This window comes from Natator depressus, chromosome 5, assembly GCF_965152275.1.
Source record: "Natator depressus isolate rNatDep1 chromosome 5, rNatDep2.hap1, whole genome shotgun sequence".
Taxonomy (NCBI): domain Eukaryota; kingdom Metazoa; phylum Chordata; order Testudines; family Cheloniidae; genus Natator; species Natator depressus.
In genome coordinates this window covers 128,311,977-128,557,663 of record NC_134238.1, presented here as the reverse complement: position 1 = coordinate 128,557,663, position 245,687 = coordinate 128,311,977, and the positions used below count along the sequence as shown (strand labels likewise).

General features: G+C 42.9%; 4 protein-coding genes across 12 annotated transcripts in view; 2 read left to right on the top strand and 2 right to left on the bottom strand.

The window, feature by feature from the left end:
- Positions 1–9,344: 9,344 nt before the first annotated feature.
- On the bottom strand, positions 9,345–142,767 carry HOOK3 (hook microtubule tethering protein 3). 6 transcript variants are annotated; one of them, XM_074953627.1, is made up of 23 exons: positions 142,630–142,767; positions 115,302–115,387; positions 106,466–106,538; positions 96,935–96,985; positions 93,195–93,327; positions 91,599–91,666; positions 85,008–85,070; positions 83,197–83,280; positions 82,174–82,337; positions 78,552–78,692; positions 76,856–77,057; positions 67,515–67,625; positions 65,121–65,208; positions 64,076–64,145; positions 53,843–53,983; positions 48,689–48,776; positions 42,888–42,922; positions 35,412–35,494; positions 32,636–32,736; positions 29,750–29,854; positions 29,398–29,469; positions 25,223–25,359; positions 9,345–12,478 (listed from the first exon to the last, which is right to left on the bottom strand). In XM_074953627.1, the coding sequence occupies exons 1-23, from the start codon at positions 142,684–142,686 to the stop codon at positions 12,463–12,465; spliced, it is 2,169 nt and encodes a 722-aa protein (XP_074809728.1). In that variant the 5' UTR covers positions 142,687–142,767; the 3' UTR covers positions 9,345–12,462. The 6 variants fall into 6 exon arrangements, with proteins under 6 accessions (XP_074809728.1, XP_074809731.1, XP_074809730.1 ...); XM_074953630.1 differs by lacking the exon at positions 142,630–142,767 and adding an exon at positions 111,593–111,781 and having other exon boundaries at positions 115,302–115,366; XM_074953629.1 differs by lacking the exon at positions 85,008–85,070.
- An 81-nt stretch (positions 142,768–142,848) lies between these two features.
- RNF170 (ring finger protein 170) lies at positions 142,849–192,900 on the top strand. Of its 3 annotated transcripts, XR_012639624.1 has the most exons (9): positions 142,849–142,924; positions 145,784–145,841; positions 157,765–157,908; positions 167,230–167,305; positions 168,488–168,596; positions 176,027–176,102; positions 178,028–178,101; positions 180,710–180,814; positions 185,615–185,753. XR_012639624.1 is itself a non-coding variant. In XM_074953625.1 (8 exons), the coding sequence occupies exons 3-8, from the start codon at positions 157,772–157,774 to the stop codon at positions 185,882–185,884; spliced, it is 771 nt and encodes a 256-aa protein (XP_074809726.1). In that variant the 5' UTR covers positions 142,849–142,924; positions 145,784–145,841; positions 157,765–157,771; the 3' UTR covers positions 185,885–192,900. The 3 variants fall into 3 exon arrangements, 2 of the variants coding, with proteins under 2 accessions (XP_074809726.1, XP_074809727.1); XM_074953625.1 differs by lacking the exon at positions 176,027–176,102 and having other exon boundaries at positions 185,615–192,900; XM_074953626.1 differs by lacking the exon at positions 185,615–185,753 and having other exon boundaries at positions 180,673–180,809.
- Positions 192,901–230,111: 37,211 nt separating this feature from the next.
- LOC141987835 (transcription factor Jun-like) lies at positions 230,112–239,882 on the bottom strand. The gene has a single exon (XM_074953624.1). The coding sequence runs from the start codon at positions 239,880–239,882 to the stop codon at positions 238,719–238,721; it is 1,164 nt and encodes a 387-aa protein (XP_074809725.1). The 3' UTR covers positions 230,112–238,718.
- A 3,753-nt stretch (positions 239,883–243,635) lies between these two features.
- Positions 243,636–245,687, top strand: part of THAP1 (THAP domain containing 1) — a 15,055-nt gene continuing 13,003 nt past the window's right edge. For both annotated transcript variants that reach the window (XM_074952151.1, XM_074952150.1), the window contains exons 1-2: positions 243,636–243,883; positions 245,522–245,687. The exon at positions 245,522–245,687 is cut by the window's right edge. In XM_074952151.1, the coding sequence (XP_074808252.1) occupies positions 243,813–243,883; positions 245,522–245,687 (237 nt within the window). In that variant the 5' untranslated portion in view covers positions 243,636–243,812. The remainder of the gene's footprint in view (positions 243,884–245,521) is intronic.

Genomic DNA, 245,687 nt, shown 5'->3' with positions numbered 1-245,687 from the left:
AAGCTGGAAAAAGCTATAGTTAACATTTCAGCTGCCTTGAAATTAATGGCAAATGCTACTGCAGATGCTCTATCTGCCCTTCAAATTGAAGTCACTCAGCTATCCCAAACTACATTGCAAAACCGCCTAGCCCTGGATTATCTCCTTGCAAATCAAGGCGGGGTTTGTGCTCTGGTCAACTCAAGCTGTTGTGTTTTTGTAAATCAGCACCATAAGGTAAAAACTGACATCCACATCCTCAAGCAACAGGCAGCCCTATTCCACCACATCAGCCTCGACACTACCAGCGCCGGATTCCAGGAGGTCTGGGACTGGCTCACCTCATGGCTACCGGATGTGGGGACTTGGGGACGGCGTATTTTGTATTTATTTTTTTTTACTGTTATTGTTTTTGCGTTATTTTTTGTATGCCTACAATGCTGCAGTATGTGCTGTCAGCAGTTGCTAACCCTGCAGCGCGGTTACTCAGCCCCGATATAGCTTACTGACGTACAAAAAGAAAGGGAGGACTGTTAAGGAAAAGTTAGCACATGTGACTCCATTTTGGTTTGGGACCCACCATTGTTTAAATGCCAGCATATCATACACCAGGAGGAGTAATCCTTAGATACTGAATCCATGTGAAAATCCTCCTCCTTGTCTCCAGCCTGCCTTGATTTGCAGTATCTGGTTTTTGTCAGTCTCTAACTCCCTGTCTCTTGGCCTTGATGTGAGGCCTCCCATCCTAATAATAAAAGTTACTGATGCATGGCTTTAGGACCATGCTGTGTAATTAACATACTGGTATAGCACAAGGAATGCACCAAGCAGGGATAGGTGGTAAATAAGACAAGGGTTTGTTTATTGGCTAAGGTTTCCGATGCACGAGGGCAACATGCTTTGCTAAAAAGTATATAACCTTTGTATAATTTGCAGTCAGGGTCCCCTCCTGGCTAGCAGGGGGGCACCACGCTCGAGCGTAATAAACTTAGTGTCTTTTGGGAACTCTGCAGTTGTGGACTTTATTTCTGTGCCTCAGCCTAGATTCGAACTGTGCGTGACCTATCAGATGTAATTCGCAGCATTGGTGTGCGTGTCCTATCAGCTGTAATTTGTAGCACTTGTGTGCGTGTCCTACCAGGTGTAATTCGTAACATAGTCTCCCCTTTAACCAATTCCTTATCCACCTTTCAATTTTCATATTGATCCCCATCTTATCCAATTTAACTAATAATTCCCCATGTGGCACGGTATCAAACGCCTTACTGAAATCTAGGTAAATTAGATCCACTGCGTTTCCTTTGTCTAAAAAATCTGTTACTTTCTCAAAGAAGGAGATCAGGTTGGTTTGGCACGATCTACCTTTTGTAAAACCATGTTGTATTTTGTCCCATTTACCATTGACTTCAATGTCCTTAACCACCTTCTCCTTCAAAATTTTTTCCAAGACCTTACATACTACAGATGTCAAACTAACAGGCCTATAGTTACCCGGATCACTTTTTTTCCCTTTCTTAAAAATAGGAACTATGTTAAGCAATTCTCCAATCATACGGTACAACCCCTGAGTTTACAGATTCATTAAAAATTCTTGCTAATGGGCTTGCAATTTCATGTGCCAATTCCTTTAATATTTTTGGATGAAGATTATCTGGGCCCCCCCAGTTTAGTCCTATTAAGCTGTTTGAGTTTCGCTTCTACCTCAGATATGGTAATATCTACCTCCATATCCTCATTCCCATTTGTCATGTTACCATTATCCCTAAGATCCTCTTTAGTCTTATTAAAGACTGAGGCAAAGTATTTGTTTAGATATTGGGCCATGCCTAGATTATCCTTGACCTCCACTCCATCCTCAGTGTTTAGCAGTCCCACTTCTTCTTTCTTTGTTTTCTTCTTATTTATATGGCTATAGAACCTTTTACTATTGTTTTTAATTCCCTTTGCAAGGTCCAACTCTACTTGACTTTTAGCATGTCTCACTTTATCTCTACATGTTCTGACCTCAATAAGGTAGCTTTCCTTGCTGATCCCTCCCTTCTTCCACTCCCTATATGCTTTCTGCTTTTTCTTAATCACCTCTCCGAGATGCTTGCTCATACAGCTTGGTCTATAACTCCTGCCTATGAATTTTTTCCCCTTTCTTGGGATGCAGGCTTCCGATAGCTTCTGCAGCTTTGATTTAAAATAATCCCAGGTCTCTTCTACCTTTAGATCCATAAATTCTTCAGTCCAATCCACTTCCCTAACTAATTTCCTTAATTTTTGAAAGTCAGCCCTTTTGAAATCAAAAACCCTAGTTGCAGATTTTTTTTGTTAATCCTTCCGTTCAGTTTGAATTGAATTAGCTCATGATCACTTGAACCAAGATTGTCCCCTACAACCATTTCTTCTATGAGGTCCTCACTACTCACCAAAATCAAATCTAAAATGGCATCCCCTCTAGTCAGTTCAGCAACTACTTGATGAAGGAATCCATCAGCTATCGCATCTAGGAAAATCTGAGCCCTATTATTATTACTAGCACTCGCCCTCCAGTCTATATCTGGGAAGTTAAAGTCTCCCATGATCACACAGTAGTTCGTTAAGTTAGCCACCAATAAATATTTCATCTTTATTTTTCTTGTAACCATTTCTGACTTTTATGCCTCATTACTTGCACTCAGTCTATCGCTTTGTAGTTAGCAAACTTGCTGTATTGTTTTATCTAATCCAGTGTGTTCAAGTTGAAGTCTCTGGGTAGCTCCATTTAGGTAACAAGTTGTGTGTATAGTATTCCCTTAAAGGAATAAGGGACTCGATATATCTGTACTGTCCAGGAGAGGGCTGAGCAATACAGGACATACATTTCTGGGGGAAGATCCAGGACTGGAGGAATGTTGGGGTCACCCTGCATCATAACCAAGGCTGGTAAGAGCCACGGTATGGCTGGCTGGCTGCCGCATGTACACCGATGTAGCTGGGAGTAACTTACATGCTGGAGGCTGCAGCAGCAAAGCATTGTAAAGGGCACCCCAGGTTACAGGGCAGGGGTGACACAACCACTCAATAGCCTGGACTATGCCCTGGTTGTAGTAAGAGGAGGCCCTGAAACATAAATTCTTGCATCAGAGGCCCAGTCTGAGGCCTGAACCAAAGTACTTCCAGGCAGTGATAAGCAAAGCTGGGCTGTGAGCCAGACGCAGGTCCCACTCACAGAAGTTGGCAAGAAAAGGTTGTTAGAGGCACATGCACACACACACACAAAAGTGCTAATGAGAGGAACTTGTGCCAAGACGGCAGCAAGACACAACAAAGAACAGGCAGGTGCATCTTAAAGACAGGGTCAAAAGGACAACATGATGGATAGATTCGTTTGAACTATGATGAATAATCGGTCCTGCAATGGTATAAAAGTAGGTCCTGGAGCACACAACTTTGTCCAGCCTAGGGGACAGTGGAGTGTCCCGCCACTGACTGAGATATGTCCGTTGCCAGGGAGAACAAATTCATAGTATGCCCTGTAGAGTCTACAGGGAACTATTACTGTGCTTCGTTTGACACTAACCCTGGCTTGGGTTCCTTCATACCTTACTAGAGTCTGTGGGTTTTGGGGGTTCTCTCGGGGTCTGCTGTGTTAGCTATCTGCGCAGAGCTGGGGCAGCACACAGAGGGAACATGCACGCAGCCGACTGTTATCATCATCGAACAAGACTGGAGCATCACACTGGTAGCTACCGACAACACTGGTATGTCTCAATTCTGCATACTAAACAAAGAAGTTGAATCCCAGCCTCGGTATAGAGCTGCCGCTGTGCCAGTACAGTAAGTCATGGTACGTGTTTGTGAAATGCTGGGAGATCCTGGCATAGAAGGGCCTATAACTGTGATCTCCCCAGACCTGTGTAGGTAGGTATTGGACAGCCCATTTCCCGAGCTATAAAGTGAGTTTACTGAGAGGGTAAGGACTCTCACAACTGTGCCAGATCTGGGAATAAAACTCAGGAGGTCTGGCTCCCACTCTTGTACTCAACAACTAGACCACTCTGCTTCCTATAGCATCTGAGCACCTCCCAGTCTCCGATGGGGTTTATCCTCGCAACAACTTGGGACTATCCCCATGGTACAGGCAGGGAATTTCAGTACTGAGTAGATTAAGCAACTTGCCCGAAGTCACACAGGGTGTCTTTGGCTGAACTAGGAATTGTTACCAAGTCTCTTGAGTCTCAGTCCTGTGCCCTACCATCTTTCCTCTTCTTAATGAAAAGGACCTGGGGATTACAGTGGACGAGAAGCTGGATATGAGTCAGCAGTGTGCCCCTGTTGCCAAGAAGGCTAATGGCATATTGGGCTGTATTCATAGGAGCATTGCCAGCAGATCGAGGGAGGTGATTATTCCCCTCTATTCAGCACTAGTGAGGCCACACCTGGAGTATTGCGTCCAGTTTTGGGCCCCCCACTACAGTAAGGATGTGGACAAATTGGAGGGCAACGAAATGATTAGGGGCCGGGGGCACATGAGTTATGAGGAGAGGCTGAGGGAACTGGGATTGTTTAATCTGCAGAAGACAAGAGTGAGGGGGGATTTGATAACAGCCATCAACTACCTGAAAGGAGGTTCCAAAGAGGATGGAGCTCGGCTGTTCTCAGTGGTGGCAGATGACGGAACGAGGAGTAATGGTCTCAATTTGCAGTGGGGGAGTTTTAGGTTGGATGTTAGGAAAAACTTTTTCACTAGGAGGGTGGTGAAGCACTGGAATGCGTTACCTAGGGAGGTGGTGGAATCTCCTTCCTTTGAGGTTTTTAAGGTCAGGCTTGACAAAGCCCTGGCTGGGGTGATTTATTTGGGGATTGGTCCTGCTTTGAGCAGGGGCTTGGACTAGATGACCTCCTGAGGTCCCTTCCAACCCTGATATTCTATGATTCTATGAATTCAGAGGACTTTAATTGCTTAACTGGGCAGCTACCTAAAGCATTTGCACTGATTTCAACTGCCTGCTTGCTGAAGTAGTTAAAAAAGATGTGGCCGCCCCTTTATACTGGAAGCTGAACAGGAGGGTGAAAGTCCACCAGGTTGTGCATACTTGTTAGAATATAAATATTCAGGCCTGCCTGTAAAGGCCTATACTTTAAGAACTTGGGTGTATTTTTATCACTTAGCTAGTTACAGGAGTATTAAAACAAAGAATCCAAATCACAGTCTGCCTGTATATGGGCCTTCTCTCACCAAGATAATGGGAGGCCTTGTTGTTAGGCTAAGGCCTTTGGCTAAGCAGCAGGGGCAGCCATAAGTTGGGAGGCATATGGTCCCATCCTCACATTCCAAACCAGTCACACTGAAATAAGGTACTACTGGGCGGTTAGGAAGATGATCCTGTCCGGATAATGCCCATCACCACCAGATAAAGAAACAGATCTTAAGATGGTTGAAGAAAACTTAGTTTGATAGCATCCTGTCTGGCAAGAAATCACTTATCAGTGGTTGTGAAACCCTCATTTCTGTATGTTTTAATCTTTATGGCCTCTTCTGCAGTTTCCACAGTATGCATCCGATGAAGTGAGCTGTCGCTCACGAAAGCCCATGCTCTAATAAATTGGTTAGTCTCTAAGGTGCCACAAGTACTCCTTTTCTTTTCACTTTTCTATTGTTAATCTGTCTGGTTCTCTAATTGTTTGTCTGCTGTATAATTAATTTTGCTAGGTGTAAGTTAATTAGGGTAATGGGATATAATTGGTTAGAGAATTATGTTACAATATGCTAGGATTGGTTAGTTGAATTTAAGTAAAATGATTGGTTAAGGTATAGCTGAGACTATTACTATATAATCTGGGGTCAAACAGGAAGTGGGGGGAAGGGAAACTGGAATCATGCTTGCTAAGGGGGGCGGAACGGGAATAGGGAACGGGGAACAGGGACTCAGGCAAGGCTCTGCGGCATCAGAGCCGGGAAGGGGGACGCAGGGTAAACGCTCTGCGGCGTCAGAACTGGGAAGGGAACACTGGGGAACAGACTCTATTGGAGTATAGAGATAAGCCCAACTGGTGTAAATATGCTTGCTTGGAAACTAACCCCAATTAACATTGCATTGTCTGTGCTTCGGACTTCTGGTCTTTTACTGCTTGCTGTCTGCATGACAAGAAGCAGGGAAGCGGGAGGGTTGAGGGAAAGCCCTCTAACATCTTGGTGGCCTGACTCGGATGCATCACGCTGGACAGGTAAGTAGCAGCCAGGTAGGGTGACCGGACAGCAAGTGTGAAAAATCAGGATGGGGTGGGGGGGTAATAGGAGCCTATATAAGAAAAAAACCCAAAAATCAGGACTGTCCCTATAAAATCAGAACATCTGGTTACCCTACAGCCAGGTAAGTCCCTCTCCCCAACTGTCCACGCAGATGCTTGGAGGGGTATGGCAGGCTCTCAAAATGGTAGCTGTGGGTCCTTGCAAGCTGGGGTAATGGTCTTTTTGGATAAGTGGATATGGAAGAATCAGGGCCCATTCCAGGTGCGGGGGGTCAACCTGGGATGAGATTAAGGAGGAAATGGGAGCAGTGTTAGGGGATCCAGAGGGATGGGGACTGGCTGAGGAGCCCACCCTCCTTGGTAAATGGGTAGCGGAAGGAGGTCCATGCCCATGGGGACAGGATGCCTTCCAGGGCAGGAGGCACTTAAGTCCGCTGGTAGGAGGTTTGAAGTAAAGGCAGCATTATGGGAAGCTGCCAGTAATCTTTCAAGTTGGTGCTACTCCAGCGAAGGCTACTGGAGAATTGTAAATTAGAGTTAGGGGTGGTTAAAGATGATTTGGCACAACAGAGTTTGGAGTCAGAAGCAGAGTTAACAGACCACCTTAAGAGACATGAGCTGGGACTTGGTCCTAAGGGAGCAGAGAAAAAAAAGTTTCAAAGTGAAAAACAGCAGGGATTGCAGGAGTGAGTAACAACCCCCACTCTTCTCCCAGAGCCAGGATAAAAACCTGGGGGTAAGGGTTCCCAACTGTTTAAACTTAGGGAGCCCCACCCTGTGCTCAGAGCTAACTCTATCCTTCTCTTCTTCTTCTCTTCCTCCTCCTAACAGACTATCCCTCTGAAATGGGTCACTTTAGGGGATTTTTCAATGTACATTTGGGGATTGTTTTTGAATTTTTTTAACTTTACTGGGACATTCCCCCCAATGTTATGGTTCTCATATTTTTCCAAGTGACCTTCATCCTTTTGTTGGTGACACTATCAAAAATAGAGGCTAATCAGTGATAGTGTTAATGTTTTAATAGAAGGGATGTGGTTGAAAGGTTGAAGTGACGGACTTGGTGGTCTTTTGGTAGTTTGCATTTACAAATTAAGCTTCTGTAATTTAGATCGGTGTGTGACATCACACTGGACAATGGAGGTGCATGCTAAGAGAACATACCGTAGAGTGTTGCGGGCCCTGAGTCTCCAGGAACACGCTGCTTGCTTAAGGGCTGATTTATTAAGATGTTTGTGCTGTAATTATTAATAGGAGACAAGAAACAGAAGCCTTGCATTTCCACTTGTCTTGGTTTGATTGTTGTCAACTGAACTCAGAGGCGAATTGTTGCATCTTCATGCAAACCGGTATGATGAACTTTCTAGGCTAGTTTGGTGCTGGTGCTGGAATATTTTTCACCTTTAAGGAACATTTCTAGTTTTCTTTTTAATTAAAAAAAAAAAAAAAAAAAGAAATGTTGGACCACTGTAGACCTTTCTCAATCTTGGGAACTTTCTAAGATAATACAAGGGGGATGGTCACTTTTCAGATATATTTTGGACATTTCTGGTAGTATTTTATGACCGTTTCTAGATAACTGAATATTTCTGGAGGTGCTTCAGGGTACATTTTTTAGTTCTTTCTAAAATGCTTTGAAAAGGAGCCCAAAAACAATCACCAAAGAAATGGCCAGAGAAGGTTCCAGTCCTGCTGGAACATTTCAGAACGTTTTTCCATTTTGCAGGAGCAATTTCAGGCATAAAACTGGAAATACACAAGACCCACACCAGGACACGCTTATGCACCTGAGTAACAAGCCGTTCAATTGAATTCAATGATAAAGTTACCGCAAGCGTTTGGAGGAGGGGAGCCTTAAGATTTTTGGGACAAGGACCAGGTCTTCTTACATTCTTTGGGAAGGGCTTAGCACACTTTCAGGTAATAATATTCAGATCTTTTCAAACACTTTGGTTGGGGGCATGTCAAGACTTTTTCTGGACACTCCTGGGACTTCTCTCAGGGTTTGTTTGAGGCCAACATCCAGACCTTTTGGAACAACTCTGAGCTAGGGTTTCGTCTTGTCTCAGAGGCCATTTCTAACGTAAGTTTGGATATTTGGATGTTTGTGGTTTTTGAGGACCTTTTTGGCCTTGTCTTGAGCACACAGGGAACATTCAGACATTTTTCATATAACGCTGGCACAAATTTGGAACCATTTCCTGGCTTTTCTAGGATATCTTAACAGCCAAATTGACTTTTCTGGAGTACACTAAGGACATTTTTAGAACTATATTTTATGGGCCTTTGCTTGGAAATTTGTCTCTTTGGAACTTTTTGTGTCTTCCCTGGAAACACTGACTATTAGCCAATCTTTTTTGATTCTTCAGAGATATCAAAACACACCATTTCTTCCATTATATTGTTGCCCAGAATTTGTTTGTTACTCCAATCCCTGTTGCAGTCTAAATTTTGGTAATTTCTTCACTACCTCAACTTTCTCTTCTGGCCTCTTCCTCGACCATCCCAACCCCTGCTGTCACAATCATCTCCCTTTCTTGAGCATCTGCACTGACATCTACTTTCCACGTTACGTTCAAGCTTGTGTTCACTTTCAATTAATTCCATGATTCTGTCCATGCTTACAGTTTTGACTTCATCTCCGGCCTCTCCCTCCCTCCTTTAGTTCATGCCTGACTTTGTGCTTTCCATAAGCCCCATATGGTTAAGTCTTTCTTTTCCTCCTGGCCAATATTTCTGAAAATCTACCTGTTGAGTGAAGCATTCCAGCTATGACTAATGACCGCTTACCTCACTGTTCTGTAATTTTACTGTGCAGTCTTTAGGGGATGGACTTGTTACCCAAAGTTCACCTTTTGTACAGAACTCAGACACACTGTACAAATATGATATGTGCTTCTGGAGGGTGGCGAGAAAGGTCCCTGTGTGGTGGGATGTAGGGCCAGCTCTGAGACCCTGTAATGAGTAGGCCTTAAAGTTTTAATTGAATTGTATTTAATCTCAGTCAATCAAAAAATATATGGCACTACTAGCTTCTTATTACAAAGGACAGCTTCAGATTTAACAAACCCACAATTTTAACAGAAACCTCACTTTGTGCACTTTCTCTAATACAGTAACAGACCAGAAAAACAAGATATTCCATTTTATATAAGCCTTTATTTACAACTTGTTTAACAACTGTACACTTTTTTGTAGCCTTGGAAGCATTATTGTATTTGACTGGGAAAAACATTATTAAAATGTTTGCATTCTTCTGACCATTATCTTGTATTTTTTCTTTTTACAGATATGTATATTAATGCCACTACCATGACAATCTGGTAGTTACAGGATAAGAATCCATAGGTGAACTGAAAAGGGAAACTAATGCGTTGACACTCTAGAAATCCATTCTCTGACAGAAAATATATTATTGACAATTTCACAAACAGTTATTTTGATAACTGGTCAACACAAATTAGGACAGTCAAACAAGCTGCCACTGAGAAAATAAAACAGTCTCTTACGCACACATCCGGTTAGTACATTAGAAACATGCTTGGGATCACCCTCTGGGGGAGAGATGCTAGGAAAACTTAATTAAAAGAAAGACAGCACATTTACTTGAGGTTACTAGCTCAACTGACATTTCTCTACTGCACTGAGTAGACTCAAACAGTTATGTCAAGCTAAAAACTTTTCAGGAAGATACAAATGCCTTGGCTTCAGAACAGCTTGAATAGTAAACTACTAATCTACACAGCCAGGCTGGTGGCGGGGAGAACAGCTCCAACACACCCAGAGCCACTACTCCAGAAGTCTCTGTCTAACCCCTCAACAGTCAAATGGCATTGCCAGCCCAAAACTACCAACTCTGGAGACATCGATATCCAGCAGCGGTTGGGGAAGACATCACCAGCTGCACTATAGAGTTGGAAAACGCAGCTCAAAGCCACTCATCCAGTTCCCAACAAGGAGAGAAGGCATGTTTATACAGTACCTCCTAGCAAGGGATCTACGGTTATTAATGCTGAAATGTCACATACCAGGCCCAGGGGGCTCTTTGCTGTGCATTGTTCAAGTATTGCCTGGCCCACCCCGATCAGATCCTAAAGCCTCTGTGTGGGACAGATTAGTGACACTTCTGATGCCACCTACATCCTGAACTCCCCAGGTGGTGATATCTGTAACTGCATTGCCCCAGCAGGCTGGGAGGTTGTAGAGATGAGCCCCCAGCTCCCCTGGCAGTGATGAGAGCCCTTCCTGGCAGAGTACTTGGATCCCATAAGACTGAAGAACCTCCTGCATGGCCCTCAAGAGAGGGAATGTGGAGGGATGAGTCATCCTGCTCTGCCCTCTAGCAGAGAGAATAAGGAACACAGTTCCATCCCAGTCCTTATTTTCTCCCCTACCTCCTGCAGAGACCCCAGTCCTAATCTCCCTTTGGCCCCCACAGAAGAGTCAGTGATTGCTGTAGGGCAGAGAGAAGGACAGTGAGCTACATGTTCCCCTGCATCACTCCTCACATCACCGCCTCCAGATCTGGTGCAGTTTCCCTCTAGGCTGATCAAACCCGGGGTGTATCTGACCGGGAGGGCTGCCTGGGACTTACACATGACAATTAGGGGCAAGGTGAGAGCCCAGGCCCTAGCTAGTTGGACCTGGTGCTGAACAGAATGCTCCTTACAGGTTCTGAAGAGGCTGCGGAGACTAGGGGGGCCCAATACTCCTCCAGCCCTGCCCCACCTATCCCTGTGTATTGATGTGAAAGGAGGGTGCACAGAGCAGGCCTCTGTACGAAGCAAGGGATGTGCTGCCCCTACCCAGCCTCCCAAGTGCTTTGCAGGCACAAAGACAGGGTCAATTTGCCCCTAAGGCTCTGATGCTTAAATTTGCTCATGAGTAAAGTTAAGGACATGTCTCAGTTTCTGCAGGGTTGAGATCTAGGTAGGAAGCGTGGGGTTGCTCAAGAACTGGACTTCTAATCAAACGGAACAATGTACAGTACTAATGATTCCAGATTCTCTTGAGGCTTTTTAGCGAATACTATGGCTTACAAGGTCTCACCTTTGCCCCAGATGTTAAAACGACAGTATCTACACAATAAACACATGAACTTAGAATACTACAAAACAGCATTTCCTCATGTCTTGTATCTTGCCAGTGCTGTCTGTCCAAGTACAAAATGAAAATACAGTAATACAAACGTGTGGATATTTAAGAATTTAAAATTTTAAATAAGCAGCTTTTAAAATTAGTCAATATAGGCAGAACAAAGCATTTTGAGTTATACTGTCTACATACTGCAAATCTTATAGCAATACTTCATAATACAAAAAAACAGGCATGCTAGTGCAAATGGAAATGAAATAACTGAAACGGGGATAAGAAAAAGACAACTCAAATAGAACAAGTAAAATATAAACAACCCAAATAAGCTGGCAAGGATATTTTGCATAATACTGTAAGTCAGCAAGTGTAGACTGATTTTATACTAGTTATCTCCATTCATGTTCCTTTCTAGAATTGTTTAACTTTTGTACACAGATAGAGAAAAATGTTACTGAAAGAAACTGATGACACAGCTAAATGGACAGAGAAAAATGTAACAGTCACAAACTACTGTGTATATACATATTAAGAAAGTATGCAATGTTTGTAAATAAAATATTGCATGATAGTTTGTCCAGGCTTGGAGCTTAGCAGATATACCTTGCTTATTTTTTAAGGAACATGGGAGGGTCAAACAACAATTCGTAATAGTTTTTTCCTGCAAGAAAACTTTCTTGGCTTTACTTTAAATATTAAAAACCTGATTAAAGCAGAGCCTTCAAATGTGCAAGAGCTTTAACAGATGAATGATCAGAAAGATACATTTATGACCTCATTAAGACTAGCTGTTGTCTAGCTTAGCAAATAGAAATGGAGCAGAAGGTTGTGTGTTAATAATCAGAATGAAGTAGTCAAAGTGGATAGACAGAAAAAACAGAGTGCTGAAAGGGAACTGTGTCAATTTACCAAATACCCTCTCAAGAATTCTGAATATTGGCTTTTCCCTGGCCCCAGTCTCCTGGGGAGACTTTATTCTGGAGGGGAGGTGGAAGAGGGAGATGGTAAAGCCACTCCCCAAGATGGCAAGCTTCTTTGCAAGTGGATCTCTCTCTTTGAAATCAGATGCCATGAGTCTTAAGTGGTAGAACTGGTTAAGTTTTGGGTTATGCAGTCTGGACAGAAAGCAAGTCATGCACTGAACAGTCCCTGTTTGATAAATAATGCTGCAGGTCATGCAACCACATCACTGCAAACAAAAAAATAAAGAAGAAAGTTAAAAAGCAGCCAACATTTCATTACTGTTAAAAATGAAAACAAAACATATGTTTTCTAAGCAGTTTAGTAAAGCTGTGTCAAGTTATAGCTCAGCTAGGTCAAGGGGGCTTCAACTGCTACTGTATTAAGGTGACTAAAAGCATTCACAATATGATTAATGTGCTAACAGCTGAATGGAGGAACAAAAGCTAGTCTTGGTTTAGATCAGCGCTGCCACCTGGGGTGTGGGGGGGGACTGGGAGGAGGATCATTTGTCCCCAACCTCCCTCAAGCTTTTTGCATTTGGTCAAAGCCCCACAAGGCCATGGAGCTGGGGATGGCTGTGGCCTGGCCACTTTTAAGCAGCGGTCCTACACTAGAACAGTACGGCTGCTGCCGGAGTGGTCCAGAGCATTGCTCCAGCTGCATGGTGACAACGGCGCTGAAATTTGACCAGGCTGCCACTCCACACAGATAGGCGACTGGGCCAAATGGTGCTGTGCCTTGGCACATGGGGTGGGAGTTCCTTTGCGGCGGAGCTCAGGGGAGTCTGTTGAGAAAGCGAGTCCTGGCAGCACAGGCTCATGCACAGTGTGGGTAAGAGAGAGGGGATACTCTGGAGCCGAGGAAGACCTTGGGTGGGGTGGGGTGGGGTGAAGAAACTAGGAGTGACAGGAACGGGGTTTCTGCTGGAGGAGGGGGGTGGGGGAAACTGGAATTGCACCCTTGCCCCCCTCCAAAAATACCTGAAATTGGCACCACTGGTTTAGACATCCTAAAAGGGAGTCTTGTACAACTCCTAGTAACAGACCAAGGCCCAGATCCTCAAAGGTATTTAGGCACCTAATTCAAATCAATAGAAGTGAGCACCTAAATACCTTTGGGGATCTGCACCCAAGTGGCCATACCCAACACCTTAGTGCAGAATGCCTTGTCAGACACATACGAAGCTCAAGGAATAGTTATGAAATTGGCCTCCACAAGTTTCACTCATTTTTGCTGCCTGTGCGCACAATCAGTAAAAAAAAAAAAAAAAAAACCCACATTTCCAGATGTAAAAAGGTGTCTCTCTCACATCATGAGTTTTAACCATTGAAAAAGGCAATGGAGTTATAGTTTCCATTCTCGTCTGAGAGAAATTCCACATAGTGTTACAAGATAAAAGCATTCTGATTAAGCATTAGTATTGATTAGCTGCACCAAAGCAAGCCTTTGTTTGATGCACATCCCGTGTCACATTCTTACATTAACAAGCTTTAGTCATTTGATGTAAAATAAGTTTTTGATCAAAAGCAAATTTTAGATATTACTGCAGAAATATACAGAATAGGAGAGAGACTTGTTTCTAGTGTCCGCTCATTCTGATTTTCAATAATTCCAGCACAATGTAAACAGCAAATGCTGTCCTCTGATAGAAGACAGGCTCTGTGAATTTGGTTTTTTCCTCTAAGAATTTCCCTGATCAGTACCTGATTCTAATAATGCTTCTTGTGGCACGAAAATCTGGATTGAATTTATTAGAGAAAGTATTTTTATGACTAAAAGTTAAGACATTTCTTTCAAAAGTTATAACTCCAGCACAAGTCCTGTAGCTGATGATTTAATTCTACGGAAGCCAAAAGAATACAGTAACTCAAGTTTGCTGCACATAATACAAGTATACAGGCGAGTCTCATCTTACACTGGGGTTACGTTCCGTAGTCAGCACGTAAAGCGAAAATCGCGTATAGTCAAAATTACATTTAGTGTAATCGCAGGCGGAATCGCCCGCACTACAGGTACAGTATTGAAATTGTTATTTTTCTCTTTTTTCTTTTGTTTTTGCCGACCGTGCAAAGCTGAATTCGCACATGTTAAATGCGCGTAAGATGAGACTTGCCTGTACTCTTTCAAATTTCTGTAACAACAAAATGACCTTCCTGTGCGCCTCCCTTCTCACCTGTTTCCTCCTAACCAGAATACTTTTTATTTAGGAAAGTCGGAAAGTGCACACAACAGAGAGAACAGACTGTAACAAATTAAGTGAAAGAAAATCAGGAATGCATTAAAGAATGCATTCAAAGCAGAATATTGATAAAGTGTGTTTTGAATAACACATCCCTTAGATGAGGTGCATTGTTATCCACTCAAGCACTGCTAAATGAGCCTGCACACTGGGGTGTGGATGATTGGAAATAATAAAATGAACAATTAATTTTAGTAATGCCATAAAAAGTTAAAATGTTAAAGCTATCTGAGATCAGAGTTTACTTCTTTAAATGGAAAATCCTGTTTTTTTACTCTCATCAGAATGTGAGATAATGCAAATCTACTTGTACAACAAGACTAAGTGAAATATAAAGGTACACAGCTAATGCACATTAACAGAATGGAGAGAACAATGTACTCTTCAAGGTGTTAGTGGGAGTCCTTTGAAAAAACGGGTAAAGTCTGGCCAAGGACGTTACAGAATACTCTATGGTCCTAGAGAGGGAGAGATGCTATTACCCTTCCAGTTGAATAGTGCACGTTTTATTACTAGAAAAGAATCTGCTAACAACTTCTTCTAGGAAAGATTTAAACAGCAGGAAATTTTTCTACCATTTTAACAGCAGCTTGTTTTTGCAGCACCGTTTTATAAGACCGGAGAAATCCAAGATATAGGGGCAGATCCTCAGCTGCTGGAATGTGTCATTGTTTCGGCTAGGAAGGAGCTATGATGATTTCCAGCAGCTGAGGACGAGGAGGTTACATACCTGTAACTGGAGGTTCTTCGAGATGTGTGGTCCCTCTATGTATTCCACTGTGGGTTACACAGGTGCACCACACGTCTGGAGTCGGAGATTTTGAAAGCCGTGTCAGTTGGTCTGCACACACACCCTGGCTCGCCTCGTGTTTCTGACCAAGGTGATGAAAGGCAGGGTGAACCAACCACCTCTTCAGTTCCTTTGCCACCGCCGAATCAGGATCTGAAGCAGAGGGGAAGAAGGGCGGGTAGTGGAATACATATTGACTTACATATCTTGAAGAACTTCTAGTTACAGGTAAGTAACTCTTCTTTTTCTTCAAGTGATAGTCCCTATTGTATTCGACTGTGGGTGACTGACCAGCAGTACGAAGCAGGTGGAGGGTGAGGATGGTAGGGTCGAGTGGAGAATCGCCGTCCACAATGAGGCATTAGCAGCCGAGTCTTGTACCAGATTGTAATGTCTTGCACTGTGTGTACAGAGCTCCACAAGGGTGCTTTACAGATGTCTGGGAGGAGTACATCGTGAAGAGATGTTACAGTAGTGGTCTGGGCTCTTGTGTAGTGTGCTCATAGCCTCATTGGGAGAGGGGAAGTTTGAGAGCTGATAGGGAAGAATGCAATCAGATATCCATTTGGAAATTCCCTGGGTGGAGATGGCATGTCCTCTGATTCTCTCCTCTATAGCAACAAACAACCTTGCGGACTTTCTAAATGGTTTTGTTCTCTGTAGGCAAAAGGCCAAGGTTTGCTGACCATCTAGGGAGTGGAGCCTATGCTCTTCTGCAGAAGCAGGTGGTTTCAGGAAGAAATCACTTATGTGAATGGATTGGTGAAGGTGAAATTTCAAAACCACTTTAAATTTGGTGTGTAGGTGTAAAGAAACTTTATCTTTGGGAAATATAAGGTGTGGAGGATCTGTCATCACTGCACCAAGTTCACCGACCATCCTAGATGATGTGATGGCTATGAGAAAGGCAGCTTTCATGGAGAGAATGGACATGGAGCAAGTCACTAAGGGCTCAAAGGAGGGCCGTGTTAGAACCGAAAGGACATGATTCAAGTCCAATGGGGGTGTCATCTTTTGAGGAGGTGGGAAAGTCCTTATCAGGCCTTTCCAGAATCAACTGGTTAGCGAGTGTGCAAAAATAGAGTTGCCCTCCATAGGGGGATGTAACGCACTAACAGCCACCAAGTGGACTTGCATGGAACTGAGGGACAGGCCTGATGTCTTCAAAGATAGGATATAGTCTAGGATGAGTGGAATACCCATAATCTTTGGTAGAATGCTGTGTCCAGGATGAGAAGTGTTTCTAGTAGATTGGTAACATTTCCTAGTCGAGTTCTTTCTGCTATAAGAGAGAATGTCTTACACAGCCGAGGAGCACACCCGTTCTAGGGCTGATGACCATCCAAATACCATGCCCTGAGGAGAACTGTTAGTGGATTAGAGTGTCTGATCCTGACATTGCACTGGCTCAGGAGCTCAGGGAATATTGGGAGAGTAATGGGAAAGGAGACGACAGGCGCAGGAAGTTGGGGAACCAAACTGTCTGGGTCAGAAAGGGGCGATCAGGTAACTGTTACCCTGTCCTGTCGGTTCCTGAGTAACACTCGTTGCAGCAATGGTAGCAGGAGGAAGGCATAATTGAACTGGTATGACCAGGAAAGGAAAGCAAAGCGTCACTGTAGGAGTGGTAACTGAGGGTTCCTCTGGAACAAAATGTGGCACATTTGTTTTTGGCCTGGGAAGCGAACAGATTCCTGATTGGGGTCCCCCATTGTATGAAAATGTTGTGGAGCACAGTGTCATGAAGTTCCCACTCATGGTCGATTGTAAAGTGTCTGCTGAGGGAGTCTGTGAGCACATTCTGCATCCCCGAAAGGTAGGCTGCAGATAGGGTGATTGATTCTTGATGCACCAGTTCCAGAGATTGACTGCTTCTGTAGACAGGGAGGCAGATCTCACTCCCCCTTGTTTGCTGACGTAGAAGACCATTGTAGTTTTGTCTGACATTATGAGGACATGATGAAAGCAGATGAAAGGAAAAAAGGACTTGCACACCTTCCGTGCCACCTGTAGTTCCAGGACATTGATGTGCATTCTGGACTCTCGAGATGTCCACATTCCCTGTGCCGTGTGGTTGCCCATATGTAGAGACGCATCCGTAATGATCGCCTTGTCAGGTGGTGAGGGGAGAAAGGGGACCCCCTACACGTATGTGATGAAGATTTGTCCATCACAGGAGGGAAGATAGTACCTTGGCGGGAACTGTCAGTGTGAAGTTCATGGAATGGTGACTTGAGGAGCAAACCGACTGTAGGCAATGAAGGCGGAATCTTGCAAATGGAGTGACATAGGTGTACGAGGCCTCGTGGCCAAGGAGGGACTGACATGTTTTGACCTTTACCCTAGGATTGCTCGTGATGTGAACTATGATATCATTCATGGTCTGGAACCTATTTGTGGGCAACTACACCTTTGCAGTGAGAATTCAAGGTTGCCCTGATGAAATTCAAAGATTGCGTAGGGGTAAGAACAGATTATTCGATATTCACGCTGACCCACAGTGAGAAAAGGAGACGGAGCATCACAGAGATTGACATAAAGGCTTCATGGCAGGATTTGACAGCGAGGCATCAGTCACTGCTGTAAGGGAAGACGAGGAGGCCATGACATCTGATGTGAGCTACTACCATAGACAAAACCTTGGTAAAGACTCTGGGGGCTGTGGCTATTCTGAAGGGTAGAACTCTGTATTGGAAATGGTCAGAGCCCACCGAAAATCTGAGAAATTGTCTGTAGGCGGGATGAACTATTTACGGCTAAAATAAGGTTATTTTTCAGAATGATGTAAGAGCTGAGGACACTAAAGTTTGCGTTGTCAACTGGGAAGAATTGATGGCTCACTCTCCCTTTTAGCTTCTGTGTCACATTGCAATTTGTCATCTATCACCCCTACACTATGCCGTTCCCAAGTATTTGCATCCAGTGAGTATGTGCTTTGGATATATTTTCTCCAGATTTATTATCTTGCATGTTTCCATGTTGAATCTCATTTCATTATCTTCCTCATTCCTACTTCTAATGATTTTTCCTTCCTCACTGGTGTTTCCAACACTTCCCCATTTGGCTCTCTACAAATGTATTAATAATACTGATTATTAATAATAGCTCTTCAATGTAAGGATCTTGAGAAACTTGATCACTTTATAAATATTCTGCCTCACCATGTTCTTCACTTCTCATCCCAGATTCTCACTAAAGTTGATAAATGAAAGCAGGCATAACCCCAATCCCAATAAAACTCCACTGGACAGCCCCCACTGTGTTCTCTTAAAATGTATGCCATTAGGGGCATTCAAGTTACACTTGCAGGATAGCAATTGTAAGGCAAGTGCTTGCTTTCTTTTGTAAGATGAGTGCCACATTTAGTTTACTCATCTTTTCTATTACTATTTCCCTGTGTAATTGTTTCTGTCACAGCAATTCAGATCTTTGGCATTTTTGTTACCATGCCATGTTATAACAGTGACAGTGTAGGACAGGTTTTTAATAATGCTGATAAATTAGCAAGACATGGAAGCATAATGGCTGAATAATAAGCAGTTTCTGAACTGTGGGCAGCACAGATTCCTCCAGGAAGAGACCACCTGAATGCTGTTAAGTTTTGAAGTAGCTGCAATCTTTCAGTGCATTTTCAATGGTGGCCCTAAAACTGGCACCACAAAAGCAAAGATCATTGTCCTGAGGATCCACAGCTGGAAGTAAAGGCTGAAAAGTCCACTTTTTTGAAGATGAAAATAGCCATTTCTCCCTAACTGTAACCTTTAGCATCTGTTCAAAAATTGTTCCCATGCCTAATTGCAAAACACTCCAGCACCTAGCAGTAAATAAGGCTGCCACCAAATACAAATGATTTCCCGGTTGTCCCATCTCTTCCCCTATAAGTAACACTTTCATTTTGTCTGGACAGTGCTTCAACCAGCTGTCTCAAACCCGCTTTGAAATCTGAGGCAACAGAACAGCACTGAGAGAGAATTCCTGTGATCCCATGAGATGGGGGTTTACTTTAAATTGTGGTATCAACATATAGTATGTCAGGCTATGTCAGTTCTCCAAGTGGCTTCACGTACACAATGAACAGCAGCAGAGAAAATCTCCAGTTCTCCATTAGCACCAACCAATGTGCAGAACCACTTTACAGAAACCCCATTATCTCAGCAAGTCTCTTCAAATGTGGAGTGAAAACCTGGCCCCACTGAGATCAGTGGCAAAATGCCCATACATGTCAAAAGGATCAGCCTTTCACCTAGACTGTAGAGCATTCGTCATGAACAGTTTCTGTTTTTGATATCAAACAATTAGATTGTCTTGAATCCTTGTTAGGTGTTAATTTGATGTCCTGTAGGATAGTGCAGTTTGGGAAACAATGCATGTTGCTTTTAGAAGAGTCTTCTAGGGCTTTCTAGTCTACTTTTATTTGTTAAATGTCACCATCTGTCCAATTCAATGAGTGGATAATTTTAAAAATGACGGTCATGTCTCAATCTCCAATGAAAACATTAAAGTCAAGAAAGGAAGAACAAGAGAAGCATTCAAATTCTCCAGGTATGGTGCTGGTTGCAGTGAATCTCCAGAGATCTATTGTGCCAAATGGGAAAAATTTGAGGTTGGCATGGCTGAAAAAGACAACCTTATTCTGATGGGAAACAAGCACCTTTCTGGAGTTTCTTGTTTAGTCAGCCGTAACTCAAAAACTAACTTAAATCAGTTCCAGGAGCCCAGGTGTTCAGTATTCTGCTTCACACGGTGCACAAATAGCAGCAAAAATCTTACAAAGAAAAACACACTGCTCCTTGGAGTTTTATACCTTGGAAAAAATCTTCCTCCCTTTTTTCAGCTGAGGAAAAAAAATCCTCTTGTTTTCACCTAGATTTGGCTGCAGAGTCACTAACAAGCTTCAATTGCCTTCCTGAGTTCCAGACAGGGAAGAAATGTCAACTGCTCATGCTTGAGGAGTTCCACTGCCGAGGACCCACAAGACCCAGCTAGGATCTGAAATAAAATTGCTGAGAAGCCTTCCAATTCCCTGAAAGTGTCAGCCAGTGGCGTACATATAGCAACACTTTTTGCTTGTTTTAGGGGCTTAGTGTCTTCAGCAAACATGAGGTCGGGGTGCTTCTGACTCAGTCAGGATTTTCCCCTGGAAATATGATGGGGTCACATGTCCAGGCACACCAGATCGTGCCAAATTGTATCTATTTTTAACGAGAAAAGACAGGTAGGCAGGAGAAGTGATTTTATTCCCAAAAGTGAAGTGTGCTGGGAGAACTGTGCAGGGAAGTGGGCAAGGCTGAGCTAGGATTGACTTGGCTCAAACCATTATTAATCTAATTCTTCAATTTCGTGATCATTAGATTCACCTTTTCAGTTTAAAGGGGAAAATCCCATGCAAGCTTCAGGCAACGCAGTAATTTTAAGGCAGGGTGGTTGAAAGTCATTTTGCTGTCCAGTGCAAGGGAACTCATTTTAGGTCTTGTTGAGAAGAGGCTTCACCAAGAGTAATCCAGGTCTCTGAGACACTGTAGACCAGGGCTCTCAACCTTCTTTTCCCTGAGGCCCCCCTAACATGCTATGAAAACTCCACGGCCCACCTGTGTCACAGCCACTGGTTTTCTGCCTATAAAAGCCAGGGCCGGCGTTAGGGGGTAGCGAGCAGGGCAATGGCATGGGACCCCATGCCACAGAGTCCCCACAAAACTACATTGCTCAGGCTTCAGCCCCGGGTGGCAGGGCCCAGGGCTTAGATGAGCAGGGCTTTCTACCCTGAACCCCAGTGAGTCTAATGCTGGCCCTGCTTGGTGGCCCAAGGGGCCCCGGACCCCTGGTTGAGAACCACTGCTGTAGATGACACCATAAGTATGTGACTGCCTAAGTCCTATATAGAATCATTTTGGGGAGATCTAATTATTTTAATGACAGACATTGTAAAACAAAGGGCCAAATTCAATTCAATTTACACCCATGCAAACCTACTTGAAGTCAGATTTAAGTATTTGGCCCTAGGAGTGCAAAAAGATTTTCCTCCCAATCCTCTCCAAGAGTAAAAGTAAAGAGAAAAATTCTCAATCTAAGGCATCAGATCCAGGTGTTGTTTTAAGTATGTTTCATAGAAAATGAAAAATTGGAAAGATACATTCATGGTATTTTTCCTCAGAGTCACTGTCTAAAGGGAGTGGTGAGATAAAGTATAATCTAACTACTACATCTATGCCAAAGAATCAAAGCAAATAAAAAAAAAACTATTACAAATCAACCGGGAAGCTGCCAAGTAGACAATGTGATGTAGAGGAATATTGAAACAATGCAGAAATCATTTGAATGCATCTTAGCAACTTGCACATACCACTCAATGTTAAGAATGCTAGAATAACTCAATGCTAGAAAGTGGCAGGTAGAGTAGTTCTAAACAGGATTTTAAAAATTCACCCTTTCATACACTAATGAACATAAAGTTCCTAATGCAATCCATTGGAATAGAAAACTGCTAGCAATTTTTGTTAAAGTGAATGTAGAAATTACTGAAGTCACCTGCTGGTGACACTAGAATTGCAAAGGATTCTTATTTGCTTAATATCAAGAAGGATACAGTGAAAAAATAATTGGCAATTTCCTATTTGTATTATTTTCATTTTAAAACGTTTATAAATGTGTATTTCTATATTAGACTTTTTTGTGCTACACTTTGGCTAAAATTTAACTTTAAAATCAGTTTGTTATTATTTATACAGCACTCTGAAAAATGTAAAACATTACACAAGTGCTAAGTATTCTTAGGGAAAAAATGGACTGTTAATATTCTTCTTTATTATGTATCTAGTATCACATGCTTGGCACTTTACAAGCTTGAATCCACACGTCCTTGAATATAAAAGAAGTTAAGTTCCAACTGCTTGACAGCACTGTAAAGTAGTGGTCTCAGTCTGGAATCTTGTGGACTTGCTTACGCATTAGACTGTTTGCTTTTATTTTAGTTAATACAAAGCTTACAGAAAGAAGATGCCTGCCTGACATTGCCACAGTTGTTAGGAACCCCAGAAAGGGCTCGTATGGACTGCTCAGCTCTTCTGTCATTATCAGCTAAAAGTGTTGCTGCCCAAAAGGGGTGTTTACCTCTTGCAGGAATGCAAATTAGTTCTCCCATCAGGGAAGTAACATTTTTAGGTGAGCAGGGCAGTACTGTACGTGTACTTTATTTAGTACTAATTTATGGTATTAGAAATAGTGACGGCAGTTTTCATATAAACTTGTAATTATCCAAAACAGCAGCAAAATATAGACTCAGTGTTAGTCTCTGCTGTTCCTATCTACACAGTGTCCTCTGTAAAAGCAGCATAAAACTCAACAGGATAGTGCAGATTTCACTCAGATGCTCAGAAAGAACTATGGGAAGCACCTCAGATAGTATCTGATCTTGTGGGGAAAGGAAGAGGAAGGCCAAAATAAAAAGAGAGTGGGCTCCAAAAAAAAAAGTAGACCTCGAGGGACCAGTGGCAACAAAGAGGGGGAGAAGGAGCCAGAAAAGAGAGAGAAAAAACTAAAAAAACAAAAGCAAGTTGTTTAATTTTAGGATGGAAATTGTATCGGAGTTTCTTTCGGATACACATCTAATTAACAGTAATCTTAAATGGACTTAGTAGACAAACTTGGAGATATAGCCTCCCCATTACAATTTTGGAACCCCCTTCATTCACAAGTAGATTTTGGCAGATGGTGGTGCAAAGGAAGAGCCTGACAGACAAAAACAAAAATAAAGCCTTAAATATTCTTGGGTTCCTTCCTAGGGGCTGAAAAATGCTGTACATACTTATTCAGGGACATTGACTACCTCTTGCTCCCTTACACACACTACGCACAGGACAGGTTCCTAAAGTGACCAGTCTGAACTCCACAAAAGACGTGTGTCTGAATAATCATATTGCTAGATGGCACTTACGAAACTTGTCCGTTTAGCATTTTGTTTCTCAACAAAATACAGGAAGGCAAATATCAGTTTATGCCTGAACTGCCTTTACATTGTTAGCTTTACACATACTACAGGAGATATCTTACCTAACCTAATTTTAGGCACAGTACAGAGGGCAGACAACAGCTATAAAGTCTTTTTGATCACTACTCTACATATAACACTACTAAACAATTATTTCTATCTCTTTGGAATAAAAGACAAACACATTTTGCTCATGGACGTCAGAAGATGTTCTTTGTATTGCTGGGAAAATCAGAATCAAGATAAATGCTTTCAACATATATTTAATGGCCATTTTTAAATGGTTTAGGTATGAACAGTTGGATGTGCTCTGGAATAAAACAGCACTTACAGATGTCACTGTCTTTGAATCCATGTGTACTGGTCCTTCAGGGTCCTTTGACCATTTTAAACCAAAAGGTTAGATTAAAATATCCCTTGGAATGCTTAAAGAAGCCAAGGTGAGCTACTTTTGAAGGGATTTATAGGAAGGAAAGTTTTGCATTGGGCAAGAGATTAAAATAATTTTACAAAATTTAAACTTAGAAACTAGATTGTATGCACACCATATCAGGAGCAAGATTTATGTTGAAGGTGATGTCACAAAACACACACATACGAAGCTCCCCTACTAGTAAATCCATAAAGGCTGATCCTAAGAGGTGCTAGGTGTTGAGCATCTTCAACTCTTCAAGAAGTTATTGGGAATTTAGGGCATTCAGAACACTCAGAAATACTCAGCACTTTGTAGGAGTATCTGTCCTAAATTAATATCAGCAGTGAGAACCACTCACTTGTCTTACCCATCAAAGTGAAGATGCTGCGAAGATGCTACATATAAATGGACAGGTATGTGTTAAAAGAATTAGACTACAAACGGAGTTTTCAATAGAGTAAGCAACAAACTTGCCTAAAGGCACAGCTACCATTAGTAAGGCAATTGATATAGTCATCCTCCTAATTAACATATTAAAAATAAATCTTTCAGTGGTGGATGACAATTTGAATACATTAACCTCAACAATATTCAGCTGGGCCTTGATCCCTGATGTATGGTTAGTCCACCATTACAAAGCTTTAAAATAAATGCCTTCTTTTAAATCAATGATGCTGTAGCACATTAAAGCATTACAAATATTTCTTGATCTTTCTTTTTGGATATACTCAACCAACCAGAGTGGGGAGAACAATCTGAAACATTTCACCTGTGGCAGCAAACAACAGACAATACCAGTGGAGAAATAAAAGCAGATCTGAAGCCTTTTAAGAGAAAAAGAATGAAAGAATGGTCTCCAAATCATCCTACTTCCCTATTAAATGCCAAGTGCCAAGAACAGGAGCAACCTCTTCACATGAAAGGAGAAACTCATTTTTGTTCTGTAAACATTCCACATCAGGTGTCACAGGATGTAGCTAAGTTGGCACCTGTGCTAATGTCTAGGGTGGCAGGGTCCCCTCCCCCAGGGAAACATGTTTTATAACAATTTTATGCAGCAATTTTGCATTTCTTATAAAGGATTTTCAGCTATTTTAAACAGATTACTACACAGTAAAAAGGAGACTAATTCCCTTTCCACGAAGAGAGTCTTATAAACGATAGTAACACACGTAGGTACACGTATACCATTGTGACAGAAAATGTATGTTTGCTACATAGCCTATGTCAGACATTAGGCAAGAGATGACAACTTCATACAAATTTAAAAAACTCCATTATAATACAGCACTCCTCTGGATGTTTTCAAAATTTTGGCACATTTAAAGAGAGAGAAAGAAGACGACTCCAAAAAAATAAGAATGAAGGGCATTAAAACAATGAGAAATCATAATAAATCCCCTTCCTGAAATGAGAAACAACAGTGGTAACAAGGAATAAAGATAGAGAAAGGATGCTAGTTGCATTTCCTGAAACGTCACGTGGAACAAAGTACGCCTGGATCACAGGGTTGATTCCTTTCTAAAGGCCAGGCTTCTCTACCTTGCTGTAGCTGGTTGGACATGACCAGGGTAAGATCTCCTTGTGCTGGTGGCTTGCCTTTGTCTAGCCAGGAAGGACTGTCCAGAGCCTGTACTAGCCAGTCTATCTTCTGCTGCTTTTTTATGTAGAGTCATTCCCTGTGAATAAAGACAAACTCATTAGTGAACATTAGTGCATGCTACTCAACATGTTGTCCATTTACCACTTGTCTTTCCTTTGAGTTATCAGCACCATCTAACCTATTTGGGACTTTGACATTTTGCCAGAGAATTGTGTGAAAAATGTGTATTTTTGCAAGCGTAAAAAGGCTGCTTTACTTTCAAAGTTTGTAGTAATCAAGCAAAAAGGTTTCAAGGATAGTAAGTTATGCCCTCCCATACTTGAGCATGATTTTCTGCATACATTGTAACCATACATTGCCCGGGCACTCTTTTTTTTTTAAGTTATTTTCAAATAAAAATAAGGTGCAACTCTCAACTTTTAGCAATGCATTTCTCACATGGAAATATCAGCATATTATAAATGGCAGGAATTTGTTCTGAGAGAAAACACAAATATGTTTGTTGTTGATCATTGCAGCAGGAGCTAATTGGCCATGCTGGCTCCTGACTGCTGATTGACTGGGAGAGATTAAAAATTAAAATTCCTGACAGCACGCGCTCAGACAGTTCTAATTGAGAGAATCAGGAGAGAGAGACTGGTCTGGGCAGTGGAGAAGAACAGAGGCCTAACCTGGAAGGAAGAAGCAGCTGAAGCTATAGCCACCCATCTGGACCTGCAGAACAGCCAGCCAGCTGAACTAGCAGCATTCCCACTTGGGCCTTGTCTGTACCAGCAAACCATCCCAGGGCAGACTCAGCTTATACTAGCAGAAGAGTTCTTTTGCAGGTATACTTTATACCAGTCCCTAAACAAAATAAACTATATCAGCAAAAGCACTTTTTTGCTGGTCTAACTGCATCTCCACTAGGTCTTCTGCTAGCATAGTTATGCTTGTTAGGAATCTGACTTTTTCACCCTCCCAACAGGCATAGCTATGCTGGCAAAACTTTAAAGTGTAGACAAGGCCTGAAAACAAGGGGCCTTAAAGGGACCTGGTCATTTCAGAGAAAAAAAGAGCAACAGAAACTTGTGAGTGGACCAGGAAAAAGACCATTGTTATTTCCATGCTGTTGTGACTATATACAGCACTTCATAAATTCATGCCAAACAAAATCTCTGCCACATGGAATTTACAAACCAACATATATGACATATCTGTAACAGGCAACACTTTGAACACAAATGGGTGCTGCTATTCAGGGGAGGGGAGGTTTAGCTGTTTAAGTACAGGATTTGGAATCAGGGATTCCTGGGTTCTACATCCAGCTGTCACTCACTTGTGGCAAGTCAATACCTTTCTGTCTCCGACTCTAAAATGAGAATGGTAATTCTCTCCCTCAGAGGGGTTTTGTGAGGACTAACGGGATGATGTTTGTAAGAACATGAGAACGGCCATACTGGGTCAGACCAAAGGTCCATCTAGCCCAGTATCCTGTCTTCTGACAGTGGCCAGTGCCAGGTGCCCCAGAGGGAATGAACAGAACAGGGAATCATCAAGTGATCCATTCCCTGTCGCCCATTCCCAGCTTCTGGCAAACAGAGGCTAGGGACACCATCCCTGCCCATCCTGGCTAATAGCCATTGATGAACCTATCTTCCATGAATTTATCTACCGTATATACTTGTTCATAAGCCGAATTTTTTAGTAAAAAAGGGAAGCATCAGAGAAGGGGGTCAGCTTATGAATGGGTAGAGAGAGGGACACAGCCCCTCCCCCCAACAGAGGGGGCAAGCAGAGGCAGCACAGACAGCAGAGCCAGAAGGGAAGAGGCGGGGCCAGAGTCTCTCCGCTTCTGGCCACGCTGCTCTCCCCCCAGCCTCCGAAGCAGCTGCAGCTCCAGGGCTGACAGGCTGCAGCCACACTGCTTGGCCCCGCCCGCCGGAGCAGGCTGCAGCCACGCCACTCGGCCTGCCAGAGCATCTCCGGCCAGGCCAGAGACATCCTCCCCTGGCCCGCCCCAGCTAAGGTGGGAAGGGATGGGATGGGGAGATTGTGGGGGTCCCAGGCTAGGGTCATGTGGGGGGTGGTCACAGGGGTTACTCCCCTGACCCCCAGCTTCTCTCCCTCCCTCCCCCCAAATTTCCCCACCAGTTGCTGTCCCGGCCCGTCAGGGTAAGCAGTTGGTGCACCTGGACAGTTTGTTTACTTAGGTTTACTCCGTGCCTGCGGACGCTTGAGGTAAACAAACTGTCTCTGCCCGCCAGCGGCTTATCCTGATGGCCCGGGAGCCAAAGTTTGCCGACCTCTGAATTATAAAAATTCCATTTTTACTTATCCATCCTGGGGGGAGGGCGCGGGGGGTCGGCTTATAAATGAACCGGCTTACGATTGAATATATATGGTAGTTCTTTTTTGAACCCTGTTATAGTCTTGGTCTTCACAAACTGTAAATTGCTTTGACTGTGTGAACTGCTATTCAAGTGTCATGTGATGAGAACTCATTTGTTTATCCTTACCCATAGCTGCTGTATCTAAACTATTAACATGATATATATATAGGTAATTGTGAATGCTTGTATGACAGAAAGTTTTCAGGCTCATGTCACACAGAGGAGAAAATTCCTGTCACAACAACAGATTGAGTCTTCCCCTTCTAGTTTATTGACTTTGATAATCTGAGGGCATTTGATGTACAAACCCTTTCACTGGTTTGCTGGTCAGCTGCACTGCTCTGGGGGGAGTTCACATGCACATTCTTCCCCAGGCCTGCAAATAGGGTATTGACGAGTCAGGGAACAAGGGAAGAGGCAGCAGGCAAGCACGTGCACAGAAAAGATGGGAAAGTGAGTGGGCTCGAGGATGTTTGGTGCTGTAATTCTCTATAAGAGCCTTTTGAATACTGCAGGGGAGCAGAAAAATCCTTAGAACTATAAAGGAGTTTTTACAAAACTATTTCAGACCACACTATTTAAAAGGTGATCTGTCGGGGACTGGAAAAATATAAAATGATGTAATTTAAAAAAAAATTAAAGTGGTCATTGTCCCTTTAAATGTTAATGGGATGTTTTATCTCCAAGTAAGCAAGCATAACATTAGGAAATTGTGCAAAGTCATCTGAAATTGCTTTCCCACACCAAAGGTTCAAATAATCAAGATAGGATGTGGTGGAGCATTGTTTCCTCTTTCCAATTAATGAACATGAGAGGGAGCATATTGGCTGCCAGGCATCTTAAGGGAAGGGACCTGGGAGGGATTCAAGCTCCCTTCTGGGACATCAACATACCACAAGGATCAGAAATTCCATCTATCAGGAGGGTGGTTCTGAAGGGGCCATGCCCTCTGTCATGGGTAACTCTGGTTCACTCAGGGTGAAATATACCCCCTGTCCAAAGGGCTAGGCAAAGCACGTGGCCCTAGTTTATGCTGTATTTTGAGGACGTAAGTAGTGCATCAGCCTTGCGCTAGCTCTGTGCATGTTCCCCCTGATATTCCTTTTATATGCTTCAGGGGAGAGCTTCATGTATTGGAAGGAGGGAGTGTTGTTTTTACCTATATAGCCACCATTACTGTACTCTGGTTAAATTCCCCTTTGGTTTTCTCAAATATGGTTCTCTCTGCTATGTGTGGAGAAACTGTCTGTACCATTTCTGATTAACAAAACCAAATATGCATAACTTGGCTAACTGCCATGGTAGGGGACCATAACAGTCAATAAGCAGTGCCTAGAGCCTCTTTCAGAGACATTTTAATGAAGTATAAATAAATACACTGAAGGCTGTGAGCAATCACGGAAGGAAAACCAGCTTGACTTTTATATTGTGAACTCATGTTTAACCTGATGTCTGTTATCAACATGATCTCTTTCAGCATTTTGTGTGTCCACTTTAAGTTATGGCAAGCATAGCTACAAGATACAGGTACATGCTTTAATTATTTATATTTTTTAGTGTTGTCTTGTTTATAGATTACTGAGTCAAATTCACTCATCTGTCTGTGTGCACGCAGGACAGTTTTTTTTTCTGTTCAAACAACTATATTGTACTTAAATGAAAAGGGCTCAAGATAAATGCCACACAAACACCACCAACAAAGTCTGACAATTGTAATCCTAATACAGTTTGGAGCATCTTACCATATTGTACCAGGCACTCACAATAAATTTCTCCTCCATCTCTCTTTGAGTCTTTGTTTTCTCATATTCTTTCTAGGGGAGAAAAAAGAAAAGAAAAGAAAACAAAAAGACCATACATTTAAAGCTGTATGACAAGAATGGATAATATGTATTAGACAGACACTGCCTGAACCCAAAACACCTGGATTCATAGATTCGAAGGCCAAAAGGGACCATTGTGATAATCTAGTCTGACCTCCTGTGTAACACAGGCCCGAGCACTTCCCCAAAACAATTCCTAGAGCATATCTAGCAAACATGGAAAAAATCTGGAAAACCTAGAACAGCCAAGAGAAAACATACAGATCGTTACCTCTAATGAATGAAACATTCGGTCCCGTTCCTGCAGTTGATTTTTCAGAGCCTGAATCTCAGGAGCTGTGCCCTGGTTTTGTTTAGGGTCTAAAGTACGGATAACCTGCAAGATGCAAACACAACAGTTCATTTAAGTAAATACCACAAAGTGATCTCACTAAATACATCTAGATAACATAAAAGGCACCAAGCGCCAAAGGATTATAACCATCCAAGACAGGTCTTAAGAAACATTAAAGTCTTTTAAAGTAGGTACTTGTAACTATGTGGGATGGTTTTAAGAAACTTAACACAACACAATGTGAGAAGAACACACTATTCTAAGATGCTGTATCCTTTCATCCAATCACATCCACCCTGCTAGGTCAGTCAGTGGTGGTGAACATCCTGCCACTGCCTGACTTCACCATGTAGGGTGGTGTAAATTGAATCCTATTTAAGAGATGCCATAGCATCTGCTCTCTACTGTCTCTTAAAGGACTCCATCAAAACAAAAAGCTCAAAGGCTTGATGTCTTGGACTCAAGAATATAGAGTCAGAGAACTAGTTCTTCTCCAGCTTCCAGTGTCACAGAGTGAGGGTGAAGGGTATCCGTCCCTGAAGCCATTCTCCTCAGTGCTAAGGGATACATGCAAGAAATATTTCCCTCAACTTTCCACCCTGCACTCAAAGACTCCCTCTCGCTGGAAAGAAATGGTGGAAGGTGACCGTGACTCAGGGACTTGGAGCACCACTGTCAGTTTCTCCTGGTAGCTCTGCTGCAGCCATTAGCAGGAATCCAAGGGAAGTGCCAGGGAGATGAAGAATCCCCATTAAGTTTGATGGGTCGATATCTCCCTAGGCTCATATGTGGCACCTTCCACAGTAGCATTTGAACAGCTATAAAAATTGAACTAATGCAAGAGAGAGAGTCCAACAAGTGGCCTAGATTTCGAATTCCATCCAAGAAAGTTGCTGGAAACTTTTTAACAGTAAACATGTGTGTGTGTGCTAGCATGTACACAGCCACTTCACTTCCTCCTCCTATCTTCTACCTACTTCAGAACTTTGCATAGGTAATGAGGATGAAGTGATGTCAGACACTGAAATGTCAAATAGAATATGCTGGAACAAAATCATCATTTAAGTTTTAATAAACCTCCTTTAATAGATGATATTCATGCAAGAGTCCTGAAGGAAATTAACAATGAAGTGGCTGAGCTACTAAGATACTGTGTACTCAGTCATTAAATCTAGCCACTACACTGGGTATAATCACTGTATCCATTTTTAAAAAAGGCACTAGGGAAGGATCATGGAAATATCAGTAAGTCACAAAAAGCATAAATTAGTTGAAAAATAATTAAAGCTAGTGTTATATAAAACTCTTAGATCAACATGCTATGAACAGGACAAATCAGCACAGCTTATGAAAGCGAAAATCTTGCCTCTCTAACTTGTTAGAATGCTTTGAGAGAGTCAGTAACACAATGGATAAAGAAGCGAAAAATATAATTTATTTGGACTTTCAAAAAGCCTTTGAGATCCTTCACAAGAGGCTATTAAGTCACAAAAGAGGAGAGGTAAACTTCTGTCATGGACTAGAAACTCACGGATGGGTTCTAAATTAATTCTTCTCACTTAGGAAAAAGACCTAGGCACCATCACGAACAGCTCAGTGAAAACATCTGTCAGTGGATGCAAAAAAACTAACAAGATGTTAGGGTGTATTCAGAATAGGAAAGAAAATAATAGTGAAAATACCATACTGCCATTATAAAACTGCTGGCATACCCACACCTTAACAAGGGGTGATGGCCGAGAGATTAAAGTCCTCAGTTACAAACCGAAAGGTTGTGGGTTTGAGTTTCGCTTGATCTCACACTGAAGGGCCGCCTCCAATTCACCCAGCTGCAAAATGGGTACTTGATCTATAGGATTAGGAAAGTAAAAGGCCACAGCAGTCCCTTGTGTACTGTTGGCTATGGAAACTGACATGTCTATAAAACTGTATCAGCCTGATGAGCCATCTGTGGCTTGAGGAAGACTGATTTTTTTACATCCGTTTTGGGCACCCCACCTTGAAAAGGATATAGCAAAATAGAAAAGGGGCAAAAAAGGGAAAAAGTGATTAGAAGCATGGAACAGCTTGCATATGTGGCTGTACTAAAAATCCTTCATTTGGAGAAGAAATAAATAAAAGGTGACACAATAAAGGGGCATATAAAAGAATAAATGGCATAGAGAATGGCAGTTGGGTGCTCCTATTTACCCTCTCAAATCAAGAAGAAGGGGAGACCAAAGAAATTAAAACTGACAAATTATTTTTTGACACCGTGCATACATAATTAACCCATAGAACTCACTGAGGCAAAGAGCTTAATAGGATAAGCTATTTCTATGAATATCTCAGTTATAGCTGTCATAATAAACATTAAAAAGGGAAATTAACCCTTATGCTTCAGACGTAAACCAACCCACTAACTGACTAGAGTTGGAAAGAACTTTCCCCATGAGGCAGGTTATCACAAAATTGTTACCTTACTAGGTGCCACCTGGTGCTGGTCACTGTCAAGGACAGAATACTGGTCTGGGTGAACTACTGGTGTAAATGAATATGGTGCTTCCAATGGGGGGATTGGTGTTTGTATAAAAGACAGATAGGTGAACTGGGGCAGTGGGAAGTTGGTTTTCACAACCATGAATTTGAGGTAGAGGCTTCTGCAGGAAGAGAAACTTAATACTATGTAGCATATTGGTATCAAACTGAAAACTACAACAAAACCCATTAATTAGCTTCTTTTTCCTGTGGTGATTAACATTGTTAGATCTGTTTTATTTATTTTCATTACCACAGAGAGGGGGTGAGCAACATAAACCTCAGCTCAGAGCACCATGCACTTACACTCTTGGCCTTTTCCAAGTACTTTTTGTATCGTTCCTCCATTTGCTTCATTTCTTCCTCTTTTTTTCGTAAAGCTTCTTGTAATTCTTCAATTTTGAGTGCTTCATGTAGGGAGAAACGCATTTAAAAAAGTCATATTAAAAATAAACACATTTTAATATTGTATGTTTAAATATAAATTAAACCCACAGCTAGCACTTATTTTTTCAGTAAAGGAGAGCACAAGTCAGGATAGCAAAATGTTCTACTAATTCAGCAGACAAATTGGTTAAGTATTCAACAACTCAGAAACACGTGTAGGGAGAAACAGTGTGTTCTACTCCACTGTATGCACCAGTTAAATAATTAACCTGTAGACAACGTTACTATCTGAGCATATGGAAAATTAAAGGGATAACTAGTGCCCTTCATTAATGCCACTATTGGCCAACTCATTGTTAATTCATAAAAGTGAGGGTTAGCAATGCAGTGCATGTTCCAAAACATTGTGGAAGTATAATTCACCTAAGGCAAATATATGTTAAAGAAATCTACATGAGAAAAAAACCCTGTACATATTCCCCCAAAGGTAACACTGAAGAATTTCACCAAAAATGTGACATAAAAGTAACAAATAATTATTTTTAACATTTTATAAATAAGTTTTATGGACCAGCAGGACAGTTTCATTGTACAGATACTTGAATGGGTTGATTTATGAGGATATCTAGCCAACAGCATCCGTATAGATTATCGTTCGTCCAAGGACTTGTCTGAAGAGACTGATTTTGTCATCCCTGATCAAATGGTGCATGACAAAAGTGTTTGGTTCTTGGAGAATCTCAGATCAGGCATAACTCCTGATCATCTGTTCTGCAATAGCACTTTGTCGTGGCACTCACTCCCATTTATCTTACTTGCAACATCCTCTCCTGGCCTGACACTGAGAATGTGACCGGGAAAAGTAAGATCTACTTTACTGATCATTACTAGAGTCAGAAAGGGATAGTCAGAAAGGTTATATTATCTATTTTAAAAATTCTGCTTCTTACTCTACCCAACAATCCTAGATATTTTCAGTTGTTTCCACTCATGACTGTTAAAAGAACCCAAAAAATTTAACTACAGACACAGTTTTTACTGTGACGCTTCAGAGTAGGATAACTCTTGAAGTACAAAAACTTTAGAAGGTTCCATAAATGGCATTTAGGCCTATCCAAATAAAAGCTTAGGCCAAGATTTTCAAAAGCTGCTAGTGCTTTTGGGTGTTCAACTTGAGACACCTTTATGAAAAAAATTCCAAGTACCTGCCCTCTAAAAATCAGGCCCCTTTAAGGTGTCAGATACTTTAATATTGAGGTTCAGCGAGTGGGGAAGTTGCTGAATCCCCATATTCTTTATTTCCAGACATTTTATCATTTTTTAAGGTGTGGAATTTTTGTAAAATGTAATATTATTTGGTGCGGTTATTGGACTCCACTGAAAAACATTTTCAACTTTAACTCTTTTTGAGCTAAGTTTTTCTCTTGTATGAATATACCAAGTTTGTAATATTGAACAGCTCCCAGATTGGCTTTTACTCTAGAAAAATCAGAGAAAACTGTTGCTGAAATGGCCGCTTGGCTTTTCTCGGTGAGTTTTCTAATGGAGGAAAACTCACAACTGTTGTTATATCTTGGTTCCAAATCTTCAATAATGTGCATGATGGAGAGGGAGGGAAGGGGCAGCCATTTAAAAATGTAACTTCCTCCTTCAACCCTTTACTGTCATCTGCCACTCACTCCCACTGCCTATTTTCCCTCCCATCCCCACAGATGCATAAGTGTGCCCATCCCCTATCAATGTGCCCTCCCTCAGACACAGTGGGCATAAGGATTATGTGGGCTGACATCTTACAAAGGCCTGACTAGTCAATACCACATCTTTGAATTATCAGAGTCCCCCAGCCATATGGCTTATATTATAGAAGATAAAAAACTAAGGAACGTGTCCCAGTCAAACTAATGCAGAACAAAATAGTATGTAGATCTTACAGGATCCTTTCATGAATAAAGCCTGTCTGGCACCTTCAGATAGATGCTGGCATTGTTGTTTGAAAGATGTTGGGGCACTTATTTTTTTCCAACCTACTCAATGTACTGGCGGCACACATTTGCCTTTTTTTTTTTTTTAAAAAAGCAATACACCATTTAGAGTCCTTTACAATTGGGCCTTGGTGTATGGCTGTGAAATCCCAAACTGGCCTACTTGTCCAAAGCCACATTCTCATTGACCAACTAGTGTCCAAAGATTTACTCTAATGATTTTTCTGAACCTCCAACTCTGTCAGCACCATTCCAGTCTACTATCTGAACACATGTTGACGCAACACGTAGTATGTATCAGCATATTGTGGGAGAGCTAATAAGCATGGAGGGATTTTTAACGTAACAGATACCAGGGATATGAGCCTCTCTCAGATAACAGCAATTTTGGATAATTGAGGTTAAGATGACCAATAAAGAACTGTATTAACTTGACATTCCTCTGGGCATCAAGATTTTAGTAAAGTGACCTCTGCTTCCTCTCTATAAACATTAGCAGTATCTTTTGGGTCAGTAAATCTTGATATTCTCCTCTGCAAGAATTAATATCTGCTTACCATTGTCAGACTTCCCTATAATTCTGTATCAATAAAACACTTAAAAATTTACAATCCATTTTTTTACAACGTTTTACAGTTCCCTGTTAATTAAAGACCCTCCGTACATACAAGCTTTTTAACATAAAGACTGTGTTCTAATGGAGGAAAACTCACAACTGTTGTTATATCTTGGTTCCAAATCTTCAATAATAGCTCGTTTCCTCTGTATTTCATTGTTAGCCTCATGCAGCTTCTCCCTGTTACAAATTGTGAAAAGATACATTATTGTTCCAACACTCTTCTCCATCTCAAATGAAAATTAAGCAATAAAAAAAATTCCAGGTTCTACAATTCTAGGAAATTATAACAAAGCTGACTTTTGGCTGCGAGGCACTAGGGCATGGTGAGTGATATCAATGAACAAAGAATGGAACTGTTTAAAAAACAGAAGAAAAAACATTACTGTATATGCACAGTTGTAACATCAGAAAGCTCCATTCTGAGTCCAAAATTCTACAATTACTTTATAATTTACAATAACCTGTACAAAGCCTGCTTGAAATACATGATTTTGACAGCTATGATATTATTAAAGACTGGCTAACCCCCCACAATGCTCCAAATAGAGACTATACACTTCTTGTAAGCCAGTAGGTCATTAAGTGAGGAGGTTACTTACCTGTAACTGGAGGTTCTTCAGATGTGGGGTCCCTATTTGTATTCCATAAGTGGGTGGCATGCGCACCATTCACCGGAGTCCAGATGTATTTCTAGCAGTATCCATTGATCCACATGTGTTTGCAGCCAAAGGTATAAGAGACGCAGATCACACATCCCCTTTCCAGCACCCCCTCTTACGGCTGTGCAGTCCAGTCCGCAGCAGAGGGAACGGAGGGCAGGGATTGGAATACAGATAGGGACCACACATCTTGAAAAACCTCCAGGTACAGGTAAGTAACCTCCTCCTCCTCTTCTTCTTCGAGCAATGGTCCCTACACTTATTCCATATGTGGGTGAGTAGCAAGCAGCAATCAGTGTGGAGGTGGGTGAGAGGATGCAATGGGAAGCGCAGTCTGCAGTACGGCTTGGCCCATAGCAGTGTCCGTAGCCGCTGCTTGCGCGATGGCGTAGTACGACGTGAACGAGTGGACAGAGCACCAGGTTGCTGCACGACAGATGTCTTGCCACAAGACGTTCACACGGCAGACCAATGTGGCTGCTTGTGCTCATGTACAGTGGCTGTGACTCCATCAGATGGTGGTATGTTGGATCATACTTAGGATTCGTGGATGCACCCAGAGACCCATTTGATTCATTGGGAGGAGAGGGCTTGGCCCTTGGATCAGTCGGCAACGTCCACAAATAGTTTTGGCAATGAGCGAAAGGAGTGAGTCCTGTGGAGATAGAATGCCACTTACACGGCAGATGTCGAGGGAATGCAGGACCCTGTCCGCGTGGGAGGCATGTGGTTTGGGGCAGAAAACAGGTAGGTGGATGCACTGATTTAGTGGCGTATGCTCTGTCTATCCTTGAGCCCTATCCAAAAATCAAATTGGGGTGAGGCAAACTGGGGTGCCAGCACTGATCCTGTATGAGGAGATCCCAGAGTGTTTGGAGGCAGAGTGGTGTGTGGATGGAGAGTCTGAGGAGATCCGTGAACCAAAACTGATGGGGCCAGAATACGGTGATGAGTATTACGGTAGTTCGGTTCCAGTGGATCTTGCGTAACACTTGTGGGAGGAGGGGAATGGGGGAAAGGCATAGCGGAGGTTGCCTGTCCAGGGGAGGAGAAGAGCGTCGCCCTGCGAGTCCTCTCCCATGGCCCCCCTGGAACAATAAAGGGGCAGCTTTAAGTTCTCACAAGTGGAAAAGAGGTCCCACCACGGGGTACCCCATTTGTGGAAGTAGTATCTGAGTGTGGCATTATGTAACTCCCACTTGTGGGTTGAAAGAGAGAGAGTCCTGTGTGAAGGAACAGGGGTTGTGACTCGGGCCACACAGTGGTAAGAAGGAACTGAAGAGACATTGGCCCGCACACCCTATTATATCCTTGGCTGAGAACACAAGGGGATGCCCTACGCATGTGCGTGTCAACAGATACTGCTAGAAACATTTCTGGATTCAGGCACATGGTGTGCATGTGCATATACGTATGGAATACATGTAGGGACCACCACTCGAAGAACTTTAGGTAACAACTGCAGTTCAGAAAAGTGTAAAATTAAGACAAGTGTGTAAATGGTAAAACAAAATGATCAAATTTTTAAGATATTATCTTTTATTCTGTTTGTCATGTTGTAACCCTGTTGGTTCCAGGATATGGGAGAGACAAGGTAGGTGAGGGTAATATCTTTTATTGGACCAACTTGTGCTTGTGGAAGGTACAAGTTTTTGAGCTACACAGAGCTCTTCTTCTGCTCTGGGGAAGGAAGCAGAGTATCTGAGCTAAATAGAAGTTGAGACAGATTGTTAAAGCAGAAGGGGTAATGCACTTTGGAGGTAGTCACTTGAAATGAAGTAGGCAACTGGGAGTTAGATCGGTTATGCATGAAGGGTAGCAGGCAGTGTGGTGTGTTACAGATTGTTGTAATGACCCATAAAATCACTGTCCCTGTTAAATTCATGGTTTTTGGTGTTCAGCTGAGTTATGATTTTAAGTTCCCAGGCTCAACTTTTGGAGGTGCTGTGCAGGTTTCCTTTGAGGACAAGTACTGAAAGATCAGATATGGAGTGATCACTTCGTGAAAAGTGTACACCCACAGGTATTAGGGTGTTTTTGTTTATCGTTTTTCCTGCGTGAGTCCACTGAAGAGTGTAGTCAACATCTGGTTTCACCCACATACTTACTGAGTATTTGATGCACTGGATGAGGTACACCATCTGTTCTGATAAGAACGTGTAGGATCCATGAATCTTGAAAGCTATGTTATGGGGGGTATGATATCTCCCTTGCTGCGTGTCTGCAAGTTTTGCATCTGTTTTTCTGGCAGGGTCTGGTGCCACTGTTAGTTGGTGTGTCCTGGTCTGTGGGTAGCTGCTTCTGATGATGAGTTTGGCAAGGCTGGGGGTTGTTTGAAGGCCAGAAGAGGGGGTTCAGGAAAGCTTTCTTTCAAGATGTGGTCCCTATCAAATATGGGTTGTAAGTGTTTGATGATATCCCGTATGGGTTCCAGTGTGGCGTGGTAGGTGACAATTAGGAATGTGCAGTCAATGTGTTTTTTTGCTGTACTAAAACAGGTTCTCTTGGGGTATTTGGGTGGCCCATTCTATTATGTGATCTACTTCTCTGGTGGAGTGTATTTGTTTAGTGAAAGCAGTTTATAGTGTATTTAGGTGTGTAGCTCAGACTCTCTCTTCAAAGTCTGTGGTATATGAATGCCTGGCTGCAGAGAACAGATTTTTTGGTATGTCTGGGTGGTTGCTGGATATGTGGAGGTAAGCATGGTGATCAGTGAATTTCTTGTATATAGTCATTTGTAGGGTTCCACTGTTTAAACTAATTGTGGTGTCCAGAAAGTCAAGGGAGTGTTCTAGAGATAGTTTGATGGTTGGGTGGCGGGTGTTGAAGTTGTGGTGGAAATCTATGAGGGAGTTTAGGACTTCTGTCCAGATAATGGAAATATCATAGAATCATAGAATATCAGGGTTGGAAGGGACCCCAGAAGGTCATCTAGTCCAACCCCCTGCTCGAAGCAGGACCAATTCCCAGTTAAATCATCCCAGCCAGGGCTTTGTCAAGCCTGACCTTAAAAACCTCTAAGGAAGGAGATTCTACCACCTCCCTAGGTAACGCATTCCAGTGTTTCACCACCCTCTTAGTGAAAAAGTTTTTCCTAATATCCAATCTAAACCTCCCCCATTGCAACTTGAGACCATTACTCCTCGTTCCGTCATCTGCTACCATTGAGAACAGTCTAGAGCCATCCTCTTTGGAACCCCCTTTCAGGTAGTTGAAAGCAGCTATCAAATCCCCCCTCATTCTTCTCTTCTGCAGACTAAACAATCCCAGCTCCCTCAGCCTCTCCTCATAAGTCATGTGCTCTAGACCCCTAATCATTTTTGTTGCCCTTCGCTGGACTCTCTCCAATTTATCCACATCCTTCTTGTAGTGTGGGGCCCAAAACTGGACACAGTACTCCAGATGAGGCCTCACCAGTGTCGAATAGAGGGGAACGATCACGTCCCTCGATCTGCTCGCTATGCCCCTACTTATACATCCCAAAATGCCATTGGCCTTCTTGGCAACAAGGGCACACTGCTGACTCATATCCAGCTTCTCGTCCACTGTCACCCCTAGGTCTTTTTCCGCAGAACTGCTGCCTAGCCATTCGGTCCCTAGTCTGTAGCGGTGCATTGGATTCTTCTGTCCTAAGTGTAGGACCCTGCACTTATCCTTATTGAACCTCATCAGATTTCTTTTGGCCCAATCCTCCAATCTTCCGTTTGCCCCTTTATTATCTTCACTAATGATCTGGAGGATGGTGTGGATTGCACTCTCAGCAAGTTTGCAGATGACACTAAACTGGGAGGAGAGGTAGATACGCTGGAGGGTAGGGATAGGATTCAGAGGGACCTAGACAAATTGGAGGATTGGGCCAAAAGAAATCTGATGAGGTTCAACAAGGACAATTGCAGAGTCCTGCACTTAGGACGGAAGAATCCAATGCACCGCTACAGACTAGGGACCAAATGGCTAGGCAGCAGTTCTGCAGAAAAGGACCTAGGGGTTACAGTGGACGAGAAGCTGGATATGAGTCAACAGTGTGCCCTTGTTGCCAAGAAGGCCAATGGCATTTTGGGATGTATAAGTAGGGGCATTGCCAGCAGATCGAGGGATGTGATCGTTCCCCTCTATTCGACACTGGTGAGGCCTCATCTGGAGTACTGTGTCCAGTTCTGGGCCCCACACTACAAGAAGGATGTGAAGAAATTGGAGAGAGTCCAGCGAAGGGCAACAAAAATGATTAGGGGACTGGAACACATGAGTTATGAGGAGAGGCTGAGGGAACTGGAGATGTTTAGTCTACGGAAGAGAAGAACGAGGGGTGATTTGACAGCTGCTTTCAACTACCTGAAAGGGGGTTCCAAAGAGGATGGCTCTAGACTGTTCTCAGTGGTAGCAGATGACAGAACAAAGAGTAATGGTCTCAAGTTGCAGTGGGGGAGATTTAGGTTGGATATTAGGAAAAACTTTTTCACTAGGAGGGTGGTGAAACACTGGAATGCGTTACCTAGGGAGATGGTGGAATCTCCTTCCTTAGAAGTTTTTAAGGTCAGGCTTGACAAAGCCCTGGCTGGGATGATTTAACTGGGAATTGGTCCTGCTTTGAGCAGGGGGTTGGACTAGATGCCCTCCTGAGGTCCCTTCCAACCCTGATATTCTATGATAGGTTGTGTCAGAGAGTTGTCTGTGTTGATGCCATCACTACAATTAAGAACTACGACAGCACCTGCTTTGTTTGAAGGTTTGATCTGGTGGCTGGATTTCAGGGACTGTATAACTATCCTCTTGGCGGTAGAGACTGTGGTGGTTATAATGCTTGTTGAGGATTTCAGAGTCTATTTTTTTCCTGAAGGAATCAATGTAATGATCCAGTGTGTGGTTTCATCCATGGGGCAGGGGGAGAGTGTTCAGTCAGATTATTCTTTTTTCTTATGACTGTTAGTGGGGCTGTGGGCGATGTCCTTGTTGTGAAAGAATTCCTTGAGGTGGAGTCAGTGGAAGAATTCTTCTAGTTCTCCACATGTTAGTAGAGTATCAGGTTCTGTGGTGGGGCAGAAGGTCAGTAGCTTGCAGAGTACAGATACTTCAGTTCTGTTTAGGGGTAGTCTTGATAGGTTGATGATGTTGGGGTGTCATGTGGTGTCCCCATACAATAGAATCATAGGACTGGAAGGGACCATGGGACGGGGGAGGGATAGCTCAGTGGTTTGAGCATTGGCCTGCTAAACCCAGGGTTGTGAGTTCAATCCTTGAGGGGGCCATTTAGGGATCTGGGGAAAAAATTGGGGATTGGTCCTGCTTTGAGCAGGGGGTTGGACTAGATGACCTCCTGAGGTCCCTTCCAACCCTGATATTCTATGATTCTATGACCTCAAGAGGTCCAGTTCCCTACACTCATGGCAGGACTAAGTATTATCTAGACCACTCCTCACAGGTATTTGTCTAACCTGCTCTTTAAAATCTCCAGTGATGGAGATTTGTCCTCCCTAGGCAATTTATTCCAGTGCTTAACCACCCTGACAGTTAGGAAGTTTTTCCTAACATCCAACCTAAACCTCCCTTCCTGCAATTTAAGCCCATTGCTTCTTGTCCTATGATGGGTAATAGTGTCTTGGTTTCTCCGAGAGGTGGTGTTCTGTTGGTCATGGAGCTGACGTAGTTGGTTCCACTTTCTGTTTTTGTGTTGGATGTCTGTCATCAGGTTTTTTGATAGTTATTTTGGGTTTCCTGCATGATCTCTAGATAGATCCTCAAAGGCAACCAGCACACCACCTTCAAAAGGCGAGCCTGGAAATTAAAATTTATAATTCTGCTAGACACCAAAAACCATGAACTTACACGAACATTGGATTTATGACTCATTACAGCAATTTATAACACGGCACTCTGCCTGTTACCCTTAATTGCCCACTTCAAACCCTTTATGAATAACAATCTGACCCCCAGCTGCCTACTTCATTTCAAGTGACCACTTCCAAATGCATTACCCCTTCTGCTTAATCTGTCCCAGCCTGTATTTAGCCCGGACACTCTTCTTCTTTCCCCAGACATAAAGAAGAGAACTGTGCTCGAAAGCTCGTACCTTCCACTACACAAGTTGGTCCAATAAAAGCTATTACCTCACCTACCTTATCTTTTATTATCTTTTATAATGCAGTGGCTCTGAACCTTTCCAGACTACCGTACCCCTTTCAGGAGTCTGATTTGTCTTGTGTACCCCTAAGTTTCACCTCACTTAGAAACTACTTGCTTACAAAATCAGACATAAAAATACAAAAGTGTCACAGAACACTATCACTGTAAAATAGCTGACTTTCTCATTTTTAGCATATAATTATAAAATAAATCAATTGGAATATATATATTGTACTTACATTTCAGTGTATAGTACATAGAGCAGTATAAACAAGTCATTGTCTATATGAAATCTTAGTTTGTACTGACTTCGCTAGTGCTTTTTATGTTGTCTGTTGTAAAACTAGGCAAATAACTAGATGAGTTGATGAACCCCTTGGAAGACCTCTGCGCACCCATGGTTGAGAATCACTGCTATAACGTATACTTAAAAATGGACAAGTAAATACTGTTTATATTAAAGTGCTTTCTTCAGGACACCATGAACTATTCCTCTTGATTTAAGCTTTACAAAATTTTTAATCAAATTTTCTACCACCATAAAATGATTATTCTTCCTTAATTATTTTTCTTTGGCAAAGTCTTTCTCTACAAGATGTAAATAATACTTGAATAATGGCTTCCTTAGGTATATTTGACTGTCTACACTTCTGTTGCTTATATATCTTCCAAATGATTAATGAGTGGCTACCTTCCCGCTATTGCTACTGGCTAAGCATTCTCCAATGTACAGAAAGTCAGTATTTTTATTTCATATTACAAAAACAATACAGGAAAGTTTTATTACTTACAGATGTTCTTCGAGCTTCTTTTTCAGAAGAATTGACTAAAATAGAAAGTTACGTGTGTTAATTATTTAAAAAATTGTGGAAATTTAGATTATATCAGTTATGGTGAAATACATAATTTTATATTTATACCAAAGCTGCCATATTTTCATTTCATTCTGTTTATACCAAACATTTACAGCAGTTCTCTATGGTACTGTAGTAATTATCCTTCCCTTGACAGTTATATGATCACACGGAAGTTAGGATGCTTTACAACCATTTCTCTGAAATTGGAGCAATACTGAATAGATCAATTTATTAGAAAAAAAATTCTATTTCATTTGTTTTCTTTTCTCCATGCTCTGGTATGTTTGCAGGGTAATCCAAACTTCTTTATCTGAAACTAAAAGACGGCGCAGCAAGCTTTCCTGAAGAGTTGCACTACTAAAGCATTAAAGAAACATCACTTTTAAAATAAATCGGTCTAAAACCCTGGTCCCACCAAAATCAATGGAAGTTTCACCACTGACTTCAGTAGGGACAGGAGTTCAGCCTCAACTTTTTTCTTTACATTTTTTTCCCCTGTTCTTTGTTCTCATGTCTTTACTGTTTGACTACAGATGCACAAATACCTTACACCTGTGGTGTCCTAAGCTGTACCTTGTGGTTAAGTCACAGCTGGATAAACATTTTTTTTTAAAAAAAAAGCTTCAAAATAATTTTTCATTTGTGACAAAATGTAACTTTACATATTTAAGCATCTCATTTTTTATCAAAACCATAAATGCCTAAAAACATAATAGTGTTAATGAAACAGAAAGCCATACTCACAATAGCCTTGAGCAGAAACCCATGCCAAGAGACAGAGAGAACATATTAGTATGAAGCAAAAACAGCAGCCAAGAGAAGAAACTATTTAGTAACTCATGATCAGAAAAAGTTAAAACTATTTATGGGTGGGGGAAATATATGCACATTTTCCCTTCCTCTCTGTACTTAATCATTTCATTATCCTGTCTCATTTTCTGGGGACTTTTAGAAAGCTAGCACAAATTATCTATACTGCGTTCAAGCGTGTGGGTATGTCTACACTGCAGTTAGACACCCGGGGCTATCCCATCCCAGCTGCAACTGTGCCTGGAAGTCTACACTGCAGTGAAACAGCCCCATAATCCGGGCGCTGCGAGCCTGAGTTAGCTGTCACAGGCCCGCTGTGGGTTTTTATTTGTAGGCCAGACGTACCCGATGAATGCTTTTCCGCCTCCACACTAAAAACAAACAATATAAAAGTAGTAAAGAAGCAAATATGTGAACCAGCATACTCAAACTAGAATTTCATAGGAGAGTAGTTACTGTTTTTAAGAGTCATTTTGAAGGCGTGCCCATGTTAGTGACAAAACAGTCAAACAATATGTAGTCTGTTGAACGGACCTGTGGGCCATGATGTAGAAAAATATTTATTTTGGGGAGAGTGACTTCGAGCAGAACATCTCACGTCACATTAATCTGCATTACTATTTTCAATTCACACTGATCATCATTATATACAAGCCAAACAACGTAAGCTCTTTGGGGAAGAGTCCACCTTTTTGTTCTGCTTGTACAGTGCCTGGTATAATGGGGTCCTGGGCCTTGACCGGGGCTACTAGGCACTACTGGAATTCAAATAATAATAACCAGCAAAGGTACAATGATGAAGTCACTGCTCTACCTCCAAATTCCCCTCAACAGGGGATTAACTACACAGCCAAGTATGGACCACTTAAGTGCAGTCCAAGAAAAACTCTCAGCTGGTCTAAGCATTTTAAAACACTGTTTTTACACTCACTCTCCTCCCTGTTTCTGAGGATAGGCTCTGATTATTTCCGAGTGGGACTTCCTTGATATACTTCCTATTCTGGCAAAAGGTTATGGACCAGACGCTCAAGTGGTACAAACTGGTGAAAATCCAACTTCAATGGCATTACAGCAATTTACACCAACTAAGAATCCAACCCTGTGTGGTTTTTGGTCCCTTCATCCTTGGAATTTTTCCTTTTACTTTCGCTGTCTCTGTACCAAGTGTAATGGAAGACAGGCATATGGCTCCTTTAAACAACTGTTACAAACTGTTGTATATATCACCTGGGAAAGGAGATGTGGTATAGTCACAAGGTATTTTATCCCTGGACACTTAGGACTCAATTATTCCCATTGACTTCAAAGAGGAAGGATCAAGCCATTAGTAGTGCCCAGTCTCCTTCAGGTCTTGGGAGTACAAGACTAAACCAAGATTCAAATCTGGGTGGCCCACTTAGTGCTCTGATCAGTTATGTAGAGACCACAAGTGGCCGTTTGACGGAGTTGATTTTGCCTACATGCATTTGCTTTTATTTTTATTACTTGTGCAACGCCAAAGATGTGAATTGTGCATTAGAAACACAATTGAGATAGGTTCCTACTCTAAAGGACATGTAATCTCACTGGGATGGATACAATATAAACACTAAAAAGAAGAGGTGCAAAGGTGAGAACTGAGTTATAATTTATCAGTGATGGCAGATTAGGCAAAAGGATGCATTATGCACCCTATGCATGAGTTCTGTATTGCACTGTAGTCAAACTGATATTTATATGGCACATTTTACCCATTCGAGATTGCTGCACATACCTACAGCACTATATAAAGATTTTCAGGGACAGTAACAAATATATTTGAGTTAAATAACTAAGTAAAGAAGTGATGTGCTACAAAAATGTATAGCAAACCCTTTTAAAGGCCATTGCCAAGTTGAAAAACACATTTCTGTCTCAAAATGTTGTACCTATTGTTGTTACAAGTAATCCTTACGACTACAGTCTTGGGATGCATCAGGAGAGGTATTTCCAGTAGGGATAAGGAGGTTTTAGTACCGTTACACAAGGCACTGGTGAGACCTCAGCTGGAATACTGTGTGCAGTTCTGGTCTCCCATGTTTAAGAAGGATGAATTCAAACTGAAACAGGTACAGAGAAGGGCTACTAGGATGATCCCAGGAATGGAAAACTTGTCTTATGAAAGGAGACTCAGGGAGCTTGGCTTGTTTAGCCTAACTAAAAGAAGGTTGAGGGGAGATATGATTGCTCTCTATAACTATATCAGAGGGATAAATACCGGAGAGGGAGAGGAATTATTTAAGCTCAGTACCAATGTGGACACAAGAACAAATGGATATAAACTGGTTATTGGGAAGTTTAGACTAGAAATTAGACGAAGGTTTCTAACCATCAGAGGAGTGAAGTTTTGGAATAGCCTTCCAAGGGAAGCAGTGGGGGCAAAAGATCTATCTGGCTTTAAGACTAAACTCGATAAGTTTATGGAGGAGATGGTATGATGGGATAACATGGTTTTGGTAATTAATTGATCTTTAAATACTCATGGTAAATAGGCCTCATGGCCTGTGATGGGATGTTAGATGGGGTGGGATCTGGGTTACCCAGGAAAGAATTTTCTGTAGTGTCTGGTTGGTGAATCTTGCCCATATACTCAGGATTTAGCTGATCGCCGTATTTGGGGTTGGGAAGGAATTTTCCTCCAGGGCAGATTGGAAGAGGCCCTGGAGGTTTTTCGCCTTCCTCTGTAGCATGGGGCACGGGTCACTTACTGGAGGATTCTCTGCTCCTTGAAGTCTTTAAACCATGATTTGAGGACTTCAATAGCTCAGAGATAGGTGAGGTTTTTCACAGGAGTGGGTGGGTGAGATTCTGTGGCCTGTGTTGTGCAGAAGGTTAGACTAGATGATCATAATGGTCCCTTCAGACCTTAGTATCTATGAATCTACTATACTGGATAGGAGGAAAAAATTATTTTTCTCCATTTAAAAATAATTGACATCATCTTAATTTTCTCAGAGTTTCACAATTGTTTGCCATTGGCCCTGCTCAAAACCTTCATTCACAATAGGAGAAATTTCCCTACAGCAGCCAGCAAACTCCCACCAGCTGTTTTGCCTTTTTCTCCCATGTGGGAAACAGTTTATTCGTTTATGATAAATACTCAAAGACAATTAGAAGTCAGCTTTATCCTACTGTCATTACACAAAAAGCATTTGTAGTTTTAAACACCTGCACACAATTATCATAAAAGAAACTCTGGCAAAAATATTCAGGAGGTGGATTTTAAAATAACAACAACATTTAATAACTAATTTATCTCTACCTCAAAAGAAATTAGGAAAAGAAAACTGCTTTGCCAGTGATTTCTTACCTGTATAAAGAAACAAAGGAAAAAAATTCCCAGATAATTCTGTCTTTGCCCTGCACCCTCAAAATGAACTATTTCTGTCTCCATGCAGATCACATTAGGAACGCATGTACTTGGGTTTGCAGAAGTGCCTGACTTCAGAAATAAACAATATTTTTACTACTGCTTTATGGGACAGGAAATGGAACTACTTAAACTTTCAACAACAACTAAAAAACATCCCACGTTTCCAGATGGATTACAATACTGATCTTCCAATTTTCCAGGCCCACCAAGAAAAATTGTGGCTTTGATCCATGTAACCGAGGGCACAGAGTAGGTCTTCGAACAATAGAATGGCATAGATCTACCTTCAAAATAAATTATCTACACTACTTATTTTTTAAAAAAATATTGTATATATAAAACCTATAACTAATTATAGGTAAGTATGGTTTATTTTGGTGTAGTTTACACTGGTAAACACTAGATTAAACTAAATTAAAATAAGAAATTCAAAACAAAATAAGCAGCTACATACAAAGGGCTTATCTCCATTTACCGTGGATCGACGCTGTTGCGATCGATCCACAGTAGGGTCGATATAGCGGGTCTAGTGAAGACCCACTAAATCAACTGCCAATTGTTCTCCCGTCGACTCCGGTACGCCAGTGTAGACGCCGTAGTAAGTCGACCTAAGGTACGTAGCTGGAGTTGCATAACTTAGGTCGACTTAGCCCCGTGGTGTAGACCTGCCCTAAGTCTGCTTTAAAACAGTAACAGCGAAGAAGAAAGCAACAGCTTGAAGACTTGCGCTTATGGGTTAGAAAGTAATATACATTTGGATATGCAAGAGAGCATACACACAACCCCAAAGGTTTCTGCTTTCTTGAGAGCTCTGGAGCTTGTGGCTTTTAAAACATGTGCTCTCAAAAGCAGGGATCTGCACGAACAATTCTCAATGGAGAATTTTAAGCTATGCCTCCACAGCAACTGTACCTCTGCCCCACACTGCATTAAAAAGGCAGTCAGGTTTATCAAGGCATGCATGAAGGGACAATACTGTATTCGTAAGAGGGCTGATGGTTTGAATTTCTTGGCTCTGGCACGTGTAAAATCTCAACCTTAATTTGCACTATGCAGGTACATTTATAACAGCAATTCCTGGGTTTTCTTTGGTAAGGAAGGACTTTGCTTCAGGAAAATAACACAAACAAAAACCACAGTATATTTTACTAAATGGTACTGAGAGTGGTGAATTTACATAGTGTGGCCTTGATTTTCTAAATCTCACTAATCTACAGAGTACAAACAGAATTGTAATTAATGTTGAATTTACCAAAGGAACAGGGACACTGAAGATGACAAGACAGGGAATGCACTTCACTTCTTTTCTACACATGGTAATCTGTTTTAGACAAGAGTCTCATCTTACAAGAAGTAGACATAGTTTAATTTTAGGCCATGTTGCTGAAATCTAAACTTGGGAACATGAAAAGCTGCCAGAAATCTGCATCTGGACTATTTCTTCATAATATAATATGTAGCTGGTATCACATAAGGGGCAAGTTAGGATAACTGTGGGTACTTGAATATAGGTATGATGTGCACTTCTACTTACATCTTCAGCTTTTGAACCTTGCTCCTGCAAAGATTTCTGCAATTCTTCAACCTGTGACTGCACCTCCAGAAGTCTCTGATTTACCAGCCTAGAAAACAGATACAAATTTTACTTTTCAAAGGGAGTGAATAATTGTGTCTGTGATTTTTGTCTCTCTTTTAGAGCTTATTTTTCAGAGAGTTTAATTTTAAATATACTGACAGTTCAATACATTCAAAAGTCTGAGAGACACATTTTGTGCCCACCAGTACTGGCCCACTTACACAAGAGATGCAAAGACACATTAATTTATTCAAAGTCTGCAACAGCCTTTAGAGAGATTATGGCCGTACTCTCTGCTGTTTCCTACAGCAGTGGTTCTCAACCTTTCCAGACTACTGTACCCCTGTAAGGAGTCTAATTTGTCTTGCGTTCCCCAAGTTTCACCTCACTTAAAAGCTACTTGCTTACAAAAATCAGACAAACGTACAAACGTGTCACACCACACTATTACTGAAAAATTGCTTACTTTCTCATTTTTACCATATAATTATAAAATACATCAATTGGTGTGTTATACTTGAGCCTCTTTTTCTCTTGTGAACCTTATTTGAACCCCTAGTCCAACCACCTGGGGCTGAAGCATTTAAGTTAGCTCCCCCCCCCCCCCCACCGCTGCCCCCGTTACATGGGGCTCCAAGCAACTGTCTTGCTTGCCCCCCCCAACCCATCCCGCAACCCCGAAGTTGAGAAACACTGATCTAGATGAGTTGAGTACCCCCTGGAAGACTTCTGCGTACCCCCAGAGGTACGTGTATCCCTGGTTGAGAACCACTGTCCAGGAGCATCTCTGTCCATGAACACTTCAGGTATGGATATGCCTCATATGACTTTCTTTCCAGTTGGACATCATGGGAAGCTGTAACACTCATTATTAGTGGGTCAAAGATGCAGCTTTTTCTCTTATGAACCCACACAGTGGTGACTTGCCTGCTCTTTCCTATCACCCAAAAAGAATAAATTTAAAAAATGTCATTTTAAGCTTATTATGTCTTTCTCCTTTTAAAAAAAATGACCTAGAAGATTAAAATAGTTCTACCATTTAACAATTATGAAGTATATTTGGTAACTTCAGGTTAACTCATGATTATGAGTAATAGTTTAAAAAAAACCAGAGTAACTAAAACAGTTGTTTTTTCTGTAAAATACTGCGAAGCCTTGTGGGTGAGCCATGACTGCATAACTTATATATCAAAAGAGGTCTAATCTTTTGGACAAAACTAAACCATTACCCGTAACCTACCAACTCTTTGTAGCTTATAGGAATGAATCCTTACGTAGAGCATTTTCTACACAGAGACTCTTCAAATGGAACTAGCTCTGCTATCATCAGACTGGAGTTCCAGTTCCTGAAGGTCTAAAGACATGTTCCACATGGAGCATGGCTGCTTCTGCTGACTTGGTCCGAGATGTATCTATAGATGAGATTTGTCAGGCTGTGCAGGGGGAATCAATCCATAGAATCATAGACAATTAGGGTTGGAAGAGACCTCAGGAGGTCATCTAGTCCAATCCCCTGCTCAAAGCAGGACCAACACTAACTAAATCATCCCAGCCAGGGCTTTGTCAAGCTGGGCCTTAAAAACCTCTAAGGATGGAGATTCCACCACCTCACTAGGTAACCCATTCCAGTGCTTCACCACCCTCCTATTGAAATAGTTTTTTCCTAAAAGCCAGCCTAGACCTCCCCCATTGCAACTTGAGACCATTGCTCCTTATTCTGTCATCTGCCACCACTGAGAACAGCCGAGCTCCATCCTCTTTGGAACCCCCCTTCAGGTAGTTGAAGGCTGCTATCAAATCCCCCCTCACTCTTCTCTTCTGCAGACTAAATAAGCCCAGTTCCCTCAGCCTCTCCTCATAAGTCATGTGCCCCAAGCCCCTAATCATTTTCGTTGCCCTCCGCTGGACTCTCTCCAATTTGTCCACATTCTTTCTGTAGTTCGGGGCCCAAAACTGGACGCAAAACTCCAGATGCAGCCCCACCAGTGCCGAACAGAGGGGAATAATTATTCCCTCAATCTGCTGGCAATGCTCCTACTAATGCAGCCCAATATGCTGTTAGCCTTCTTGGCAACAAGGGCACGGTGCTGGACTCATATCCAGTTTCTTGTCCACCGTAATTCCCAGGACGTTTTCTGCAGAACTGCTGCTTAGCCAGTCGGTCCCAGCTTGTAGCAGTGCATGGGATTCTTCCATCCTAAGTGCAGGACTCTGTTGTCCTTGTTGAACCTCATCAGATTTCTTTTGGCCCAATCCTCTCATTTGTCTAGGTCACTCTGGACCCTATCGCTACCCTCCAGCGTATCTACCTCTCCCTTCAGCTGAGTGTCATCCGCAAACTTGCTGAGGGTGCAATCCATCCCATCACCCAGATCATTAATGAAGATATTGAACAAAACCAGCCCCAGGACCGACTCCTGGGGCACTCTGCTTGATACCGGCTGCCAACTAGACATCGAGCAGTTGATCACTACCCGTTGAACTTGACGATCTAGCCAGCTTTCTATCTACCTTATAGTCATAGAATCATAGAATATCAGGGTTGGAAGGGACCTCAGGAGGTCATCTAGTCCAACCCCCTGCTCAAAGCAGGACCAATCCCCAATTTTTGCCCCAGATCCCTAAATGGCCCCTTCAAGGATTGAACTCAGAACCCCGAGTTTAGCAGGCCAATGCTCAAACCACTGAGCTATCCCTCCCTCGCAATTAGTCCATATGTCCAATCAATACTACTTTAACTTACCGTATTAAAAGCTTTGCTAAAGTCAAGGTATAATTTATACATTTATAAAGCACCACCCTCTCAATTCTAGGACTTGATCAGATGCCTGTTTGAAAGGGCAGTTAGTTCTACAGTCTTTACTCAAAATTACTCCTAAGGCCTCCTGCTGGAGTGTAATACTACGTGCTAATCAATACTCCCTTCTACCAACAGAGGAGATCTGCAGAGGTAGTTCATTAAGGAGAAATTTTAGTTACCTGTAAATGGACCTCTCTAACTGTATTACCACCTCTGCAGACCCGTACTAATCCCTTTTCTTCAGAGTCCTTTATAGGACATACTGAGGCAGAGAAGAACTGAGAACAGGTTAGGGAGCAGGACCATACAGCTTTGGGTCAAGGACTACTGGGAGGCCAACGAGGCAGGGAAGCCACCAAGTGACTTTAATGCTAGCATCAATACCATGGTTCCCATTGTGTAAATCCAAGATTCCTCATGAAAAATGAGTATGTCCAAATATAAGTAAAGAAAGATACTGCTGCAAAATGTCATAACCTATATAGAAAACTTCAGTCTTTAGGATTCTTCTAACTTGCAATCTGAGCCAACTGTGTGGAGCCGTTTGGTGAAAGGTTTCTTGGCACAACTTTTGAATCGCCTGCCTAATCTATACTCTGGCCTGGCCTAGCAACTCCACTTTGATATCCATTTCACTGAATGCTTGTTTTCAGAAGGAAAATTTATGACCTCTGAGTTTGGGATTTGAAGTGTAACTCACGAGTGAACAAAATGCAATATATGCCTCATTATTTAAAGCCTGCCTGACTGACCAGATAGAAGGAAATTCAAAGACTCCAGGAACTGCGAGAGTTGCCGAGCTGCAACCTTCTCAGTGACCCTTCAAAAAAAGGCAGATGTCCCATTGGTCAATCATTAGCACGTAGTCATAATCAAGACTGGTTTCTTGAGCAGAGACCTCAACAATAGTCCCCTAAAGGGAAACAATGATGATCTCTACCAACAATGGACTCAGTCCAGTTCCCCTCCACTGACCCTCCCTAGTTAGGAAGGGACATGGGTCTATCTCATAGGTTGTAGCTCAAAGCTGCCCAGCATTTCAAAAACCTTAGAAAGGAACAAGGGCTAAAACTCAGGCAGCAAAGAAAACCTAGCATTTGCCCGCTAGAGATATTATTCTGTTTCCACCGAAGTAACTCAGATTGGATCCCAGTGATTTTATCTTCAAAGTAACATGAAAATTCTCCACAGTGAGAAAAACATGACTGTTTTGCTAACTGGAGGTCACTAGCATTTAACAAGCTATCAACAGCTCAGAACAGTTCCACTGTCAGAGACTGAACAGCACTTCTTTACTTCCTATATAACAATAACATACAGTCTTAAAAATCTGTATGTCAGGATCAGTTTGACTCGTCCTCAGACTCCAACCAACAGCACTCTAGCCATCTCCCCTCTTGCTTCATCAATGAATCATGGTGACCATTGAAGACAAAACTGGGACAGAGAGCATTAGAAGCAGCTGTATTGATAGTTGAGGACAAAAGATTATTATGAAGTCCTATGTCCTACTAAACCATCGAGAGCATGGTCAGTTGGTAGAACAGTATTTGCCCACAAAGTTACCAGGAAACTCACTGTGTTCCATCAACCTTTAAGGTCGGACCATCAAAAGAGGTCCCACATATAACCTACACTTAAGACAGGTGCACAACCTCATGGTAGGGTGGAAAAGGCATGCCCATGATACTAGTATACATTGCAATGTTTGAGCTGCAACTATGGCAGGATAATGTCCAAATTCTAATAATTTCACTGGAATTATTAACAAAACTCATGAAAATATTTCTATTGCTCTAAACTTATGCAAAATCTTTATTTTACAAAACCTAAATCAACCTGTCAGAATCTCTAACAAGATTCTAACTGGCAACAATATTTATCGGTCTTTCCTTTTGGAGATACTTGTAATGTCTTCAAAAGAACAAAAAGACAAATGGAAGGAGGATATGGAAGAATGGGTGGGAAATGAAGAGGGGAAAAGAAGGGTAGTAGCGAGGATGCAGGATCATCTTTTGTTGTGGCAGTACTAGAGAAGGGGATTCTGAAGCAATACAGGCTGCCCGTTCTGACCTTGCATTTGTCAATATCCTGAATGCTCTGCCAAGCTACACCTATAATAGAAAAGTGATAGAGGCTCCAAATTCTGGAAAGGTTTAGGTATGCTCATGTGTGGACTGAGTTGCTTTTTAATACAAAATGGCTAGATTCTTTGACCTGGGTAATGTAATGCTGACAACAGACTTCACAAGACAAAGGTGTACGAATATTTAGAAAAACAGTCATTAGAACAAAGGAATGTATTTTCATACCTGTTCTCTGTCTCCAGTTCATTCTTCCGTAGATTTGCATCATCTAGCAGGCTCTGCAACAAGGCAATCTTTTCATTGTCGGAACCTTCTTGGTTAAGCTTCAGCATCTTGTTCTCATGCTGAAGACGAATGAGTTTCTCCCTGGAGAAACAAAATAAAAACTTCTATACAAATTGTATAGATCGCTACAAGAAGCAAATCACAGGAAGTGTGAATATAATTTTCTCTTTACCAGTTTTAGAGATGATTAGAGATGAAGTAATTGTTACTTCACTTGAACCACCAAAACAGTTAACATGTGATAGTGTTACTTATTCTGTTTGGAACCTGAAGTTTTAGATGGAGATTCAGTCATTTTCAGAAAACAACTGCTTGGGATTTGATTCAGTATTCGTCAGCTTATATATCACATCACTAATAAATGTTAAAGACAAATATAATACACACAAAAGAAAGCTACTCATCCATAGCTGGCATTCCTTGAGTACCTTATTACACAGATCCATGCTCATGGAACGTGTCTATATATTGCACCAAAGCCTGCATCAGTGGGGAACGAGTGGACTTTGTCTTGAGCTATGAAATATTCCAGGCAAAGCTTAAAAAGATGTGGACCCCCATGTACCTTCATTTGTTTCTACTTCATTGGAATCCAACACAGACTCAAAAGAAGTGCGGATAGAAAATGGGGATGTGGATCTGTACTAAATCTACTGAAAAAATTCTAGGTATAGTTGAATAACTTGCTTTTTTCTTTCGTGTACTGTTAGTTGAGATACCCACACTTGGAAGACTGACAAGTGGTAAACCCGAGAGAACTGATTTGAGGAGAAGACTAAATGACTGCAGGACTCCCCTCTCAAACTGGATTTTTAGAATAATGAGGTGAATAAAGCTGTGTAAAAGGTACAGGCTGAACTCCATACAGCAGTGCCAACGAGTCTTTATCAGGGACAAGAATATCCATCAATTCAACCTTTTAAAGCAGGTTTTAACCCATTTTGACAAAGGAAATTGCTTCTTATTTAACCCACAAATAGTCTAGGGGATTTAAGGAAGAATTTTGTTCTGTTAAGATAGTGAACATGGGTCATCTTAGGATATAAAGTATGCAGCATAACCTCCCTTGGCAGGGATAAATGTGGGGCAAAGATGCTGCTCCACATCCTCCTTTCAAAACACAGGGGTAAACAGGTCAGCCACTGAAACCTGGAGCTCACCATTTCTGCTGGATGATATAAGGGGCACAAGAAGCTTAGGGGTCAATCATAAGACCCATTCTGGAATGTAAATGGGTCAGAAAGACGATGGCTCTGGCCAGCTATGGATTCCCCTTGTGAAGAACAAGTCAGGGATGGTGTAAAGCTGGCATTTTCTCTTCTACACTAGCTCCTGGAGGCTCCCAATGGCAAAGGGGTGGATACACCAGAGAAGGAGTGTGTACTCTGGCAACACATGGCTGGAAGTTGAGGACTGCCCTTGTATTCTGTCAGACCTGGATTTCTGATTGCTAAAATAAGATGTCTTTTTATGGCAGTCCAAAGAAAGAAAGAACTGAAAGGAGCTATGATATCTAAAAGGTGGTATTTCTCCTGGAAGTTCACTGTTAAAGAAACAGTTTACCTAGAATCCCTTCCTTCTTCTAACAACCTACCTCGGTAGCTGGTAGCTCTTTGCTGTCAATCCCTGCTGGAACCACTATCCCTACATCTTATAGAGGAGGAGTGGTTCTCTAGGGAGTGATGGTGTTGCTTTTTCTCATTTTTCTCATGATCTCTCAATATCAAGGAAGAAGCTTTCAGTAACAAACTCAAAGTCACTCTTCAAAACATTCCAGTCCCTCGCAGAGTTGAACTTTGACTTGCCTCAAGGATGGGACTTGAAATAAAGGATGGCTCAGACTCTGCCCTGGAAGCTATATCTTTTTCCATCAGCATCAACCAGAGTGGAGACCCAGGTAGTTATGGGCTCAAGTAATAAACTGCAAGCAGATAGAGGATCCTGAAGCAAGCACCCCTCACTGAGCATTGAGTATCAAGGTCTGTTACGATATGTCTACACAGCCCACAACAGTGAGTCTCCCATCCTGGGTCGACAGACTGGGGCTTGCGCTACCACGCTAAAAGTAATTGTGTAGACATTGCAACTTGGGCTGGAGCTTTGGCTCTGAAGCCTAGGGATGGGGGCGGGGGGGAGGCATCAGAGCCCAAGCTCCAGCCTGAGCTGCATCTTCAAAGCATTGTCTACACAGCTATTGTTAGTATGGCAGCATGAGGCCAAGTCTGTCAATCCGGGCTGGGAGGCTTGCTGGCACGGGGATGCATAGACATATCATTACAGATTTCCTGTCTCTACAGCAAGGTTAGGTCTTAAAGCTCATCTTTCTTCCTGGGTCTGCCACCATGGAAGAATGACCATCACACTGAGGACAGGAGAGAGAGATGACTAGAAAACCAAAACAACTTAATCCCTAAATACCTGTAAACAGAAAAACTGTCAAGGTTCCTTCCCCACTCTGAACTCTAGGGTACAGATGTGGGGACCTGCATGAAAGACCCCCTATACTTATTCTTACCAGCTTAGGTTAAAAACTTCCTCAAGGTACAAACTTTTCCTTGTCCTTGAACCCTATGCTGCTGCCACCAAGCGTGTTAAACCAAGAACAGGGAAAGAGCCCACTTGGAGACATCTTCCCCCCAAAATATCCCCCCAAGCCCTACACCCCCTTTCCTGGGGAAGGCTTGATAAAAATCCTCACCAATGTGCATAGGTGAACACAGACCCAAACCCTTGGATCTTAAGAACAATGGAAAAGCAATCCAGTTCTTAAAAGAAGAATTTTAATTGAAGAAAAAGTAAAAGAATCACCTCTGTAAAATCAGGATAGTAAATACCTTACAGGGTAATCAGATTCAAAACAGAGAATCCCTTAAGTTACAAAAAGACACAAAAACAGGAATATACATTCCATTCAGCACAACCTATTTTACCAGCCATTTAACAAAAGGAAATCTAACGCATTTCTAGCTAGATTACTGACTAACTTAACAGAAGTTCTGAAGAGCACTCCTGATCTGGTCCCGGCAAAAGCATCACATAGACAGACAGACCCTTTGTTCCCCCCTCTCCAGCTCTGAAAGTATCCTGTCTCCTCATTGGTCATTTTGGTCAGGTGCCAGCGAGGTTCTCTTAGCTTCTTAACCCTTTACAGGTGAAAGGGTTTTGCCTCTGGTCAGGAGGGATTTTATAGCTCTGTATACAGAAAGGTGGTTACCCTTCCCTTTATATTTATGACACTAACTCTACCTATTACTATGCTTAGTTGACTGTTTACAATAAAAACTAACTCTTGACCAAGGAGAAATAACAAATGAAAATGATCAAAGGACTGAAAAAGTTAAGGAGTTCTAATTTGCTGCCTTGGAGACTGGAAGGAGCCAAAGGTGAATAGTAGGCATGGCTCCTTCTAAAGCCCTACCTCAAACTTTTCATAGCTCAAGGTGAAGTCTGCATGGCCCCCAAAGAACAAAGCTTTCCAGAGGGCTCTGGGATTAGTATGGAAAACGCAGGTACATCACAAGAGTGTGTATCTCTGACAATATTAGAAGGGAAAGCTCTTTTTAAAAATAGAGGATAAACTTAGCTTGGAACTGACAGCATGGTTTTATCTAAATTATAGTTGAACTCTCACTATATCATAATAACGTGCAGACTGTGTAATATACTGATCAGAATGTATGCTTACCATTGCCTACCACTGCTAAATGGCACTTTCCCAAGACCTTTTCTGTCTGGTTTTAAAACATGGTAGCTGCCTATTTACCATAGGAAGCCGTTACTGAAGGTATTTTGTACTGCTTTTCCCAAGCCTCTATATGAAAATCTCCTTTTTATTCACAGTTCTGAATCAATAAAGAAATAAGTGATTCAGAACTGAGGGAACTTAAGGGCCTAGCCCTGCAACTGCTTGCTGGAAAAGCACTTACTCTTGCGTGTGGTCCCCTACACATCAGGAGCACTATTCACCATAGTAAGCACTATATCTGGCAGTAAGCATTTGCAGAATTAGAGTCCTGGGGTGTGGACAGCAGTGCACATCAAAATGCTGTGCTGTAACTGCCCCCATGTGAATGCTTTGGGTACAAACTAAATGACTCCTACTTTGCGTTAATGTAGTCCTCTTCAAACAGGACTACTTGAATGTAGTCACATTAGTAAGAGTACAACACGAGTATAGCAGTAGGAATATACTACCAAGCCCCTGATCAGGATGGTGAAGGTGACTGTAGAAGGCTCAGGGAGACAGAGAAGCTACAAAGGCAGAAAATGCAATAATAATGAGCGTTTCAAACTATCCCCATATTGACTGGGTACGTCACCTCAGGATGGAATGCAGAGATAAAGTTTCTTGACACCATAAATGACTGCTTCTTGGAGCAGCTAGTCCTGGAACCCACAAGGGGAGAGGCAATTCTTGATTTAGTCCTAAGCGGAACACAGGGTCTGGTCCAAGAGGTGAACATAATTGAAGAGCTTGGTAATAGTGACCATAATGTAATTAAATTTAACATCCCTGTAGGGGGAAAACAGCCAGAGAAACCCACTACAGTAATATTTAACTTCAAAAAGGGGAACTACACAAAAATGAAGAAGGTTAAAAGGAAGAGTCACAAGGGAGAAATGCCTGCAACCTGCAAGGGGACTATTTAAAAACTCCACAATAGAGGCTCCAACTAAATGTATACCCCAAATTAATAAAGACAGTAAGAGGACCAAAAAATGCCACCATGGCTAAACAGCAGAGTAAAAGAGGTGGTTAGAGGCAAAAAGGCAACCTTTAAAATTGGAAGTCAAATACTAGTAAGGAAAATAGAAAGGAACATAAACTGTGGCACATTAAGTGTAAGTGTAAAGCAGGCAGGCCAAGAAAGAATTTGAAGAGCAAGTAGCAAAAGACAAAAAAAAATTGCTGTTAGGTTTTGTAAGTACATGAGAAGCAGGAAGCTAGCCAAAGAATCAGTGGGGCCACTGGACAACTGAGATGCTAAAGGAGCACTCAAGGAACACAAGGCCATTGTGGAGAAGTTAAATGAGTTCTTCACATTGGTCTACACTGCAGAGGATATGGGGGAGATCCCCATTCCTGAGCCATTCTTTTTAGATGACAAATCTGAAGAACTGTCCCAAATTGAGGCATCAGAAGAGGTGATTTTGGAAGAAATTGATAAATTAAACAGTAAAACACAACACCAAGATAAAATGGTATTTCTGAAGGAACTAAAATGTGAAATTGTGGTATGTATTCTATCGCTTAAATCAGCTTCTATAGAAGATGGATGGAGGGTAGCTAATGTAATGCCTATTTTTAAAAAGGCTCCAGAGGTGATCCTGGAAATTATAGGTCAGTATCTAACATCATTATCAGGAAAATTGGTTGAAATTACAGTAAATAACAAAATTATCAGAAATGCAGATAATCTCAATATGTTGGGGAAGAGTCATCACAGCACAGGGAAATCATGCCTCACCAATCTATTAGAATTCTTTGTGGGAGTCAACAAGCATGTGGACAAAGGTGACCCAGTGGATACAGTATACTTGGACTTTCAGAAAGCCTTTCACAAGGTCCCTCACCGAAGACTTTTAAGCAAAGTAAGCGGTCATGGGATAAGAGGGAAGGTCCCCTAATGAATCAGTAACTGGTGAAAAGATAGAAAAAACAGAATAGGAATAACTGGTCAGTTTTCAAAATGGGGAGAGGTAAATAGTGGGATCCCCCAAGGATCTGTACTGGGACAAGTGCTGTTCAACATATTTATAAATAATCTGGAAAATGGGGTGAACAGTGAGGTGGCAAAATTTGCACAATACAAAAAGATAGTTACATTCAAAGCTGACTACAAAGAGCTACAAAGGAATCTCACAAAACTGGGTGATTAGGCAACAAATGGCAGATGAAATTTAATATTGATAAATGCAAAATAATGCACATCGGAAAAAATAATCCCACCTATACTTACAAAATGATAGGGTCTAAAGCAGCTGTTAACACTGAAGAAAGATCTTTGAGTCATTGTGGATAGTTTTCTGAAAACATCCGCTCAATGTGCAGCAGCAGTCAAAAAAGCTAACAATGTTTGGAACCATTAGGAAAGGGATAGATTATAAGACAAAAAATATCATATAAATCCATGGTACGCCCACACCTTGTGTGCAGTTGTGGTTGTTTCATCTCAGAAAAGATCTACTAGAATTGGAAAGGATACAGAGAAGGGCAACAAAATGATTAGGGGTATGGAGCAGCTTCCATCTGAGGAGAGATTAAAAAGACAGACTGTTCAGGTTAGAAAAGAGACAACTAAAGGGGGATATGAGAGAGGCCTATAAAATCACGAATGGCATGGAGAAAGTGAAAAAGGGAGTGTTATATACCCCCTCACATAACCCAAGAACTGGGGGGTCACCCACTGAAATTAATAGGCAGCAGGTTTAAAAACAAGCAAAAGAAAGTACTTCTTCACACAACATATGGTCAACCTGTGGAACTTGGTGTCATGGGATGTTGTGAAGGACAAAATTATAAATGGGTTCAAAAAAGAATTAGATAAAATTCATGGAGGGTGGGTGCACCAATGGCTATCCGCCAAGATGGTCAGGAACACAACCCCATGTTCTGGGTGTCCCTGAAAGTCTGAATGCCAGAAGTTGGGACTGGATGACAGGGGATGGATCAGTCAAAATTGCCCCGTTCTGTTAATTTCCTCTGAAGCATCTGGCACTGGCAACTGACAGAGACCGGATGTTGGGCTAGATGGACCATAGATCTAACCCAGTATGGCTGTTCTTTTGACTGCAGGATCCCCACCAGGTGGCAATGAAGGACCTGTATACTTAGCATACTGCAACATTACAGGGCAAATTAGATGAGAGAGGAGGGGCACTTTTGCCTGGAAGCCCATTTTTTACATTGTTACTAATTATTAAATCATGTTTATTATGGTAATGACTGAGGGCCAACCAAGAATTTTGACATAACAAATCCTGCTTTAGATACAACAAATCCTGCATCTTGGCAGAGGGTTAGACTAAATGACCCTTGTGGTCCCTTGTAACCCTCTAATTCTATAATGGGGCCCCACTGTGCTAAGCGCTGTACAAACACACAGTAAAAAGAAAAGGAGTACTTGTGGCACCTTAGAGACTAACCAATTTATTTGAGCATAAGCTTTCGTGAGCTACAGCTCACTTCATCGGATGCATACTGTGGAAAGTGTAGAAGATCTTTTTATACACACAAAGCATGAAAAAATACTTCCCCCACCCCACTCTCCCGCTGGTAATAGCTTATCTAAAGTCATCACTCTCCTTACAATGTGTATGATAATCAAGTTGGGCCATTTCCAGCACAAATCCAGGGTTTAACAAGAACGTCGGGGGGGGGGGGGGGGGGGAGGTAGGAAAAAACAAGGGGAAATAGGTTACCTTGCATAATGACCCAGCCACTCCCAGTCTCTATTCAAGCCTAAGTTAATTGTATCCAATTTGCAAATGAATTCCAATTCAACAGTCTCTTGCTGGAGTCTGGATTTGAAGTTTTTTTGTTGTAATATCGCAACTTTCATGTCTGTAATCGCGTGACCAGAGAGATTGAAGTGTTCTCTGACTGGTTTATGAATGGTATAATTCTTGACATCTGATTTGTGTCCATTTATTCTTTATTTATTTATTCAGACTGGACAGTCTCTACGTAAAAGAATAAATGGACACAAATCAGATGTCAAGAATTAGAACATTCATAAACCAGTCAGAGAACACTTTAATCTCTCTGGTCACGCGATTACAGACATGAAAGTTGCGATATTACAACAAAAAAAACTTCAAATCCAGACTCCAGCAAGAGACTGTTGAATTGGAATTCATTTGCAAATTGGATACAATTAACTTAGGCTTGAATAGAGACTGGGAGTGGCTGGGTCATTATGCAAGGTAACTATTTCCCCTTGTTTTTTCCTACCTCCCCCCCCCCCCCCCCCCGACATTCTTGTTAAACCCTGGATTTGTGCTGGAAATGGCCCAACTTGATTATCATACACATTGTAAGGAGAGTGATCACTTTAGATAAGCTATTACCAGCAGGAGAGTGGGGTGGGGGGAAGTATTTTTTCATGCTTTGTGTGTATAAAAAGATCTTCTACACTTTCCACAGTATGCATCCGATGAAGTGAGCTGTAGCTCACGAAAGCTTATGCTCAAATAAATTGGTTAGTCTCTAAGGTGCCACAAGTACTCCTTTTCTTTTTGCGAATACAGACTAACACGGCTGTTACTCTAAAACACACAGTAGTAGACTGTCCCTCCCCAAAAGAACTTGCAATCTACTGGTTTCTTATGAATGTAGTCAGCATTTATTCAACTTCCCCGAGCTGCCTTTAAAGGTGACCTGCAAAGGATTTTTTAAAAAAGGGCTTATGCCACTGTTTGCCTCATCATGACATATAAAGAAGGCCTGAAAGGTTTTTTGTTTTTTATTTTAAAAAGAGGTTCGCCTCCTGCCCTCTGCTTGTTTGTATACCTTAGAAAGTGACAGGAATGTCAACTCTGGTCTTCCCTCATTTTCCTGGAGGATTTGCAGGAGGATCTCACAGGGAGTATATTGTTCTTACATCTTAACTGAAGGGGTGAAGGTGCTGAATCTAAGATATTCTTCTCTAAACTCTTAAAGATGGTATTTAAAAAAACGGTGAACAGTATGACTGAAAATTCCTTCCTCACTCAATGGATCAACTTTCACCCTTCTTGGCTGTCGTGATGTACTATTACACTAGCTTTCCTGGCACCAAAAGCCTCATCTAGACTAGGAAACTTTTTTTTTTAAAATATTGGCTAATATGATTTTATACATCACTAAGCCATCGTCTACATGAGGTGGTAGGTGGTGTTTAATGTCATTTTAGCTAACTTGCTTAAAAAAAACTGCTCTTTTTTCCTAGTCCAGACAAGACTAGTGTCTTTCAAGCTAGAAGGTACCTGATTTCCAAGTTTAACATTAAATAAAAACCCGTTTCCTCCAGGGAAAAAATACTTTCAGACCTTCTCTATTAATCATAAAGAACCAAGCTCGCACAAGTCACAACAGAGGAATGTTCCCTGTGGTGTCCAGATTAGTTATAAATGTTGAAGGCTGTGTGGCCCGGTGGATAGGGCATTGGAATGGGAGTCAGGAAACCTGGATTCTATTCTCAGCTCTGTCACTGAGCTGCTTGATATCCTTGGGCAAGTCATTTCACCACTTCGTGTGTGTTTCCCCTCCCACCCTTTGCCTAGGTATGATAGGGCCCAGAGCTCCATTGAGAATGCTGAGGTTTGTTTTCTCTCCTTTGTAGGTCACCTTTAAGGCTCTTGTGATAAATGCCTCTTTGAAAATACTGCTTCAGAAAGCATTAATCCCCTCTTCACTGCTCTTTAACTAACCTTGAACTAACTCATGTCACAGCAACGTACAGTAAAATAGCCAGAAAGGAATCCCTTTTTGTTAGTAGCCATCCAGCAAGTACCACCTTCACCACTTCAGAGAAGAGTTCTCAAACTCATATGCATCTGCCCAATCACTGAAAACAGATGTACTGACATCTCAAGAGGAAAAAATAATTCCAATGGAGTTACAGTGTATTTCTTAGAGATGGGGGTCCCCTAATTACTCCAGTTTCAAGTTGCAGTGATACTAGACTGTCTGGACAATATTAAATACACCCTGGACGGTCTTAAACCATACTGATTTTCAATTCTGACTTTATTCTCCTGATTTTCCCTGTTTTCTGACAAGTACTCCTGTTCTTTTTCCCTCACTTGATAATACAAATGATTTTTAAATCCAGTTTTCAGTTTGATATTTTAATTGTTTTCTCTTCAACAACATGAAGTCTCATTGTTACAAATGTTTTTCTTTTCTAACATGCCTAAAAATAGTAATATCACGAACGCTTTAGAGAAATGAGATCCAGTGAAAGCACTTAAAAAAAAAACCAAAAAAAAAAACCCCAGTATGATACAGGCTGAGGGAAGGTCAAATAAAATTCATCACAAGTGTAAGAGGAACGGCTTTGTAAGAAATCCAAAGGAGGAGAAAAGAATTAGTGTGAATCTTAGGGATAAACTTAAAAACACTGAAAAAGAACTAATCGTGTGCATACACATCCTAAGGTCTCTGGAAACAATAAGCATGATTTCACTTACTTGATTTCAGGAGTAACAATTTCTGCTGCTAGGCTGTCTGAAGACTCCTGGCTTCCCAGTGGCATCAATCCTGTTTCAGACAAACAAAGAAAAGGATTAACAGAAAGTACAATAATTTTTGTTTCAAAAGGCGATGGATAAATATTGTTCAACAGGATTAAATTTTAAGAGAACATTTAAAACAATATGCTCCTTGTGAGTATGTGAGAAATAATACAGAGTCATGCTATAATAGGAAGGAAAGATGAACATAACCATTTTTGAACAGGTTTTCGGTTTCCATTTTCCTCCATTTTGGACAAAGTTCTTTTTGTTGGTGGTGGTGTGTGGTTTTTTGTTTTTGTTTGTTTTTTTTTCAAAAAGAAAAGGAGGACTTGTGGCACCTTAGAGACTAACCAATTTATTTGAGCATAAGCTTTCGTGAGCTACAGCTCACTTCATCGGATGCAACTGTAGCTCACGAAAGCTTATGCTCAAATAAATTGGTTAGTCTCTAAGGTGCCACAAGTCCTCCTTTTCTTTTTGCGAATACAGACTAACACGGCTGTTACTCTGAAACCTTTGGTTTTTTTTTTTGTTTGTTTTTTTACACACAAGTTACGGTTTATTCCTTGGTTCATGTAAAAATATGAATATTTGCATGGTGTGATATATGGAATATAAATCAATGCATATGTGCCATATGCACCACATAAAAGTTTAGGAAAACTATGTTAGGACATTAATGCTAATTTTTTGGAGATGAGGGAGATGAGAAAGTTGGTTTCTCACTGCCATTACTTAGAAATCAAACTCGCAAAACTTTTTTAAAACATCACATTTCGGGAGAGATCAAGCATGGAAAATTTCAGCCAAAGGTTGAAAGCTTCATGAAGTTCTGAACATCTAAAAATGTGATTATAGCAGAAGTTGTTTTGTAATCTCAAGTTAGTGGATGTTAATTGGTCAACTATAAAACAAAGGTAAACCTGTCTACCCTGCACCTATGAAACCTCTGTGGACGTTCTTTAGAAAAAAGGAACTTCTGTTTCTCTTTCTCCATTACCTGAAGTGGTGAGCTGCCCTTCTTGTGCTTGTACACATCGAAGCTCTTCGATAGTTTCTTTTAGGGAATCTCTTTCCGTTCTTAACCTCTGTGTGATTGGAAGGACAATAAATATTAATCTCATCTCTACAAATCCATCTTTAACGCTAAGCAATTTGCCACTATGCACATCATTGCCAGCACTTTAACAAAGAGGATTAATGTGCACTGCTAGAAATGCCTTTCATAGCAAGGAATCCCAATTCATTCCCCGGGCAGAATTTAAAAAAAGAAATAAATAAGGAGCAACTACTCACCAATAACTGTGGTTCTTTGAGAGTCCTGTACCTGAATAACTACACTTGTGGGGTCAAGACACCTGCACCATGAACTTCCAGAAACGTAAGGAGAGCAGTAACCCCATCAGGGCCACTCACACTGTCTTTCCTCTCCTCTTGTGCAGGGTTCCTAGCTATCCAATGGAAGTGGGCCAACACACTTTCAATTCCTTTCCCTAATATGGGAATTTTTAACCCCACTCAGAAGAAGACAGGAAGGTAGGTGGGGAATGGGAATATGCAGAAGCAAAACACTTGAGGAACTATGATTATTGGTAAGTAACTTCTCTTTCTTCTTCAAGGGCCTCTGCATACTTCCAGTGGTGGAAGATTAGTGAGCAGCATAACCCCCTAAGAAAGTCAATGGCCTTGACCTTTAGTAGAGCATTCAGTTGAGACTGGGACATGGATGAAAACTAACTGCTTGTGGCTCAATCCAGGCAAGACTGAGGTAATGCTGGTTGGAAAATAAAATCATGAAAAAATGGCAAGGATAATATCTGTCCCTCTGAGTGTTTCTCACCTGTTGTTCAAATTTGCAACATTCAGGAGACTGTTTAGATTCCCAGCTTCTTGATCAGGGAGCAGCAACGCCCAGGATGACATTTTATTTAACAGTGCCCTAGAACTGATCAGTCACCAAATATGTTTTTAAAAGTATTAAGCCCTGTCTCTTCCAGTTGATTGGTGGTATTTAAAAACATTAGACTTAATTGTGTCAGCGAACACATTTTAAAAACACTAATGATTTTTTTGTCAAGACACTGCACAAGATCCTCCAGCCTAATGCTTTTTCTCATTGGCCAGCGTCATTACCTGACAGTCCAGGTTTGGATGAGTTTAAAAATACTGATGTCCTTCTCAGGGACTTTATATAGACTGTCTGACACCTCCATGTGGGAAGAAATTAAAAAGTTGGGGTTATTGAGGCTCTCTCAAATGCCAGGCCCAAATGGTCAGTTAGATTACAGGAAGGTTCAGTACAAAGGATGGGAGCTATTCGGTGTCTCTGGCATCAACAGGTCTCACTACAACCAGAAATAGCATCGATAGTACTGGCTATCCCAGACTCTAGGACCATGGGAACTGTGGACTCTTTGACACTGAAAGCCCTGAATAGCTGCCCACTTCATACCAGAGTTACATGACAACTAGATTTGCAGGTGGAGTAGAGGATGGTCTAGGGTAAAAATCCAAGCTGCAGTCTGCCTCAGAAGAACTAGGATGTGAGTCAAGTGACCAAGAACTCCAGGACAGTCTTCAACCTCCATCCAGGTACAGAGCTAACGTTGGTGAGCAGCTCTTCGCAGCTGATCTTGATGAATGCTCTCCCACCATGCCTGATCAACCCAAGTGCACCTGGGGGTCTCGGGCACTTTGGCAAGCAGTTCTCTGCTCCACCTTTGTTGGTCAGAAGGTATGGAAGGGTAGTTAAGGCTTCTTCTCTTTTTATGCCCTCTGAGCCCTGGATGACAGGAGGGGTGAGTGGCCCCAGTTGAGACTGCCCTCTAGAAGATTCCAAAAGTTCGCAGCACATGCACTTTGATCCCACAAATAGGACTATGTAGAGGCTACATTGAAGATTTTTTACTTTAAAAGAAAACTTCTGAGTTTAACTCCAGAGGAATATTGAAAGTTTGAAACCCAGTTTAAAATTAAATACACTTTACAATTACATTTGAGATTTCTGAGTCTTCCACTGCTGGATGCTCAAAGCAAAAACCTGTGACACTGTACACATGAGGGATCTATGTAGGAGATTAGATAAAGACAGCATGGGGAGGGACAGGAGAAAAGGATATCGAGAAGAAAAAAAAGACACAAATGTGTCTTCCTGGCTCTTCATTTTTAAAATCTACTGCACACATTTTCGTAGTTACCCTGAAGCCAGATGATCGGTTTATCAAACTCCAAAGTTATTACATTTATACAATATTTTACCCAGACAACAGACAATTTAAAGTGAACAAAGAAATGTAACTTGGCTAAACAGGTAATTTTGATAAGCAGGTCCAGGGTAATAAGGATACAAATTTGTTTCCACCACCACAAAAAAAAGCAACATCTAAACACTTACATCTTTTTCTTTTTGAAGGCTGTCTACTTTTTCTTTCAGCAATTTGTATTCAAATTCTAATTTATCTGCTTTCTTCGATTCTTCAGATAATCTGTTTTGTAGTTCAACTACCTGTGAGACAAAGAAGGAATTGTTGTCTATCCGTGTTCAACATAATATGCATGAAGTAAAGTTATTAATTACACTGCAATGTGAGATCAGTGTTAAAACAAATGGAATATTCATATCTAGCACATTCAAAATGGTTTGTTCACCTATCTATTGTTTCAATCATCAATGTCATTGAAGGGATCAGAATAGTACCACTTCAGTGCAAGTAAAATCTGAGACAACAAAGCTGTGAAGAAGAGAAACTGTTCTCAGTTTGTCCAACCACCCAGCTAATTATACTTTAAATTTAAATTTGAGTAAAATCTCTATATAACCAATGAATCACCATAACTATACAATTGAGTGGATCAGAGAGATGAGGAAACTGATAATGGCCTTTCTCCATCCTCAAAAGTGTGGGGAAAGAAATCAGTAAAAAAAACAAACAAACAAACAAAAACACCATAGAGAAAATCAGAGGTGCATTCTCCTACTTTCCCTATCTCTCTGTTTTCCAAGCCTCACTTTGAGAAGTCAAGCCTAAGCTTATCTGAACAGGTAATTTTTTGCTCATTTGTAAATGTGTTTTCTCATGGTTTTTGAATCTACTAATATGGAGCTTCATCTCCAAGGAATGATGGTCAAACCCCAAAATCCAAAGGAACAGAGACACTTTTGATTATTTAACAAGAGGAAGTAATGAGCTATCAAGGTCCAGTCAAAGTTCCCATGGACACTACCATGTAGAAGCTCAGCGAACAGCTATTTACAACTAGAAGAGGAGAAAACTGAATAAACCTTTCAGAGTGGACATGCAAGTCATGAAAAACAAATCAGCAAAAAGTTGCCCACTCAAAGCTTTATACCTCCATTAACAAAGGCTCAGTTCTAGGTACAGAATTAGTAGCATGTCACAGAAAGAGCTTGGATAGAACGGCACTGAAGAAAGATCAGCATGCAAACTCTATAGCTGAATGGAAACTCTGATGAAGATACATCCATTTGTAGCTTCTTGTGAAGCAATTTATAAGGAGCCAATGTCTGCTTTGTTTTAGAGTTAGAGAAAGAGGTATGTGTGTAAATAAAAATACGTTTTAAATAGGACTGTTGATTAATTGCAGTTCGCTCTCGCGATTAACTCAAATAAAGTAATTGCAATTAATTGCAGTTTTAATCGCACTGTTGAACAATAGAGTACCAATTGAAATTTATTAAATATTTTGGATGTTTTTCTACATTTTCAAATTTATTGATTTCAATTACAACACAGAATACGAAGTGTACAGTGCTCACTTTATATTATTTTGATTATAAATATTTGCACTGTAAAAAAAAGCAGTATTTTTCAATTCACCTCATACAAGTACTGTAGTATAATCTCTTTATTATGAAAGTGAAACTTACAAATGTAGATTTTTTTGTGTTACATAACTGCACTCAAAAACAAAACAATGCAAAACTTTAGAGCCTACAAGTCCACCCGGTCCTACTTCTTCTTAAGACAAACAAGTTTGCTTACATTTATGAGAGATAATGCTGCCCGCTTTTTATTTACATGTTTGCATGGCCATTTTGTAGCCAGCATCACGAAGTATTTATGTGTCAGGTATTGTAAACATTCATACGCCCCTTCATGCTTCGGCCACCATTCCAGAAGACATGCTTCCATAATGATCATGCTTGTTAAAAAAAACGTGTCAATTAAATTTGTGACTGAACTCCTGGGGGGAGAATTGTATGTTTCCTTCTCTGTTTTACCCACATTCTGCCATATATTTCATGTTATAGGAGTCTCAGATGATGACCCAGCACATGTTCGTTTTAAGAACACTTTCACCGCAGATCTGACAAAACACAAAGAAGGTACCAATGTGAGATTTCTAAAGATAGCTACAGCATCCGATACAAGGTTTGAGAATCTGAAGTGCCTTCCAAAATCTGAGAGGGACGAGGTGTGGAGCATGCTTTCAGAGGTCTTAAAAGAGCAACACTCTGATGCAGAAACTACGGAACCCAAACCACCAAAAAGAAAAATCAACCTTCTGCTGGTGCCATCTGACTCAGATGATGAAAATGAACATGCGTCGATCCGCACTGCTCTGGAGCATTATCGAGCAGAACCTGTCATCAGCATGGACACATGTCCTCTGGAATGGTGACTGAAGCATCAAGGGACATATGAATCTTTAGCGCATCTGGCATGTAAATACCTAGCAATGCTGGCTACAAAAGTGCCATGCGAACGCCTGTTCTCACTTTCAGGTGACATTGTAAACAAGAAGCAGGCAGCATTATCTCCTGCAAATGTAAACAAACCTGTTTGTCTGAGCAATTGGCTGAACAAGAAATAGGAAGGACTAAGTGGACTTGCAGGCGCTGAAGTTTTACATTGTTTTATTTTTGAATGCAGTTCTATTTTGTACATAAGCTTGTACCTAATTTACATTTGTAAGTTCAATTTTAATGATAAAGTGATTGCGCTACATACTTGTATTAGGTGAACTGAAAAATACTATTTCTTTTGTTTTTTACAGTGCAAATATTTGCAATCAAAAACAAATATAAAGTGAGCACTGTACACTTTGTATTCTGTGTTGTAATTGAAATCAATATATTTGAAAATGTAGAAAACACTCAAAAATATTTAAATAAATGGTATTCTATTATTGTTTAACAGCATGATTAATGGCGATTAATTTTTTTAATCGCTTGACAGCCCTAGTTTTAAAATTATAGCGTAACAGTAGCAAAGCCTAAAGTTAAGGTTGCCTAACACTTTCCATGTAACCTTTTGTTTCCAATTATTTATATCTTTGGCAGAAAGAATGAGGTTCCCCTTGTGGTCAGTTGGCTTGTGTGTGTGTGCTGTTCAGCTCGGCTCAGACAGTTGGTTCAACCAATCTCAACATCAAGGGTTAAGTGTTGAAGGCTAGAATGTTGTTGCTCAGTAACACTGTCCAGGTTGCTCAGCGCTTCTGTCCTTGGAGCTCCAAATGTTATCACTACTAGCAGCAGATAAGGCAACCTGCTCATTCAACAGACCTCGATGTTACCCAAAGAAAAATCACAGGCATGGTTCAGTGGCGAAGGCCCTTGGCCAGGTTTATTGTCAATGAAGCACTGTACTAGCTCCCTGGATCAATGCTTACAGTTACATTAAAACATGTATGCTCATTACAATGGATTCAGCTCAGTCAGTGGTCAGACTTGCCGCTACCCCATAGGCTGGAAAAAGAGTTAAGGTGAAGTATCTCAACATTTATAGACTGAGACAAACAACAGTCTTTTAGGAACCTAAGTACCACCATGCTTATTTCATGACATCTGTTTGTTACCTCTCCTTGTTCCTAATATCTTGGATGAAACATCCCTATTCATTTTGTCAAACCATCTTCTCTTGTACTAGATTGTGATGTAGCTGTACTAGCTAGAATATATTTACATAAATATCTAGTGCCTAGTACACTAGCAACAACGTTGCCAAGTTCATGTACTGGACAGTGAACTCGTAAGCATCTGCTTTAATATATGGCCTGACTTTGGCTCACAGCCTCTGGTTCAGGCCTCAGCCCAGGCCCAGTGCTCCAGACTCTCTCTCTCACTACTACACCTCTTTCCATTGCCCAAGGCTCATCCCATGTTAATGGGGGAACAGGTACGATCAGGTGCAGACACCAGTGCTAATGTGCATGAAGTCCTGGCAGATCAATATAGAGTAGAAGCACAAGCTGCCTCAGGGAGGTATGTACCTTTCGTCCACCCATCTTGAAATAAAGTACTCCACTTCACCTTTAGTAAACTGGAAAATGTACATGCCCTTCATTTCAGAGGGTGCTGGTAACAAGAGGGGTACTTACCCCTCCCATGGCACACAGGATGAGAAATACACATCCTCTCATCTCGAGGTAACCTGCCAGGGCTGGCACTTAGGGGAAGTGAAAAACATCCCCAAGGCCATGTCTACACTACGAAAGTACTCCGATTTTACAGAAGTCAATTTTTGGGAACAGATTGTATAAAGTCGAGTGCATGCGTCCACACTAAGCACATTAATTCGGCAATGTGCGTCCACAGTACCGTGGCAAGCGTTGACATTCCGAGCGGTGCACTGTGGGTAGCTATCCCACACTTCCCGCAGTCCCCAGTGCCCATTGGAATTCTGGGCTGAGCTCCCAATGCCTGATGGGGCCAAAAATTTGTTGCGGGTGGTTATGGGTAAATGTCGTCAGTCAACTCTCCCTTCCTCCATGAAAGCAGCAGCAGACAATCATTTCGCGCCCTTTTCCCTGGATTGCCCGAGCAGACGCCATAACATGGCAAGCATGGAGCCCGTTCAGCTCACCGCAGCAGTTATGACCATTGTAAACACCTTGCGCATTATCGTGCAGTTTATGCAGAACCAGCACTTGAAAAACCAGGTGAGGAGGCGATGGCAGCACGGTGATGAGGACATGAACACAGATTTCTCTAAAACCACGGACCCCAGCAATTTGGAGATCACGGTGTTACTGGGGCAGGCTCATGCTGTGGAATGCCGATTCTGGGCCTGGGAAACAAGCACAGAGTGGTGGGACCGCATAGTGTTGGAGGTTTGGGATGATTCCCAGTGGCTCAAACTTTCGCATGCGTAAGGGCACTTTCATGGAACTTTGTGACTTGCTTTCCTCTGCCCTGAAGCGCAAGAATACCAAGATGAGAGCAGCCCTCACACTTCACAAGCGAGTGGCAATAGCCCTGTGGAAGCTTGCAACGCCAGACAGCTACCGGTCAGTCGGTAATCAATTTGGAGTAGGCAAATCTACTGTGGGGGTTGCTGTGATGCAAGTAGCCAACGCAATCGTTGAGCTGCTGCTATCAAAGGTAGTGACTCTGGGAAATGTGCAGGTCACACTAGATGGCTTTGCTGCAATGGGATTCCCTAACTGTGGTGGGGCTACAGACGGAATGCATATCCCTATCTTGGGACCGGACCACCAGGGCAGCTAGTACATGAACCGAAAGGGGTACTTTTCAATGGTGCTGCAAGCACTGGTGGATCACAAGGGACGTTTCACCAACATCAACGTGGGATGGCTGGGAAAGGTTCACGACGCTTGCGTCTTCAGGAACTCTGGTCTGTTTAAATGGCTGCAGAAAGGGATTTACTTCCCAGACCAGAAAATAACTGTTGGGGATGTTGAAATGCCTATAGTTATCCTTGGGGACCCAGCCTACCCCTTAATGCCCTGGCTCATGAAGCTGTACACAGGCACCCTGGACGGTAGTCAGGAGCTGTTCAACTATGGACTGAGCAAGTACAGAATGGTGGTAGAGCGTGCATTTGGATGTTTAAAGGGTTGCTGGCGCAGTTTACTGACTCGCTCAGACCTCAGCGAAACCAATATTCCCATTGTTATTACTGCTTGCTGTGTGCTCCACAATCTTGTGAGAGTACGGGGGAGACGTTTATGGCGGGGTGGGAGGTTGAGGCAAATCGCCTGGCTGCTGAATACGCGCAGCCAGACACCAGGGCGGTTAGAAGAGCACAGCAGGAAGAGCTGCGCATCAGAGAAGCTTTGAATACTAGTTTCATGACTGGCCAGGGTACTGTGTGCCACTTCTGTTTGTTTCTCCTTGATGTAAACCCGTCCCCTTGGTTGACTCTAAATTCCCTGTAAGCCACCCGCCCTCCCCACTTTGATCACAGCTTGCTTGCAAAGGAAATAAAGTCACTATCGTTTAAAAAACATGTATTCTTTATTAATTGATTATAAAAATAGGGAGATAACTCACAAGGTAGCCCGGGTGGGGTGTGGGAGGAGGGAAGGAAAAGGCCACTTCAAAACTTGTTGAATGCCAGCCTTCTGTTGCTTGGGCTGTCCACTGGGGTGGAGCGGTTGGGTGCCCGGAGCCTCCCCCCCGCATTCTTGGGCGTCTGGTTGAGGAGGCTATGGAACTTGGGGAGAAGGGAGGGCGGTTAAACAGGGGCTGCAGTGGCAGTCTGTGATCCTACTGCCGTTCATGAACCTCCACCAGACGCCGGAGCATGTCCGTTTGATCCTGCAGTAGCCCCAGTGCTGCAACATGCCTCCTCTGATCTTCCTGCCGCCACTTCTCCTCACGTTCATCGGCCACTTTCCTGTACTCTGCTACTGTGTCCTTCCACATGTTCTGATGAGCTCTGTCAGTGCCAGATGACTGCAGGAGCTCAGAGAGCATTTCATCGCACGTGTGTTTTTTTTACTGCCTTATCTGAGATATCCTTTGGGATGGAGGAGGGAAGCTTGAAACATTTGCAGCTGCTGGAGGGAAAAAAAGGGAGTGAAGTATTTTAAAAGATACATTTTACAGAACAATGGCTATACTCTTCCATGGTGAACAACACTATTCCCATTACACAGCACGTGATTTTGGTACAAGGTTGCATTTTGCATCTTATATTGCGGCTTTGGCATTAGAGATCACACACGCAGTGCCGGTCAACAGAATTCGGCTTGCAGGCAGCCATGGTAAGCCATAGTCTTTCGGCTTCTGCAACTTTCATAACAGCAGCGCCCTCCTCTCCCGTACCAAGCAAAGCACTTTGAGTTGGCCATTTAGTGCTGCCGTTTTCCTGTTAACGTGCAGCAGCAGAAACCAAATGAACCTTCCCCCCCGCACCCCCCATTCAATTCTCTGGGATGATCACTTTACCCCTCCTCCCACCGCGTGGCTGGTATCAGGGAAGATCCCTGCTAGCCAAACGCAAACAGCTCAGTGCCAACGGCCCCCCCACACCACGTGGCTAACTGCGGGGAGGATTTCTTTTCAGCCACAGGCAAACAGCCCAGTAGGAATGGCCACCTCTGAATGTCTCCTTAATTAAATTCCCCTATTTCAACCAGATTACCATGAATGATATCACTCTCCTGAGGATAACACAGAGAGATAAAGAACGGATGTTGCTTGAATGCCAGCAAACACCGGGACCATACGCTGCCAGGCTTTGTCATGCAGTGATACCAGATTACTTGCTACTAGCATGGCGTGGTAAAGTGTCCTACCATGGAGGACGGAATAAGGCTGCTCTCCCCAGAAACCTTCTGCAAAGGCTTTTAGAGTACCTCCAGGAGAGCTTCACAGAGATGTCCCTGGAGGATTTCTGCTCCATCCCCAAACACGTTAACAGACTTTTCCAGTAGCTGTACTGGCCACGAATGCATCCCAAGTCCTCAGGGCTACTTAATCATCAAAAAGCGCTCGCTTGCTTTTTATAACATGTATTGTATTTAAAAAGGTACACTCACCAGAGGTCCCTTCTCCGGGTTGGGAAGGTATTTCAGTCAGGGTGATAAAAAGATCCTGGCTGTCGGGGAGAACGGTGTGCTGTGTACTCTCCTCAAGCTCGTCCTCATCTTCCTCATCCACAAAATCCTCAGGCATGGCAGAGAGTACCCCATCATCAGAGTCCACGGACTGGGTTGGGGTAGTGGTGGCGGCCCCCCCTCGAATTGCATGCAGCTCAGCGTAGAAGCGGCATGTCTGGGGCTCTGTCCAGGAGTGTCCGTTTGATTCTTTGGTTTTCTGGTACTCTGAGCTCCTTAAGTTTCACGTGGCACTGTGTTGCGTCCCTGCTGTAGCCTCTGGCCCTCATGGCCTCGGAAACTTTTTGAAATATTTTGGCATTTCGTCTTTTGGAACTTAGCTCTGATAGCACGGATTCCTCTCCCCATACAGCGATCAGATCCAGTACCTCCCGTTCGGTCCATGCTGGAGCTCTTTTTTGATTCTGGGACTGCATGGTCACCTGTGCTGATGAGCTCGCCTGACCAAACAGGAAAGGAGATTCAAAAGTTCCCGGGGCTTTTCCTGTACACCTGGCCAGTGCATCCGAGTTCAGAGTGCTGTCCAGAGTGGTCACAATGGTGCACTGTGGGATAGCTCCTGGAGGCCAATACCTTCGAACTGTGTCCACACTAACCCTAATTCGAAACGGGGATGTCGATTTCAGCGCTAATCCCGTTGTTGGGGAGGAGTATAGAAATCGGTTTTAAGAGCCCTTTATGTTGAAAATATGGCTTCGTTGTGTGGACGGGTGCAGGGTTAATTCGATCTAACGCTGCTAAATCCGACAAACTCGTAGTGTAGACCAGCCCCAGGAGTCCAAACCAGGCAGACTCAGAGCAAACACTGCACTGGGGCTGAGAAAAACCTGTCACAAACTAATGGGAGACTCCCTATCACAAACTGAATTTGCGAAAGTGTATACCAGCTCAAGGGGATGGACAGAGACTAATCACCAGGCAGGGGAAGAATCTCAACAAATCTCCTCTTACCTTCTCTCTTCTTCCTTGCAGGAGAAGGAACAGAGACGGGAAATGCAGACAGTGCAGAGAGCTGACCTGCTTGCTCCATGGAGCAACAGGACACTGAAGATTGAGGGGAAAAGAGGTGGAGTCTGTGCAGAGCACGAACTGGCACAACTGCTACTGGAATATTGTGTCCAGCTCTGGTGTCTGCACTTCAACAACGTTGTTGAAAAACTGGAGGTTTCAGAGAGCCGTGAGAAGGATTAAAGGATTGAGAAACATGCTTTATAGTGAAAGATTGAGCTCCTTTAATCTATTTACCTTATCCAAGATAAGGTTAAAGGGTGACTTGATCACAGTCTATATATACCTACATGGGAGATAGAAACGTAATAATGGGCTATTCAATTTAGTCGACAAAAGTATAACAAGATCTAATAGCTGGAAGCTGAAAGACAAATTCAGACTAGAAATAATGTGCACATTTTAAAGTGAGAGTAATTAACCATTAGACCAACTTACCGAGGGTTATGATGGATTCTCCAACACTGGAAATTTTTTAACCAAGACTGGGTATTTTTTCTAAAAGATTTGCTCTAGTGTAACCACAGCTATTGGACTTGAAGCAAGAATTACTTCAAGTAAGTTCTATGCTTTGCATTATGCAGGCAGTCAGACTAGAAGATCACAGTGGTCCCTTCTGGCCTTGAAAATCTACAAGTCCATCAATATATTTTGTCTATCCAAGAGAGCGAGCTCTTGTTGACTTTTTTTCCTACTTGGTAGGTGGAGTTACACCAGCGCTACATAATGAGCTACACAAGCTAGGGGGAGAGGGATATTTACAATAACACAGATCCTTTACATAGAACATGAATGAGTTCTTTAATGAACTTGTGAATGAGTTCTTGAGATATTACCCAATATTAACAGAAAAGGCTAAGAAATCAACAAATCAATTGCAATAACTATTTCTGTTCTCACCTGTCTCTTGTATGTTTCCAGTTGGCTACGCGCTGCATTGGCTTTCCTTAGTTCTTCCTCCAAGCTTACAGTGTTTTGCATATACATAGTGTTCTTCTCCTCTAAGAGTTTCACTTGCCGACGCAGATCACCAAGATCTTCCAGCTTTTTTTTGTATGACTCTACCTGGCTTTCTAACTTAGCCACTTTATCAGAAGAATGCCTGGATGAGAATAGAGAAGGAGAAGCTGCATCAAACCTGTTCAGACTGTACACTTTGGGGCACGGACCATCTTTTTGTTCTTTGTTTGTACAGTGCCTGGTCCATGGGTAGGACTGCTAGGCACTATGGTAATACAAATAATATATAATAATATTCAAAATGCTAACATAATAAGCGCTCTGAAGTCTCCTCAGTATTAAACTCAATACAGAAATGGTTCCCAAACACCAGGAGGAGCATAAGAAAGCTAACAACTTATCCTCACTGCTATGTTTCTTGGCTTTCTCTTTGCCAGCCTCTCTGCTTCTCCCCTCACCAACCTACCCAAAATGAGGTAGTTTCCAATGATATCACTCTTCCTGCTTGAATGCATTACTGTCTTCTTGTCTGTTTCTGTATCAAGTTCTAACCATTTTCATGCCATCCTCTCTCTCAGGCAATCTCCACCTCAGACTCCTAATCCAGTCTCAAAACTCACTTCTTTCAGGCAGCCTTTCAATACTATCCCTGCATCTGCTCGTTTTCATGCCTACCAACAGATTAATTGTTTTTAAAACAAATTAAAAAATCTGAAAGACTTGAGCATCTTTACTGTCAGTGAAAGAAAACAGAGTGGAGCACACAAAGAGCTGTTCTGCCCATTTACAGGGCAGCCTGTGCCCTCTCCACGCAGTGGCAGTTTTAGTAGATTAGATTAAGAATTTTAGGAACATGGATGCAGGATGGGGCTCAGTTTATAATGCTCACCTTTGAATAAACAGCTGTCATTGCGGAATATCACAATTTAGAAACATAGCCAAAGAGAATTTTATCAAATTTTTCAAAGAAATTCACCATTTGGTTATGAACAAGCAAAAGACATTTCAGGCCAAAGGATAATTTTTTATAAAAAGTTGTAAATGCCTTAAAACAGGGGCTTATAATGATGAAGGGCTACTGCAACCATAATACTGAGAGTGTGGCAATGACACATATACAGTGCTTAATGATGTGAGATCAGGTTGCTTGACTGGCAAAAAATTCGCAACGTCATAGTTTTGATGGTAACTGGATGCACTTTGGTGCTTGTTGATAAACTACTTTAATGTATGCAAAATTTTGAAACTACATGAATACTAATGGAGATAAATTGATAGCACAAACGTTGTTTTAGGAATAAAAAGAAATATACACCCTAATGGTTAGAGCAGTGGTCCCCAACCTTTCTGTAGAAATAGCATATTGCTATTCCCAGAAAACTGTGGCGGGCACCAGACACCCTGCCACCGAAATGTCGCCGAGAAGCGGCAGCAGCAAGAAGCATCGCAGCCAAAATGCTGCCAAGAAACAGCAACGCTTCTCAACGGCATTTCAACAGACGGTTCTCCGGCGGCCGCGTCCAGCGGCAGCATTTCAGCGGCACGGTGTCCTGTGGGCGCAAAAAAATACCCCGGCGGGCGCCATGGCACCCATGGGCACCACTCTGGGGACCGCTGGGTTAGAATAATAGTTTACCTAAGTACATCCATCTCATCCTTCAAAGACTGAGCCTCTTCTGCTAAAGTGGTTAGCTCTTCATTCTGCTGTCGCAATTCTGCAATTTCTTTTTCCAGCTCTTCACAACGTATTCGATAATCATCTTTGGCTGCCTCTAGCCTACAGAATTGAAATAAAACAGTAGATAAGAAAGGTTATGTTCTAACCACAGACCACTGCTACCTTCTTCCTTCATAGCAACTTTTTGAGACAATAAAAATAAAAGCCAATGAACATCATCATGTTGCCAGTTTCTCTTACATTTTCAAGGAGGTGGAGGTAGCTCCAGTTTTATGGGTATACATGCTTCTAAGTCAATGTCATCAACAACTCTGCCTTGCAGTGCAACAAGGAGATGTATACTTTCCATCATAGTTTTATTTGAAAGAAAGAGAAATCCTAAGGCTTTCACATGCTACTGAAAATCTTTGCTAAAACACTCCTCTCAGAATGCCTGGGGCACAAAAATATAATCTTTTCTGGCGCACAAAGAGGATTACCTTTACACTTTGTTTTATCCCAGCATAAGCAGGATTATGTACAATGGTCAACATTTTCCAAATGCAGGTACCTTAAACAACATACTCTATCCACATTTGGGCAGCCAGATAAGTGGCCGTTTTTTAATGGAAGCTGCGGATGTTCAGCACCTCCAAAAGATCCCATTTTGGCCAACATACAAAATGTGCTGAACAAATAACAGAGCCTCTGCCCTAAGAAATTATACCATAAATGCATAAGAGAATATAATAGGATACAATAGAAGTGGGGTGTGCTCTTTAATAGATGGAACACAATGTAAAATATGGTTGTTCAGGTTTTTGAAGGAGAGAGGTTGCATGGTGTAGGATAAATATGAAATTAAAGAATTAGAGTTAGCTTAAATTTGAATTAAATTAGAGTTAGCTTAAATTTGGTTAAGAAAAATGTGCTGTAAAGAAATGCCCTGACTAGGAAGTAGAAGGAAGGCCTTGAAAATAAGTTAGAAGGTCAGAAGGAATAAAGCAGAGAGGATGTCTGGTTCAAAGAATAACTAATGAGATAAAAGGAAGTTTCTAAAAAGACGACCTTTGGCCAATAGGGGCGACTGCAGATGGTTTTAAATAAAACAAAGATTCTGTCTTAAAATGAGCCAACAAGGCCCTTCTTGAACCACACATCAGTGGTAAGCCTGTGTGAACTCAAGTGCAATGGGCAAACGGTTGGACCGCAGTTATGGGAGGAAAGGCCTTGGGGAAAAAAGGAGGTTGTAAATCTTATCTGGATTAAGACTGGAAATAAGGGTGAACTGTCTCAAATTGGTTGTTACCTGAAGTCAGTAATTGGCAGTGACATCACTTGTTTGTTAAAGTGTATAAAAAGCAAACTCTTACAGGACCCATTGCTTACACCCACCTGAACAGGTTGGAGTTGATCAATGTGGGCCCAAGCACCCCAGCTTTAACCTGTTCGTAAGTATCTTGATCAAAGGCTTATAAATGTTTTGTTATTGTTTGGATGTAGTAAATTGCTTAGTATCTAGGCTTTTTAGGCATGTTTAGAGCAATTGTATACATACCATTTGGCCTTTCACTTTAATAAAGGAATTTATGGTTAAATTAGTGTTTGGTGGTTTACCATATTAATATTAATTCAAATATTCTTAATAATTCCAACACATGGTAAATACTAAACGGGAGCGGTACCAAGCACAGAGGGCAATGTGAAAGAAGGCATGAAACTGTGAAGGGATGCTGGGAATAATCAAGAGAAATTTCAGTGAAGCATCCTGTTTGGGGGGAAGAGGAGACAGCATAGGCAAGGCAAAGCTGTGCGGAGCCTTGGAAGTGAGAAAGAAGAGCATGACTTTGATACAAAAAGAAAATGAAAGCCGGTAAAGGTAGCTAAGAAGGGGATGGGTCAGGCAAGAGAGAGCAGCAGTTTATTTAATGAGACCAATGAGAAAGGGGTTACAAGATCTGAGACAAGATATGGTCAATGGGAGAGGCAAGAGAAAGAAGAAAATAAAAAATGACACACAGTTTCCGGGACTGACAGACCAAGAAGGCTGATGATGTCATGGACAGAGAAGAGAGGAGAGGAGAGGTTTTGGGTGGGAAGAGAACAGGTTTAGACATGATGCTCTGAATTCAGCCCAGATGCACTGGGTACCAATGAGGCTGTAACCACTTTAAATCTGATTTACTGGAGTTTGCAGCAGTAGTATGTCACACAGGCTTGAGAATTAAACTTGAAAGACATAATGTAGAGAGTGCAGAAAAGAGGACACCGAGGGCAGAGTCCTGGAGGATAGATGGAGAGGTGGCAACGGAACAGACCACAAGGAAAAAACTCTTTAAGGACAGGTCAGTATTCTAAAAGGAGAACTAACAGGGGCAGACCAGAGCAGAAGTGTGCGGAGGAGAATGAACTGATCAACAGAATGAAAGAAAGTGCAGAAAATGAAAGAGAAAAGAAGAAGCTGATCAACATAACTAGGAAGTGGTCATTAGTGAATGTGATACGTACAGTTTCAGCAGAATGAAGATAGTGATGTCAAGACTTAAGAGAGTCAAAGCATTAATTAGCAGGAATATGTGTACACTAACTACTCATACATAATGTGGATGTAAGGAGGGAAAAGGACACTAGTTGGAGTAACATAAAATACAGTGAATTTTTTTTAGGATAGTGGAAAATGAGAGCATGTTTGAACACAGAGGGAAAGGAGCCAAGACAGAAGGACAGCAGCTAAGAGAAATGAAGCAGTGGGAAAAGACTGGACCAAAGCCACTGGTTCTGAGGTAAGTAAAGGATAGAAAAAAGACTTCAGAATCAGAGATGGGGCAAAGGAGGAGAGGGTGGGATTGGCCCCAGAGAATAAGAGAGGTTGTTGATTTTGCCCTTATTGAAAGTGGCATCATCTTGAGCAAAAATAGCAGAAACAGAGGAAGGGGACAGAGTAGGAGGCTTATGTAGTTAAATGTGGTGGATAAATTGTCAGGTGTTAGACGCACAGAACTAGAAGAGGGAAGAGAAAGAATTATTTGGAAAAGAACAAAGCAGAGCTGAGGCAGGAAAAAACAAAGTGGTAGTGGAGGAAATGTGAGTGGGAGTGCAGCTCTCTCAAGCACTGCTTTTATCTTTGAGTAAATCACAAAAAAATGTTTTTTCAAACTTAGCCGAGGAAACACTCTATTATTAATGACACTGTCCATACCAACCTTTCAACTGGGAATTTCTTGGCTTTGAGGTAATCTTGTCCAGAACAGTGGTTAGAAGTAAGTCTATATATTTTATCCTCACTGAGCTAAAAAAATGTCTGAAGGGATTACATACAAATTTTTAAACTACTACTTTGGGCAGACAGCAAGCGTGGAAAATTTCAGCCTAAAAAGCAAAATGTTCATAAAATCTAAGCTTATAAAAAGATGGGTCATAATGGCAACTTATTTGTAAACTTAACTACAGCAGTCATTATGGGCACCCAATATAATAATTCAACATAACTGCCAATAGGAACAAAATGTTTACTGGTTAAAAAGAAATATCTGCTTTCTGGAATACTTCATAAGATGTCTGTTAGTTTGAAATGAAATTTACCAACTCTGGATCTCTTTACCTAAATGTTTCCTCCTGGAGCTGTTCTAACTGTGTCTGTAGTTGCAGGTGCCTTCGCCCTGCAGGGCTGTTGGGATCTTCTATAGAATCAGATTGGTTCAAACGTTCCATCAGGATCTGGTTCTCAGCTAGTAAACTACTTTTCTCCTCTTGAAGTGCTGCAACCTGTTACAACAAAAGTGCAAAACTGGAACAATGAAAATTGTCAGCTTAAAGAGCAAAACTTGTGTGCAAGTGATGGAGCTAATATGACCCATAACTGGCGATAGATAGACTTTTAATAAACTTATATGAGAGCAACGCATCCTAGCCTTAATATTTATCCAATTGCTACGTGATGTACCCAAGGTATTATAACAATGGGGGCATAACAACATTAATTTTTAAGAATATAGATTCTAAATTATATTCATTAGAGACATCTAAAACCAAACACAATTTAGCCAGTTATCAAACAAAAAGACTAATACATTAAAGTCTTAGTCTACCTTCGAAACCAAAATGCTAGTGTGCTGTAATAAAATCTTATTAAAGCGCACTTTTACTCTGAAAATTGACTTTGATAAAACGGCATTTCTGAGCTCCAGGTTTATTCTCTTCATGTCTTCCCGATCAAGTTTGCTCAATTTACTCAAAAAAAGATGACTTAAGACGTGTTCTTCACACAATTTTTGTATTGGTGTAACTATTTTGGTAAGGGGCACGACTCCCCCCCCCCCCCACAAATAGTTATACCTGTACAACTCCTAATGCTATAATACCAATATAGCATATTCCATTCCTGTATGAGAATAGCTATACTAGTATAAAGCCCCTTTATACTGCAATCACACTCAGGCGGATTGTATTTTTATAACTAAAGTGGTATAGTTAAAGAAGTACAACTTCTGAGTATACTTTTAAAAAGACCAGTCTCCAAGCTGCCTCCTTTCTTCAGCTGCCTTAGAGTCACCATGCCCCTTCTTTCTCAGTCTAACTCCACAATTTCCATACATTTATTGTGCACACATAATAAACTACCTACCTGCATATCTAATTCATGGCACCTCTGAGCAATTTCTTCTTTTGTTGCTAAGGCTTCATTTAATTCTTCTGTAGTTTTCTTCAACTATTTAAAATTAATATAAACATTTTTATTTTCACAATAAAATTACTATAATACATGTAATTCTCTGTAACCATAAAGGATGTTGAATTATATCATCACTGTAAAGTATGTTTTTATGCTCATATTTATTTATTTTGAAAAAAATTATTGACTACTCTACTTTTATAGTAAGACAAAGGGGCACTTATCATTAAAGAGCTCAGATAATTCATATGTGAGAGATGAACATAGCTGAAGGCAATGCTCTGTTCCAAAACAAAGTATTAAGGCAATCATTTTCATTCTCCATGTTGAGCTCAAGAACCCACACAACCTGAATGTTGGAAAGTACACCACCTCTGTACACTTAAAAAACTGTCAACACCACTTTTCTTTACAAAGAGTGAATAGTTTCAGTTTTCACTATGTTTGCAAATACACAAAGGACTGGGAAATGGATTACAAGGAATAGACAATTAAGGTAAAACCTGTCTAGCCACTGGGTAAACTACTTTTGCAGCACAAAGGGGAAACAACTGCTGTGGTAGAGGAAAAGTCTAAATCTGAATGACATCATTTAACATATACATTTATTCAGTTATGTCTCTAAAGGACTTTATAATAACGGAAAGATTTATGGCTTCCAAGTTTCTCTAGGATTGTAAAATTAAGTACATACAAAGAAAATCAGTCTGAGAAGCAAGCACAAAGACACTATGTATTTTTGGAATACATGACAAGAATTCTTAGAAGCCTTACAAGGGCCTCCTACTTCTCTCAATGATCCAATCTATTGTAGAGAATGGCATCCTTTTCATTTTTCAGGTTTATAAGGGACAGCTGACATATAAAAATGAACTCCATCTCTTAGACAGTATGTATGGCCACACAGATAACTTACAATATAATGATTCATTAAACACAGTACCATTCTCCAGATTATCCCTCTACCATTTTAGGGACTGTGGTTAAGGCTGTAGAAACACAACACAAATGACAGAATGTGCTCTCAAAATGCGCACACAATAGCTGATGTACATTTGGTCCAGCATTTTTCACAAATACTTCAGCCACTGAGGAATTTTCCCAAAATTTCTCAAAGTAGGAAATTCACAACAGTTCCCAGGACTGCCACAAGGATATTTGAGCCTGATCTAACCCACCAAAGCCAAGTGATATCTCTCTATTGACTTCAAAGAGAGCTGGCTAGGGCAAAAAAGTTTTGTCTACAGCTAATAAATGTTACTAATTCTATTTAGTTTCTTCCTGATTATCTTGTGACTTGTGAGGTCTTCACTTTTTGCTATGTCAGAAATAATGCTAGTTTTGAGCATGATAGCTACAAACTAATGCTTATAATGAATTTTATTTTCCAAATAAATATTTTTGTTTTGCACATGCATTGTGAACAATCACATTCAGAATTATATATACCAATGTTCTTTTATTTACTTATTTATTTGTTTAAATGTAGCACATACTACTGATGGACATAAGCCACAGATAAATATATGTAATTGCAACTTTTGATTAACTGACTTTCTTTTAAAAAATCGTACTTTAACAAAAAAAAAATATTACATTTAAACTTTGAATGTGTGTTCCTTTGTTTGAATCTTCCCAAAAGACTTTCAAAAAAAGAGAAGAAGAAGAAGATGAGGCAGCCTGCTTACAACATACCATATACCAGACTGACTGCACACTGATTTCCTATGATTAAAGAAAAAGAAACATCTGGTCTTAGGTACCTGACGATCAAGGTCAACGTAAGCATCATTTCCAACAGAGACTGGAGATTCTTTACTCATCAACTGCAATTAGATTACACTGGATTAGAAAAAGCAAAAGATTTATTTGTATATTAAAAGCTAAGTTTTCATTTATAAAAAAACCCAGATCAATCTTAAATTTAAGAAAGGTTTGTTCTGAAGATAAAGCCTTAAGTTTTCACAACACGTTTTTATGTATGGTATACACAGAGAGAATTATAAATCTGCAGGACAAACACTCTAAAGGAATATGAAAAAAAAAATCTTATCTGGTACATTTCTCTCTGTAAAAGCATGCCTGTCTATCATCCATCATGAAAAGCTCGGGATGCTTTTTGCAGAATACTGGCAGCAGTCCATATGGCAGTAAAGATCTACTCCGGAAATTTCACTCTAACAGTGGTTCTCAACCTTTTTCATACTTTGACCCCATGTAACACCAAAACAAAAAATCTGGGGTCCCTGCTCCTCCCATTTAATTTAAAAAAAAAAAAAAAAAAAAAGAGGGGCAGATTATGACTCTCCCTCCTGACTTGTTTGCAATTTCTAGGTTAAGAGCCCATGCTCCGGAATGAATATTTTCAAAACTGAAACACTACAAGTTGCATGATATATTAATTGAACTATATTGTTTGGAGAAACATAACCTGTGGATTTTTTAGGGTTGGTGGAAAGAGAGAATCATATCTTTCTTAGTTATAGCTTTCTAGGGAGGCTCCAGATTGGCTGAGATGCTTCTCCACAGGAAAAAATTAGCAGATAAGAAAATAAATACTCTTTCTGAACACACAACCAATCTTTTACAATATCAAAATGGCTAGAGGGGAGTTCAAATATAAAAGGAAAAGTGCAAAAGGAAATTCCCAGATTGAGGGGGGGACAAAAACTATGTTAAGACAGAAGTTAAGACTGAGATACATACTAGTAATATACAGATAAAAATAATTAATTAGTTATGTTGACATTAACCCCAAAACAAGTACTACAGGTTTGTACTGCTTGTTTTGGGGATTATTAGAACATAGTCATTTTTTGGTATGTTTTTTCTATTACTTGAATAATAGAAATTAGAAATGAAAAGGACTAACCAATCTAACCATACATCTAACCAATCCTGATTCCAATGCAAGACTGTTCCCTTCAGTGTAATTCCTCATGCTTCATCCAGCCTGGGGTTAAAAATCTCTCCACAGCCCACTTCCACTACATTCTGTTGATGACCACTCTGTAGTTACACAGCTCATTGCATCCGATGAAGTGAGCTGTAGCTCACGAAAGCTTATGCTCAAATAAATTGGTTAGTCTCTAAGGTGCCACAAGTACTCCTTTTCTTTTTGCGAATACAGACTAACACGGCTGTTACTCTGAAACAGCTCATTGTCATAATTTCTTCTGCTACCTAGCACTCAGTTTTCTTTTGATTAAATGCCATCCCATAACTTCTGGTTACATTACAATGCACAGTAACAAATTGCTCCCCATCCTCAACATTCATGCCATTCACATATTTGTACACTTTTGCACCCCACTCTCTAGCTGTCATTTAGCCAACCTATAAATATTTAGGCATAGTCAATCTTATCTCCAAAGTCTCTCCCGCCCTTGACCATTTTTGTTGCTCTTCACTAAATTCTTTCCAGTTTATCTACAACCTTCTGATGACAAGCTGCTCAGAAATGAAATATTCCATCTACAGAGCCCAAATTCTTATGAAGAGGGATTATAAAGTCCGTGTGTTGTGATTTGGTGTTTCTGCAATGCCAAGTTAATGGCCTTTTTCATTGCCACAAACCATATCGTTGTGAACTTGTATCTAATTTATTGCCTTAGTTTTCTAAGTTGAATATCATTTTGTAGTCCCCTGCCAAAAAGTTCTAACCTTGCTAGGCCCCTTAGTATTATTTCCTTTCTCCTCAGAGGCATTCACACCACCTTCCAATCACCTGATTTTTTTAGTGGTTGTTTATATTCTCTTCCAGATCATTAATGACGATGTTAAGACTGAACACAACACTGACCCCTGTGGTGCCCACTTAAGCCATCTCCCCTGCCCAGATGCCATCTATCATAACATTTTAACAGACCTGCCATTAATTTCCAGTCTCACTATGATAGCATCCCTAACCAAGACAATTTGATTTTTATAAGACTTCACAAGAAGCTATATAAAATGCTTTACTAAGAATTATACGATCCGAGCTTTAATTTCAACCCATCATTCATGATTCAGCCTACAGAAACCTCTAATATTTTCCCCCAATTAACCTATTCTTTGATAAATGAGAGGTAACAGATCCCTAATCTTAAAAGCACAGGCGCAACAATCTGGACTACAAGTTCATTTAATCAGTTTATATTTTAATATTTTTATAGAAAATATCTGGCATTCCTTTTATTATTCTAATTACACCTTTTTCATGCCCACAGTTATGACAAGCAGCATTACAAAAATAAATATATATAACCGTGCTAGGTGTTATTAAAACCTTTATCCAATTTTAACTGGTTTGCTCATGAGGGCTGAGTTATTAGTGTTGTCATGGATACAAGGTTGGCAACTAAGATTATCATGAGATGTGTGCATGAATGCCCTAGAAACATGCACTTGATTCTTCTTGTTTATCATACACGACTGTTCTCTCTCTATTCTATAAACGTAATTTGCAGCTTATTTTATTATGTCCTAACATGAAGATGTTTGATACTGCTGTTGCATTATATATAAGATGCATGCTAATTTTATTTCCCTTTGTCAGACTAAGCTATCTGTTTTCTGGAGATTTTTTATTTTCAAGAGACCCAATGGTATATCTAACATCTTCTACAACTTCTAGTATGGTATGACTTTTGACTTTTTCCACCATCACTGATTATTCCATAAAGCAGCCTCTACAACGAATAGTTTTGACTGAAGAGAAAATGAACCTTGAAAATAGTTAGGCTGAAACACAGGAAAACTGATATTTGCTATGTCTGTGAAAACAACATTTTTGGGACCAATCTAAGGAGCAAGTCCTTCTTGCTATGCAACCTCAGACAGGTTTGAAACTGCCTCAAGTACTCTGCAGTAAAGAGCATGATCTTATTTTGATGGTCTGGTGGACATGCTTACTGAAGGGGAAAAGGAACTTGTTATAAAGTCTCTACGTTTTGTTATTAGGAAATGAAGGTGTTTTCCTATTTATTGGTAAAGAACTATCAACCTTCCAAATGACTATTTATATATGAGGCTTGGGAAAAGAACAGCATAATTTGCCAGATGCATTATGAAGCAATTGCAAAGCTGTATTGTCACAGAAATAGATTTCATGGGAAATATTAAATTTTTGTTTGCCATGAAAAATGAATCTGTGTAAAATGTGAAATTGAAAAACTTCATAGTAGATTTTTCATTGCTTTGAAAACCACACACTTCGGCCCCCATCCTGCAAACTTATGAGTTCAATGGAACTACTTATGTGCATGAATGTTTGCAAGGCCTTAGAATCTCAATGCTGGAAACACATGAATTCAGCTCCATTGAAATGAACAGACTATCAAGGCACTGTTTGGTTTATACCGGGTTTATAAGGTGTTTGAAATGTTTCAGAATCTACCTGAAGAAACAAAGATTTTCCATTTATTTTTTAGCTTGGGGTTTTACTTAAAAAATTTGGATAAAGTATACAGTTGTTCAAAAGCACAGGAAATTCAAATAAAATGAAGATTCTTTTAAATTCATTTTCTTGTACAAAACTTCACATGTGAAATTACCATTTTGCAGTGTGAAAAAAATACCACCTTAGGTATAGGCTATTACAGGTGATAGATGGGCCAGTTCTGCTGGGGTGTGAAACACATTTCCATGAGCAGTATTATTTATTATGCATAAATTAATAAAGTATCATCTATAAGCATTTGCATATATTTAACTGAAGTAGAAAAATAAACTATGCAATACAGTAGAAAGATTTATTTAACAGGTCTTTTTATGTAACTAATACTTAAGACAGTCTAACTGCATGGAAAGAGTTTTGCAATGCTTGGATGATGTAGGTGTGCAATACCTACACTTCTCACCTGTCTACATGGCCATCGTATCAGCACTTCATTTGGTGACTCTTCCACATACCTGAGTCACTCAAATCCCTCTGCAGAGGTCTGTTCCAAGCAGTCCACCAGACCATGAAAAAGTTCTGAATGTCCTGGATCCAGGAAGACCCTAAACCTTTTGAACTTTCTAGGACCCATAGAGGCTACCTGCTTGAGGCAAAATAAGAACACAATTCTTTGGCAATAACTCTTTATCTGACTTTAGAAGTCTGTTGCCCATCCAGCTATGTTTTTCTCCAAAGATGGAGATTGCAGCTCTGAAGATTTTCCTGGGATCTGAACTCTTGACTCTGAGAAGGATTTGAAGATTTTTGAATAAGCATCTCAGAACTCTCCATTTGGTTCTGAATTCTTTAGTCTTCTAAACTCTTTGAATGATAGAGTCAAGCCACTTCGATCTGGAGTATTACTTGGAAAGGAGCTCTTTTGATCAACTGAGTTTCAAAGACCCCTCCAAAGGAGAGCCCTCAGCCTGTGGTGTCACTTTTTTCTTGGCACAGGGCACAAATACTGAACAAGCTTCATAGCCACTGGACAAATGCTTCATTAAGCCATTAAACAATGGGCATGATTATTAATATGGATACCTTATTAGATTAAGGATCACATCTCCTGAATACAAACTTATTTTTTGTCCACTGTAGCAGAGTGGAAAGTGCTACTAAAAACTGGGGACCAATAAAAGACAGCTATAAAAAATCCTATCAAAGCAAATGGGGGAGGGGGTCAGAGAAAAGGAGACACACATGCACAAAAACTGCCAAAAACACCCACGTGGTCAGGAAACCAGGAACTGACTCCCTGACAGCACTGGCTTAGGGAAGGACAGGGAATGAAAGATAATCTAGGGGGATGGGTTTGTTTTTTTTTTTACCCTCATTTCCAGAATGCTAAATCTGAGAAGCAAGTGTGCTTGCCCCCTACCAGTTTTAGTACTCTACATGGTTCCATGGTCATCAAACAATTCATATGACTCCTAGACTATGGATTGCAGAGACATGTCATGATGAAGACTTGAGCAACCTTTGGCTCTGTATCACTTATTTCCCTTTTTGGGAACTGTAGGAAAAACACATTTTATATACTGGGTAGACAAATCTGAATTTATCACACTGAAGACAGCATAGTGTTCAACTGCTGATTTATCAAGATCTAAGTGGAATTAGATGCTTAAACATGGTGATTTTTGCTAACATGCAAAACTGATCATCAGTTATGTTAACATCAGTTAAACTGATCATCATTTATGGATTGGGAACGAAAGACATATTGGCAAAGACCTTAGTGAACTTTTGCCTTCTTGTGGAGCATGTGCCAAGAAACCATTTACTTTGGAGGTCAGCAAAATCTCTGCCCTTTTTAGATTTCTTGTCTCTCTCACATTAATTTGTCCTGAGTTACAAACCATCCATGAAACCTGTTTCCGGTCACACAAGAGGCCACTCAGCTGCTTTTATGTCAGTGAGGTTGAGCTACTAAAGTGGTTTGAAGGGAGTTGCTCCACCTGAATCCGAAAAGTGCTTTATAGTGTTGGGTCTCAGCTAAGGCACTATTAGCTAAAGCCCCATAGGCAAGACCCAGAACTAAGGCATGGAAGTCCTACTGAGCCGAGTATCCCTGTATTAGGCAGGCACCTGTTTCAATAGCCAAAACTTGGAAGAAGTAATGGCAGCCATTAACAACAGATTTCACTGTAGTTGCTTCCTTTCTGCTATGCTTCCATCTAGTGTCTCAGCATGACTCATCAGTTAAAGCAAGATTGTGCAATCATTCCTTAAAAAAACTGTATATAGTCAACTTGCTGATCTAAACTAAAACATTGCTAAGCTTACCAAAAAAGGTGGCCTTTCCCCACTTCTCAGCTTTAGGAACAAATGCTCTTGTGAGGTCTCATGTTACTAAAATGATGTTATTTTTACAGAATATATTACAGTACATTTATTGACTACTATGAAGTATTACCAGGAATAATTAAAACTAAAAACTAGACTACAGCTAACAAAATAGAAACTATATTTTGCAATGCATTTTCCTCTTTTTACTATACTTGTTCTCTTACTTGCCCATTTACAAAATTCAGGAATGCAATGAGTCTCCCCGTTACTAGGTGCAAATGAACGACGTTCTACAGTACTTGTTTTGCTACTTACACAACAAAATAGTGTGTTGTTAGGAGCCATAGGAAAGGAAAGGTAAAGGAAGGGGAGCCCTGTATCAATATCTAGAAGTTTAATCTTCTAGATTTAAAGAAAAGTGGGAATTTGCCTGAATTCTATTATATAAATAAGGCTTGATTAGCAAAACTCTGTTTTCCCTAATCAAAAGAGGAAAACATTCCTTATTCTAACTTTATAAATGTTACATTCCATGCCTCTGCTATTATTTTTTTATACTGAAGTTAACAAAACTGAGAAAAAGTATATTCCGGTACTGAATTGAAAAGCTGAATTGTTACATATTATGGACACTTCAGCATACCTCCTGAATAGCTGTCATGACAACATGCTGAACAGACTCCTCCATCATCATGATGGTCTGGATGTACTCTGAAAACAAGAACATTCTTGCATGTCATTATTTACACTTAAACTTAAGATGGTCAAACAGAACAAAGGGGTAAATAGCCACCTCTCTCCTGCAAATTGTGCAGGTGCCATTCCTGGGACTTGTGCCCAGTCAGTATCCAGACCCCACCCCAATAAACCCAGGAGCACAGTAACAAAAAGCCAAACTTCCAAGTAATGATGCAAGGCTTGCAAGACATTTCTAAAGGTCCATGCGTGTGCACATAAGAGGCAGGCCAAGTGAAAGATGGAGACATTTTCAAAAACTCAAGTCATTTCAGGACCAAGCAGTATATATTCTAATATTGATATTTAAGAAAATCATCACTGATGTGCAAGTACTCAGTTGTAATACAAACAAGCTTGTAGGCCAGTTGCAGTATCAAAAACTGCAAATTATGTACAAGAACAGGGATAATACAGTTATCCCTGTTGCAAGGGCATCTTGTCTGGATACACATTTTCCTTTCTATGCTCTTTCCCATGGGTGGAGTAGCTGTGGAAAGCTTGTAAGTTAAGGGGGCAAACCATTAACTACTATTGTCCTGACTGATACTGGCAATAGGTAGCTGTGGTGAAATGACTAACAGTTGGGTCAAAGTAATCATTTTTGTCTTTAAATGCCCACTCAATAATTCCCACTGGAACTGTCTGTCCTCCAGTTGCAGCTCCCTTTTTTCCCAGACAGAAGGACCAGGGCATGATATAAGAAAAGGTCCTGCCCTTTCATGATTTTCAGGATTCTCATCCTACCTTTCAATAGTGAATCATTTTGTGTACCTTGTGCATCTGGTCAGAGACTCTACTCTTGTCTTTGTTGTATTTTCATGAATATATGCCCTCTGTTTTTCCTCTTCCTGGATCTCATATTTGTAAGTTCCAATATCAGCTGATTTTATAATACCTGCTAAGGACTCATTTGTTGATGGATATGAGGTGTGAGACTGGCATGCTGGGAAACCACTGAGTGGGTAGCAAATTCTCAAGAGTAGAAAAGGCCAGAGAGTTTTAAGTCATGTGCCCAAGGTGGGAACAAGTGTCAGAGTTGGGAACAGAATCCAGATCCTATAGCATATGGCTCCCAAACCTATATCATAACCATTCTTTTTGTGTGCAATGTGTATCTTGTCTATGAATTTGTAATTACCCAGGTAAGAATCTGCAACTGAGCCTTCCCACAATAATTAATAACTAAAAGCTGGGTTCAGTAATTTTCATCATTGAAGCTATTTTTCATTTCTATTCATGGAACCAAAAGGAAATATATACATCAGAAGCATACATAACCAGCTCCACAGTTCCAGCTTGCAAACTCAAGTGAAGCTTGTAATGTGATGTAATGTGATGTCAACTATCATCAATAAGACAAAATGAAGTCATGACCCACAGAAAAATAAACTGTGCCTCTGACAACAATCCCAGACACACCGTTTTCCCCACATCATTTATATAGCAAGTCTGACTTGCATTAACTACACAGAGAGAATAATGTATATTTAAAATTGATTACCTTGCTTCTGCTCACAATTCACAGCACATCCCAAAATGAGCTGAAGCATTCTTCCAAGCTCTGCAACATCTGAGTGCTCTCCAATCAGGTTAACATCAGGAAGGGTAAAGTCATTAATCTGCTGCCCTAAAATCTGCACAAAGATACAACATATATATATATATATGTATCAAAATATGTAGATAAGGCAAGAAGCCAGTAGAAAGAGCTCACCTTCGATCTCTGGCAAAGTTTTCAAACCCAACTTCGAGTCTCAAGCGAAATAAATTGGATAACCTCAGCCCACTTACCTTTGGACAGAATTCTACAACACAAATTTCATCTACATAATTTGATACAACCAGCCTTTCAGAGAATCCAGAGAAGGCTGTCTCAACTAATACCAACAACCAACTACTCTCACCACTACAGATCTGTTCTTCCAGGTTGGGAAAGGCCAGCAAAGAAGCCAGTAACATGAGGAAGTTCAAAAGACAGCTGACCAACAGTACCTGTCTGATGGACTTTTAAAAAAATGAAGTTGTTTTCTACAATTCAAATAAAGAATTCTTCAGATACAAAAATATGTCATCAGACAGAATAATTTAATTGCATCTGGGAAATAAGCTGTAAATCACAGAAGTGGAAAGCTAAAATTCCAAAGATATAATGTGTGTGTCTAGCCCTGATGGATGACAAAACAAAAGACTGTAAAACTGTCACTAATCCCTTGGTCTAGCAGTTTTACAGGCCTGGTCCAAAAGACATTTAGCAAGTCCGAGATGTAAGACAACTGATTTTCAATCTGTGGAAACAGTCTGAAATGGTACAAGACAAACTGAATAGCAGAAAGGTGGTCATAAAAGGAAAAAAATGCTTGACATAGAAGCAGGGAGAAAGAATGGAAAGAAGCTGAAAGAGAAGAGAATCATATCTGACATACAATTATTGTAAGCCAATTTACCATCTAGAAGGATTTACACATTAATGAGCATTAGTTGGGAGAATTAAGCAGTTCTGCTAGATCAGAAAAAGCTTTGTAAGAGTTGAAAATATTACTATGAAAATTGGGATGAGTCAAACTTTTAGCACATAAATTGCAGATAGAAAAAAAACAGTCAATTTAACAGATCAAAAATGCAAACGGAGGAAAAAAGAGTGACTGTGAAAGGAATGTGTAATTTATTTGCTGATTTTTTAAGCCAAAAAATAGCTTTGGAAAAGATATTTACACAATAGTATCTAGTAAATGTATGTATAAGAATACTAAACGACTGTCTTGCAAATCAAGTTGTTTTAAAAAGACAACAGAGATTTGCTGCCTTAGAAGTCTTGCCCAAAGAATGGGCATTAACATGTCTAATGCCCGTGTACTATGTGGCAAACTGGACCTAAATTCTTGGGCAAGGTTCCCTCGTTTTTCTGTCACTCCAGTGACCTAAAATGTGAATTCTGTAGCAGACCCAGGTAAATTGAAAAAAGAATATTTTTATTAAATAAAACAGAAAATGAATAATATAATCAATACAGTATTTCTTGAATGGTTATTTTGATATCCAATTTTGACATTGCCCCAACCTTTAAAATGTGATGCAGATTTTTATATTGCTTTGTAGATGCTCTTAGGGAAGCTGGGTAGGAGATATGTCATTTGGCACTATGAGGACATGGGTTTGGGATTGTGAAACAAACATGTTAGCTGCATATTGCTGTCAAAATGGTATGTTAAAATTAGGCGCCAGTGTCGATACCCCACTGAAATAAAAAAGGAACAAGTCATAGCTATTTGAGGATTTAGCAGCCTCAGGAAACAACCACCATATTGGTTTGGACTCTGACAGCTGAAAAGTCTTCTTTGCACAAATACTAGAAACTTTAAGGAAAATAGCAGAAGCTTAGATTTTACAGCAGAATTCTCTGGGAAGAGGAATAGTCTATGGCAACTTCTTTGGAGATCATAAAGTACACAGGATCCTGGACAGGACCATCAACCTGTTCTCCTGCGAGGCTGTAATAGTGCAGGATGCTTTATGACAGCCATTAGAATCCCCTTGGATACTCCATAAACTATTGAGTTACTGTAAAATGAAACAAAAAAAGTGCTCTAATTCTCCAAGGCTTTTGTCTATGCTAGGTAAAAGCCTAATCTTTTCACATCTAGCTTGTGTAGAAGGACTTTGCCAGGATGTCCACTCAGATGAGAAAAATGTAGGCAGGACAACTGACAAATGTAAGTGGATCTTCATCACCATGCACTTTTGGAAGCAATCTGGGATGTTTCACAGATGCATCTTATCTTTGAAGAATTTCGTACTTAATGCATCAGTCACTAAAGCTTGAAGCTCAGTCATTTTCTGAATTCAAGTCACTGACTTTCTAAAATAAATTTACCATGTCAGAAACTTAAACTTACACATACTTAGTGGCTTAAAAAGGAGCTGACATCATTTTGTAAATACAACATTGGTATTCTAGGATATAAGGAACTTTTATAATGCATCAAGCTCTCACAAACCCAGAGGCTGTGGACTAACTGCTCTTCCTTCAACATGACCATGAAAGAAATATCTGCCGAATGAAGTGTAAGGGAAGATTCTTTTAAACCCAGATTGACAAGTGAAGGTAGCAAGCAGTGTGTGTGCAAGGCATGGAAAAGGATCCATATGGGGTTGTTACATAGCAGATAAACAATTCCCAAGAAAAATGTATGTATGTCTTTCTGATAGATTCATTCTGAGCAGCTAACAGGACTTGGCATGTTTGCTCAGAAACATCTGAGTTCTGAATTCCTACCCTCCTGAGACTTTAACATGAGTTAACTTTAATGTGATACTCAGAAGTTCTGAAAATCAGTCTATTTATTAAGTTTGAATTTGGGAGTCTAACGTCAATCTAACATTTTTGAAAATGTTGCCCCCTCCCCAAAAGTCTTAGCAAATGTATTATCTTCCTCCTCTCTAGAATATTTATACTGTTCAGACAGAAAACAAGTGCTTGGAGTATCCCATAATGTGCCTGTTTCACTGCATTCTTAATGCACCAGCTACCTCAGCACGTAGCAGGGAATAAATATATCTTGTTTTCCTTCCCATGGAGTGCAGTCTTGGAGACAAGCAGCACAAAAGCTTCCCCATAGAACACACATGCCACAAGAGTAGATCTCTAACAGTCCAAAATTAAAACTTTTAATTAACTCCTCTCTCCCCACCTCAATTGAGTATTTTCCCCATAGAAAAAAATGAAAGCGATAGTCTTTACTAGGAGCAGAGGAGAAAGTCAGACAGACAAGCTTTATTTTTTATGCATTCAACTCCAATATGGAGTCACCAAGAACATCTACTATTTTCATGTCAAGATGCTTAAGAATATTAGTGTTTTTATTTTCAACACAATTTGGAAGTTGGGTTTGTTCCTTTATGGCATATTTGATGAAGCATGCAATAAAGCTTTGGAGCAGTCTAGTACTCAAGGATAGTCCATGATGAGTTCATTTATTTTGGTAGAATAGGTTTAAAGAGTATGGAAGGGCGGATAAGATACAGAATAGCTATTTAGAAAAATGACCAATTTCATTTCATAAGGAAAGGGTCAGATTTTTTGAAAGAGCTCAGCTCCAATGGGAGCTGCTGGGTGCTGAGCACATGTGATATATCTGGACCTAATGCTAAACGAAACAATATTCTGTAACATGTTCAACAAGCATAATGAATATATTCAGCAAAAGGAAAGGTCTGTATAGAGCACTGAGAAATAGTTCTTACCTCATGATTATAATCCAGTATTCCTTTTAAAATTTTCTTCAGATTGCTTATCTGTTTGATGGAAGAGAGAGAAATTAAAACATACAAAGCCACTGAATTTAAGATACAGTAGAACCTCTAATTTTACAAAATAATTGGGGACTGATGTTTATAAAATTGAAATGCTCAAAAAATTGTACCTCTCAAAATTACAGTAGGTATGGTGCATAAATTGCAGTATGGTGCACTACCTCATCGTCGTCGTCTTGTTCTTTACACCACTGCAAAGATACTTCCCATCCACTGAAGAAATTGGAATGTGAAGAGATGTCGACTTGTTCATCGACATCACTTTCATTATGTGATTTTTTCCCCCCTTTCTGGAAAAATTATTTATGTAACTGGTCATTTGTAAGGCTGGTTTTAGTAAAATTGAAATTCTACTGTATTTATATAAATATATAAAAACAATTGTGTAGGTATACAGCAGGCTAAGAAAATCACAAGTAATACTGTAAGCAGAATCACATACACAAATGTAAGTCCATTTGTATTTCTAGTGAAAAGTATCTTGCCGGAATCAATAATTCGTTACGATTGTCCCATGATGTGGGCCTGATCCAAAGTCAACGCCAGCCAATGGAGCACAATGAAGTGAATGACAAAAATTCCTACTGACTGGAATTGGCTTTGACTCAGGCCATGGTGAAAAATTGTAAGGGTAGCACTGTTTAAGCCAGTGTCATGAAAGTGATGGGGAAGCTGGGGCTCCAAAATGAGAGGGTGAACTATTTCCTGATCTCGGTGAATGGGGGAGAGGGGAAGGCTCTAGGCTAGTCGGAGGGAAAAGGTGCGGCCCAGACAGGAAAGAAAAGGAGTAGATTTCCGCTAAAGGTGGTGCTGAACTCTGGGGGTACTGTCAGTACTGAGAATTTAGACATCAGAGTTAGTGCCAAGAGTAACGTCCTCAATACAGAGGACGGTACCAGATAAGCAGTGACTTCCAACAATAGTTGGTCTGCTGGATCCATTAGGGCTTTGCTTGCCAGTGCCAAGGTATCAGCAGCAGATGTAGGTACACGGGTTGTTTTGGTACTACTTAGTACTGGGCCAGGAATCAATACCATGTCACTTGCCCTGTATTACTAAAGGACTTTCTGCCAAATTCCCAGGAGGAGACCGAAGGCAAATGATCTTTTCTTAGGCCTCTGAGCTTTTCCCTTTTTACAGGAGGTAAAAGCACTGGTGCTAGGAACCATGGCCCGTTTGGTGTTCTGGTCTACTTTGATTCCAAGTGGAGGATACATCTCAGTCTTTTGGTGCCAGAGCAGCCATCAGCGATAAGCTGACTTGGGCAGTCATGGACAGCCAATCAGTACAGTGTCAGCTGCCTTATTGGAATTTGCCTTCAGAGTTGCATTGCAGCTCACAAGGGCTCTAACTAACTGGACCTGGAGGTACAAGGTCTCATCTTGCAGCCTGATGCCTATTCTTCTGGGTCTAAAAGTGCCCCTCACAGACTGCTCCAACAGAAATAGTTTTAGCCCAGTGTCTCCAGATTTTCTCATTTCTGATGAGAAAGACTGGCAGACAGTGCAATGGTCAGTCATACGGCTTTCACCTAAGCAGAACAGACCATGGCTACCTCCATCTGCGAGGAGAATGTGTCATTTGAGAGACCGACAGGTTTTGAAGCCACCATGATAGTGGTTGTGGTGAAGAATACTGAATAATAAATAATTTTTGGGAGTGGCAAGGAAGGAGGTTTGCAAGAAAATTAAAAGAATTTTCTGATGAGAATTAACCCTAGTTATCTACCTAGAGTATTTCCTCTCTTTACTTGTTATTAGCTAAAGGGTAGCAGGCATATATAGCCTGGTTCTGTCTCGCTGCCACAGGCAGTAAGAGAGACCTGAAGGATGGGTCTGACCACTCTGCTGACCTTTATGCCCTCATGAGGGAGTGGGGACGAGGACCTGTGAGGTGCAGGCATGGCCCAATGGACACTGCTGTTCAAAGATTCTGATCTCACATCCTTGAGCGGCATGCACATATAAAGTGGGATCCACACCGACACATACTCGAAGAACAAGAAATTTTATCTCCTACGAAGTGGGGTAAATAGGAGAAAGAGAGAGAGAGAGAGAGAGAGAAAGAAAGCCTGGCTGTGGATTTAACACATACTGGAGCTCTAAGGGACATGTTTTGGTTACATTTCTAACTATACCAAACTTAAAGTGTGTCCCTTCCTTTTTATATTTGTGGTAGCAGATGATCTCAACCCTGGAAAGCCTGTCAGCCCTGCCAAAAAAAAGACCTAACATCACCCCCAACTTGATTTTACTAACTATGAGGGGCCTGGCTCTCAGTCAAAGATAGAAGCTCCCTTAGTACCTCAGCAAGTTAGACTGGCCAAAACTGCAACCAAAGAAGATTTTGCATCTGCCCCCGAAAGGAGTTAATCCCGTCTCAATCCCTTCTATTTGTCCATGATGTAGATAGAAAACTATTCATGAGAAACTGCTTCTGAATGTAGGCAGCTAGGATTCACCAACCTATGTACCAGTCAATAGCCACTCATAGATGTCATGGCTTTGTAGACACTATGGGGAGGGGAGGGGGAATAACTCTTCATGTCCTTTAGAGTGATGGGAGAAGATTATAAACACACTCTATACGTAACCCAGTAAAGAGCACTCTAAACAGTGCCACAAGCCATCTGTATTCCAACAAGACCTAAGAAGATAATGCAGAGAAAATTTAGGAACCACTGTACTGATATTAAAGGGCACACTGTGATGACCTACTTGGCCAACAACAGAGTTAGCCAACAGAGAGCTCTGAAAGCCATTCAGCTCAATCACTCTCCACTGGCTAAACAATGAAACAGACCGTCCATCCACAAAAGAACAAATGTGAGCTAAAAACACCTGGGATAGGTTTATGGGTTTCATGACCACCATGAAATCTCAAATCAGACTAGAAAAAATGCTATCTACTTGGATTTTTTTAAATCATGGTCAGCCTAAAATGAGAAACTGGAGATACTGCAGAGCAAGCTGCATACTGCAGCTATTCCAAGCTCTCTAATGATGTGAGACTGAACAAAGAATTGTCATTAATTCCACAATCCTAAACAACCTCCCACACCTTCTCTGGTGTCAAAAGTTCCAACTGCCAAGGCATCCAGTCCCCACCACCTCTGGAAAAAAGATGTTCACAGCAGTTATGCATTTTCATTACAAAAATCTGCAGCAAATTTAAAATTTAGGGGAAAGGTAAATTACTTGATTTTAATATTAAATCAAACACGATAAGGAATGCTGTACTGATTGTATTATTCATTTTCATAAATGATTCATTAAAAACCTCCAATTTTGAATTTACCTGAGGCTGCCGCAAAATTTCCAGCCCGCTGCACTGAAGTGCCATAGAAACCAAGGGCCATGCTGCAGAATTAAGTCCAGTTTACCTCAGAGTACATGGGGACCTTGAGTATTTCCCAAAAGTGACAAAGAAATAAAATGAAAAATACTACCCTTTTCCCCATGTGAATCAAGATCCCCTAATCAAAAAGAAAGTGACCATCTTCCTTCCATATAACCCCCAGCCCAGATTTCACCCCTTTTTGAGTAGGAGATTGCAGCTCATCTGCTACCAAGACTAGGGTGGTTAGAGAGCGCCTAAGACAGAGGTGACTGTAAAGAAACCCAACATCTGATCTCCATGACCCCATCTTTCTATCTCCATAACAATCAATACCTTGATACATCCCGTTCAAGTGTTTGCTGCAACACCATGGTAAAACACACAACCAGCCAATCATAAGACCCACCATAATACAAGTAACTCCAACTTAGACTGGTCTAACATCTAACACTAATCATGAGTCCAGCAGGGAAGGGACATTTTTAGTGGCTTACAGCAAATATGCTGGAATATAGCTGCTGCCAAGGGCCAATCAGCGTAGGAAATTAGTGCAACTGTTTTCTATTTTAAATTCGACTCAGTAGCAATATTAACATCACCTTCCAGTCACAACACACATTTTAAGGAGAAATTCAAATACAGTGACAAAAACATTTATATCACAATAGGGAAGCAAAGCAAGTGCTAAGAGCAACTGATTAATTTGTAAAAGTTAAATACCAGGACTGAGGGGAGAATATAATTATATTGTTTCAGAGCTTTAGAAAACAAAGGGGCATTCAGTCAAGCAATGACAGAAGTAATTCCATATACAAACTACATTTAGCATACTGCTCTCTGCTGGATGGATTAAACACACTCAAGTGTTTGCACTACAGTCCCTGACCTAAAGGTGGGATACAAGTCCTACCATTACATCTTTGATTCCCGCCCATCAGCTCAGCAGCAACAATGAGACTGACTGAAGTCTTTCTACCACTTCATCTTGTACCAGCTTCACCTCTCTGTTCATTTTTAAAACTTTCTGTTCTGTGTCATTCTTTACCGTGTCTATCCAATGCACCCTCAGTCTTCCTCTATTTCTAAAAAAGAAAAGGAGTACTTGTGGCACCTTAGAGTCTCTAAGGTGCCACAAGTACTCCTTTTCTTTTTGCGAATACAGACTAACACGGCTGTTACTCTGAAACCTCTATTTCTAGTTTCTTACACTCTGATAGGAATTGCCATGTACGGTATCCTCCCTAGATGCATCTTGGGCACATGTCCAAACCACTGCAGTCTTTCTTGAATCTTCTGTAACAGAGTTACTTCTTGCCCTGTTTTCTTATCACTTCATTTATTATTTTCTGCAGTCTTGAAATTCTCAGTATTCCCCTCAGCCAGTTCATTTCTGCAGTCAGTATCTTTCATTTATCAATCTTCCGCATACTCCAGCATTCTGACCTATATAGCAGTATTGTCACAACAACTGAGACATAACAACATTAACTTGGTGTGCAACAGAATGTCATAAGAAGAGAATGGAAATGATTTTATTAACACTATTGAGCTGTTTGTGACTGATTTGGTGATACATATTGGTGATTTATTTCTCTGAATGTCACTGTAACCAGCAGTGAAAGTCACTAGATTTGTCACTGGTCACGTTGACAATTATTTCCTCACTAAGGAAACCAAAAAGTCACTAAATCTAGTGACAAAGTAGCTAAGTTGGCACACTTTGGAAACACTTCTGGAACCAAATGCATGGCATGTGTGGAATACACAATAGGGACCATAACTCAAAAAAGCAGCACTGGTTCAGAAGCTGGGGCTTAGTGGAAACTAAGCCAATTGTGTTAATCACTGATCGCCTTCTTGCCATGAAGATAAGTATCCGTGCAGGCTCTTTCAGACCAATTCACAGCCTTTCATGTGGATGCCCATGAGATTCTGCAGTCTTACCTGCCGATCCTAGCAGGAGGTTCTGTTCCTATCTGTCTGAGAGAACTGAAAGGGTAATTTGTAAGCAACTGCTCCTCTCCCAGAGGACTCTCTTATGTAGGATGATAGTAGACCATGGAAAGGACTATAATGAATGGTGATGGTACCCAGCTGGGGCAGGGTATGTCAATGTGATCTTAAGGCTTGGAAGACAGGTCCAATTTATTTAATGTAAGACAGAGTGCTGGTGGGATGGGACACACCTAACTCAGGTCCAGCAGTCATCATTTTTTAAAACCAAACTTTATTAGTGCTGCTGCACAAACAGAGAATTAAATAATCTAAGTATCACAAAGTGGTATAAAACTACACTAGAACAAGAATAAAAAAAAATAGTTTTCAAGAGTCCAGGTTTGGTTATAGTCCCAAATAGTCTATATCATAATTTAACAGATTATTCCATTTTGCCTAAACTGTTTCAAACTGAGAGCCATTCATCTTTGAAAATGTCCTCCCTTTCCACAAGACATCCAATGTTCTGTTCTAGTGGTAGAAAGTCTAACAGAAACTATCATTATAAGGTTGGACAATGTTACCCAATATTTGAGCACACAGTGTGCTAGTACTAATGGAAATAAATGACATTTTTAAACAAATGCTGCAGTCTGATTGCCCAGGCAAATATCTAGGACAAAAAGCTTGAGATCAAACAGGAGATAACTGGGAACTTATTGTTCAACTTTTCCCCAAAATTTATGAATTTCTGAAAATTACCATAGTGAATGAGAAAAAGAGGACATTATCCAAGTTTTTGTTCCCATCCCCCACACATTCAATAATATTCTGCACAGACATAAAATGTGATGAAATAAAACACCTATGGACATTTGCATCTGTCTCAAGTCATTATGCACAGTAATGTTATCAACCGCTTTTCAAACTGACCAGTCCTCCTCAGATAATGGTATTCCTATATCTTTTGAATACTGAAATATTGAAGTTTGTGGTTTAGGGAAGTTCACAACTGCAAGGCCTTGGTAACAGAATGAAATATTTTTTTGTGCTGTATCCCAGTTACAATGATTGGCATTCTGTTTCCAAAATGTGTTTTTAATAGAAAAATCTCTGTTCTGCATGCAATCTAAAATATAATTATGCAAAGTGGATTTCTCGTGCACTAAGCAAGGCAAGAGATAATTATCTTTTCATTTTTAGAGATTTTTACAAAAAAACCAAACCTATTTCGTAAACCAAAATTGAGAAGCTGGGTGTTCATTACCAGTAAAAAAGATGGATTACCAATGACTGTGGTTATCCAAAATTTTGCACATGAAATGTGGCATCTTTCCTTAATTCTATTACATAGAAGTATAATGACATACATAGTGGCATTTAACATAATAAAAAAATTTGGTCCATTTTAAGATACAGTGCATTACCTAGTTGAATGAATTCTGGTATATATAGCTCTGCCTGTACCCAGTGCTATAATGTGTCCCCGATTGTCTTTTCCTACCCTTTTTCTCTGTCTCTGAAGCCAAAAAGTATGCTCTGCAACTGGGAATATTAAGACCTGCCTATGCAATTTATGTTCCTTCAGAATTTGAGAATAATCCTTAGTATTCAATCATACAGATAAGTTTGCCACTGGTATAGTAAGAGGACACTACATTTTTAATAGGACAACTCTGTCCTTCATAGTTATTGGTAAATTTGCCCAGTGATTCAAATCACTTTAAAACTGATTAAGTGAGAAGGCTAATAATTCAATATTTGGATTTCAGACCAATTCAAAGAGATGATGATGATCAAACACTTAATCCAAGTGTGTGCTAACGTAGCACTGAGCCATGCATTCTTGCACAGCTCCAATGTACAATCAAAACTCTGATTTAAAGGTTCAATTTATAACCATGTAATTTACTAAATTCCTCAATGACAATGGCACCAGGAGTAGGATGTCGTCAGCGTGGGGGGTGCATCAGGAAAACAAGATCAGCTGCATAGTATTCTACCTCGTCATCTATTCCCCAGACTTGGATACCTTCACTGATTTGTACTTCTAGTGCAAGTGTTTGACTACTACACCATGCAAAACTGGAGACAGGGAACAAAGCTCTACCTTGTGCCTGACACAGTCAGAATATTCTTCTATTCACTATAACAGAGCCTTGTGGGATAGTATACAAAATGCGTCAAAAAAAATTCAAAAACAGACTTCAATGAGAAACTGCAGAACTGGAATTAATTTGCAAACTTGACACCATCAAATTAGGCCCGAATAAAGACTTGGTTGATACTCACACCTTCTTGTCAACTGCTGGAAATGGGCCACATCCACCCTGATTGAATTGGCCTTGTTAGCACTGACCCCCTACTTGGTAAGGCAACTCTCATCTTTTCATGTGCTGTATATTTGTACCTGCCTAGTGTATTTTTTACTCCATGCATCTGATGAAGTGGGTTATAGCCCACAAAAGCTTATGCCCAAATAAATTTGTTAGTCTCTAAGGTGCCACAAGGACTCCTTGTTGTTTTTACTATTAAGGATGTTCACAGATACATGCTACTGACATCTTAAATCTGGAGGTAAGCCATCGAAGTTTACATACTGAAGATGTCCCCACTCACCACGTTTCAAATGACCAATATATAGAGAGCTGAAGACAAACTGTAACTGTGTTACTTGTCAGATATGCATACTCCTTATATCAAGGATCCCTGCAAGTGGCGAAGCTACAAAAGGAAGAGTTAAATATTTTGTTTGTGCCCTTTATTATTTTTAAGAAGGTCTCAAAGGTTGCATTGTTGTTGGGGTTTTTTTGTTTGTTTCCTTTAGTACACTCCTTGCATGAAAAGTATTAGCTCTTCACATTCTTATTTATAAAGTGGAGGATTGAAAAACTACTAAGATTCTGACATCAACGGACAAATCTCAGCTGCTTTCCCTCTCTTCATTTAGGAGGGGAAGAGTTTAATACGGCTGCTTTAAACTTTTTTGGGGGAACACTCCCCTTCATGTCAAATTCAAACTCCTGACAAACTGGTATGAGAAAGTTCCCTTCCCCCAATTTCAACAGGGAGCTGCAAAAGCTGCAGTTGAACTTTCAGCCTATTGTGATGTTATGGACAGTGGTTCTCCAGTTGATCAAGAAAAACAGCAGTCGAGGCTTGTTATTTCTAGGAGGAAAAACAAGCAAACAACCTTATTATGGAAAAAGGTGAAGAGCAATAAAGAGGCACAAACAACTTTTTGATAGCAGTTTACCTTTCACCTACGGTTCTATCCTGAAATGGGATTTAAGTTGTTAGTCTCTAAGGTGCCACAAGTACTCCTCGTTTTTTTGAGGATACAGACTAACAGGGCTTCTACTCTGAAACCTGTCATTGTAGGGTTGCACATCTGATTACATCTCAATGATCTTCAGATCAAATTTGTTCAACTTACAACTGAAGGTATTTTTCCTCAAACCCACACTGGGATCTCAGCATCTAGCTGTGTTCTTTCTGGTTTGTGGAGGTCGAAAACTACCCTCCACTACACCTGTCCAATCTCTATTGACTTGAGGATTTGTAAAAAAGTATAATTGAAGATATTATTACAAGGTGACTGAGTTGCACAAGTGATTGTGGAACTAGAAATTAGTTAACACATCTGATGATTATGCAAAATCCAAACCAGAATAGTTTGCTCTTCCACAGTTGAGTGGACACTGTAGTAAAGAGTAGCATCATTTTACCTCTTTATCATAGATATGACTTAGAAGCAGAGTAGTAAGATGTCATTTTTCCACAGTCTTTTCTGAAGTGCACTTAAGATTTTTAGGGTAATTGGTTGGGCATTTCCATACTTAGCAATTAAAAAAAAAATTATTTTTTACCTTCATTCAAATTTCGTACCTGTTGAAATTTTCTTTAAAAAAAATTTTCAAAGCTCTTTTAAGGTTTATTTTTCTGATAAAGTTTTCTCCAATTACTGAAATGGATTTACATCATTAACTTGGTTTTTGACATTAAATTAAACTCTAAAAGAGCCAACAACTTTAGATAATGAGAAATCCTTAATTACATTTACTATAGTTAGTTTGATATCTTCTACTGTAAGCTAATATTTTAATTTAGGAATAAGTTAATACTGAAAAAATATTTTATTAAGAACTAAAATACTGACTGTAGAAAAGCAAAGCATGAAGAAAATACCTTTAGCCTCCAATTATCTCCTACTTCTGTTTTGATTCTGTTTAACCAGTTTTCATCAAAGTATGCTGGATCTCTGAAAATAAATAAAATTAGCATATATGTTAAAAACACCAAATTTCTAGTACTAACAAGCTAGAGATTCCAGATGAATCGTATACTGATGTTCATTTAAATGCATATACACATATAGATATTAATATAGTCTATCTAAATATTTATATCACACTCATCATAGTGTTATCCGAATGCCTCCAATACTTACCTAGTACTTTTGAGGTGACTGTAATACTCTTAAAATGACACCTAAGCCGTGGGGGCCATTGTCTGGCTTATTGTAAAAGGTGCGTGCCCCTTTGAGTGGAAAAGAGACAGCGAGTGACTTTCTGCTGCAGTGGCAGACCAGGTCAGCATGCGGATACTGACCCACCCCCTGCCAGTGACTGGAATAGAGGGGCAATTATATAGGTCCATGCCGGTGCAGGAAAAGCCCTCTTTTACCTGGACCAGACAGAGCAGCACCCACCCTCCCACCCACAGAAGTGGTGAAATACTGGGTTTTATCAGGATCTGCTGTGGGCATTCCTCTGCTCGCTCCTTTTTCAGAGGGCACAGAAGGAATTTTTCCCTCATCACATTAGCCAAGGTGAAGTGGGTTTTTTTTCACCTTCCCCACAGAAGGATTAGAGGAGCTTAGTTAGGGTGAACATGAAATGGGAGTTAGGCTATGATGTCGCAACTCTTTATGTAAACGTGGGGTAGATGTCCAAGTGTAGGTACTCCGTAGGGAAGGGATACAGTGATCAGATAAAAAGGATTTAAAAACCGATTTAAGGGAGGTATTCTTTAAAAGAGCAGAACTGGAGGGGAGGGGATGGTTCAGGGCTCCTATGATTGGTATGGCAGGGAGCCAACCCCCTCCCTCTTTATAACCGCCCGCCACCTTCCTTCAAGGGGGAGAGATGGTAAAGTCCCAGAATTGGGTTGGCTGGGGATGAGGATGGGTAAGCGGGATGGCCCCTCATGTATATATTAAAATGATAACCTGCATTGTACACTTTTATCTGTCAGGACTCCCAGACATTTAAGAATAAAGTTGCGGCCTAATTAAACCACATCAAACATTTCCTGTCCTTCTTCCAGCATAACTGGACAAAGCACCTAGCCAATTTGTACCATGTTCTGCAAATGGAAAATTTTCTTTCCAATCCTCACAAGCAATCACCTAATGCCTGGAATCATGAAGTCTGAATCATCTTACAATAACCATATTTAGCTTGCATGCTTGTATGTTATTATTGATACAATTAATAGACTTTTTAAATCCAAACACACGTACTACTTATGAATTCCTGGAGCAGTGAGTTCCCACATACTAACTTTAAATATTCCTTTAAAAATGTAATCCCTTCAATTTCAACCAAAAAAACCCAAATAAACCCATTCTCATACAGAGGAAAAAGTTGAAAAGGAGCACTTAGTTTATATTTACCTCTGAGCATCTGCTTAATTGTTTTCCCTTCTATCCTATAAAAATCCCAGCATTTTAAAAGCATTTTCCTTGTAAGCCCCGTCAAACCTTAACTTTTTTTTTTTTTTTTTTTTTTTTTTTTTACAGTCACCCTTCTTTCAAGTTTTTTCCAACTTTGGCTCCTGAGGTGAAGCAACCAAGATAGAAAACAGTACTCAACGAGGGTACACTATTGTTTTGTATAATCTGCCATTATGTTTTCTGTTCACCTCTGTTTTCTATCCCTCTGGCAGACATCTTCCCTGAGCAACTGCTAGGGCTTTCTCCCCAAGGTTCAGAGACTAGCTAAAAAGAGCGAATGTTTCTTACTGGTAACTGTTTATTCAAAAATCACATTTTCCAACATAGAATTTTGACAGTTATGTTCCCACCTACAAAGAGGCCAGGAACTAAATGTAACTGTCAGTTCCAGTAAACAAGTATCCAAAATCATGTTCTCTCTCTCTCTCTCTCTCTCTCACACACTCACTCAGAATGAAGCAGAAAGCAAACAGCCAAACAGAACGAAGAAGAGACAAAGGGAACAACAATAAAAAAAATTACTGATTTAGTAGGTGACATTTCCGAATCTTAATCAGCATTAAAGCAATGCCCCCCAGCATAGTTTCACGAAGCACTGTGCTATAGGGGGCCCCACATTTTTTATGACAAATAAAATCAAAATCTGACCACCAGTAGCCAGAAAACTGATGGCACTTTTTGAACAAGTATGGATATTAGGATCTACTTCTCTAGTGATTCTCCAAAACGGGTAAACATCCTGGCAGTTTCAAGAAGAAAAAGTATTCTTAGATTGCGGACTTAAAAGGTTGTGCTGCCACTGTGCACTGTTATTGCTTTGTTCAACCCAATGGTGTTGAAGTGAATCCTATATGAAAAAAGTATATTGGTTATTAAGTCTTAACCACTTTGTGATCTTTTGGGATGGTCCATTTATTTTAAATCTATCAAATCCACTAATGTGCCTTGTGATCCAAATAAAGCCCGAAACTCAGATACAACTGGCCAACCATTAGATTAGTGCTTTGATGGCTAGACCATACAAATTTTTGTCCTCTTTCTTCTGCTACACTAGCTCCCAGGTATCCCCTTTCTCTACAATGTCCTCAGAGTTAACAAATGGTCTGTGATAGATTACGTGGCAAAGGAGACAGAAGATCACAATGGTGAAAGTGTCTCAACTCAACAGATTCCAGGTGCTATATTACACATTCCTCTACGGAAACTATGATGAAGGCTAAGGCATATTTCTTTTTCTCTGACAGCATCTACAAACACATAACTGGAAGAATGATTTTAAGTACTAGGCAATCTTATGACTCCAGACTGCTCCCATTCAGAGACATAGCTCAGATCCATGACTACGGACACAAGAGTACAAAAGCATGAAACAGCAAATGCAAAATATATGGTAGAGTTTCATCTGGTTTTGCTGATAGAGCTCACTATGTGTGTGAAATAGACTTTGTCCAATTAGCTGTGAAATGAACCCTTCTCTCTCATGAACAGGTAAATCCAGGAAGGAAAGCTTGGTTCCACTATTGACAAAGATTATTAATGACTACATGAAAGCATCATGCCAGCCTCTTTTAAAGTAAGTGGTGTTTAACACCTTGCACAAGAAGCCATCTTTTGTTTTACTCTGTTTTCCATTCAGTCCCAAATCTCCCCATTCTGGAGATTTAGTGAGAAAATATCAGCTGGACAACTGTAGCATGATATAGAGTCCAGTTACATGAGGGCTGGATAAACCTAAAAAACTACACTAGTATCTTTGGTTGATCTCGGCTATGAACAGAAGTCAGGTGTCCAAGTTGATCTTGTTATATCTTTCAGCAGATTACTGACCATGCTGCATTGGTTCATGAGTGACTTATCAAGAGGGCAGTGAATGATCACCTGTGCCTTGCTGTCAAGGAAGTCTTATTGTACTCTCCTGTGTTCTGCTGCAAGATTTTCCTCCTACCACCCCAGTCATTTAATGGCTACGGGAAGCCACTTAATGGACATCTTCAATCACTTCAGGCTGTAGTGCCATCCTTATGCTGACACCCTAGTTTTACATTCTCCTTTGAGACAGCTGGTTTGAAATTTAAGCCAGACAAGAATGAGGCACTGCTCATGAGCAGGGAAATGATTTTGAGGAGCTTGCTGAATGACAGTCATGAAAATTATTAAACAAATATGCCAACCACTAGTGAAACGGTGCAAAATCTCAGTGTCAACCTCAGTTCTGCTCAGTCCGGAGGATAATATTCTGATAGTCAAGAGTAGCTATCATCTATGCCTTCCTCAGCAATGAGTGTAGCATGAATACCAAACAGACAACTGCCCTCACTGTCTTCTTGGGAGGGGACAAAAAAAAACAGGATGCCCACACCTGATATTTGTCCATCTCTGCATATGCATTTTAGTCTTAAATGTCTCATATTTCATTTTAGAGGGAGAATCCATAAATGAGTGAATCTTCTTCCACAGCTCCCTTTTGTACTTGCCCAGGAAGGACACTTCACTCCCAGTGAGGGTTCCAGTCACTGGCAGGCTGGTAAACTCTCCATTCAAAACGTAACCTAGACTCTCTGATGGTCATGGAATGCCAACCATGAGTTTGGCTAGAGCTCCCTCCAGGAAAAGGCTACCGTGGCAAGAATAGCGAGCACTGTCCCAATACAGAAAATATTGACTTGGTTTTGCCTCTCTAGTTCTACTGTAATCTGCCCTGATGAACATTTGGTCAGTCCCTTCCATCAAAGCAGAGGTTCATAAACTGACAGGGAAACAGATACTATTGTGTTCAGAACTTCAAACATCATGAGCTTCAGTGACAAGACGTGCCAGCCTTATCCACATATGGAGATGGGCCCGGATCACTAGAGTGATGCAGGAAACTAGCATGCCCAGCATCTTCAGATTTCTATCCAACACTCTGTCTGATCCAATTAGCTGTGTTCTTGCTGACTGTATTTTGGTTACTCATGGAAAACTGACACCCTGTCAGGAGTCTAATAGCACCTTAAGTGGATATTTTCTTCAGCAACACTCTGCTTTCTTGATGCTCTTTTACAAAACTGATTGATTTCTCTTGATGAAACTCTTGATACCATCTAGAAATGGATATAATTCTCTCTTTTTCCCCATGAAGTAAGATATTGATATTACTAGGATCATAGTGAACACACATGGGCAGAAGACACATTCAGATATAGGACTTATACTGGAAGCAGTTGTGTAGAGCAACCCTCAAAAAATTCAGGCAGGGATAATACAGTTTACCTTTCTCAAAGGGACTGATATGATGAAATAGTCTAAGTCACCTGATTGACTTCAGCTCTCCATTCTAATAAGGTGCACTAGTTGAGAGATTTTCACATCAAACTCTCACAACCCTTCAAGTCTTCTTGGGGATTACTGAAGATAACTAGAGTAAGCACCAGACATCACGTCTGTGGTACTGGCTCTATAGCACCTATTCGCAGTAAGTGATCTATTGGCTTCTGAAGTGAATTTGCTCTTCACTGAATTCAAGGATGTTGCTGGAGTGCTCAAATCTTTGTTTTAACTTTACCCAACAACTCTTCTGAATAACTTCTAGCACCCACCTGTCTCCTGTCATGCATTTCTACTCCTGCGACAGTTTTCCCCCAATTAGTTGGTTGTCTTGGGACAGGAGTGGGAGTCATGCTGCTGATCTAGAAGGAATGGTGGACTGGAGAAGTCAGCCCTGGACTCCCCCTCCTTTGCTTGAACAGTCCCGCCTGCCTCTGGACTAAGAGTCCTTTCTGTGGTACCTGTTTGAATTGAAGGAGCAAAAGGAAAACTTTACTGGCTGTTTCAAATTATATATATATATTTTTAAATAGCTGATGGGAGCCAATGTTTTTCCTCTGTATTTTCTAAAATGGTTTTGCCTAATGGTTCCCAATCACCTTACCAACTGAGTACTTAGAGATACTCATAATGTGTTAGATTTATGGGCAAGCTTTCTGAGACACAGGTGATCACTGGCTACTGTGTTTACTGCCATAGATATCTGAGAACCTAAAAGAATCCATCAAGACAACCACACTACAAAAGAAGAAGCAATTGTAATTTTCTTTTTAAATGATTTAATACCTGATGACTACTCTGAAAAAATTCAAAATCAGCTGATATTACGACTCTTTTGCTCCGAAGCGTTTCTCAGCAGTAAGACATTCAAAATTATTGTGAAACCGATGTATGTATATCAGTAACTAGAAATTTGCCATCTAGCATGCCTCTGCAATGAAGTTCAATTAACAGGAGCTTTGACAGCCACAAAGTCTATTTAGACGGGCCCAAATTATTGTACGGGGGTTATCACCTGAACTTACAAATTGCTTAGTTGACCTTTATTACAAACCACTGGTTGCATGGGGAAAGTGAATTCAAGCTAGCATTCACTGAAGCTGGGGGGGAAAAGTGATAACAAAAACAATCACTAAAGCATCATTCCATTTCAAATGCTGCTATGGAAATGCAAATTTTATACTGTACACATTTCACTTATGATGACTACACACCATAAATAAATATCCCCTGTGCAACTGGAAACAGTAAGTCAGGGTTGATTTTCTTGGGACTCTGCCCCTGGAAGTGTGCAAGATACAAGGCCCAACAAAAGGTTAAAAATATGATCAATAAGACTACTGAGCTTTCCCTCCCCATGTCACCCAAGAGTTTTATTTTTGATACATACAAGACATAATTCCTACAGACCCCCATTTTGAACTGTACACACCAGTCAGTCACATGTGTTGGCCAACAGGTGGATACAGAAAATAATCCTATCAACTGCTGATTAGCGATGAAGTTATGGGACATACACAGTATGAAGCAAATGCATCACTTCATGATTAATGACTACCCAAACTATACAATGTACTACTATGATCTTTCATGTGCATAACTTTATGATTAACAAATATCTGAAGTATATAATGTAACAATATGGTCTCAGCTTCATCAATGTTCTGAAACATGATTCAAGAACAGTTAAGTTAGAATCTCAACTTCTTACAAAATTTACTAACAAAATCTCTTATCCCAAGTGCTCACCTTCCCTCAGTATATTCTGTCATGTTCCCTCCTGCTTCAGATGGTGAGAGTCCCTTTTTAGATTAATGTTGTTACAGTACCTGATTTATGTTGTGGTTTTCCTGTTTTTTAGGCCTAAAACACTGACATTCATCTTTCATGATACATAGACTAGTAATGATGGTGCTAGTTTAAAACTGGGCATACTATACATGTTTTCTTTTTTGCATCCTCTTTAATGTCCCCTAAACAACAACATTTGAATAGTAGAGCGTTTTTAATCACACTTAGGAGCAGCTAGAACTGTTGACATATTGTTTGAACATACCAGGATTCCTTTCTGACAAAGCATGTACAAGGCAGCGTAGCTTTCATAACTGATGCCTCTGTTTCTGTGTAGGAGGACTTCAACTTATCTGTGGGATATGTGCCAAGGTGTTGCCCTTTGAGAGTTTTATTTGTTACTTCAGTTAAACAGCCATGTCTGGAAAATCTCCATGAAACCTGCTTTTTTGCATTACTTTTCTGTTGGGCTTATTTGCATTTCCCAAATTATATTATACAATTTCCTCCAGAGCAGAATGAAACTATACGGCATAGGACCTTCTTAAAAGTTCCAGGGAGGAGGTAAATATTTTCTGCATTTTTAAACCAGGATTATCCTCTTCAGTTCCTAATTTATATTCTTCCATATTAAGTCCTGTTACAAAACATTTTAAGCATTGCCTCAAAATATTAGACAACTTCTGAGTTTCCTTCCACTTCCTCTTGTGTACTGCAGGCAGACTGCTACTCCTTCCCTCTGTGGAACAAGGGACTGCTGATGAAAAACTAATACCTATTTTTATTCTTTTTGATTTCCTAATCTTCCTTTTGGAGGATTTGTGCAGAAAACTACTTTTAGATTTATTTGTTTTTGCCCAGCAATTATTTTGATTATGTTCTGTACCTTCTCCATATTAAGAAATAAAGTTGGTCCCTTGACTCTTTACAAGAATGTAGGAATTGTCATAGTGAATCATGCCTATTGTCCATATTGACCAAGTCCCAAGGCCAGAGAGGCCGGGTAGGGCCAGACTCAGCAGCCACCTCCCCCATTTTTAGGAGAATAGGGTTGCTCTGCTGGCCCAGGGACTAAGTTGCCAGACCACCAACCAGTTCTCCCCATTGCACCCAATGGGTTGATTTTCGGGACAGATTTCTTCCCAGCAAATGTACCCCAGGGGGTATCAGGCTCCCTGGCAGGAGAAGCCACAGAGGAAGGCCCTCTTCGGCTGCTGTAAAGTGGGGGACAAGTACCTGCCATATCAGATGCTTATCCCTAGTCTCAAAACAGAAGCAGAAATCTCTCCATAAAGGATAGGTAAGTATGATACACTTGAAAATAAGCTTTGAAAATAAACCTCATTTACCAACAAACTACAGTGATGCATTCTGAATCAGTGTATACAGCATCTTAATCCATATTTGGATCCATCAAAGGCCTATTACAAAAAGTCATGACGATCCCAAGCACAGAGAGGTTCCCTCCCCCCTTAATCTTTTAGGAATTGAATGGTGCTAGATTGGCAGTATTAGAAATAGACCTTCTCTGTTTAACGCAAATCTTGTATTACATGAGCATCAAGTTTCCTTACACTGCCTTGCCGGTTTGACTCAACCATGACTTGAAGGGATTAACTCCAGCAGATGAAATAATAATAAATTACCCATGTCTGTTCAATCTCTGAACTCCGCACTGACACTACTAAAAAGGATGGCAATATGGAGAGTTATTAAAACTTTTTGACAGTTATAGCAGGCTCAAGATTTATCACTACAACATATTGTAATTTATGACATAGTATGTGTTTAGTAGTTTTCATAAATTGTCCTCAACTAATAAGCTATTTTGCATTATTAATCAAATTAAAATCAAACTTTTTAACAGCGGTGTAAAAAGTATTGTTCTTAAGTTTTAACCATTTTATTTCTCAATAAAGTTGAAACTTCGTACACAAACTCTTTGACCAGGTACTTCTTTTGCCTTAAAATGAACTGTACTTTTCAGATGTTTTTCTCCATTTTCAAATAACTGTTGGTTATGCTTTAGGTGAAAACACAAACTAAGTTTAGCAAGCTGAGTCCTTACTGGATACTGGTCAATTTTTAATATGACAACATACTTACTTACATTTAGATAATTGGGTACATTTACAAATGATCTATTCTGCATGCAAAAACCCCACAAACCATTAAACAATTTGTTCTTACATCTTTTGAAGCACCTGGGCCATCACAACCCCATTCGTTAAATCTTCCACAGTCTGGCATGGTGCTTCAACATTAAATGTCTGGATCTGAAGGGGGAAAAAATGAAATTTTCTTATTAGCCTGCCTTAACCATTTCTTACTAACACATCAAAGCGTTTTCAAAAGTAACACAATGGTATTGTTACTACCAAACAACAGCAAATGGCAGAGAGAAAAACAAAACAAAACACAAAGGTGCACAAGTTTAATTCTATCAGTGGGGAAACATTGCAAGTGCTAGATTTCATTTAGTGAACCACAACACTGAGGTTTGTCTTGTTGTAGAGCCATGGACACAGCTTCGCAGATATGGTTGCAACCAAAGTTCTATTACAAGCTCTGACCAAGATTTTCAAAACATGACTGACTAGAGTTACATTCCTAAGGGAGGGATTTGCAAAAGCATCTAATAATTTAGAACACAAATCCCACTGAAAGTTAGTGGAACCTGTGCTTTTAAGTCACTCAAGCACCATCCTAAATCCCTATTTAGGCACATACGTAAGACGCCTGATTACTAAAAATGCTGATCACCTAGACCATCCACTGACTTCCCATGGTTATATAATTATATATACACATGCATGCGCTCTGAACAATTAACTCCTCCCTAGTGTGGGATGAGAGTGAAATCGTGCTAGTACTAGCAGATTTGTACTGGCCAGTGTTAGTTTGCTATTAATTGCAAGGTGCTCAATTACTAGGATAGGTGTGGCAAAAAAAAAAAAAAATCTAGACAGAGAAAAGTCTCTGGTATAAATATAGAGGTTAAGATGCAAGGTGTTGGTATCTGACTTAGAACTGGGGGATAGAAAGTGGCTGAGTCCATAGTGCCATATGTGGGGGTGAGTGGTGGTTTCCAGTCCATAACAGAAATACATCTGAAGTAGGGTGGGTGGGTGACAATCATTTTGGTCAACAGGCTGTGACTAGAGACACATACTGGGTGGGGTAGGGTTTCATTTTTGAATGTGCAGTATAATAATATACGCTTCAATATTTGTGCAAGAGGTTGCAAGACCTTCAAGATCAAAGGAGACTTCCCTGGAACTTTGTGCTGAGCTTGCCCCTGACACAGCAGTACCAGACGATGAGAGCTCTCCTTCACTATACAAAAGTGAGCAGCCATAACACTGTAGAAGTTGGCTAACCTAGTTTTCTACTGTCCAGATGGAAACCCAGTTGGGAAGTCCATTGTGAATGCTGTTGTGCTAGGAGTTTGCACTGTAATAAATACTGTGTGTGTTACAGGGCAAGTGATCAAGACTGCTAACATGCCAGAGACCAAATAATGTAAGTGGCTGGGCTCCCCAAACTGACAGAGCCATTAATGGAATCTGCATGCCCATTCTGTGCCTGGGCACAACAAGCAGAGAAATACGTAACAGAAAGGAAACTGTTTCCATGACGATGAAGTCCAAAGTGTATCTCCCTGGGAAGCCCTGGGCATTGACATACAGTAGCCTGGAGAAGTGCATGATGCCAGGACTTGAAACAAACCACAAACCCCCACCACCAAACTCTGGACTTCTCAAAAACAGGAAAAGTGAAAAACTATTCCCAATGAACAATATTGACATTATGGGTGTTTCCATCCCCACTGTGCTCCCAGGTGATCCCGTCTACCCAGTACTGCCTTGGCTCATTAAAACTTCCCCAGCTACATAAACAAAGGTAGAAGATTCCACTACACACTGAGCCAATGCAGGATGGTGGTGAAGTGTGCTTCTGGGATACTGAAAGCAAGATGTAGATTGTCTGCTGACTGTTCCATGACTAATACTACCATGATCATATCTGCTTCTTGCATTTTACGTAACCTAAGCGAAAGCAAAGGAGAGGTCACCAGTAAGGACTAGAGTGGCTCAGACAGCCTGCCCTCTACTTTTTCACAGCCAGAAAATCATGTGGATGCAGCTGAAGGATGAGAACACTACTTCTGGTGAGCAAGCGCTACAGATCTGAAACAGAGGGCACCAAGGACTAATGCTTTGTTTCTTTTTAGGACTACTTGAAAATACCTTATTTTGTACAGGGAAGAATGAAGGACTAGATGGCACAACATTGTTGTTAACCTAGCATATTTATGCTGTGTTAATTTTTTATTGTCAGTGTCACCTTATATTAAGACAGTGTCACCTTATATTAAGTATCATCAACATTAAAAAACAATGCCTTTTTTCCAAAAACAAAACTTCGTTTTAATAAGGGAGTCCAGCTGCAGAAACAATTTTCTTTCCCTGTGTCAAAAATAGGAGTTGAACATCTGGAGAATGGCTGGGAGAGAGCCAAAGAGGTAGATCCCAGTCCAAAAAGTTCTATTCTCTGCTTTTGGGAGGGCATGGTAGTGGGCAGCACATGCCAGTGCAGGAGCAGACTAGTTGTAGGGACAGAGCTGCAAGCAGTTTCTTTTGTGCCTTTAGTCATTAAATAATGGCTGCTGAAACTCTGCCTCCCTGTAAATTTCTGCTGTCTATATTTTTGCATGAGTTCTGTCCTCCTGCTGGAGCTGTTTCTGCCTTCCAGGCGTGTTCAGGGCTGCCTCATCTCTCACTCCTCAAACTGGTAAATTCATTCTCATTCTCTGTTCACATTCTCTTGCGCTTTGATGAATTGGTCCTTTCAGCTTTGCCACCAACATGGAGTCTGGACAATATGCACAGCTGGACAGCAAGCCCTGACAGAGAAAAGAAGATATGATTGAATTAACACCCACAGCAATCCCTCACACGTCCCATGAAATGTCAACAAATGAGACAAAATAAACTCTCTCTTCTCTTTTAAATTCCAATAACTAATCCAGAGCCATCCGACACAGAATGTTAAGGACATATGTTCCCAATTCTCACACAACACTTAAAACTATGGAGAGGTGTGGGACTATTTTAGATCAGGGGAAGCAAGATATGTAGTGCATAATGCCAAAATGGTATAAAAAAGTTACTTATTACAAAAAAGTAGGATCTTGGAAAATGAGGGGTTTTGGTTTTTTGCAGATGATATTCAATGAGAAGCTCCATGACTGGTGATGCTTGGTTAGCTACCTTGGTGATATGCCTTATTTAAAAAAAAACAACAACTTTATATTAACTTTGGAGAAGTTGCCATACAAACAGTTCTCCAATACAGGAGCTACAGACTGGGGTAAAATAAGGGATAGAAGGATCTACGAGATAGCCCTTCACAACACAAAGCACACAGCTTGTTACTTGCATAATTACACTCCAAACTTGTACTTTATACTGCTTTACTGGCATTACATAAACAGGCATTTTCATGCATTCATTAGAAAGACAAACTCTAATGTGATTGCAGATAGCCAAGTTGTGCATGCTGTATGGAAATGGCCAGATGCCATTTGGGCCAGCCAATACAATGTAAGGTAAATGCTTTGGCAAGCATATAATAATTAACTTATTACAGTAAGTTACAGGTCCAGCTGTTTTTATTTTTCCATTGGTGTTTCATGTGACATTTAAAAAAAAATCCCCATTACGTGCCTGCTATTTTGGATGCTGCTATGTGGTATAGCACAGCCAGCTGCTGTAAGTGCCAAGCCAAGCGCTTCCTCTCTTACCATAATTGACAGGCCATGCAGCTGAAAAGGGTACCACAAGTGAGAGGATGGAAGGGTGGGGCCAAGACAGACCAGTTATGGGGGAATAACGGTTTTGAGTGGGCTGCTGTGGGGCGGTTACTTGTACTATGGCAGAGAGGACGAAGGGGGGAGTGGTTGAGGGAGTGAGGACTGGCAGAGCAGGGGGAAGGTGAAGTGGACACTTTCATCTTCACATAAGGCTATAACTGCCCATTCACAAATATTAAGGATGGCATTCATAAGAACCCAGAAAAATTTCTCTCAGCCCCAGAATCTGAAAAAAAATCAGTCCCCATCAGTACTGTACACAATAGTAAGCTGCATACCTGATAAAGCTTTTCTCATCTCCAGATTCCACTTTCTCATGCTGAACCAGCTCAGTCATCTCAGGATCTGGGCCTCCATCCTACAAATGGATCTTGTGATCTGGGCAACTCCTGGTCAGGCTCCCTGACCCCCGTTCCTCCTACTTGGCAATGGTGTTCTCTTCTCCCCTGAATAATCATGCTACCAAGTACTTTTTCATTATGTTTGGGAGCATCTTAGGCTGAGCAGAGGAGTGAGTCTTCAGGCTCCTCGCCAGACCCTTGTGGAAATGAAAAATTCTATGCCAGGACTTGAGTTTTCTGATGTCCACTGACTTTACGCTGTACTTTAGGTTTTTGATTTTATCCCAGCGTGGTTTATAAGCCCAGATTATACCAAGTATTCAGATGACTGGCTGTATGTACATAAGAGCATTTAACATCACTGGCCAGCTGCTTCTGGATTTTCTCCTCATCCCATTGTAAGATTTGGGCCCAAATATCTGAGCCGGGCAGCAACACAGTCAATAAAGGTTCTCCTTTAAGACATCCTAGTACAGGGGTGACCAACCTGAGCCTGAGAAGGAGCCAGAATTTACCAATGAACACTGCCAAAGAGCCAGAGTAATACGTCAGCAGCCCCCCATCAGCTCCCCAACCCCGCTCCCAGTGCCTCACACCTACCGGCAGGTCCACCGATCAGCATCTCCCATGCCCTATCCGCACTTCCCAATCAGCTGTTTTGTGGTGTGCAGGAGGTTCTGGAGGGGTAAGGGGGTGGAGCAAGGGCATGGCAGGCTCAGGGGAGGGGGTGGGAAGGAATGGAGTGGAGTGGGGGCAGGGCCTGTGGCAGAGCCAGGGGTTGAGCAGTGAACACCCCCAGCACATTGGAAAGTTGGAGCCTGTAGCTTCAACCCTGGAGTCGGTGCCTACACAAGAAGCCGCATATTAACTTCTGAAGAGCCACATGTGGCTTTGGAGCCACAGGTTGGCCACTCCTGTCCTAGTAATACTTGTGATGTTCACAATCAAAGAAACTTGCAACTGTGAAAGAAGTTGCTTGCAGTGCAAGCTGTCTGCACTGAGCTCTATGGTTTGTGTGGTGCTATTATACAGGTAGATGGCTTCTGGCCAAGAAGACTCCTGTGCAGCAGGATGACGAAAGTAGACCTGACAAATGACCTCAGTACTGACTGGAGCACTATGGTACTTGAGTGGGAGGACAATATGAATTAGTTTACTACTACACTGGCTCCATACTGCCTCTAAATTGCTGCAGCTTGAACCAATATGTAGACCTGCAGAACACAAGTCCAATCCAAATGATATTTGGAATACATTAAACTGTATGGAGAATGTGTATGCAAGATGCTTGACAAGTGTGCTGGGAAACCACAAATGTTTCTTAGCCCTGGTCTACACTACAGGGTTAGGTCAAATTTAGCGGCGTTAGGTCGATTTTAAAATGAATGCGTCTACACAACCAACCCTGTTCCATCAACCTAAAGGGCTCTTAAAATCGACTTCCGTACTCTTCCCTGGTGAGGGGAGTAGCACTAAAATCAACCTTGCTGGGTCGAATTTGGGGTAGTGCAGACGCAAACTGACATTACTGGAGCACTCTGGGATAGCTCCAGGAGGCCAAAGTGACCGCTCTGGACAGCACTTTCAACTCCGATGCACTAGCCAGGTACACGGGAAAAGCCCCGGGAAATTTTGAATTTCATTTCCTGTTTGATCAGCGTGGCGAGCTCAGCAGCACAGGTGACTATGCAGTCCCCCCAGAATTGCAAACGAGCTCCAGCATGGACTGAAAGGATTGGATCTGACTGCTGTATGGGGAGAAGAATCTGTGCAAGCCGAACTCCGATCAAAAAGAAGAAATGCTAATATATATGCCAAAATCGCACAGGGCATGATGGACAGAGGCTACAACAGGGACACACAGCACTGCTGTGTGAAAGTTAAGGAGCTCAGGCAAGCCTACCAAACGACAAAGGAGGCAAACGGTCACTCCGGGTCAGAGCCCCATACATGCCACTTCTATGATCAGCTGCATGGCATTCTAGGGGGGGGACCCTACCACTACCCCACCACTGTCCATGGACACCTACAAGTGGGGAGTCTCAGGCAACAGGGAAGAGGATTTTGGAAGAGGAACAGGGAGAGGAGGAGGAGAATGCGCAGCAGGCAAGCAGTGAATCCGTTCTCCCTGTCAGCTAGGACCTTTTCAACACCCTGGAGCCAATACCCTCCCAAGTCGGGATCCCTGACCCTGAAGCCGGAGAAGGCACCTCTGGTGAGTGCACATTTGTAACTATAGTACAGGGTTTAAAAGCAATAGTGTTTAATGTTTGATTTGCCCTGAAGAATTGGGATGTAGTCGCGGCCAGTACAGCTACCGGAAAAGTCTGTTAACATGTGTGGGGATAGAGTGGAATCCTCCAGGGATATCTCCATTAAGCTCTCCTGGAGGTACTCAAAGCCTTTGCAGAAGGTTTCTGGGGAGGGCTGCCTTATTTCGTCCTCCATGGTAGGACACTTTACCACGCCAAGTCAGTAGCAAGTAGTCTGGAATCACTGCAGCACAACGCATGGCAGCGAACGGTCCTGGGTTTTGGTCGCACTCAAGCAACATTCCAGCTATATCTTTCTGTGTTAGCCTCAGGAGAGTGATATCATTCATGGTCAGCTGGTTGACATAGGCAAATTTTTGTAAGGGAACAGTAAAAGGGCCCCGTTCATGCTGGGTTGTTTGCGCTTGGCTAAAAGGGATCATCCCGGAGAATAGCCACACGGCAGGGGGAGGGGTGAACGGATCATCCCAGAGAACAGCCAGCAGTGGGGTGGGGCGAGGTGTGTGCTGCACATCTACCCAGAAACCGCAGCCCCTCCTTTTAAATTTGAAACCCAACTGGCATTGTTTGCTATGGAAAAGGATGGTGCTGCAGTCTGAAACCATTCACATGTTATGAAGGTAAAAGAAGCCAACCCCGCGTACCAGAAGACTAACCATGGCCACCTAGAAACCGAATTCTGTTGCCCAGCCGTTTGTGATGTGTCACCATACTGGCAGGCGCTCGACATAGAAGCCAAAATGCAACCTTGTACCTAAAGCACATGGGCTGTCTGCTGTGAATTGCTTGATCCACTGTGAAAGAGTCCCCCTTTTGTTCTCAGAAATGTATCATCTTAAATTTTACTCTCCCTTTTTATCTCCCACCAGGTGCAAATGTTTCTAGGCTCCCCCTATCATCTCCATCCCTGAGGTTATCGCAGACTAGAAGGTGAGAAAAAAAAAACACTCGCGATGACATGTTTTCCAAGCTCATGCAGTCCTCCCGCACTGATAGGACACAGCTTAATGCATGGAGGCATTCAGTGGCAGAGGCCAGGAAAGCATTAAGTGAGCATGAAGAGCAGAGGCAGGAGGCGATGCTGAGGCTAATGGGGGAGCAAACGGACATGATGAAGCGTCTGTTGCAGCTGCAGGAAAGCCAACCAAGAGCACAGACCCCTGCTGCATCCACTGTATAACCGCCTGCCCTCCTCCCCAAGATCCATATCCTCCTCACCCAGATGCCCAACAAAGCCCGGGGAGAAGGGGGGGGGGGCTCCAGGCACCCAGCCACTCCACTCCAGAGGATGGCCCAAGCAACAGAAGCCTGTCATTCAAACAGTTTTGATTTGTAGTGTGGCTACAATAAGCAATGTGGCCTTGTCCTTCCCTCCTCCTCCACCCCACCCGGGCTACCTTGTCAGTTATCTCATTTTATTTTTTAATTAATAAAGAAAGAATGCATGGTTTCAAAACAATAGTTACTTTATTTCCTTTGCCAGCTGCGATCGAAGGGGGGAGGGTGGTTGGCTTCAGGGCATTAAAAACAAAGGGACTGGGTTTGCAGCAAGGAGAAACACACACAACTGTCACACCATAGCCTGGCCAGTCATGAAATTGGTTTTCAAAGCCTCTCTGATGCGCAAGCACGCCTACCTGTGCTCTTCTGATAGCCCTGGTGTCTGGCTGCTCAAAATTGGCCATCAAGCAATTTCCCTTAACCTCCCACCCCACCATAAACGTTTCCCCCTTACTCTCACAGATATTATGGAGCGCACAGCAAGCAGCAATAACAATGGGAATGCTGGTTGCGCTGAGGTCTAACCTAGTCAGCAAACAGCGCCAGCGAGCTTTTAAACGTCCAAAGGCACATTCTACCACCATTCTGCACTTGCTCAGCCTATAGTTGAACTGCTCCTTACTACTGTCCAGGCTGCCTGTGTACGGCTTCATGAGCCATGGGAGCAAGGGGTAGGCTGGGTCCCCAAGGATAACTATTGGCATTTCAACATCCCCAACAGTAATTTTCTGGTCTGGGAAGTAAACCCCTTCTTGCAACTGCTCGAACAGCCCGGAGCTCCTAAAGATGTGAGCGTCATGCACCTTTCCCAGCCATCCCACGTTGATGTCAGTGAAACATCCCTTGTGATCCACCGGTGCTTGCAGCACCATTGAGAAGTACCCCTTGTGGGTTAGGTACTGGTTGGCATGGTGGTCCAGTGCCGAGACAGGGATATGCGTTCCTTCTATCGCCCCACCACAGTTAGGGAACCCCATTGCAGTAAAGCCATCCAGTATGACCTGCACATTTCCCAGAGTCACTACCCTTGATAACAGAACATCAGTGATTGCATTGGCTACTTGCATCACAGCAGTCCCCACAGTAGACTTGCCCACTCCAAACTGATTCCCAACTGACCGGTAGCAGTCAGGCGTTGCAAGCTTCCACAGGGCTATCGCCACTCGCTTCTCAACTGTCACGGCAGCTCTCATCTTGGTATTCCTGCCCTTCAGGGCGGGAGAAAGCAACTCACAAAGTTCAAGGAAACTGGCCTTAAGCATGCGAAAGTTTTGCAGCCACTGTGAATCATCCCATACCCGCAACACTATGCGGTCCCACCAGTCTGTGCTTGTTTACCGGGCCCAGAATCGGCGTTCTACTGTATCAACCAGCCCCACTGCTGCCATAAGGTCCCAACTGCCACAGCCCGTGCTTTCAGGAACGTCTGTGTCCATGTCCTCATCACAATCGTCCTCATGCTGGCGTCTCTTAGCCCGCTACTGCACATACTCCAGGATAATGCGCGAGGTGTTTACAATGCTGACAACAGCAGCAGTGAGCTGAGCGGGCTCCATGCTTGCCGTGGTATGGCATCAGCACGGGTAACCCAGGAAAAAAGGCGCAAAACGATTGTCTGCTGTTGCTTTCACGGAGGGAGGAGCGACTGACGACATATACCCAAAACCACCCTCGACAATATTTTTGCCCCATGAGGCATTGGGAGCTTAACCCAGAATTCCAATGGGCAGCGGAGACTGCGGGAACTGTGTGATAGCTACCCACAGTGCACTGCTCCGTAAGCCAATGCTAACCACGGTATTGAGGACGCACTCCACTGACTTAATGCGCTCAGTGGAGACGTACACAATAGACTGTATAAAATTGATTTCTAAAAATCGACTTCTATAAAATTGACCTAATTTCGTAGTGTAGACATACCCTTAGAATAGTAAAATTCTCTCGTGCAGACAAGGCCCTTAAAGAGACAGAAAACCAAAGGCTGAGGAAAAGCTATACAACATGCAAGCAAAGTGATCAAGGATGAGAGGCATGCATTTTATTAGTTCAACTTTTCTCCTTTTTAATAATTAGCTTATAAATGTCCAATGCCTGTTCTAATATTCCAGTTCTAAACTTTTGCCTATTATTTGCCCTTGCCTACTCCTTTTTGTCTTTTGACCACTCTCTATTTAACACTTTTCATAAACTTTCAGTTCTTCTGGAGTGTTGCCTGTGCATATTCACATGCAGCCACACATCAACCCCCTTCTCCAAGTGCCAGCGAGCTTCAGGTTCCTTCTAGAAAAGAAGTGCCTATTAGGACCACATAAGTGCCTTCTCATGGCACCAAATGTTCAGATCAGAGGTTTTCGGTGAACCACTTGAGTTTCTTCTGCTGAACCTTAAGATCCTTGAAGTGACAACTCTGGGCAAGAAGAGATGATCAGGCTATGTGAAAATATGGAGGAAACATTCCAGAAGAACTACCGTTACTACTAGGTAATCTCTCTCCTTCTACAAGGCAGCCTGCTTCTGCATACTCTCAGTTATGGAAGTCCAGTTAACAGGACAACCCCAACAAAGGTGAGCTGAGACATTTTAATTAAACAAGGATTACAGAACAGTTCTCCAAAGCAAATATCAGATCTAGATGATAAACCAAGAAAGCAGTGCTCAGTAAACCTTTGAAGAGAACCCCAGCTAGGCAGCCCTGTAGACTGTAATGTTTCCATCACAACAGAGAACCCACTGGAAAACTGAGTAAACCTGGAGTGTGGGCCCCAAGAACTCAAGTGCTTACATGGTAGATAAAGCATACATGCAAGTGCAAAATCTAATCTATTTTGACAGTCACTCAGCATTCCCCATATACTGATCCACTAAGGCTGCAAAAAAATCTAGGCCATTTCCAAAATACCTTTGTCCTCTCTTTACACAGGACAAAACTCTAAGCACTTAACTTCTAGGACACAGAACCTAGGGTTTGGTTAAAAAAACCCTAGAAGACTAATGCCTGTGTTCAGGTTGAACTCAAACATTATTTTAAAGAAAAAAAAATGGATGAGCTTGCATGACAGCTTTGTCGTTAGGGAATGCAGTAAAGGTTGGATCAATCATTGAAGACTGCAACTCACTCATTCCTGTCTTGCAGATGTAACTGTGATGAAAATGCTGCCTTTGTGATAGGTGGAATAAAGAGCACTTTTCCAAAGGTTCAGAAGGTGAATTTGTCAGCACTAAGTTGAGATGTCACATCAGTGAAGTTGTCTGCCCAGCGTAAGGACAACAACCAATCCTTCAAAGAACCCCATGACAGTAAAATGGCTTTTCAGTTTCATCTAGAAGCTAGTATTCAAAAATAGCAGACAAACGTATTTTGATCAATCACAAGGACAGGATAAGAAACTTCAAGTATAATAAATAGTCCAAAATTGACGACATGGGTGCAAGGGTATGGGGTCAGGTTGTTAGATGCCCATACTGAAACCTTTGTCCATTTCCATTTCAGGAAGTGACATTACAGAGTGAACAGCTTCTTGCATTGCAGCAAAATACTGCTTCATGCTTCACCAGAAGTAATCAAAGTCCCATGAGTCAAACAATGGAGAAAAGTGGATGCAGAAAGAAATGTGATCTTGGGATATCCATGTAACAGTACTGCCTGACCCAAGCTGGAGTGATCAGGATGATCCTTGACCCTGCAGTGGTCTTATTTTCCTGAGCATCAGTAGAAGCAATGGAATCAGTGGGAAAGCATAGTCTCTGCTCCAATCCAACAAGAAAACCTCTTATTGTGTTTCTCTCGATTCCTGTCCTGAAATAAAACTGTGGATCGTTTCTATTGCTAGTTGTGACACAAAAATCTAAGAAAAGATAACTCCACCTCCTGAACAACAGCTCTACCATCATCTGTTTCAGAGACCACTTCCTCTGGTCTTTGCTTCTATGATTTTTCTTATCTGCCAACCAGGGTGGATAAAAATCAATGATTTTTTTTAAATAAAAAAAATTGATTTTTTTACATTTAAAATTGGATTTTTGTGATAAAATGCTTTTTGAGGAAAAAACCTAAAGACAGTTTTAATTAAGATATCTTTGAGCTATAATGTATCTCGTCATAGAATAGGGATTATAAATTCTAATTCAATAGTATGAAATAATATATTCATGTAATGTTTAAGAAAAGTTTTGTAAATGAGTTCCAATAGTTCATGAATTAGGGACTCAATCTTATGGGGTTCCACAGGCTCCTGTATAGATTATTTAGGTTAATCTTTATCTACCCAATGGGTCTCAGTTCAGAAGATACCATCAGAGATGCTTAGTTTTGCAGTTCTCAAACTGTGGATTTATGTCTGCAGAGGTAACATGCTTGTTAACAGCAAAAATGTTTTAAAATAAATAAATACTATAGAGAGGTGAGAAACAACAAACCTCAACTCTATTGTCCCTCTGCAAATTTGTGTACACAGAGTCAATCCCTTACCTCTCTCTAAAAGTGCAAAGTTTCAAAAAGTTAAATGAATAGAAGATTGTTGGGGGCAGAATAGATCTGGACAAGGAGAAGAAGTCTGGAGATAAATGGCAGAAGCTTTTTTGTTAAAATATTATATGTTTGCTGTTGAAGAAAAAAATCCAGAATACTTAACATTGTTGTTTTAGTTAAATAAAACAATTTAAATGTCTGTATGGTGATGTTCTCCTCCTAACACAGCATGGCAAGAAAATCCTCCAAATATTAATGATTAACCTGTTGAATTGGAGACAGTTCACCTCCCAATGACTTCATAAATATCTGCTTCAATTACCTTTGGTAAATGAAATAACCAAACAATCATTCGTTTTCTGATAGAGCTGTAAAACTATTCAAAATATATCACTGTTTAAAATTGTATAGCGTGTACCTTCTAAAAAGGAAACCTACATCTATCTGAGTTGTGAGGAATATGTATTAAGGTTATAACAACCAACAAGAATGCACTTTTATGTAGAAAACCATGATTAAACTGAGTCTTCCTGACTAATGATTTAAATCATGATTTACAAATCTACCCTGCTGCCAACATATTTTCTTTGCCAACCAGCTGGAGGTACACCACGTAAATTTGATGAGCCAGACACTAGTCACAGAGACAAGCACCTTCCTGCTTGTTAAAGTAGAACTTTGCTGTCTTGTCGGGCACATGCAGCCATGGAGAAGAGACAAAAGACTGAAAACCCCATCTGATATATGGAATCTACTTTTCCACATCTTCCAGTCACCATGAATATCAAGCCAATTTTCCTAGTATAGACACACATGTACACCCTGATGCCTGAAGTATGCTATTATCTAACCCAGAGGTTCTCAAACTGTGGGTCGGGACCTCAAAGTGGGTCACGACCCCATTTTAATAGCGTCAACAGAGCCAGGACTGATGCCCTTGAGCTTCGGCTTTGCCCCCCTCCAGCTGGGGCTCAGGCTTTGGCCCCCCATGTCGGGCTCAGGAAGGCTCAGGTTTCGGTCCCTGCTCCTGGGGTCATGTAGTAATTTTTGTTGTCAGAAAGGGGTTGCAGTGCAATGAAGTTTGAGAACCCCTCATCTAACCAGACATTTAATGAACACTCTCTAGAGATGCCAGATCCAAGAAAGCTATGTTGGTCACGATTGTTTCTATACAAAAGCATAATTACTTTCAGGTCAGTCTGAAAGCTACATGAAAATATGTATCTTCTATGTTGAGAGCCCCAAACCAATCTTACAGGGATACAGGTAGGAATAACAGAAGGACAGGGATACTAGGTAAAATCAGCATTTAAAATTTGAACTCTAATGTAACCATTTAACTTTCTCAAGTCCATGATGAAATGAAGGCAATTTTTTGTATTTTTTAAATGGGAATATAAGAATGGCTATACTGGGTCAGACCAATGGTCCACGTAGCCCAGTATCCTGTCTTCCAACAGGAGCCAGTGCCAGATGCTTCAGGGAGAATGAACAGAAATGGCAATCATTAAGAGATCCATCCCATTGTCCACTCCCAGCTTTTGGCAGTCACAGGCTAGGGACACCCAATCGTGGCCCATCTTGGCTAAAAGCCATGGATGGACCTATCCTCCATGAACTTTAACTGTTTTTTTAATCAAGTTATACTTTTGGATTTCACAACATCCCCCAGCAACGAGTTCCATGGGTGAACTGTGCACTGTGCGAGGAGGTACTTCCTTTTATTTGTTTTAAACATGCTGCCTATTAATTTCATTAGGTGACCCCAGGTTTGTGTGTTATGTGAAGAAGTAAACAATGTTTATTCATTTTCTCCACACCATTCATGATTTTATAGATCTCCAACATATCCCCCCTTAGTCATCTCTTCTCCAAGATGAACAGTCCCAATCTTTTTAATCTCTCCTCAGAAGGAAGCTGTTCCATCCCTTTCATTTTTATTGCCCTTCTCTGTAACTTTTCCAATTTGAATATATCTTTTTTGAGATGGGGCAACCAGAACTGCACACAGTATTCAAGGTGTGAGTGTACCATGGATTTATATAGTGGCATTACGATATTTACTGTCTTACTATCTATCTCTTTCCTAACGGTTCCTAACATTGTTAGCTTTTTTAACTGCTGCTGCACATTCAGCAGATGTTTTCAGAGGATAATTCACAATAACTCTTGAGTTATAACACCTAATTTAGATCCCATCATTTTGTCTGTATAATTGGAATTATGTTTTCCAATGTGCATTACTTTGCATTAATCAACGTTGAATTTCATCTGCCATTTTGTTGCCCAGTCACTCAGTTTTTGTGAGATCCATCTGTTACTCTTGGCAGTCTACTTTGGACTTAAATATCTTGAATAGTTTTGTATCCTCACTGTTTACCCCTTTTTCCAGATCATTTATAAATATTTTGAACAGCACTGGTCTCAGTATAGATCCCAGGGGGACCCTGCTATTTACCTCTCCGCACTGTGAAAACTGACCGTTTGTTCCTACCCTTTGTTTCCTGTCTTTTAACCAGTTACTGATCTATGATGGTACCTTCCCTCTTATCCCATGACAGCTTACTTTGCTTAAGAGTCCTTGGTTAGGGACCTTGTCAAAGGCTTTCTGAAAGTCCAAGTACGCTATATCCACAAGATCACCCTTGTTCACATGTTTGTTAACCCCTTCAAAAAAATCGAATAGATATGGGGGGCATACTTTCCATTTACAAAAATGGTGTTAACTCTTCCCTAATAAATCATCATCTATATATCTGATAATTCTGTTCTTTACTATAGTTTCAACCCATTTGCCAGGTACCAAAGTTAGGCTTATTAGCCTGTAACTGCCAGGATTGCCTCTGGAGCCTTTTTAAAAAATTGGTATCACATTAACCCATCATTTAAATCAGCTTCTGTACCAGATCACTGAAGGATAGTTACATACCACACTCAGTAGTTCTACAATTTCATATTTGAGTTCCTTCAGAACTCTTGGAGAAAAAACCATCTGGTCTGTTTAATCTATCAATTTGTTCCAAAACCTCCTCTACTGACACCTCAGTCTGGGACAGTTCCTCAGATTTATCACCTAAAAATGGCTCAGATGTGGGAATCTCCATCACATCCACAGCAATGAAGACCAATGCATTTAGCTTCTCCACAATACCCTTATCTTCTTTGAGTGCTCCTTTAGCACCTCAATCGTCCAGTGGCCCCAAAGATTGTTTGGCAGGCTTCCTGCTTCTGATGCACTTTACCAAAAAAATGGCTGTTAGTTTTGGGGTCTTTTGCTAGTCGCTCTTCAAATTCTTTTTTGGCCTGCCTAATTAAACTGTTACACTTGACATGCCAGAGTTTATGCTCCTTTCTATTTTCCTCAGCAGGATTTAACTTCCAATTTTTAAAGGCAGCCTTTTTGCCTCCAATGGCTTATTTTACTTTGTTATTTAGCCATTGTGGCACTTTTTTCATCATCTATGTTTTTAAATTTGAGATATACATTTAATCTGAGCCTCTATTATGGTGTTTTTAAGAAGTTTCCATGCAGCTTGCAGGCACTTCACTTTTGTGACTGTAACTTTTAGTTTTCGTTTAACTAACTTCCTCATTTTTTTGTTGTCACCTTTCTGAAGTTAAATGCTACTGTGGTGGACTTCTTTGGTATTTCCCCCCACACAAAGGATGCTAAGTTTGATTATATTATGGTTGCTATCACCAAGCAGTTCAACTATATTCACCTCTTGGACCAGAGTCTGTGCTCCATTTAGGACTAAATCAAGAACTGCCTCTCCCCTTCTGAATTGCAGGAACTACCTCACAGAAAAGTCTTTCCCTCTGTACTGCTTTGACATTTCACTTCAGGCTCCCATATTCTCAATAAGAAATCCACTTCTGCTCTGAGCACTACATTGGCCTAGAGATCCCTGAAAAGAAATGAGGAAGCAGGATTGGTAAGCAACACAGAGCAAAATTAGATCACATATACAAAGTGGGATTACCTCCATCACCCAATAATCTAGAATAATTCCACAACAAAGAAATGATCCAAATAACCGCCAAAGGGAAGGGCAGAAGTGCAGGGTAACAAACAGAATCTTGGACTAGGCTGTCAGGCAACCCATAAAATCTGAGGCTCGAAGAGTGCCAGAAATGAATGTTCTAGTTTTCACTGGTTTCAGAGCAACAGCCGTGTTAGTCTGTATTCGCAAAAAGAAAAGGAGTACTTGTAGCACCTTCGAGACTAACCAATTTATTTGAGCATAAGCTTTCGTGAGCTACAGCTCACTTCATCGGATGCATACTGTGGAAAGCGTAGAAGATCTTTTTATATACACACAAAGCATGAAAAAATACCTCCTCCCACCCCACTCTCCTGCTGGTAATAGCTTATCTAAAGTCATCACTCTCCTTACAATGTATATGATAATCAAGTTGGGCCATTTCCAGCACAAATCCAGGGTTTAACAAGAACGTCTGAGGGGGGGGGGGGGTGGAAAAAACAAGGGGAAATAGGTTACCTTGCATAATGACTTAGCCACTCCCAGTCTCTATTCAAGCCTAAGTTAATTGTATCCAATTTGCAAATGAATTCCAATTCAACAGTTTCTCGCTGGAGTCTGGATTTGAAGTTTTTTTGTTGAAGAATTGCAACTTTCATGTCTGTAATCGCGTGACCAGAGAGATTGAAGTGTTCTCCGACTGGTTTATGGATGTTATAATTCTTGACATCTGATTTGTGTCCATTTATTCTTTTACGTAGAGACTGTCCAGTTTGACCAATGTACATGACAGAGGGGCATTGCTGGCACATGATGGCATATATCACATTGGTGGATGTGCAGGTGAACGAGCCACTGATAGTGTGGCTGATGTTATTAGGCCCTGTGATGGTGTCCCCTGAATAGATATGTGGGCACAGTTGGCAACGGGCTTTGTTGCAAGGATAGGTTCCTGGGTTAGTGGTTCTGTTGTGTGGTATGTGGTTGCTGGTGAGTATTCGCTTCAGGTTGGGGGGCTGTCTGTAGGCAAGGACTGGCCTGTCTCCCAAGATTTGTGAGAGTGTTGGGTCGTCCTTCAGGATAGGTTGTAGATCCTTAATAATGTGTTGGAGGGGTTTTAGTTGGGGGCTGAAGGTAATGGCTAGTGGCGTTCTGTTATTTTCTTTGTTAGGCCTGTCCTGTAGTAGGTGACTTCTGGGAACTCTTCTGGCTCTATCAATCTGTTTCTTCACTTCCGCAGGTGGGTACTATAATTGTAAGAATGCTTGATAGAGATCTTGTAGGTGTTTGTCTCTGTCTGAGGGGTTGGAGCAAATGCGGTTGTATCGCAGAGCTTGGCTGTAGATGATGGATCGTGTGGTGTGGCCAGGGTGAAAGCTAGAGGCATGTAGGTAGGAATAGCAGTCAGTAGGTTTCCGGTACAGGGTGCTGTTTATGTGACCATCGTTTATTAGCACTGTAGTGTCCAGGAAGTGGGTCTCTTGTGTGGACTGGACCAGGCTGAGGTTGGTGGTGGGATGGAAATTGTTGAAATCATGGTGGAATTCCTCAAGGGCTTCTTTTCCATGGGTCCAGATGATGAAGATGTCATCAATATAGCGCAAGTATAGTTTTCACTATGATCTCTGCATTTTACATCTCCCCTTATCTTATTTCTTTTATTGCTGACATGTACATGCATTGCCTCTGGAACCTAGAGGATAGGAGAAGAAATCCCACTTCTTTTAGACTAGGTTGGGTCAGCCTGAATGATCAAGCAGCAGAGCTAATCTCATCTTCTCCAGCACATTGCTGGTGTTGCTACTGAACAATCCTCAAAGGGAAGAACTTCTACCTTGTCTTGAGCCCTTAGCAAAGAGGCTGGATGACTTAAGCCAAGAATACCTACTGGCCAAGAGTGATGCCACTTGCCACAGTTCTCACCAATATATGACGCATCATATGAAGCAAAAATGACATGTCTAGAAACAGTGCAGACCCCAATGTCAGTATCTTTTACCATTTTACTTTGCTCCTCGAAAAGATGGTCAAGCAAAGGAAGTATCTGATACCAAACTTGGAATTTGCGAGGCAACAGTAACCATGCAATTGGTGACATGGGTTCCTAATTTATCCAAGTACATCACTATCCAGGAAATCAATCTTTCAGGTATTTTGGTTGGGTAGGCCAGAACAATGGGCTCTTAGACTTCCCACTCAAAGACTCCTAGAGCAGGGATGGGTCACTGGCAGCCCAACAGTTACATCTGGACCACCAGGTCATTTTATTTGGCTCACAACAGTTAAGAGGTGATTTATTCTGCAATGACATTTCTTATTTCTCAACCTTTTTTTTTGGCGGGGGAGGGGGGGACGGGACATGCTGTGATAAACATACCGTGAGTATAAAGTGCTTGTTTCAATATGGAAGACTGATGGCTAGAGAGAGTAGTTGTGCACTTCTTTGAGTTGCATATATGCTGAACAGAAGGAAACTCAATACCCTGAAATATCAGAACTATGTCTGCTGTGCTATGAGTGAGGTAGGAAATGGCTCACTGACAAACCAGTGGCTGATTCTTCTGCCTTCGCAGTTTATCACAAGTAAAAGAAAGACAGAGAACACTAAGTCTCCCATGCACAGTGGGAGTGTGACTATCTTTGTACTTAAAATGGAGGTAAGCCTCAATGCCTCATATGTTTGCAAGTCATGACAATGACAAATGAATAACTTCAAAAATCACCACAGCACCAATCACAAAGCAAATAATGAAATACATGCAGGGATAAGCCACTGTGACTTATCTAAAAGGCAAAGTTTTAAGGCAGAAGAGTTGTTTTGCTAGAGTTACCCCAGTACAAACTTTGGGTCTTACTGCATCCTACCTTGTCACTCTTGAGATGGCATGGGCTAGAAAGACACTGAGGAAGAGTGAAAATGTGCAGTGCAAATGGTAAAGGCGTTTGGTGATGACAAAATGGCAAAAAAAAGATTCAAAACAGTATCTCTATGTACAGTTTTGTGAAGAGTTTCACATATCCATGAACACGTGGAAGGGAAGGTGAACAAACCACCATGCCTGATTTTTTCTTCTTTGGCATTAGGCGACAGTACAGCTGTGTCAAATGTAAGTCAGCTATGATATATGTAGGGACAATTGATAGTAATGTTAACATGAAAAGAACAGTAGGACTTGTGGCACCTTAGAGACTAACAAATTTATTTGAGCATAAGCTTTCGTGAGCTACAGCTCACTTCATCGGACATGCATGTCATGAAGAACTTATGAAATTAGCTTCATTACACAGAACAACAAAGGGTCCAGATATTTTTGGTGTGCTTCAAGAAGCTGTTCCAGGTTTTGGAGATTTTAAAAAGTTGCAGGTTGTTGTAACAGATGGAGCACCTGCTATGCATGGCTCAAGGGCTGGGTTTCCAGGTTTACTGGCACACTGCCCAACACTGCCCTGCATTATTCATCAAGAGTCCTTGTGTGGAAAATCGTTGAATTTTAATCACATCATAAATGTGCTCATGAAACTTACAAACATGATACGAGGTACAAACAGATCACTCAGTCAACACAAATTAGTAGCTTTTCTTGATGACAGGGATGCACAGTAGGACAATTTGCAGCTATACAGAGAAGTGTGATGGATAAGTCATGGAAAATGCCTCGTAAGATTCTTTCCAATGAAAAACACTGAGAGTGTCACCTTTCTGAAAGACACTGAGTTCTGATACTACGGAGTTTCAGGAAAAACTGGAAGATTCAGTTTCTCTGTGCTATACAGCATTTTTGAGAGACGTAACTTGAATTGTTTGAATCTGCACCTGCAAGGCATGGACTAGACTGCATCAGACCTCGTTGCTCACATGGATGGTTTCTGAAGTAAGCTCACAGTTATTAACACTCACCTGTTACATTTGAATTTGCCCACTTTACAACCTGTGATGCACATACATCAGAACTACAAGAGTGCGAATTAGAGTTTAGCAAGAACAATTCTCACAGTGAAATGCTGCTGCTCAATTTCAACGAACATTTAAAGCATTTTGAAAGTTTTCAACCTCATCTGATGCTTTTTAATGATCCACTTGCAGCTGTTGTCAATGACCAGCCTTCTGAACTGCAACCAGAACTGTGCAAACTGCAGAACCTTTCTTTGTTGTAGAGAAGAATAAAAGGGACACTCAGTTTTGGAAACTGCTTACTGAGTCCCATTTCCCAAATCTGAGAAAGTAGGTGTTGAAATTGTGCTCTCTGTTTGGGAGAACCCATTTGTGAAAGTGACTTCTCCAGACTGAAATCAAAGGAAAGGAACCAATTGAAAAATGAAACACTCTTCCATCTTATGTAGGTTGGATGCACTAAAATTGATACACATATGCCCCTCAGTGTGCACAAAGGTTCACTCTTAAGTTTCACACTGACGGACAAGATACTGTAACAATGATAAGCAGCAGAGAAAAAAATGTTAAGAAAGATGGGTTTGGTTTTTTGTTATTTTTATTTACTAAACCCCGGCACATCTGCACAGTGACTAAAAGGTTAGTGAAAAATGTGTTTAAACTGTTGTAAGGTTTTATTGTTTCTTTTCTTATTATTATATAAAGGTTGTGCTATATGGGACTTTTATATTTAGGACCACTTCAGTTTTACATTGTTAATACACCTTAACTGTATGCTAACATGCTCCAGTGTAGCAAGCATTTCTGAGTTATGCAATATGTATCCTCTAAAAGAAAACATTTGGCTCGGCAAAGGATTTTAAGGGATTTTTGTGGCCCTCTATTACCTTAAAGTTACCCATCTCTGCACTACAGAACCAGGATACATGTATAAGAATACCCGTTTGGGGCCTGGTTCACACTATCTGCCTCTTTAGTGACAGCAGGCACAGATGCTGGAATCCACCAAATACCTTGACCAGTGTTCAACAAACCTTAATCGACAGTCAAGGTCACTTTTCCTTTTCCCTTAAACTACAATTTATCAAAAGATAAGTCTTTTCTTGGCTGTTGTTGTACCCAGCCCTAAAGAGTCACTCAACCAAACCGGCAACTCCCCAAAAGTTGTTGTCATCAGGAGGTGAGAGATGCAGATTATCAGGAGAAACAGAAAACACTGCAACTTTGTGGTCAAAGGACTGATTCATATCACCTACTGGCAAGTCATGGTGGATGCTGGCCAGCAATAACTGAAGTTCCAAAATAGGAGATAATATGGATGGTAGTAGTTGCAGCTTAGCCATATTAGGAGGGGCAGAAGACTGAGTATAAAGAACCCGGCTTCTCAGATGGCCTCTTCTGGTATGTCTATACTGCAGCTGAGAGCATGTCTTCCAGCCTGGGTAGACAGACACGCAGTAGCTCTGCCAGAGCTAGCAAGCTAAAAACAGCAGTGTGGATGTTGTGACATGGACTAGCTGTCTGAGAACAAGACTGCCCAACCCCCTGGGTCTGTACTCAGACAGACAGACCATGCTGCTGCCTGTGCCACAATGTCTACACCAGTAATGTGATGGTCTACCCAGGATGGAAGGCTCAGTCCCAGCTGTAGTGTAGACATACCATTACAGTCCTCTGGTGCCCAGGATGTTGAAAGAGGTCCTTACCAACCTAAGTTAAATGGGGGCGGGGGACATACTGATCAAGTAGTGCTATATAAAAAGCAAGGCATTATTGAGGTGCTTGGGAGGGAAAAGCAGCTTCATCAGGAAGCTCTAGCAGCTTTGACCCCCTTCGGAAAGGGATCCTACAAAAAAATTACACGAAGAGGCCTGAGCAATCCTGAAGATCTAGCTTCTAGTGGGACCCAAGTGAACAACGTGGAGGAACTAAAGTCCTTATCTCTAGAAGCTGCGCAGATGAACCTCCAAGCTCATCCCGTACGGCCCCAAGACTGACCTGGACAGACCTGGAACTGAGGCTGAATGAAGAAACCCAGGTACACGGTCTAGATCCATAAAGAAACACTAACATACCTCTCTTGTGAGGAATGGGCACCATGTGGAAGACAGAGGGCATCTGCACTGGGGGAACTACACCATCCACGAAAGAGGAAGAGCCAACTGAATACTAGGAATTGAGACTAGAAAAAGGGCCAGAGACACCCTCAAAATAGAGGAAGGGAGTACAGAGATCTTGGATCTGTAGCAATGCTTACAGAATGTATATATATCAGAAATGTGTAATACTACCTCTGAGATTATAAACACCCAACTCCTCTAACCATTCCTTAAGGTCCTCTCTACCCACAGAAACACTATTTGTATCTGAGCTACACAGCAGAGGGAAGGAAAGAGGCTAAAGTACGTCTCTGTCATGACAATCTCCACACAGACTCCACAAAAGACTAACTAGCACTGACCTTTCTGAGGATTCCTGCTGCTTAAACCGTGACTGCAGCACTGCCTTCCCAAAACCAGCATCTGTTCTTGATACCAGGTCAAGAAAATGGTGATTTATGAAGTTGTGCATTGAATATATAGCAGCCTTACAAATTTCATATAAGGACACTCTGGACATATGTTACATTGACATCGCAACTTACGTGGTTGAGAGCACCCCTAGGTACCGAGTCAAAATTTAATATTATTGATTATATTTATTATGGTAGTACCTACAGGCCAACCAAGAACAGGGTCCCATTGTGCTAGGTGCTGTATAAACACACGACTCTTGCCTCAATCTAAATAAACAAGACAGATACACGGTGGAGGAAGGGGTATAATACACAATTCTCAATGAGAACATTTAACAATGCTCTCAAATGGAGATAAACAAGACTTTGAGATCAAGACCCCAGCTTAGAACAGACCCCTGAAGTATGATGGCAGGTGAGGCTGTGATAGGGAACCCCACAGGAATTTTCAAAGCAGCAGAATTACAGGGCAATAACTTTAAAGATACCACAGAAACAGGGGTCTCAGTTGTGGAAAGTAAAAGGCCCAAGGGACATCTCACTATGAAAGAGACTAGAGACACCGTGAGTTAGCAGTGGGAGGAGCAGTTTCAGGTTGCCTGCATCCACATTAGCAGACTTATCAGTTTAGTTTGAACAGGTTCTCAAATTTGCTGAAATACAAGTCTTCTCCAACTGCTTCTCAGAACATCAGAAAACCGGTTGAAGCACTTGTGTATGAATGTGAAGTGTTTCACAAGCACTGTAGGAGGTAAAACAAATTCTTAGAACAGTCAACTTCTCTAGCATAAAAACACCTTAGTATTCTCTAAGTAGTAGCTAATAGCTCTTTTGACAAAGAGGATGAGCAACTTCACCTCCCAAGAATAGCTATGGGGCTTTGGAAAAAAGTCAGGCAATGACAGCAACTGACAAAGACTTCTAAAAAATTGTTTCACCAGGGGATCAACAATGGTCTTGTTTTGCAAACCCATACACCCTTATACAAAATTCTGTTTTTTAAACCAGCTCAACAAAACATACTTTAAAACCAGTTGGGGCCACAATGTAGATGAGATACTCTGAACCCTGAGTCAGTTTCAAAACCCCCTTAATACAAAAATATTAAAACTGATAAACAGCAGAGAAAACTGCACATCCAACTAAGAATTACAAATATAAACAAAATGTTCTAACTACCATGCTATTTAACCACTATTTGCAAATAGTTCTGCTAACAAACCCCATTTTTTTCCCCCTTTCTTGGTTGTGTGACTGCTCCAGCAGGGATATTTATACACTTGGTCCATGAAAAGTTTGGCTTGCGCAATACTGTGTTCTCCCTCAACGTGGCCCCCTCATACAATGGGGGTTAAAGGTCCACCTGCATGGCTGGAGTTGTAGGATCAAGGACTATGACTGCAGACTGTTGCTCAAAAACAGCCCTATGGCCATGTGGCTAGGCACATGACTCTCATATATGCCAAATGTCTTGGTGGAGAATTAACAGTTCTCAAAGATTTCCATTCTAAAAGATTTTTAGTTGCTTGTAACTTTTTCCAACTTTCACCTTTCAGACTGAAATTTTCCAGCTCATTTCTTTGCCCCAGGTGATTTAAACAAACAAACAAAACTGAGCAAAATGATTCATCTGCGTGAAAAGACTGAAAATAAGTATTTGAAAGGTAACAAAAGTTTGCCACCTTCTACTGAATATGTCTAGTGCCTCAGTGAGAAGGGATACAAACTTGATACATAGCAGGAACAGTTCTAGTTGATACATATGCCTTTCTGTGGTGGTGATGGCAAAATCTACTTTGATTTTTGTCAAGTGACAATAGTTTAAAAACATACTTCACCCATATTCACTAGTCCTCATTCCCCACAAACAATGGTTGGTTTGTTTTTTAAACAAAGTATCCCACTGTGCTATTGGTACTAGACATGCATATGTAAGTTGAGTGAAACAGTTTATCACTGAAAGTGCATACAGACCATTTTTCCATGGGACATTCGAAAGCCTGTATGGAGAAGTCCTGAGTCATGAAAGAATTTACTAAGTGCGAGTTTTGTGAATTCTACTGTTATCTAGTTATGAAATTTCTTTGATTTACTATTCTTTTTTAAAAGCTAGGAAACTTTGTATGTATGAATTAAAATTAATTTTAATATGTATACTTTCAGAAATGTAGCACTGTCACACTTTATTGGTCCAAATTCTCTTAAAAACAGAACACAGACTCTCGTGTACAGACTGCATTTTAAGAAAATAGGTTGTACATAAACTGAGTATTACTGTATCTAATTGTTATGACTATAGACAGGGCCATGGTCAACAGCTCAGGTCGCTCTTAGCTGGGGCAACCATTGTATCAGACAACTGAACCTATAATCAATCACCCTTGCTCTTTAAGGTTCAATGGCCACAGGCTAGTAGGCATCAGTGCTTGAAATGCTTCTGTGGCACTGCTGCTTTAGCTCCACCATGCACCATGGTAGCACTGCCAGGGCAGCTGAAGTAGGAGAACAGGGAGCCCTTAAAGTAGGGAGATGCTCAGAGACTGGTGTCCATCCACCACCCCATCTCAAGCCCTCCCTTTTTCATAGCACTGGTCTTCTTAACATGGTTCCCATCGCCACACATAACCTTTCTTTCCCCAAGCTCATAGACACACCTGCTTCCCCTCAATTCCAACTAGCTCCTGCTGAATCCCTGCACTCCCTCAGGTGCCCCCAACCACAGAAAACAGCACTGTGGAGAGCCAAAGGGAGAAAAAGTGGCTATGTGCATTAGCAGAGATGTGAAGAGGTCAATGAAGAAAGATTGCCTGGTCTCCCCAATCCAGATTCCTGCCAAGTGTATACCCCTGGTCTCCCCAAAACAGAACAACACTTCACTTAACTGCCCCACACCACAGCCCCTGGCCTCCCCTCACTACCTACAACCATGCCACTAAATCCTTCTGCTCCCTATATATCCCTGCGTATCCACTTTGACTTCCTGGGAGAACTCTTTTCTGCCATTCCGCACATGCCCAGTAATCCCCTCTCACCTATTTTAAATACCCTTGCTGCCCAGTCTGACTCCAGAGTTTCACAACCAACATTTTAAAAAAGTGAATAATATCTTCCTTTTCAGCTATGACAGTTTCATGTGCTGGAAGTTTACCTTGTAGTTTTGCGTATATACATGTAAAGAATTAAAATGACATAATACAAATCAAACAATTAGTCTATAATTCCAGATAACTAAACCAGTAAGTCACCTGCAAATTAAAGGTCAGATTCACCACTGCACTCCTGCTACTTTGTGCTGTTCTGGTGATGCAAAACACCTGTAAACTCATCTTAAATTAGTGCTAGCTGCTTTATGAGGCTCCAGAGCAACACCAGAATCAGAACATACTGATGAATCAGGTCACAGAAGTTAAAATAAAAAAGTAATTTTAAGGTTGATATTACACATCAACTCACTGGAGATATCACATGGTAACATGTGCGTTTGAGTTTCTTATTTAGTGTTCAGGCATGACATCTTTATTTTTTTTAAAAAAAATGATATTTTCAGATAAAATGTTTAATTGCAGTTAAGATAGAGAGTATGTACGAGTAACTAAGGGTAAAACACACATTACAGGAATATCACAGCTACATCAAAAACAGGCATTACAAACCTAGGAAATTGAGAAATCCAAACACAGAAATGCACAATTAAAACACCGGAACAACCTTCACTTGACCTTTTTAGTATGTGCGGTGCCAGATTAAATTAAAGTGATTTTTAATTATACTGTGGGGTATTCTTTGTTTTTCTTCATGGTGTCAATACAAGACAGAGTTAAGGTTGTTTATGTCCATTTCCATATGTTGACAGGACTGGATTTCTTAGCACAGACAGAGAGATGGGGGGTGGCGAGTGTTGGTGTTATACTGGAGGGTGTGAGGTCCTGGCACCAACGTGATGCCCCACTGGGTGGGGGGGAGAGCAGGCACATAGAGACACATCATGGTGGGGTGTGACCAACTGGAAAGGAGACACTTCTGCTTGGACAGTCATGGGGGCTGGGGGTGCGAAGAGGTTGGAGGCGGGGATTGGGAAGGGGGTGAATTAAGAGGCAAGGGAGGCCATGGCACAGAGAGAGACATCTCTGAAGGGTAATATTGGCTCAGAAACACCTTGTAGGGACAACTGGGAGGGAAGACCTAAGGAAGACACTGAGGCCCCAGGCCAGACAACTCAGAGGAGGCCTAGGAACTAACACTCCACTGGGGGTGGGGGAATCTGGAGAGGAAACCCGGGCACTGACACCCCACTGAGAGCAGTGGTTGGGGGGAAGGGAAGGAGGCCCAGACACTGACACCCCACTAGGAGGGAGGGATCAGGAGGGGAGGCTCTGGCACTAACACCCCACTGGGGCTGGTGGGAATCTGGGGAGAAGATCCAGGCACTGACACCCCACCAGGGAGCATCAGGGGGAATCTGAGGCCCGGGCACTGACACCCAACAGGGATGGAGGAAACGTGAGGGGGAGGCCAAGGCAGGGAGGCTGACACCCCGCGGGGGGGGACACACTCGGACGCTAACACCCCAGGGGCGAAAGGGGGGGGGGCGGGGGGGGCCCGGACACGGAGGGTGGGGGGGACACACTCGGACGCTAACACCCCAAGGGCGAAAGGGGGGTGCGGGAGGGGCCCGGACACGGAGACTGGGGGGGACACACGGACGCTGACACCCCGCAGGGGGGTGCGGGAGGGGCCCGGACACGGAGGCTGGGGGGGACACACGGACGCTGACACCCCACGGGGGGGGGGCCCGGACACGGGCGCTGACCCCCGGGCCGTGCCGGTGAGGGCGGAGCCGCAGGCCGCGGGCGCTCGGGGCTGGCCGGGCCGGGCTCGCCAGTCACTCACCCAGGTGAGGAGACTCTCCCCGAGCTCGGCGCGCTCCAGGCTCTCCAAGTTGAACATGATGCGGGCGGGCTCGGCAGGGCACGGCCACCAGACGCCGCTGCCGGGGCCGAGTCACTGGCGCCGCCGCTTCCCTGGGCCGGGCTGTGGCGCAGACACGTCACCGGGCCGCCGCCGCCGCCACCGGGACCCGCCCGCCGCCACCGCGCATGCGCCAGGCGCGCCTCACGCGCACAGGGCGGGCGGGGGCCGGAGTCCGGCCACGGGGAGGCCTCGGCTGAGCCAGAAGCGGAGAGAGGTACCAACCCCTGCCCGACTGGCCGGACCCTGCCCCGGGGCGAGCCTGGCCGGACCCGCCTTCTCGGGCGCCTGGCGAGCCCGGTCACCCCTCCCTCACCGAGCACACCCCCCTCGGGCGCCCGGCCCCGGAGCGAGCCCCGCCACCCCTCCCCCACCGAGCACACCCCCCCCTCGGGCGCCCGGCCCCGGAGCGAGCCCCGCCACCCCTCCCCCACCGAGCACACCCCCCCTCGGGCGCCCGGCCCCGGAGCGAGCCCCGCCACCCCTCCCCCACCGAGCACACCCCCCCTCGGGCGCCCGGCCCCGGAGCGAGCCCCGCCACCCCTCCCCCACCGAGCACACCCCCCCTCGGGCGCCCGGCCCCGGAGCGAGCCCCGCCACCCCTCCCCCACCGAGCACACCCCCCCTCGGGCGCCCGGCCCCGGAGCGAGCCCCGCCACCCCTCCCCCACCGAGCACACCCCCCTCGGGCGCCCGGCTCCGGAGCGAGCCCCGCCACCCCTCCCCCACCGAGCACACCCCCCTCGGGCGCCTGGCCCTGGAGCGAGCCCTGCCACCCCTCCCCCACCAAACACACCCCCCTCGGGCACCTGGCCCTGGAGCGAGCCCCCCACCAAACACACCCCCCTCGGGCACCTGGCCCTGGAGCGAGCCCCCCACCAAACACACCCCCCTCGGGCACCTGGCCCTGGAGCGAGCCCCCCACCAAACACACCCCCCCCCCACACACACTCGGGCACCTGGCCCTGGAGCGAGCCCCCCCACCAAACACCCCCCCGCCCCCCAGGCGCCTGGCTCCAGGGTGAGCTGGACCACCCCTCCCTCATGACACACATACTCCTCTGGCTCCTGGGGCAAGCATGGCCACTCCTTCCTCCACCAAATACATATCCCCTCTTGGGCACCTGGCCTCAGGGCGAGCCCCACCACTTCTCCTCCACCAAATACACCACCCTCAGGCGCCTGGCCCCAGGGCGAGTCCCACCCGTCAACACTCCCCTCCGGCGCCTGATCCCTGGCGAGCCTTCGCTGCTCCTCCCCCACGAAACACACACACGCTCCTACCTCTATGGCCCTTGTAGGTCACTGCATCCCGATGTGAGCCCGGTCACTCCTCCTCCCGCTTTGGGTCCCCAGGTCCGGGTGTGAGCCTGGTTTCTGTCACCACCATATTTACTTGGCCACCCTGCCACCTATTCTGTTCATTTCTCTCCCCAACATACAATGTATTGTCCTGCCTTCTTTCCTGTTTATGAATGAAATTTGGATCTAAACACAGTGTTCCACATAAGTGGTTGGTTTGAAAAAAGAAAACATGGTCTATTTGGTTCTTTGTTTTCCATCTCCCAGTCCAGTCGATAAACATTAATTAGGGAACGCTGATGCCTAAAATGGTACAGCTCAGAACTCCAGTTTGGATGATTTTAGATGTCAACTGTTCTGAGAAACTAGGTTCCCAGCCCGTGGAGCTCAAAGAGCCAGGGCCCTTGCTCACACTCAACTTTTGACATTGACAGGGCATGGCCCTTATAACCACTACTGGCTCTTGGCCTTATTAGCCTGTATATTTCTATTGAGTTCCATGGAACTGCTGTAACAGGAGTGCTGAACAGTATATTGGTAGTTTTCAGAGTAGCAGCCGTGTTAGTCTGTATTCGTAAAAAGAAAAGGAGGACTTGTGGCACCTCAGAGACTAACAAATTTGTTTGAGCATAAGCTTTCATGAGCTACAGCTCACTTCATCGGATGCATTCAGTGGTGTTTGCAGGTATGGCCCATAGCTTGTCAAATCAAAGAGATGCTTGACATTTATATGCATTTATATAGTCTTTGTATTGCTCAGTTCAATAAAGAAATGTTTTTAAAAATGTGAAAGTAATATTTTTACATAAATAGTGGAAATGACCAGTTAAGATCATTTAATGCTCAGATGAGATACTTGTTTCAGGGAGGTTGAGTTACAGTTCCCTTTCCATTAGGCATCTGTGAAGGCAGTTTTGCATGGGAGAAAAGTAAATTACTTATAAGTAACCAGTATTCTCTGAAAATATTGCCTCCACAGAGAAACACCCATCCTCTCTACGTCTTTGCTTCTCCATAGTATCTACATTGGGCAGGTCAATAGGAACTAGGGATTCAGTCTGTCATCATTAGGCAATGAACCAGGACACCCCAAGTTAGCTAACTGCTTTTAAATTGTTCCAACTATCTCACAACACAGTTGGTGGATTTATGAGGACAGTATATTCATAGAAATTATTACTAGTAAGTAATATAGTTTGAGAATGTGAGAGTGGCTTTTAAAAGGAGGAATTTATCAGATATTTTTCTCATTCTTAAAATTGCTTCATATCTTCTTGATAAAGTCTTGTTTGTCCACAGTGAATTCCTGTTTACCCACAGAACAGGTAATGTATAGGCAGTGACTGAGTGTTTCCCCACCCTGCCTACCCAATATGCTTCAACTCTGCACTGGGTGGGGGGAGTATGTAGAGGGGTGAGCGGGAAGTTCAGTCTCAGTAACCAGTTGAATCCTTAGCCTGTCTGCTGAGGTAGCCAACAAGGATGTCAATTATGATGACTTATGCGATGTGGACACCCTATTAGCTAGGAATTGGACTGAAACTGGTTTTGTCTGTCTGCTGCAAGCTGTCTGCAGAGTTTCACCCATACAATGAGAGAGAGGTCTTTCAGTTCTAACAAAATGTTTTAGTTCTGTAGTATCTTTTCTCAGGGATTCAGTCTTTGAAACTCTTCTTGGAGAAGAAGGGGTGTTTGTACCCTGCAACATTTTCACCCTCTGAAGTATCTCTTCCTCCAGCAGCAGAGTAATACCTACTTTCTTCTTTCTCCTTTAGGAAAAGATGTTTCTCAGAGGCTACTGACCCCAGACTTCCCAAAGACCTACTTCAGCAGGTAAGTGTATGGAATTGTCAGTCCTAAGGGTTTTTACCTGGAAGCAAAGGACACTTTCCCAGTAAAACTGCTCTTGCAGAGCTGAAGAACCTCAGCTTTTCAGGAAAATTTCCACTTTACTGGTAAAGCTACCAAGGCTGTAAAGGTCTCTTTCACAAATACACTGAGTTCAGGGGTCAGTGGGAATCTGAGACTGGTAGAGGCTCTAAGAACAGTTGCTCATCTCTTGAGTGAGTGTTTCACATGGATCATGGTGACAGCATAAGGTCTCTGTGACACCAAAAGTGCTGGTATAGATTTGATTGCACCAGCTGAGATGACTTATTTAATACTGTAATGTCAGAAATATTGTAGCTGTATCTCTAAAGTAGTTACCCAGTAATGTTGATACTATTAATACTCACTGCTTGAACACTTAATAACACACTATCCGAATAAATAGTATTCGTTTTATTCTTCCCACAGAATTTATCTTGGCAATTAATAAATTACTCTTATTTTAAAAATTGCTCTTGTTGCTTGACTGTTTCAGATGTTGTCCTTCCTCCTTTTAGTTTGACTGTCTGCAGTTTTTATTAAGTATAATAAAAATTAACAAATAGTCTTTAATATTGAAGCTTATTTATATTATTTTTACTTAAATGTGTAAACACATGCCTTGTATGCAAACATATCATCATGTTTACATAATCAAAATCAATAAATCCCTACTGCCTATGATATAGACAGCATCAGTTGATAACCCTCCATTCTCTAAAGATGCCATCTGCTAGAATTCTTGCTCATGGCTTTTAGTTCCTAGACTTGATACCAGCAGCACTTCCTCAGCTCTTAAAGAATGTTCGCCCAGAAGGAAGTGGCAAAGTGTGAGCCAGGGATATTAGGCATCTTATTGACATGTCATGAACTACTGGAAGATAGATCAGTGTCTCTGTAGCCCCTTGGCATCCGATTCATGCAAGGTTTGATACTTTTAAAACTTCCCATTAAAAAGCCCCCTATGTCATGCAGTCTTAATGTAGTCTTGGCAATCTGATGAAAGTTCCTTTTAAACCATTTATTTCTGTGAATTTTAATCTCTAACGTGGAAATTCCTTTGGTAGTAGTGATACAAGCTTGTCAGGTAAGTTTCAGGGCCTAATGATTGATCTGTCTGACACCAGATTATACAAGCAATAGGTGTGCTAGAGTCTCCTCTGAGATTCCTCTGCAAGGTAGTGCTGGAGTTCCTGTCCTGCCAGTGTTTCTCCTATGCCCATGTACTTAACCCAGTGATGCCCTTCTCTATGCATTAATTGTTGAAAGGTCCCTGGGATTCTGCATGAAGTGGACTAAGGGAGCATAGAAATTGTCTGACTGGATCAGACCAATGGTCTGTCTAGTCTAGTATCCTACTTCCGACAGTGGCCAGTGCTTCACAGGAAGAAACCTTGCAGTAGGAAGATTTGGGATAATCTGGCACCAAGTAAAGTTTCCACCTGTCCCCCAATATTTAAAGGGTAGTTTGTGCCCCCAGAGTTTGAGGGCTTGTCTACATAGTAAAAGGAACCAAAATAACTACATCAGTTGTAGGTCACATCTTTAATTATATCAGTGTAAATCCATATGTGCATATTCTTATTTTGGAAAAAGTGCCCTATTGTCCATAAAAATTGACTTAAATTATATAAAAATAGAAAATAAAAGTATCCATGCACAGACTTGCACTGATAAGTAATTATAGTTGTGACTTGAACCTTAATTTCGTTCCATTTCCGTTTAGATAAATGCCATGGGATTATATTCCTTCCAAAACTCTTGTTTATTTTTTAATCCTATTATGAGGACAACAAGAGTTAATGTCCAGTTCTTTTTTGGATTAGTTAATTTTTCTGTTATCCTGGTACATTTTTCTTTGATATGTATTTGTTTAGTCATGATAAATCATTTTGCATTGTCTTATCCTGGGAGCTTCATCTCCTTTGCGCAACCAAAGAAACTGACTAGCACTTTTAGAGGACAGCATTTACACCAGCAGGAGTTGGCATGCAACAGCCATTAGGGGCCTGGGCTTGTGCCCTGCTACTGCTACCCTCACTTATGTAAATCGTTTAAGAGCCAAGGGTATTCCACCAGTCTTGCACTAAGAAGCAAAAGCCCAGGAGCAAGAATCCTGTCAGAATATTGTCTTCTGAGAAACAGAATTTCAGGTAAATAATTTCCCCTTATTCACTCTCAACAAATCCTTAAAAGGACACTCTCAATTCAAATCCATCTTTAAGTAAGGGATTTGAGCAAACTGATGAGCCCTGTACTATGCCCTGAAAGTCAACAGATGTATGTGACCTACTAATTTCTTGATTACTCGTTTTTCATGCCGTTATCTCAGTGTGTCATTTCTAGACCATCATGCAGAGCCATAATAAGGTCCTTCATTTTTCCTATACCTATGTGACCCTTGTGTCTAAGATCTTTGTAATCTCTCTTGGGAGTATAATAGCAGATAAGACATCCCTGGTGAAGTAAGAGGCATTAAAATATATGGAAAATGTAGAAAATCATGAATATTCTGGTCTGTCTAGCCAGCAATAATTATTTCACATACTATGGCAAGCACTAGTTCATTTTTAGTGTCCTCCTAAGTGGTGTTATGTGGCATTGTTCTAGCTGTGCCATATGAAACAGAATCTTGATAGTATTTCTTTTGTTAGCTGGCAGTTCAGAAGCATGATGAGGTAATACATCTGCATTAACATGCTCCTTTGTGCCCTTAAATTTCAATGTCCTCTGTGTGCGCTTCCAAGAATAAAAGCCACTGTTGTAATTTAAGATGCTGTTATTTGTGATATTCCTTTAGTGGGAAAGGAGCAATGGAGATCAAGTAGATAACTTGTGACCAATGTGAATTTTTAGCCTGAAAGTAATTAAATCAGCCTTGAAAAATTCTACTTGCCTAAGGCAAATAATTCTTTGTTGACAAGAGAGTAAATTATCATTAGTTTCACTATCATCAATCTGAGTCACCATGATAAAGAGCAGGCAAGAATTTGTGCCTGAGCTGGTAACTTGTAATGACAATTTTGCCCAGATAAATTACGTTACTTTATACCCTTCTACCACCCCAGTCCCTACCAATCTGTCTATGTATAGTTCCATTCCATAATCATTGAGACTCATGATGCAAATGCATCTGGTATCTGCTTGTCTGCTATTTAACTAAGTCCTGATAAAACCAATTGTGACATAGTTGGGTCACAGTGCAAAAGATAAGGTAATTTCTTCTTTTCTTTTTCTCACTGGAGAGCCCTGATATTTTGTATTAGAAATACCAGGAGATTAAAGAGGACTAGCAATTAAAAAATTGGTTATTGTCCTTTTTGCTTCTTTTTTGATGTTTAAAGAGGGACTGAATTTTTTTGCTATTTTAAAAAATAACTTTGCTGTTTTTTGTTTGGTTTTTGGTTTTTTGTCGTTTGTAAGTTGATTTTGCTGGAGGATTGTGAGCTTTCTCATTCCTTAATTGAAAGGCAGTGTGGGAATGAATCTTTGTTAAAGAGAGAGTCTCCCAACTGATTATTCAGTTGGATGGATGTCAAGAAAAAACAATCAGTTCTTAAAAGTCTGAGTAAAAGTTACCTCTCCTCTGAATTAATAGTTTCACTTTCTTGGTTTTTTCTGAAGTAATTTTACCAGTCATCCATAGTCTTCCATGAAAACTAGCATAAACAAGAACTGAACTTCTAGTATAAAAGAGAAGGAACAAATTTTAAAAACACCTTTCTATCCTCCTTTATACATCATAAAGAAATGATGAGCACAAATTTTTAACACAGAGAAGGAAGAATGTCTTTTAAATGGATTATTTGGCATCTGAAAAACACATGGTCTTGCAGTTAGTTTGGTTCAACTAAAATTGTTAAGCTGAAAAGGTTAGGTAAATATCATTTAAAAAAAATAATAATTTGCATAAATAATGGAGCATTGCAAGAATTTAATAAACAAACCTTATTTATTTATGTCAACTCATTGCTGATTCTCTAGGAGAGCCCTGAGACACTTCAGTAAAAAATCAATAAGTAGAGAGGCTGAAATCCAAATTTAATTCAGTCTCCTACATACCCCTAATCCTTACCCACATCCATCTCCCATAACATACATACTTCACTTCCAAACAACATGTCAGTTTTAACTTGGACCATGGGGAGTTTAGAAGTGGATGTTTCTCAGTTCCCTTCGTGTCAGTCAGTCTTTACAATGGGCAAACCCCTTCTGTATGGCAACTGGAGGCAACCAAGATCTTTGCTCTGAGCTTGGCTTTAGGGATGCCCCTCAGGAAGACCTCCCCAGAATTTTTTGCCTTCCAAGCAGCACATACAGCAGAATTCAAGTCTCCCTTTGCAGCAGAGCTTTCACAAGATTTCTGAAGTGTTCTTAACTAAACATCACTGTTTCTTCAGTGGCTTCAAGGCTTTTCGCCTCAAAACTGCTGAATTTAGAAAATCTTTTGGCTTTCAGGAGAGGGTCTGAAAGATGTAATCTCTCCTCCCCTCTGAGAAATGGCAGATGGACAGTAGGCCACAGAAACCCAGCTCCACAGTAAGACAGTTGAGCAGGCCTCAGGGAAGCTTTCTTCCCTGACACCTGGCCAGAATCAATGGCATGGAACTAGGGGTTAAGATTTTCAAAGCCTCCCTGCTGCTCCCCCTGAATCCTACAGCCTGTAGAGCAAGCAGGAAAGTTTCACTGGAGTCTCCTGAATCTCAGGAGAAGGAATGATTTCCCCTGTATCAACCAGGACGAAGAAATAACTGTTCCCGGCCAACATATAGGCAAGGTCCATGCTGAAGTTATTGAGAAGGCTGTTAAACAAGCCCATCCCACAAGCTGTTTTACTGCAAGGCCACAGCTGCCATGAAAGATGCCAGCTACTGCCACCTTTCTGATGCCAGTGAATTGCTAGTGGCTGCAGCTCAACTCTCATTCAGTGCAATTGGTCCCCGCTCAGCCTGGAGCATGGAGTGAAATAATTTAGATCCTTTTCCTTGTGAGATGGACTTACCTCCTCTCCTCTTCCAGCTTCTCGGTGTCCCACAGGAGGTCACAGAATGGCTACTGTTTTTCCTTAAGGACATATGTGGAATAAAAGGATACCTCCTGCAGGATACCTGTCCTTTTTGCTCGGGTCCTTTCACACACACCCTCATTTTTCTCTCAAGGGTTTTGGTCCAGGGACTGGTGTTAAAGAGATAGCAGAAAGTCTTAAAGCTTCTCATGAGTGAATCTCCTCTCTAGATTCTCAAAAGAAAAGGAGAAATCTCTAAAGCTGGGCCTTTGAGCCAGATACCTCATGTTCTCAACTAAGTTTCCAAGAATTATGCACAAATAGGGGCTCTAATTTCTCAGGTGCTTATGTTTTCAGAAAATTAACAACCAAAACCTTGCAAAATTGAAGAGCTGTGATTAAGATAGAGTGGGAATTCCCCATCAAGAGTCACTTGTATATAAGGACTAAAAGATCTTCATTACTCTGTCTAAGGTTAAGCTTGCTGTAGCTTCCTTAGTAAAGGGCATAGTCATACCAGCTGAGAGTGTGTTCCTGCCAAACCCATAGACAAAAGAATAAGTTAATTGCTCAGACTAAACTTGGATACAGCCGCCTCAGCCCTGTGAATATTGGCTGCAGTCTTATTGGGTGCAGCTCTGTGCTCAACTGAAAGGCCATTGAAGCATACACACATACACAAAAAAGGCAAAGTAAATCCTACATAAAACTACTTTAAACTTGGTTTCCTTAGCAACGGTTTCAGGGCTGCTGTTCCACCTGACTCTGATTTCCTATATGTTCAAAACTTCCAAAGACATGGCCCAAGGCACCTATAACACCACTTGAAGAAATTGGAATGGCAGGCTAACATCTGATATCCTTCCAAATATCTTGCTGATAAGCTCTTTGGGGAACAAAGAGACAAAGCCGTCAGTGAGGCTTTACACAAGGGGAATAAGTCTCTCCCTTCTTCCAATGAAGCTTCTCTATTCAAACCACCTTATTTCAGCAAGTGTTCCCTTTGTAGTCACTTCTCTTCCAGCATAGATATTACACATTAGGAGGAGGCCATTGCTGCCTTTCCTCAGAGTTGGAAGATCAAGGCAGAGATTCTCTGGGAAACCATACAACCCACAAAACTTCCCTTGATTTTTGGGTTTCCCAAGTCTGGGCATATCCCAGCCCTTCTACCAGAGTGGAGGGGGCCTCATCCAGAAGTGAGTCATCTCAAAAAATGGGTGCTTGAGAAAATCAGGGTGGACTCATTATCACAGGGATAAGTTTATCCTTTCCCCCAAAGTAAATTAAAATAAACCAATGCTATCAACAAGACCTTCCATCGCATCAGAAAATGAAATTTGAATTAGCCCGTCTCTTACACATTGGAACACTAGAACCAGTTCCATGGAGAGAGAGAGATTTTGAAAAGGTCACAAGAATCTTTGTGGTACAAAGAAACAATAGCATACACCCTATTTCAGATCTTGTGTCTCTTATTAACTCCATAAGGAAATCAATATTACAGGGAGAAATACTGAAATCCATCATTCCAGCATTGTCTTCCCAAGCTTAGAATATGGAAATAAAATTTCTGGAGGTCTATCGAAGATGTGTTTGGGGAGAATTACCCAGATATACTTCAGCTTGTGCTCTAAGAAGCAGCATTTTATATAGTGCTTCCTTTTTGGACTCATAACTTTTTCATGAGTGTTCACAACTGACTCCTTTCAAGTATCATCCCTCCTTTCAAGTGAAAGGGATACATGTCTGCCCTGTCAGGTTTACTTCATCATGCTACACAGGGCCCAGAAGCCATTTCTAAAAGCCTTCAGAAACATAGCTTGAGCAAACAGGTGAACAGACCAATTACAACCCACACACAACTCCAGCATCTCAAGGTATCATCAAAGAGAATCTTTATTTCAGAAGAAAGTTGGAAAAAGGTAGTGTCAGACATTCCAAACATTAGCACACTTTTCCCAAGATAAAATCTCTGACCTTGCTTCTTGGGTAGTTGGTCTCATTTGAGGAATTTAAGGAGCATCTAGCAAAAGATTCAAAAACTAACAGCAACAAATTTAAGTACATCAGAAGCAGGAAGCCTGCCAAACAATTAATGGAGCCACTGGACTAAAGGAGCACTCAAGGAAGACAAAGGCATTGCGGAGAATCTAAATTCATTCTTTGCATTGGTCTTCATTGCAGAGGATGTGACGGACATTCCCACACTTGAGCCATTTTTAGATAACAAATCTGAGGAACTGTCCCAGCCTAGGATGTCAGTAGTGGAGGTTCTGGAACAAACTGATAAACTAAACAGTAGTAAGTCACCAGGACCAGATGGTATTCCCCCAACAGTTCTAAAGGAACTCAAACATGAAATTGCAGAACTACTAAGTGTGGTGTGTAACCTATCACTTAAATCAACATCTGTTCCAGATGACTGGAGGATGGCTAATGTGATTCCAGTTTTTAAGAGGCTCCAGAGGTGATTCTTGCAGTTAGTCTGGTAAGACTAACCTATAGTAAAGAACAGAATTATCAGACACATAGATTATTATGATTTCTTGGGGAGGAGTCAACACAGCTTTTATAAAGGGAAATTATGCCTCCCTAATCTATTGGAATTCTTTGAGGGGGTCAACAAACATGTGGACATGGGTGATCTTGTAAAAAGACAGGAAACAAAGGGTAGGAATAAATAGTCAATTTTCAGAAGGGAGAGGTAAATAGCAGGGTCCCCCAGGAATCTATACTGGGACCAGTGCTATTCAACATATTCATAAATGATCTGGAAAAAGGGGTAAACAGTGAGGTGGAAAAGTTTGCAGAGGATAAAAATTATTCAAGATGGTTAAGTCCAAAGCAGATTGCCAAGAGTTACAAAAAGAGAGCTCACAAAACTGGGTGACTGGGCAGCAAAATGGCTGATGAAATTCAAAGTTGATAAATGCAAAGTAATGCACATTGGAAAACATAATTCCAACTATACTATGCTTCAAATGATTCATTCCCTTTGAAGCATCTAGCATTGGCCAGTGTCGGAAGACAGGATATTGGGTTAAATGGATCACTGATCTGGCCCATTATGGCCATTCTTATGATACCCAGTATAATTCTTGCTTCACTTCCAGCCAGCAATTGCAACAAATCCGTTTAGAAAGATCTTGGTCAAGATCCAGTACTGGTATCTCCTGGTGAAATTGTTCTTAATATTATTTAACAGCTACATGATATCACGTCCAGAGAAGCTGATCATCAGTACAGGTACCATATTCTATGTAGGGGGAACACATTTGAACTCCTTTATGACTTGGGGAGAGGAAGGGAAATGTGACCCAAGGGGGAGACGTTGAGTATAAACTGTCTCATGCTATGGACTGTCAAGCTCGCCCCTCCATTTCCAGAAGATGATTTTTCAGAAACATGGTGTGTGTATAACTGCTAAGAAGACAGAACTTGGGCTGTGTGAGCAGCCCATCAGAGAGGGGAGCCCAGTCCCTCAGTCCCAAGGCATTGGTGCTTGAAAGACTTGGTTAGCACTGCAGCCTCAGGGTTTCTCTACACAGGAAGTTATACAGATAAAATTACACCAGTATAGTCACATCACTATACTTTATTCTGGTAAAACTTCCCATGTGGACATTCTTATTTTGGTGCAAGAGTGCCCTTTTCTGATTTAGCTTATGTTGCTTTGAAAGAGTTAAGTTAAACTGAAAAAAGGTACTCATACTGGAATAAGAGTGTCCACACAGGGCATTATGCTGGTATAACTATAGAGTTTCAAATTCACACCCTACCTTATACTAGTATAACTTCCCACATATTCCCTTGACCAGTACTGTTTCTCTTGATCATTCCTATCCTAAAATCATTATTAAATGGTGGTTGGGGCTGCAAGATAATTAAGCCTAAGGCACCATAGTCTGATGAAAGTATTATTTAAGTGGGGTAGGACATAGGACCTGGACCTGTCCATAAAGAAAGACCTGAGGTTTTTTTTATATATTCATATATATGAAGTCTATTGTGTGAATTCTAACTTTACTTTAGTTGTGATTCTCTGAGAGTCCTGGTTTGGTACCATTGGAAAAGATGTTCTGTAAAAATTTAAACAGACTTTGGCACAGGTGTTTGGGAAAAACTATAATAAGTGCAAATTATAGACTCATAGAAATGTAGGGGTAGAAGGACTTCAAAGGGTCATCTTATCCGTTCCCCCTGCACTGAGGCAGGATCGAGTATGTCTAGACCATCCCTGACAGGTGTTTGTCTAACCTGTTCTTAAAAACCTCCAATGACAGCGATTCCACAACCTCCTTTGGAAGCTTATTCCAGTGCTTACCTATACTTATTATTAGAAAGCTTTTCCTAATATTTCACCTAAATCTCTGTCAGTGCAGAGATTGCAATTCTTGTCCTATCTTCTTGCAACTTCTTGTCCTATCTTCAGTGAACATGGAGAACAATTGATCACCATTTTCTTTACAGCAGCCCTTAACATTTTTGAAGATTTTTATCAAGTCCCGTTAGTCTTCTTTTTTCAAGACTAAACACGCCCAGTTTTTTTAACCTTTCCTCAGAGGTCTGATTTTCTAAATCTTTTATCGTGTTTGTTGCTTTCCTCCGGAGTGTCTCCAATTTGTCCACAACTTTCTTGAGATGTGCTGTTCAGAACTGGTTACACTCCTCCAGCTGAGGTTTCACCAGTGCCGAGTAGAGCTGGGGAACTGTTACAACCATAGTTACAGAAGCAATGGTCTCTGTTCAGGTTGAGGCATATTTTAGGACTACTTAGGGCTTGTCTTCACTAAGGGGAGATCAGCGTTGCTGCAATTGATGCAGCAGACGTTGATGTAGCGGGTCTAGTGAAGACCCACTAAATCAATGGCTGAGTGCTGTCCAGTTGACCCTGGTAGTCCAGCTCTCCCAAGAAGAGTAAGGGAAGTCGACCAGAGTATGTCTCCCATCAACGCAGCACAGTGAAGACACCACGGTAAGTTGACCTAAGCTACGTCGACTCCAGCTACGTTATTCACTTAGCTGGAATAGCATAATTTAGGTTAATTTACCCCGGTAGTGAAGACAAGCCCTTAGAAACTGTCATTTCACTTATTTCATGTATGCTTTGTTCCGTTTGGTTTTTCACTGTGGAAGGCCAGTATCTAGGAACATTGAAAGGAATCGACCCTTCGTTCTTGGTAAGTTTTCCCCATTCTTATAGTCCTTAAAAATATCATCACTCATCCACTTACTGGAATAGCAGAATGCATTGGCTTGTCTTTCTTTACTGCTGCACAGAAACTGAAGTAGTTAGCTCCCACAAATGTAATGGAGGCTAGCGTGTAAATTCCCCACACTGATAGAAGAACAGACTTTCATGGTCCACATTGAGATTTGGTGACAAGATGTTTTTTGAGACTATCAGTAGTAGACTGGTAGAATTTTTGGCAGAATAATGGGTATGCTTTCCTCTAAGTGTAATGATACCATTACTGGTGTACACTAATCTCCATGACTTTGGTGTTCTTTCTTTCTATTTAGTATGTATTTAGGGCTAATTAACAACTTCCTTGCTGGCATTTTTCAAACATTAAGGGCCAAATTCTGAAATGATTTATTGTATAAGGAGGTATAAGTTACTTGGTGGTAAATGGATATGAGTCTCAGGGAGTCCTAAAATGGTGGTGTATGTACTGAGGGGGGTGGAGAGAGAGGTAGAAGATTATATAAATTATACAAGTTTAGATTCGTCTCAGATTTTGTCTCCAAGAGTCCACATTTACCATCAAGGAAAAATATTTTTAAAACTTTAATTGTGATGGAACACAGCTCCAGCATGATATTTTGTAAATATGTCACTCCTTTCCCAAAGCCAGCTTCATTTTCTCTGGGTGGTTTCATAATGTTCACAGCTGTGGGTCAGAGCCCTTCTTGATTGCCGCATGAGTGATTTAACAGCTGGTTGCAGCCAATTTTGTTTTGTTTACCTCTCCAGCTGTAGTTTCGCCAACGTTATCTCTAAAAGACAAATCACTCTGATCTTTGCCATATGAAGTTAACAAAAAAAAAACAAATGGTATGTTAAGGGTTAGAACAAGAAGTAATCTGAAAATGACCTCTTCCTTCAAGGCTTAGCCCAGAGGCTTCCAAACTGCTCTGAGGAGCACTTGCTGTTTGAGGAAAGTGGCTGGGTGTGCTGTGCTAGATCTCCATGTTTCCAGCAGATGAAAATGGAACATGTAGGAAGGGCAGATACAATGAAGAGCAAGAGTAGGAGGCATGATTACCTCCTCCCCCATCCCCCCATTAATACTACTTAACATTCTTTTGGGTAAGTAAATGCTATAGGGTGGATTTCTCAAAAACTCCCATTGACTTCAATGGTAGCAACATTAGGCTAACATATATAGCATATGAAAATCCCACCTGTAGTTGCCATAGGTAGGGGATGGTCCAAAAGACTGCATCTGTTAAGTTGTGGTCTATACTATAAAAAGTCTGAGAACCCCTGGCTCACCCTAGCACTCCAGACTATGGATGCATACTTGATGTAGATAGGCTATATTTGGAACACGTCAAATCAAGCAGTCTCTCCTATCAAGGATCCCCAGGTAATATATCTGGCAGATTAAAAAAAATCTTGTTTAATTTTAACACTTTAGGCAGCAGCCAATCATTTAAATCTTTTGCTGGTATTATAATGGCATTAGTTCAAACCCCTACAACAAGCTGTGTATATATGATCAAATTCAACTTCTTTCTCCCATTTCGCTTTTTTTGGTATATACTCCAAGCAATAAATTATATATAGTTTCAAGAGGTGTGTGTGTGTGTGTATATATATGTGCATACATATATATATATATATATTATATATATGTTCTTTTTATGTTTTAGACCTGGAATGGCCAGTCAACAAGCAGAAGTTCAGAGTTTGAAACTAGATAATGATTCGGTTATAGAAGGAATAAGTGACCAGGTACTGGTGGCTGTAGCGCTCAGTTTCACTTTCATTGCTGCTCTGGTGTATATGCTTTTAAGGTGAGAAAATGTTGATAGGAATTGATCAATACATGCATTCCAACATTATTGTGAAGTTTTAACTTTTTCGGTTAAATTGAGTATTTGCATTATGGTGCAAAGTAATTATGGTTCCATGATGTTGAAATAAATTGTTGATATCTCAGTCTAGATATCTTATTTAATTGCAGATTGCTTGACACAGTTTGATGTTCATTCCATAACCATAGTGAAATGACAAGTTTTCCAGGGATGATGCCAAACTCTTTTCCTGATCTTCAGCTGGTCAAACTGAATAGGTTCCAACATTCCCTGAGAATGGAAATTGCTAAATTCATGGCCTGCATAGCTAATAACACAATCACTTGTTACTTATAGAGATGTTAATAGTGACTCCGTAGTTAAGGTTGTAGTTACACTTCTGTTATAAATCCTAGTTTTAGTTCCCTTAAACTTTTGAATGGACTGACTGATTTGTTTGCAAATATGTTTCAAATACTATAGGATAGGAGGAGATTTTTTTTGAAAAACGGTATCTATAAATTTAGCATTAAAGAATTTTATGTGCCAGGTAATCAAAATGTATCTGGATTTTCAAAATTGCTCTATTCAAAGTAATGAAGTTATTATTGATTCTTCAGCAAATTAATTGTCTACACTTCAGATTGCATGCCATTATGCAGGTTTCTAGACATTTGAACATAGGAGATGTTTCACAGCCAGGGAAATGTAGGAGAAAAATTTTAAATAAACTTCATCATGCACTGGATTTCCATCACTGAATTCTGCATGAAAAGATGTGCATGCTGGCAAGGGAAGCTGTCTGAGGGGCAGAGCTGGAGGTAGGGACAGCTATGGAGCATGTTAGTGGAACCTGGAGGAACTAAGGGATTAGACTAGATGGTGGGACTTAGAAGCAGTTCTGCAGTTCAGAAATAGCACATGGGGTAGAACAAGCACTGTACAGTTTCCTGTATCAAAGGAATCCTGGAAGAGGGGTGCATTTTAACTGTGCGTCCCTCCTGCAAAGGTTAGTTTTTGCTCCTCAGACCCCTGAAAGACTCCCTCTTGTCTTCATCCTATGTCTCCTCAGTCTCCTTTTTCTCAGTCCCTCTAGCCTCTTCTGTGACTTGGCCCATTTAAGTTTTTAGTTTTATAAATTAAATGTATAAACATATAAATAGGGCTTCTGTTTTGGAGAATTTTTAATTTCATTTTTCAGGGTTTACTTTTTAGTAATTTTTGAGTTTTATGTAGATGTCCAAAATTGGGGGGGTTTCTGGGATTTGTCTTTATGTATACTGTAATGAGTAATTATATTACAGTATATACATTACTCATTGCAGTAGTATATACTGTAATTAGTAATCTTTTTGTAATATTCCTTAGTGCGCTTTCACATAGTACTGTTTCAAACAGCACTACATTAAAGCACACTAGGGAACATTTAGTGTGCACTAGCAGCGTCTACATGGACAAATTCACATGTGGCTTGTAAGTGCGATTTAAAAGTCTCACCCCCATAGTTCTCATTACTGCTTCATTGGGGATAAGCCCTAAGAGACAAGTAACTGTTTCCTGTATTTACTGGATAAAAACCATTTTTATTTATTTATTTGTGTGTGTTTACTGGGTGTTTTTTCAGTGTTTATTGGTTAAAACCTAAAATCAGAAGTCCTACATATAAACAAATATTTAAATGTTTAACATCTAAAAGGTTTATCTTTAATAAATTAAACATTTTGATAAGTTTAATTTGGAAATGTTTTTAACTTTAAAAAGGAAGGTAATAGAAGTATGAAGGAGGAAAGAAGAAGGGAAGCATAAGGAGGCATGCATAGAATAAGGGATTTTGATGAGCAATATTGGAGCAGGCAGAGTTTGCTTGGAGTTGGCGTTTCAGGGATACATGGCTACGATGGGGGTTGCTGATGGCCTGCGTAAGGGAGCTAGTCAGTTTGATACCTTGTACAATGCAATGGGCTGCATACAGAACACGCACACTGGATCCGCCTTCGTGTCCTAATGGTTATTTGCTGGAGAAGCAAACTGGATTGAAACACAGAGCAGTTCAGTGCTTCTGTGCTTAAGGTTGTCTTTAAGCCAGCATACCTCTTTAAAGGGTTAATCATAGAACTGGAAGGGACCTCAAGAGGTCACTAGATGAGTCCCCTGGACTCGTGGCAAGACTAAGTATTATCTATACCATCCCTGACAGGTGTTTGTCTAACCTGCTTTTAAAAATCCCCAATGATGGAGATTCCACAACCTCCTTAGGCAATTTATTCCCGTGCTTAACCACCCTGACAGTCGGGAAGTTTTTCATAATGTCCAACCTAAACCTCCCTTGCTGCAGCCATTGCTTCTTGTCCTATCCTCAGAGGTTAAATCAGAAAAACAATTTTTCTCCCTCCTCCTTGTAACAACCTTTCATGTACTTGAAAACTGTTGCATTTCCTTAGTTTATGAGAAGGTCATGCAAGACCGTATCAAAAGCTTTACTAAAGTCAAGATATACCCAGTCTATCGCTTCTCCCCTATCCACAAGGCTTGTTACCCTGTCAAAGAAAGCTATCAGGTTGATTTGACACGATTTGTTTTTCACAAATCCATGCTGACTGTTACTTATTTTATTATTTTCTAGATGTTTGCAAATTAATGGCTTCATTATTTGCTCCGTTATCTTTCTGGGTACAGAAGTTAAGCGGACTGGTCTGTAATTCCCCGGGTTGTCCTTATTTCCCTTTTTGTAGATAGGCACTGTATTTGCCCTTTTCCAGTTTTCTGGAATCTCTCCCGTCTTCCATGATTTCCAAAGATAATCGTTAATGGCTCAGCTATCTCCTCAGTCAGCTCCTTGAGTATTCTAGGATGCATTTCATTAAGCAGCATCCTTCGCTGATTCAGCTCCTGAGTTTGAAGGATAGTAGGCACCCTGACTCCCTTACCCAGACTCCACAGTTGTCCCCACCTAAATCAGTAAACCTCTTGGGTACCTCTCTCCTTATCCACCAAACACTGGAGGGAAGGAGGAGCATGAGACTCATATTCTTCCATGTGTGTCTCAACACCATACCCCTCCATGTTGCCATACCCTGCATCTGTTCCCCTCTGCCCAGTCTCTTTCCCATCCATACCTCTGTCTCATGCACTTATACAGTTTTAGACATTTTATTTTAAACTATTTTAAACTGGGTACGAGCAGGTGGCAAGAATAGCGTGGGAAAGAGGAAACTGGGAATCTTGGAGTGGGGTTCATAACTGTTAAAGAGGGGTGCCAGGGAAGGACAGCAGACAGTAGGAAGCAGTACAGGATGGGGAGCAACAGTGTGTTTGAGTGGGGCCTTGAGGGCAGAAGTGGAATGTGAAGGAGAGGGTCTATTGAACTTAAGGGATGTGGTGATTTTCCCCTTTTTTATTAAAGAAAAACAAATGACAGTTCAGAATCAATGCATGAATTCAAAGTCTGAGCTGTTGAAGAAGAAGCTATTAACAGTAAAAGATAAAAAAAAAATTAAAATCTTCCAAGAGTTCCAGCTATTTAATTCAATCATTATAATGACACTTTTGTTAAGTCAGTTTGCCTTTATAAGTAGCTAAATCTTGACAAATTAGTCAGCTTGCTGCCATCCTCTCTAAAAGCTGAGAGTTAGTTGTCACAATAGACAGAGCTGAGATGGTGAAATTTTAGTTCATCTAACAAGTTAAAAGGAACCACACAATCTAGAATATTATATCAGAAACTACCTAATTGTCCCTCCTGGCTTATCTAACCTGCTTTTCAGTATCTTTGTTATCTAGTCATTGCATATCAGTAGTCTAGTCTATCGTACACTTTTCACTCTTATAGGTACATCAGTGTTTCCAAAAGAGGTGAAACCTACAAGGAGACCAACTTTTTAACAGGGGAGATTAAAGTGTTACCATATAGGTAAATTAGATTCCATATGAGCAGTGTCTCATTTTCACTGGAGGAAAGTGCACATTGAATGAAGCAGGAGCGCTTGCCTCATTTAGATCCACACTTTATTCTGTGAGTCATGACATTTGGTAGTGGCTATTGCATCATTCCAGATTATGGGATTTTTTTTAAACAAATAAAATAAAGTTAAAGCTGTTGTGTGGTTAAGCACTCAAAATTCAAGAAATTTCAAAGTAAAGATTGCACATCTAATCTTCACTCTGCTTCCTTGTATGCATACATTAGAGCAGGCTTTAATTACATAGTCACATATATTTTCTTGTCTATTCCAATGTAATAGACACAGTTTTTCCTGTCCTCTTATAAGGCATGCTACGAACAAAGCAGGGCTCCTCAGGAGCTCTTGATATATTTTCTGTGGACATTGCACAGTGAATGTCCTTATACACAGCATCTTGTATATAAGGGACAGTAGTCTATATATGTATATCTAATGTTGTAAAACAATACGTTATTGTATATTGCCAGGCATGCAAGTACTCTGCAAACAATTTTCATTTATTTCTGAAAGAATACATAAACTTTTAAATACTAAAAACTACACTAATAAGATGCTAAAATTGCAGAGTCAGGTATGCAAAACTGCCAAAGTTCATAGACCCATTGAGGAAATAGCCACTTTAAAGAAATATAAATAAAAATTAGAGTTCCAGAATGAGTATTTCCTGGAAAAAAATTGGGTGTATAATTATGTTGTAAACAAGTCGTAGATTCCAAGCCCAGAAGGGACCATTGTGATCCTCTAGTCTGATCTCCTGTGTAACACAGGCCATAGAACTTTCTCAGAATAATTCCTACAGCATATATTTAGGAAAAACAGCCAATATTGATTTAAAAATGGTCAGTGATGGAGAATCCACCACAACCCTTAGTAAACTGATTCAATGGTTGTTTACCCTCGCTGTTAAAAATGTATGCCTTATTTACAGTCTGAATTTGTCTAGCTTCAACTTCCAGCCATTGGTTCTCTGCTAGATGGAAGAGCCCATTATTAAATATTTGTTCCCCATGTAGATATTTATAGATTGTAATCATGTCACCCTCAACCTTTTCTTAACTAGGTCAAGGTCTTTGCGTCTGTCATGATAAGGCAGGTTCTCTAATCCTTCCATCATTCTCTTGGTCTTCTGTGAATCTTCTCCAATTTATCAACATCCTTCTTGAATTGTTGGCATTAGAACTTTTCACAGTATTGCAGCAGTCACACCAGTAACAAATATAGAGGTAAAGTAATTTCTACTCCCACTCAAGGTTGCCCTGTTTATATGTCCCACAACATGTTAGGTCTTTTGTCAAGAGTCACACTGGGAGCTCCTACTCAGCTGATTATCCACAACCCCCAAATCTTTTTCAAAGTCACTGCTTCCCAAGATAGAGTCCCCTGTCCTGTAAGTATGGCCTACATTCTTTGTTCATAGATGTATACATTTACATTTAGCTATAATAAAATGCATATTGTTTGCTTCAGCCCAGTTTACCAGGTGATCCAAATTGCTTTGAATCAGTGACCTGTCCTCTTCATTATTTATCATTCCCCCAATTTTTGTGTTATGTGCAAACTTTATCAGTGATGATTTTGTTTCCTTTCAGGTCATTGATAAAAAATGTTAAATAGCGTAAGGCTAAGAACCAATCTCTGTGGGACATCACTGTAAACAAACCTGCTCGATAACTATTCCCCATTTACTTAACAAAATGTTAAGTCATCCATCAACACCTTTTCAGAAAATACTACATGTTTAGTTCCGCAAAGTTAACTTTGCTACTGGTGAATCCTAAATTTTTGCATTTGACTCCGCTTTTAACTATATAACCTTAATTACTGGCAAAAAAGAAATTGCATTTGGTTAAGTCACTATGTAAATGGTCTTAAGGTCTTTTTTGAGTATTTTGCTCTGTCTGAGTGGGACATTTACAGTCTCCCACATACGAACTGTCCCAGCAGAAGTCATAGTACTTCTGGGGGCATTCTGCGCCAAAAAATTAAAAATCTGCGCACAATGTTTTAAAATTCTGAAATTTTTTTTTCAAAATAACACTACATAATCATGCCAGATTCAATTATTTTGATAATTTATTTCAATTATCAGCAAGTGTGTCTGTAACAATATGGACACAGATAAAAATTCCCCCAGGAGTAGAGTTAAAGAAACCCCTATGACACCCCAGTTCCTGTTTCTCTGTCTCCACCCCGCCCGAGCCCAGCTGCGGGGACCCCCCCATTGCCAAGACACCTGCTCGCTTCCCACCAGAGCCCAGGGATCCAGAGGGAGAAACAGCCTGATGCTCAGTCCCAAGCTTGCATGGAGTTTCATGTGCCGCCCTCTCCTTCCCTCAAGGTATGCTGGGAACTGCAGCTGCCAGGAACCCTCTAGCTCCCTCTCCTTCCCCCCGCAGCAGTGTCTTCTATGTGCAAGCTGGGCTCTGCCAAGTCCAGTGGCCCCTAGTGGCAGCTAGCAGCTAACCCCATTTCTGTGGGGGAAAGGTAATTCTGCACACACAATGTTAAATTCTGCAAGATCGTGCAGTGGCGCAGGATTCCCCAGGAATATCATAGGACAGTAGTCCTGTCCCTTCCAGCCCATTGTGCAGGGAGAACAGCAGTTCAGCCAGGCACCTTGGCAGTGTGATTGTACACTAAGGTGTCAGAGATGGAGTAGCTCTTTCTTAGGGTATGTCTATTCGCGTCTAGTCTAGACACGATAAATTGATCCCCAAGCACTCTCCCGTTGACTCCTGTACTCCATGAGAGGCTCAGGCAGAGTTGACGGGGGAGCAGCAGCAGTCGACTCACTGCAGTGAAGACACCGCGGTGAGTAGATCTAAGTACGTCGACTTCAGCTACGTAACTTAGATCGATTTCCCGCCCCCACTTAATGTAGACCAGGGTTTAGGCTCAGCTAAAACTCTTAGCAGATTCCCATGTAGCATGCTCACTAGCAATATTTCATAGAATCATAGAATATCAGGGTTGGAAGGGACCTCAGGAGGTCATCTAGTCCAACCCCCTGCTCAAAGCAGGACCAATCCCCAACTAAATCATCCCAGCCAGGGCTTTGTCAAGCCTGACCTTAAAAACTTCTAAGGAAGGAGATTCCACCACCTCCCTAGGTAACGCATTCCAGTGTTTCACCACCCTCCTAGTGAAAAAGTTTTTCCTAATATCCAACCTAAACCTCCCCCACTGCAACTTGAGACCATTACTCCTTGTCCTGTCATCTTCTACCACTGAGAATAGTCTAGAACCATCCTCTTTGGAACCACCTCTCAGGTAGTTGAAAGCAGCTATCAAATCTCCCCTCATTCTTCTCTTCTGCAAACTAAACAATCCCAGTTCCCTCAGCCTCTCCTCATAAGTCATGTTTCAATTGCTTAGATTTTATTTTGCTTTAATTTTTAATCTTTTTCCAAAACCAAGCAAAGGCACTACTAAAATGGGAAAAGTATGTTGTTTTTCAACATGGCCAAACTTTAAAAACAAGAAAAACCACACACAACTGAGAGAATTGTGCGACACGAGAACAAGTGGATATAAACTGGCCATCAGGAAGTTTAGACTTGAAATTAGATGAAGGTTTCTAACCATCAGAGGAGTGAAGTTCTGGAACAGCCTTCCAAGGGAAACAGTGGGGGCAAAAGACCTATCTGGCTTCAAGATTAAACTCGATAAGTTTATGGAGAAGGTATGATGGGATAACATGATTTTGGCAATTCATTGATAACTATTCATGGTAAATAGGCCGAGTGACCTGTGATGGGATGTTAGATGGGGTGGGATCTGAGTTACTACAGAAAATTCTTTCCTGGGTATCTGGCTGGTGAATCTTGGTCACATGCTCAGGGTTCAGCTAATCGCCATATTTGGGGTCGGGAAGGAATTTTCCTCCAGGGCAGATTGGAAGAGGCCCTGGGGTTTTTTTCGCCTTCCTCTGTAGCATGGGGCACTGGTCACTTGCTGGAGGATTCTCTACACCTTGAAGTCTTTAAACCATGATTTGAGGACTTCAATAGCTCAGACATAGGTGAGAGGTTTATTGCAGGAGTGGGTGGGTGAGATTCTGTGGCCTGCATTGTGCAGGAGGTCAGACTAGATGATCATAATGGTCCCTTCTGACCTTAATCTCTATGAATCTATTCATTTTGCTCAAACTTTCAAAAAAAAAAATAATTCACCTGTTAGTAAACACCAAACATGGCGGTTTCATCCCCAAAGGTAAATGTTTTAGAAAATACGGAGCAAATGAAAACGGACTTATAATAGAACTTCTTTGCAACTTCAACAATACTCAATATAATACTGAAAATTCTGTTATCTCTTGTATAAGATTTTTAGCTGAGCTTAATGACACCACATTGATAAAGAAAGATTTCCATGAGGCCTGCTCAAGTCTGGGAAAAAGTGATGAATGTTTATCTCCACCCATCTCTCATCAGTCCTCAGTGCAGCCCTTCCTTCTGATTCTCCTTTTAAGTATTCTGTATTTTTATCATGTCTAACCTCTACTCTTGTTGCTGCTGGGTCATCAATGGTTTCTTTTATGTTTTTAATGCTGGGAGTAAGTTATATGAGATCAGTGTTCAAAAACAAATGAAAAGCCTGCCATTTCTTCTCTTGAGTGTTATTTTGTAATCCTTCAGATAGCAAATAAAATAGATTTTAAAAAAAGAGGATACTTCAACTCTACAATAATAAATGAGTATATATGCATGCAGCGAAGGGAAAAATCATTAAGGCATAATTATGTTTCCAGCAACAAAGGAGTTACCAATGGAAAGAAAAAATTTTATAACTTATTTCTGAGTTAACTAATATATATTTACAAGTAACTTGATTTTTTACACAATAAGGATTTTGTTTTCATTTATTAAAACTGATAATTTTCAGCCAAAGTTGTTCTTGATGATTGATCATAAGAAGGGTGTTTTCCTTTGACGAACGGTCACAGTGCCACATGGCTTACAATATCCGTGAAACCTTCTGCAATACATTGATCATGCAGATTTCAGAGTAGCAGCCGTGTTAGTCTGTATTCGCAAAAGGAAAAGGAGTACTTGTGGCACCTTAGAGACTAACAAATTTATTTGAGCATAAGCTTTCATGAGCTGTACTCACGAAAGCTTATGCTCAAATAAATTTGTTAGTCTCTAAGGTGCCACAAGTACGCCTTTTCTTTTTATTGATCATGCAGTTTCCTTAATTACGCTAGAATTTTCTTAAAAATCCATTACACTGAGAGTGAATGTGGTTTTTTTTTTCCCCCTCAGTTTCAGGTTTTATTTTTTAAATCAGTTTGTTTTTAAAACTTTGTTTTTCTGTGTTCTGACAGTCATTGTTCTTTCACTTTTTCCCCCTCTCACAGAAATGAGCATCAGAACATTCATCCAGACAACCAAGAACTAGTGAGGGCACTTCGGCAGCAGCTTCAAACAGAACAGGTACCATGCTAGGTGTTGGAAATGGCCATCCATGTAATAATATGTGGTATAGATCTGTTCCTTTACTGCTAAAGTTTAAAAGAAATTCTGAAACACATCATTCTAGAAAAAGAAAATGTGTTCATGTCCATTGTATAAACTCCATTTGCTGCAGATAGACTTATCAAAACTAGCTTCAGTTATTGGTGAAGTGACAAATTTCTTGTATGGATATCATGATAACCCCTTAAAATTTTAGGTCATAGTTAAATGTGAAAGGGCCTGTGAGATCTATCCCCCCTGTTTCTCAAACTGGAATCCATAATCTCTTTCAGAAGAGCCTTAAAGAAGCACAGGACAGTTCCAAGTTTCCCCACACGGGGACGTAAGTTAGATTACAGTGCATGCTCCCTGCACAATAACATAGAGCCTGGCAGTAGGGGGTCAGGAAGTCAAATCTGGAGTCCAGTTTGCAGCTATGGAGCAGGGACCAGAAGCATTTAGACTAACAAGCTAAGCTTCCTAGAAAATAGCACAGCAGCCAAGGCCCACTGAACTGGGGTGATGAGCCACTCAGGCCAGCTAAAGACATTGGCCCGTTCCCTGGCACATATGGGGAGATTCTAGGCTGGGATGCCTATGACAAAACCATGGAAGGAATCCAAGGATTAGCCAAGCAATCATCAACATGCTGGAATTGTTAAAGTTCAAAGTTAACTATCCAGCATCTGAGCTTGTCATCAAGAGGTACATAGGCTGCTTCTACAATAGGGCCTGGGGCCAACATTTATTATTGTAGCTAATGCCTCTCGCCTAGTATAGACAGGCTTTTGTGAGTAGTGAATTGGAAGCAAGTTTTTTGAGTGTCACTCACACTTTAGTGCACCTTAACTAAAGGTTTCTGGTTGTTAAATATAGGATCACACGGTTCTATTTTCATTGTCCTTAATTAGATTGAAGTGTATGCTATATAGAACAGATGGAAGAAAATAATGTGCTTGTTGCACAATACCTGCTTACTGAATTAATTTTTCAATTTAAATATTATTCTGTTCCTGCTCTTATTTAGTTTTAAATTTGAGTCATCTGTGTCTGACTTCTAGCAAGTGGAGAATATATTCTGGGTTTTTTAAAACTCAAGTGATCTTCTAAATTGAAGTTAATTCCTGAATAATTTAAGAAATTATTTTTTTGTCCCAACAGGATGCATCTGCTGGTGATAGACATCGTTTCTATACTGACATGTCCTGTCCAGTCTGTTTACAGCAGGCTACATTTCCCATCGAAACAAACTGCGGACATCTTTTCTGTGGTAAGTAAAAATGATCAGAGAAAATTAACAATTCTGACATTTAAACTATCATTATCACCATTCGGTTAGAGAGTTAAGATCCCATTGAGATGATCAGGGCAGGTCACACCTCTCTGAGGACAGAACCTCCCCTCCTTCCTTATTTCAAAGCCCCTGATCTGGAGGTGCTGTCCCTGCAGTTCCCATTGGCCACAGTTCCCAGCCAGTGGGAGCTGCAGTGCCGGCACTCAGGGCAGGGGAGAGTGTGGAGCCCCCGTGGCTGCCCCTACACCTAGGAGCTGGAGGAACATGTTGCAGCTTCCCGGGAGCTGGGTAGGGAGCCTGCCAACCGGATTTTTAACGGGGTTGACCAAAGCTACCAGGGGCCCTTTTTAACCGGGTGTTCCGGTCAAAAACTGGACATCTGGCAACCCTATGTGAAATTTTTCACAGCCCTGAGCAACGTATCTAGGTCAACCTAAGTTTTAAGTGTAGACCAGCCCTTAGTCCACAGCAACCTGGGGAGTTAATTTACCCCTCATTAGTGTCTCACATACTGTCCTTCTGGCCACTACTGCCATGCCCTAACAGTTCCCTAGTCTAGTGCACATTGATCTACCCCTGTTTCAAAGCAGGGTAGATCAGAAACGCTAGGGAATTGTTAGTGCGCGGCTGCGGAAGCCAGACAGATACTTAGTGTGCAGCATGCTAGTACTGGGTAGATTTACATTTCAGCTTGCTGCGAACTTAGTGTCCATGTAGACAAGCACTAAGGCTTGGTTTTGAGTAGGAGAAGTAGTCGAGTTTAAGTACCCAGAACTTTAGTCAAGTTTAAGTACATTGTTCCAGCTGTGCTCTTATCAGAGCCATGTAGGCCTTGTCTACACCTAAAACTTAGGTCGATCTAGCTACCTTGCTCATGGCTGTGAAAAATGTCATGGTCTTTGCAATGTAGTGAAGTCAGCCTAACCCCCATGGTAGATGCAACCTGGCTGTCAACCTAGCTACCGCCTCTCAAAGAGATGGATGTATTACAGTGACAGCCCCTGCCGTTGCTGTAGTGTCCATGCTACAGCAGCACAGCTGTAGTGCTTGTAGACATACCCATAGAGAGGGTCTCCTGCCATGAGGGTGACCAGATGTCCTGATTTTTGGGTCTTTTTCTTATATAGGCTCCTATTACCTCCCACCCCGTCCCGATTTTTCACATTTGCTGTCTGGTCACCCTACCTGCCATCCTCCTGTGTGCCTTGAGGCCTTTGTGTATATATACGTATATAGCACAGACATATTACACTTTTCCTCCTTAGCACGTTGCAAATTTGTCTGATTTGTCCGGGGTCTTGTTCTTTTGGAGAGGCAGAAGGAAAGAGGCAGTGGGGAAGGGTAACCCAAGTGAATATATTCATATGTAGTGCTCCAAAAGTTAATGAAAATTACTCTCCCAGTGACTTATTTCTGAAGGATAGTTGGAAACCGAGGTTCTTAGGTAACAGTGTAGTGCATGAAGTTGTCTTGTTGACCTTAGTTTATTGGACACTACCTGCGGGAAGGGACTCTCTATCCTTTTCTCCACGGGCCTCCCCCCCACTGTATTTCATAGAATTATAGACGATTAGGGTTGGAAGGGACCTCAGGAGGTCATCTAGTCCAAACCCCTGCTCAAAGCAGGAACCAACACCAAATCTTCCCGGCCAGGGCTTTGTCAAGCCGGACCTTAAAAACCTCTAAGGATGGAGATTCCACCACCGCCCTAGGTAACCCATTCCAGTGCTTCACCATCCTCCTAGTGAAATAGTTTTTTCCTAAAAGCCAGCCTAGACCTCCCCCACTGCAACTTGAAACCATTGCTCCTTATTCTGTCGTCTGCTACCACTGAGATCAGCCTAGCTCCATCCTCTTTGGAACCCTCCTTCAGGTAGTTGAAGGCTTCTATCAAATCCCCCCCCCCACTCTTCTCTTCCACAGACTAAACAATCCGAGTTCCCTCAGCCTCTCCTCATAAGTCATGTGTTACAGACCCCTCATCAGTTTTGTTGCCCTCTGCTGGTCACTTTCCAATTTTTCCACATCCTTCTTGTAATGTGGGGCCCAAAACTGGACACAGTACTCCAGATAAGGCCTCACCAATGTCGAATAGAGGGGATCGATCACGTCCCTCAATCTGCTGGCAGTGCTCCTACTTATACAGCCCAAAATGCTATTAGCCTTCTTGGCAACAAGGGCACACTGTTGACTCATATCCAGCTTCTCATCCACTGTAACCCCTAGGTCCTTTTCTGCAGAACTGCTGCCGAGCCATTTGGTCCCTAGTCTGTAGCAATGCATGGGATTCTTCCATCCTAAGTGCAGGATTCTGCACTTGTCTTTGTTGAACCTCATCAGATTTCTTTTGGCCCGATCCTCCAATTTGTCTGGGTCCCTCTGTATCCTATCTCTACCCTCCAGTGTATCTACCACTCCTCCCAGTTTAGCATCATCTGCAAACTTGCTGAGGGTGCAGTCCATGCCATCCTCCAGATCATTAATGAAGATACTGAACAAAACCGGCCCCAAGACCGACCCTTGGGGCACTCCACTTGCTACCGGCTGCCAACTAGACATGGAGCCATTGATCACTACCCGTTGAGCCCGACGATCTAGCCAGCTTTCTATCCACCTTATAGTCCGTCCATCCAGCCCATACTTCTTTAACTTGCTGGCAAGAATACTGTGGGAAACTGTGTCAAAAGCTTTGCTAAAGTCAAGGAATAACATGTCCACTGCTTTCCCCTCATCCACAGAGCCAGTTATCTCATCACAGAAGGCAATTAGATTAGTCAGGCATGACTTGCCCTTGGTGAATCCATGCTGACTATTCCTGATCAGAAGAAGCAGCAGCCCGTTCGGGCTCCAACCACACTTCTCTTGGAGTGCCTGAGACCCATGGTATTGTCAGCAGCCTCAGCCACCATCACCTCAGTGCAGATTACAGGCTTGGTACTGACAGCAGGCTTTGTACTGCAGGACTTCCAATTTCCCCAGGACCTGGCTGCATCTGACATGCCCGATTCTCTGGTGCTTGGCTCCTATGTTCTTTTTGTACCAAGGACATCGAGATTGCCTGAAGTTCATCTGGTACCGATGGTTTCACCTCAAATTCCTTCAGGCACTTCACCATTCCAGAGTGGGTTTGAGGATGAGGATTCTGATGAAGACGTTGCCTTGGTGTCCCAAATATCAGTTCAGGTCTCTCCCCTCGCTTCTGTAGAGGCCCCTTTCCAGAGGTCTCTGACAAGCCTATAACCACTCGTGGCACAAGATTGCAAGCACCATCTTGCTTGTATGAGCGCCCACGGGTGCCTTCTAAGCCTTCTGCACCACCTCCTTGGCCACATTGGGACCCTTGATCAGTCTATCGTCAACAATATTCCAAGACATCGAGCACCACCCATCACAGAGAGACAACCGGCATGGCCTGCTCCCTCTAGGAGACCTGACCCTCAAGAAGAATCCTTTGAGGAGCAGGAAGCTCGAGCTGTTGATGAGGTCTCTCCTACAGCCAATATCTCCTCTTCATGTCCGGATGAAGCTATCATTTGTCCTCCTCCTTCCTTGGCGGAGAATTTTAAGCAGTTCCAGGATCTGGTCAAGAGAATTGCTGACTTGTTGCAATTAATTCAAGGAGGTTAAAGAACCTCATCATACGCTGCATGTTATCCTTCGTTTGACCTCATCTGCCCACATAGCTTTGCCTGTCAATGAAGCCCTTCTGTACCAGGTGCTCCTGTTAGGCCTGTCATCTGCCCCAACTTCTGAGGTTATAGATCACTTCAAGTTGGGCCTGCAATTGAACATTCAAAAATCCACTTTGACCACTGTGCAAAACTTAGAATTCATAGGAGCTCTGCTTGATTCAGTAGCAGCAAGAGCCTACATTCCTCTGCATAAGTTTGTGGTCCTTTCCAACAAAGCCAGTGCAATTCAACTCAGCCCCCATACTGATCAAGCCCTCTGATCAAGAACTGTTTTCAGTTGTTAGGGCACATGGCAGCCAGTACCTTTGCCAGAGACCCCGCAAGATTCCAAATCCATTGCCATCAGGGTGGCTCGGGACTGTTTATTCACCAAACCGACACAGTTTAAATGTACATCTTTCCATATCCACCTGCATAAAACAATCCCTCAACTTTGGTAGAAAGACCGTTACAATGTCTACTCAGAAGTCCAATTTGCACATCCTCCCCCAGCGGCTGTCATAAAGACAGACATCTCTCTGCTATGGTCGGGAGCACATCTAGATCCAGGGCAAGTAGGCGTCGCAAGAGACTATGTTACACATCAACATCCTGGAACTCAGAGTGGTTAGATACCCCTGTCTCCAGGTTTTGCCACTAATTGCGCAATCTCATAAAGGTCATAAAATCATAGGGTTGGAAGGGACCGCAAGGATGCAGGATTTGTTTGGACTACATATCATGCATATTTATATCGGCAAAGAGGCACAAGATCCCACTGCGTCAAACCTGTCAAGCTTTGTAATTGGTGCACACAACCAGGTCTTCATCACAGCAGCCTATCTCCCAAGGATTCAACATGTGACTCTGGATGCATTCAGCAGGCACTTCTTCCAAGACAACAAGTAAGAAATAGGATACAGCAAATCATACCAAATATTCTGTCAGTGGGACACCTCTCAGATAGACTTGTTTCGCCACAGTTTTGTGCTCAGTTTTGCTCGAGAGGCAGACTGGGTCACAGATCTCTGGGGATATTTTTCACCTTCATTGATCGTTGAATCTCCTTGTACGCATTCTCATCAATTCCTCTAGTTCTCCTCAAAGTACAAAAGACAAAACCGGAGTCATCCTAATAATTCTGACCCTGTCCCAGATTAACATGTTTTCCTTGCCTGATACAGCTGGCCATTTGCTCTCCAATCACTCTCCACACTGCTCCTCATCTCCTCTCCCAGGAAGACAGGATGATCCTTCACCCCAGTCTTGCAGTGCTTCGTCTCAAAGCACGGTTGGCCAATGATTCATGGGTCTAGACACAGTCTGCTCAGAGGAAGTAAAAAGAATTCTATAACACAGCAGGAAACAGTTCTACTTGCTACACAGACTTTCAAAAATGGACAAGATTTCTTTCTTGGTGTGACCTCAGACATATTCCACCAATGACCTCATCGCTGCCAGATTTATTGGACTACATCCTAACACTAAAAAGTTTAGGACTATCGCTGAGCTCTATTAGAGTCCATCTGGTGGCCATCATGGCTTTCCGCTCTCCAGTACAGGATTATTCTGTGACAGATTTATGTTACCAGTCTGCCTGAGGCATCAGGTGATCAGGCTGAGGCCACAGGATCATTACGGGAGGGAATGAAGGAGCACACCAAGTGACTAAATTTTAAAGCTTTATTAATAAAACAGCGGAGGGTGCTGGGTTCTCCCCACGTCACTCAGGGGAAGAAAGAAAGCATTAATGCCCATGCCCTAACCCACTTTCTTACCCACACACGTACGACCCGAGGCTGGCCAAGCCTGGGTGTAACGTCAGAAGAAGAGGGGGAAGGGTGGACGGGAGTTCTGTCCTGTGCACAGGCTGCCCAGGGTCCACTGTGGATCTCTGATTTGCTTCAGCTCTCAGGAGGGTTTTAAGTCCTTAGGTCTTTTGGGGGCATTTTGTTTAGGGACCATTGTTCCCTGTGCTCTTTGAACCAGTCCAAACCGGCCTTCCGTGGCTTCCTCAGCTTTCCCAAAACACCCTGTTGTTTCCCCCACGCTGGCCTTCACTGTCTCACTAGTTTTCACAGCCCCTGCAGTTCTGTTCAGCTGAATCCTCGCTGGTCGGGGTTGAAATCCAGGCTCCTGTCTTTCTTGGCAGGCAGCCGAGAGTAGGTCGTAGGTTGTGTGCCATGGCCTTGGGCTGGAGTTAGCGTCTTGTCTTCGGACCTAGCTGGAGCGTCGAGTTAACCCGTTCCCTTCTCTCTTCCTCCCTGTACGGCCTCTCATAACCTGCAAAGGAACCTTTCATTCCACACTTACACCTTTAACCCTTCCCAAACTGCCTTGCGATGCCTGCAACAGCGTTAGCAACATACAACGCTGATCTGCCTCCCCAGGGAACCCCCTGAGGGAGGGGGCCATTGGGTTGTGACAATTCCATTTTTCCCCATCCCATGACAGTGAGGTTCGTCAGGGGACTAGGAAATGTCTATCTGCCAGTCAAACACCCTGCTCCTATTTGGAACCTCTACCTGGTCCATAAATGCCTTGCAAGATCAGTTTGAAACGATGGATACCTGCTCACAGCTCCATTTATGAAAGAAAGTGGCATTCCTGATAGCCATCACGTCAGCGCAACGGGTTGGGGAAATAGCGGCCCTTACGGCATTTCCCTCCCTTTTACAGTATTTTTTAAGGACAAGGACGTGCTACGACCCCATCCAAAATTTTTACCTAAAGTTTCTTCTGAGTTCCATATTAACCAACAAACAAAAGGCCCCCCCCGCCTCCCCCCCACTCTCCTGCTGGTAATAAATAGCTCACCTTTCCTGATCACTCTTGTTACAGTCTGTATGGTAACACCCATTGTTTCATGTTCTCTGTGTATATAAAATCTCCCCACTATATTTTCCACTGTATGCATCCGATGAAGTGAGCTGTAGCTCACGAAAGCTTATGCTCTAATAAATTTGTTAGTCTCTAAGGTGCCACAAGTACTCCTTTTCTTTTTATAGATAATCAAGAAGCATTATTGCAGACCCTTGACATCAGACCTTCTGTCTGGTTAGAACTAAACCCTTTAGAAAGACCCTCAAATTGTTTGTCTCCCTTGCAGATAGATCTCAAAACAGGCTGCAGTCTCTAGTCAAAGACTTTCTAAGTCGCTATCTGGCTGCAGTAATTCTTGCTACAAATCTTGTAATATTCAAACACCTTTGAACATAGCTACTCGCTCAAGGTCCATTTCCATCTCTGCAGCATTTCTCAGAAACATGCCCATTATTGAAATATGTAAGGCTGCTGCTTGGGTGTCTTTACATATATTTGACGAACAGTACACAGTAGCTCACAACTCTGCTTCTGATACTGTTTGGCTTGGCTGTACTTTCTTCTATGCTAAATTCGACTCTGAAGCGCCCCACCCAACCCTGCCTTAGAGGGAACTGCTTGGTAGTCACCTAGAGTGGAGCACCCATAAGGACACTACTGGAAGAAGAAAAAATGATTATTCACTGTGTGCAGTAACTGAGGTTCTTCAAGATTTGTATCCCTACAAGTGCTCCAGTACCAGCCCTCCTTCCCCTCTACTTTGGAGTTCTCTGCGGTGGAGCTTGGTGGTAGAGAAAGAACTGAGGGCGGTTCACCCACCCAGTGCTATGTAACAATGGCTCAGGGCACGGGGCTGAGTAGCACGCATCTGTGGGCCAGTCAGACACTGCTAAGAGAAATCTCCAATCAAAGGTGCAGCGGGCGCTAGCACGCCTCCAGTGGAGCACCGTGCGGGACACATCTTGAAGAACCACAGTTACTATACAGGGTGAGTAACCATTTCTAAAGTATCTTAAATTCCTTAACTTGATCTGAAGAGAAAAACAGTTTTTCATAGCATAATACTATTAAAAACAAAGAACTTTATGTATAACTTCTTGAGAAAGTGTCTGGTAATAGATAGTGTCTAAAATTACATTCTAAAGTATTTTTTTTCTGTGCTACCAGTTTTTAAATCAAAATTTCCACTCATCTGCAAATATGTTTGATTCTGTGTCCTTAAAGTTTCTAAACGTGGAAAAAATTAACTCAGAATTAACTGAAAATTAATTCAGAATTAACGGAAAACATTTTTTAAAATAAAACGGGGGGAGCTGAGGTGGCAGTTTTGTAAACACATGTAGAAAAAAAAACTAGCAAAACTCTGGTTGGTGTCCTCATCCAGGACAACACGTTTACACTGAAAAATTGAGGTCTTTAAGAATTATGCTAAAACTTACAACATTCACATCCTTGGCTTACTTGAGGTATCTGTAGGGGTAATTTTATTTTGTTACATTATGTTTATCATTTTGATTTCCCCTCCTTCAGATTCCCAACATTTGAGATTCTCAAACAAGGATTCTTTATCTGTCTTCATCTCGTATCCATGGGGCTATCGTAACTTATACATTATCTGTTCATCGAGAAAAGTTAGTTGGTGCAGAGTTGGAAAAGATTAAAAGGATTCAGATTTTTCCGGACAGCTCAAAACCTGTGTAATTTCAAAGCTTGAAACATTAGGGTTTTGTAACAAGCTGAATTTTTATTTCCTGTAGTTTTCCCAGCTAAACTTTACCTTAGTAAAGGCTTTTAAAACTAATCATTTTCAAATTACAATGATGTAGAAGCTTTTTGACTCCTCAGTTAACATATATGCTCTTGACCAGGATGGATTGATTTAAGTCAGTGCAATTTAAATCACCCAGTTTAATCATAATTTAAATCAGTAAGCTGAAAACCTTTATTTAAATAATGTATTCTAATCGTGTTCTGCATTTGTACTTTTTAGTTATTTTCCTAAAGAAAAGTTGATTTTCATTGGTTGTTAGCTATTAAAACGTTGATTTTCAGTTAACCATAGCCTTTACACTGAGGCCTTGTCTACATTGCCACTTTACGGTGCTGAACCTTTCTCACTCAGGGGTGTGAAAAACACACCCCTGAGCGATGCAAGTTTCAGCGCTGTAAAGTGGCAGTGTAGACAGTGCACCAGCACTGGTAGCCACACTCCCAACACTGGTAGCTACTCCCGTCGTGGGGGTGGGTTTTTTACAGCTCTGGGAGAAGTCTCTCCCAGCTTTGGTGCCGCAACTACACAGCCACGTTAAAGCGCTGTCGTGGCTCCTGGGAGCTTCCAGCCGCCGACCCTGCTCCCCGGCTGGAGCGCTGGAGCAGAGCTCAAGGGCTGGCTTAAAATAACTGGCAGTCCGGATCCGGTCCATGGGCTGCAGTTTGCCCACCCTTGGCTTAGCCAGTGACTTCCACAGTTCTGTGGTTTTACTTTCTTCAAAAAGTGTCAGCAAACGTATTGCTTAACATTATTTTTATGTTTATTTTAAATGATTTTTAAAAGTTTGGAGTTGTCAATTTCAAATTTAATCTTAAATGGGTTTATTTTTAAAATATAAAATCAATTTTTTTATTTGTTTTTCCACCCTGCTATAGAAGTTAATGTTGAAATTGAACTGTATCAGAATTTATTAACTGAATTGCATCTGGAATTTGGATAAATTTGGTTTTACTATATGCAGTTAATATTATATAAAAACAGCCAGTTATGCCTAAAGTACTTGAGCCTAATATTTTAATAATCCATTACCGGTTTTCTTGGTGCCTAATATTTTGTTCTTGCTGAAATAATTGTTTTAAATCAAAAATGTCTAACAGTGTAAAATTTAAATCATTACAGCTTTTGATATTTACCTCCATTAGGTACGTGCATTATTGCATACTGGAGGTATGGCTCGTGGCTGGGTGCCATCCGTTGCCCGATCTGCAGACAAACGGTAACACTTTATATCATCAAAGACCCGATGGTTCTGATTCCAAATTTAGGCCCGGATTCTGAAAACACGCACTCTCATGCTTACCTCTAAAAATAAGTAAGGGATGGCATAGAGGGAAATTGTGAATGGTAAGACTCTATTGGGGGAAAGGGGAAGGATATAGGCAGGCATGTGAGGGACAGAAGAACTGGTGGTGGAGAGCGTGGAGGGAAAATGTGAGTGGGGCAAGAGTCTGAGTGGGGAAGTGAGAGGGAGACCAGGAGGGGGGAGAGAGAGAGACAGAATAGCAATAAGGTCAGGGGAGGTGAAAGTCTTTTGTCAGCTACACACCCACACCCACACACCAAGAGATTGGAAAGGGTTAGCAGAGTGTCTTTCTGAGCAACAGCAGGGAGGCCTACATTTCTGCATATGTATTTAAGCTTGAATTTTGAACCTGAAATGATCACTTATATTTTTGGTGGGAAGTGCTTCCTCCAAAGGCTCAAAAACAAGAAAGCAAATTAAAAAAAAAATAAATAAAACACAAAAACCTAATCCTTTTTTTAAAATCTCTCAATGTTTGGATGGTCTGGTAAAGACCATCTCTCAGCAACCAGGCTGTGAAGGTTCCCGCTGGGAAGAGCAGGGTTACACTCCAGCTGGAAGGGCTGGAGTGGCTGTCCAGGGACAAAAGAGGACAGAGTGTCCGGATATGGTTGAAAGTGCCGTGGTGTGGTACATGGGGCATCATGAGATGAGATGTCGGATGATCATAATGATTATCTGCACTGGGAATAATGAATGGTAATGCTCAGAGTGAGTCTACAGGCCCTAGCCCATTAAGGTTCCCCTTGACTGGAAAGCTGGCCATCTCACACTTCCTATGGGTCCAGCTCTTGGCCTCTGGAGATGAGAGTAGATAAGGTCATCTGCTGCTCCCCTGCCATCAGCCCTCTCTGGCCCTTGGCTATGGTTCTCTGGCTTAGAGGCAACTCCTTCTGCTCTTCCCTGGCCTTCAGACCCCTCTAGTCCTGGATCTGACTTGGGGTCACCAACCAGCTAACCCCTCTTGCTGCTCTCCTGCCTTCAACCTTCTCCCAGGAACCATAATCAGTCTCCTGGCTCTGGCCCTTCATCTCAGGAAAGTCTGCCGGCTAGTCTTCCCAGGTCTTCACCCTTTTCAGCCTCCTGGCACTGGCTAACCCCTCCACTGGCTCCCTGATAATTCCTCCCTTGTTCCAGGGTGGGCCTACAGAGAGCTCTCTCACCATATCTCTTTCTTCCCCAGACATCCTTTTTTATAGCTCAAAGGGCCAGTATCACCCTGTACACCTCTTTCCAATGGACTAAAGCATCCATATCTAGCCATGGAAAGTGACGAGCTATTTCATCTTAAGCCTGTCATTGATCTGGGACTGAATGTTGCTCAGCCTATGCAGTGGAAGGGGGATTTCATATTTGGGAGGGAGAGGAAGAGAGAGGAAACTGTCCTTTGGCAAGCTGCTGTTTAAAAAAAAAAAAAGGGGGGGGGTGGGGAGGGGAGGGGAGGGGAGGGCAGGTGTTTGCAACTGCTTGATGGATTAGTGGCAGAGTACAAGGTAAGGTTTCAAAGATGAAAAATTGCAAACAATGTGATAAACTGCAGAACCTTACGATAAAGTGTATCACATGAATATCATCACCACATACGTTTAAAATTACAATAGTTTTCTGTATATAGATAAAATGTACACATGCGTATGTATGTCATATTGTGTAGTTTTAGATATTTGTAGCAGAATTAATTCCCCAAACTATATTTTTCTTTAGGAGGAGACTTCTCCATTCATTACTCTTGCAAAAGCCCTGACTTATCCTTTTTTCTTGTCCTGCCCACTTTTTCTCCAATTTACTCACCTTATCCTCAAAGCTTCCCATTGTACCCACCAGCTTTCCAGTCAAGGGGAACCTGAATGGGCTAAGGCCTGGAGACTCACTCTGAGCATTACCATGATAGCCAGGATCACGGAGGAGGTTGCAGTGGATTCCCCCTAGGCTGGTGCACTTTGGGGGAACAGTGATGGCGAAGGGTCCTCAGCCACTGTGCTATAAGTGGATATACAATGAGCTCAAACTTTGCTGCTTTTATGCTTCAATGCAAGATCATCAGTAATGATGATGGAAGCATTTGTCTGATTTTGGGATAAAAAATTCAACCCCCCAAGCATCTAAGTGCCTAAGTCACCTCTGAAAATGGGACTTGAGTTCCTAACTCACTTATGCACTTTTGAAAACTTTACCCTTGATCTACTTCAAAGACTGGGTTCTTGTACTTTGTCCTTAGTAAATATTCTTGAAAATAGCTTTCTATATCCTTTTTATAGTATCTTAAAATGTTAATTCTTTAAGACTTGGGAGCTGTATCTAAGTAAATACAGTGCAAGTATTAAACACTTGTTATTTTTAGGTTAATACTTAGAAGCAAGGCAACATATATCTAAAGTTGTACCAAGGTTGGTCTACAGTAATGAATTGTACTTAAAGTATGAGGTTTAGCACTGAATTATTCCTGTTTCTTTTATGAATTTGCAATTTCATGTTCATGAGAAGTGCCAGGCATGAAGTGGCTTCTTGCTGTTGTGCACAGGTAACATTGCTTTTACCACGCTTCAGTGAAGATCAGCAGGATGCAGCACAAGTGCTTCAGGATGTCAATGATTACAACCGGAGATTCTCAGGACAGCCCAGATCTGTAAGTAAGGTGGGGGAGGGGGGCGGGTCAATAACCAGTGAAAGACTGACACTGTTTTATAATGTGTAATTTTCTTCCAGGTGTTTATTTTCTGTTCATAATTCATGGGAACTACACAGGTTTTGTTTAGTAAATACAAGTTTCTGCAGCTTAAGCATAGAAACATTTATTTTTAACTACTCGTATAACCTAGCATTTCTGTTGTAATGACATGGTACTTACTAAAGCCCTGATTCAGAAGAGCATCCTTTATTCAGGAAGTCTGGTTAAACGTGTACTTACGTGCTTTCCTGATTCAGGGCCTAAATTATTCATAATTAACAAGTAAAGAAATATGTGGCCTGTAAAGAAAAATATTTCCCTTTTTCCTCCCAGTTTATAAAGACCCAGAATTGATAGGAGAATTTAGCTTTGCTTTCTTCTGTATTGATATAGCTCCCTTTCTTTTGTAAATGTATTTTGAGTTCTGTGCTTCCTTGATTTCCTAATGAGTTGTGTGCCTTCTCTATTTTGTTCTCTAAACTTTTCTCTGAGTGTTATTTCTATAACTGGGTGTCATAATTAGAGTGGTAAGAATTTTAGAATGTACACCTTGCAAGCTACTGTTGTCACATTTGCTAGGCACAGTTCGTACACGCAGACCCTGATCCTACAAATGAGATGTGTCCAGGTAGATACCAGTGATTTCAGTGGGGTTCTGCCTGCACATATCTCATTAGTTTCTTCCTAGGGACCCTACCCCAAATAGTTTACAATCTAAATAGACGACACAGACAATATGAGAGAAAGGAAGTATTATCCCCATTTTACAGGTAAAGAGATTGAAAACCTGGTCCAAAGGCCATTGAAATTAAGAGACTCCCATTAACTTCAGTGGGTTTTGGATTAGGCTCTCAGCAACTTGCCCATGGTCACGTAGGAAGTCTGTGGCGGACCCAGGAATTGAACCTAGACATCCTGCCTGTGAATGTTGAACACAGTCAATTGCCTTAATCACAAGACTACCCTTACTCTCTAAAGTAGCTCATGTCACCTTTTAGCATTGGTTCTCAAACTGGGGGTCGCGACCCCTCGGGGGGTTGCAACCTGGTTATGTGGGGGGTCGTGAGCCCCGACCCCAGCGCGCAGCTACAAGTTGAGAGCCCCGATCCCTGCGCCCTGGCTGCGAGCCGCGACCCTGACAGGGAAGTGTGGCTGCGAGCCCCGACTCTGACCCCCCATGGGGCTGTGAGCCCAGACCCCAACCCTGGCCAGGAGCAGGGCTGCGAGCTCCAGGCAGGCACAGGGCTGCGATCCCTGAGTCCAACCACCACGTGAGGTTGCGAGTCCTGACCCCAACGAGGAGAGGGGCTGTGAGCCCTGAGCTGGGGCATCCAGGATGCTGTGAGCCCCGACCCCTGTACTGGGGTTGTTGGGCAAAGCCCCAGCCATGCTGAGGGTTATCAGCCGGGAGCTCTGCCGGGCACAAGGTTGTTAACCCTCCAGCTCTGCCACACACAGCCCTGCCTGTCAGCCCCGAACCCCCCACCCGCTGTGAGGCCTTCAGCCAGGTGCTTGGTTGTGAGCCACCATCAGCACCATGTGCCAGCCTCAGAGCCCCAAGCTCCTCCAGCCCAGCTCCGCCTCCAGTGCTGCTCCACCTCCAAAGAAAGGGCGCCAAATAGAAGTTTGCCCAGGGCACCATTTTTCCTATGGCTGGCCCTGGCACTGAGACAACATTAGAGGGCTGGATTCGCAGCTGAACGAGTACTTTATTAATTAACAATCAGACACACAAGTGCAAACTTTCTCCTGAAAATAATGGCCACTTGTACTGCTGAAACCGCTAAAAAACAAAAGTATCTCGAGTCTTCCATTAAACTGGATTTTCCCAGTATCATCACCTCTGGAATTGAAAAGCCGCAATGTGTCATTGGCTCTGAAGTTTTGTCTGCTGAATCAATGAAACCATGCAAACGGCAGCAACATCTTGAAACTAGACATCCTGAGCATAAAAATCGAAGCGTGGATTTTTTTCAAACGCAGAGAAGCAGCAACAAAGGCGGCCCGGCCTGGTGCTGATGGAAGTTTCCGACAGCAAACGTCTTCCGCTGCGGAGGCCTCTTGCACCGTGTCACTACGAGCTGCCCCTACTCAAGCGCCACATGCAGCGGGTGAGGCGCTTATTCGGCCAACGGGCAAGGAGACTCTGGCAGTCGTGGTTGGCAAGGATACTGCCAAAAACCAGAATACCTCTCCCTGCCTAATGACACTGTGAAACGCAGATTATGTGAGATGTCTGAAGATATCAAAAAACAAGTTGTGCATGAAATTAAAAATTCTGCTTTCAGTATGTTCAGCCTGCAACTTGATGAAACCACTGATGTTACTCGCTGCGCACAACTGGTCGTATCCGTACGGTGTGTTAATGCCGGGGATGTTAAGGATGAGTTCTTAGTCTGTGAACAACTTGAAACAACCACAATTGCACAGGCCATTTTCAATAAGGTGAACTCCTTTTTCGAAAGCAATGGCATTGAATGGAAAAATCTTTGTGGTATCTGTACCGATGGTGCTCCAGCAATAATGGGTGCACAGTCTGGCTTTCGGCAGAAGGTAAAGTGTGTCTCACCTAATGTGATTGTCACTCATTGTGGAATCCATCGTCAAGTCCTCGCTGCAAAGACATTGCTAATATGCCTTAATGCTGTGGTGGATGTTGTTATACGAGCAGGGAACTACATTAAAGCTCATGCTCTGAATAGTCATCTCTTTCGAGAGCTCTGCAATGAAATAGGTGGTGAATATGAAGTTCTGCTTTTCCACACTCAAGTCCGATGGCTTTCTAGGGGACACACATTAAAGCGCGTTTTTATACTTTGCGAAGAGATGGCAAAGTTTTTCCTGTGAAAACAGAAACAAGAGCTGAACAAAACGTTCAGTGACAAGAAATGGCTTCTCTGCTTGGCATACCTAGTTGATATCTTTGGTAGCCTTAATGATCTCAATCTGTCAATTCAGGGAAAATGTTCAACATCAATAGACCTGACTAATAAAATCAAAGCCTTCTGGATAAAGTTGGATCTGTGGTGCAGGAAGCTGGACACAGACAGTTACAGCATGTTTCCGACACCTTCCTTGTTCAGCGAGGAGGAAGAAGTTAACATGAATAGCGCTCTCAAGTCAGCGATCAGTAAACATTTGTGAGCCCTTCATGAAGAGTTCTCACACTACTTCCCAGCGCTACAAGAAGCACTTCATTCCCCGGTGAAGAACCCTTTCAGTGTGGCAGCTGAGCAGTTACCTACGGACAATATTTACACACAGGAACAGTTTGTCGACATGATCAATGATGATGACATGAAAGCAAAATTCACACAGCTGCCTCCAGACCAGTTCTGGTGCTCAGTTGCAAGTGAATACCCACTGGCATCTGAAATGGCCTAGAGAGTCCTCCTGCCATTTCCCACTACCTACTAATGCGACAGTGGATTCTCCAGTCTTCTCACAGTAAAGACGAAATCTCAAAACCGACTTAATGTGAAGGGCGACATCAGATGCGCCCTTTCTAAAACAACACCAAGAATAAAACTTCTTGTGTCAAATAAACAGCATCATCCATCTCACTGATTTTTGGCTGCTTCAGGTCATTAATTGCTGTCAAGTATTAAAATAAAATTCTACTTAAAAATAACTTTTCCACTTATATTTAATTCGATAAAAATGTGTTTTAGTCTTAATTTAAAAGCAGTGAGAAAAGGTAAATTCATTTTAAGCAATAGGGTTTAAATTTAGTATTTCACATAGTGTTAAATATCAAAAATGTGTTCTTAATTTCTAAGGGGGGTCGCACTCACAGGCTTGGTGTTCGAAAGGGGTCACCAATACAAAAAGTTTGAGAACCACTGCCTTTTAGTCTTCTATTCTGTGGCTCTGTCTGCTTTGGGAAAGGAGTCATTATTGAAACAGTGCTCAAATTAAAAAATGGCTCCCACTGAACCATGGCTAATTAGTGTGGATGAAGCCACAGAATAAAAGATAAGAAGGCGCCGTGGCTGGGTTTATTTTGTTTTCTAATCTTAAAGCTTGGACAGTCCCCTGAAAAGCCTCATTTAGCCACAGCTTATATATTGCATTATTCTTTTTCAGAAGAAATGTAATCCGTTGCAGCTTGATTATGGTAACTCATAGGGATCCCCAGATTTTTTCCATATTCTTAGATTTTCCATACTTTCTTCCATTGCATCCTACTCACTCGATTAACATTTTGCTTTCCTGAAATCTGTTTTTGTTTATTTACCTTTTCTTAAATATATACTGCTGCATTCTGTGAATCTTCTCTTTGCTATAATGAATTCAAGCCCCTTTCTTTATTGTATTGAACTAATATAACTTGTGATCATTGGTACCAAACTTCTCTACCATTGTTATATCCTCAATCAGTTACTACTTATCAGTAAGAAATGGATCCAGAATAGTTTCTCCACTGCTTGCTCTTGCTACGTGGTGAATCATAAGTTGTCTTCTGTGTCAATTAAGATGCTAGTTTTCCTTTGATGCTAGTTTTCCTGTGTTTCTTACCCAATAGGTGTCTTGGCAGTTAAAATCTTTCATTAATTCATTATACTGTGGTTTCAAGTACCAGGTCTAGAAACTTTCAGTCTTGTGATCTACTGGATTCCAAAACTGGTGAATGTGGTAATATCAATGTTGTGCTTAAAAAAAAAAGAAAAGAAAAAGAAATCCCATTTAGGAAGTATTTATTTTGGCATTTTGTATGATGCTACAAAAATTAATTATTTCTATTTTGTTTGTTCATAGATTATGGAAAGAATTATGGATTTACCCACTTTACTGCGGCATGCTTTCAGGGAGATGTTTACTGTAGGGGGCCTTTTCTGGATGTTCCGTATCAGAATAGTCCTCTGCCTGCTAGGAGCTCTGCTCTATCTGGCTTCACCTCTGGATTTTCTTCCTGAAGCCCTCTTTGGAATTTTGGGATTTTTAGATGATTTCTTTGTCATCTTTCTGCTGCTGATATACATCTCTATCATGTACCGAGAAGTAATAACGCAAAGACTGAATAGATAATGAGTGGAAACAATCATGATACAGAAGTTTGTGTGGAATGCTGAACAAAGGGAACCATGACAGTATGACATAGTAAAGCACCTGTATAAACTTTTAGTTTTTGCAATTAAATAGCTTGTAGTAAATTACTTTGTGCAAATGTGAGGGGTTAAACTGTGGTGATGCTTAACTGGAATCTTTAATTTGTGTTACATATGCTTAAATATTGAAGAGGTTAGATTTATGATGTAATAAATTACCTACATCTGCTTACTCCCAATGAGCAATTGTATGTAATGCAAGATAATGCTAGTTATAAAACACCTCTTCGTGTGTAGTTTGTGAAAGGGAAGTTCTATTTATGTGATGTCAGGACTTCAAACAAAAAAGAATTCAGATTAGCTTGGCGCATTAAGACACTTCAATATATAGCTTATCAAACAGCTTAATGTCTCACTGTGGTGGGTCAAAGTATTTTTAAATAACAATAGTTTTTCATATCTGTCTATGCAAGAAGAAACCCAAAGACAGCATTACAGGTTGACGCAGTGAATTTTACTGCTGTACACAATTCGTACTGCACAAAGAGAAGAAAAAACACTTCAGTGTTGCTTTAATTGCACTATGTATAATATGTATTTCCAACAATTTTACTTTTCAGTTTTGGGGGGAAAAGGCTTTCCATGAGGGCCAAGATGAAGAAACCAGGAATAGTCAACACTTTGGTGACTGGCACTGATTAATCTTTTTTCACATAGGTTTTGTGTACATTAGCAGTACAGTATTTGAACATCGGGTAAGTTGCACTATTGTAAGCCCTACTTTATATCCCCCTGCAACACATTTAAACTGGGGGTTTGCATCCATGCAGCTACATCAAAGTAATTTACCACTGCAAAAAAACCTGTAGGTTTTTAGTAGCAATTTGTTTGAAAGTGGGAATCCAAAGTGTATGTCATAACAGGATAGTTTTTACACTTAAAATTTTACCTGAATATGGATGGTAATTAATAAAGTAATTAAAGTATTTAGGTGAATCCAGTAACTTTATTCTTTCTCACAAGTTTGTATCAATAAGTTAAAAAAACAAAACAAAAACAAAACAGTAACTTGGGGCCATAGAAATCTGCTGAAAAATTAAAAATCTGTAAGATTTTTTTTTACCCCAAATGTTTGGAATTTGTGGGTAGTTTTAACACCAGATACCACAAGCTACAAGGAGAATGATTTGAAAATAGTTTCATTTTATGAAATCAGTGCTGCTAGGAAACTCAAAATCCACAAGCCATTCTGTGGGAATTCAGTACTTCCTAGCTGGAGGAAAGAAATATTTTTGAAGCAAAATAGCAAACATTCTAACTTTCTGAATACTTGAAAATAAAATTAATAGAATAAGCAATCCTTCGTATGGTTACATAATGTGGGTTGGGACATATTTTGAAACGGCCTCCATTAATATCACCTCCATTTTCTGATCATGCAAATATATGTGCATACAAGTTTCAGTGCTTATACATGTATAGGCAGATGATGGTATTTTTTCATTGAATGCTTTTGGTTAATGGGTATTGCAGAGTCTGTCAGTTTTGTGTTGTTGTATCAGTGCTTAAAGTGCACATCACTGGTTTTGCCTTTATAAATATAAGACGGGGTGGTTGTTGGGTTTTTTTGGTTTTGTTTTTGAAAATTTGCCCTTGAATATCCAAAGTCATGTTATGATTTAAGTGGATTGTTGAACCTTTCTTCACACGTATCTTCTACTTGAGATGGGTGAAAAGAGAAAATGGAGGAGATAAAAACAAAAAAATTAAAAAAGAAAGACATGGCAATAAGAGTATGCTATTGGCTTTGGCTGCCTTTAGTGTTTTTTAGCACCTCAGCTTTTCCCTTACTTTTGTCAACACTAGTGTATGATGACAACTTGTTGGCTACCTCAGTTAAATGTCAACATGCCGATACTATGTGAATCTTGCTTGATATTCAAGGAACTTAAATCCTGCCTGATATATGCACATTTAAGATGACAAAGTAAGGTATTATGGAGAGTCAGGTGCACAGATCTGCACATTGCTGCTGTAGGCAGAGCTCTCCAAGAGGTCCAACCTGCTCCTTTAGATGGTGGCAATATTGAAAAGATGATTATAGGACTGATAAACTTATCCTCGTACGTTTTTTGGGGCTTGGCCATCATGAGTCCTATGGTCACAAATAGCTTCCTCTTTACTTCCCAAGAGAACGGTACAAACTAGTCATTTTGGTAAGGGGAGTCCTTTCCTAAACTTGATATCCCATTTATCTGTTTCTTCCACAGATGTGTTCACATTTTTGCCCTTGCCACTCTTTACACCTGGAATGACCTCCCTCCTCTGATCAACAAGGCACTCCCTGAATCTCCTCATTCAAAGCCCTCCTTAGACCCACTTCTGCCATGATGCATATGCAAAATTAGCCAACCTGAGGAGTCTGTTCATAAACACTCTTTAGTATGAGAGCTCATGCACAAGCTGTCACTGAGTAAGTGCATAATCTTACTGATGTTACTGTTTCCTCCCCTGCCCCTTCCTTTCTGTCTTGCCAGGCCATGCCTAATTTTAAGCTCTCGGGGGCCAAGGAACCTGTCATCTTTCTGAGTAAGAGGCACTCAGCTCACCTTTGGGTGCCGATAACAATAATACAGGCTTTAGTTCAGCAAAGCACTTAAGGATGTGTGTGTAAGTGCTTGGCTGAATTGGGGCTGCCTATCCTACCTGTAAAAACTAGGCCAATTGATGATATTCTAAACCTATCATGTGTTTTAGCAGGGACATTTTAAATATGTAGTATGACAGTTTTCAGTGCTCTGTATGGTTAAGGAGGCGAGTGCTGTGCTCAGCTCGGTTATACAGGAGCAGAAGATGCGGCCAATATACTGAATTTGTTCATTTACTTTGCATCCATGCATTCCTGCATCGATATCTTCCTTGTCCAGGAGAAAATTCTTCACCAAACCACCGATTATCAGTATTTATGGAAGGAATGACTGGATCATGCTGCCCTTATTTCAGATGATTCTGTTGTTGTGTGGCAGTGTGTGTATATAGAAGCATAAGTATTTTTCATGCACTCAGCGCTGCAGTATCTGAGCACCTATATGGATGCTTCTGTAATTCTTCACAGTAAACATAAATTGCACTTACAAAACAATGCTCAACGATCCTCTTCTTTTGACTAGATGCAGACCTGTGTTCCACTTAGGTGTGTGCATGCCCAGTGCACCAGAACCAGAGACTTTTGCCTAGCAGTCCCAGTAGAGGGGCGGCGCTTGTGGCAGTGGCCCCTCCCCTGGCGATATAAGGTGGCGCCAACCTGGGCCCCCTCAGTTCCTTCTCACCGCCGGTTGCTGGAGTCTTTGCTCCACTCCTTCTGTCTCTACCTTTAGGGGTAGGCTGGTCCACTTTTACAATGCTTGGGACTCAATTGCCTACTATCAGATCGGGCTACACAATCCAGTTCCCCTCCATGCCCTGTTCTCACCTCCTTTCGCCGTCCCTCCTCGGGGAGCCATCTCACAAGACACTGCTCTCCAAGCTGGTCAGTTCTCAATGGTGGAGGAAGTTCCACAAGAACACTGAGGCCATGGCTTTGACTCCTGGTACCTCCTGATTCCGAAATCCCAGGACAGGATGAGACCCATTCTCGACCTTTGTGGCCTCAACAAATTCATCAAGTACATGAGATTCTGCATTGTCACTCTATCTGCAATCCTCCCTGCGCTGTCTCAGAATGACTGGTTCACTTCTCTGGACCTTCAGGACGCTTACTTTTAGATGGTGATTCTGCTGGGCCGCAGGAAGTTTCTGCATTTTGTGGTAGGAGAATGCCACTTTCAGTATATGGTTCTCCTGTTCGGCCTCTCTTCTGTCCACTGATCTTACCAAATGTATGGCGATGGTCTTGGCATATCTCAGGAAGAAGGGAATCCACACCTTCCTGTACCCTGATGACTGGTTGCTGAAGGGTGGCTCCAGAGAGGAGGTTCTTGACCACATCAACATATCATTGCATTTGCTCAACCATCTGGGACTCATTTTAAATACTGCAAAGTCAACCTTGGTTCCCACTCCGAAATCAAGTCCATTGGGGCCCAGTTAGATTCCATGAGGTTGAGGGCATTCCCGATGACCGGCTTCGAGGCAGTTCAACAGATGTGCCTCAGTCTGCAATCTCAGCCCTCCATGACAGTCTGCGTGTGCCTGAGCCTTTTGGGCCACATGTCCGCTTGCACGCAGGTGATCCACTTCGCCAGGTTGTGCCTTGTCCCTCTTCAAATGTGGTTCAGAACAGCGTACCACCCTGACTTCTCTGGACAGGTTGGTTCCCCTTTCTTCACCAGTCCTAGATTCCTTGTGTTAGTGGGAGTCCCCACACAGTGTGTGCCAAGGAATCCTCTTCACCCAGCCCTCTCTGACCAAGTCAGTGGTTACCGACACTTCCCTTCTGGGTTGGAGTACACATCTGGACTTGTTGAAGGTGCAGGGCCTGTGGTTGGAACAGGAAGCCTCACTCCATATCAATGTGTTGGAACTTCAGGCCATCCTGTCATGCTTTTCAAGACTACATCCAGGCACTCAGTGTTTCACATACTCACTGACAATACCACCACGATGTACTATGTGAACAAGCAAGGAGGGGTGCATTCTAGGTTATTCTGCCTGGAGGTGATCAACCTATGGCAATTTTGTATCGAAGAAGACATCACCCCATAGCCGCCCGTGTACTGGGCGTGCAAAATCGTCTCACGGACCATCTCAGCAGAGTTTTCTCCCGGAGCCACAAGTGGTCCCTGAAGGGGAGTGTTCTCTGGGTTGTCTTTGCAACTTGGGGCATCCCTGCAATTAACCTGTCTGCGATGAGGGAGAATGGGAAATGTCAACTATTCTGCTCTTGAGGGGGCGTCAGCTCCCTCTCCAACACCTTCCACTACACCTGGTGGTCAACTCTTCTGTATGTCTGTCTACCTATTCCAGTCATTCTACGAGTCATCCTCAAGCTCAAAGTGGATCGAGCCAAGTTCATCCTCATTACTCCTGCGAAACAGTGCTGGTTCTCCTTGCTCTGTCAATTCAACCTCCCATTTCACTTCCTCTCCATCCCAACCTGCTCATGCAGAGCCACAACCAAACCCTCCATCCTGCAATCAGTTCCCTGCACCTCACAGCATAGCTGCTGCATGGCTAAATGAAGAGGAAGAGTGGTGCTCAGAGGCCGTCCAACGAGTCATACTCCGCAGTAAGAAGTCCTCCACTAGGATGATCTGCTTAGCAAAATGGAAGAGGTTCTCGATCTTGTGCTCAGTTCACTGAGAGTGCATTTGGCAGTGATATCAGCGTTCCATCCCCTGATTCAAGGGAAGTCAGTTTTTCCCAGTGCCGTGGTGATGAGATTTCTGAATGGGTATCTCCCTTTACATCCTCCAGTCTGAGAACTGGTTCCCTGGTGGGACCTAAACACGGTTCTGACAGCTCTGAGGGGCCCTCCGTTTGAGCCCCTTGTGTCCTGTGTGCTGCCTCTCCTGTCTCGGAAAACAGCATTCCTGATAGCCATTACTTCAGCAAGAAGGGTGTGAGAGTTGCAGGCCCTAATGGCTGAGCTGCCTTACACTGAGTTCTCCAAAGACAAGGTAACACTGTGACCATACCCAAAGTTTTTATTCAAGATGATCTCTCTGGTTTATCTAAATCAGGCGGTGTATTTACCTGTTTTTTCCCTAAACCGCACTCTTCCCTGGAAGAACAGTGCCTCCACTCTCTGGATGTCTGGCAATGTCTAGCCTTTTTCTAAACAGGACTAAACCTTTGCATGCTTCGCCTCACCTGTTCAGGTCCTATGGGCTGCATGAAGGGGCAATAGTCTCGGCACAGACCATCTCTAGATGGGCAATACCCTGTGTCAAGACTGCTTATGAGATAGCTTGGGTTACACCTCCCCAGCAGATACAGGCTCACTCCACAAGAGCTCAAGTGACTTCAGTAGTGTTCCTCAGGGACATTTCCATACTGGATATTTGCAGGGCAGCCATGTGGTCATCCATACCTACGTTTAGGGACCATTGTGCTCTTATCACATCTTCCGGAGTGGATGCAGGCCTTGGGAAGATGGTCCTGCAGTCCATATTGCAGTAGACTCTGAGCCCCACCTCCGAATTGGGGTACTGCTCGTGAGTTACCTCCATGGAATACACGCGACTCGAAGAAGAAATGGTTACTGACTGTAACTGTGGTTCCTTGAGATGTGATGCAGACATGTATTTCACAGCCTACCCTCCCTCAGCATCAGAGTCTCCTCTCAGGGGCTTTCAGTGCAAAGGAACTGAGGGGGGTCAAGGCGCCGTCACCTCATATAACCAGGGGAGGGGCCACAGCCATGAAGCACAAGCACCACCTCTCTACAGGCGATGCTAGGCAAGTCTCCGGTTCCAACACACTGGGCACGCACCCCTAAGTGGAATACTTGTCTACATCTCATCTCGAGATGTAGCTTTTTTCAGAACCACCAGTAGCCCATCAGTAGATGGGAGTCTTTTTGTGAAGGACCCCAGGATGAACAGAGCCCTCACCCCCAAAGAAAGGGATGCACTGTTAGCATTATTCATAGGGATTTTTCTCCCAAAGAGTCCTGAGTCCATGTAGCCTAGATAAAAATTTGAAAGACTGACAGCAGCAAAGCGCCAATGGAAAAAATGACAAGCCCTGAAAGATTTTCATAGCTTTCCAATAAGCCATGAACTTTAACAAGGGAGAACAGCCAAAACAATGTGTCTTAGCTCCCATAAAATATCCTGCAGCACCCTTAGGCCTCACAGTGACCCTTATCAGAAGTACTGTATAGAATTGCCTGTTGCCAAGTTGGTTGTGACTTGCAGCATTCATGTCATTGGTAACAAGGGACGGGGCTAGAAGTTGAGATAAGAATATTGCCAAAGGTCTCCCAACAGCTGTTTGGGGCTAGGGTCTGCATGCTACACAAGATAAAAGCCTCTAAAGCAAAAACAATTCTAAGCTGTCTGTTTTTTACTGATAATAAATCACTGTTAAAACAAGGGTCTCCTTGCTGATTTTTTTTTTACTGGTTTTGTGGGTTGGACTCTGTTCTGTTCTCTCCCCTCAAACTTGGTTACAGACACTTTTCTTTAAAAATACAGTCTTCTAGAGTTGTCCTGACTAGGTGTCAGCTCCTTAGGGCAAGACAGCTGGAGCTTGCTCAGCTCTTAGAGGTGGTTTTGTTGTTGTTTAACTTTGGAGGGCAGTAGCAGTAGGGTGAAATGTGGACCAGGTCCCCCGCAGGGTCACCCTCACTAGGCATAAACACTGCCCTCTGCATGTTCCAGCCAGTTCCTTCAGTCACATGGGAAGCGAAGCTCCCAGAATAAGCCAATGCAGATGGTCAATTATTGCCAAAAAAAATGCCCAAAGTAAAATAGGAAAAAGATGTTAGCACTACACACCTTAAAAGAAGAAAATCCCCAGACTTGGCAGGCAGGTAGGTGTGACCTCCTCCTCTGGTATTATCTGGACTGGTGATCCGCTAGGTCCCTCCAATTCTTGACTCTGGGAGCCAGCCTTACTCTGCTCACTATGCCACTGTGACGGGATCCCTCCGGGGTGCAGCCTGGGACTGTGCCCCCTGAACTCTCACCAGCCTAGGCTGTCTCTCTCAATGCCTTGCTAGCAAACCCTCCAGGAGCTGTGATCACTCATCATATCTGCATGTGGAGCCCCACACCCAGCTAGGTTGCATGAATGCTCCCAGAGCCACTCACAAATCACACAGAGAAAGGCACCAGCCCAATCCCCCCCAGTTCCCAGCAATGTACCCCAGGAATATAAATTTATTAATTAGTTCACCACTTCAGCAATGGAAAGTGGACATACACCAGCCTTTGCCAACCTGAGCAGATTTGCCCCACATTTCATACAAACTCACTGGTAAAGAGAAACAAACAAATTTATTGACTATAAAATGTAGATATTAAGTGGTAGGCAAAAAGTCAGAGTGGTTACCAAAATAAAATAAAATATAAGCACGCAGTCTAAACTCTCATCTCTATTAGACTGGGCAAAATCTAGATTAAGCAGTTTTTCTCACCCTACTGGATATTGCAGTCCTTATTATACAGGTTTGTTCCTTAAATCTGGGCCAATCTCCTCAGTTGGAGTCTTGTCTTCTTCTTGGTGTCTTAGTTGCTTGCAGCGAAGGTGGGGGCAGGAGAAGGGCCCAGTATGTGTCCACTCTGTCTGTTTTATACCCTCAGTCCATGTGCTTGGGGAGCACAAGTCTAGGCATGACTGTGGGGAATTGCTGAGTCTCTCCAAGCAAGGTTGAGAAATTCCCCTGGTGTGGCCTCATGCAGGTGATTCATTGCATTGTAGTTCCCTTTGCTGGACAATGGCTGTTGATGGGTTGTTTGACACTCTGCCTGGGTGTTGGTTACTTTCTTCGCTGTTGCCTCTGGGGAGCTCATATCTGGCTGATTCCCCAATTTTACAGCATGTTTTAGAGACAGCCATACTACATAATTCTCATAACTTCATATGCATTAATGATATACATATGTGGATAGAGAAATTACTTTCAGCAGATCATAACCTTTCCCCTGATACCTTACAAGGCATGTTTTATATGTAAGATCACAATTATATGAAAATTGAGGAATATGGGGTTACAGGACACTCCCCAAGGTATAGAATGTCACAGTAGGTGGGTGAGAATCCTGCTGAGTGACTTAAACAATTTGAAGAAGGTAGCTTCATAGCTTTTGGAGGGAGTCAAGCAAAGGAGACCCCCTTGGGTGTGATTGTACCACACTGCAACCCATTTCCACTTGGGCTTGTAAGTCATGCTGGATGGTTTCTGAGATTCTAGGAAGACATGAACCACCTACTGAGAGATACCAGGCCTGCACCTTGGGACAGAGTGAGGTGCCCTGGTTACAGCACCCATCCAGGATGTGGGAGACAGGTTCAAATCCACTGGGCTATGTGATGTTCTGAGGTGGGGCTCTCAATCTTTCCTATTGAAGCTGTGTGGATGCCCACCGGCAAACTTTTATGCACCTAAGGAACTTTATGAGTAGAAAAATAGGCACTGCGAGACTTTAAGCACCTCCAGTGCCAGGTGGCAGTTGGGGTTTTGAGGATCTATATTTTGGATGCAGGCATCCTGATTCCTGTGTAAATCTAACCCATAGTTTATAAGAGCAGACATCGAGGGAATGAAAAGAGGCAGCTCTTCCTAGAGCTTTGTAGATCAGCATAAAGAGCATGAACTTGACAGAAGGAGACAGGAGGCTGCTGGAGGAATTTGAGTCGTAGTCTGATGTACAGATCCATTGTCTCCTTTTATCAAGGCTAAGAAGTTACAAATTTGGTGCTGCCAAAACACACATGACTAATTCTGACCAATGCAACCATTGTTTCATTCTGCCACTTGAAATATGAACCAATTAGCCAGTGGAGCTCATTGCCACAAGATATCACTGAGGCCAAGAGCTCAGCAGGACTCAGAAAAGGACTGAACATTTAGATGGAGAACAAAAAATATTCAGAGATTAATAGTAGGTGGTAAAATGTAACAAGATTGCATAGGGGTATAAAATCCTCAAGCTTCAGGTATAAGCCAACCTCTGGCTATTGAGGGGGGCGGGGGGGGCGGTGTGTGGAAGGAAGCTTTCCCTGAAGCCGCTACGGCAGTGTTTCTTGTACCTTCCTCCAAAGCATCTGGTGCTGGCTACTGTCGGAGACATAATACTGGACAAATGGGCCTGGTGTGATCCAGTCTCTTATGTCCTGTATTTCTAATCCATGTTAACCTTATGCACCAGTCAATATTGCTGACTTGCTTCCTTTTCTCCAGCCTTTTTAATAGATAGCTAAACTTTAAAAAAAAAAAAACAACAAACTATTAACTTTCTCAGGGCATCTTACTGATTATTTACAATGTTCCATTTTATTACAAAACCTCAATGTTTGTCCCTTGTTTTCCAAGAAGATGATTTGTTTCTCATGATTAACAGATGCTTAATTGGTGGGAGGAAAGAGAGTAGCAAGTGCTAATATGAAGCCAATTGCTCATTGCTGGCAGGTGACTAATGAGGAGCAGTGGGTATATCAGGTGTTACTAATCGTTTGGCTAGAATATTTGGTGCAGAAAGCTGTTCAGCTTCAAACTGACATATGTTGTGCATCATATTCAAAATCTTCTCTCTCCCTCCCCCTTCTGGAAATTTACTTGCTACATTTGCAATAGATGGAGCTGGGAAGGGCTTCCATTTCAACTTGTACCTTGTCACATTTTATACTGGAAAGTAACAACCACTTATTGCAAGCCCTCTTGAGTAAACAGCTTTTGGCTGCGGAAGTGGCTCCTGCGTACCCCGAAGATATATGTTCCTATATGTGGTAGTTCAAAATCATGCCTCCAGCTTGGGCACTAGAAGTTAGTAGGACGCTTGGCCAAAATCTGTTGCATTTGTTCCCCAAGTCATATAGAAAATTTGAGAGATTTTAATGTAGATTTACTCCAAATACATATGAAAAACACCCAATAAACTCTTTAGCAAAGTATGTGTCACCAATGAGCTGCTTTAATTTGGATGTTTTGGTTTTTTTTCATATAGCCTTTTTTTTTTTTTTAAATTCTCCTCAATCAACCTGAAATCTTTCAGTTCCCTGCTTCGATGTTTTCTCCCGGGATCTTCCTATTCTGCTATTTCCCCTGCCCCTTCCCTGCCTGTGAACGATGCTGAGGACCAAAAGAAAACTGAATAAAAATCACAACTTCGATAGGATAGTTGAAGATTTACATCTTTCTGAAATTTACACCCTGATTTCAAGGGAATGTCTTTTCCAGTAAACCCAATTGCCCTGGATAAATACCTGAGCAGAAGTGCCTGTAAAGAGAATCTGCAGTTGCCAGCTAAATTATCAAGTCCTGGAGTTGTTAACCCACTGACTGTAGTTCCTGTGCACAGCAAACTGAAAAAACCCTTCAATGGCTTTGTTCCTCTGCCTCCCCTGGTCCTGGATCCCATGGTAATGGGGGCAAACAGTGCTTTAGTTTAGGGTATTGGCTTCCCTGAAGCTTGTGTCTTTTGGTTTGATAATTGTTTATATAGATCAGTGAGAATACTGGGCATGGAATTCGAGTGGTACAACCTGATGCACTGAGCTACAAAAGCCATGGTTATATTCACACCAGGGTGTATGGGTGTACCATAGAATATTTGCATGAAGTTGGAGCCACACCTGGAGAAGCTGGACTAATCACTGTCATCAGGATTGCCTGCCACAAGCATCATCTCAAAAACCCTGGGACTTTTAAAATCATCAGTGTTGGGTTCTTTTTCATTGGGCCTTTTTGAGCCTTTACGGTTTGTGTTCTCAAGCTTTTCTTCACAAACCTGAGGGCTAGAAACGTCCTTTTAAAAAAATGAAATCTGAAATCCTTACATGAGTCCAAGAGCCAGGGATTCAAAAACACCACCAAATATCAAGAGAACTGCAATAAAATCACCAGAGTTGGCAACCCCAAGTCATTGATACTCAGACTTGGAAAATCCTGGCCAGGATAGCCTTCAGATTCTGGCAAACCCTGCTCTGGCCTCAAATCTCTCCTGATGACTCACTTCATCCTCGGTGCTAACAAGAGCCAAGTCAGTCAATAATAATGACACTTTCCGTGTAAGCAGCTAGAAGTGCACACACACAAAGTGAGTAACCTCATGGGTTTATTTCTGTAACCCTTGTCCTGTCTGACCTCACGCGCCCCTGCTGTTTGTTAACCCCGGCGAGTGAGCTCTTTGGGGTGTGGACGATGTCTTTCTATTTGTGCGGCAAGAACCTGATTTTCAAAAGAGCTCAGTCTTTGTCCTCAATAGGAGCTGCTGGGTGCTGAATTATTTTGAAAATCTGGCACTTTTAAGTGCCGTACAAGCCATTTCTAATAGTAAGAGGTGATGAGTTCCTGGAGGATCATCATAGAATCATAGAATATCAGGGTTGGAAGGGACCTCAGGAGGTCATCTAGTCCAACCCCCTGCTCAAAGCAGGACCAATCCCCTACTAAATCATCCCAGCCAGGGCTTTGTCAAGCCTGACCTTAAAAAATTCTAAGGAAGGAGATTCTACCACCTCCCTAGGTAACGCATTCCAGTGTTTCACCACCCTCCTAGTGAAAAAGTTTTTCCTAATATCCAACCTAAACCTCCCCCACTGCAACTTGAGACCATTACTCCTTGTCCTGTCATCTTCTACCACTGAGAATAGTCTAGAACCATCCTCTTTGGAACCACCTCTCAGGTAGTTGAAAGCAGCTGTCAAATCCCCCCTCATTCTTCTCTTCTGCAGACTAAACAATCCCAGTTCCCTCAACCTCTCCTCATAAGTCATGTGTTCCAGACCCCTAATCATTTTTGTTGCCCTTCGCTGGACTCTCTCCAATTTTTCCACATCCTTCTTGTAGTGTGGGGCCCAAAACTGGACACAGTACTCCAGATGAGGCCTCACCAATGTCGAATAGAGGGGAACGATCACGTCCCTCGATCTGCTGGCTATGCCCCTACTTATACATCCCAAAATGCCATTGGCCTTCTTGGCAACAAGGGCACACTGTTGACTCATATCCAGCCTCTCGTCCACTGTCACCCCTAGGTCCTTTTCTGCAGAACTGCTGCCGAGCCATTTGGTCCCTAGTCTGTAGCGGTTCATTGGATTCTTCCGTCCTAAGTGCAGGACCCTGCACTTATCCTTGTTGAACCTCATCAGATTTCTTTTGGCCCAATCCTCCAATTTGTCTAGGTCCCTCTGTATCCTATCCCTACCCTCCAGCGTATCTACCACTCCTCCTAGTTTAATATCATCCGCAATTTAGCTGAGAGTGCAATCCACACCATCCTCCAGATCATTTATGAAGATATTGAACAAAACCGGCCCCAGGACCGACCCTTGGGGCACTCCACTTGATACCGGCTGCCATCTAGACATGGAGCCATTGATCACTATCCGTTGAGCCCGACAATCTAGCCAACTTTCTACCCACCTTATAGTGCATTCATCCAGCCCATACTTCTTTAACTTGCTGACAAGAATACTGTGGGAGACAGTGTCAAAAGCTTTGCTAAAGTCAAGAAACAATACATCCACTGCTTTCCCTTCATCCACAGAACCAGTAATTTCATCATAGAAGGCGATTAGATTAGTCAGGCATGACTTTCCCTTGGTGAATCCATGCTGACTGTTCCTGATCACTTTCCTCTCATGTAAGTGCTTCAGGATTGATTCCTTGAGGACCTGCTCCATCATTTTTCCGGGGACTGAGGTGAGGCTGACCGGCCTGTAGTTCCCAGGATCCTCCTTCTTCCCTTTTTTAAAGATGGGCACTACATTAGCCTTTTTCCAGTCGTCTGGGACTTCCCCCGATCGCCATGAGTTTTCAAAGATAATGGCCAATGGCTCTGCAATCACAGCCGCCAACTCCTTTAGCACTCTCGGATGCAACGCATCTGGCCCCATGGACTTGTGCACGTCCAGCATTTCTAAATAGTCCCTAACCACTTCTTTCTCCACAGAAGGCTGGCCACCTACTCCCCATGCTGTGTTGCCCAGCGCAGCAGCCTGGGAGCTGACCTTGTTCGTGAAGACAGAGGCAAAAAAGCATTGAGTACATTAGCTTTTTCCACATCCTCTGTCACTAGGTTGCCTCCCTCATTCAATAAGGGGCCCACACTTTCCTTGGCTTTCTTCTTGTTGCCAACATACCTGAAGAAACCCTTCTTGTTACTCTTAACATCTCTTGCTAGCTGCAACTCCCGGTGCGATTTGGCCCTCCTAATTTCATTCCTACATGCCCGAGCAACATTTTATACTCTTCCCTGGTCATTTGTCCAATCTTCCACTTCTTGTAAGCTTCTTTTTTATGTTTAAGATCAGCAAGGATTTCACTGTTAAGCCAAGCTGGTCGCCTGCCATATTTACTATTCTTTTGACACATCGGGATGGTTTGTCCCTGTAACCTCAACAGGGATTCCTTGAAATACAGCCAGCTCTCCTGGATTCCTTTCCCCCTCATGTTATTCCCCCAGGGGATCCTACCCATCAGTTCCCTGAGGGAGTCGAAGTCTGCTTTCCTGAAGTCCAGGGTCCATATTCTGCTGCTCTCCTTTCTTCCCTGTGTCAGGATCCTGAACTCGACCAACTCATGGTCACTGCTTCCCAGATTCCCCTCCACTTTTGCTTCCCCTACTAATTCTTCCCGGTTTGTGAGCAGCAGGTCAAGAAAAGCTCTCCCCCTAGTTGGCTTCTCCAGCACTTGCACCAGGAAATTGTCCCCTACATTTTCCAAAAACTTCCTGGATTGTCTGTGCACCGCTGTAGTGCTCTCCCAGCAGATATCAGGATGATTAAAGTCACCCATGAGAACCAGGGCGTGCGATCTAGTAGTTTCTGCGAGTTGCTGGAAGAAAGCCTCATCCACCTCATCCCCCTGGTCCGGTGGTCTATAGCAGACTCCCACCACTACATCACTCTTGTTGCTCACACTTCTAAACTTAATCCAGAGACACTCAGGTTTTTCTGCAGTTTCATACCGGAGCTCTGATCCAGTCCATCAATCTGATCAGTCCATCAATGGCTATTAGCCAACATGGTCAGGGATGCAACCCCATGCTCTGGGTGTCCCTAAACCTCCCACAGCCAGAAGCTGGGACTGGACAATAGGGGATGGATCACTCAATAATTGTCCTGTTCATTCCCTCCGAAGCACCCAGCATTGGCCACTCTTGGAAGACAAGTCTACTGGGCTAGATGGACCATTGGTCTGACCCAGTATGGCTATTTTTATGAGTATGAGGCAGAGACGTGTGAGAGGGGAGCTCCTTTGTGTTGGAACAAAGGACCCAAGACTCAAGTTAACACTACAGATCCTTAAATGTCTTGCCTTACTCCTGGTCAGACTCTGCTCTGAGACTCACCAGTGTAAATCTGGAATAAATCTATTGAGTTCAGAGCTGTTACTCCTGAGTGACACCGGTGTACCTCAGAACAGAATTTGTACAGAATAAATACAGGAGTAATAAGAAATTAATTGAAATTTCATTGATAATGTCTGTTGCACTCCTGGTAGATTATCAACAAAGATAATTCTAAGTAATCTATTAATACCTGCCTCTATGTAATGAATATAGCTAGAGCTGGTCAAACATTTTCCGATTAAGGTGTTTAGCTGGAAAATAGGATTGAGTTGAAAATGAATATTTTTGTGGAAAAATAGTTTTTTACTAACTTTGCTATTTCCCAGATCTTTCTGAAAACAAATTTGGGGGGGAATAACAATTTTTTTCTAAATGTAAAAATTTGTGGGGGAGCCTGAAAATGTTCAAAATGTTTGAAAATTTTAATTTCATATCTGTGGGTTTCCCTCCCATTATCTGACCGTTACTCAATTGGCAAAAGTTGGATAATAGGGAGAAAGTGTGGCAAAATCAACTTTTTCCAATTTCCTGACTTTTTTTTTCCCAGTTGGGAAACAGGAACAAAGTATTAATAATATAACTTTCAGGGAGAAAATAACATTAATACTTTAAAGTTACATTTAACAGTGAAACATGGTGGGGAACCTACTTTCCCACAGCTTTGAAATTTCCCGTGGGAAAATTGGCATTTTTCAACAGTAAAAATTCAAAGGGGGATTTTTCCCATGAAAATTCGAATGGGAAAAATCCAGTTTTTCAGCCAGTTCTATGTATGATTAGAAAAAGAAAACTACCATACTGAACCCAAACAGGGCAGTGCTACCTCTCCAGTGCTGCTGCAGCTTTGAAACTGGACGCGAATGCTACAGTGCTCAGCTAAACCCCTTCCTCTCAGGCAATTGGTTTGCTCTGAGGGTGAAACTGTGGGAAGTGGCCATCTCCTATGGGCAGGAGAGAGAAGTTCTCTTGCCGTGGGAGGAGAAAGGGAGGCCATGGGAATCCAGCTCAGGAGAGGCCTGAATAAATAGTCCTGTGTTAAGGAGTCCTGACCTTGGGACAGGCAGTAAGAAAAGGCCCAGAAGGAGCCTGAAAGGGAGTGCTCCAAGGAAGTCTCTGGGGAATCCTGCTAAGGGCCAGAGGAGGCTAAGGAGCTGGGATAGGGCTTGGACTCACCATGCCTTGGGGAGTCCAAGCCATGAAGCTGCAGCGTGGGGAGTGAGTTCCAACCAGAGGGAGAGATCCAGTGGGAAAGCAGGCAGGTCCTGGGATCACAGCTCGTTGAGAGCAGTGGTGAGGAGGTGCAGGATTAGCTCTTCTAGTTGCATGAGTGGTACTTAAGTGAATTATCCCACATTCTCACCTGCCAGCAAGGTTGTCCAGAATTTGAGGGAGGGACCTTCTCGGGCTGTGATCCTTACCTCTGAGTGCCATTTTCCAGGGGACCCACTGAGTGCTGGACTCCCGCCGCGTTTGCCTTCAGGATTTTGGTGCAGATGCCCCAGTTACCCCCTTTCCCACATTTCTGTGCTGTCTGGGCCTAAGCCTATCTTGGTCAAGAGGGATCTGGTAGCTCCTCATACTGCTAGTGATGTTTGGAATCAGGTTGATGAAGTTCCTCTCAGACTGCCAGGCTTTCTGGATCATTCTATACTGGGTTTTCCTTGGCAGAATCATTCCTGGGTGTGAAGATTTTTGACATCACAACCTGCTTGTGGACATACTTAGCCCTACATGATCCACTGGCACTTCTCGAAGCTTCACAAAATGAACCCAGTGTATGATCAAACAAGGATGGTTACCTCACCAGTCTGCAGTGCACAATGTACATAGTGTAGGTAATTTTCCTTCTTATTCAGATGTTACCTATCATTTCTTTTGCATTTTCTACTTTCTTTTATGTGTTATGTTTGTGTGAGTTTTGTCTGCCTAGGGTCATTATAACAAAATAATTTGTCTTTGAGAGCAGTGATAATACAAATCTGACTATCAAGATAAAAATAATTCCTTCATTTGTGTTATATTTCCCTGTGCCTTGAGCAATAGATCAGAACCTCAGGAATTGTTGTCACATTTGAGCAATATTTTTGGTACCACCTTAGAGCCAGCCAATGTATGTACAATATATTATATGCCCAGCACATAGTCTGCAAATGGTTAATCTGAATTAAATACTAAAATCTGGTGAAAATGAAGTGCTCCGAATGGGAAAGGTGAATCAATTCGGGATTAGTCACCGCTGAGTAGGCTTTACAGAGGAGTAAAACCAATGTGAAAATGTAAACTAGCTTTCCATCCACCCACCATGCCATCAGTAAAGAGAGATGTTTGCTTGCTAGAAATATAAAGCAATAACCAATAGGCAGATCACCAGATTTCCTACAGAGAAGGTCAACAGGTTAGATTTATCTAATTAATGTGAATATGGATTCTCAGCCTTCACATCATACCAGTTTGAGCTGGGAAAGACTTATTAAATACCCAGTCTTTCACTGGTCCACCAACCACTATGTTATATAATGTTTGGTCCAGTCTAATGTTAAATATCACAAGGGATAGGGTGTATGCACATTCCCTTGGGCGATTATTCCACAGTTTAACAGCTCACTGTCAGAAATATTTTCCCCAATATTCAGCCTAAAAATATACCCTTCATTTCATCCCCGTATTCCTGTGCATACATTCTTCCACCTCTGTAACTATTTCATCTAGTATTATTATTTGTATTACAGTAACACCTGGACTCTCCAGTCAGGAGCAGGATGCCTCCCCCCACCCCCAGTGCTAGGCACTGTACATACACATAAGTTATGTCTGCACTGCAGAGTTAACTCAGGAGCCTACTCTGGTGTTATCCCTAATCCCGCCTCACATCCACACACAAAAAGCTCATACCCAGGTTTGGCAGAGTTTTCAGCCTGGGCTAGCTGACCCAGCTGAGGGGTGAGGATTAGAGCCCGGTTACCGCTCTAACTTTCCCCCTGCAGGTAGGATGCAGCTAAATCTCTCAAGTGCAGAGTGTCCTCCAATACCTTCCCCCAAGTCCTTATGTGCCCAGAAGAAGGGACAGATTCCCTGGGAGGGAATGACAAGCTGCTCGGGTTACTGCAGCACAAAGGATGTTGGGACGTGCCCCCAGAAGTCCCAGCGATGCACATGGGGGAGCGCAACACCAGTGAGGAGACAGCAACGTGGGCAGGGCTTTGCAGTGTGGCTGCTCCCCAGTCACCTGGGTTCGTTCTGCCACGAAGATGTACCCGCAGTGAGAGAGAGAGTCCCTGACCAAAAGAACTGTCGGTTTAAATGAACAAGATGAAGGGCAATCGTAGGCCCGGAGGTGAAAAGTCCTGCCCAGGATGTCTCAGATGGTAGGTGGCAGAGATGGGAGACTCGGGTCTCCTGAATTCCAGCTCAGTGCCTTGTACATTGGGGCCATGCTGCCTCTCTTCCTTCCTGTTCATGCCTTCAGCAAGCCTGGCTGTTGCGAAGATGGAGTGCTGCAGTCCAAGTGGAAAGGGGAAAGCCATGTCAGAAATGGACTGGTTGGAGGGTTTTTAATTAATCTGTAAATATACACCCTTAGGAGCTGGCCCTAAAACCTGGGCCATCCCAGAGAAACACAAATCAACCTTCTCCAAGGTGTGAGAGACTTTCTGGGGCTTTATTTTCCTCCTCAGTTTGTTTAATTTCCCACTTTAATCCCTACTCCTCCCCTTTGCTGTCTATGGTCATATTCTCTTCTTCTCTTCCTCTGTCTTACCCTGGTGGCACATGTTAGCCTCCCTTCTCCAGATTCCCCCTGTGTTTCTTTGAATCCCAGCCTTGTCTTTTCCCCTCCTGGAGCTTCATTCCCCTACATGCACACACACTCTCTCTCTCTCCTCCCCACCCACGACTAGGGTGTTCCTGACCCTGCAAACTGTGTCCTTTCAACCCCATCTTCTTTCTCCTCCTTCCAGTATCTTCTCTTGTCCCTCTCTCTGCTCGGGGTTTCCCATCCTCTCTAACCCAGATGCGGCCTTGTCTGCATTACAGGGACGATGCCCATAGTTTCCCTCAGTCAGTTGAAAAGCATCTCTGCCCAGAGGTGCTTCCATTGACGGTTGAGGGTGGCAGCAATCGTCCCAATATCCCTCACCACTGTGTAGAGTAAGGACAGGGCTAACCTGAACTAGCTCAGGCTCAGTAGATGGTGCACTAGAGTGGATGCAGCGCACTGACACAGCTGGTGCACTGTCACCCTGGACAGTGGTCAGACCTGACAGCTCCCTCATCTCAGAACATTCTTAGTTCACTAACTGGAAGTCCCTTCTCACTTACCCCCCGACCATACCATCCATACCCCACCAGCTCTGGTCCCCACCCCCACCATCTTCATCCAGGAGTGCACAGGCCTTTCTTGTCTCCTCTGCACAGGGGCAACTTTTGCCTTTAGCTGTTTGTGCCTCTGTGATGGGTTAGACCCCCTCCATCCGGGATGCCACCAGATGTGCTGGGGTCCCACTGGTTCCGCCTGTTCCACCAGCCTGGGTTTCCTCACCCTGTTCTACTGTGCCAGGCCATCAAGCCTTCTCCAGCACGGACACACCCAGCTGCAAATGGACACAGAGACATTGAGATCAGCTCAGGGATTCACCCAGCACTCACACCCCCTTTGGGGAGTAAACCCAAAATAATATTGTCTTGTGCTGTATAGGAATGAAACTTGGTGGGATAACTCACATGACTGGAGCACTGTCATGGATGGGTATAAACTGTTCAGGAAGGACAGGTGGGGGAGAAAAGGTGGAGTTTAAGAGCTTGTCTACACTACCAGCTGGATCGATGGGCAGCAATCTATCCAGCCGGGGTCGATTTATTGTGTCTAGTATAGATGCAATAAATTGACTGCCGATCGCTCCAGCATCAACTCCGATACGCCACCTCAATGAGAATTGCAAGGGGAATCGACGGGAGACCATCTCCTGTCGACACACTGCCGTGAAGACTCCACAGTAAGTAGATCTAAGTATGTCGACTTCAGCTATATTATTAACGTAGCTGAAGTTGCATAACTTAGATCGATTCCACCCATAGTGTAGACCATCCCTATGACAGCAGTGTGATTGCTCAGAGCTCCAGTATGAAACTGGAGAAAAGCCTGTTGAGAGTCTTTGGGTTAAGTTTAGAGGTCAGAGCAACAAGGGTGATGTCGTGGTGGGCGTGTGCTATAGACCACCAGACCAGGAGGATGAGGTAGACAAGGCTTTCTTCAAATAACTAACAGAAGTTTCCAGATCAAAGGCCCTGGTTTTTATGGGGGACTTCAATCACCCTGACATCTGCTGGGAAAACAATACAGCAGTGCATAGCCAATCCAGGAAGTTTTTGGAGAGTGTTGGGGACAACTTCCTGGTGCCAGTTCTGGAGCAACCGACTAGGGGCTGTGCTCCTCTTGACCTGCTGCTCACAAACAGGGAAGAACTGGTAGGGGAAGTAGAAGTGGGTGGCAACCTGGGCAGCAGTGACCATGAGATGGTCGGGTTCAGGATCCTGACAAAAGGAAGAAAGGAGAGTAGCAGAATACGGACCCTGGACTTCAGAAAAGCAGACTTTGACTCCCTCAGGGAAGTGATGGGCAGGATCCCCTGGGAGGCTAATATGAGGGGGAAAGGAGTCCAGGAAAGCGGGCTGTATTTTAAAGAAGCCTTATTGAGGGCGCAGGAATAAACCATCCCAATGTGCAGAAAGAATAGCAAATATGGTAGGCGACCAGCTTAGCTTAACAGAGAAATCTTCAGTGAGCTTAAACACAAAAAGGAAGCTTACAAGAAGTGGAAATTTGGACAGATGGCTAGGCAGGAGTATAAAAATATTGCTCAAGCATGCAGGAAGGAAGTGTAAACAGGAAGGCCAAAACACAACTGGAGTTGCAGCTAGCAAAGGATGTGAAGGATAACAAGAATGGTTTGTACAGGTATGTTAGCAACAAGGTGGTGGTCAGGGAAAGTGTGGGACCCTTACTGAATGCGGGAGGCAACCTAGCGACAGATGATGTAGAAAAAGCTAATGTACTCAATGCTTTTTTTGCCTCAGTCTTCACAGACAAGGTCAACTCCCAGACTGCTGCACTGGGCAGCACAGTATGGGGCGGAGGTGAGCAGCCCTCAATGGTGAAAGAACAGGTTCAGGACTATTTAGAAAAGTTGGACATGCACAAGTCTATGGGGCTGGATGCAATGCATCCAAGGGTGCTGAGGGAATTGGCTGATGTGATTGTAGAGCCATTGGCCATTACCTTTGAAAACTCGTGGCAATCAGAGGAGGTCCCGAATGATTGGAAATAGGCAAATATAGTGCCCTTCTTTTAAAAAGGGAAGAAGGAGAATCTGGGGAACTACAGACCAGTCAGCCTTACCTAAGTCCCTGGAAAAATCATGGAGTAGGTCCTCAAGGAATCCATTTTGAATCACTTGGAGGAGAGGAAGGTGATCAGGAACAATCAGCATGGATTCACCAAGGGCAAGTCATGCCTGACCAACCTGATTGCCTTCTATGATGAGATAACTGGCTCTGGATCTGGAGAAAGCGGTGGATGTGATATATCATGACTTTAGCAAAGCTTTTGATACGGTCTCCCAGTATTCTTGTCAGCAAGTTAAAGAAGTATGAATTGAATGAATGGACTATAAGGTGGATAGAAAGCTGGCTAGATTGTCAAGCTCAACAGGTAGTGATCAATAGCTCGATGTCTAGTTGGCAGCCGGTATCAAGTGGAGTGTCCCAGGGGTCGGTCCTGGGGCCAGTTTTGTTAAACATCCTTATTAATGATCTGGATGATGGGATGGATTGCACCCTCAGCAAGTTCACGGATGACACTAAGCTGGGGGGAGAGGTAGATACGCTGGAGGGTAGGGATAGGGTCCAGAGTGACCTAGGCAAATTGGAGGATTGGGCCAAAAGAAATCTGAGGTTCAACAAGAACAAGTGCAGAGTTCTGCACTTAGGAGGGAGGAATCCCATGTGCTGCTACAGGCTGGAGACCGACTGGCTAAGCAGCAGTTCTGCAGAAAAGGACCTGGGGATTACAGTGGATGAGAAGCTGGATCTGAGTCAGCAGTGTGCCCTTGTTGCAAAAAAGGACAATGGCATATTGGGCGGCATTAGTAGGAGCATTGCCAGCAGATAGTAGGAAGTATGCCCCTCTATTTGGAACTGATGAGGCCACATCTGGAGAATTGCATCCAGTTTTTGACACCCCCCCCCCCTTACAGGAAGGATGTGGACAAATTGGAGAGAGTCCATTGAGGGCAACGAAAATTATTAGGGGCCTGGGGCACATGACTTATGAGAAGAGGCTGAGGGGGCTTATTTAGTCTGCAGAAGAGAAGAGTGAGGGGGGATTTGATAGCAGCCTTCAACTACCTGAAGGGGGGTTCCAAAGAGGATGGAGCTAGGCTGTTCTCAGTGGTAGCAGATGACAGAATAAGGAGCAATGGTCTCAAGTTGCAGTGGGGGAGGTCTAGGCTGGATATTAGGAAAAACTATTTCACTAGGAGGGTGGTGAAGCACTGGAATGGGTTACCGAGGGCGGTGGTGGAATCTCCTTCCTTAGAGGTTTTTAAAGCCTGGCTTGACAAAGCCCTGGCTGGGATGATTTAGTTGGTGTTGGTTCCTGCTTTGAGCAGGGGTTTGGACTAAATGACCTCCTGAGGTCCCTTCCAACAATAATTGTGTGTGGTTCTATGAAATACAGTGCGGGGAGGCTGTCAGGATTCCTTCCCCACTCTGAATTCTAGGGTACAGATGTGGGGACCCACATGAAAGACCCCCTAAGCTTATTCTTACTAGCTTAGGTTAAAAACTTCCCCAAGGTACAAACTTTGCCTTGTCCTTGAACAGTATAGTGCCACCACCAAGCGTTTTAAACAAAGAACAAGGAAAGAGACCACTTGGAGACATCTTCCCCCAAAATACCCCCCCAAGCCCTACACCCCACCTTTCCTGGGGAGGCTTGAGAATAATCTCCTAACCAATTGGTATGAAATCATCAAAGACCCAAACCCCTGGATCTTGAAACAATGGAAAATTCAGTCAGGTTCTTAAAAGAAAAAAGAAAAGGAGTACTTGTGGCACCTTAGAGACTAACCAGTTTATTTGAGCATGAGCTTTCGTGAGCTACAGCTCACTTCATCGGATGCATAGCTATGATGCTATGCATCCGATGAAGTGAGCTGTAGCTCACGAAAGCTCATGCTCAAATAAACTGGTTAGTCTCTAAGGTGCCACAAGTACTCCTTTTCTTTTTTCTTTTTACGAATACAGACTAACACGGCTGTTACTCTGAAACCTGTTCTTAAAAGAAGGATTTAAAAAAAAAAAAAAAAAGGTAAAGATCATCTCTGTAAAATCAGGATGGAAAATACTTTACAGGGTATTCAGATTCAAAACACAGAGGATCCCCCTCTGGGCAAAACCTTAAAGTTATAGAAAACAGGAATAAACCTCCCTCTTAACACAGGAAAATTCACATAAAACAAAAGATAAACTAATCCGCCTTGCCTGGTTTACCTATACTGGTTGCAATATTGGAGACTTGGATTAGGATGGGTTGGAGAAGATGGATTTCTGTCTGGCCTATCTCTGTCCCAAGAGAGAACCAACAAGGTAAACAAAGAGCACAAACAAAAGCCTTCCCCCCTCCCCCCAAGATTTGAAAGTATCTTGTCCCCTTATTGGTCCTTTGGGTCAGGTGCCAGCCAGTTTAGCTGAGCTCCTTAACCCTTTACAGGTAACAGGATGTTGCCTCTGGCCAGGAGGGATTTTATAGCACTGTATACAGAAAGGTGGTTACCCTTCCCTTTATATTTATGACAGAGGCCCATGGAGAAAAGGATAGAGAGTCCCTTCCCGCAGGTAACATGGGGTGTAGAGAGTGTTGTGGCCTTGAGATGGGTGTGCGGGGGCACTGGGCTGTGGAGATGTGGGGTGGTCATGTGTCCTCCCCTTCAGATTGTGGTTCCTCCCTGTATGGGGAGGTACCAGTTGTCTCGCCCAGGACTGCTGAGCTGAGGCTCCCTGGCCTGGAACCTGGAGTGGAGGGTGGGCCTGGGTTCCCCTCCTGGCCACTGAGGGAGTGGCACTGGGGCAGTGAATGGGCAGACTGCCTAGGACTGTCGGCAAACTGAACCCTGGAAGAGGGAACACTGAGTGTCCTAGCTGGAAGGCGAAGTCACAAAGAGGACGATGCAGTCCTGGAGCGAGAGGGGCTGCAGACTAGAGTCAGAGCACCAGCATGTGCACTGTGGGCAGGGGCACTGGCCTCAAGAGCTACTCCCCAGAGTGAACAGAAGGAGGCGCCAGCACAGTGGTGAGTCATGTGCCGTGAGACAGAGTATTTTTGTTTGACTGCCAAAATTCTGTTCTCTTCAGTCCTTACTCAGCCAACCTTTCCCTTGAAGTCAATGCGGGGTGTGTGTGTGTGAGTAAAGACATCAGCATTTGGTCCCACAAGTGTATAACTGTGGGCCCAGGAAAATAATGTTAAAGTCTGGATATCTTGTTGTTTTTATTTAAAAAAAGTAATTATGCCAAGCCATCTGTGAGTAATGTAAAAAAAGATGTAAATAGATGATGCATAGTGTACAGTATGTCACATGAACCTTCCATCTGCCATGGGGAACGGCAACATTCTTCAGCACCAGTGCTGGAGACTGAGGAGTAATCTATGGTATAGAGCAGCATGCCCAAGACTCTTGGTAATGCTGAGCACCACTTCTGGACAATGTACCAGTCGCACCTCCCTTTGGTGCCTCCCCCGCCCCCCTCACCCTGTGCTGTCAGGGAGCTGTCTCAAATGCATGGTCATGCAGAATCAGTGGTCATGGGTGGCGAGTTCTATGGGCCCATGGGGCCCAGGCACCAGGAATATTCCTGTCCCAGGGGTCCGGCTCCAGCAAAGTTCCCCCCACACACATACACACACTCCCCCTGCTCTTCCCGTGGCCCCACCTGCCGCCCCTGGGCGATTTAAAACAGCCTGGGGGCTCCTGCCGCCACCCAGCAGCGCAGCGAGGCTGAGCGGCTTCCTGCGCCCTCATTCCACGTGGCTGCTGGCAGGTCCTTGCAGCCCCTGTGAGGGGGTTGTGCCGCTGCGCTGCGTGCTGCCCCCGCCCCAAATGCCCCTGCGGTCAATGGGAAGCTGCAGGAGCGGTGCCTGGAGACAGCAGCATGAGGAGACCCCCCCGGCCTGCCCCGCCTAGGAGCTGCTGCCGGAGGGGGTGCCCCAGGTAAGTATCTAACCCCCACCATCCACTTCCAGAGCCTGCACCCACACTTCCTCTGCAAACACACCCTTCGGCCCCCAAATTTCCTCCCGCACCCCCATTCTGCACCCCACACCTCCTCCCCCAACTCCCTCTTGCACTCCCACCCCTCCCCCGCACCTACTTTTGTCCCCAATCTCCCTCCCAGAGCCTGCACACACACCCCTGCACTTCCCCCCCCCCGCCCAGAGCCTGCACCCAGCACCCAAACTCGTTCCCAGAGCCTGCACTCCAGACCCCCTCCCCCACCCAAACTCCCTCCCAGAGCCTGACCTCTCACCCCTTCTGCATCCAAATTCCCTTCCAGAGCCTGACCTCTCACCCCTTCTGCATCCAAACTCCCTCTCAGAGCCTGCATCCCCACCCCCTCATGCACCCCAATTGCCTGAACCCTAGACCCCTTCCCCCACCCAAACTCCCTTCCAGAGCCTTAGGCAGGTGTGTGTGGGGAGTTGGGGGAGGGGTGGGTTCTGGGTGTTCTGGGCACCACCAAAATTTCTACAAACCTGACGCCCCTGTCAGTGGATAGATTTCCACATAATGATGCTTCCTCTCTTTTCTGACCTGCTTTGAAGAGCAGGGAAATAGTTAACAGTGTTGATACTTAGCCCCTATTGAGATGCACAGGGGCAATTTGTGTCTCAGCTCTTGTTTCAGGCTCTCTTCAAAGTCAGGCAGACATGGCTGAAGAGGTTACACTCAAGTCATGTTTTCAAGCTTTTCTTTACAAACCTATAAGCTACAAGTTTCCTTTTTTTAATTTGCTGAAAGCTGACACTCTGGGGAACAATTGAGAGGCCTGTCTGTTTTCCCTCCTTCGTCCTCCACACACCCTCTGTTTAGAGACACTGGTATAGACTGAAGGATGCACTTGAGTGTGGTATTATAGAGACACCCAAGTGTCCCTCTGGACCCTTCAGAAGCCAATGTCTCACATCACAAAATACGATGTTCTGCTCCATTTAGGAAATGGCTGGAAGGGAGCCCTAACTCCACATGCCCCTGGAGGTAGCCCCACCCTAGCAAGCCCTGATTCATTAGGGTTGGGACAGAAAGGGGAGCGGTCACCAGAAGCCTGGGAGGATATCCCACCCTGGCTACCTGCTTCCAGCCTGCCTCCTAATGGCGGAAGGGGATGTCACTCCAGAGGACACCTGTTGCTGCTGCTGTGAGAAGCAGCTCAAAATGCAGCCCAGTCTTGGGGCTCAGGAAGGCCAGGGAGCAGGCTGGAGCATGGGCAGGTTATCACCAGCACCTGGAGATGCAGCAGAGAGTGGGATTCACCACTCCAAGCTCACACCCCACCCAGCCATCACCGCTTAATGCAAAGCGGGAGCTTTGCGACTCAGGGCTGGGGGGCTGTATGGGCTCTTCGTCAGGTCACTCTGTACACGTGAGTGGTGGGGACTTGGTCAGTTGTACTGTTGCTGGGGATCCAGCCATGACTCCCCATAGGGGCCCCAGAATCATCCCTGACAAAATCTGAGGTTTTGTGTCTGTTCAAGTGAAATCACTGGTGCTATACCAGCGTGCGTTAATTTCTGGGGTTAACTCTGGCCTCCCCACATGTTGTGGAAGGGAACCAAGGGGTTTGGGCCGGGTGGGAGGCAAGCGGGGCTCTCCATGGCCTGGGCATGAGAATTACAATTTGGGGACTACACCACTAGCTGTGGAGAAGGCACCATGGATTGTAGGGCTACATAATGTTGGGATGGGTAGTGACAGTGCTACTATAACAAGCCACCACAGGGTGCCAATCGTAGGCTACTAATGTGCCCCTTTTTGCAGTGACAGTTGCCCCAGAAAGGCCTCAGGAGCCTGTGTTGTCGGCCCGGCCTGGCCTGGTATTTAAATATGGACTTTCACAGTAGAAGGATGAGGCACTACATTGGGGTGAGGTCTATGGCAATCAGCCAGGGTAAGGGGTGACTTACAATGGAGTAAATCCTCACGCTAACTTTATAAAAGAGAGTGAGAATTGAAAGAAGCCAGCAGGCCACAAATGGCAGCAAATTCATGGGGGACCTCCAAACCGCTGCTCCTTCTCCTTCTCCAGCCAGGTCAGCTGCCTTTTATCCTCTCTCTTCCCCTCCCCACCTCCAAGCTACCTCTTTTGAGGGCAGTCAGGGTCTTTTACTCCTTAAAAGTAATTATCTTAGGAAAGGCTCCTAACCAACTGCCAACTCTGCCCAGTTCAGTTAGGATGACTAAATATTTTTCAGGTGCACTAAAGGGGCCTTTTCCTTTGATGCGCTGCCTGGAATAGTGTTCATGTCAGTGCTTGGAAATTGGCGCTTGTCCTTGTAGTCTGGCCTTAGCGCTAAAGACAACCTGGCGGGTTGGAGAGGGAATAAAGCTGAGGTTTCTGTCCTGTGTTGCTCTTTCATTTTGTATACAAAGAAGGACTGAGATGGCTAAAGAAGAAAAGTTCGTAGGTTCTGCCTTTTTTTTACATTTGAAATTCAGGATCCATCAAAAGACTCTCTAGCCTGATTCACACTGTAAAAAAATTACCCATTGCTGGCAAAGGGGACACACGGTTCCTCTGCAAGGGTACACAAGGACACACCGTGTTCAGTGCTGTTTAAGGAACCTTCGTTAAAACCTGTTCCAGTTTTAAACCCAGTTTCTGAAACTGCGCCAATATGATTCATCCTTGCCTACGCTATTTGCAGCTAACATGTGGTCAGCTACACCCCATGCTGGCACCTCTTGTCAGCAGTGGGTAATTTTTGTTGTGCAGACAAGTCCTTAGGTGTCTGGAGAACTAGTGAAATGGGGACCTCACAAGAGGCTGGAAAAAAACCTGAACAAGTGTGAGGAGAAGGGATATTGAGGGATGATGCTTAAATCTCTGATTTTTGCTAATATTCATTTAACTCCAAGGCTTAACTAACACATTGGATAAGTGAAGCTTTTGTTAAAGGTTCAACAGCCCTGCCTTTCCATTAAGATTTTAGAGCTCAATAGGCATCTCTGGCCCCTCCCAGAGCTCCTCCAACAAAACAAGGTGAGACCCGATTTATATTCCTCATCCAGGATTTCTAAAGGCTTGTCTGTAGTTGAAAATGAATTTGGATTAAGTGGGTGTGAATTTAAAGCACAGTGGCTATTCCTCAGTAACCCCATATGTAGACAAGCCCGAAAGTAAAAGTTCAGCAGGAAAAAAATGGTTAAAATGATTTCTTTACGAAACATAAATCAGAAAAAAGGGAGAGGTGCCATTCCTTGCATACCTTTGGAATTCATCTCCCAGAATAGCTGAGAAGGAGCTGGACTTAATTTACCTGAAATATATGGACTCGGAAGCTGGCTTGGTCCTCAGCTCCCGATTCAGCCCCTCATAACTAAGCTGAGTAGTTTAAAGGATCACAGCTGGCAGACTAAGGCAGTGGTTCTCAACCCAGGGCACGCAGAGCTCTTCCAAGGGGTTCATCAACTCATCTAGACATTTGCCTAGTTTTACAACTGGCAGAGGTGAAAGTAAGCCGGGCCGGTTTGGTGTACCGGGAAGAGCCGTACCAGCAGGGGGCAGCGTCCCTGGGGCCCAGCAATTTAAAAGGGTCCTGGGGTCCTGGCAGTCGCCGCCGCTACCACCACCGTGGAGCTGTGGTGGTGATTTAAAGGGGGCCTGGGGCTCCTGGCCGCCGCTACCGCAGCTGGAGCCCCAGGGTAGCGGCGGCGATTTAAAGGGCCTGGGGCTCCAGCCCTTTAAATTGCTGCCGGGGCTCCCTGCCCCAGCACCGCCCCTTCCACCTGAGGTCCCGCCCCTTCTGGTTGAGCCCCTTCCCCCCCTCCCCCGGCAAACCTTGCTCAGGACCCCGGCCCTGCATACTGGTAAGTCCCTTAAGTTACTTTCAACCCTGACAACAGGCTACATAAAAAGCACTAGTGAAGTCAGCAGGGCCGGCTCCAGGCACCAGCTTTCCAAGCAGGTGCCTGGGGCGGCATTGAGAATGGGGCGGCCGTCCGTGTCCCAAGGCAGCAAGTCGGCGGCAGCTCCGCCGCTCTTCCGAGTGCAAAATTGGTAGAGCCGCCCCTGGAAGTCAGTACAAACTAAAATTTCATACAGTGACTTGTTTATACTGCTCTGTACACTGGATCAGTGTTTCTCAGCCTGAGGGTTGTGATTTATTTTATAATTATATGGTAAAAATGAGAAAGTAATAACTTTTTCAGTAACAGCGTGCTGTGACACTTGTATTTTTATGTCTGATTTTGTAAGCAGCGTCTAATTTGTAAATTACTTGATCAGGAAGGCCATATTGTGTGTGAAGCTGCTGAAGGGACCCAAGTATGTTATTTGCAGTCAAATCTCTGTCTGAGGTGGGTAATTATTCTATAAAAATGTAGTATCCAGTATAGAGACCATGCTGGCAGCGCACCTCATTCCAAACAGTGGGTTCAGAGAGGTGGGTGTCATCCTTGTGCCCAAACCATCTTATAAAGTGGGGACATCTCACTTGGGCACTAATTCAGGAAAGGATTTAAGCACATGCTTAAGGCCATCCACGTTCGGCACACCATTTAAGCATGTGCTTAAGTCCCATTGATTTCTATAAGCAGGTGCTTACATGCAGTCCTGGATAGGAACCATTGCTGGCGGTATCCTGCATCCTGCAATGGCTTATCATTCACACTGAGAAATCATGTCTGTTTCTGAGCACGGCAGCCCAGTGATAAAGTTTGAGATGCAGTATCCATACCTGCCCCTGTTCTATGGGACTGTGAGTTTTTGCCAGCCGGAAGATTTTGCAGTTCCAAAGGAACAGGATGATGAGAGTTTGGTGTGACCTGATTTCTAGAAGGTGCAGAAAAATCTAGAAGGAAGCACCTGAAAGTCAAAGTCTTACCCAGCCCCATTTCTATATTTATTTCTGAACCCTAGATTTGCCTAGAGCCAATAGGGAGAGCCGGGCTTTAGGCTTTTCTAGAACCATGAGGGAGCGAATGTGAGGACGGAGTGAGAGCGCCAGCTGTTGGTGTCAGAGAGGACCACAATGTGAGAGTCGTATGGGGGTGATGCAGAACAGCAGGATGGCTGGAGAGAGCAGGGCCTGATGGAGTGTGGCAGGGGGAGTGGGTGAGCCGCTTGGAAACCCCACTATTGTATTTGAAGGCTCTCCCAGGGAGGAAGAGGCCCCAGTGGTGTTGAGGGAGGCAGGATGAGAAATACCGGCTTTGCCACGAGACAATTGGCTTGCAGGGTGGGAGGAATATTGTTTTACTGGTGCCAACCAAGGCCCAGCCTTCTATGCCTTTGTTTTAACCTGTGTTCTTTGTTATGGAGGTGACTCCATAGGTAGGCTGAGTCTTGCACTTGAAGCAGGTGTTCAACCATTCAGTGCCTTAGGTCTTCCCATATACAAGAGCTGTATTACGATGCAGTCAAGTTTTATAGTGCACGTCAGGATAAAAACATCACGGGGATGCTGTCGTCATCTCTCAAAACAAGCACTAAAAAGCTAGGCACCGCAGAACTCAGGTAAAACATGTCAAGGACTGGAAAAGCACCGTTAATACACAGAGAGCCTTCATGCTTTCCTGGGGTGACACTGAGCAGTAAACGTTTGCTTACGATTCGTAAATGTTAGTGTGTGACCCAGATGAAACTGATTTAAAACCAGTTTTTTCACTTGGTATCACCAGGGGGCAGAGTTGAGGTTGTGTGTGTTGTGGGAGACGGGGGTGGCAGCCGGGCAAGAGCATCTCGGAAGAGAGAGGCTGAGCCCAGGAGAAGATACTGAAAGGGTCCTAGAAGGATAAATGTTGTGTTCTTGCACATGGCCCTTTGCTGTCGTGTCCCCCAGTTTTCACTCTGGAAGTATGATTGTCCTGCAGATGGGTGTATCTGTGCCAAACCGTGTGCTCCCTCCTCTAACATGGCTTCCTTCCTTTTTATTTTCACCTTAGCTATGAAATTGCTGGGTTTGTAGTGCTGGGCCGGGGAGGGGAGGGGGGAGAGATAATTACAACATCCCTGGAACAGGTGTGATCCTTGCCTTACTGGTATGTGCTCTCAACCTTCTCTCTATATTAAGAAGTTTCTGGGGGAGGGAATAGATACATATAATATCAGAAGGAGCTAATGGCTTGTGACATATAAGCCCCCAGGATGGAACTCTACTAATGACAGCCAGAGTCTGAAGGGTATGGTGGGGGAGCACTCCTCCTTGTTCAGGCCTCTAGCCTTGTCCAAGCTTGTGTGTGTGTGAGAGAGAGAGAGACAAGGATTATCTAGCCAGGCCATGTGGCCTCAGCCTTGGGTTAGGGTTTTCACAGCTGAGAAGTGCAGGGGCTGAGGGAGGAAAAGAGGCAGAGTTTAAGCAATGAGATTTACATGAAGTCCTGGAGAGAGACAGAGGCACAAGGCAGTTGCTTCTGCAGACAGGGCAGCAGTGCCTAACCTGAGGTTTCTGTAAGAGGGAGATAGGTACATGCTGTTCGTCACCACCCCTGTTCTAGGACACAGCATGTGTCATAAATGGACAAATTACACGAAGAAAATACTGGAGTCCACATCCCAGATTTCTGCTCCAAATGGGAACCTGACAGGCAGGGCCCCAAATTCTACTGCCACTCAGCACAGGGACAAGAATAGTAAGTTTCCTTTTTGCTTTGTCTGTGACGCTATGTCTGACTTGTTCCATCTAATAAAGGGGTTCTCGACTTGTGGGCTGCAACCTGCCTGCCCTTCCCATACCACTAAAGAAGAGAGGTTCTCAGCTAGACAGGATGGGAAGATATGGAGACCCACTGGTCTAACAGCGTCACCTTAAGCACATGAATGCACTGACATGCTTCATTTCAACCAATAGGATTGCACTGTGCAAATAGCTGATTTTGGGGATGAGGAGAGAAGGGGGAGCATGACTTATATCTGATGTCACAATCCCATCACTTGGCAACGTGCTGTTTGTGTAGCAACAGGAGGGGGATGAGGAGAAGCAAGGAAGCTTCCTCTGCTGCCACAGTCTCACAATATTCTGAGTTTTCCACAGCATGTTGATCATAGGCAGATGGCGTAAGGACACCTGCTGTGTGAAAGGGTCACCTGTATTCTTAGGGTGACTTACACACACGTAGGACATCACCAAGCAGGCCTGCACCTAGGGCTCGGATTATCTAAGTGGGATGGTTCTGTCGGGTTCTGGAGGAACTCCGTCTAGCAAAGGACTCTTGCAGGTCTGGGTTAATTCTCTCCACTGGGATGAGCAAACAGGCTGCGCCTTGTCTCCGGTGGACTCCTTCTCCACCCTCTTTTGGCTGCCTTTTGATTATCTGCCAAAGTGCGTGGCAGACAAATATTTGTCCTGTGGTCTCAGACGCTACCTCATGCCTGTTTGAACAGGCTCTTAATTTAGTACTTTGAATATTGTGCTTATCCCATTCTCACCCTGGGGTGGAAATAAAACTACAGACCTCGCTGTCTATATATTTGGTTCATGTTCTTACCTCTAGCAGTCTTTGCAAAGGTGTGGGAGTGAGGGGAGGTAAGGGGCAGGCGAAGTTTTGAGGTACTTCTGTCTAACAGAGTTTTGATATTTTTTTTCTAATAAGTGCAGCCTTGTCTGAAAAATTCCAACAACTAAACAGCAGGAAATACAGCACTAAGCTGCTTCTGCTGAATATGGATATACAGGAACCTGCTTATAGTGAGTCTCTATGTAGATACATCGCTGAATGGAAATCCTACAGTGCTTCAGTCCAACTTCCTGGGGCTTCATGCTGCTGGTAGCCAACGAAAACTCATTTTTTTCCTTTTAGCTGGAGATGGGTCCCCGTTCTCTGTGTGTATTTTCAGAGGATGGCACTTGCCTGGGGAGAAGAGCAGAGTCACCAAAAAGCTACGCTCCAGCTACATTGACACAGCTTTCAGTGAAAAGACTTCACAAGGAACGGGGTTGGTGCGCAATCCCCCCTTTGGGGAAAACCAGCACTGGGGCTGAAAAGAACTCTGGGCCAGGCACCAGCACACAGTGGTGAACATTAGGCAAGAGCCCCCAGGCAGCAGTTTGACATCAGCCTCCACGAAGGTGCAGGTCCAGCTATATCAACAAGGGATGTGTTTGTGAAGACAGGACCTGCATCTTGCAGGGTTGCTGGCAAAGCATGTGGGTGGAGTGCTGCAAGTGGGGGATTAAGCTACATCATTTAATAAAGCAGAGCCAGCATGTCTTTAAGTGAAGTGTGTTACTACAACAAGTCAATCATCTCTCTTTCTAACCCATCTCCTTTGGGGCAGTTCAGCGACTAAGAAAATCAGAAAGGGTTTTCAGCTGCAAAGGGGTATTTATGACAGTGCATTTTAAAAGTAGAGGATAAAGAGATGGGCAGAGTTTCAGCCAAAGAGAACTGCATATTTACTCCTTCAGTGCTGCTTAGGGCAGACCCCCCACTGGTCTGCATCCTGTAACTAAAACACAAAGGTCATCAATACATGTCCAGGCAAATGCCACCATTGCCCTTATTTGTGAGCTACCAGCCAATTTCAAGATTCTTGCAGTACCCAAACCTCATACACGTGTCATAAACCAGTACAGACCTAGTTCAAATCCACCCCAGCTATTTCCTCCTTGAGGTCACACCGGTAGGGTACACATGGGCAGGTTTCCTGCACACCTTCTTCAGCCACCCCAAAACCTTTGGGTTTGACAGTGGGAGCAGGTCCTGCCACTTATCTTCTCGTTTCTGGACATGAAAGTGAGTCACATCTGCCTTGTTTACACACTGAATCCTTTCAGCGCCTTTAAGCGTTCGGGAGAAGCTTGGCATGAGTCACTTGGAGAAGGGACACAAACACGACATAAGAACAGTTTAAGAAGCAGGTTTATTGTCCATCAGCATCTGCGGAATTAGGTCCCTCTCCTGCAGAGCTACTTGCTGGAGTTGACTGTGCCCTGTTCCCAGCGGGTGCTCTGTTAGACTGGCAAACCCGAGTTCCCCTCTGCAGTACAGCAATAATCTTGGGTGTGTTGGGCAAGGCAAAGATTTCAAAGTAATGGCTGCCACATACTAGGGACAACCTGCACCAAAACCTGAGGGCTTGAGCAGATTCCAGGTCTCATGAGAGCAGCTCAGCCAGGCAGTGGCTGGACTTAGAGTCTCCATCTTGTTCCCTGAACTAATGCAGTGAAGATAAATGAAGACCTCTCATTTATCTTTTTTTAAAAATAGTTTACTCAAGGACCACAAACACCAAAATGCCTTAATATGGTTATTGTTTGGCACTGCCACAGGGCAGAGTGAAAGTAGTTTAAGTGCCCGAACTGTGAATTTCCATATCTGAATCCATCTGGATTTCTTAAGTTTAACCTTCACTCTGAAGCGTCTGGATTTGTAATGCGTGTTTTGGGGACAATTACAACTCTCTCTCATAGTATGTGGTTTTCCCCTTAAACAACCGATATATACTCTCCAATTTCGATCCAGCTGAATGTAGCTTTCTGTCTGGGAATATCCTTAGGTTTTTGTACCTATTAAAAATTTCATACCCAAACACTAAACAAGTATTTCCGTGTGATCTCTCCTGTGAGTTGAACAGCTGTAGCATTGGCCTTAAATGATTTAAAAACCAAGTTTTAATGGCCACATTCACTAGTAGGCTCTGGCTGTTTTATACCATGCTTGGGCAGTATAGAAGGGCCAGGATGCATTGAACAGCTAGGCTAGGTTTACACCTGCTTTGCATTACTGGAGTAGTGCTAGCTAGCAGAGACCTACTGGTAAGCCTGACCCTTCAATCTGTAACTGACTTACTGTATCAGGTATCTAGTGTTCACGGTAATTTTTAAATTACAATTAAAAAAAAAGGGGATAAACAAAATTTGCTATGAGGCTGGAAATCCCCCCCTGTCTTCTGCCCCCCCCCAATTTGGGAGCCTGGACTCAGCAAAGGGGAGAGCAGAGGGGTGTGGACAATGGGAGATAGAGCTGGAGGGTAAAGAAGGGGACCCCCATACCAGGTAAGGAAGACATGCCAGTTGCAGTGGAAGGGAGCAGATGGGGGAGCCATGTTAGGGTCAGGAGAATGGTGAGTTGCTGATCGCAGCAGGAGGGAGTGGGAGGGAATGAAGGAAAGAAAAAAACAGAATAAACGGAGGGGGGGAGAGAAGCGGGGAGAAACAACCCAAGGGAGACAGCAAGGTAATATTTAAAATTGTGTTACAGTGAAATACACATTATTGGTTTTTTATCTTTTTATCAACGTGTGTGGCTTAAGTGTAGGGCGAGGTGCTACTAGAGGCCCGGGGGGGGAGGAGTGGGGGGGCGGGAGGCAGAGCTGGTGTGTGGAACTAGCCCCTTCCCCCCACCCCAGCTTTTGGGGTGCAATGACACTACTGCTCTCAGCCATCCTCACCCAGTCCAATGGGGGCTTGTTGCAACAGCCAGTGCTTTGTAGGTTGCAAGAAGTAGGATTTCATTTTACTGTCAGTTCTATTTGTAACCCTGCTATTTGCTTAAGCTTGACTAAAATACAGTTATGCAGGAAGTAAAATCTTCTACCAATTAGCATTTTGTATACTTTGGATACAAGTGCTACAGAAACTGAGAGCAGCTTTTTTCTAAAGATCAAACTCAGCAAGGTATGGCTGTCCAGTGCCATGCTTAGCGTTAAGAGATTTTTCACTCTTTGTAGCCCTCATAATCATGTTGTTCTGTGGCGATTAAAACTGCCAGAGCAGATCAAACCAGTGGTCCGTGTAGACCAATGTGCAGTCTCTGACAGCAGCCATCTGTGGGATAATCTACTGTCCACCATGGTTTCATCCTGCTCTCTGATCATTAGAATGGCTGAGCCCTGAAGCTTTTATATCCCTTGCAGAACTGTTGTTAACTATTATAACTGGATAGTCCTGTTTTCTGTAAATGTTCTGTTCAGTCCCTCTGGTTTTTGACAAGGGGTGGCATGCTCAGCAGGGTGGGTCTCAAGCACTGAAATGTGATGCTTGTGAACTGGAGTCTGGTACTAATCAGGACTGGCCAGATTTGATATAGGGTAATCCCCACACTTAGGGCTGACACTTCCCTGAATTTAGAGTGGCAATCCATTAACAGAAAAAAGTCTGGTCTTTGCCAGGGTCCCACTGGGACTGAAATTGAAGATTTGCTAACTTTGAGGGAAAAAATAGGAATTTCAGCAGTTTGTCTCAGGTGGCTCTGATTTCTTGTTGAGGCTTATGTGTACTTCCCCACCTGATGAGTGTGTGGCACGGAGAACACCATTACAGCTTCAGCATGGATACCACCTTGTGGTACAGAGGAACTTTTTTAAAAAACAAACATACATAGATATGGCTTGCAGTTTAGTTTCAAGGTGTCTTTTCTCTCCCAAATAGATACTGGTGGGAAGGTAACTAAACCAAGCCAGAACACAGATACATGCTCCTCAGAACAGGCTTTATAAAACATCCTCAAGTTGGGAACTAATCTGTTCAGTTTATCTCCTGCTAATAGACCTATTGCCAGACCTGGAGCACCATTCCCCAATGGCCACCTCCTCCCCAGTTAACCTGCGAGAAGACTGTCACCCAACACTCCCTGAGTAGAAGACAGATCAGTTCACATAGTGGGAATAGTATCAATCTGCTGGGGGCCAGGGGGGATTCTTTTCACCATCCTCTCTTCCCTACCTGCAGTGAAAGCAACAGCTCCATGAAATGTACCTAAGCAAGCTAAGCACTAGACTAGCCTGATGTTGTAACTTAATGAAATGCTACTCTCAGACAAGAGCTGTCCACCCTGTTTTAGTACTGGGTGCTAGCACCCATTTGTATTTCTCAAAGTAGTGGCCCAGAAATTGGGAATCAACCAGGAGCACAGGTAAGGGAGAAGGCTCAGCTTGGTAATATGTGATTGACTCATGGGGAGGGGAAGAGAGGCATTTTTAAAGAGGCTGCAGCTGGGGAAATGTCTGTTCTTTAGGAACCAATCTCTAGTTCAGGACAGGAATGAGAGGTGAACCAACCACCATGATGTGAACTGGTAGGGATTAGGCCAAGAAGAACATGTGGGCTGTCACCCTTCCAGCAAGATGTCCGATGAGGAACCTGTGTGACTACTGACATGAGCCTTGGGCATGGAAGAGATTCTGAAGGAGTGCAACAAGACCCATTTGACATCTGTTGGGACAGGTAGTCAACCCTCAAAAGTAAACATAAGGCTATTGTTAATGGGAGTTGGCAGAGAGAATGGGACAGATCTGAAGAGGCATATGTAGATGATAAATCTTAGTTTGCCCAGAAGATAATTACCTTTCTCAACTAAATGCCTTCTAATAACCTTTAATGGTAACTGTACAGTACAGCTATATGTACACTCACCCATTATAGGTGGAACTGGTAGCAACACCTATAGGTAAGGTTGCCCAACATTTTGAATTAGACTCTGCTTTCAGTTGCTTATAACATTGCAAAACTTTAACCATTTGGGCAGAAATTTCCCGTGGCAGGTGCCTCCTTCAGGCTGAATTTCTGGATAAAGTTGTAGCTAAAATGGTAGAGCTGTTTTTAGAAACAAGATTAGGGAAATATTTTTCCCGTTAATTCTTATAACTTAGTTGAGTAGCTCTTGGGCCCCCATGCTTTAGAGCAGGAACGTCTGGTGTTAGGGATGTGCTTTTTGGCATCCCTGTGAAAACTTGCCCAAATTTGACTAAGTTATAAGCTTCCAAAAAAAAAAAAAAAAAACCAAAAAACAAAATCCCACCCCTCAATCCACACATGTTCAACAGACTTGTTCTGAAGCTAAATTCTCTAGAGACTCCATAGATGCTGAGCATGCTCCATCACTGGACTGAGAAGGGTTTTCAATGCAATTATTGCTCCTGGCCATGGTGCTGGGCAAACCTAGGGGGTGCTATGGTGCTGGGCAAACCTAAGAGCAGGGAGGCTGTCTGCTGGTGTCCAGGCAGTAAGGAAGCAGCAGCCACACTGGAATGCAAAGCAGGGAGGGGTGCGTGTTTGGGAGGAGGAAGGGAAAGAGGGGGACTGCAGCTACCAGAGGGTGAGGGGCAGCAGAAGGGAAAGGGAACGGGGGGGGGGGGGGGGGAAGAAGAGATAAACAGGTTAGGGGCAGGGGACTAACCACTTCCCTCCAGAGCCTGGAATTGAAGCTGGGAGTACTGTGTCTACATTCCTCTGCTGTCAACTAATATACTTTGCCAGTGGGTTTTAAAGCTCTTTCTCGCCGCCGTCGTGGCAGGTTCACAGAGAAGATAACTGCGTAACTGGTAGCAATCTTAGGTGGTAAACATGCATGCTGTAGATCTAAAGGTCTGAACCCTGTTCATCACCCACCTTAGGGGATCAACATGATTCTCTCTGATGGAATGTCTGTTCCTTCATTTTGTTTTACAACACCTCTTTCAAATGAACTGAAGATTGCAAAGTCAAGCACTCAATTTAGGAGATCCCACAATTAAGGTTGCCCAATGCAGAGGGTCCTGTAGGGGGGAAAATGTTTGATCACGTAATGAAAGACTATCAAAATACAGATGCACAAGAGGGCTGCATTAAGGTTGCACTAAACCTTAATTGTGGCATTTTCTAACTTTAGAGTGCTTGACTTTGCAACTTTGACACTGAATAGTTCTTAAAGTTCATACACACGAGAAATCAGTGTGTGGAGAGTATTTACACTTTCTCTACAGATCTACTGAAGATCCATGTTCAGTTACACACACGTGTGAATGTTTGTTGGGAATCCTCCAGGGACCTGAAGACCCAATAGGTGAGGCATCTATCTTTGCCTTAAAGGCATGTTATCAGCATTCTTAACTGCTTTGACATTTTATTATTCTCCTACCATCTTAATTCCAGGGGGAGCCTGGCAGTAGGGTGGGGTTGGTTACGAAAGAAATTCTCCAAGTAGGACTTATGTCTGTCTTAATTGAACAGCTTTCTTCTAGAGCGCAAGCACTGGGCTCTCTCTAAGTGCTTACAACTAGTACCCAAACAACTGAAGCAATGGCTGAGTGACGCCGGTCAGTTGTGCCATATCAGGTCACTACTGGGCAGAGCTGGCTGGGAATTTTTCAAAAAACTGTTTTATCAGAAAATGCAGATTAGCTGAAATGAAATAAACTTTTCATAGGAAGTTTTCTGGTCCAAGGTGGAATTTCTGGTCAAAATCAGAGATAAAAATCCCCCTGAATTAGTCAAGCCTGGTGGGTAGGGCCCCTTCTGGGAATGGGAAACTTTAGCTTCAAGGCCCTCTTTCAAATAAGGCAGAGCAGGGACTTGAACAAAGATTCCCCACATCCCAGGCAAGAGCTCTAACCCCCGGGTTATTAGCAATCCCAGGGTGGGGTGGTCTGAATCTCTTTCACCTCAATGCACAATGGGAATTTTTCTGAAATCTCAGATTTTTGGAGGGTGGGAAAATGGTTGTGCTCAGCTCTCCTAGTTGGCAAATGTGCTGTGCAGTGGGACACTTCTAAACTATTACATCCCACCCAGTATTAAAATGTAGTTAATGTAGTGACTATGGAGAAAAAAAAACACAAAACATGCTTTTTTCAACAGATCTGCTCCATGGTCATCTTCAGGTCAGACTAGTCTGTGACAAAACAAGTTTTTACTAGTTAATAGCTCTGAGACAATACAAACCTTAACAGTAAGCGGGATTCCAGTAAGCTATTGTCAGCCCTAGTCTGAGACGGATTCACTATACTTGTTCAGATTCCAAGCTAGTGCTAAGAGACAGAATAATCAAGTTAAATAAGGGCTGGAGCTTTTTCAGAAGACTAACATTTTGAGTTGTCAATCGAGTAGTCAGTGGAAAGTTATTCAGAGAAAGACAGAATTCTACAACGTTTTTACACGTGACTTTTCCCAACCATACCTAACTTGGAATGCTAAGAGACGAAGAACAAAGTAAGTGGCTGGCACTGGAAGAAGGAACAACTAGCAAGTATGAAGCAGGAGCGCAACCTATTTACTACAAGAGATCAAGCTACGCTTTTGTGTTAGGAATACAGACTATATAGGCAATGCCAAACGTGTTTCATTAAACAATTTAACTTGTTTAAGTTTCTGAATTTTCAAAACAACACCACAAAGATAAATATAAAGAAATTTTATTTTTTCAGATATTTATATCAAAGAAATAATACTCATGGCCAAGTCCTGTACAGACCGTATCTTCCTTTTAAACTCTTCTTTTAGTTTAAAATGCATGTACAAAATTGCACATTGCAGATTACAAAAATCAAACAAGTAATCTCTTTGCCTGTAAACAAATCTAGCACAGGGATGAATGTTACACATTCCAAAATGTCTAACCCTCCATGGAAAAAAACCCAAACAAACTGCAATCTCCATAGAGGTGCTAGTATTACAAACTAATTGGTGTATTTCTAAATTATATATGAGACACAGGAGCACAAGGCAAGTCGCCTTTCTGTCTTAAGCATGTAAAACAAAGACTTAGAATCCAATCTTGCTCCTGTTTGAGTCCCTAACAAGGCTCTCGGTGCCGTCAGTGGCCACAGGAGTGAGACCACTATTCCAAGGTAGCGGATTGCAGTATGTTTTAACCTCCAGTTTTGTTTTTAAATTGGCTACCATCAATTGGTAGGAACCAGGAGTACACTTGTAAACATGGATTTTCCACTCAAGTTGATTAAAAAAGATATAGTATCTCCTACACACTACTAAATTAAGATCAACTGTTTTACATTTAATCAAGTGCAAGTTATAAACGAATATTTTCCACTTCGACTAATTATTTTGATTCTAATATTACAGTCTGTAATAGCAATGTAAAAAAAATCCAGTAGACATAATCCACAGCTGCATTTTTATTAAGCCCTGTAGTCTCCAGTTTAAGTATAGAATGTTACCATGTTTGAAAGCCAATCTGTTGAAAATTATCTTGGAAAGGCTTTTCTGACAAAAATAGAGAATTTGGAGTCAGTATGCAACAGAATTAATCAGTTAGCTCTGTCTGAATATGATACACTAGCCAGAACAGAAATTTACACACACAGAATTCTAAAACTCCACTAGAAACAGAAACCCTGAAGTAATACTGAATCCAAGCAAATTAGTTTTTACAATGTGAACAGGCTCTGTTTGTAGGAATAAATCCCAAATTTCTCATTCAACCAACTCCAAAAAAAGTACCTGCTCAAATTTCAAAATCCCTCCTGCCAGGGAGGTTCAGGAACGGTTGCCTCTTCTCAACCTGTTAATTTAATGAGGCAAGTAGGGAGACACAAAAACACAATTAAAAATCTACCACCATTGTTGTAGCAGCAAAGTGGAATCTGGGATGAGTTGCTTAGGTTTACTAGCTACTCTTCTTTACGTTAGGTCTTGAATGCCTGGTCATTCTAGTTACCTGTCTGAAACCCCTGGAGGAATATAATGTGGGATTCTAGTTTCTAAATGACTGATTTTTGTACAGTTCTGCTTTTGAGCAATGTTGAGGTGGTGGGGCTGCTGGTGACTATATGGGGGGGTGGGGAATGACAGTCGTTACCTCTCCCTTCTGAGAGAGCCCTTTGATCCCCTCTGTTTGCAGTTAAAGTGATACTGCTCCTGGGAATGGAGAATCAGAATGGAGAATTCAGAATAGAATTCAAGTGGTGGTTAACAGAGCTCCAAGTAGAAAAGTTTGAAGCTAAGAATAGATTTTTTCCCACACTATAAAGAAATGTAATAAACTTAAGGTGAACTAAGAATGACGACCACTATAGGTGAGAACTTTCAGAACTCTATCCAGCCTCGCATCACTTCTGTAGCAGCTGGGCCATTCTACTAGGCTTAGGCAGCCACACACACACAACCCAAAGTACCTGCTCTCCCCACCAAGAAACTGGCATTATACATCAGTGATGTTGGTATGTGCCTGCCCAAACCTGTTCCCTTCTGTAGACACACACACACTCCACCCAACTCAGCAGCAGTAGTAGTAATGACTCTTGGGATGACAGCAGGACACCACATTCTAACACAGGAAGCTTTGTCAGCACAAGAAGAAATTTCAGAGAGAGCACGACGACAAACCTTGGACAGACACCTCCAAAAACAGAGCTTGTCTAGGAGAAGCAGCTGGTTTCTTCCTCCCCCTGCTCCACATCACAGACCAAAAAACCTACAGAGGTGGGAGAGTTCCCACTCCAACAAACTTTGTCACGCGCCGATGAACCTGTATGGGGAGTTACTGCAAGCTCACAGTTGCCGTCATTCAGAAAGCTGGAGCAGTGGAAATGCTCAGACCCAACATAGAGAGTTGCAATGCAACTATAATTAAGCAAGATGCTCAATCACATAAGCTCTTCATCCCCACACGGCCCTACAACTGCCTGGTAGGGAATTATTTCTCCCCTCCCTTTTTGGCCTCAAAGCTTGTGGGCCTGTTTCTCAGTTGAGTCAACCGTGCATTCAGAATACAGGGTGTGGTGGGAGGCACAGAATTTCGGCTGAGTAGTGCCCTTAAATTTCATCTCTCATGTCACACTATGCAAACTAGCTCACTTTTAAACAGCACATGAAAGCCAATAACTGCACTAACCCAATATTGCATCTTTAAAAAAAAAAATTATTCTTCCCCCCACCAATGTAGTTAAAAAAATGTGACAGTGGTAAAGCTATTCCAGCGTAAATACAGTACTTAGTACATTGAAACTGGTTGTTCGTATGCCAGAACTACCCTAAACGTGTCTTCATAATACACAGTATTTGCAACTAAGTAGCACTGTTCGCCAGAGCTGATTTTGCAATGGGCGGTATTAATAAGCCAAATACCTCTAATCTTTTAGATATAAGGGAACACCTAAGGGACCAGCAAAAACTTATTTCCTTCTAGAGCCAAATCCTTAACTAGAGCGGGGGGTTCTCAACCTTTTTCTTTCTGAGGCCCCCCAACATGCTATAAAACTCCCACCTGTGCCACAGTCACTGGTTTTCTGCCTCTAAAAGCCAGGGCTGGCATTATGGGGTAGCGAGCAGGGCAACTGCTCAGGGCCCCATGCCACAGGGCCCCCCCACGAAGCTACATTGCTCAAGCTTCAGCTTCAGCCCTGAGTGGCAGGGCTCAGGGACCCAGGCTTCAGTCCCATGCAGTGGGGCTGTGGCTTTCTGCCCTGGGCCCCAGCAAGTCTAATGCTGGCTCTGCTTGGAGACCCCGCCTGAAACCTGCTTGAGGCCCCCTAGGGGACCCAGACCTCTGGTTAAGAACCACTGAACTCGAGATTTGCCTTAAAAAAAAAAAAAAAAAAAATCAGGGAAGTAGCTGCCTTTTGGAGTTTGTCCTTACTGCAGATTTCACCTAACTACAGATCAGAACTCTGTGTTGTCTGGTTCATTTTCAGAACTCAGGAACCTTACTCAATCACATGTGGGTGATGGTGACCATGGCTATAGAGAGAAAGATTGTGAAGTTACCAGTCACAAGGCTGGGAGGCACACACTTTCCAGAGAACAAGTCTGGGAAACATTTAAATGAGCAACACAATCTAGTTTTGACTAAATATTTTTATAAAGTTTGTATTCAGTATAGAAAACTTTTACTAAATTTGATTGTCAAACGTATCCATGGATAGACTACAAAACTGGTCAAAAAGATTTCAAGGCAACTGTTTTACAGACTTCCGTCCCCAAAGCAATTAAAAAAATTGTTGCATTATATTTTCCCAGCCTGCTAGGATACATGGCACCATATTGCTTACCACAAGCATGTAAGTTTCTGTTGCCATCTCAGAAACTGGTGCAGGTCAAGTTTTGGGAGCCCAGAAGTACTGCTGTAGAAGTGGTAATATGATTCAGGAACTAGCACAAAATGATCTGGGTCAGTAACAATCTAATGCCCCAGGAGTGTTTGAGGGCACTGTACAGCTGCAATCTTGCAGAGTGTATGTAAGACAGAGGTCCTGTCTGCTTGGGGTCATAAGACTTCATGACATTGGCTCGAGAACGGTGGGTAGGTAATGACTATGGTAGTGTTAAACAACCCTACCATAGTCATTACCTACCCACCATTTTAGAGAGTCTTCCTCTTGTGATGGATATTAAATAGGAAAAGTGGCACAGTAAGAATCCAGAACCTCATTTCTGAGTCTCCTCTGTTTCAGTTCTTTTTGCACAGAGTGCCCTATGTGATCGGCATGATTCTGAGCTATTACTCGAGTGAATTAAGTAAGCTATCCCAAGTAAGTGCCAGTAAGTATTTACTACATACCCACCATCAAATGTTCTGTGTATTCTCTGTTACAGAAAAATTGAGGTTTTTTTTAAACCAGGACTTTCATATCCTTTTACCTGTAAAGCCAGGCTCCTCTACAGAGCTCAGTAACAGCCATGAAATCGACTTTGTACCTAAAAGTCACAATCTTAAGGTTCAATCTCTCTGGCTTTCACAGGTCAGACAGGAGTACTGTGTTCCCCAGTAAGGAACCTCCTCTTTCCACAATGCTAATTCAGAGCAGTTATTATTTATGGTGACTGTCCATTCAGTTTGCAGCACATACAGCCATGATCTGTAATGCTTAAAATGTATCAGTGATAAATGGTATTATAAAATAACCATATTCTCTGCATCATCAGTTCTGAACTGCCTCTTGGTAGAAATGCTGTTTGGCAGAACTTCTAAAAGGGGCCTTGCAGTCGCAAGATTTAGTATAATTATGCAGGGTTTCCACCCTACTATTTGATTGCTGGAATATGGAAAGTACAGTGCTATTGCATACTTCACGGTCACATTCATTACAGTTGAGGAAACTGCAGTTCCTTTAATTTTGTATACCTGGATGGGTAGATTAGATAAAGGGAAGTATTTATTTCTTGCTTTGAATTCATAGACATTTGCATGCTTTAATCAGATTTGTTGGCTACTCTAGCATTGATAAATCATATCTGAGCTGAAAGGAAAATACTTAAATGCACATATCTGGCACAAGAAATGACCTGACTTTAGAATTAGTTACGGCTGGAACCACAAGGAGACAAAATTTCTGCATTCATAGTATTTATGCTATTGTCAAAAACTTAGTGTAGTGGTTCTCAACCTTTCCAGATTATTGTACCCCTTTCAAGAGTCTGATTTGTCGTGTCCCCCTCAAGTTTCACCTCACTTAAAAACTACTTGCTTACAAAATCAGACATAAAACTACAGAAGTGTCACAGCACACTGTTACTGAAAAATTGCTGACTCTCATTTTTACCATATAATAAAACTGATTGGAATATAAATATTGTATTTACATCATAGTGTGATACTTGAGCCGGTTTTTCAATTGCAAGCCTTGTCTGAAGCCTAAGCCTCGCTGCCCAGGGGTTAAGCATATATCTTAGCTTTGCAGGGCCCCCTGGGGCATGGGCATTGGCCTTGCTTGTCACCCCCTAATGCAAGCCCTGCACTTGTGACCATTCTAAATCTGTCTCACAACCCCCAGGTTGAGAGACTGATCTAGATGAGTTATGTACACCCTGGAAGACCTCTGTGTACACCAGTTGAGAATCACTGACTTAAGCATAGGTCCATTTTCAAAGGCCATAGCTAGTACCAAAACACAGATGCCAGCTTGGGTTGCTTCCAGGGTTCCAATGCACCAATTCTCATTAACAATATCCCACTGTAAAGCCACTGGGGATGTGGATTTTAATTCCTGGATGTGTACACCCTGTTTGTATGAGTTGTTTCAACATATAAGTGGAGTTCCATCTTAGGCCTGTTTTCTGCATGCAATGAAGTTCAGAAGAAGTTTAGAAAGAGCGTCTAGCCAGTAGCCATAATGTCAAACAGGGACAAGTGGCTAAACAAGGCCAATGCAAAGTTGTTTTGGAAGACAGTTCAAACTGTAAAATTTGGATGTTTGTCCCATTAGTACACACTACACATGATCTTTCGCACTTTTTTCCCCTCCTGTTTTCTGAAACCTGTATTAGCAGCACTTGCCATCAAAGATCCCACAGTGCAAAAGTAAATTATGTTCCTGCTCTGAGCCAGCATCTCTCTCTTCTTTATGTCTGATAAGTCTAACAGCATGAACAGGTTGCAAGTCACTTCACAACAGGGATGCATGGCATGATAGAAAACAATTGAGTGGCACAAGATTGCTTAGCAGTTTAAACACACTTTGTCCTCCACAATAGAATATGGTTTCCATATTAACTGCAAAATTTCTCACCCAGAGCATTGAGACTCTCCATAAACTCTGATTTCGTTGACAACCTTCTTCAAAGAGGCAACTGGAACCAAGTTTGCTGAAATACTCTAGTTTTGAGAAGATTTCAGAGTAAAAACCTGGATTTGTGCTGGAAATGGCCCAACTTGATTATCATACACATTGTAAGGAGAGTGATCACTTTAGATAAGCTATTACCAGCAGGAGAGTGGGGTGGGGGGAGAGAAAACCTTTTGTAGTGGTAAACACCCATTTTTTCTTGGTTTGTGTGTATAAAAACATCTTCTGTACTTTCCACAGTATGCATCCGATGAAGTGAGCTGTAGCTCACGAAAGCTTATGCTCAAATAAATTGGTTAGTCTCTAATGTGCCACAAGTCCTCCTTTTCTTTCTGAGAAGATGTAATTCAACTCGAGAAGTTTCTTCAGTGAATCACAGGAGTAGCTGTCATGTAATTAAGTACCACAGAGTTAGGACTTACTGCACCCAAGGTTGCATTGCAGCAAGAGATTGGGGCTTTGCAGTCAGCATTTGCAGGATTCTCTTCACACACACACTGCCCAATCAAGACTTCACTTTCCCTTGCTCATCTTCCTACATGTTTTTAAAAGGGAGGCTGCCTGCCAGATTCTGTATATCTGAATAGCCTATCAAGCCACTGTGCTCAATGTTGATGACATACATACTCTCCTCCTTGGTGATCAGATTAACAGGCAGATGATTTTGTTCTTGGTCACATTACTATTTAACCAAATAAAAATACTTAGAAAATGGCAATGTTGCTGCACAAATCGAGTATTTGTCAAACGTGTACTTAGCTTCAATGAAAAACGGATAAGCGGAAGGAAATCAGAAAACCCTGTGAAAGAAACAGTGAAATTGCTAGAGACAGTAGTTGGAGGTGTAAACAAAGATGATAAAAAAAGTATCACCAAAAATAATTATATAATTATTTTTGGTGATCATTATTTTTATATTATATATATATAAAAAAAAATTGATGGTGAAAAAAGTAAGTCTGGAGGCCCTGACAAAATGCACTGAAGAAACAGCAGAGGAAGTTTCAGGAACTCTGAAAATAACTTTAAGAATATGAAGGAAAAACCCTAAGAAACTGTTGGCTTATTAGGCAGGCATCTATACAAGGAATACATTCAGACAGGAATCAGTATATAAAGTTTAGTTACATCATGGCAATCCAACTACCATCTGCAGTGTGACTAATGATTAGGACATAAAGGAGATTTAGTGTATATTTGACTATCAATGCCCAGAATAATCTTATAGGATAACTGAATAAATACCATTAGTTAAAAATCCCATACCATGGATTAGAAATTGGTTGCCAAATAAGAGAAGTAGCAGTTCATAGCAAGATTGCTATGTTAACAATCATATCATGTGGGATAATTCAGGGTTTAATATTGGGACTTATTCAAACAACATTTTACGATGAGACAGATATGTAATTGAAGATATAAGGGATATTTAGAGACTCCTCCACCCAAACACTGAAATGCAGCCACCACTGAGGTAAAATGACAGCTGCTGTAGCACTGCTCTTCTCTAGTCAATGTTGGTATATGACAGAATAGCCTGTATCATTGAAAATGGAGTAGGAATTTTAGGTATGCAGAATGTAATTGCTCAAGTTGTAATTCAACACCTGTGTTTTGACATGACACCCCATACTCTTGGGAAAGTGCCATGGGATCTTTAGTGCCATATCTATGCAAAAAGGACTACAGTGCAGCATAGCGACGGCCCTGAACATATACTGGCATAACTCCATAGTGTAGATAGAGCCTAGAGCACTAAAAGGGGTTTTCCTTGATGCTCTAGGTCAGAACTCTACCTCCCTGAGTGACAGAAGCTAGGCTGACAGAAGCATTCTTCCATTAGCCTAGTTACGTCTACACCAGAGGTTTGGTTGGCCAAACTATGAGCATCAGATCTATGCCACCTAAATTTTAAGTGCTACTCAGGACATTGTCTTTATGCCTCTTCTGGCAGATAGGACCTCCAACAGAACAGCTAATCCCAGCAATGCACTGTGACATTAGCTCAGTACTGAACTAAGAGAGAAGAATGACATCTACTTATTTACCAACATCACAATTCAGTTAGTCTTTTCACTCTTTTCCTTTAACTAAAGAACAGGGGAAACAGAACTAGAACAAAACACATTTATTAGAATATCAATGGTGTTTGGATTCCACATCTGAGCTTGACGCAGTTTATACCCAGAAGTGGAGGGGAAAAACCCATTACGGGAATCCTGTAACAACCACGCTGATGGGTCAGGCCAGCTGATGAAACTGGACGATGTTACTACACATTCTGAGTGAGGAGTGAATTAAACAGCTCTTCTAGGAATGGAACCACAAATTACTAGCAGCAGAATATGTTTTCCATACTCCAAGTCAGCGTGGGCAGTAGATCAGTTGCCAATAGCTCCCACCCCTGCCCGAGGAAAGTAGGAGTGAACAGGAATTCCTAGCCACAAGTACTCCTCCCACCATCCATGGGATGTTGGGTTCAACACTAAATCAGAAGAATAAATGTCATCTAGTGACCCACCACCACCTTTCTGTAGCACCTAGACACAAAGACATGCCAAACATAAGTACCAATTAAATACCATGGACCAATGCTTTTTAGTGCAGAGTAATATTTTTATACTGTAGATCTTAAGGAAGGTGTCAACTAAACTGCAATCAAATTTGCTGATGAGAAACACAAAATAGTAACACACAAGCAGAGTGACCAAGAGAGACTGGAACTGTCTAGAAAACAATGCAAGACTGACTGGTAGTGATGATAAATTGCAGATATGAGAATCTTTTGCTTGAACAGTCAGTATCAGGAATGCGTGTGAAGAGATCAGATTAAGTCTAGGAGGATAGGTGAAATTTTCATAGTCCTGAAGTCTCATTTAAAGTCAACCGACTTTTAATGAGAATTAGGCTTTTAAGTGCCTGTCACTTCTGAAAACAGGATGTGAGCACCCAAGTCACTTAAGTGGTTTTGAAAATTTTACCAGATATCAGGGTCTAAAATGGCCTAATGAGACTGTACTTGGTGCACTGTGTACTTTATTGGTTCTGAAAATTTAGGAACAATGAAGAAAAACTAGGAGAAATACAAAAAGCAACAAAAACGATACAAGGATCAGACGACATGAAAGACTGAGGGAGCTATATATAATCTAAAAAGAACACCTGGGGAAATAAACAGGGTATTACAACATTTTAAAAGATGGTCCGACAAGCAACAATGGACTGAAGTAAAGAAAGCTTAGGCTTAATATTACAAGCTAAAAAGAATGGTAGAAGAACAGACTTAAGGAGGTAGTCATAAAACCAACACTGCAGACATTCAAGATGAGGTCGGATAAGACTTTGGTGAGAATAACATGCCATGTAGCTCCACAAATTGCGGAGATATCACTGGAGAAAGAAACCAAGTAGCCCTACTTGGTAGCCCTACTAGTGCTATGCTGGAGAGGCTCCTCATTGGCCCCATATTATAATTCTGCCACCATTTTGGAAGCAAGGTTGTGGTGATTTCTCTTCGTGGAGCTCATCCCCTTCTCTAGATATTGGTGAACTAACCCTATCGGAAATGATATGCAGTGCCTTTAAAGCTATATCTTTAAATACTTCTGAGGAGCAAAGAGCACCTACAAAATGAACTAGATTGCAGCGTCAGGTGTTTTTCAACCTTTTCCTCAGGTACTGCTAGAAGGTCTTCACCCACCTCCCCCACTTTCATTTGAAACTACACAAGTTGACCACTGTGCCGTATCGTCAAAATACTTAGCATATTTTCCATTAATGAAGTAGAAACACTGGCAGTGCAGAGCACTCAGTGCAAGTTTGCTTACCAAGTAGAGTTCCCTCCTTCCTTATGTAAAGCTTGTGTTTAAGTGTAAAAAATTAATCGATTCTCTACTTCTGCACCATCACCTTTGCAAATACATGCACAGTTTTCATGTACTAAGCACTGGTTCATTTTTAACACATTTGCCAGATATGGCACATTACTATTGGTTGAATTCTATTAATGTGGTGAAACTGACTGAACGCTTAGCAAAAGATCTTTACATTGTAGTTACTTCGTAAGAATTAAGCGGCATTGCATTTGTTCGCTAGTATTTCTAATACACAATTCTTAGGACAGAAGAAGGGAGTTTTAGACTATCACTGAAATCATTCATTTTGGCTCTGGCTATGCTACAACTTTACTCAGTTTTTAAATGATTAACGTGGTTTGCATCTCCACTACTCATTGAAGTCATCTGTGCTAAGTGTGTGTCCCAGGCCTGACAAGGGGAAGCCTCACACACAGTTTACATTTACAGCTATGCTATTTTAAGTTAACCCTCTCACAAGACTCTCTTTACAAGCAAAAAACATTGTATGCATATCAATTCCCCTTCGTGCATTTCAAAGCATAGCTGAAGTAGCTTTTAGAAGAGGACATGGATGATATAAAACGGTTATGGAATTGGTTTAATTGATCATGCTTACAAAACAAACTATATTAGTTAAGATATTTTCCAAAGACTATGGTGGGGCCCCATCCTGCAACTGGATCTGCTCATGCTGAGCCCCACTGACTTCAGTGGTTCTGAGTATGGGCAGATCCAGGATCAGGGCCTTACAGGGTTTCTTGTTGAATGAACCTTCAGAGTTCATGCTGAAAATGAAAATTTAATTGTACGAAACCACAAGACTGAATAAACCTTGATTTGCAGAAGCGCTCAAAACATGCATATCAAAGGGTAGTAAAAAAGCAAAACTGCCCATAACATGGTTTTTGCTATTTATCCAGAGAATCCCAAAAAGCAAGTCTAAGCAGAGAAAACCATTCCTTTTCTATCCCTTATTAGTAAAATCTAGGCAAAAATAAATAAATCACACTGGACTCTTCCACCCAGAAACTCATCTCACATTCTGATTTTTGACTCTTCCCCTCCCTAGACAACTAGAAAAATGTGTTTAGAATAAAATAGAACAAGAAAATATTATTTACATATTTCTTCTGAAAAAATAAATCTAGTTCTCCATTGTGTTTCTATGATTTATTCAAACATAATACAATGGAGTTACCATAAAATAACTGTTAGAGCTAAAAAACAATCTGAGCCCTTTTCTGGGTAGCACTGAATTGCTACTATACCCCATAAAGAGCAAGCAGAACTGGAATGTGCACAGTGAAAGAAATGGCATAAATGACACTCTTCTGCCAAATTAATTTCTTCCAGATGCGTTTGCTATAAAAATAAGGTTTAGGTGACATCAAAAAAGTTTCAAGTTTCAATAAATAAATAAATATATATATATCAATGCTCCAAGTTTGCATTAGCACAAGAAATAATATGGAGCTTATGATCTGTAGGAATATTTTCTTACAGTTGAATCTGTAATTAAATATCGTTCATTCTAACCTAAGTTACCTGGCAGAATCTCTCTCAGCTAAGGCTAGATTTTAAAACCAGACCCATTCAAGTGCTTTACTTGCATGTCTTAACTGCCAGCTGCAAATTAAAAGCTACTCTGCAGCAAAACAATCTTTTTAAAAAAATTCTTCTCAATACCAAGAAATACCATTACCACATTTTGTTTTCTATACACACACACACACTTTAAAAAAAGAAATGGGTAATTTCAGCTTTTTTCCAAGCTCTGAACAAACATATTGAACCATCACAACACACTATATTAAGGTGTATTAGGAATTATGCCTTTTGCAGGAAAATAAAGTTGACTCTCTGTAAACAGGGGTTATTTTAGTTCTGAAATCTTTACAGCTCTTTCAAGTTCTTCACTTGAACTTTGAAAAAACAACCCCCAAACACCCTTCACTTTGAAGTGTAGGAATTTCTCTTGAAGTCAGCTTTAAACGTAAAACACCCAATATAAAACCGTTTTGCACTCAGTGCAACATAAAATATACCTTACAAGACGTTTAATACCCGACTTCTGTACTTTGCTTCCTTTCCAGGCATCAATAAATAAAGAGGGACCTTCAATCTAGGTACTTAAAATTATCTATTGGTCAATAAATCTCGAACCTTTGAACCCCTATGTTTCCCCTGCAATGCTCTAGTGCTTCCCCCCCAATCAAATCCCCAAACCGACTCCGGAATATTTTAAGACGACTCTGGAAAGTCGAAGATCTTTCCTTCTCCGCCGCGGCAGCGCGTTGGGGCGGGGGGCCTTTGGCTCTTCCCCGGCAGGCGAGCCCAGTCTGCGAGCCGCCGTGCAAAGCGCCGGGGCGGGGACGAGGAAGCGAGACTCGCACGTGTTTTCGGGGCCGCTCCCGCCCCGGGTCCAGTCTGAGGCGCGGGGCTGGGGGGTCGCCCCTTCTCCCGGGCAGGCTGCTCAGTCTCTGTCCCACTCCGGCCCGCGGCTTCAGCAGGCGCTGGTCTCCGGCGCGGCGGGCTCCTCCGGGGGCGGCGGGGCGGGCGGGCCCGCGGCGCTGATGTGGCAGCCGCTGGAGAGGTGGCTGCGGACGCGGCCCTGCAGCTGGGTGACCTGGGCCCGCAGGAGGCTGGCGGTGGCGGCCAGCTCGGCGTTCTGCCCCTTCAGCGCCTTCACCTTCTCCTCCAGCCGCGCGATCCGCTCCAGCTTCCGCCGCCGGCACTTGGAGGCCGCGATGCGGTTCCGCAGCCGCTTCCGCTCGGCCTTCAGCCGCTCCTGGCTCTCCGCGTCCAGCGGCGACAGCGAGGGCGGCGTCGGGGCGCTGCTGCCGGCCTCGCCCGGCGGGGGCGCCTCGGGCACAGTCTGCGGCTCCTCCAGGGCCCTGGCGGCGCCGGGAGCGGGGAGCCGGCCGCTGCCCAGCCCCGGCGGGGCGGGGGAGGAGAAGGGCAGGCCCGGCGGGGCGGCGGAGTAGGTGCCGCCCGCGGGGCTGAGCGGCCCGGCCGGGTGGAAGCTGCCGAGGGTGGTGTAGACGGCGGGCGGGTCGGCGGCGGGCCGGCAGGGCCCCGGGGAGAGCGGCGCCCCGAGCAGCTGGTTCTGCTTGTGCAGGTCGGCCAGGGCCTTGACGAAGCCGTCGGCGAATCCCTCCTGCTCCTGCGTCACCTGCTGGCGGTAGAGGAAGGGCCCGGCCGCGGGGGGCGGGGGGGCGGCGGCGGGGCAGGGGCTGGCGGGGCCCAGGCCCGGGCTGCCTTGGATCAGCAGCTGCTCCAGGTCCGCCGCGGGCGGCAGCTTCAGCAGCGGCAGCTCCGCAGGGGACCCGGCCGCCAACAGAGCCGCCTCCTGGCCGCCCCTGCCGCCGGCTCCTCCCCCCGCTGCCGAGCCCGGGGGCGCCGCGGCGGGGATGAGCCTGAGCGCCGCGCCGCTCCGGGTGCCGCTGGGCGGCCGCAGGGTGTACGACCCCGGCAGCGCCGAGGGGGAGGCGGCCGCCGCCGCCATCTCCCGCTTCTTACCGACCCCGAGCAGCAGCTTGTGCCCCGCCGTCTCCGCCCCTGCCCCGAGCCCGTTGCCGAAGCCGGGCACGAAGTCGGGCAGCAGCTCCAGCCCCTCCTCGGGGTAGAACGGGGCCTCCATCTTCACCGCCGCCCGGCCGCCGCTCATGCTGCCCGCCCGGCCGGCCAGGGGGCCCGCCCCGCCTCCGGCCGGAGCGGGAGCAAGGGGACCCCCCGCGGGGGCTGCGGGGACTAGTCGCTCGCCTGGGATGTCGGGGGGCCCCCGCCCGCCTCAGCCCGGCACCCAGGGGAAGGAGATCCAGAGCCGCATGCACGACAGGGAGGTGGGCTGCCTGCGCCCGGGCCGCCCAGGCTCTGCTCCGCGCGGTGTCCGCGATGGGGGAGGCGGGGGCCGGGCTCCCCCCTGGCAGGCGGGTCGGCTTCCCCGGGGGCAGCTGCAGCCTCAGCCGCCGCCCAGGGCTCCGCGCCTTCGGCTTGTGGCATTTACTGAAACTCCTACAGGGGAACTGATGTCAAACCCCCTCCCAGCAGCAGCGCCGCCTTCGCGCCCGCTCTCTCCGCCCCTCCAGCGGCCGCGGCTCTCTCCCTCCCGCCTGGGCATGGGAGCGCACACAGCTCCGCGCTGGCAGCTGCCCACACACCCGCCCACGCTCCCTTGCTGCGGGCTGAACAGCTCTGCCAGCTGGGAAAAGGGGCTTTGGCAGAGCGCCCCCCCGGGTGAGAGCTGTGGGCGGGTGTGGGGGGTTCATTTATAAATGATCGCTCTTCATCGCCTTCATGGCACAGAGGAGCAGGGGCTTGTTCTGCTCCTCGCGTTATTCCGCTGACTGTAACTCACAGCTTCCCAAACTAGTCTTTAGCCTGACCTGTTTGCATCCCTTTCGAATGCTAGGGAGAGGCACTGACCCAATAACGCAGTGGAGGGGATTGTAAACACTGCAGCGTTTATGTGGGAGGACCACAGCGGATGAAAACATCACCCCGTAATCTGACTTTCTCTTTGCAGACTACTACGCAGAAAGTATGCTAAGGGAATGCGCAGGTTGCATAATTAAGCACTAAAAAATCAGGAAGTACCATTTGAAAGTTCCACCTGCAACCCTAACTGTGCCTCATTACCCTGCCTTCTGACACCCTCTTTAATTACCTGATGTATTGTGTCTCCGGTAACACAGCAGAACATCCTTACCGTTTTCTAATGACCTTGTCAAGGGCATCTTGGAAAGTGTGCAGTGAATGAGGCAATGCTGTGCAGCTGCCTTCCCCTAGTAGACCGTGTAAGGTGTGTAGTAACATAGGCTGGGGAGTGGTTCTCAAACTTTTATTTTCACGGACCACTTAAAAATTGCTGAAGTCTCAGCAGGCCACTTAATGACCTTTCCAAATGTTTGTACCGTTAGCTATCTCTTGTAAAGTGCTTTGGATAAAAGCATTATATTTAAAAAAATTAATGTTTTTTGTTCTACAAATAAAAGCACACAATTCATATTTTAATATCAGTAGTCTTACCTTTCTAATGTGATGGATGTGCCCTCTCTCCCCTGCTGCGACAGTCCCCAAACTGGGGCTGGGAAGGAGGGGGGTCTCTCCCTCTCATCCCCACCCAGGCAGCTCCTGAGCTGGGGCTGGGAAGGAGGGCCATCTCTCCCCAGTAGCTACAGGCCTGGAACTGGGGAAAGTCGCCTCTTTCTCTGGCCACCGCAGTCCTGCATATCCTAAATTCTCCCCACCCCTTCTTCTCCCTGTGTGGCTCCCCAATTAGGTGGGTGGCCCTTCATTCTCTCATGTGCAGCCACCCAAGCACGCACCTTAGAGCAGTGGTTTTCAAACTGCGGGTTGTGACACAGTACTGGGTCATGGAACATAAGGCACTGGGTCTCGGTGGCTCTGGTCAGCATCACCAACCAGGCCATTAAAAGTCCTGTCGGCGGTGCTGTCCGGTTAAGGCAGCCTAGTCCCTACCTTTTGTGACACCGCGCTGTGCCCCAGGATCGGCCAGCTGCAGGTCTGGCTCCTAAGTGGGGGGGGGCACGGGGCTCCACGCACTGCCCCTACCCTGAGCACTGGTTCCGCACTCCCATTGGCTGGTTGCCAGCCAATGGGAGCTGTGGGGGCAGTGCTTGTGGCCGAGCGCTGCATAGAGTCGCTTGTGCGCCTCTGCCTAGGAGCCGGTCCTGTTGCTGGCTGCTTCTGGGGTGCAGTGCAGTTCGTGGTGCCAGGACAGGCAGGAAGCCTGCCTTAGCACCCCTGCTGCACTGCTGACTGGGAGCTGCCTGAGATAAGCCCATGCCCCAACCCAATCTCCCGCCCCAGCCCTGAGCCCCCACCTGCACACCAAACCCCTCATCCCCAGTCTCTCCCCAGAGCCTGCAGCCCCAGCCCAGAGCCCTGACCCCCCCCCACACTCCATCCTCCTGCCCCAGCCCAGAGCCACCTTTCACACCCTGAACCCCTCATTCCTGGACCCACCCCAGAGCCTGCACCCTCAGCCCAGACTCTCTCCCAACCCCCTGCCCCAGCACAGAGTCCCCTACCACACCCTGAACCCCTCATTCCTGGCTCCACCCTGCAGTCCTCACCCCTGCACCCCAACCCTCTGCCCCAGCCCTGAGGCCCTCCCAAACCCCTCATCCCCAGCTCTGTTGGGTCACGGACATCACCAATTTTCTTCAACTGAGACACCAGAAAAAAAGTTTGAAAACCACTGCCTTAGAGGGAACTATCTGCGGACCCCCTGAATGGAGCTAGTGGACCACTGGTGGTCTGCGGACTACAGTTTGAGAACCTCTGGGCTAGGGTTTTGCAGAATACCTTGCCTCAGTCAATGTGTATCTTGTATACAACTGACTCATTAATTCTTTATCTACTATATTCAGGGTACAACAAAATAGTAGAAAATGCTAAATGTGTTCAGGGTCGTAGGGAGGAAATTATGCATTGTATTTTTGAGCTCTAAGAGAACTGTGTCATTGGTTAAAAGGATGGGGGGCATTAACAATTTTTTAAAATCTCTACTTAAAATTCCTTGGGTTGGGGTATTAATGTGGCACTGACCAAGCTGATGATAGCTCCTTTTGAGCCACTCAGTGCGTGCCATCTTCAGCTTGCTGAATGAATGAACCTCAGGCCTTAGTGAAAAGAAAAGGAGTACTTGTGGCACCTTAGAGACTAACCAATTTATTTGAGCATAAAGCTTATGTCTATACGGCGCTTTTCAGCACTAAAACTTTTGTCGCTCAGTGGGGTGTTTTTTCACACCCCTTAATGACTAAAGTTTTAGCACTGAAAATGGCAGTGAGTAGGGTGACCAGATGTCCTGATTTTATAGGGACAGTCCTGATATTTGGGGCTTTTTTTTAAATATGGGTTCCTATTACCTCCCATCCCCTGTCCTGATTTTTCACGCTTGCTATCTGGCCAGCCTACAGTGTAGACACAGCCTTAGTTACACTTCCAGGAACACTGGTCTCCTCTCCCGCGGTGGCCTATGCTGCTGCACCTCCCCTCTCACTGTTCTGTCCCGAAAAACAGCAGGCGCAGGAGAAGCTAGGAGTAGGAAGCAGCCCTGGCCTGCCTGCTGTTTCCCACCTCACCCAGGAGAGCAGCCCCTAGTAGCTACAGGGGACAGAATTGCTGGCCCGAGGCAGTAGAGTGGGACTCAGCAAATGACGCGGCCTGGGGGTGGCCTCAAGCTGGAACAAGTGCAGTGAGGTACTGCCAGGCTCCTGTCCAGCTACGGGAGCAAAGGGGGCGGAGCAGGAGCAGAGGACAGCGAGGGGGCGGGGCGATTGGGGCCCGCGCCGCGCTCGGAGCCTCTGCGCCCATTGGTGGGCTGATCGGAAAGACTCCACCCACGCGTAGGGGAACGGCCAATAGAGGAGAGCGATGCGCTGTTATCGCGACAGTTGAGCTGAAGCTGGCAGCGCCATCTTGAAGTCGGGAGAGGCCGTGTCCCTTTTCTCCTCTTAGGGGCTAATAGAAAAGGGGATGGGGGCCGGGCAGTGACTGAGTTAGCTGGGTCCTTGCGCCCCTCTTGTGTGGGTGCCGGAGCGGAGCAGGCGGCTGCCAGCGGGGGAGAATGGTGCAGTCCTGCTCCGCGTACCGCTGCCGGAACCGATACGACAAAGAGAAACCTATCTCCTTCCACAAGTGAGGACGGGGCAGGAGCGCGCCTGCGCGGGCGGGAGCGCGCCTCGGCGGGGGGAGGGGCTATGCCCAGGGTGCGCGCTGGGGGCGTGGGGAGTAACGGTCATTGGCGAGAGGCCCAGAGCGCGTGCGCACTGGCTACTGGGGCGCGCGCTCACCCAGCGTTTGTCCTGCGCAAGTGGGGCCTGTCCCAGTTGCTCCTCCCGCGTGGCGGGAGGGGTTTCTGAGGTGGGGCCCCCGCTGTGCCCTGCGCTGTACAACCGCTGGTGAGCGCCTGCCCTGCCCCGCCCCTCCTGGGGGAAGAGGCGAGCCTGCCTTGGCACCCTGGGACACGTGCCTGGTCGGAGCCCGGAGCAGGCAGCCTTGTCGCCTGGCGTGTGCTGGCCAGCTCAGTGGCATGGCCCTAGCCCGCAGGCTCGGGGCCTGCAGGGGGACGTAAACGCTGGGCAAACGAGGGGCTGCGCCAGCCGGTCTATCACTGGGTCTGGCTCCAGGCATCTGCACCGCTTGGTTTTAGCTTCCTAGGAGAACTTGTGACCGAGCCCGAGGTTTCTTCGCACTTTGTAGGTGTCCTGTGAATATGCTTGTTTGAGGCCTCGTGCTCTGTATTGGAATCCTCATTGCCACTTGCTCGTTGGGTGGCCTGATGTTGGCCTGTTCTTTTCAGTTCCCCTGAATAATGCAAAAAACCTGCCCCTGGGCTCTGGTCTGTCCACGTCCTTTAAGAGATCTGCAAGCTGATCCACGCTGGTGACCCCTTGTGTCTCCCTATTGTGCCCCTATGTCCAGCAAGGGGATGGCTGTGTTATCAGCTTGCAAAATCAGGTCCTAAGCCAGAGGTGGGCAACTTACAGCCTGCGGGCCTGTCCTGCCTGGCCCCTGAGCTCCTGGCCGGGGAGACTAGCCCCCAGCCCTTCCCCTTCTGTCCCCCCACCCCTGCAGCCATGCTGCCATGTGTGGAGCGCTCTGGCTTACCGCTCCTGCTGGGCAGCATGGCTTGCCCCCGCCCACCTCCCAGGCTTTCTAATAAGCCAGTCCCGCCGCTCTGAGCAGCATGGTAAAGGAGCGGGGGGTTTGGATAAGGGGCAGGGGGTCCTGGGGGGCTGTCAGGGGACAGGGAGCAGGGGGCAGTTGGATAGGCGTGGGAGTCCCCGGGGGGCCTGTCAGGGGGTGGGGGTGTGGATAGCGCTCGGGGCAGTCAGGGGACAGGAAGTGGGTGGGGGGGTTGGATAGGGGGTGGGGTCCCAGGAGGGGGCAGTCAGGGGACAAGGGCGGGGGTTGGATGGGTTGGGGGGTCTGAGGGGGTAGTCGGGGCAGGAAGTGGGAGGGGGCAGGGACAGGCTGTTTGGGGAGGCACAGCCTTTCCTACCCGGCCCTCCATACCATTTCGCAACCCTGATGTAGCCCTCGGGCCAAAACGTTTGCCCACCCCTGCCCTAACCAATGGTGCTCAATGTAGCAGTATCAGGGGGCTTTTTGTTCCTTTTTTTATACAGCAGCTAGCACTGGGGGTCCTGGTCCATGACTAGTGTTTCTAGATGCTACACCAATACTTTGTCATAATTGTCTTATATATATCTACAGTGCTATTGTCTTTTTAAAAAGCCTTGAAATGGAGCTGAAGGTTCATTTCATTTGCAGGTTTCCTCTCACAAGACCTGATCTCTGCAAGAAATGGGAAGCTGCTGTTAAAAGAAAAAACTTCAAACCAACAAAGTATAGCAGCATTTGTTCAGAACACTTTACTCCAGATTGCTTTAAAAGAGAGTGCAACAACAAACTACTGAAAGAAAATGCCGTGCCCACA

Coding starts and splice junctions, on each gene's coding strand:
- HOOK3 (XM_074953627.1), bottom strand. CDS start 142,686: ATGTTCAACTTGGAGAGCCTGGAGCGCGCCGAGCTCGGGGAGAGTCTC. Junction 65,209..67,514: donor GCCTTCAAAAAGAAAAAGAT/GTAAGTGTTTAG, acceptor CCAATCACACAG/AGGTTAAGAACGGAAAGAGA. Junction 29,470..29,749: donor GAATGTTTCATTCATTAGAG/GTAACGATCTGT, acceptor TTTCTCCCCTAG/AAAGAATATGAGAAAACAAA.
- RNF170 (XM_074953625.1), top strand. CDS start 157,772: ATGGCCAGTCAACAAGCAGAAGTTCAGAGTTTGAAACTAGATAATGAT. Junction 168,597..178,027: donor CTGCGGACATCTTTTCTGTG/GTAAGTAAAAAT, acceptor TACCTCCATTAG/GTACGTGCATTATTGCATAC. Junction 178,102..180,709: donor GCCCGATCTGCAGACAAACG/GTAACACTTTAT, acceptor TGTTGTGCACAG/GTAACATTGCTTTTACCACG.
- LOC141987835 (XM_074953624.1), bottom strand. CDS start 239,882: ATGAGCGGCGGCCGGGCGGCGGTGAAGATGGAGGCCCCGTTCTACCCC.